Here is a 240,225-nt window from a genome sequence, read left to right as displayed (position 1 = left end):
GTGGGGGGCGGAGAGCCATTGAGCCCGACTGTGAGGGACATCACTTCTCCCGCTTCGCCACCCGGGGACCCCCGCCAGCCAGCCAGCCTTGGGCCATGTGGGCAACGTGGGGTCAGGCCCGGGGGGAGTTTGGTGCGGCAGCCCCCTTTGCTTTGCGCACCAAACTCCCCCCGGGCCTGACCCCACGTTGCCCAAGGCTGGCTGGCGGGGGGTCCCCGGGCCAGGAGGGGAGAGAGACAGACGGGCTCCCGCAGCAGCTCCCTCCCCTCACGGCTGCTGCTCCGGCTCGTCCGCCCCGGCTTGGCGGCGCCCGCTGGGCACGCAGAGCGGGGCGGCCCGGCCCAGGGGGGAGCAGAGCGGGGCGGCCCCGGCCCCGGCCCCGGCCCGGCGGAGGCGAGCGGCTCTGCGGCGGGGCGCTGCGTGCGAAGCGCCGCCCCCCGCTCCCCAGGCGGGCGGAAGCGCGGCGCGTAGCAGCCTCGGGGGCGGGGGCCGGGCCGGGCCGCGGCGGCTCAGGGACCGCCCCGCTGCCCCGCGGGAGGAGGGAGCGGACCCGGCGGGCCCGGGCTGCGGGGTCATGGCGGACGGAGTCCGCACCGTGCTCGGCGGTCGCGGGGGCAGCCCGGCCTCCAGCCCCCAGCTGGGTGGCAGGAGCCGCTCGCAGCCGCCGCCGGCTCCGCTCGGCGCGCCCGGGCACGGCTTCCGCAGGGTGACCCTGACCAAGCCCACCTTCTGCCACTGCTGCACCGACTTCATCTGGGGGCTGGCGGGCTACCAGTGCGAGGGTAAGGGACCGCCCGGGGCTCCCCCTTCCCCTGGGCTACCCCCCGTGCGCCCTGCCCCGGGACACCCCCAGCCCGCAGATTCTCCTATCTACCTTCCCTGGGACACCCCCTGCCCCGGGCTAGCAGTGCAAGGGTAAGGGAGCGTGCCCGGGACACCCCCTACCCACCTTCCCCTGGGGCTACCCCCCGTGCGCCCTTCCCTTAGCCACCCCTGCCGGTGGGTTCCTCTGTTCACCTTCCCGGGGACACCCCCTACCTGGGATACCCCTAGCGACCCTGCCTGGGCTGGCAGTGCTACCGTCCAGAACACCCCTTGCCAGGGCTACCCCTGAACACCATGGCCAGGGCTGGCAGACTACCAGTGTGAGGGTAAGAGACCCTTCCCCAGGACACCCCCTGCTAGGGGTACCCCTACACACCTTGCCCGGGGCTGGCAGCCCCTGTGCCCAGAACATTTCCTGCACCCCTTCCCTGCCTGGGATTACCCCTGTATATGCCACCTAGGTCTAGTGAGCTGCCAGTGCCAGGGTAAGAGACCCCTCCCCAGGGCACCACCATTCCTCTGCCTGAGGCTACTGTCCTTTGCCAGGGCTGGAGGGCTACCAGTACCAGGGTAAGAGTTTTCCCCAGCCAGGTCGTATGTGTGTGTCTCACTTTGTTGGTGGAGCCTGCCTCTTCACCAGCTTGTCTGGAGTCCTCATCTGTGAGTGTCTTATGGGGGCAGAGGACTGCTCCCTCACACCCTTCCCAGGATTTCAGCCTGTCCGCTTCAAATTGGGGTCTGTTCCGTTTCTCACACTCTTTCTCTGTGGTGTGTTCACGTCCCACAGCATCGCTTGCAAGACGGTGCCTCTTTATACACCTGATTTGGGGCTGGGCGTATCTACAAGTTGTTTGAAATCCTTGCTTTTTGGGTGACTTCTTGTGTCAGTTATAACTTGTTAAGATTCAGGTGTCTAGCCTTTAAAATGTGTGAGCGCCCCAACTGGATTGATTTTTCCAAAGGGCCTGCTCGGGCTCAACCAGAAGTTACAAGCTTGATGGGAAGGAAAGGTCACTGTGAAATTCTCTGGCCTGTGCCCTGCAGGTGGTCAGATGACATGATCATCCTGACCTTAAAAATTGTGAGTTCTACTCCGTTAAATGCTATAGCAACATTGTCATGATTCAGCCTTGCTCATATCCATGTTCAGTAACAATGAGTGTGTCCGATTGCTATGGGAAAAAGGTCACTTCCTGTCCACAATGAATGATGTACTCCGAAATCTGATATAGTTGAGCAATCTTGTAATTTGGGGGGGTATTGTTCAGCATTTGCCTTTTGCTAAGCATGGATGTATGGCTCTACAGAAAAGGTTCCCAAATGTGGCACTGTGTGGGCAACTTTCTAGGAACCTTACAGCTGCACCTAATGTTCAGATAAATGTATCTAGAACTTGTGTGGCTTAAAAAAAAAAAGTCCTAAAACTAGAGAGGAACACCTAGTTGAATTCCTTGGGAAGCTGTCCGTGACCAACATGGATAAGATAATCCTTCATAGATAGAAGGCAGAAAAGGACATAAAACCCAGATTGTTTTAATGCAATATACTACAAAGACTTGCATCATTATAAAAAAAAAAAAAAAAAAACAAGTTTGGGATGCTCTTCTCTGTTCCATCCTCTTTCAAAAAATATCTTCTGTCAGTGGCAGCCTTGCAGTTTTATCTTCTATCTTTTTCTCCTCTCATTCCTCAAAGCTAGTAGCTATTGTAATATTGGTCTGTAAAATCAGCTAAGAGGGCTTCTAGACACCCCCTCCCTCCCACTGCATTAAGGTAAAGAAAACTTAGAATTGTGGCTTTGGGTTGTTATATTGTGTTTGTGTGGGAGAAGTAACTGACATGTAGTCTCATAGCCTTGTGAGCTGAATCTTTTCATTTGAGAGATGGCAAATCAGGGGGGCTCTGGGCTTCATTTTTGAGATATCGAGGGCTGTGAAACTATAAACAAAAATGTAGTTTCTTACAAAATAAAGCAGGCCTTGGATAACAGCCTTAGTATTTATGACAGCTAGCATGGTTTACTGGGCGCTCTGGGGTGAAAGAAGGATCAAGTAGAATTCAGCAGAAGCCTCTGTGTTCTTTTACCTGGTGAGGGACAATCTTGTGAGAACGGAAATTGTTGTCTTAAAGTTGTGCACTTCCATGAGATTCAAACTTTTATTTAAAAAATATACTTTGAGTTAGAACTAACACTGCAGTCCAGAAAAGGTTGTATTTTGTCGTGAAAATAGAATTATAAGAAAGCAAGTTTATTACTTAATTTTTACAACCAAGGAGAAAACTTTAACTTTTCTAGAACTTGATTTATTTATACTGTCTTGTACTGGAAGGTTTTGCTAGATAATCATTTTAAATCAGTCTTTCTCTTGGAATTATGAAAATGTTCAGCTGCCTGTTTTGCACTTCTGAGTTTGATCGCTTTGATGTGTCAATGTGTGAGAAGAACAGGAAGGCTTTAGTCCATATTGTTGATTTCATTCTGCACTGAAAAATATAGGAAAAAAAGGAGGAAAAAAAAAAAGAGAGAGAACCTGTTGTGCGGGCTCGAATGTGAACGACTGCTCAAAGATTTGATACACATGTGCGGCAGTTACTTAATGTACTATTCCTTAATTTGAAAACTGCACTAATAATCTAGTATTATGGTCATCTGTGAAGTCTGGCAGGTTAGAAATCCTGAATAGTATTTATCAATACCATTGTGTAATTCATAGATACTAAGGTCAGAAGGGACCATTATGATCATCTAGTCTGACCTCCTGCACAACACAGGCCACAGAATTTCACCCACCCACTCCTGCGATAAACCTCTCACCTATGTCTGAGCTATTAAAGTCCTCAAATTGTGGTTTAAAGACTTCAAGGAGCAGAGAATCCTCCAGCAAGTGAGCTGTGCCCCATGCTACAGAGGAAGGCGAAAAACCTCCAGGGCCTCTTCCAATCTGCCCTGGAGGAAAATTCCTTCCCGACCCCAAATATAGCGATCAGCTAAACCCTGAGCATATGGGCAAGATTCACCAGCCAGATACCCAGGAAAGAATTTTCTGTAGTAACTCAGATCCCACCCCCTCTAACATCCCATCACAGGCCATTGGGCCTATTTACCATGAATATTTAAAGATCAATTAATTACCAAAATTGTGTTATCCTATCATACCATCTCCTCCATAAACTTATCCAGTTTAATCTTAAAGCCAGATAGGTCTTTTGCCCCCACTGCTTCCCTTGGAAGGTTATTCCAAAACTTCACTCCTATGATGGTTAGAAACCTTTGTCTAATTTCAAGTCTAAACTTCCCAATGACCAGTTTTTATCCATTTGTTCTTGTGTCCACATTGGTACTGAGCTTAAATAATTCCTTTCCCTCTCCTGTATTTATCCCTCTGATATATTTATAGAGAGCAATCATATCTCCCCTCAACCTTCTTTTAGTTAGGCTAAACAAGCCATGCTCCTTGAGTCTCCTTTCATAAGACAGGTTTTCCATTCCTTGGATCATCCTTGTAGCCCTTCTCTGTACCTGTTCCAGTTTGAATTTATACTTCTTAAACATGGGAGACCAGAACTGCACACAGTATTCCAGGTGAGATCTCACCAGTGCCTTGTATAACGGTACTAACACCTCCTTATCTCTACTGGAAATACCTCGCCTGATGCATCCCAAGACCGCATTAGCTTTTTCACGGCCATATCACATTGGCAGCTCATAGTCATTCTATGATCAACCAATACTCCAAGGTCCTTCTCCTCCTCCGTTACTTCTAATTGATGCGTCCCCAGCTTATAACTAAAATTCTTATTAATCCCTAAATGCATGATCTGACCCTTCTCGCTATTAAATTTCATCTTATTACTACTACTCTAGTTTACAAGGTTATCCAAAACTTCCTGTCTGATTTCCCGGTCCTAATTAACCGATGGCATATTGGTTGTGTCCTTAAGAGGTGTGTATTATTTAATCTTTTGCTTAAAAAAAAGTCCAGCAGAATTTCAGCGTTGCACTTGACACATCAGTCTGAAGATTTAGCCTCTGCTAGTCAAGGGGGGAAGAAAGTATGCTGTCATATCCCACATGCCTTCAGTTTAAAAGAATAAAATAGTAGTTTGTTATTCAAACAACACTGTATTTAACAATAACTTTATCAGTTTTCGATTAGATTTTTTCCAAATAATTTATTACTGAGCAAATCATAAGAAAAATAATTCAGATATATTATTAGATGCATTTTACTGGTGTTTGATTAATATACTTACAGCTTTCTAGCTAGTCACATAATGCAAAAAATTGTCAAATTATTCTATGATTACTGGTGAAATTTCTTGAATGTTCTTAGCTGACTAGTGCTCAGTAATCCTCTACTTAATAAATTGCTTTTGCTGATGTATGGAGAAGGAACTTGATCAACTTCGCTTTTGATCAACTCAACCCAAACAAACCTAGTAAGGATAAAATTGCAAACTTCAGGACAATCAGCCTGATAGTGAGTGTATGTATAAAAAGCCATCGTTGGATGAATTTGTGGTTAAATGAATTTAGTGTATTCCTAAAAATCAGAAGCTGTTTCCTAACTTTCATGAGTTTACAGTGCGTAAGATTGTGTAGTGGTTTCTATTCTAACTCCCCATTTTCAGCTGCTCACAGTTTTCTGAAACTTTCACCCTCTGTGATGAAGTTCTATATACATGGTTTCTGTTCAAAAGTAATTTTTTTGTTTAAGTTTGAGCAAAATTAGTGGGGGTGTGTTTGAGTATTTAAAAAGAATACACTTTTCCTTTTATAAATCCAAACACAGTTCTTCTACCTTCTGTGTTTGGAGCATCTTTATAGTCTAAAGGGGTAGGGGTTGAAATTTTAATTATCTGACACAAGTATAACTCTTTGAAAATCACATGCTACACATACATTGTCCACTGGGTTTCTAACTGAATTTGTAACTTTTACAGCTAAGGGAGGTTGTCTCTGTGGTTGTTTTTATCTCGGACAAGCAGACAAATAATATTCAGACCCTTACGTACAGGACTTATTGACCCACACTCTCCAAAGCCTGAACAGTCATTAATTTTTATGACAAACTCCTTTGACTGACTCATCAGAGGGGTGGAGGGAGACATAGTTTAAGACATGTCTACTATTTTTTCATTTTGTCCCTGTCATAAATATAAAGGGAAGGGTAAACACCTATAAATCCCTCCTGGCCAGAGGAAAAACCCTTTCACATGTAAAGGGTTAAGAAGCTAGGATAACCTTGCTGGCACCTGACCAAAATGACCAATGAGGAGACAAGCTACTTTCAAAGCTGGAGGGGGGGGAGAAACAAAGGTTCTCTCTGTCGGTGTGATGCTTTTGCCGGGAACAGAACAGGAATGGAGTCTTAGAACTTAGTAAGTAATCTAGCTAGATATGAGTTAAATTCTGTTTTGTTTAAATGGCTGATAAAATAAGCTGTGCTGAATGGAATGTATATTCCTGTTTTTGTGTCTTTTTGTAACTTAAGGTTTTGCCTAGAGGGATTCTCTATGTTTTGAATCTGATTACCCTGTAAGGTATTTACCATCCTGATTTTACAGAGGTGATTCTTTTATTTTTTCTTCAGTTAAAATTCTTCTTTTAAGAACCTGATTGCTTTTTCATTGTTCTTAAGATCCAAGGGTTTGGGTCTGTGTTCACTGATGCAAATTGGTGAGGATGTTTATCAAGCCTTCCCCAGGAAAGGGGGTGTAGGGTTTGGGAGGATTTTGGGGGGAAAGACGTTTCCAAGCGGGCTCTTTCCCTGTTATATATTTGTTAGACGCTTGGTGGTGGCAGCAATAAAGTCCAAGGGCAAAAGGAAAAATAGTTTGTACCTTGGGGAAGTTTTAACCTAAGCTGGTAAAAATAAGCTTAGGGGGTTTTTCATGCAGGTCCCCATACCTGTACCCTAGAGTTCAGAGTGGGAAAGGAATCTTGACAGTCCCTTTAAAAAAATCAAGAATCTTTCTTAATATGTAAAGTCTTGCATATGTAATGAATGGGGTCAGAATTGCAGTATATGTATTTCTTATCAGCAATGCAAAGTACAACCAATTAAATATTTACTGTTTATATTTTATAGTTAGGAGTTTTTGAAGATTTTTTCCAACTCCAAATATTTTCCTCTGCAGTGCCTTGTCTTCATAATAGCACTAAAACCTCTTTTACTGGCTTGAAAATAATCAACATTTAGAGGTAGAGGAGCTATTGGTTTGTGTGGATCTCAGATACTTCTGTTGCTGCAAATCACTGTAATACTAACTTGAGTTCAATTTGGTTTATTTTAACCAAATTTGAAAATAAACACTTTTTTTTTTAGGTTAAAGAATATGATAAATGAGCTTTAGAGGAGAAAAAAAAGACATTGGCTTAAAAATCAAATGTAATTTCATGGTTGTATTTTTGGGTGGACAAGTGTTTCACTAAACTTTTTAGTGGTAGCTTACAGTGTATGAACGTAGGTGTCATGGTTAAAATCTGTGTGCTTTTTTGGACAAATACTGTATTCATTTTATCTGGACAGCAGCTACTGCAAGTGCAATGATACTGTAGAAATTAATCTAGCTTTCATGTATTCAGGCTTTGTATTCTAAGCAGATCACCCAAAATGACTAAGAAAACTTCATAGAAGCACAACTCCCGTAGTGCTTGTTTGTCTTTTGATCTGCCTTTACGATGTCTGAAAACATGGGATTCTTCCAAAATAAGATGTAAACTTTGGACTGAAATTAGAAATTTATAACATAAACAAAGCTAGGTAACACAGCTGTAAAAAGGCTTTTTCTTGAGAATCTTTTGTGGTTCTGATCTGATCCGTCTGTCATATGTGTTCTGTTGCTACACTTGAATTTGGAGATTTCTACACAGCATTTCTATAGCAACCCAGAGACGCACATTACATGCATCTTTTGGTTGGAGTCTGACTACTTCCCAACTTCTGTGTGTAACTGGAACCCACTCAGGAAGGGTGTGTGTGGTTTAGTTTAGAGCTGGGAGCTAGACTAACAGGGTGTTTGTTTCCTCAAACATGCAGAGGTGGTGCTAGGAGAAAGGAAGTAAGCAAAGATGTCATGTTGAACAGCCTAATCAGACTTCAAATCCCTAGCTAATTTCCTCCTGGGGACAAGCACTTGAAATTCCCCAAGTGGGGGCATAGCTTAGTTGTGAGAAAAGCAAATATGCTGAGAGAGCTCCAGAAAGGAAGGTTTAACATTCACAATTACAGAGCCCTAGAAATTCTCTCTGTGGCTGGCAAGCTTTGGCACATATCTGGTGCATGTTTCAACTAAAAATAAAAGCTACAAATGGGCAAAACCAAAGTACAATCTGAGACATGACTTGTTTTTGAAGCCACCTGCTTCCATCCCACAGGCAGCTTGAATTTTCTAGACCTGTTTAAGCAACTAAAAGCATTCACAGGGAATGCTTCCGTCTTAGAGGCTTACACCTCTAAGATGGAAGCCATTCAAACCTGCTGGACCCAAAGTTCCACGCATTGGATTCAAAGATAGGAACCATAAATATGAAGCTATTGGGTATGTATAATAAAGTGGGAAGAATAGAAATATAGCTTGCAACACAATTGAGTAGCAGTCACTACAGGAGGGGGGAAAACAATGAAGATTGGAATTTTAGTGAGTAGACTCATTAAACTATTTGGAGCTCCTGTCAGATATAAAAATACCTGTCTTGGGAGACCCTGGGGGAAAATACTTGGCGCTACCGACTGACATTGTGAAAGACATAATTCCATATTTCTTGGGCCTAGATCTGAAGGAAGATCCAATTTATCCTGAAGGAATTTAGAACTTTCTTTACATTACCCGCCCCCCACATCTAATAATAATTGAGAGAGAACTGTAATTGTCACAGTGCAAAATTCTTCTCCTTTCCTTTGCATTGTTCAAACAGAAAGAAAGGAGCTAATGAAATTGGAGGATACACTAAAAGTTGTTGAATTTCTTTCCCCAAATACAAGTCAAGCAGCTCAACAATGTAGAAAGTAACTTGCTATAGAGGGCATTTGTGCAGCGGGGCCATACAAAGTGTTACATTTTGTATTAAATAAAACCACCTTTTTTCTGAGTTATTACCTCTACAAACCACTTTGTGAAAAAAGATTAAAGACCAACGAAGTGGGACACTGCTCACTCCAGATTTTAGAGTGGACTAAAATCCACAAGCATGTTTGCTTGAGAAGGTCACCACTTGTTCTTTGCAGTCTTCTTTTTCAGAAGAGTAATAGTCTGTTGTGTCTTCCACACTGGAGTTTTATATCTCCTCCTTACTGTGGGCTGAATCCTGCAGTCCTCACTCTGACAAACACTCCATAGACTTCAGTGGCCATTCAGTTTGAGTAAGAACTGAATGAAGGACTGTGTTCCAGGTTTCTTAACTCCCGAGCATTTGCTTTCCTGAAATCAAACACCAGGGTGATGCTGCATTTTGTGATCTATTTCCCTAACTTGCTGACTTCTCCATGTAACTCCTCACAGATTCTAATTGCCCCACTCGTTCTCATTCAGGGCATAATCCGACAGTCCTTGTGCGCAGTAGAAAGAATCCCATTGCCTGCAATGGCAATTGAATCAGTCTTTCAGTTTCTTTAAGAAGTAGATTAATGATGGCTCCTTCTTGGATCATGTCTACTTTCTTGGTCAGTCTGCTATTCATGGAGTGAAGGCCAGAAGGGACTGTTAGATCATCTAGTCTAACCTCCCTATCACAGGCCCTTAAATTTTTCCCAGTTACCCCTGTGTTGAGCCCAGTAACCTATGTTTGGCTCATGCATATCTTCAGTCTTGATTTGAAGACATCAAGAGATGGAGAATCCATCACTTCCCTTGCGTGTTCATTCCCATGGTTAATCACCTTCACCATTAAAAATTAAATGCCTTATTTCTGATTTCAGTTTGTGTGGCTTCATTGTGCACCCTTTGGTTCTGGGTGTGCCTTTCTCTGCTACATTAAAGAGACCTTTAGTACCCACTATGTTTTCCCTGTGAAGGTCCCTTATACGCTGCAGTAAAGACACCTCTCAATCATTTTGATAAGCTAAATAGGTCAAGTTTTTTATCCGTGTTCAGAACTGTCTTTGGTATTCTAGTGTCTCTTTCATTACCGCTGTATACATAGGTGAAATCGCCTCCCTAGACGTACTCACTGTTCCCCTGTTCATTCATTCAAGGACTAGCCACAGCATGGCTTTGGGATCTCATGTTCAGTGCTTGTCCACTGTGACTCTGAAAAAGACATAGGAGTTGCTGCTTTGCAGAGTGCAATCCCCCATTCTGTAGCTATCACCTGCATTCCTTGTTTTTAGACGTTTGACCTGACATCTGGCTGTATTAAAACATGTTTTGTTTGAATGGGCCCAGGATACCAACTGATCCAAATTGTTCTGTTTGATTACCTATCCTCCTCATTATTTACTACTTGGCCAATTTTTGTGTGATTTTTTTTTTGTTTTCAAATTTTGTCAGCAGTGATTTATATTTACTTCCAGATCATAGATGAAGCTGTTGAATAGCTTTGGGTATAATACAGATCCCTGTGGAACCCCATAAGAAATGCATTCATTCAGTGACAATTCCCTATTGACAACTATTACAGAAAATAATCTTTTTTTGCATGTTGGTTGTATCCGTTACCCAGCAGCAAATGCCATCTGAGTAGAGTGTCTTGTTATTTAGAGTTCTCAACAGTTGATTCAGGGCCTTTTTGTTAATGTTCTTCTCTAGTCCTGGTAGTATATAGCAGATATGCCTATTGAGGTTTCTACTTTCTGTGCTTAATTTCTTATCCTTAGACTGTTGTCTTGTTTTCCCGCTGGTCAGTTTTTGGACAACATTACCCCATGTTGACCCTTTTTTCTTCTCCTGCTCTTTTTGGTTATTCCATCTCAAAATGATCAGCCATCCATAATGTTTTCATTTATTGCTCCAGCCATCTCCACACTCAAAGTCAAATTTGTATTGCATCTGATCTGCAGAAAGAGCTCACGGATATCTGCATCCATGGATATAAAGCGGATATCCATGGATTTGCAGGGCTCTATCCAGGCACTCAGAAATCCAGATCCTCTTCTGAAATTATCTCTGGAGTCATTCCATTTTAAGGCAGCTTCTTCCTTTCTCACCCCTTACCTTGAATTTTCCCTACATGACCATGGTGAGCCTTACATAACTCTGTCCCTCACTGCTATGACCTTTCAGAGTAGCATCGTGTTAGTCTGTATTCGCAAAAGAAAAGGAGTACTTGTGGCACCTTAGACACTAACAAATTTATTAGAGCATAAGCTTTTGTGAGCTAAAGCTCACTTCATTGGATGCATCCGATGAAGTGAGCTGTAGCTCACGAAAGCTTATGCTCTAATAAATTTGTTAGTCTCTAAGGTGCCACAAGTACTCCTTTCTTTTTGCTATGACCTTGTGTCAGTCTCAGTTTTGCCTCCTCACCACACTACGCTCTTTCATGCTGTCTTCTACTCATGACATGGCCTTTCTGAGCTGGTTTGCAAAGACACTGCTCTCCCTCCTGCAAACCTCTTCTTTCACAACTCCTACAGGAAACGATATCACTGAGTTATCTATTTATCAATTGACCTGTATTTCCTGAATAACCTTAGTTCTGTAGATGGAAGTATTCTATACAATACTGTATATAGGAACCCTGAAACAACAAGCTAGTAAATAATGTTATGTTGCCTTCTCCTTTATCACTTTGTTTTTATATTGTCTCCCTTTGCCCCATCTTTGTCTTTGTCTTTTTAGATTGTATGTTTGTTGAGGGTGGGGCTGTGTGGGGAAACACCTTTGGGTACCACTACACTTTAAGCTGAATTGTAATGTACTGCAAATAGCTTTCAATGAAGCGCTACCCCCTTCTCTCTTCTTTATAAATATATCACTCTCTGTTAACACTGCAGTTATGAAATAATCTACCAAGTACAGTGCCGCTCGCTAGATCATAATTTCCTTTTTTTGTTTTGCTTCTAGTTCTACCCACCGACTAGAGTGAGAGAATTCCTCTCTGTTGGAACGTGGTCGGAGAGAGATCCATTTGTATTTATGTTCAGCATTATAAATGCCCTTTATGCTGATTGTTAGTCATCTTGTTTGTTCCATTCTAAATAACCACTTGTGTGGTATAAGTTAAACACACCCACTTGCTGTATAAAAATAACTTTGTTTAATGTTAAAACCACAAAAATTGAGAACTTGACTTAAGGCCACCCATCTTCATTTAACGCATGCCTGAAGTGCTTGCTTATTGTAGATGTTGAGGCATTCAGAATTTACCACAACAGCGAGTAGTTGCATGAACCCTACTGGCGGTTCAATGCAATGGACAGGACAGGCTGAGACGATTGGTAACCAAAAATAAAGAGCTAGGGAGGCAGAGAAATGAGGTAGCCAAGAAACACGTGGATTGCTTAGTGTTTTTGTCAGGGTGGTGGGGTAAGGTGGGGGACATTATATTAGGTTTAGGTCTCATGTATTAGCTCTGTTTAACTGAAGAATAGTTTAAGAGATTCAGAAATAAAAACTCCAGCTAAAAATGTAGCACTCATACCCCTTATGTTTGTAAGGATTGTGAAGAGAGCTTCCATGGGCATAAAAACTAACTAAATAATCCTGCTCTGGTTTTCTGTGCCATTAACGTACTATAACTGTAGGTCTCTCTTGCTAATGGTGATGAAAAGGAGTTAGCCAGTGCCTCAAGTTCCCCAGGGTAGCTGATCCTATAAAACCTCCCCAGTGAAATCCTGCTCCTTTTGCAAAACTGGGCAGTAGCATAAGGTTAAAAATACCCTTCAGTACATTTAAGAAAATATATCTTGTTGTCCTTGCTGCCTTTGTCCTCTGTCATTCTGTTTCTCTCTCCTTTTTACTCCAAAATCGCTCCTGTATTAGCAAATGCCTTGAGCTTTGTTGGATACAAAATTGAAGCTTTCCTGTATTTTTCATTAAAAGCTTTTTTTTTTTTTGATAGGAGCAAATATTTTCTTTACTTGAAAAATAGGATTTTATGTACATCCTTAACTTCATGCACTATGAATAGTCTCATTGACTTGAATGGGATGTTCCATAATTACAGTTAAATGTGTGCTTAAGTCTTATTAATCCAGTGTACTTAGATGTTCAGAAACACTTTGACAAGGTCCTTCACCAAAGGCTCTTAAGCAAAGTAAGCAGCCATGGGATAAGAGGGAAGGGCCTCTCATAGATTGGTAACTGGTTAAAAGATAGGAAACAAAGGGTAGGAATAAATGGTCAGTTCTCAGAATGGAGACAGGTAAATAGTGGTGTCCCCAATGGGTCTGTACCGGGACTAGTCCTATTCAATGTATTCATAAATGATCTGGAAAAAGAGGTAAACAGTAAGATGGCAAAATTTGCAGATGATATAAAACTACTCAAGATAGTTAAGTCCCAGGCAGACTGCGAAGAGCTACAAAAGGATCTCACAAAACTAGGTGACTGGGCAACAAAATGGCAGATGAAATTCAATGTTGATAAATGCCAAGTAATGCACATTGGAAAACATAATCCCAACTATACATATACAATGATGGGGTCTAAATTAGTTGTTACCACTCAAGAAGGAGATCGTGGAGTCCTTGGATAGTTTCTGAAAACATCCACTCAATGTGCAGTGGCAGTCAAAAAAGTGAACAGAATGTTGGGAATCCTTAAGAAAGGGATAGATAATAAAACAAAAATATCATATTGCCTCTATATAAATCCATGGTACACCCACATCTTGAATACTGTGTAAAGGCAGAAAAAAGGCAGAGCTGCTGCCAGCAGTAGCGCAGAAGTAAGGATGGCGCAGATGTAAGGATGGCATGGTATGGTATTGCCACCCTTCCTTCTGTGCTGCTGCCTGCAGAGCTGGGCCCTCAGTCAACAGCTGCCACTTTCTAGCTGCCCAGCTCTGAAGGCAGCAGCGCAGAAGTAAGGATGGAATAATATGGCATTGCCACCCTTACTTCTGCACTGCAGCTGGTGGGGTGCTGCCTTCAGAGCAGGGCCCCAGCAATCATTGTCGCTCTCCAGCCACCCCTCTGAAGCTCCCCCTGCAACTCCCTTTGGGGTCAGAATCCCCAATTTGAGAAACACTGGTCTCCCCATGAAATCCGTATAGCATAGGGTAAAAGCACACAAGACCAGATTTCATGGTAAAAGATCAGATTTCGTGGTCCGTGATGTTTTTCATGGCCATGAATTTGGTAGGGTCCTAGACATCCGTGAATGTTTGCACACCTTTTGATGTTCCATTGTTCCAGGTTAGGAACTGAACAACTCAAAAGCTAAAAAAAGGTTGCTATGGCAACCTTTCATCTATGCCTTTATGAAACAAAAGAACATAGTCGTGTAGTGGGTGGTGTGACATATTAGTTAATGTTTTGCAAAAAAGTTCACTGAGTAAATATAGAAATGGCATATAGGTTGGGTGATTAAGCAATAATTCAGCATATGTTAAAATGCTGTTAAAATGACTTTGGTCTCTTGGGATTTTATAATCCTTAGGAGTCTCATAGGCCTTTGATGCTGTCAATTTTCCATCTTAGGGAAGTACCACCACATTTGATTTTAGGCTTTTGCCACCAGTCTGCAACTGTCCCTTTAAAAATGTTCCTACAAGGTCAGCCACCATCTTTTTAGAAGGGTTTCAGATGAGTGCCAGCAACTTCTGCAGAAATTAGCCTTCATCAAATAAAAGCAAAAAACTATCTAAGTCACGTAATAGGAACAAAACGGAACATCATGCAGTGTTATCTTCCTAAGTCCACAGATAGCTTCAGTGCCTCTGCTTCTGCTCAGAGCTTCCCCAAGCTACAGTGGAGAGAAAAATGACCAGTCTTATCACTTTTTTACTGTTGCTGTTCAGAACCCCGAGGACAGCACGGAAACTTAGCACAGTTGGGTAAGTTATATTTTTCAGCTGCTGGGGTAAGCTCAGAGCAGCACAAAAGGCTGTCACTGATGCTATTCATTGATGAGAATAATCCAAGAGAGGGGGGCTGGGGAAGGGAGTGTGCAGGGGAAACATTCCCCTTCCAGTTGCCAGAAAGCAGAGCTGCAGTTGAGTAGTGGAGATGCACAGCTTTATCACTGCAGCCGAATACCTGAGGGATGTCAAAGTAATGGTGATGCCATCATCCCAACTCCTAGCAGCCAGGAAGCTCTTGAGCAGGTTTGGGAAGCAGAAAAAGTGCTCCTTCTCCCCTCCAATAGCAAGAAGAGGTTGAGGAAATAGTTTTCGGTTTACCCGGATACACAAAAAGCACATTCGTAAAATACTCATTTCTACAAACCCCTTTCCCTCTTGGCGTTCTCCTGTCCTGCTACCTAACACACTAATATGGAGCTTCATGTTTAAAATGGAAGGCCATACAAGCACCACCATGGTCTTTCCAAATCCACCTACGCCTCTTGGAAGTCAGACTCACAATATTGCAAACTTCTCAACGATGTATGCACCAGAAAGCAATACATTTAAGGGGATGGTCGTACATCTACACAAAGTGTCAATGAGAAGACATTGTTGTTTCCCTTTCAGACACGTTGCTAGAAAAAATACAGGAGGAAATCAAATGATATTGAACTAACAGTCAAGCAAGTGCAATAACATACTTGAACAAAAAAGAAAAGGAGTACTTGTGGCACCTTAGAGACTAACAAATTTATTTGAACATAAGCTTTGTGAGCTGTAGCTCACGAAGCTTATGCTTATAAATTTTGTTAGTCTCTAAGGTGCCACAATACTATTTTTCTTTTGCGAATACAGTCTAACACGGCTGCTACCTGAAACCTGACAGGCAGACAATATTGTTGGAAATCCACCAAAGGCATCGATGAAGGAGCTGACTCACGAAAGCTATGCTCAAATAATTTGTTAGGCTCTAAGGTGCCACAAGTACTCCTTTTCTTTTGCAAATACAGACTAACACGGCTGCTACTCTAAAACCTGTGTTATACTTGAACAGGATTCATAAAAGCAGAATTCAGTTACAATAAGCTGGCTTGACTGTAAAAGCCTCAAAAAGGCCACAGGGCATGCTGAGAATCACCTTCTATTATGATTTAGGATGTTACTCATTAAGTCAGATACGAAAATAAATTCTCTTGCTTTGAGTTTTCCATGTAACACACCACCCGGAAAGACACGATGAGGCTCATCGGTCATCAGCCCTTGTACCCCGCCGATCAGGTTTTTCAGTCCTCGCTCCCTCACAACTTGCAGGCAAGTTTCCCAGTTAAGAACCTCCAGAGCTAGAGAGAATATATGGCCTACAACACTAGGTCCACTTGCTAGGTCCATACTAAGCCTGCATTTACAGAAACAATTAGTCAGGTATGAGCATTCCTTTTGCCCTGGTATAACTGACACCAGTTGGACAAATAGGCCTGACTGGCAGGACCATACTCAGGGAAGGAAAGAGAAACTATAGACAAGCGATGAAATCCAACTGAAGCCACATCAGCTGATGCATTCAAATCACCCAGTAATGTCCTGATTCTCCAACAGAGTGCCAGGTGGCAGCCAACAGAGTCAGACTTCCCCACTCTAAACCCATTACATAGCCACTAACCATGTCAAGTGTCCTGAAGTCTTACATGCGAGGCCTGAAAGTGAGTAGGAAAGTTAAATGCAGATGCCAATCAAGCAGGAAATGCAAATGCTCGACCCATTTCAGGCCTTTCAATCAGCAAAACAAGTCTGAACAAGGATCTGGCCACCTCTGAGAGCACCGCTAGACCTGAGTTTGAGGGCAGGATGAGATCCCCTTCCCAAAGGAAAAGCTAAAGGGGGTCCACAAACCAGGTCCCTCTAGTCCAACCTAGGGTTTGATCATCAGAAGGCACGATCCCTTTCCACTTTCTTCAGATCCACCTGCAATATGGAGAAAGCATCCTGCACCCAGGCCTTGGGGTCCAGGTGTCTGCTGAAATGCCTGGAGACTAGGGAGTTGCAGCCATACACAGAGGCTAATAGAGGGAAAGCCAGGAGCAGCCAGCTAATTGATTTAAAATCTTTCAGTGACAGGACCCTTTTCTAAAAAGAGAGATTTCAATTCATGATTACAGGGCTACATACATGTAGATGCTTGACAGACCCAGGATTTTCCTCTGTGTAGCAGAAGAGCACGTTGGATTCCCTCTGGAGGGAAATGCTTCGGGTTCTGCAGTGCCAAGTTGCATCTGATCAGTATGTGACTGTGGGAAGAGATCTCTAGCAACCTGATAATCCTGAGCTCTCTGATGCTGAAGTGGAGTTTCCATGTCTGAGGAGACCATGCCTTGGCCCAGCTGAGATTAATTCTGAGCCTCCAATCTACAGAGGCTTGCATTAGTCTGTGTGTAGTAGAGGTGGGAGAGCCCCCCCCCCAAATCCTCCCTGTCATGAAATCAGTCCAGCTGCTGGTTGAGGAGAGCCAGCTAAATGCTTGGCATCCTCTTCCACAGGGGGAAGGTAACAGAGATTGAAATGGTCAAGAGCCCAGCCCATGGGACAGAGTCCTGGCACAATGCCAGGCCTTTCCGCCAGGTTCTACATAACTGGATGGATGCTGAGCCCCTGGACCAACAGAGATTAATCACAGCCCCTAGCTTGAGGATTGTTGAGGGGCAGGGGCAGAGAATGGCTTACCTGGCATGTTTACAACCACTCGCAGATCAAACTATCTGAAGGAAGATGCATCTCTTTTCACAATTTACCACCATGCCAAAATCATTGAGCATCATCAGGATCCTGGAGCACCTGAGTCCAGTCCAGCCCAGCCCATCATCATCCAGGTAGAGAATTAGGCAGACACCTAATGTGACTACTGCAACCCACAACCACAGGGCTAAGGGCAAATTGAAGAGCAAGAGCAATGAGCTAGAAATGCAGCTGTCCAGCAGAAAATCTAATGAATCTCTGATAGGCTTAAAACATAGGGGAATGGGAAGACAAGTATCCTACAAATCAATGGATACTAACAGTCTCACAGATCTATGGCCACAAGAAATGAATGAAGATACCATTGTTAAATTTTATCTGTCAAACCAATTCAGTCATTTTAAATCTAGAATCAGCCTCTGATCTCTTCAGCTTTTGAGGACTACAAAGTACCTGGGATACACTGTGTTGCCCTCCAATTTTTGGAAATTAGACATTTAGCCCTTTTCTAGTGGAAAAGTTCACTAGCCTTCTGAGGCTTGTAGGGAAGCAGGGTGAAAGAGAGCTGGTGAGAAAGAACTCTGACATATCCACTCACGTACAAAAGAAATCTCCAATGAGTCTGAAGTAATCCTGCTCCAGGAGATTCAAGGAACACCAGTGTCTTGATGTTCCTGGAGGTCCAATTCTGTCCCATTGGCTCTCAATGGGATGAAATGGAACATGGTCTCCCACCCCTGCTCAGAACAGCTGTGGCACTTCAGTGGGAGGCTATTGGGGCTACAAGACCGGCTGAAGAAACCTGCTTCTAAAGACTGCACAGCAGACATACATGAGATGCAATCTTTGGTCTTTTTCCCCAGCTTTTACTAGGCGGAAACTTCCTTTGTTGGCCTCTGTGGTGGGCCAAGAGCTCCAAGAATAACTCAAAGAAGGATGGATTGCATTTTAATAGAGAAGAACTGGCTTCAGTTCTTTTCGGTAAAGCAGAGGAACAACTTCTGCAGACTAAGAGGAGGAAAAATATAGACAAAAATCCTGCATTCTGATTGGTTATCAGCTGCCTGACTGACAGCTGAGGACTCAGCCCATTCAATCCATAAGAGAGACAGACCACAGAACAGCCTTTTGCAGCACTGTGTTTACACATCTAATTTACATATTTACATTCTAATTATTTAAAATAAAACCTGTGGTATTCCTATGACAGTTCTGTTGTTGCCCACAACAGCTTTTGCATTCTACTGAAAACAACAGAATTCCCTATGAAAAGGGATGCATTGTGTCAATTGCCTAGTTCCTCAGCTGAATCACAATTATTTTTGCCAGAACAAAGAACTATAGGCCTCAGCATTCAAAACTGATTAATTTGACAAGTACTATATAATCTCCATCCTAGTGATCAGTTACAAAAAACACTGGTTTTTAAATAATTTGACATTGGCCGCAGGCATTTCAACAACACTGTATGCTACACAGTGAACGTAGCTCTTTCATTTTTAAATTTGTATCCCCCACGTTCAGTGTCTGGTCCCCTACCTCATTCACCACACACGATCCAATCTGCCATGTTATTGGAAAGAAACAGTATGTGATCATGAAAAACTCTCCACATGGGGACAGAGCTAGGCCTGTTCAGACAATCAGACTTTCGTGTGCTCCAAAGAATATCAAGGATGCCAAGTGTCATTTTTTAGCCTGAACTTTAAAAAAAAAAAAAAAAAAAAAAAAAAAAAAGAAAAATGAACAAAAATCCCACGACAAGAAAACCTCTTATAAGCAAGACACTTTGTCCTGCACAAGCGTCACAGTGTGAGGCAAGAGTCCCTGTGGCCTTTAACAAATCCTGCAGAATGAAGCAGGGACTAGAGTCTTTTGTTTTATCCAGAGCATTTGCTTTTTCCTTCTTTGTGGAAAATAGCAGAATGTAACTGTGTGCTGGCAAGGCTAGTACAATATAAAGAGATCAGAGCTATATGACAAATGTAAAAGTTAATCCCCCATGCACCCAGTGGAAAGAAAACATTACTTTGTGAAGTTATCCATAAATATCCCCATATCCATTAGCCTGAAAGCTCCAGCCCATATAAGGCCATCGGTTGGCCGTCTCATGTTTTAAGAAAATCCACCTGTTTTGCTGGTCCTAGCTGATCTGGTCCCCAGTTTCTCATCAAAGCAGTTAGGTTCCAATTATCATTATCCTTGGTGCTCCAGAGCCAATTCCCATAGGAAGAGAAATCCTAGAGTAGAAAGAAACCAACAACTCAAGAAATAAAGTTGTAAAACCCACTGACCTGTAAAATTAACATATGACACATTCAATGTTTTGTACCAGATCATCTGCTCATAACAATGAAACATCTGAACAGAGAGAGCATGCTAGGATGGCGTTGGGGAAGGAGACAATCTAATAGAAATACTGTTAGCAAAAATGTGAGAAACATCCTTTTCATTGCTTTCTTTTGATTGAACTGTGCTGCTCTGTCTCACTGTTCCTGGTGCATGTATTTTACTCTATCATACTTTCCATTGATTAAAGAACGAGATTATCTGTTGTCAATCGTATGTTGCACAACAGCCTGGAAGTTTGTTTGCTCAGGAACTTTGTTAGATTTCTCTGTTATTTTACTGAATCCATTTACAGATATTTGTCCTTTTAGATCCCCCTTCCCTTCGGTAACGAAGTATTTTGCAGCAGCTACAGGTTGGATGATATTCCCCTCAATTGGCACCCAGTCTAATTGCTATAATTTCTCTTTTTGTTTTAGAATCATAGAACCATACAGTTAGAAGGGACCACCAGGGTCATCTAGTCCAGTGGTTCTCAAACTTTCCAGACTACTGTACCCCTTTCCAGAGTCTGATTTGTCTTGTGTACTCCCAAGTTTCACCTCACTTGAAAACTACTTGCTTACATAATCAGACATAATACAAAAGTGTCAGAGCACACTAGTACTGAAAAATTGCTGACTTTCTCATTTTTACCATATAATTATAAAATAAATCCACTGGACTATAAACATGGTACTCACATTTCAATGTGATACTTGAGAGCCTGGTTTTCGCTTGTGAACGGTGAAGCAACAGCAACAACTAAATTTTTCTCCACACTGAGTGTGTTCCTAGTCTGTCTTGAGGGCAGTTGTAGCAGAAGATGAGACTTCACAAAGATACGTTGACTCAAAAGGTAACAGAACATCCAAAGCCTGGCTCCCAAGGCCGGTGTACTCTTTCTGTACTAAACATCAGAACTGGGTTAGGGTGGAGCAGTGGTTCTCAACCTGCAGGCCGCCTGCAGCCCAATCAGCACAGAGCTGCGACCCATGTGACATCCTCAGGGCCATACCGGTAGTATTGGATGCGGCCCAAAGTGGTAAATAGGTTGAGAACCACTGGTGCAGAGGCATTAAACTTCATTTGCAGACTACGGTCTGAAGATAGTCAGCAAGAACATTTTCTTGAGCTGTCAGAGGGGTTACTGCTGCTAACATCTGACAAAATGAATGCATTTCTTACCCAGTCGAGTTGTGTTGAATGTTAGGGAAATATGACTTGATCTCAGATGTCAAGTAAATAATCTTCTATTATTTCTTTAATTTTGGTCTGCTCAATTTCTCCTGTGCAGACATCAGTGACATATGCGCGAAGCAGTGAAAAACGGATCAAGTCTTTGTCTCCACATTTGGACTTCCAGAATTCAGTTTTCTCGATAAAAGCATTCACTTTGTCATAGAGATTGAGTGTCAATGTCATGGCCTTGCATCAGGACAAATTTAGATCATTCAGCTTGCTAAATATATCTGTGAGGTCGGCAAGTTGAGCTAACCACACAGTATGGTCAAAGACAGAGGTGAAAAGGGGATCAATGATCAGAAAGAAACGTGTGAACCTGTGTGCATGATACAAACAGTCTGTCTAGTACTTTTGCTCTTGAAAGCCAGCTAACCTCTGTGTGAAGCAACAGTTGCTGCTGATCTGACCCCATCTCTTCACAAAGAATGCGAAACTGGTGAGCATTGAGTGACCTGGACTTGAGAAAGTTGACTGTTCTGACAGACTCATTTAAAACTTCATGCAGCTCAGAACTCATCTTTTTTTTTTTTTGAAGCAAATGCCTCCCTGTGTATGATACAGTGCACCCACTGCAAGGCAGGACTTTCTTTCCTGATCCTAGTCTTACTCTCCCGGTCATAGCAGCGGCCTCAGTCAGTGCAGAGGAATTTGCGTAAATTCCAACTCGTATCATGATCAGAAAAAAAAAAAGTCAATTAGTTTAAAAATGTCCTCTCCGGTTGAGTTTGCCTTTATACTTTTGCAAAATAGTCCATGCTCGTTGATATCAGTGGTTTCAGGGTATCGAATGTAAGCAATCAGCTGAGCTTCTCCACTCATATTCATGGACTCATCAAGCTGAAGGGCAAATGTTTTTGCCATTTTAAGTTTCTCTGCAAGCTGAGAGACAATATCCTCAGCCATTTCTTTAATTCAACAACATAGTGTCATTTGATCAGTGTACTTTCTTAAGAGAATGGGAAGTTTTTTTTTTTTTTTTTTTTTTTTTAAATCAAGCATGGTTTTTCTGCAAGGGCCACAGGGGCAGGCAGGCGTCTGCAATTGTGTACGGCTTCTCTGATTTTCCTACAAGAAGGGAGACCACATACAAAGCTTCAAGTGCTTTTGTAGAAATAGTTAAAGCTGCTTTCATTTTAAGCTGGCAAATCTGAAACTCGGAAAGTTTCCTTTGAAAAAAATTCTACTGGCTTACCCGCATGCACAGGGCGTTTTGTCTTCAAAAGTTATTGCAAATGTGCCAGCTTCAGACTATTGTTTGATAGCACAGTGGTTCTCAGCTTGTGGCCCATGGGCGGGCTGCTTGTGGCCCAATCGGCACACATTCTCCTATTATCAAAGTGGACATTAAACCACCAAACTAGAGAATCTGCCAGTCTTCTTAAAAGAAAAGCAGTACTTGTGGCACCTTAGAGACTAACAAATTTATTAGAGCATAAGCTTTCGTGAGCTACGGCTCACTTCATCGGATGCATTACTTTGTGCTTAGGTTCATTTCTGGTTGGTGAGAGTCGCAAATGGGTTTGAACTCCATTTTTGAGTTTTTGTATTTAATATATTTATAAGGCATCCCTTCTTTTCCACTGGCAAGGTCCCCATCATTTCCCTCCACATCAGCTGTCTCCTCCATCTCTTTGGATCGTATCATTGATTTACATCTGGTGAGGTTTGTTATTGAAGGATGTTTGCTGAGTTTGCAAGATTCTGAAGCTTGGCTGTCTGGAGCAGGAGGGCATTGTATCATTTTAAAGAAATATTTAGTTTCTACTTTAAAAAAATATCAGTTCTCATAAAGGTGTTAGGTTTAGGAACAGCTGCAGTAGTATGGTGCAAATTGAAATGGATTTTGCTTGCCCTATATTCTTAATGGTTTATTTGGGCTGGTGATACACAAAACACCAAGAGTTGCCATAATTATGTCTCAATAAAAGAAATATTTCTGTCTTTGGATGTACTGTTAGAATTTCCGGTCATCTTTTATCAAGTCAGCTTGGCAGGAAGTACTGGAAATGTTTTCTGGTGCATACTGTATTTCAATGTTTTTTTCATGTTGATAAATACAAATACAGAAGAGTTGCAGTGACATGGTGCTACTTTACGATTTATTGTGTTGAGTCCAAATAGAAACACTGTGTCAGATTATCAGCTGGTGTAGATTGTTATAGCTTTCCTGAACAGGGTTGTCAGGTGTCCGGTTTTCAACTGGAATGCCCGGTCAAAAAGGGACCATGGCAGCTCCGGTCAGCACCACTCACTGGTCCAGTAAAAGTCCGGTCAGCGATGCAGTGGGACAAAGGCAGGCTCCCTGCAGCTCCTGCAAGTGGCTGGCATGTCCAGCTCCTACGCGTAGGGTGGCCATGGGGGCTCCACACGCTACCCCTCCCCCAAGTGCGGTCTCCACTCCCATTGGCAACCATGGCCAATGGGAGCTGCTGGGGCAACACCTGTGGGCAAGGGCAATGTGTGGAGCCCCTGTGGCTGCCCCTGCACCTACGAGCCGGACATGCCAGCCACTTCCAGGAGCTGCCTGAGGTAAGCGCTGCCTGGCAGGAGCCTGCACCCCAAACTCCTGCCCCAGGTCGGAACCCCCTTCCGCACCCTAACTTCTTCACAGAGCTCGCACGGCAACAGCCTGCCCCGGCCCTGAGTCCCCTCCCACACCTTAACTCCCTCACAGTGCTCACACCACAACCCCCTGCCCCAGCCCTGAGTTCTCTCCTGCACCCCACACCCCCTCTTGCACCCCAAGCCACTCATCCGTGGCCCCACCCCAGAGCCTGCGCCACCTCTGGCACCCCAAACCTTTGGCCCCAGCCCAGAGCTCCCTCCTGCACCCTGAACCCCTCATTTCTGGCCCCACCCTGGAAGCCACACCCCAACCCCCTGCCCCAGCCTGGTGAAAGTGAGTGAGGGTGGGGGAGAGGGAGTGACGGACAGAGAGGGGATGGAGTGAGCAGGGACGGGGCCTTGGAGAAGGGGTGAGGCAGGGGCTAGGGTGTTCAGTTTTGTGCGATTAGAAAGTTGGCCACCCAGTCGCTGAAGTTAATGGAGGTATGCTGGTTTATACAATCTGAGCATCTGGCCCTTCATCTGCAGATTATTTTATGTTTGCTCTTAAAGTTTATAATATTTGAGTATACGCTAATGCTATATACTATACTATGTGATGTTGTACGTGAATTTCTTAAATTTCATTATGCTGTTGCAGAATATGTTGAAACAGATTCATATAGTGATTGTGACTTCTTGTGAAGTTCTGTATTTTTTTGCTAACTTGCTCTCAGATTTGATGACCTACTGTAACAGATTTAAGGCCGTGTTGATGCACTTAAAAAATGAATTCCTGTTGCTAAAACTGAAGCGCATGGACACTTGCATACATCTGCTTTTTAAAAACTCATGCCCCAGTCCTGTATTGTCATCCAGGTGCTGCACCCGTACAAATGACAGGACAGGACTGGGGCCTTAGCACGTGTCCAGAATACGTCCAAAACAGTCGCAGTGATGCAAATGTTAAGCATTTATGCATTATTCCTCTTAAAGTTGTATTCCTTGCTTTATCTCTTTGCCCCTCTCCTGGACCCAGACTTCAGGGAACGCTGCCTCTTCTCCCTGCCTTTCCAACCTGTCCTATAGTCACTGTACGTCGGGAGCTTCCTTCTGTCCCACATCTGCTGGGCTCACCCTATAAAAGGCATATTTCCTTTGCTTCAGGAGCCTGCTCCTACCCTCTGGCCATTAGCACGTTTTGTTTCAGTAAACCGTTCTCCTCTGTAGTTGATGGGGTTTGTGCAGATGGAAAAGAAAGGGCTTGACCAGAGCAGATGGTGTTCAGAAGCAAACTGGACTGTGTTTATTGCTGATTCCTGCCAGGAGGGTGTGCAGAGGTGGGCAGAAGATTGCCGTACAATGAATAAATGCCTTATATGGAAGCTTGTGGATTTATGAACACGTTGCAATAGGAAATGGGCTTTTAAAGGGTAAAATGATTTGAATAGGGTTAAAGTGAAAACAAAACTAAAGCTTAAAATTTTCATATACGGTAGGAATATGCAACGGTTAAATATAAACAATAAAGGATTAGAATAGATTACATAGAAAAGACGAAGGTTAGATTAAAACCTATTAAAATATGTGTGAGCATAGTGTTACATTTCACAGCAAGGGACAACAAGCTAGATTTATGAAGGCGACCAAAAAACAAAACAAAACAGGCACTGGTTAAGTGTGGAGGCAAGCATCAAAAAGAGATTTAAATCTGAATTAAATTTCTTAAAATACAATAAATAACTCTGTCCCTATAAATGTTCATGTCACCTATATGTCATCTATAAATGTTCGCTATAAATTGGCTTACTGAGATTGCAAGTTCCTTGGGACAGTGGATGGGGTTGTTTTATGTTTAGATGGTACCTAGAACACTTTTAGGCAGTCACTGAATCAAAAATAACATTCAAGATTATCTTCTATTTTGCAATCACAAGTTTGGAGTGTAATGTATTTTATTGGTCTATTCCATTTGCAGTTGTCATTGGTTTGTTGGGTTATGTGACTTTGGGAGAGGATATGGCAGAACATGCCCCCTGCTCACCACCATTAGGGTGCATTGTCATATGAACATGAAAACAACAAGGAACCTTGAAAACTAACAGATTTATTTGGGCATAAGCTTTCTTGGGTAAAAAGCCCTCTTCTTCAGATGCATGGAGTGAAAATTACAGATGCAGGCGTTATATAATGACACATGAAGAGAAGGGAGTTGCCTCACAAGTGGAGAACTAGTGTTGATGGGGCAAATTTGATCAGGGTGGATGTGATCCACTCCCAATAATTGATGAGGAGGTGTCAATTCCAGGAGAGGCAAAGATGCTTTTGTAGTGAACCAGCCACTCCCAGTACCTGTTCAAGCCCAAATTAATGGTGTTAAATTTGCAAATGAATTGTAGCTCTGCAGTTTCTCTTTGAAGTCTGCTTTTTAAGGATTTTGTTGAAGGATTGCTACTTTTAGATATGTTATAAAATGTCCAGGAAGATTGAAGTGTTCTCCCACTGGCTTTTGTATGTTACCATTCCTGATGTCCTATTTGTGTCCATTTATTCTTTTATGTAGGAACTGTCCAGTTTGGCCAATGGCAGAGGGGCATTGCTGGCACATGATGGCATACATCACATTAGTAGACATGCAGGTGAATGAGCCTCTGATGATGTGGCTGGGTCCTCTGATGGTGTCGCTAGAGTAGATATGGGGACAGAGTAGGCAACGAGGTTTGCTACAGGGATTGGTTCCTGGGTTAGTGTTTCTGTGGTGTGGTGTGTAGTTGCTGGTGAGTATTTGCTTCAGGTTGGGGGGCTGTCCATAAGCAAGGACTGGCCTGCCTCCCAAGGTCTGTGAGAGTGAGGGATCATTTTCCAGGATAGGTTGTAGATCGTTGCTAATGTGCTGGAGAGGTTTTAGCTGGGGGCTGTAAGTGATGGCCATATGAACATAGTAACCTGAAATTTAGTCTTTTCCTTGTGTTGTTTTTTGTTGACCCTGTAATTTAAGCAAAATGGATCCAAAGATACTATATAAGGGTTCATTTTTTGACAATTTTTCTGGTGATCATATGTGAAAAACCAGAATAAAACCATAGGGCCTGATTCTGTGTTGCTCTGCACCTTCTGTAATTATTGACGCCAGTGAAAGTGGGTGAAAATGCTGCCATTCTGATTTTAGTGGTATATTAAATCCACTTTCACTGCCATAAATGTCTGCATATTGTGCAGGACAACTGAGAGTCAGGCCCTAGGTGCTTTCATATGCCATCAGACTTGAAAAAGACCTTTAATGTTTAACTTGTATGCTAGAAATATGCTGTACTGCAGGACTTTGCTAATCATTTGATGTTATGATCCAGATAAACATTGCAGGTCTTCCCACCTTTGCATGTTTGATATTAGAATGGTAGAGAGATTTCATATTGTGGGTTAGGCACCAATAGACTTGTAAGAAGTCCTTGCCTCAGAAAGCAGTCCTTGACTTTTACAAGATATTTTATAGAACAAGCGTTAGTATATTGGTATAAATAAAACAAAACTGCAATTGCCAGAATAAATGAACAAAGTACATTCTGTGATGCATTATACTTCAATTCTTTGCTCATTTACAGAAGAACCTTACTATTTGCACTAATGACTGGGGAGCTGTTAGTGACTGAATTTGCAAATTAGTAGTAAAAGCAAGGATAGGGCATCCCAGAATTCCCTTTGTTAATCTGTCATTCTATCATTTTTGAAAAGTGGTTGGGAGAGACCTGTGGGTTTTTTTTCCTCCAGTGAAATTTATGGGGTATGCAGATGAGCAAAGCGGAAGTCAATGAGGGGTATGCTGCTTGCTAAAACACAAAATCCAATCATTCATAACAGGTGGCCCAGTTATTCATGAAAATTAGTGGGTTCTACTGTAATCATTTCATGCTGGAGACTGAGTTTCTTTGGTGCAGAGTCTGTGACAAGCACTGAAGTGACTGTTTTTAATGAGTTCACGTAACCAACTGGTGAGTGTGTTACAGGTCCCCCTATGTGTCAATCCATAAAGTATATGCCATTACAGTCACCCATTTCAGAGGCTTTTCTCTTTAGTGCAAGCCGTAGCAGCTCATACTCTTTGTCTGGAGGATCCCAGTTCAGTCCCTGCTGTGTCATCCAAGAGGGTGAATATAAGAACGGTCATACTGGGTCAGACCAATGGTCCATCTAGCCCAGAATCCTGTCTCCAGAGTTTTAGAGGAGTGTACAGAACTTGTGATGATCACATCAATGTTTGGCCAGGATTCAAGAAAGCACTTGAGCATGTGCTTAAACCTGCTTGAGCTTCCCTGAATTGGGACCAGAGGATCTGATTCAAAATCCATTTTGAAGTGCATGAGTGTACTTCCATTTACTCCAGTGGGAGTTAGACCAAGCCTATAAAGCTCACTCCAGCTTCCACTGAAATCAGTGGCAAAATAAATGGTACAGGGGTTGGGCTGTAGTGCATTGGCTCCATTTCATAAGTTAATCATGTTTGAATTAGGAGATAACCCATTGATGTCTTAGCTTTTCGGCTGCCTTTCAGTGAGCCTGCTCCTGCCGAATACCTAGAGAGCAGTTGTTCCAGTGATTGGCAAATGCAAGAAGAGCTCAGAAAAAATAAAAAAAAAATGGAATTGTGTGGAATAGCTCAGGTAGGACACAGGCATTCTGCATATTCCTGTAGAAATCGCAATTTATGATTAGTTGTTAATGTTGTCGCAGCCAGAGTCAGTAGTCCTGGTTGAGGCCTCCTTATGCTAGCTCCTTTCAGATGGAGAGGTAGAAACAGTCTCCTCGCCAAAGAGCTTAATCTGATACTGTCACGGCTAACCTGGTGGCAGAACTTTGTGACTTTGTCCTGACCCATAACTATTTCACATTTGGTGACAATGTATACCTTCAAATCAGCGGCACTGCGATGGGTACCCGCATGCCCCACAGTATGCCAACATTTTTATGGCTGACTTAGAACAACGCTTCCTCAGCTCTCGTCCCCTAATGCCCCTACTCTACTTGCGCTACATTGATGACATCTTCATCATCTGGACCCATGGAAAAGAAGCTCTTGAGGAATTCCACCATGATTTCAACAGTTTCCATCCCACCATCAACCTCAGCCTGGACCAGTCCACACAAGAGATCCACTTCCTGGACACTACGGTGCTAATAAGCGATGGTCACATAAACACCACCCTATATCGGAAACCTACTGACCTCTATTCCTACCTACATGCCTCTAGCTTTCATCCAGATCATACCACTCGATCCATTGTCTACAGCCAAGCGCTACGATATAACCGCATTTGCTCCAACCCCTCAGACAGAGACAAACACCTACAGATTCTATCATGCATTCCTACAACTACATACCCCCTGCTGAAGTGAAAGAACAGATTGACAGAGCCAGAAGAATACCCAAAGTCCCTACTACGGACAGCCAACAAAGAAAACAACAGAACGCCACTAGCATCACCTTCAGCCCCCACTAAAACCTCTCCAACGCATCATCAGGATCTACAAACCTATCCTGAAGGACAACCATCGCTCTCCAGATCTTGGGAACAGACCAGTCTTGCTTACAGACAGCCCCCCAATCTGAAGCAAATACTCCCAGCAACCACACAACCGAACCACTAACCCAGGAACAGGTTTCAGAGTAGCAGCCGTGTTAGTCTGTATTCTCAAAGAAAAAGGAGTACTTGTGGCCACCTTAAGACTAACAAATGTTAGCATAAGACTTTCGTGAGTACAGCCACTTCATCGATGCATTTGGTGGAAAAAACAGAGTCAGATTTATATACACACCACAGAGAACATGAAACATGGTTTATCATACACACTGTAAGAGGTGTCACTTATAAGATAAGCATCACAACAGCAGGGGGGGGAAGGAGGAAAACCTTTCATGGTGACAACGTAGGCTAATTCCAGCAGTTTAACAAGATATCAGAGACAGTGGGGGGTGTGTGGGGGGAGAAATACCATGGGGAAATAGTTTTACTTTGTGTAATGACTCATCCATTCCCGTCTCTATTCAAGCCTAAGTTAATTGTATCCAGTTTGCAAATTAATTCCAATTCAGCAGTCTCCTTGGAGTCTGTTTTTGAAGCTTTTTTGTTGAGTATAGCCACTCTTAGGTCTGTGATCGGGTGCCAGAGAGATTGAAGTGTTCTCCAACTGGTTTTGTGAATGTTATAATTCTTGACGTCTGATTTGTGTCCCATTCATTCTTTTACGTAAGACTGTCCATTTGGCCAATGTACATGGCAGAGGGCATTGCTGGCACATGATGGCATATTCACATTGGTAATGCAGGTGAAGGAGCTCTGATAGTGTGGATGTGATTAGGCCCGTGTGTAATCCCCTGAATAGATATGTGGCAGAGTTGCAACGGGCTTTGTTGCAAGGATAGGTTCCTGGGTAGTGGTTCTGTTGTGTGGTGTGTGTGTTCTGTGAGTATTCTTCAGATTGGGGGCTGTCTGTAAGCAAGGACTGGTCTGTCTCCAAGATCTGAGAGAGCGATGGGCTCGTCTTCAGGATAGGTTGTAGATCCTTGATGCTTCGTTGGAGGGGTTTAGTTGGGGCTGAAGGTGATGGCTAGTGGCTTCTGTTTTTTTCTGTTGTGGCCTGTCCTGTAGAGTGACGTCTGGGTACTCTCTGGCTCTGTCAATCTGTTTCTTCACTTCAGCAGGTGGGTACTGTAGTTGTAGGAATGCATGATAGAGATCTTGTAGTGGTTTGTCTCTTTCTGAGGGTTGTGAGCAATGCGGTTATATCGTAGCGCTTGGCTGTAGACACTGGATCGAGTGGTATGATCTGGATGGACTAGACATGTAGGTAGGAATAGCGGTCAGTAGGTTTCCGATGGGGTGGTGTTTATGTGCCATCGCTTATTAGCACCGTAGTGTCCGGAAGTGGATCTTGTGTGGACTGGTCCGCTGAGGTTGATGGTGGGATGGAAATTGTTGAAATCATGGTGGAATTCCTCAAGAGCTTCTTTTCCATGGGTCCAGATGATGAAGATGTCATCAATGTAGCGCAAGTAGAGTAGGGGCATTAGGGAACGAGAGCTGAGGAAGCGTTGTTCTAAGTCAGCCAAAAACCAGTTGGAGAACACTTCAATCTCTCTGGTCACTCGATCACAGACCTAAGAGTGGCTATACTTCAACAAAAAAGCTTCAAAAACAGACTCCAACGAGAGCCTTGCTTACAGACAGCCCCCCAATCTGAAGCAAATACTCACCAGCAACCACACACCACACAACAGAACCACTAACCCAGGAACCTATCCTTGCAACAAAGCCCGTTGCCAACTCTGTCCACATATCTATTCAGGGGATACCATCATATTGCCTAATCACATCAGCCACACTATCAGAGGCTCCTTCACCTGCGCATCTACCAATGTGATATCTGCCATCATGTGCCAGCAATGCCCCTCTGCCATGTACATTGGCCAAACTGGACAGTCTCTACGTAAAAAGATTAATGGACACAAACAGACTCAAGAATTATAACATTCAAAAACCAGTTGGAGAACCTTCAATCTCTCTGGTCACTCGATCACAGCCGAGAAGTGGCTATACTTCAAACAAAAAAGCTTCAAAACAGACTCCAACGAGAGACGCTGAATTGGATTAATTTCAAAACTGGATACAATTAACTTTTGGAGGCTTGATAGAGACTGGGAATGGATGAGTCATTACCAAGTAAATTTTCCCCATGGTATTTCTCTCCTCCCATCCCACCCCCCACTGTTCCTCTGATTTCTTGTTAAACTGCTGGAATTAGCCTACCTGCTTGTCACCATGAAGGTTTTCCTCCTTCCCCCCCCCTGCTGTTGTGATGGCTTATCTTAGTGATCACTCTCCTTACAGTGTGTATGATAAACCCTTGTTTCATGTTCTCTGTGTGGTTGATATAATCTCTACTCTGTTTTTTCCACCAATGCATCCGAGAAGTGAGCTGTAGCTCACGAAGCTTATGCTCTAATAAATTTGTTATCTCTAAGGTGCCACAATACTCCTTTTCTTTTAACACCAGGAACTATCCTTGAAACAAAGCCGTTGCCAACTCTGTCCACATATATTTCAAGGGACCATCATGGTTCTAATCACATCAGCCACACTATCAGAGGCTCGTTCACCTGGCGCATCTACCAATGTGATAAATGCCATCATGTGCCAGCAATGCCCTCTGCCATGTACATTGGCCAAACTGGACAGTCTCTACGTAAAAGAATGAATGGACACAAATCAGACGTCAAGAATTATAACATTCAAAAACCAGTTGGAGAACACTTCAATCTCTCTGGTCACTCGATCACAGACCTAAGAGTGGCTATACTTCAACAAAAAAGCTTCAAAAACAGACTCCAACGAGAGACTGCTGAATTGGAATTAATTTGCAAACTGGATACAATTAACTTAGGCTTGAATAGATACTGGGAATGGATGAGTCATTACACAAAGTAAAACTATTTCCCCATGGTATTTCTCCCTCCCACCCCACCCCCCACTGTTCCTCTGATATTCTTGTTAACTGCTGGAATTAGCCTACCTGCTTGTCACCATGAAAGGTTTCCTCCTTCCCCCCCCTGCTGTTGGTGATGGCTTATCTTAAGTGATCACTCTCCTACAGTGTGTATGATAAACCCATTGTTTCATGTTCTCTGTGTGTGTGTATATAAATCTCTCCTCTGTTTTTCCACCAAATGCATCCGATGAAGTGAGCTGTAGCTCACGAAAGCTTATGCTCTAATAAATTTGTTAGTCTCTAAGGTGCCACAAGTACTCCTTTTCTTTTTGCAAATACAGACTAACACGGCTGCTACTCTGAAACCTTAAAGTCTTTGGTTGCCAAAGCGCATTGTGGGGCATAGGTGAGAGAAGGGGTTTGCTTTATTTCTTAGTATCACAAGTGGCTCTGACTCTGCCTTCTATTTGCATGTGAATCAGATACACTGCTTGCATCATATAGGATGGGTCTCTGTGATCTGCCTGGCTAGGTTTCCTTTTTGGAACCAGCCTTGAACTCTGCCTTCAGGGCTGGGAGGAAATGCGATAGGATGTGAGCAAGTGTGGCACAGTCGAGCTTATAAATAGTTTGTTTCACTAGAATGCTTACCACAGCTCTGCAATAACACACAACAGTTCCCACTGGCATCTCCTTCCTTTCTGTCCCAAGGACAAACACAGAGTACAGTTGGTTTCTTGGCAAACAGAATAGTTCTGATAAGCCACTGATACTATAGTTACATGGCCACTCCCTCAGTTTCTCCTTCCCTCCCACCCCCCTGTACCTTTACGACATCTCGGGCCCTGTCCCTGTGTTGGAACGGTGCCCAGTATGAGACAAAAGGGTGGACGGGGTGGGGGAGAAGGCTGTCAGGTCAGTTAAAAGCCATAAGTGCCCCAGCTTCTGATATGCATCCAATGAAGTGAGCTGTAGCTCACGAAAGCTTATGCTCAAATAAATTTGTTAGTCTCTAAGGTGCCACAAGTACTCCTTTTCTTTTTAGCTTCTGATAGCCACATGTTCCTTTGTCATCCTGTGAAATGCCTAAGTCATGTTGGTACTTACAGAAAATAGCCCACACTTTCAAACATGGTTGCTGTTACCCACTGTGGCACAGAGCCGACCTTGTCCTCGTGGATCCCACGCTTCCAGGCAGTTTATGCTAGCTTCAGAGGCTCACTGCAACCCTTCACGTAGCCCCACTCTCTCTAGGGCCAGGGATACAGTCTACTGAGCCCTTTTCATCATAAGCCAGCAATGGAGGTTGGTGAGAGAATTCCCTCAGTCTCTGTTGCTCCTACAGCCTCATGCCAAGACAGTTTAGCCTCCTATCCTGACAGGGGCCAGTTTTCTCCTCCCAGGAGATGTTTCTATAGTGGTGGGTTGGGGGGAACCTGGGCCTGCCCTATACTCTGGGTTTTGGCCCAGGGACCCTAATGGTAGCAGCTGTTGGCAGCCAACCTTTCACTGCCAGAGTTGCTACATTTCCCTGGGCCACTTCCCCACAACTCTCCTGCTTCTCCCTTCTTCATCCTTACCAACAACTTGAGGGTGTCTTCATTAACCAGCCCTTCAGCTGTACTTCTGCTCCTCTCTGCTTGACTGGAGTGAGCCCTTTTATATTATCAGAGGGGCCTTAATTAGAGTCAGGTGGTCACATTAGTTTAATGGCCTCACCTGACTCTTTGCAGGTTAATTGGAATCAGGTGTTCTCATTAGCCTGGAGCAGCCCCTGCTCTGGTCAGTCAGGGAACAGAAAACTGTCAATCCACTGGCCAGTATATTGACCTTCTGCTCCTCTGCTGAACCCAACCGGCCTGGAGGGAGGAGGAAGACTCCTGCTCTTGCTCCTGTGCCTTGGGCTCTTGCTGCTGCTGCCGCTCCAGTTGCTCCCCTGGCTGGGCTGGGCTGGACACCACCATCTTTTCTGCTATATGGTTGCTGCATAGCTGCTGGAGTCCCCCACAACCCTTTCTTGCTACTGCTCCAGCCCCTTGGGGGGGGGGGCTGCTGGCTTGCTCCCCAGAGGAGGGGAGTGAGGGACCCCAGCCCCGGCCGTTGCTGCTGTGGACGTCACCACCACCTGTGAGGGGTCCTTTCTGCCTGCCTGGCCACCGGACTGCTGCTTGGAGCTGCTGTTGCCTTTACTGCTTGGAGCTGCCAGAGCCCCGAGGTGGAGAAGAAGAGGCCATTTGCTGCTGGGGGAGTGCCCAGGGACTCTGCAGACCACTGTGGAGGGGGCCTTAAGACTGAGTAACTTGAACTGTGCTCTTGTGGTGGGGGTTTTGACTGTGTTTGTGGGGACACAGAAAGTGTGGCGTAAAGCCTGTCTCTAGTCCATCCGTGTGTGTCCTCCCAACCCCCACCATCACCATCTTTACTGCCCCCTCCACCACCCCCAGTGGACACCATCTGCCTTCAGCTCCTGCCTCTGGGACTCCGCCGCTTGCTTGGCCTGCCGCGCCCTTTCCCCACCTTTTGGGCTTGAAGCAGCAGCCAGCCCAAACTGACTTTTTTGTGTAAGTGCACATGCCCCCCCACCCCGGCCCTTGGACTGGACCCTTCAGCAAGCCCCCAGCTTTGTCCCTTGCTACCTGCCCCATTTTGCCCCTTGCAGCCTTTTGTCCCTTCCCTTCCCTTTGCCCCAGCCCCCCCCTTATTAGCTTCAATGTGTTTGCCTGCCCACCCTTTTCCCTCTGCAGCTTTTGTTTGTTTGCCTCGCCCCAGCCTCGGAAGCTAGCCCCTTGGTTCCCTGTCCTACCTCCAGCCTGGTTGTTTTCCCTCCCAATGCGGTTCCCGTGCCCTGATTAGCCCCTCCTCTCATCTGCCTATGCCCCCCTCTCATGCGCTTGTGCCCTTCCCCTGTTTGAGTTTGCCACTATTTCACTGCACCCCCCCAATGTTGTTATAACTCCCCTCCCCTAGTGCAGCTAGAGGAGCCGGATTCCCATCCTGAGTTGGTGACTGCCCCCCACAAGCCCTTGATAGCCCCCCATCCGACCCACCCCTTTTGGCGCCCTCCTCCCCTGCCTGCAGCCTAGCGGGGAGGAGTGGTCGACCTGCTTCCCTTTTCCCTGCCTCTCTCTGGTGTTTTCCCCTCCCTCCCCGCTCATTATGGCGGGGGACACAACGGGTGGGGCCCCTCCATCACCCCCACAAGCCTCTGCCTCAACCACCGCTGCCAAACCTCCTGCTACCGCCCCCCCAGCTGGGGGCACTGGCAATGGCGGGCACCGGGGTGACCTCTGCTATTGCCATGTCCCTCACCCCTCAGATTCTGGGGGAGCCCCCGTCACCGGTGGGAAGGACTCCACTAAAAAGACCAAGCCCTCCATTCCAGGGATTGCCCCCACTGCTGCGGCCCCACCACCAGCCGCGGAGTCCCTCCCCGCTGCTCCCTCCACCAGCTCTGCAGGTGTCCCTCTCCCGGCCCCCAGGGTGTACGCCCAGGTGGCGGCAGCCCCCCCGCCTGCTGCTGCGTCATCTCTCCTGCCCACCGCCTCTGCTACCTTTCCCACCATGCCAGGAAGCATGGTGTCTTTTGCCTCCTGGTGCCCGCCTCGCTCCACATGGAGACCTATGTGCAGGCATTGGTGAGGCCGGTAGGGCCCACGGCCATCGTGGCGGCCTCCAAAATGTACGGGAAGGTAGTCTTCTTTCTAGCATTGGAGACCGCCACCCAGGAGGCAGTGGAGAAGGGCCTGGCAGTGGGGAGGGGGTCGTGTTCGTCCCCCTGGAGCTGCTGGAAGACCTGGGCGTCTGTCTAGTCCTGACCTCCGTCCCTCCCTTTCTTCCCAACGCCGCCCTGTTACCCACCCTCTCGACCCTGGGGAAGCCCACCTCTGTCATCAGCCCTCGTCTGTTGGGCTGTAAGGACCCCGGCCTCTGTCATGTCCTCTTGTTCCGCCGGCAAGTGCAGCTTCAACTGCCGCTGGCGGCACGTGACAGAGAGGCGCTCGAGGGGTCATTCTTGGTCCCCTACCAGGGGGCTTGTTACCGGGTGCGTTATTCTACGGGGGAGGCCCGGTGCTACCTCTGCCCAGCGATGGGGCACGTCTGGAGGGACTGCCCCTTGGCCCGGCAAGGAGGGGCATCCAGGACCCCCGAGCCCCGGCAGGGCACTGGCCCCGTCATCGCCGGTGCGCCTGGCTGCCTGGCACCGGGAGCCGCCCCTCCTCCCACTCAGTCCACCACTGCTCCCACTTGGGCCCAAGGGGCGCTCCCCCCAGCACGCCCAGACGAGCGAGAGCGCCCTGCCTCTGCTGCCTGCAGTCCAGTGGGGCCCCTAGAGGAGGATGCGGCGGGGATACCGCCAAGCATGGGAGAGGGCCCTCCCCAGATGGGATCTTCCCTCCCTCATGCCGCCCCACTGCTGCCTCCTGAAGTCCCTGAGCCATCGCCTCTGCCCCCGGACCCGACTCCTGTTAACTGGCCCCCAGATGATGCCATGGAGGGCTGGGCCCTAGTACAGGGAAAGCGGGGCAAGCGGAAGGCTCGAGCTCCGCTCCTTTGCAGTGATGTGGAAGCCCCCCGGAAGATCCGGAAGGGGGGCACCGATGCCAAGCCTTCTGCCTTGCCCACAGGCGTGTTCCATCCATCGGTGCTGGCTGGGAAAGACGTGGCAGCACGGGAAGGCAGTACCGCCCCTCCATTGGAGTCCCTTCCCTCAGAGGCCCCCGATGGAGCCCCTGTGAGCCCCGAGGCGAGCGTTGCTTTGGGCGCTGGTGGGGAGAACTCCGGGGTGGTGGAAGGAGATCTCCCTTCCATCTACGAGGAGATCGAGGCCCTGGGTCTGACCCCGGTCACCTAGGGGGAGGACAACCCTCTGCCAGCGGGCCTCAGTCAGAGCGACCTCACCCGAGCCCCCTCTTCTCCATGCTCCTTCCCCCTAACCACTGCTTCTGCTTCTGCCTCCGAGGGTCCCCAGGGCTCCTCCATCTCCTTGGCGCAGGTGGCACCCTGCTGACGGCCGCTGAGCCTACTGAGGCGACAGCCAGTGCCACGTGGCCGGGACCCAAGCCTCATGGGATGTCCCTCGTAGGTGTGGGGCAACCCGATCTCCTTCCCGGGCGGGGACCCCACTGAAAACTGTCCATCTTTCGATATCGTGGCTGCTACGCCAGACATGGAGCCAGAGCTCGGCATCACAGAGGGCCCCCATCCCAGCCCCCAAATCCCTGAATCTGTCCGAGAGGGGTCACTTCCCAGCGGCCTGGCAACTGGGGCCCAGGATCCTGCCTCTGCCCCTCTCCCTGATTCTGCTCCTGACCCCTGCCCTGCCCTTATCCTTGATCCCTGCCCTGACCCTGTTGCCAAAACCCGTCCCTGTCCCCTCCACCTCCCATGATACCATTGCTGCCCCTGGGGCTGTCATCTCCTCACTCCCAGAGGATAGCCCCCGGGGAGCGGCCTCTGTATTTTCCTGTCCTGACTCAGTGGGGGCTGCTATCTTCCCTCCGCTGCCCCCAATTGAGCCGGGGTTTGAGGAGTGCTGCGTGGCGCCAGCCCATTGGGCGCCATGTTGGGGTCCTCCCCTTGCCTGCCCATCTCGGTAGGCCACGGGGTTGTGTCAAAGGCCCCTCTGGAGGATAGCTGGGGGCTAGTGACCCCTGGCCCCCCATATGCTGCAAGAGGAGCTGCGGGAGTTCCTTGAGGACGTTTGTGGCTCCCGTAACAAGGTACAGTTCGCTCTCCAGCAATGGGGGGACTTCCATCACATACTCCAGGCCTCAGAGTAGCAGCCGTGTTAGTCTGTATTCGCAAAAAGAAAAGGAGTACTTGAGGCACCTTAGAGACTAACAAATTTATTTGAGCATAAGCTTTCGTGAGCTACAGCTCACTTCAGCGGATGCATTTGGTGGAAAAAACAGAGGGGAGATTTATATACACACACAGAGAACATGAAACAATGGGTTTATCATACACACTGTAAGGAGAGTGATCACTTAAGATAAGCCATCACCAGCAGCAGGGGGGGGAAAGGAGGAAAACCTTTCATGGTGACAAGCAAGGTAGGCTAATTCCAGCAGTTAACGAGAATATCAGAGGAACAGTGGGGGGTGGGGTGGGAGGGAGAAATACCATGGGGAAATAGTTTTACTTTGTGTAATGACTCATCCATTCCCAGTCTCTATTCAAGCCTAAATTAATTGTATCCAGTTTGCAAATTAATTCCAATTCAGCAGTCTCTCGTTGGAGTCTGTTTTTGAAGCTTTTTTGTTGAAGTATAGCCACTCTTAGGTCTGTGATGGAGTGACCAGAGAGATTGAAGTGTTCTCCAACTGGTTTTTGAATGTTATAATTCTTGACGTCTGATTTGTGTCCATTCATTCTTTTACGTAGAGACTGTCCAGTTTGGCCAATGTACATGGCAGAGGGGCATTGCTGGCACATGATGGCATATATCACATTGGTAGATGTGCAGGTGAACGAGCCTCTGATAGTGTGGCTGATGTGATTAGGCCCTATGATGGTATCCCCTGAATAGATATGTGGACAGAGTTGGCAACGGGCTTTGTTGCAAGGATAGGTTCCTGGGTTAGTGGTTCTGTTGTGTGGTGTGTGGTTGCTGGTGAGTATTTGCTTCAGATTGGGGGGCTGTCAGTAAGCAAGGACTGGTCTGTCTCCCAAGATCTATGAGAGTGATGGGTCGTCCTTCAGGATAGGTTGTAGATCCTTGATGATGCGTTGGAGAGGTTTTAGTTGGGGGCTGAAGGTGATGGCTAGTGGCGTTCTGTTATTTTCTTTGTTGGGCCTGTCCTGTAGTAGGTGACTTCTGGGTATTCTTCTGGCTCTGTCAATCTGTTTCTTCACTTCAGCAGGTGGGTATTGTAGTTGTAGGAATGCATGATAGAGATCTTGTAGGTGTTTGTCTCTGTCTGAGGGGTTGGAGCAAATGCGGTTATATCGTAGCGCTTGGCTGTAGACAATGGATCGAGTGGTATGATCTGGATGAAAGCTAGAGGCATGTAGGTAGGAATAGCGGTCAGTAGGTTTCCGATATAGGGTGGTGTTTATGTGACCATCGCTTATTAGCACCGTAGTGTTCAGGAAGTGGATCTCTTGTGTGGACTGGTCCAGGCTGAGGTTGATGGTGGGATGGAAATTGTTGAAATCATGGTGGAATTCCTCAAGAGCTTCTTTTCCATAGGTCCAGATGATGAAGATGTGATCAATGTAGCGCAAGTAGAGTAGGGGCATTAGGGGACGAGAGCTGAGGAAGCGTCGTTCTAAGTCAACCATAAAAATGTTTGCATACTGTGGGGCCATGCGGGTACCCATCGCAGTGCCGCTGATTTGAAGGTATACATTGTCACCAAATGTGAAATAGTTATGGGTCAGGACAAAGTCACAAAGTTCTGCCACCAGGTTAGCCGTGACAGTATCGGGGATACTGTTCCTGACAGCTTGTAGTCCATCTTTGTGTGCTACAGCTCACTGAAGCTTATGCTCAAATAAATTTGTTAGTCTCTAAGGTGCCACAAGTACTCCTTTTCTTTTTGCGTATACTCAGGCCGCGAGGGCCCTCATGGGGTCCGCCTCTTCTGTGACTCCTTACTCACTTATGGGGTAGGTTACGGTTTGTTGCGCGGCCCAAAGGGAGCCACGAGCGACCCTGCTGACGAGGATCCCCTCCAGCCCTCCTCATGGCACCTCTCACCATCGCAACATTGAACACCCGGGGCTGTAGGATGAGTCTCTGCAGGTGCCAGGTGCTCGCCTTCCTTCGGGAGGGGGATACTCTGTGGTTTTCCTGCAGGAGACCCATATGGAACCGGCCGCCGAAGACAGCTAGTGCCTGGAATAGGGGGACAGGGTCTACTTTAGCCATCTCACAGTTCGTACGGCTGGAGTCTTGATCCTGTTCTCCCCCAACCTACAGCCTGAGGTGCTGGGGGTCGTCGAGGCTGTGCCGGGTCGCCTGCTGCACCTCTGGGTCCGCATGGAGGGGCTCGTAGTCAACCTCGTCAACATCTATGCCCCAGCAGCGAGCCCAGAGCGGCTGCAATTCTATCAGCATGCGTCCGCCTTCCTTGGCACCTTGGATCCTCACGAGTGCCTGGTCCTGGGCGGGGACTTTAACACCACCCTCAAGGAGGGGGACCGTTCGGGGCCTGAGCAGTGCCTGACTGCCGCGGACGTCTGGGAGATAGTTGAACATCACTCCCTGGTGGTCGTCTGGCGCGACCACCACCCGGACAAAGGTTAACATCGAGATATTGTCCGGGTGGAGGCCCATCGGTCTTGCCACTCCCGGTTGGACCACATCTATTTATCATGTTTCCACCTGTCACTGGCCCACTCCTCCAGCATCCCGCTGGCCCCGTTCTCCGATCATCATTTAGCCACTGTGACGGCCTCTGTCTGCGCAGAGAGGCTGGGGCCAGCCTTTGGGCATTTCAGCAACAGCTTGTTGGAGGATGTGGGCTTTGTGGCTTTGTGGCATCCTCCTGGGAGTTCTGGCTGGCCTGGCGAGGGCATCGGTGTGCCTTTCCCTCGGCGTGGCGGTGGTGGGACCTGGGGAAGGTGCGCGCCTGGCTCTTCTGCCGTGACTACACCTGGGGTGCCAGCCGACGGCGGGATGCAGCGATAGGGCAGTTGGAGGTCTTAGAGCTGGAGAGGCATCTGGCCACCAGCCCCGAGGATCCATCCCTTTGCGGGGCGTGCTCCGGGCCCTCGAGGACCATTGGGCCCAGGGTGCCTTTATTCGATCCCGCATCCGCCTACTTCGGGAGATGGATCGCGGCTCCCCCTTCTTCTACGCCCTGGAGAAAAAGAGGGGGACCAAGAAGCACGTCACCTGCCTCCTAGCAGAGGACAGCACCTCTCTCACGGATCCAGCAGAGATGTGCAGGAGGGCCAGGGTCTTCTACGCAGGCCTTTTCTCCCTGGATCCGACTGATCCTAACGCTTGCAGAGTGTTCTGGGATGAGCTCCCTACGGTCAGTGTGGGCGACCAAGACCGGCTAGAGCTGCCTCTCACTCTGGCCAAGTTCTCAGAAGCCCTCTGCCGCATGCCCACCAGTAAATCTCCGGGCATGGACAGGCTGACTGTAGAGTTCTACTGCGTGTTCTGGGACGTCCTTGGCCCAGACCTAGTCACCATCTGGGCCGAGTCTTTGCAGAGTGGAGTCCTCCCTCTTTTGTGCAGGCAAGCCATGCTCGCTTTATTGCTGAAGAAGGGGGACCTCCGCGATTTACAAAATTGGCGTCCCGTCTTGCTCCTGAGCACGGACTACAAAGTCATGGCAAAAGCAATCTCGCTGTGGCTAGGGTCCGTGATGGCGGACATGGTCCTCCCACACCAGACCTACACCGTCCTGGGCCATACCATCTTCGACAACCTGTATCTGGTCCGGGACCTCGTGTAACTCGGGTGTAGGGACGGTCTGTCATTCGCCCTCCTGACCCTGGATCAGGAGACGGCGGTCGACAGGGTGGATCATGGCTATCTCCTGAGCATTCTGCGAGTGTTTGGCTTTGGACCCCAGTTTGGATGCCTCCGCAGAGTGTCTGGTCAGGCTCAACTGGACCCTGACCGAACTGGTCAGCTTTGGGCAAGGAGTACGGCAGGGGTGGCCCCTCTCGGGCCAGCTGTACGCTCTAGCAATCGATCCCTTCCTCTGCCTCCTCCATAGGAGGTTGACGGGGTTGGTGCTGCGGGAGCCGGCTCTGCGGCTAGTCCTCTCAGTATACGCCAACGACATGCTCCTCGTGGTCCAGGACCCGGGCGACTTGAACCCGGGTGTTCAATGTTGCGATCGTGAGAGGTGCCATGAGGAGGGCTGGAGGGGATCCTCGTCAGCAGGGTCGCTCGTGGCTCCCTTTGGGCTGCGCAACAAGACTAGAGGCTTGCCAGGCCATCTATTCGGCAGCCTCCTCTGCACGGGTCAACTGGGTCGAGCTCTGGCCTGGTGTAGGGGACTGGTGGCAGGTGAGCTCCCTCCCACCCGCGCTTCAGGCAATCCAGTGGAGCACGGGTCTGCTGCTCTATCTCGGTGTTTACTTTTCTGCCACACATCCCGCTCTGCCAGAGAACTGGCCTGGTTTAGAGGGCAGGGTGATAGAGCGGCCCCGGAAACAGACAGGACTACTCCGGTGCCTCTCCCTTTGAGGGAGGGCACTGGTGCCTAATCAATTAGTCCTACCCATGCTCTGGTACCAGCTCAATACCCTGGCCCTGGGTTTTCTGGCCAACCTCCGGACATCAATTCTGGAGTTCTTCTGGTCAGGACTGCACTGGGTCTCTGCAGGGGTTCTCCATCTACCCCTGGAGGAGGGAGAGCAGGGCCTGAAGTGTCTCCACACTCAGGTCCATGTCTTCCGCCTCCAGGCCTTGCAGAGGCTCCTTTTATGGTGCAGGTAGTCCGGCATGGAGCATACTGGTGCACGCTTTCCTGCATCGCTTCTGAGGGCTCCGATATGACCGGCAGCTCCTTTATCTCCATCCGAGAGGTCTTCCACGAGACCTCTCCGGGCTGCTGGTCTTCTACCAGGACCTCCTTCAGACCTGGAAATTGTTCACAGGTTCGTGGGGGCAGATCTCGCGGAGCCCCTGCTACACAACTCCCAGCTCCGTGTGTAGGTGGCGGAGTCCCGCTCGGTGTGCCAGAGGTTGGTCCTGGCAGAAGTCACCAGAGTTGGAGACCTCCTGGACTACGACCAGGGAGACTGGCTGGATCCCCTGACGCTTGCTCGGCACGTGGGGCTCTCCAGACCTCGTACTCCCCGGTGCGTACTTCAGGAGGTGACGGCCACTTTACCGTCCGCTGCTCGGGTTTACCTCGACCTGGTCCTAAGAGAGGGCGTGCCCCCTCCGCCCCAGGCTGTCTGGACCTTTTCATTGGTCCCCTGCCCCGTGGACCCGACCGACTCCCCCCCTCCCCCGCCTTTTCACCGTGAATCGGCAACACAAGCTGCAGCCGGTCCGTTTCCAGACTGCACCAAGGAAACATCTATACAGCCTCGTGCTCCTCACCCTTCACGTCCTCACCCTCACGTCCCACCCTGACACAAAGTGGTGGGACCTCCTGCCACCTCTAGAGGGTGAGGAGCCCCTGTGGGCCTGCCTCTATTCCACCCTGGTCCCGAGGCCCACCAGGGATATCAGTTGGCAGCTCCTTCACGGGGCTGTGAGCATGGGTATGTACTTGGTGCGGTTCACCCCAATCCCAGACACCTGCGCCTTTTGCAGCATGAGGGAAACCCTGGCGCATGTATACCTGGAGTGCGCCAGGCTGAAGTCCCTATTCCGGCTCCTCTCAAACCTTTTTTTATGATTTTGGTTGCACTTTTCCCTTCACCTCCTTATAGATTCATAGATACTAAGGTCAGAAGGGACCATTCTGATCATCTAGTCCGACCTCCTGCACAGCGCAGGCCACAGAATCTCACCCACCCACTCCTACGAATAACCTCACCTATGTCTGAGCTATTGAAGTCCTCAAATCGTGGTTTAAAGACTTCAAGGAGCAGAGAAGCCTCCCTCAAGTGACCATGCTACAGAGGAAGGTGAAAAACTTCCAGGGCCTCTCCAATTTGCCCTGGAGCAAAATTCCTTCCCGACCCCAAATATGGCGATCAGCTAAACCCTGAGCATATGGGCAAGATTCACCAGCCAGATACTGCAGAAAATTATTTCCTGGGTAACTCAGATCCCATCCATCTCAGGGGATTAGTCCTATTTACCATGAATATTTAAAGATCAATTACTTACCAAAATCCCATTATCCCATCATACCGTCTCCTCCATAAACTTATCGAGTAGAATCTTAAAGCCAGATAGATCTTTTGCCCCCACTGCTTCCCTTGGAAGGCTATTCCAAAACTTCACTCCTCTGATGGTTAGAAACCTTTCTCTAATTTCAAGTCTAAACTTCCGGGTGGCCAGTTTATACCCATTTGTTCTTGTGTCCACATTGGTGCTGAGCTTAAATAATTCTTCTCCCTCTCCTGTATTTATCCCTCTGATATATTTAGAGAGAGCAATCATATCTCCCCTCAACCTTCTTTTAGTTAGGCTAAACAAGGCAAGCTCCTTATCTGTGCACTCCTTATCTGTGGCCCCACTAAGTCACTGGTCAGTCTCGTCCTGGCCCTGGCTAAAGTGGCCATCTATAAAGCCAGGGTGAGGAGGCTGGCCAATGGAGTCTCCTGTGACTGTGGGGCCTATTTCCGATCCTCCATCCACTCACGTATCCGGGCAGAGTTCCTCTGGGTGGCGTCCACTGACTCCCTTGACGCCTTTGAGGACCAGTGGGCGCTGTCCGGGGTTCTCTGCTCGGTGTCCCCGTCTGGTTCCCTTCGTTTGACACTTTGACCCCACTCCTGTCCCTGTTATTCCATTAGTTGTCCCCTGTAATTATTTGGTTTTCCAGGTCTTGTGGACCCCCCTTTTAGTCTGGGTGGGGATCCTTTAGCAGTGGATCCCAATAAGGCTACTCTGCTGTACCCAATTGGCCTGGGTCTATCACACCACCTAAATCTTTATTTAGGTGCTTAGAGAGGGTGCCTAATGTTTTTTTTCACTGGCAGTAAGTGCTCACGGATTGTCAGTGGAAATTACGGGTGCTCAGCATCTCTGAATATTGGGTGACTTGGTGAAGCTTGAACAGGGATGTAAGTGTCTAGTTTCAGGCTTCTGAAAAATCTGGCAAAATCTGATAAATTAAGGTAAGAAAACAGAAATACTTCATAGTCTTTGTTTTCCCTTAGGAACTTGAAATAATAGTTAAAATATTGTTTAAAAAGGTTACACCACTGAAAATTCCTACCTCCCAAACATAATCTATTAATATATTAAAAACTGTGTGTTCAGAATGGTTTAGAAAAATAAGACATTGCTGTTGCACTCCCTGCTGTATCCCTTAGTAGCTCCTGATCAATTTTAATGTTCAACAATAAGCATCTCTATAAAGAAAAGGAGTACTTGTGGCACCTTAGAGACTAACACATTTATTTGAGCATAAGCTTTCGTGAGCTACAGCTCACTTCATCGGATGCATCGGAAATGCATCTGATGAAGTGAACTGTAGCTCACGAAAGCTTATGCTCAAATAAATGTGTTAGTCTCTAAGGTGCCACAAGTACTCCTTTTCTTTTTGCAAATACAGACTAACACGGCTGCTACTCTGAAACATCTCTATAAATAGTCTCAAATTGTCAGGACAGTGTGTCCTTTTCCCAAACAGTTTCTCAATGAGCTTTCCTTAAAATTTTGTGCTTCTGAGACTTTGTATTCAAAATAATGACTCCTGATTTGGTCCCATAGATAACGATCACCCATCCAGAGATTCCTACTGTGGGAGTTGAGATGCTTCACTTTACCAGACTGAATGGTTTGGTGCATTAGATATCCAGCTAGCATGTGCTGTTTTAATGGAAACACAAAACCTCTTCCGTCCTTGTCTTCTGTTTAATTCCTGCTTCTTTGGAGCTGGTACTGCATGGACGGATTTATATTTCTTTTTCTGTGTAGGCTGTAGTTTAAAATTAAGTGGCATATGATTGTTCAAGATTTTTTCTTACTGGGTGGATGTACAGGGTTAGCACCATAGGGCTCTGATCTTGGTGGGGAACCTCTAGGTCCCACTGTAAGGCAAATAAGAATTAGTAATTTACCAAAGAACAAAGTTCAAAGAAGGTGTTTTGAATGGCAGCTGCACATTCACACTCTTGGGATACTCCAATAGTGCAGATCCAGCCACACTGTTAGCATGTCCTTTGAGTGTGAACGTGCAGTTTATCTCGGAGGACTTCGATTACAAGTGATAAACCTTTATTTATTCAGGTTGTGAATCCAAGCACCCAGATTTGGGAAATACCGGCTTTACAGCTTCAGTGCAATCTTAACTCCCCCTCTTTGTGCATATGTGTTATAATAGTCTACTTACATGGTTACATCCTGTCTGTGTATTGCGCAGTGAGACAGGACGGGAGTGGGATTTAAAAAAATGGTCTTGTGCAGGGCTCTACCCCACGGGATGCAATCAAGTAATTAGGCCATCATAATGGATATGTACTTGGGCAGAATTAAGACTGCATGGAAAACGGGTTAATCTAGCATATCCTAATTCTGCAAAGTCAAGCACTTGAATTTAAAGTTTCAAAGTTTTTGTGTGTAATTTCCTAGGTTTCTTTAAAAAGGAAAAAGTTGAAAATGAATTCTAGTACGTACAACTGTAACAATTCTCACTTCTTGCAACTTCAGCTGGGCTTGAACCCCTGAACCTTCAACCATGGAGCACAGAGGTCTATCACTTGAGCTACTGAACTAACTGCATTAGGTTGCAACAGGACAAAGCTGTGCTCACAGGGCGGAAGGAAAATGCCCTGTTGGCGCCATGTGCAGGTCCAAAAGGTGTGTTAAAAGGGGGAACGCACAGTGCAGCCTGTATCAGTTAGGTCCTTTTCTTGCTCCAGCAGCTTCTGGCAGTTCTAGACAGCACCGGCTCTAGGATTTTTGCCGCCCCAAGCAAAAATTTTTTTTGCCGTCCTGCTTTTTTTGTGCCCCCTGGCTCTCCCCAACTCCTCCCCTTCCTCACATCCCCGGCCCTGCCTCCTCCTCTGGGAGTGCCACATTTCCCCCCCCCCATTGCTTCCTGTGGCTCCCCCCCAACAACCCCCCTGCTCTAGCTCAACTCTGCTCCGCCTGCTCCCCTGAATATGCCGCTGTTCAGTTTCTCCCCCCTCCCTCTCCGGCGAGGGAGAGACAGCGCATTCAGGGGAGCAGGCAGAGCGGAGGTGAGTGAGGGTGGGGTGGGGAGCGCAGGAAGTAATGGGGGAGGGGTAGAGGGACTGCTCCCTACCCCAGTTCACCTCCGCTCCACTGCTGCCAACTCCCCCGCGCGTGCCGCCCCTTGGCTTCTCCCTCCCTCTCAGGTTTGCCGTGCCAAACAGCAGGCCTGGGAGGGAGGGGGGAGAAGCGGAGCGGAGGTGAGCTGGGACAGCGGGGGCACATTTCTAGGGGTGGCATGGCCGGAACTGGAATGCCGCTCCTAGAAATGTGCCGCCCCAAGCACCTGCTTGTTTTGCTGGTGCCAAGAGCTGGCCCTGGTTCTAGAGCAACTTGTGGTGCTGCTGCTCTGTTGGGAGCTTGGACCCAACATTTTAGGATATCCATAGTCAGTTATTGTTTTGGTGGGCTGACAAAATTTTCCTGAGGAACAGGACAGGAAAGGGAAGTGGTGACTTTTAGCAGTTCGTGCCTTGGCTAAACCTGAGTGGAGTTTCGTGAGACAAAGAAGAGGCACTGTTGCTGTCAGAGAGCTTTTCTCCCTGCTGAATTCCAAGGCAGTCTGCAAACAACGGATGTGGGAGAGCTTCACAAAAAAAGGTTAAACAAATCTTTTATAGATTCATAGATACTAAGGTCAGAAGGGACCATTCTGATCATCTAGTCCGACCTCCTGCACAGCGCAGGCCACAGAATCTCACCCACCCACTCCTATGAAAAACCTCACCCATGTCTGAGCTATTGAAGTCCTTAAATCATGGTTCAAAGACTTCAAGGAGCAGAGAAGCCTCCCTCAAGTCAACCATGCCCCATGCTACAGAGGAAGGCGAAAAACCTCCAGGGCCTCTCCAATCTGCCCTGGAGGAAAATTCCTTCCCAACCCCAAATATGGCAATCAGCTAAACCCTGAGCATATGGGCAAGATTCACCAGCCAGATACCCAGGAAAGAATTTTCTATAGTAACTCAGATCCCATCCATCTAAATATCCCATCTCAGGGGATTTGGCCTATTTACCCTGAATATTTAAAGATCAATTACTTACCAAAATCCCATTATCCCATCATACCATCTCCTCCATAAACTTATCAAGTAGAATCTTAAAACCAGATAGATCTTTTGCCCCCACTGCTTCCCTTGGAAGGCTATTCCAAAACTTCACTCCTCTGATGGTTAAAAACCTTCGTCTAATTTCAAGTCTAAACTTCCTGGTGGCTAATTTATACCCATTTGTTCTTGTGTCCATGTTGGTGCTGAGCTGAAATAATTCCTCTCCCCCTCCTGTATTTATCCCTCTGATATATTTATAGAGAGCAATCATATCTCCCCTCAACCTTCTTTTAGTTAGGCTAAACAAGCCAAGCTCCTTAAGTCTCCTTTCATAAGACAAGTTTTCCATTCCTCGGATCATCCTAGTAGCCCTTCTCTGTACCTGCTCCAGTTTGAATTCATCCTTTTTAAACATGGGAGACCAGAACGGCACACAGTATTCTAGGTGAGGTCTCACCAGTGCCTTGTATAACGGTACTAAAACCTCCTTATCCCTACTGGAAATGCCTCTCCTGATGCATCCCAAAACCGCATTAGCTTTTTTCACAGCCATATCACATTGGCAGCTCATAGTCATCCTATGATCAACCAATACTCCAAGGTCCTTCTCCTCTTCCGTTACTTCTAATTTATTATGGAACTATTGAGTGACCTTGCATAGTGATTGCTTCCAGCTCCCCCCAGATTCTCTGGTGATAGCTCTTGCAATCTCTGGGGTTTCTTAATTTGCTTCCCAGTAAAAGCAGGTTTCAGAGTAGCAGCCGTGTTAGTCTGTATTCGGAAAAAAGAAAAGGAGGACTTGTGGCACCTTAGAGACTAACAAATGTATTTGAGCATAAGCTTTCATGAGCTACAGCTCACTTCATCGGATGGATTCAGTGGAAAATATAGTGGGGAGATTTATATACACAGAGAACATGAAACAATGGGTGTTACCATACACACTGTAATGAGTGTGATCTGGTAAGGTTAGCTATTACCAGCAGGAGAGCAGGGGGGGGACCTTTGGTAATGATGATCAAGGTGGGCCATTTCTAGCAGTTGACAAGAACGTGTGCTGAACAGTGAGGCGGGGAGGGAATAAACATGGGAAAATAGCTTTACTTTGTACACAAACATTTTCCCATGTTTATCCCCCCACTGTTCCTCACACGTTCTTGTCAACTGCTTTAAATGGCCCACCTTGATTATCACTACAAAAGGTTTTCTTCCCCCCCCCCGCTCTCCTGCACATCTACCAATGTGATATATGCCATCATGTGCCAGCAATGCCCCTCTGCATGTACATTGGTCAAACTGGACAGTCTCTACGTAAAAAAAAAAAAAAAAAAAATGGACACAAATCAGACGTCAAGAATTATAACATTCAAAAACCAGTTGGAGAACACTTCAATTTCTTTGGTCACTCGATTACAGACCTAAAAGTTGCAATTCTTCAACAAAAAAACTTTAAAAAATATACTCCAACAAGAGACTGCTGAATTGGAATTAATTTGCAAACTGGATACAATTAGCTTAGGCTTGAATAGAAACTGGGAGTGGATGGGTCATTACAGAAAGTAAAACTATTTCCCCTTGTTTATTCCGCCCCCCCCACCTCACACTGTTCCTCAGATGTTCTTGTCAACTGCTGGAAATGGCCCACCTTGATTATCACTACAAAAGGTCCCCGTCCCCCCCCGCTCTCCTGCTGGTAATAGCTCACCTTACCTGATCACTCTCGTTACAGTGTGTATGGTAACACCCATTGTTTCATGTTCTCTATGTATATAAATCTCCCCACTGTATTTTCCACTGAATGCATCCGATGAAGTGAGCTGTAGCTCATGAAAGCTTATGCTCAAATAAATTTGTTAGTCTCTAAGGTGCCACAAGTACTCCTTTTCTTTATACAGATAATGAATGGCAGGGAGTTTTTCTTCTTCAACGGTATCCCTCTTAGTAGATCATGATTAATTTTAATGTTCAGCAATAAGCGTTCTATGAAGAGTCTCACATCGTCAGGACAGTGTGTCCTTTTCCCCAAACAGTTGCTCAATGAGCTTTCCTTAAAACTTTGTACTTCTGAACTTTGTATTAAAATATTGACTCCTGATTTGGTCCCAGACCAACAATCACCCATCACAAAACTCCTTCCAGAGATTCCTACTCCAGGAGTTGAGATGGGTACTGTTGCTTGAACTAAACATTTCACCTATGCAGTTATGATGTTTTTTCCTGAGCATTAAAACCAAGATAGTGAAACAATTTTCCAGCCCTTTGTAGGTATTAGTAATATATTTATTAATTTTAGCAAAATTTACATGGAAGTTTACTAATGACTTCTGCAATAAAAATTGCAATTCATTTTCAATTCTCTAAGCAGCCTGTGCTTTGTTTTCTCTTTCTCCACTGCTCCAGTGGGTTTGATGCCATGTTTATCCACCATATATTCCTCCTCTATGTCATGAATTGTAGGGGGAAGAATTACTCTGCACACAGCCCACCCACTTGAGCCATGTTCTAGGGCCGATTCTGGCTGTAGGTAGCTCCCTGTAGTTAAAGCTGCTTGGGGTAGCAGATCCCTAGTGTGGCGTTGGTGGGGGGGGGACGTGGCTTGTGGGACAGCTGGGAAGGGGAGAATGGGTAATACAGGGATCAGGTGAACTCTGTTCCTCTTCCTCAGTCTCAAACCCAGAGACGTTAGTAATAGTACAGTTTAGAAAGTAGTTCTTGAATATATTTGATCTGCTTTGGAAAAAAAAATCCTACGTTTTTGAAACATGCATATTTTATTTCCACAGTTTGCAACTTTATGTCTCATGAAAAGTGCCTCAAGCATGTGAAGATACCATGCTCGTGTATTGCGCTGAGTCTCGTAAGGGTGAGTTGGCATGTGTTATGATATACTTTACCTAGCCAGGGGCTTGAGTTTATTTGCTATATCTTTCTCATTAGTAAATTAATTTAAAAAAATAGACTGGCTCATTAATGTAATGATTTTAATATAAGCTAAATATGTTTATTCATTGGTTCAAACTCTTACATCCGCTCAAGTGATCCGCTCAAGGTCATTCTTGGCAGTATCATTGGTGCCCATGTAGAGAAGCAGGAAGGGATAGCGATCCGAGGGCTTGATGAGTCTCGGCAGTCTCTTTGTCACATCGTGAATCCTAGTTCCTGGCAAGCAACAGACTTCTCGGTTTTCCCGGCTGGGGCGGCAGATAGATGACTCAGTCCCCCTGAGGAGAGAGTCCCCAACCACCACCACCTGCCTCCTCCTCTTGGGAGCAGTGGTCATGGAACCCCCATCCCTAGGACAGGGCATCTCATGCCTTCCAATTGCCGGAGTCTCCTTCTGTTCCCTTCCCTCATATGTATCATCTAGTCCACTCTCCACATTAGTACCTGTGGAGAGAGCATGAAAACGGTTGCTTACCTGTATCTGCATTGCTGTTTCTTCTTCTGGAGGTCACATGCTGCCAAATTTCTTCACCGTCCTTCTGTCCCCGCTGCACAGCCTGCTCTGAATCTTCAGAAAGTTGTCTGTAGAAGCATATCCTGACGTCTGTCCAGGAAATCTTCAGTTTCTCTTATGCAATGCTGGGACAATACTTGTTTCCTTTGTTTTCTTTCTCAGCTCTTCTCCAGAGGGGGATGAAAGGGCTTGAGGGCACCCCACAGGGAGGAATTCCCAAGTGCTTCTTCCTGGTTCCAAGGGGGTTTCTGCATTTGGGTGGTGGTAGTGTTTATCAAGCCAAGGTCAGAGAAAAGCTGTAACCTTGGAAGTTTAATACCAGCCTGGAGTGACCAATATTAATTTTTTGAATCCTTGCAGGCCCCCACCTTATGCACTCCCCCCCCTTTTTTTTTAATTTTGACTTCCACAAAAGCTGGACAGGTTTTCAGTTAGGAGATTTTTCATTTGTGTCAATTTTAGCAATAAGTGTTGGTAGAAGGTCTCATGTTGTAGGTTGTAACAACAGTCAAAACTTCTGTTGTGGGCTTATGATTGTGAATTTAATTATCCTGTAACAAATAAAAAGTTAATTCTTAGTTGAAAGTTAAATTATCAACTTATTAATATTACTACTGTGATACAGCATGGCCAGAAGGCAGCAGGAGAGTGTTAGAAGAGAGCCTTATTCCCTATAGAGGGAAGAAAGTTTGCTATAGATTAATTAAAGCACCTGACGCCAATTAGAGCACCTGAACCCAGTCACCTGATAAAACCCCCCTGCTTCAATCAGAAGGGGAGGAGTTGAAACAGTGGATTGGTGTTGGAGTAAAGAGCAGTTTGGAGGGAAGCAGAGGAGAGTTTGGAGAAGTGCTGCGGTGGGCTAAGAAGACCAAGACTCTAGGTAAAGGGACACCTGGTTTGTGCAGAGGGAGGGCAGGAAGCCCCACAAGCTGAAGGGCAGGAGAGAGAAGTAGCCCAGGAGAAGGAACCGCTAGTTCAAGCTGTTTACCGCTATCCCTAGGGCTCCTGGGCTGGGACCTGGAGTAGAGGGTGGGCCTGGGTCCCTCCCTCTCCTCTCCCTTCCTCTAGGACACTAGTGGGGCAGTTAATACCCCAGTTCAGGGGCGAGAAATGGTGCCCTGAACCCTCCCCAAGAAGAGAGCGCGAGACCCATCAAAGTAGTGCCGGCAATTTGCCACACGTCATGTTAGCAGTGGGATCTATGCGCTGGGGACTTAAACCAGGGTTAGCCAAAACCCTCCCATCCATAAGATGGATGAAGTGGTCAAGGCCCTAATACAAGCCACCGCCGCCCAGCAGGAGGCTACCTGGGTCCAAGCAACCGCCCAACAGGAGGCGACTTGGATGCAGCACGAGACTAATCGTCTGTTGATGAGTCAGGCTGCCCAGGACCGAGCCCTGCTGCAAGAGCTGATGAACCAGATGAAGGCCCTTATAGAGCTGAACTGGAACTGCAACAGGACCTGAACCATACGGGCCAGCCGCTGCCTACAGAAAATGACACGGGAGGATGATGTGGAGGCATACCTCCTGGCTTTTGAAAGAGCAGCCCTGCGAGAGGCCTGGCCCCGAGATCAGTGGTATCCTCGCCCCGTTTCTGTGTGGGGAGGCTAGAAGGTGTAGACTATGATATGGCCACGGAAGACTGCAGCAGATTAACCCCAGCTGAAGGCAGAGATCCTGGCCAGAGCTGGAGTAATGATGGCTTTGCGAGCCTAGAGGTTCCATGAGTGGCAGTATACAGAGGACAAGACACCCCAATCGCAATTGTTTGACCTGATCCACCTGACCCGGAAATGTCTGCGCCCTGAGGCCCTCAGCTCTGAGAAGATGATTGAACTCCAGGTATTGGATCGGTATATCAGGGGGCTACCACCAGGCCTCTGGGCTTGGGTTGGCCAGAATGACCCCTCCACCTATGATGAGTTGGTCTCCCTTGTGGAAAGATAGCTGGCAGCCCGCGAACTGTTCCAGACCCCAGGGGGTGAGACACAGCAAACCAGGAAGCCAGTCCCAAACCCAAGACCCTGGACTGTCGAGAACTCCAGGAGAACCATAACTGGGAGGAAATACACCGAGGAATGGCCCGAGGCTAAGAAGGGACCTGGGGGTTTGGGAAGAGAGTGCTGGGGGACTGGCCAAATAGCCCCAGGCAGAGGGCGGCAACCGGAATAAGGGGTGGTGTTATGAGTGTGGGGAATTGGGGCATATAGCAGCCCAATACCCCAATAGGGAAGAGCCTATGCAATGTAATCTGGGGGATCATGGGGAGCAATGTGGCCTAATCGGCCTGGTAGGGGTCGCAATGACATCACATGGATATACAAGATTAGTAAAAATGAATGGAATTGAAACCATAGCATTAGTAGATTGTGGGAGTGCTGTCACGCTGGTTTCAGGGAAGTTGGTGAGGCAAGACCAACTAACCTGGGCCAAAAACACAGGGGTAACGTGTGTTCATGGCACCGTAAATTTCTACCCCACAATCCTGGTACTGATTGAGATCCAGGGGAATATTACCAGGGTCACTGCAGGGGTGGTCCCCATTCTCCCCTACCCTGTCTTAATTGGTAGGGACTTCCCTGGGTTTGAGAGCTTACTCCCCCCCAATATAGCCAGGGGAGGATAGCAACGCCGGGCTGAGACGGAGGCACCTACAGATAGCCTCACCCCAATGTTTGCCGAATTTGCCCTGGAATTATTCTCCTCCCCTGGAAAACCCCAAAAATCTAGGCAAGAAAGGAGGGCAGATAAAAGATTAGGGACCAGGATTCTAGCAAAGAACCGGAAAACCTCCCTTGTTGGTAGGCGAACCCATTCAGGAGGTCAGGAGATAATTCAGGCCAGTGAGGACTCGGAGGAGGTTCCTAGCCCAAGTAGGGGCAACCCAGGGGGTGGAGTAGAAACAGGCCCCCTGAAATCAGATTGGTACCGCATGTGAGAATTTTCAGGCAGGACCAAGCTAATGACCGGCTATATGCAAATGTGAGGGAGGAGGTAGTGGAGGTAAATGGCGTACCCGTGGAAGGAAAGACCGAAGGCCCAAGGCCATATTATGTGCTCAAATGCAATCTATTGTACAGGATAGTGCAAATACGAGGGGAAGAAGTAGAGCAACTCTCTTAGTTCCACGGAAACACACAAGGGCAGTACTAGAGTTAGCTAACAGTCATCTATTTGGGGGACATCTAGGAGTAGACAAGACACTGGATAGAGTCCTAAGACTTTATTGGCCAGGAATACGTGCAGAGGTCCAGCGCTATTGTGCCTCCTGCCCTGAATGCCAGTTGCATAGCCCCCGATCTAACTTGTGGGCCCCATTAGTACCTTTGCCTATTATTGAAGTCCCTTTCGAGAGGATAGCAATGGACATAGTGGGCCTACTGGAAAGATCGGCATGGGGCCACCGAAACTTGACTATGCCATGCGGTATCCAGAAGCCATTCCTTTAAGAAACCCCACATCCAAGGCAATAGCAAAAGAACTATTCCAGGTTTTTGCCAGAGTGGGCATCCCTAAGGAGATCCTGACAGACCAAGGAACCCTGTTCATGTCAAAATTAATGAAAGACTTATGTACCCTACTCTGCAGCCAGGCCATATGGACCTCAGTCTACCACCCAAAAACAGATGGACTGGTCGAGTGGTTTAACTGTACCCTTAAAAGTATGATCCGGAAGATGGTAGCACAGGATGGAAAAGACTGGGGTACCCTTCTACTGTATCTAATGTTTGCTATATGGGAAGTCCTCCAAGCGTCCACCGGTTTCTCTCCCTTTGAACTGCTATACGGACGCCACCCTCACGGAATATTAGATATTGCCAAGGAAGATTGGGAAGAACAACCCAATCCAGGAAAGAATGTCACTGAGCATGTGACACAGATGAGAGAGCGAATAACTCGAGTAAATCCTATAGTATGAGAACATTTGGAAAAAGCACAAGAGGCCCAGTGAACATATTACAACCGTCAGGCAAAAGTATGGAGATTTCAGCCGGGGGAACAGGTAATGATGCTAGTACTGACAGCAGAAAGCAAACTCCTAGCCAGCTGGCATGGACCATATGAGATAGTGGAAGCCATTGGGGAGGTGGACTATAAGGTCAGACAACCAGACCGCCAAAGGCCAGAGCAAATCTGCCACATCAACTTACTAAAGCCCTGGCGTGACCGAGAGACATGCCTGGTCATTTGGGGAGCTCCACCCCAGACAGATGACCTACAGGTGCAGGTGAAGATATCTTCTGAGTTAACTCCAGAACAATGAATAGAGCTCATTGATATGCTCCAACGGAACCAGGACGTGTTCTGTACACAGCCGGGCTGTACGACACTAGTCCAACATCATATTGTCACCAGTCCCGGAGTAAGGGTGATAATAAGACCATACTCAATACCGGAAGCTAAAAGGGAAGAAATTAGGACAGAAGTGAAGAAGATGCTGGAGCTCAGGGTTATTGAAGAATCCCACAGCTAGTGGTCCAGCCCTATCATCCTAGTCCCCAAGCCTGATGGCACCTGAGGTTTTGCAATGACTTCTGGAAGTTGAATGAAGTATCCCAATTCAATGCCTATCCGATACCACGCATTGATGAGCTAGTTAACCGCTCTAGACCTGACCAAAGGATATTGGCAAATTCCCCTGGCTGAGAATGCCAAGGAAAAGACTGCCTTCTCTACACCCGATGCCTGTTCCAATACACTATCCTCCCTTTCGCACTCAATGGGGCCCCTGCAACGTTCCAACGACTTATGGACAAATTGCTGTGACCCCACGCCAAGTATGCCGCCGCCTATCTAGACGACATAGTCATCCATAGCCCTGACTGGGAAATGCACCTCGGAAAAGTAGAAGCGGTGCTAGACGCCCTGTGGAAGGCCAGCTTCGCTGCCAATCCTTTCAAATGTGTGATAGGACTAGCTGAGGCCAGATACCTCAGGTATGTAGTAGGGAGAAGTTAGGTGAAACCCCAGTGGAACAAAGTGGAGGCAATACAAGGTTGGCCTCGACCAGTCCCCAAAAATCAGGTCAGAGCATTTCTAGGGATAGTAGGATGCTATTCGCAAAAAGAAAAGGAGTACTTAGAAACTAATAAATTTGTTAGTCTCTAAGGTGCCACAAGTACTCCTTTTCTTTTTGCGAATACAGACTAACACGGCTGCTACTCTGAAACCTAGGATGCTATTGGAGATTCATCCCTCCTTTCGTCACGAGCAGGGCCATTGATGGATTTGATAAAGGCTTGCGGCCCCGAGATAGTAAAGTGGACTGATGTGGCAGAAATTTGCAGATTTAAGGAGCAGTTTGGAGGGAAGCAGAGGAGAGTTTGGAGAAGTGCTGCGGTGGGCTAAGAAGACCAAGACTCTAGGTAAAGGGACACCTGGTTTGTGCAGAGGGAGGGCAGGAAGCCCCACAAGCTGAAGGGCAGGAGAGAGAAGTAGCCCAGGAGAAGGAACCGCTAGTTCAAGCTGTTTACCGCTATCCCTAGGGCTCCTGGGCTGGGACCTGGAGTAGAGGGTGGGCCTGGGTCCCTCCCTCTCCTCTCCCTTCCTCTAGGACACTAGTGGGGCAGTTAATACCCCAGTTCAGGGGCGAGAAATGGTGCCCTGAACCCTCCCCAAGAAGAGAGCGCGAGACCCATCAAAGTAGTGCCGGCAATTTGCCACACTACTTAATTATTAATTTATTTAAAATTTTAATTAACAGTTATTTAATTTTAGTCAACCATTTGAAGATTAGCAAATATGTAGGTTAAAATACCAACACTAAACTTTTTATTTTTTTTAAATACTATTTTCTTTCCGTAAACTTGTACATGTAGCAATCATGTTCAAGATGCATCAGTCTGAGGACTTCATCTAGTGCCAATTGTTGTACTGCCTAAGTGCTTCTCTGGAAAATTAGGACTGCAAGGTGAGGTCCCCACTAGTGGACTTCATGAGATTTCTGCTCTTCTCCTTTTCCTGGGTATATTTGGGGTATACAGTTTTTTACTGTTGTTTCCGCTCCTCCCCTGTTTGTTTCTTTGGCTATAGATTGAAAGTTTTGTTCAAGCCAAGGGGGGTCTTGCAGCATGTCCTCGAAGTGGTCAGACTTCAGACTAATCCAGTCTTATCTGGAAGGTTGTTTTGTTTGACAGATGTTCCCCCTTGACTGAGAAGGATCTGCCTATAGATTTCTTGCGCTTCATCCTGGGTTTTGTGAGCTGCATTGTTCCCACAGGACAATTGCCTGGAGCCTCACAAAAGGATGGGAGATACGATGTGACTAATTGTTGAGCTACTAACAAAGCTGGGAACAGTGCACTTTTTTTCTTACATTATAAGCACAGGAAACTTAAACCGATAAAAATTTTTTGAATGTTCTAAATGTTTTCACTGCTCCAAATTCTTCATCTCCTCCTTCAAGCCCCCATGTCCGTCCTCTCTAGGCAGGAGAACACTCCATCTAAACTCTTGTAAACTTGATATAAGCTATAGCCTGTCATGAGAATTCACATACTAGCTTTGAATCCACTACCTTTCACATTCAGAAAGAGTATAGATCAGAGGTCAGCAACCTATGGCAAGCTGATTTTCAGTGGCACTCTGCTGCTGGCCTGGGGTTCTTCCTGCTGTACCCTTGCCAGCCGGAGTCCCTGCTGTCGGCCCCGCTCAGCCCGCTGCCAGTCTGGGGTTCCACTTGCCAATCTCAGCCTGCTGCCGGCCTGCTTTACTGGCTGCTGGCCCCACTCAACTCGTTTCTGTTGTGGGGTTCCGGCCGCCGGCCCCTTGCCAGCTGGGTTCTGTCCGCCGGCCTCACTCGTCCCCAGGCAGGCAGCGGGCTATTGGAAAACTCCAGTAAGGAAAAGCAAGGGTAAGGATCACACTAAACTGATAAGATCTGCATTTTAATTTAATTTTAAATGAAGCTTCTTAAACATTTTAAAAACCTTATTTACTTTACATACAACAATAGTTTAGGTATATAATACAGACTTAGAGAGAGAGACCTTCTAAAAACGTTAAAATGTATTACTGGCATGCAAAAACTTAAATTACAGTGAATAAATGAAGACTTGGCACACCACTTCTGAAGGGTTGCTGACCCCTGATATAGATACTCCCTGGAAGGTTGTCATTTCATTTTCTGTTCTTGTTTTTGCCTTTTCTTCCCTTAATAGGATCCATAAAAGCATTGATTTCCATAGTGGTAATAAAGGTGAGATGTCCTTTTATTCTCAGTTATCAGGTTTGCTTTTGATGTTGCAAAAAGGAACAGTCTCCAGCAGGTCTTGATAGCAGAAAACTCTTCCAAGTAGAACTGTACAAAAAAGTTTTCTGCTATAGAAGTACCCTAGGATCTAAGGGGACCTGTGTATTCAGACTGCATGAAATTGACAATAAGCTTTCTAATTGCAAAGCTGCCCTTGACTACTGCTACCAACAGTGGGTCTAATCTGCTGTTTGTATGACACATTTCAGACAAATTGGGTCAGCTGTAGGAATACATTTGCTTCTGATACAGTGAAGTAATGTACAGATTTATACTGGTTTCAGAGTAGCAGCCGTGTTAGTCTGTATTCGCAAAAAGAAAAAAAAAGATTTATACTGTTTCCCTTGCATCAGCCACAATAGAAATTTTGGGTATTGGCTATATTAGCTAATTTGAACTGTATTCATCCGTTTCTGGTCCTCTGATATGTTCCCTCCCCTTTGTAATGTTAATTCTAACAGAGATACTTGCTTGATTACAAAAGTTGTATGTGAAAGACTTTGGACTTTTTACCAGAAATTGCTTTTAATTCTCATTCTTCTTGTCACAAGAAAAGTACTGAAATTAGCATAGTTACTCAGCATGGAGACTACTTGTGTTCTTTAGTCCAATTTATAAAAATAAATAAATAGCAGTCACAGAAGGTGCATGTACTCCTAACCAAAAAGAAAGCAGGAAGGCAAGCTAAAACCCAATATAGTTAAAATACAAGATCAGAGGTTATTCAAACTAAACCTACTTTTCAAAAAATAAAAATCCAGATCAAGTGAAGTCACTAGAAAACAACAGTGGTGGCTGGTAAAATATAAGGAAAGCCAAGAAAATTTGGAGAGAAAACTGAAAAATACCGCAAAAAAAAAAATCAAAACCCAGGGAATTCTTCAGGTATATTAGAAGCAGGAAGGCGTCCCCAGGACAATCAACGTGTCAAGGAAGCAATCAAGGCAGATGTGAATGTTGTAGAGAAGCTACATTATTTCTGTGAAATAGTCTCCCACACGTAGGATGTGGACTTGACATCTACTCCAGACTTCTAGTCTTTCCAGATGAGGCATTAACAGAGACTGAAATGTCAAAATAAGAAATACTGGAATAAAATGATAAATTGAGATTTATTAATAAACTGAATAGCAAAGAGACAAGGTGGGTGAGGTAATATCTTTTATTGGACCAATTTCTGTTGCTAAAAGAGACAAGCTTTCATGCTACACAGAGCTCTTCTTCAGGTAGTCACAGGGACTGGACTGCGTTCATCCAAGAGTTCTGAAGAAACTGGGAGTGAGTGTGTTATGATTTTCAAAGGAGTCCTGGGGATTTAGATATGTCTTCCGTTCCTGTGACTAATCTGTTTAAAAATGTAAGATATTGTGTATTAAAATCAGCTCCTAGACTGGAGGGTAGCAAACTTACCTATTTTTTTTTTTTTAAAAGGGCACTAGGGGGTTATTCTGGGAATTAGACCAGTGAGTGTTACTTCATTATCAGGTATATTGGTTGAAGTATTAATTAAAGACCGTTCTAAAACACCTAGTTGAGCATGATGTGATCAAGATTTTGTTCAGGTATTTTGTAGCCTAACAGTAAACTAGAATTTTATTGAGCATCTCAACAAAATAATGGATAAAGGAGAAACAGTTGAAGTGACTTATTTGGCTGTTCAAAAGACCTTCAGATCTTTCAAAGGGACTATAAAGGTAACTAATCCTGGGGTGAAAAATAAAATGCTATAACTAGGGCCCTACCAAATTCACAGTCCATATTGGTCAATTTCACGGTCATAGGTTTTAAAAAATAATAAATTTCATAAGTTCAGCTATTTAAATCTGAAATTTCACAGTATCATAACTGTAGGAGTCCTGACCCAGCTCTGAAGGAAGCAGTGCAGAAGAAAGAATGGCATGGTCTGGTATTGCTACCTTTACTTCTGCACTGCTGCTAGCAGGGCGCTGCCTTCAGAGCTGGGCGTTTGGCCAGCAGTTGCCACTCTCCGGCCACCCAGCTCTGAAGTCAGCACAGAAGTAAGGGTGGCAATACTGTGACCCCCCAAAAATAACTTTACAAACCCCCCCATAACCCTCTTTTGCGTCAGGACCCCCAGTTTGAGAAATAAATCTATATAGTATAGGGTAAAAGTACTTAAAAGACCAGATTTCATGGGGGAGACCAGATTTCACGGTCCGTGACGCATTTTTCACAGATGTGAATTTGGTAGTGCCCTTGCTATAACAAATTAGAAATTGTCTGAAAGAAGAAATTGCATGGTGGGGGAGAAGTTGGAAAAAGTAGACTTCTGCTGGTTGTTAGGTTTTTTTTTTTGTTTTTGTTATGAGATCAAACCCTTTAAAAGTCAGGAAAATTCTGAAGATTAAGCTTATTTCAAGTAATGTTAATTCATCCACTCTGCATATATGTAATATTTCCAAGTCCTTTCCCTGTGTTAAAGACATGTTGTGTTGATAATGATCTAAAAGGCCTAAAGAGTTAAAGGTGTTCATGAACTCTTTCATTGTCCAACATTAAATAGCAATAGGTGGGTTCAGGGTTATTTTTAAACAGAGCCCTTGGTTTTACTCAGTTACTTAGCAAACACCCAAAAGTATTCATTCATATTGAAAGTTTATTGATTAAACCCGAGAAAGAACATGAAATTAAAACAAGCATTTATATTGAAACTGTGATTGAGTGGTTATGCAAAACAGACTTAGCTAAACCTTATCAAAGTCTCTCTCCTTTTGGTGTCAAACTGTCAGTCTCTTATTTTCAGAACAGCCTTTCTTTGAAGAGGCAAAGGTTAATTTTACTCTGTCCTGATGTGAAGGGCATCTACTTATCCTGTTCTTAATAAGCAGGCAGACTAAAGGTGGAGGAGAGACAGGGTAGAAAAGATGAGTGAAATATGGCCTTGGTTGATATTTTTGGAACACTGAATCTCTGGTTAGTTACGAGTGGATGCTTTGGCTGGCTAGTCCACCAAGACATCTGCTGCTTTGACCCTGGTTAGTTATGATCCTGTCAGGGCTGTCATCTGGTTGGATCCTTTCTTCTTAGACAACGCAGGTTTGGATGACTCCAGTATAGTTGACTTCAGGATTCAGTGAAAAGCCAGGAGTGAGATAGAAATCAGGTGGCAGAAGATAACACAAGAGAAGGGAATACAATACAGGATCTCGCATGTTTTTGTGGTGCTGGTAATTAGATCTCCCTGCTGGTGGGCTGAAGACTGGCTGTCATGATGATGCGATGACTTTCAGCAGTCACAGGTGAAAACCAAGTTCCTTAAACAAGAGTGAGGCCAGATGGCCTTCCCTTCAGGAAGAAAGTCCCTCGATATCACTCAAGCAAATTCCATACTTGTGGAATAAATATATATAGGAAGGCAGAATTCACTTTCTTCATGTGGCAGCTAACGGAAGTCTGTTTTGAAAGCAGATAGTGGTTTGGATTATGGCAACCATGGTAAATCAGTTGTTCGAATGTTAGCTGAGAATTTCCAGACTTCTGAGCATACTTTGTTTTTTCATTATTTAATTATGTATCATAGCAGCTCCCGATGGCACCAAACCGGAATAGGGCCCCATTGTGTCAAGTGCTTTGCAAACAACTGGAAAGATTTTTTTTGATTTTTCCTGTCCCCAGTTTCACAGCACTGTACTGCCCTGCCCTGAAGAGCTTACAATCTAATGTAATGTTAGTTTTTTAAAAGCTAACATTCCAATAACACATTGTTCTCCCAGGGAGAATGCTTTCAAAGCCTTAAGTCTTTTGACTGGGTATATACTTTTGTGAGTGTTTTGTCAGCCAGAAGCAATTATGCGTGGCATTGTTGGGAGCTTATCTGTAGAGCAAAGGTTAAGAGAATTGGAAAATCCCAAACAGAATTAGAAAAGGCAAGTACAGCTGCTATAGATAGCTGAAAACAGAATAGTCATCCCCTTACCACAATACAAGTTAATGTTTCTATGTACACAATACTCTTGATTTCACTTTCTGAAGAGTAGTCTGCATCTAAGCCACCTGATAGGAAGAATTTTTAACATAATTTAGAAGTGCCATGGTCAGTAAATAATATAAATGTAGGAGAAAATAAGGTTAATCATCGTAAAAGATAGTGTTTATAGTGGTGGCAACTAAAGGCCTTTGAAGATTATTGAAAGCAGAGCCATTTGATGATGGTAAAAGCAGTTTGTTTACCCTGTACACTACATTTCTATATGATATAGTAAGTAATACAGCAAGACAATGTCCAGTTACACAGCAGGATAGTATCCAAAGGGCAATGCTCAGATGTCTTCATGAGTTATGGCTGGAAACAAAATGCTGAAATGAAGAATTAGGGAATACTCTATTCATATATAAACTGGGTATTCAAGGGCATTTCAGGGTATAAATTGAAATAAGCACTAACACTGTCCTTTGTGTCAATAGATGTTTGGTCAGTACTATACTGGCACTTAGACATTTTTAATGGCATTTCTTGGATAAAGTTTCTATATCGTTCTGTACAGATTGATTTTAGTGTCATCGGAGTGCAAAAGGAGCTCAGTAATTGATGAGAACCAAGAAATTATAACTCTTTGTGCCCATGTAAGCCATCTCACATGCTTTTAATGCACAATATTAATACAGCTACTTAATCTCATTTCAAAATGAGTACTATTTCAGGACTTGGACTACAAACTCATCACCAGACCTTCCATGGTAAGGGATTGTCCTGAAGGCAGGGCGAGAAGTGATGGGCCTAATCTGCAGCAAAGGGATACTTAACACTAGCTATTACACTTCCTAACTCTAAGGATAATTAAGCTCTGGAACAAGCTTCCAAGGGAGGTTGTGGAATCACATCATTGGAGGTTTTTAAGAACAGGCTGGACAAACATCCGTAGAGGATGGTCTGGGTTTACTTGGTGCTTCCTCAGCACAGGGGGCTGGACTAGATGACTTCCTGAGGTCCCTTCCAGTCCAACGTTTCTATGATTCTCTTTTGCTACAGAATATTTAGCTTCTGTCAAATCAACACTTTCTGACAGAAAAGTGTTCCGTCTGAAAAATTTTTGACCAGCTCTAATGTGAATACAATCTTCTGGTTGAGATGTTACACACGCATATTAGGAAACTTTAAATTACAGTGTATACATGTATACTTATAGGAATCAATGTAACTTGACCAAAGTGCCATTTTATGTCTTAATAGAAAATTTAAAAACTAGTGCATATACGGAGGGCTGAGAGTTATGTTTGCCGTGGGAATTATATTGACATTTATGCATCTATGATTGTAACTTTAGCGTTAATGTTTTCCTATTTTAATATACCTGGGAATATGTTTAAGTACAGTGTTTTAGTTGTATTTTTGCCTTTAGGAAGGGAATCCTTTCATCATCATCATCATCTTCTTTCCCCCTTTTGTCCATCTGAATTAATTCAGATTAGGAGATCAACAATTCATGTTAGGAATCTGCTCAGCCAATTTAAAAAAAAAAAGTATTTTACTTTTAGTTTTTCATTTCACCATCCCTTGTTTCATTTATGTGTCAGTCTCTGTCCCATCATTCTGCACCCATCCAATCAACTGGGATCTCTTTCTCCATCCTGTGACTGACAAACTTTTGTTTCACTTACTTTGTCATGAACATTTCCGGAATAGAATTGCTTAGCATAATCATGTCTGTGTTCTGTGTATATTAGAGCTTCCCAGTGCGAACCCTTTAGAAGCTGACTGGAATGATGTGATTCTGATCAATTTCAGATTGCTGCTAGCAAATACAGGAAAATCCTAATACTCAAGGAACAGTCAGATCCTGCTAAATAATTCTGTGGGATTGTCTGCTGGAGTGAGTATGGAAATGTGGTATTTGTGTGATCTCAGGTATCATCTAAAAGCTGCTGTTAACACATTTTTACTGGAAATGATTTTTATTGTGCAATGTTGTAGTGAAATATTGTTCCAAATGTACTTCAGATAGTCCTTATCAGAAATGTGACAAGGCTAATTGTCATGGAGCCATAGATGATGATAAATGATGCGATGTCGTAGCTTGTTATGAAGGGTACGTGGATTACTCAGTTCAAGAGGCAGACTGTGTGTAATATAAAATTGTAAATTTGAAATTTTAAAATGTAATTAACCTAAATTATACCTGAACTTTGTGACACCAGTCATTTGAATTCTAAAGTCTAAAAGAGACATTTGTATTTCTCTCTTATTGAATGAGTGTACTAATGTGACAGGAATATGCTACTTCAAATACTAGTGTGTCTTAAGTGTGGATTAAATACATAAATAATCCTTTAAAATTTTCCATTTCGTGTTTTTTACTTTTCATTCATAAATAGTGGTGTCCCTCAGGGGTCTGTACTGGGATAAGTACCGTTCAACATATTCAGAAATGATCTGGAAAAAGGGGTAAAGTTGGAAAAATTTACAGATGATACGAAACTACTCAAGATAGTTAAATCCCAAGCAGACTTTGAGGAGCTACAAAAGGCTCTCACAAAACGGGGTGACTGGGCAACAAAATGGCCAAAATGAAATTCAGTGTTGATAAATGCAAAGTAAAGCACATTGGAAAAAATAATCCCAACTATACATATAAAATGATGGGGTCTAAATTAGCTGGTACCACTCAAGAAAGAGATCTTGAAGTCAATGTGGATAGTTCTCTGAAAACATCCACTCAGTGTGCAGCGGGAGTCTAAAAAGCTAACAGAATGTTGGGAATCCTTAGGAAAGGGTTAGATAATAAAACAGAAAATATCATATTGTCTCTATATAAATCCATGGTACGTCCACATCTTGAATTCTGTGTGCAGATGTGGTCACCCCGTCTCAGAAAAGATATTTTGGAATTGGAAAAGGCTCAGAAAAAGGTATAAAAATTATTAGGGGTATGGAATAGCTTCCATATGAGGAGAGATTAATAAGACTGGGACTTTTCATCTTGGAAGGGATATGATTGAGGTTTATAACATCATGACTGGTGTGGAAAAAGTAAATAAGGAAGTGTTATTTACTCCTTCTCAAAGCACAAGAATTAGGGGTCACCAAATGAAATTAATAGGCAGCAGGTTTAAAACAAACAAAAGGAGTATTTCTTACCACAGTGCACAATCAACCTGTGGAACTCCTTGTCAGAGGATGTTGTGAAGACCAAGACTATAACAGTGTGTTCAAAAAAGAATTAGATAAATTCATGGAGGATAGGTCCATCAATGGCTATTAGCCAAGATGGGCAGGGATGGAGTCCTTACCCTCTGTTTGCCAGAAGCTGGAAATGGGAGACAGGGGATGGGTCACTTGATGATTACCTGTTCTGTTCATTCCCTCTGGGGCACCTGGGACTGGCTACTGTCGGAAGACAGGACACTGAGCTAGATGGACCTTTCATCTGACTCAGTATCGCCGTCCTTATTCCTGTCTGTTGTTTATTTGGAAGCATCATTGCACCTGAAGAAAGACCCAGTCCAAAGATTCAGCTGTAGTTGTTGTTGTTAGATCCAGGCTGTGTTATGAATAGGGAGATGGAGTGTTAAAAGACTCTAAGTTGGGGCATTTTTCCTAATGTATTGGAAGATGAAATTCTACATGTGCTTTTTTCCATTGGCCCTGCACTTCCCGATCTAGCAGCAATCATCAATATGTGAGAGAAATAATTAGATTTTTTGTTGCATTACTTTATGAGACGAGTATAGCGGTACTAAAAATGTTTTGTTAAACCTGTTAGTGCTGTCCATAGCAACAGAATCTTGAGATACCACTGTCCATTGGGAAGTTGAGCAATTCCTCTTTGAGCCAAGCCACAGATTTGGCTCCCAATGTCGCAATAATACTAATGCATCCATCCTTGTGATTCAGCACAGTAATTTACACAATCTGGTTGTCTTCCACCTCACTGTAATAAGGGATATTCAGGCTGTTGTAACTGCTGCAGTTTGGCTTGGGTGTCTTTGCTGTCCAGGCTTTGCAAGGTTAAGTTGTTCTTTTGGGTAATTGTCAGTTTGTGCCTTAGGAGGGCCATGTGGAGAGGACACCCTTGGTCAGTTTGGCCTGATCTACACTACAAGTTTATTTCGGTTTTAGCAGCGTTAAATTGAATTAACCCTGCACCCGTCCACACAACGAAGCCATTTTTTTCTACATAAAGGGCTCTTAAAACTGATTTCTATACTCCTCCTCAACAAGGGGATTAGCGCTGAAATCGACATCGCTGTTTTGAATTAGAGTTAGTGTGGATGCAATTCGAAGGTAGCCTCCGGGAGCTATCCCACAGTGCACCATTGTGACCGCTCTGGACAGCACTCTGAACTCGGATGCACTGGCCAGGTGTACAGGAAAAGCCCTGGGAACTTTTGAATCTCATTTCCTTTTTCGCCAGGCGAGCTCATCAGCACAGGTGCCCATGCAGAGCTCATCATTACAGGTGACCTTGCAGTCCCAGAATCGAAAAATAGCTTCAGCATGGACTGAATGGGAAGTACTGGATCTGATTGCTGTATGGGGAGAGGAATCCGTGCTATCAGAACTACGTTCCAAAAGACAAAATGCCAAAACATTTCAAAAAAATCTCCGAGGCCATAAGGGACGGAGGCTACAGCAGGGACGCAACACAGTGCCGTATGAAACTTAAGGAGCTCAGACAAGCGTACCAGAAAACCAAAGATTCAAACGGATGCTCTGGGACAGAGCCCCAGACATGCTGCTTCTATGCTGAGCTGCATGCAATTCTAGGGGGGCCCGCCACCACTACCCCAGTCCATGGACTCCGATGATGGGGTACTCTCTGCCATGCCTGAGGATTTTGCAGATGGGGAAGGTGAGAAGGAGGAGGAGAAGCTTGAGGAGAGCACATAGCACACTGTTCTCCCTGACAGCCAGGATCTTTTTATCACCCTGACTGAAATACCCTCCCAACCCAACGAAGCCGGAGAAGGGACCTCTGGTGAGTGTACCTTTTTAAATATAATGCATGTTATAAAAGCAAGCATTTTTTAATGATTAAGTAGCCCTGAGGACTTGGGATGCATTTGTGGCCAGTACAGCTACTGGAAAAGTCTGTTAACATGTCTGGGATGGAGTGGAAATTCTCCAGGTACATCTCCATGAAGTTGTCCTGGAGGTACTCTAAAAGCCTTTGCAGAAGGTTTCTGGGGAGAGCAGCCTTATTTTGTCCTCCATGGAGGGCATTTTACCACGCCATGCTAGTAGCAAGTAATCTGGTATCATTGCATGACAAAGCCTGACAGCATTTGGTCCCGGTGTTTGCTGGTATTCAAGCAACATCCGTTTATCTCTGTGTGATCCTCAGGAGAGTGATATCGTTCATGGTAACGTGGTTGAAATAGGGAAATTTAATTAAGGAGACGTTCAGAGGTGCCTGTTCCTACTGGGCTGTTTGCCTGTGGCTGAAAAGAAATCCTCTCCTCAGTTAGACATGCGGGGTGTGTGTGTGTGGGGGGGGGGGCATTGGTGCTGAGCTGTTCGCGTTTGGCTAGCAGGCATCTTCCCTGATACCAATCACGCGGTGGGGGGAGGAGTAAAGCAATCATCCCAGAGAATTGGAATGGGGGGTTAGTTTGGTTTCTGCTGCTGCCCGTTAACAGGAAAACTGCAGCACTAAATGGTCAACTCAACGTGCTTTGCTTGGTATGGGAGAGGTGGGCGCGGCTGGTATGAAGGTTGCAGAAGCCGAAAGACTATAGCTTACCATGGCCACCTGCAAGCTGAATTCTGTTGCCCGGCACTGCGTGTGTGATCTCTAACACCAAAGCTGCAAGCACTCAATATAAGATGCAAAATGTGACAGTGTAGCAAAATCACATGTGCTATGTAATGTGAATAGGGTTGTTCACCATGAAAGAGTATATCCATTGTTCTGTAAAAAGTATCTTCACTCCCTTTTTTTCCTCCGGCAGCTGCAAATGTTTCAAGCCTCCCTCCTCCCACAGGCTATCTCAGATAAGGCGGTGAAAAAAACATACACGCGATGAAATGTTCTCTGAGCTCATGCAGTCGTCCGGCACTGACAGAGCTCAGCAGAATGTGTGGAGGGACACAGTAGCAGAGTACAGGAAAGTGGCCGATGAATGCGAAGAGAGTTGGCGGCAGGAAGATCAGAGGAGACATGATGCAACACTGGGGCTACTGCGGGATCAAACGTACATGCTCTGGCGTCTGGTGGAGGTTCATGAACGGCAGCAGGATCACAGACTGCTGCTGCAGCCCTTGTGTAACCGCATTCCCTCCTCACCCAGACGCCCAAGAACGCGGGCGGGGGAGGTGGGAGAAGGCTCCGGGCATCCAACCACGCCACCCAGTGAGCAGCCCAAGCAACAGAAGGCTGTCATTCAAGAAGTTTTAAAGTGGCCTTTTCCTTCCCTCCGCCCACACCCCACCCAGGCTACCTTGTGAGTTATCTCCCTATTTTTATAATCAATTAATAAAGAATACATGTTTTTAAAACGATAGTGACTTTATTTCCTTTGCAAGCAAGCTGTGATCGAAGTGGGGATGGCGGGTGGCTTACAGGGAATTTAGAGACAACCAAGAGGGTGGGTTTTCATCAAGGAGAAACAAACAGAAGTGTCACAGAGTACCCTGGCCAGTCATGAAACTGGTTTTCAAAGCTTCTCTGATGCGCAGCACTTCCTGCTGTGCTCTTCTAACTGCCCTGGTGTCTGGCTGTGCGTATTTAGCGGCCAGGCAATTTGCATCAACCTCCCACACCACCATAAACGTTTCCCCCTTACTCTCACTGATATTGTGGAGCCCACAGCAAGCAGTAATAACAATGGGAATATTGGTTTCACTGAGGTCTGAGTCAGTAAACTGTTCCAGCACACTTTTAAACACCCAAATGCACATTCTACCACCATTCTGCACTTGCTCAGCCTATAGTTGAACAGCTCCCGACTACTGTCCAGGGTGCCTGCGTATGGCTTCATGATCCATGGCATTAAGGGATAGGCTGGGTCCCCAAAGATAAGTATTTCATTTCAACATCCCCAACTGTTATTTTCTGGTCTGGAAAATAAGTCCCTTGCTGCAGCTGTTGAAACAGACCAGAGTTCCTGAAGACGCGAGCGTCATGAACCTTTTCCAGCCATCCCATGTTGAAGCTGGTGAAACGTCTCTTGCGATCCACCAGTGCTTGCAGTGCCATTGAAAAGTACCCCTTGTGGTTTATTTACTGGCTGCCCTGGTGGTCAGGTCCCAAGATAGGGATATGGGTTCCATTTATAGCCCCACCACAGTTAGGGAATCCGATTGCAGCAAAGCCATCTACTATGACCTGCACATTTCCCAGAGTCACTACCTTTGATAGCAGCAGCTCAATGATTGCATTGGCTACTTGCATCACAGCAATCCCCACAGTAGATATGCCCACTCCAAATTGATTACCGACTGACCAATAGCTGTCTGGCGTTGCAAGCTTCCACAGGGCTATTGCCACTCGCTTGTGAACTGTGAGGGCTGCTCTCATTCTTGTGCTTCAGGGCAGGGGAAAGCAAGTCACAAAGTTCCATGAAAGTGCCCTTACGCATGTGAAAGTTTTGGAGCCACTGGGAATCATCCCAGACCCGCAACACTATGCGGTCCCACCACTCTGTGCTTGTTTCCCGGGCCCAGAATCGGCATTCCACAGCATGAGCTTGCCCCATTAACACCATGATCTCCAAATTGCTGGGGACTGCAGTTTTAGAGAAATCTGTGTTCATGTCCTCATCACTGTGCTTCCATCGTCTCCTCGCCTGGTTTTTCAGGTGGTGATTCTGCATAAACTGCACGATAATGCTCGAGGTGTTTACAATGGTCATAACTGCTGCGGTGAGCTGAACGAGCTCCATGCTTACTGTGCTATGGCGTCTGCTCAGGCAATCCAGGGAAAAAGGCGTGAAATGATTGTTTGCTGTGCTTTCACAGAAGGGGGGAGGGTTGACTGACGACATTTACCCATAACCACCCGCATCAAATTTTTGGCCCCATCAGGCATTGGAAGCTCAGCCCAGAATTCCAATGGGCAGCGGGGACTGCGAGAACTGTGGGATAACTACCCACAGTGCACCACTCGGAATGTCGACACTTGCCACAGTACTGTGGACGCACACCGCCGAATTACTGTGCTTAGTGTCGAGAGCGCATGCACTCGACTTTATACAATCTGTTCCCAAAAATCGACTTCTGTAAAATCGGAGTACTTTCGTAGTATAGACATGGCCTTCGCTGGCAATGGGACTGAGATGGGCCAAAAGACATGGAGCATAGTAGGGTGGAGGAAAATCTTTAATTTTAAAAATGATTATTCACTGGATATATATATATGCATCTTTTGGCATTTTTCTTGTATATTGTTTGTGTTCGTCTTGTCTGTTCAAATACTCTTAAGGGCAGGGACCATGTCTCTGTGTGGGACCCTGATAATAATTGGAGCCTTTGGGTGCTATTTCAATAATAAAACCTCAGGAGTGCCACCCTTTTCTTGTTTCACTTTTTAAATTTTGAGATGCATGGGGGTTTATAATATAACTAGTGTATTTGTTTTCAATTTGTGTTCCTCCCCATTTCTGTGTGTGCACATAGTATAAAGTCGTGTATTGCAGCATATAGTATACAAAGGAACTTTCAATGATTTAGAATTCTTCTTAATAGTCATTGGTCTGACAGTGATTGTTAAAGATTTACCCTGTATATTTTCATTGACAGGTTCCAGTTGCACATTGTTTTGGACTTCCGGGACATTACAAAAAAAAGTTTTGCACCGTGTGCAGAAAGCAGTTGGAGTCCCTTGCATTTCGATGTGAAGGTAATTTTAAATGTGTATATGCACAGTCATGTGTGTCACATACAAATAGATATATGTGTATTTCTAAAGATATATAATGTATGCTAATGATAACCTTGACATAAATTCCTTTCTTTTTGCATTGATGAGATAAACTTTACTTAATTTGCACTCTGGGCTGCTTCACTTGTCTTCTGTCCAATAATCTTTGTGTCTGAACTAACATTGCAAACTACCAAGCACCTTCAAACAGTTACCTTTAAAACAAGGAACAAAAATACATGTAGACATAAGTCTCTTCACCAAATGTGGATTCCATCCCCTGATTTTACTCTGGTCCTTGAATTATTGTTAATGCTGCTGCGGGTCAGTGACAGGCCCAAAAGCAAGCCGCCTTCCCTTGGAGAAATGCGATTCTGAGCTTTCTGTTAGTGTATAGCACGAACACCTAACCCTGAAGGCTTTTGAGATACTGGGACTTAAATAAATGCCAACACTTTTGACGGAAAAGCTATTTTAGATGCTTTTAACATATTCTCACTTCTCTGTCACTGTCTGTTGATGGTAGTTAGGGCACCTAAAGGGACATGAAAATAGTATCAGTAAAAATAATTGTACTCTAAAAATGTTCCAGAGTAACTTTTCTGTAAAAAGTGTCGTAAATATAATACATGTTGGTATGAAGGCTTCGTTGGCACTTGTTTGGGGCAACCTGCCAAACTCCCGCATGGCTGTGCCGTTGGGAAATTTAAAATCTGTTGGATTTTGGTGATGCTGTTAACTTGGAATTCCACTTCGCTAATGGGCCAGTGGCCTCTCCTTTTATAGCTGAAGCTTCAGGTCAGCCTTTAGGAAATCAAAATACTACTTTTGGTTCAAAAGGAAAACTTATCCAAATCCTCATAGGCCACAGTAAGGCTTCTTCTGGTGGAAATCTAACAGCTGGACATATCTGACTTCTAAAACATCTTGCATAAGGGGAGGCTGTAAACCCCGTTTCCCCCGCTGTTTTCTGTCTCTTGACATTGAGATGGAGACTAGGATATAGAGTGCAAAGAGGTTTGGACCAAGTCTCCTGCATGGGATGGATATGCCCCTTTTCTTCTAGAATATATTCAAGTTGAAATAAGGAATCCAAGTTGGCATATGACAGCAAAATGGTTGATTTCAGGTGTTAGTCCCTGGGTAAAATTCTGCTGTCTGGCTGTTAGAGTCCACTTGTTAATCTGGGTTGTCTAATGTAATCTCTCTTTGTGTATTGCACACATAAGATTTGTGTCTGTTCAGTGGAAATGATCTAGATTTCCTGAGTGACCTAACAAGCTAGACAGAGGCACATGGAAAAAATTTCCTTTTGGTGCTGCAAGAACTCTTTGACGCTCCTAATGAACTCTTCAGGTCCTTTAAACTTGTCACTAAACGTGCTGGATTAACGGTCCTGATGACGGATCTCTAGTTACCAACGAACAGGTATAACATACTGTAGAGGCAGTGGCAGTGCAAACTCCTCCACACTCCTTTACCTGTGTGTGTGTGTGTACCATCTGCTCCTAGATCAGCTAAGGATGTGGCAAGGAGGAAGCCTGTCCCTTATTTAGGGATCAGGTTACCAGAGTGCAGTACAACACTATTAACAGTTCAGTGTCCCCATTACGCCACACTCACCCTGCTTTGGAGGGACACTTCCTCATACTCCATGTCTATTCATTGCCTAAGACCTCTACTGAGACTCCGAGTCAGGCAGAGTAGAGGAGTTGGAAGATGTAATTTTTGGAATGTCTACAGCTGTCCGCCTCCCTTCCCCCTGCCATGTCAGTATTTGGTGATATGACTTGTTGGTTGGCTATCACTCTTTTGTGTTTAGGACTTTATATTTCAGCTATAGAAAATAGAGAAAGTTGCCCTTCCTATTAATGGGGATCTCCTGAACTCTTTCTCATTTTGTTAAAGCAAAATTTCCAGCTTAAGGTTAGAGAGGTGATTATGTTAGGGAAAAGGACTGGTTTCTTTGAATCAGACTATAGACATCCTTATAATAAGCCAGCCAATTGTTCTTATCTTACTTTATTGGAAGAAATAATTAAATCACTTAAGCGCAAAATTAGTTTTGCCTTCCTACATACTTGCTTTTTCAGTTAAATAATAGTTGCATCAATTAAATGCTAAGTAAATTGAATAACACACACCATAATACAGATAAATGTCTTGCATTTTGCCTGTCTTTGCTGATCAGTAAAAGGCATGAGAAATGCTATGTGGGGAGATAGGAAGATAAAACAAACCTGGATGTTAAAGACATTTCCTGTTTAATTTTTTTACTTTCAGTGTGTGAACTACACGTGCATACAGATTGTGTCCCATTTGCTTGTAGCGATTGTCGTCAGTGCCATCAAGATGGGCATCACGATCATGTGAGTGTTAACTTGTGTGGCTAGAACAGAGCATGAAGTACAATCAGTTACTTTCAATGTAAAACAAACCTGATTCCCCTCCCTCCCCCAATAACATCCTCCTCCAGTTTCTGTTGTGTGGTTTACTGCGTGAGTGACATAGGTTTAGTAGATATGTTCCTTATCTATAAGGAACAGAAAAATACATCCTGTATATTATTGGATTTTATTGTGAACTGATGTTACTTTTTGTTTTCTAACGTGTTACTGACATTTGTCCAAGGTTGTTGCTGCTGAATTTTAGACATGCTCAGTGGAGCTCAAGTTGAACATACCCAGGGGCATTCAGAAAATCTCGGTATTTATTTAAAAAACAAAAGACTGCTCTGGTGATGGGGAAATGGAAATTCCCTCTTCTCTCCGAAAGTTTTTTTTTTTTTTTTTTTGTTTCTTTTGATGTGAACCTGTTTTAGAGAAACTGTAATGCTAAACAGTACAAGCCTGTTGGCAGGACAAATAGAATTATCATCAAAATACAATGTGCCCTTCATACTGATGCATCATTTCTAAATTGTAGTGTCCTCTTTGTGAAGGGGGAAATGATTGTATAGCTGTTGCACTTCTCCCTGTTGTACCTCAGTTAATTTAGATTTCATGGCCAAAACTTTAAAAGATGGCTGCTGAAAATTCTGGTAATTAAGTGGATATCGAGGCCTGATTTTCAGAAGTGCTGAGCAACCAGCAGCTTCCATGGAAGTCAAGAGTTACTGCTGAATGCTGAGCACTTCTGAAATTCAGGCCTAAATGTGCTGTTAGTAGTACCGTAGCTTTTAGCACCACTCTTTAAAATTTTTGGCCTTCTATCTCTTGTACTAAAGACTGACTAGGCATTTTGAAAGGGTCCGTTATTGTAATAGCTATAGGGGCGTGCCAAAGATCAAATGCAAAGTAATTTGCTGTGTATAGCTTTAGTGTAAGAATAATACATTGTGGACTGTTTGTAGAACATGAAATAAAAATGAATATTTCTGTATGCATGTAGCCATGTCGGCCTCAGGATATTAGAGACAAGGTGAGTGAGGTGATATCTTTATTAGACCAACATCTGTTGGTGAGAGAGACAAGCTTTCGAGCTTACATAGAGCTCTTCTTCCAGTCTGGGAAATGTACTCAGAGTGTCACAGCTAAATACAAGGTGGAACGGATTGTTTAGCATAAGTAGTGATCACATATTTCAAAAAGAACAAGGAGTACTTGTTGCACCTTAGAGACTAACAAATTTATTAACAAAAATATTTCAAGGGACAATTCCAGTGGAAGCAGCCTGGTAACATCCCTGCAGTCAGGGGAGGAAAGGAAGATGGGGGTTGGGGGGACTGTTAGTGGGTTACAGATTGTTGTAATAAGTCATAACTACACTGTCTCTGTTAAATCCATGATATTGAGTGTCCAGCAAAGTTATGAATTTAAGTTCCCCGGCTCGTCTTTTGAAAGGATTGTGCAGGTTTCCTTTGAGGATGAGGACTGATAGGGCAGGCATAGAGTGATAAAGTGAATTGTGAAAAGTGTTTACCCACAGGTGATGTGAGGTTTTTGTCTTTTACTGTTTTCCTGTGGTTTTTCTGCATTTTGAGCTTTTGAGCAACGTGACACACCCAAGGACACAGAGAGTTATTATAGAAGCCACACATTTCTGAGATTTCTAAACCCATTCCTCAGGCTGGCTGCTGCTTATGTCTCAGGCAAAATGTTTAACATTTGCTGCTCAGTTTCTTAATCCGTAAAATGCTAATTCTAATCTCTCTGAATATTTTGAGAACTAAGATTTGTAATGGGCTGTGAAGATGAAAAGTGCTATGTAAGTGCCAAATATTGTTCCTTATGTTGATGCATTCATTACAGAGCTAAACATTACAATGCTCAGGAAAACGGGCCAGTGAGACTTCTTTGTCCTTGATTTTCTGTGGGATTTTAATGGCCTGCTGCAAACTTGCTTACTCCATATTTCAATAGGAAAATACTTAAATATTTTATATATTAATTACATTAAATATGTGCAACATTCTGTGATGTTTTTCCTAAAGCCTTTAGGGTTAATTTTAAATTAATAATGTAGGGACATGGTTGTATTTACCATTCAGTATAATACAGTCGATTGATCCATTTTCTCAGGATACATACCATCATCATTGGAGGGAGGGAAATCTCTCGTCCAGTGCTCGTTGTGAAGTCTGCAAGAAAACCTGTGGTTCTTCAGAGGTGCTGTCTGGCATGAGGTGTGAGTGGTGTGGCATTCTGGTATGTAAATGTCATTGGGCATATCTGTGGAAATAAAAGTCTTGTTAATTTTATGTATTTAAAACTGGCCGTGAATAAGTCAGTCATTTGTTAGATGACACTCAATAAATCAGAGCGAAAGTAAGTTTGGGGTTTGTTTCCTTTAGTCTCCAAAGTGGAGGAATTTTAAAGTAAGTGGATTAAAATTAAGGAATTCTTAATGCTGTGTCTTAACAGGATTCTTTGGGGGTACTAACACTGCCTAGTTAACTGATGCTTCTTCATTCAGTACACAGCTGCTGTTTCATTTCTTGTCTTGTGCTTCTCACACATTCGGTATATTACCAGTTAGTCCTTGTATTATTGATGTGAATAGCAAAAAGTGTGACAGGGTCAGGCCAGATGGCTAAAGAAGAGTAATAGAAAGCTGATATATTAGCCCCAGGCTAAGTAGGTCCCTTTTCCCTGGGTAAGGTAACAGGGAAAGTTCCAGAACAATCAGGAACCTTCTGGAGACAATTAAGACAGGCTGATTAGAACACCTACAGCCAATCAAGAAGCAGCTAAAATCAATTAAGGCAGGCTAATCAGGGCACCTGGGTTTTAAAAAGGAGCTCACTTCAGTTTGTGGTATGTATGTGAGGAGCTGGGAACAAGAGGCACTAGGAGCTGAGAGTGAGAACGCGTACTGTTGGAGGACTGAGGTGTACAAGCATTATCAGACACCAGGAGGAAGGTTCTATGGTGAGGATAAAGAAGGTGCTGGGAGGAGGCCATGGGGAAGTAGCCCAGGGAGTTGTAGCTGTTGCACAGCTGTTCCAGGAGGCTCTCTAGACAGCTGCATTCCACATGGCCCTTGGCTGGAACCCGGAGTAGAGGGTGGGCCCGTGTTCCCCCCAAATCCTCCCAACTCCTGGTCAGACACAGGAGGAGTCGACCTGGACTGTGAGTTCAGAAAATCGGCCAAGCTGAGGGCTGCCGTGAAGCTCCAAGGCGAGCAAATCCGCCAATAAGCGCAAGACCCACCAAGGTAGAGCAGGAACTTTGTCACAACTGATGTCGGAAGTGGGATCTGGTGTCCACAGCGCGGCGGAAGAAGGAGGGTGTTTGGAAGGAAAAAAAAAAAGGGAGGGAGAGGGTCTATTTTTATTTTTTTTCACCACAATGGAGGAGGTAGTGTGGACACTGATACAAGCCATGGCTGCCAAGCAGGAGGCTACCCGTGTCCAGGCAGCCGCCCAACAGGAGGCAGTGTGGCTGCAGCAAGAGACTAATGTCCTGCTGATGGACCAGGCTGCTCAAGACCGGGCTGTGTTGCAGGAACTGGTAAACCAGGTAAAGGCCCTTACAGAGCTGAACCGCGGCCATGATGGGATGCAGATCATGCGGGCCAGCAATTGACTGCAGAAAATGACGCGGGAGGATGATGTAGAGGCATACCTCCCGGCCTTTGAGAAGACAGCCCTGCGGGAGGCTTGGCCCCAAGAACAGTGGTCTGGCATCCTCGCTCCATTCCTGTGTGGGGAGGCCCAGAAGGCCTACTATGATTTGTCTGAAGAGGCTGCAGCAGACTACCCCCAGCTGAAAGCAGAGATCCTGGCCAGATCTGGGGTAACGACCGCAGTGCGGGTCCAGCGATATCATGAGTGGATGTACCAGGAAAACAAAACCCTGCGGTCCCAATTATATGACCTCATCCATCTTGCACGAAAGTGGTTATGAACTGAGTCTTGGAGTCCGGAGGAGATACTAGAGGTTCCGGTACATGAGAGGACTACCGCCAGACCTTCAACCTTTGCGCCTGGGTAAGCCAGAATGAACCGTCGTCCTACGACGAGGTTGTTGCGCTGGTAGAAAGGCAAAGGATGGCGAGGGAGCTGACCCGACCAGTTAAGGAAGAAGCACCCCGGGTTAAACTAGCAGCACCAAGCCCTAGAGCTCGGGTGACTGGGCCACCAGGAGAACCCAGATGGAAAAAGAGAAGGCCCACCAGAAGCCACAAAGAGTCGGAGCACTGAGGAGGAAGAGGATCATGATGTTAGACTACCCAAACCAAGAAACCAGGGAATGCGTAGGGCTCCATACAGATGTTACGCCTGCGGGGAGTGGTGACACATAGCTGCACAGTGTCCCAATGCCGAGGAGCCTATGCAGTGTAACCTGGGGAACTGAGAAGACTCATGCTCCCTAATCCACCTTGTGGGGGTCTTACTAACCCCACATATGTACACTAGACCAGTGAAGCTAAACGGGATAGAGACCACAGCATTGGTTGATTCGGGGAGATCTATCACGCTTGTCTCAGGGAAGCTCGTGAAGCATAGTCAGCTGCTGTGGGCTAAGCGTACGGGGATAACATGCGTCCATGGGACAGTTGGTTATTACCCCACCATCCCAGTAAAAATTGAGATTCAGGGGAACACTACTGAGGTTAGCAGCAAGTGTAGTCCCTAAACTCCCATACCCAGTGCTCATAGGGAGGGACTTCCCAGAGTTTGGAGACTTACTCCCGGTAGGGGAATTGGAGAAAGGGGGAAGCCCTGAAAGTAGTGAGGCATCCACAGTAAACCGTCAACCCCCAACCGTCTCTGAAATATCCCCAGATTTGTTCTCCACTCTCAGACAGCGTAGAAAGACAAAAAGGGAAAGAAGGGCAGCTAAGGCCTTGGGAGCCTGAATACTGGCCCAAAGCCAGAGGATTGCTTTCGTAGATAGGCGGACCCGAGCAGCTGAAAAGGAGACCACCCAGGAGCGAGACGCACCCGAGTCTGACCCACACCCTAACACCTCTGAACCAGTAGAGGCAACAGAGACTGGCCCCCTAGATCTCGGGCAGATTAGCCCCAGGAGAGGAAATTTTGGATGGGACCAGGCTAAAGACCCAAGGTATGACAACATTAGGAAGGAGATGACCGAAATAGATGGGGTCCCCGTGGAAGGGAAAACCCAGGGACCAGGACCCTACTTCATAATGAAGAAGAATCTCTTATACCGGGTTGCACCAGTACAGGGGCAGAAGGTACAGCAGATCCTAATACCTCAAAAACACCAGAATACTGTATTAAGTCTGGCCCATAGTCATCTTTTTGGGGGGCATTTGGGGGTAGAGAAAACCCTGGCATGGGTCCTTCTTCTGGCCCGGAGTACATGAAGAAGTGCGAAGATACTGCGTGTCCTGCCCAAAGTGTCAGCTGCACCGTCCCCGTCCCCACTTGAGGGCATCATTAGTACCCCTTCCCATCATAGAGGTCCCCTTCGAGTGAATAGCCATGGATCTAGTGGGACCCCTGGAGAAGACAGCCTGGGGCCACCAATTTATACTTGTCGTTCTGGATTATGCTACTCGCTACCCAGAAGCCGTCTTCTGTGGAACACAGCCTCTAAAATGATAGCTAAAGAGTTGGTGGGGATCTTTGCCTGAGTGGGGCTACCAAAGGAGATATTAACAGACCAAAGTACCCCATTTATGTCGAAGCTAATGAAGGATCTCTGTACACTGCTCCATATACATACCCTGAGAACTTCAGTCTATCATCTGCAGACTGATGGGCTGGTAGAAAGGTTTAACTGAAACCTCAAGGCAATGATAAGGAAAGTGGTAAGTCGAGACAGAAAGGATTGGGACACCCTAATACCCTACCTTATGTTTGCAATCCGGGAGGTACCTCAGGGCTCAACTGGGTTTTCCCCCTTTGAATTATTATATGGACGTCACCCCCGTGGCATACTAGATATTGCAAAAGAAATCTGGGAAGAGGAACCCAATGAGGGGAGAAATATAATTTACCATGTGTTGTGAATGCGAGAACGGATAGCCTGGGTCACCCCTATTGTATGGGAACATTTGGAAAAGGTGCAGGAGGCTCAGTGAACCCATTACAATCACCAGGCAAAAGTCCAACAGTTCCAACCAGGGTATCGGGTGATGGTGTTGGTACCCACGGCAGAAAGCAAGCTTTTGGCCCAATGGCAGGGGTCCTATGAGGTGGTTGAACCCGTGGGGGAAGTAACCTACAAGGTGCGGCAGCCAGGACACCGGAAACAAGAACAAATTTATCACATTAACCTCTTAAAGCCTTGGCGCCAGCGAGAGGCATGTGTACTGGCCTAAGAGACCCCTATCCAGGGAAATAATATGCAGGAGCGGATCAGGATATCCACTGATCTGACACCAAACAAGAAGAAGGAGGTAATTGAGATGATCAGCTGATACCAGGACATGTTTTCAACCAAACCAGGCCGGACCACCAAAGCATATCACTACATTATCACAGACCCTGGGGCAAAGGTAACTTTAAGGCCCTATTGGGTCCCAGCAGCAAAAAGGGAGGAGCTCAAGGCAGAGGTAAAAAGGATGTTGGAGCTGGGAGTGATCGAAGAGTCCCACAGTCGGTGGTCAAGCCCGATTGTGTTGGTGCCCAAACCCGATGGCACCACTAGGTTTTGTAATGACTTTCGCCGGCTGAATGAGAGATCCAAATTCGATGCATACTCCATACCCCGTATCGATGAGTTAGTTGACCGCCGGGGCAATGCCCGATTTTTGACCACCCTTGATTTAACCCTTGATCCTTGCCAAGAATGCGAAAGAAAAGACGGCATTCTCTATACCAGAGGGTCTGTTTAAATATACTGTTGTTCCTTTTGGACTGCATGGGGCGCCTGCCACCTTCCAGCGTCTTATGGACAAGCTCCTATGGCCCCATACCAGTTATGTAGCGGCATACCTGGATGATGTAATTATTCACACCCCTGACTAGGAAACCCACTTAGGAAAGGTGGAAGCAATTCTGGACACGCTAAGACACGCTCACAGCCAACTCAGCCAAATGTGCTGTAGGGCTAGCCGAGGCTAAATACCTTGGCTACATTGTAGCAAGGGGCATGGTCAAGCCCCAACTAAGCAAACTAGTGGCTATCCAAAATTGGCCCCGGCCGAATCAGAAAAAGCGGGCATTCGTGGGTGTGGTGGGGTACTACCGACGATTTATTCCCCATTTTGCTACCAGAGTGAGTCCCCTGACAGACCTGATAAAAGCCCGGGGTCCAGACACGGTGAAGTGGACAGATGCCGCAGAGAAAGCATTCATGGATCTACAGACAGCCCTCTGCAGTAACCCCGTGCTTATAGCCCCAGACTTCAACAAAGAATTCATTTTACAAACAGATGCATCTGAAGTAGGATTGGGAGCTGTCCTATCGCAGATGGTCAGAGATGAAGAACACCCAATCCTCTACCTGAGCAGAAAACTCCTCCCGAGAGAGCAGAAGTATGCCGTGGTTGAAAGAGAGTGCCTAGCTGTGAAATGAACCATGGAAACACTAAGTTATTACCTTCTGGGACAATGGTTTACCCTTGTGACCGACCGTGCACCTCTCCAGTGGATGCAGCAAAATAAAGAGAAGAACGCAAGGGTGACCAGATGGTTCCTGTCCCTACAACCTTTCAAATTAACCATACAACACCGGGCTGGAAGCCACCATGGCAGTGCAGATGGCTTGTCACAAGTACACTGCCTGATGTCGCAAGTTGCCCAACCCCATAGTGTTGAGCAGAGCGGGGGGATATGTGACAAGGTCGGTCCAGATGGCTATAGGAGAGTAAAAGAAGGCAGATATATTAGCCCCAGGCTAAGTAGGTCCCTTTTCCCTGGGTAAGGTAACAGGGAAGGTTCCAGAACAATCAGGAACCTTCTGGAGACAATTAAGACAGGCTGATTAGAACACTTGCAGCCAATCAAGAAGCTGCTAGAATCAATTAAGGCAGGCTAATCAGGGCACCTGGGTTTTAAAAAGGAGCTCACTTCAGTTTGTGGTGTGCATGTGAGGAGCTGGGAGCAAGAGGCACTAGGAGCTGAGAGTGAGAACGTGGACTGTTGGAGGACTGAGGTGTACAAGCATTATCAGACACCAGGAGGAAGGTCCTATGGTGAGGATAAAGAAGGTGTTGGGAGGAGGCCATGGGGAAGTAGCTCAGGGAGTTGTAGCTGTCGCACAGCTGTTCCAGGAGGCACTCTAGACAGCTGCATTCCACAGGGCCCTGGGCTGGAACCTGGAGTAGAGGGCGGGCTCAGGTTCCCCCTAAATCCTCCCAACTCCTGGTCAGACACAGGAGGAGTCGACTTGGACTGTGGGTTCAGAAAAACAGCCAAGCTGAGGGCTGCTGTGAAGCTCCAAGGCTAGCAGACCCACCAAGGTAGAGTAGGAACTTTGTCACAAAAGAAACAAAGATTTATGCTGCTAACATAGAATCCCTTCTTCTAACCTGCTCATGTTCCCTTTCAGCATGGAATGTTTTTGAACCCTGGAGATTGTTCCCAACGTTTCTGAACGTGTATTTGATTTTGTGGTCATCCCTTTGTACTGCTAATGTTTTATTCCCATACAACATAAAAGTATCCTATCTTTATATGCTCTCTCTCATTCAGAAGGGAGCCAAAACTCGTTAGAGACTTAAAACTGATATAGAACCTACTGTGTAGATAAGGGTCACTGAATCCATCATTAGTCACCAAGAGGGTGAAATGAAGAAACAATGCCTAGAAATAACACACAAAGCGTTAGGGGATAGGAAGTGAAAAATAAATTTAATAATTAAAAACAAAAGTATTTTTGAATTGCCACACTGTCTTAAAACTTACAATAACAAACTGTATATTAAGGCTAAACAATTATTCAGTGTTTCAGGTATATTTTATTTGAATTATTTAGATGTTCAAAAATACTTTTAAAAAACAAATAACTGAAATTACACATCACTATTTTTTCTTTAAATTTTTTTATTTTTTTGCGAACTTTTTATTGGCTTTGTTCATCAGTTTGTCATATGTATTTACCGTAATCTGATTCCAAGGATAATAGATGTTCTCTAGAATAAATGCAAGGCAGAAATTTACTCAAGGGTCTGGGCTGATGACATAAGCTTCAGAAAGGACAATTCCTGAATTTAACAAGTAAAACCCCAGGAGGAAATCGCAGCCCAAACTCCCTATTGGATAACTTATTTTTTATAACACAATTGTCCATGTTTTAATCATCTTCCCACTTGTGAATACCACTAGAATGCAAAATTTATGGTTCAGATGCAGAACAATCTTACTATTGCTTCTTTACGTCAATGAATGTAAAACTTTAGATGTCAGTAGAATATAGTTTTAATATTTTAAAAAGTGTTGTCACATGTTAAGAATTCTCACTGTTATGTCAATAAAAATATAGTGAGTTAAAATCAAACCTGATATAAGTGGATGCAACTCCATTCATTGCACAGGAGATGGACCAATTTACAGTAAGTATGAATTTGTTCCAGAATGGTTTGCAAGGCCACTGCCTATTTTGTTATAGTGAGTTAATTTTTTTTTACAAGTTTAATGTCTGAGGTTTTACAAGTGTTTAATGATGTTTTTGTTTATAGGCTCATGCTTCTTGCTACATTATTGTACCACCAGAATGTACTTTTGGAAGATTAAGAAATATGATTCTTCCTCCGAATTGTGTGCGTTTAGTTTCTCGCAATTTCAGCAAAATGCACTGTTTTCGAATATCCGAGAGCCTGCAAACAGAACCAGGTAAAGACTCTGAAAATGGTATCCAATAAAGTGCTGAATATGTGGAGTTACTGTGTTTTATGTCAATATTTAACTGAATCTTTTAAAGTTGCTGATCATGTAGTATGTCTTTTTTGAGGATGTAATATTAATCTGTTAACAGCTAAGGCTGCTGCTTCTGCTACTTGATATGGATCCTAAATACAGAGCTTGCTGTGTAGAATACCAAGCCTGAATTCGTGTTTCTGCTTGACTATTTGGCATAAATTCTACTGAGTTTGACAATAAATATGTAGGCACCTTGGTTTTCTTGCTATAACATGTTCTAAAGAAAGTTTAGTTCTAACTTGCACATAACATGATCGTATATTTACAAAGGATTTACATATTTACATAGGACATTTTTTATGAAGGAGAGGACCAGTTTTTTTTTGTGAGCGAAATCATGTCTTAACCTGTAGCTTCTATTATTCCAGAGCTGAAGCAGCAGTATATCACTTCTGCATTTATAGGAAAAATAAATTTCCATATACAAGGGGAAGGTGGGGGGGGGCAGAGGAGAAAGAAACTTCATTATAAGCACCTTCTATCAAACATTTCTTACCCCCCACCTCACATACATTTAGTAACTTAACAGTTATAGGTTTCAGAGTAGCAGTCGTGTTAGTCTGTATTCGCAAAAAGAAAAGGAGGACTCGTGGCACCTTAGAGACTAACAAATTTATTTGAGCATAAGCTTTCGTGAGCTATAGCTCATTTCATCGGATACATTCAGTGGAAAATACTGTATTTGTTAGTCTCTAAGGTGCCACATGTACTCCTTTTCTTTTAACGGTTGTAGTGTATATTGTGGAAACTGTAGACCAGAGTCTTGTTTGACTAACTAGGATGCTGATGCGGATGATGTAAGCAATCATTGATATAAATGCTACTTTTATTTAGCAACTCATGTTAGTTTTTTTTATTAGTTGAAATATTTTACTTTCCCTGTTTGTAATTAAACATTTGCCCTTTCCAAGTGGAAGGAATTTAATATGTAGGATAATGTTTTGCTGCCACCTAGTGTATGTATTACTTATTTACTTTAAAAGAAAAGGAGTACTTGTGGCACCTTAGAGACTAACTAATTTATTTGAGCATAAGCTTTCGTGAGCTACAGCTCACTTCATTGGATGCATTTGGTGGAAAATACAGTGGGGAGATTTATATACACACACACACAGAGAACATGAAACAATGGATTTTATCATACACACTGTAAGGAGAGTGATCACTTAAGATGAGCCATCACAAGCCGGGGGGGGGAGGAGGAGGAGGAATACCTTTCATGGTGACAAGGTAGGCCATTTCCAGCAATTAACAAGAACGTCTGAGGAACAGCGGGAGGTGGGGGGGGGGAGAAATAACATGGGGAAATAGTTTTACTTTGTATAATGACTCATCCACTCTGTCTCTAGTCAAGCCTAAGTTAATTGTATCCAGTCTGCAAATTAATTCCAATTCAGCAGTCTCTCGCTGGAGTCTGTTTTTGAAGCTTTTTGTTGAAGGATAGCTACTCTCAGGTCTGTAATTGAGTGACCGGAGAGATAGAAGTGTTCTCCGACTGGTTTTTGAATCTTATAATTCTTGACATCTGATTTGTGTCCATTTAGTCTTTTACTTTAGTTTTCAGGAGCAAGCCTTTTCTTATGCCTTTGCCTTGTTTCTTTTTGTGCTTTAAATTTCAAACATCCAAAATGTAAACTTAACTTTTTTTCTTAAAAATTATTTTTGTACGTTAAGAATGAAAGGAAAGCTAAATACACCAAACTTTTCCAGTCTTGGGAGGTTAAAATGTTAGAAACTTGTTTCCTTGAGAGCTTCCTGAGAAGTTGGACGTTAGTTTACTGTGGTGGTATTTAACATTTGAGCGTATCTTGTGTGACGGAGCAAGGCCAGATGGCTATAGAAAAGTAGTCTTATTGGGATCCGGGAAGTGGGCGGGCGAAGCCCGTCCACTGCTAAAGGATCCCCCCCAGCCTAAAAGGGGGATCCACAGGACCTAGATGCCCAAAAAATTCCGGGGGACAACTAATAAAATAACAGGGACAGGAGTGCGGTCAAAGGGTCAAAAGAAGGGAACCGGACGGGGATACCGAGCAGAGAACCCCGGACAGCGCCCACTGCTCCTCAAAGGCGTCAAGGGAGTCAGAGGACGCCGCCCAGAGGAACTCTGCCCGGATACGTGAACGGACCGAGGATCGGAAATAGGCCGTACAGTCACAGGAGACTCCATCGGCCAACCTCCTCACTCTGGTTTTGTAGATGGCCATTTTAGCTAGGGCCAGGAGGAAGTTGACCAGGAAGCAAAGGTCGAAGAAGGTCGACCACTCCTCCCCGCTAGGCTGCAGGCAGGGAAGGAGGGCGCCAAAAGGGGTGGGCTGGACGGAGGGCAATCACGGGTTGGGGTCAGTCACCGACACAAGGTGGAAATTCCGGCTCCTCTTGGTGCACTACGGGGGGGGGGGGGGATTCAACAACATTGAGGGTGCAGTGAAGAGGGTTGTAACTAAAATGGGGAATTGCACAAGCGCATGGGAGTGGGCATGGGCACACGGAGCGAGGGGCTAAGCGGTCTGGGGGTAGAACAGGGAAACCAAGGGGCTAGCTTCAGAGGCTGGGGCGGGGCAAACAAAGGCTGCAGAAGGAAATGGGCGGGGCAGGCAAACAAATTGAAGCTAGTAAGGGGGGCTGGAGCAAAAGAGGAGGCAAAGCAAGTGGCAAATGGGGCAGGTAATAAAGGGCAAAGCTGGGGGGTAGGCAGTCCGGGGGGGGCCATGTGCACTTGCACAAGTCTTTTTTAGCTTGCTGCTGCTTCTGGCCCAAAGGGTGGAAATAGGGCGTGGCAAGCCAAGCAAGCAGCTGAGTCCAGAGGCAGGAGCTGAGGCAGATGGTATACAGCCAGTGGGGGTGGTGGAGGGGGCAGCGGTGGTGGTAATGGTGGGGGTTGGGGGGGACACACAGATGGATCGGGGGGCAGCTCCACGCCACACCCCCCGTGTCCCACAAACACAGTCAAAACCCCCACCACAAGAGCACAGTTTGAAAATTACTCAGTCTTAGGGTCCCCTCCACGGTGGTCTGCAAAGTCTCTAGGTGCTGCCCCACTGGCAGATGATCCTCTTCTTCTCCTCCTCGGGCTTCAGCAGCTCCAGGCAGCGGCCTCTGCAGCAGCAGCAGCAGCAGCTCCAGGAACTCCAGGTGGTAGTCCAGGCAGGCAGAATGGACCTCTCTCAGGTGGTGGTGGTGGTATCCACAACAGCAGTGGCTGGGGTTCCTCACTCCTCCTCTCTGGGGAGTGGGCTAGCAGCCCCCACCCCACCCCAGGGCTGCAGTTGGAGCAGTAGTAGCACCCAAGAGTGGGGGGTCCAGCAACCAGGTAGCAGAGAATGGGGTGGGGGGTGTCTGGCCCAGGCAGGGGAGCAGCTGGAGCAGCAGGGAGAGCTTAGGGCCTAGCAGCAGCAGGAGTAGCAGCTTCCCACCTCCCTCCAAGCTAGAAGGCTATGGGAGAGCAGTGGGAGGGAGAGAGAGAGTTGCTCCAGGCTAAACAAATCACTGGTACCAGGATCAGTGAAATGGAAGCTGCTCCAGGTCAATTAAGACACCTGGGGCCAATTAAGAACTTTCCAGAAGGCAGGGAGAAGGCTAGGTTGATTGGGACACCTGAAGCCAATCAGAGGCTGGCTGAAACTAGTTAAAAGCCTCCCTGTTAGTCAGGCGGGTGTGCATGTCAGGAGCTGTGGGAGGAAGTTGCGCTGTTGGAGAGGCTGAGTAGTAAACACCATATCAGGTGCAAGGAAGAGGCCCTGAGGTAAGGGTAAAGTGGAGCTTGAGGAAGTGAGGGCTGCTGTGGGGGAAGTAGCCCAGGAAATTGTACATGTAATGTTTCTAAAAGGTCAGCTATCATAGCTGATACTATTAGGGTCCCTGGGCTGGAGCCCGGAGTAGAGGGGGGGCCCGGGCTCCCCGGCCCCCACCCCCTGATTAATCACTGAGACTGGGAGACAACAGAGACTGTGCAAGGAACGATAACTTCTCCTCACCTCCCTCGCTGGCTTATGATGAAAATGGCTCAGTAGACTGTGACCCTTGTCTCTAGAGAGAGAAGGGTTACATGCAGGGTCACAGTGAGCCTCTGAGGCTAGCGAAATCTGCCAGGAAACGCAGGACCCACGGAGGCAAGGACAGAGCTTTGTCACACTTGGTACTTATGAAGATAGATATTTAATAGCTATCACTAGAGAAAGTCATCTGTAATACATGCACAAGCTGTAATATTCCCAGCGTCTTTGGTAATGGACCTCAGTCCTGACCTACGCTCTCCCAGCTATCGGAGCCTCTCTTGAGCAGAGACAAGCTAGTTTTTAGTGGACATTTATCTATATTACAAAAACCATGCAGTGAAACATAACTGGTAAAGAGCATCCAACCTAGATTCACTTATGACTTAAAGTGACCTGCAAATGTGTGGTTTTTAATAACTGGTTTTGTACCCTTTGTTGCTTTTTTATGAAGTGCATAAAGTGCTGGAAAATTGAGTGGTTTTAATGGTTTTTTCGTACTTGTTTTTTATTTTAGAAATATCAGGATTGTTTACTCGACCTCCCTGGTTTTGCTGGAGGGCTTTTTCAAGGTCTCAGACGATGAATATTATTAGGCATTTAATCTTTAACAAAGTCTTCCGCTCTCAAAAATGTTAGTCATTAAATTGGGATGAACAAAAAACAGACTTTAAAACTGTCTGATTAAAAATCCTCTAGTTCAATATTCTATACTTTTCCTCTTGTGAGGTCATTCTTTCAGGATGTCTTCATACATCATTTAAAAAAACAAACCACAAGTTTAATATTCATTGTTCCTTATTTGCAGGTCATCTTTAAGTGAAATTTGAACCCAGATCTCTGTGGAGGAAAGACTAGTACGTTAACAATTGCCGCTTCTAGTCACTAGTTTTGTTACATTAAGTGACAGACAAAGGTTTTTTCCATTTTAGTACTTAGGATTATATATGCTCATCATATGAAGTTGCATTACCCAAATTCAAGTTGCCTGAGTACATTTTAACAGGGTACATTTCATGTCATTAAATCTGCATATTCAAATCGCAGAATGCGGAACATCCAAGAACCAACAGTGAGGCCACCATCACAGCACCAGACCTGAAAGCCGCTTTCCTTTGGCAGGGGGCAGGTGTTAGTAGTAACTGAACTTGGATATGAACTTTATGGATGATTCCTTTAACTCTCATAAGTGAAACCAAAACACAAACTTTAGGGTGTTTGAAATTCAGATCCATGTTTTGCAGCTCCAGCCCATGTAGACAAAGGATATATAGTCAGGCTCTGAAAAGTGTCTTCTATAAAGATATCACCCAGCTGCCAGGATTCTCTCTCTTGGGTCTTGGCTCCCTAGCACGAGATTGGTAGAGCTCCCCAGGCTTCGAAAGACTTTTGATCACTGAGGTGGCAGTTGCGCTGTTGAGAGCGAGCGAGCCAATCGCCCTCCCCTCTCAGGTTGCGCGCCGCCTGCTAACCTGAACAGCTGCCTTGGACCTCACCGGACATTTCTTCTTGGCTGGTCAGCAAAGGAGCTATACTTCTGCCGTTGCTGCTTCAGCTCTTCTCCCCAGACTTTCTGAAACGCGGCAGTAGAGTGCCTGCCATTCAGTCAGGCCTGGCTCTCCGGAACAATGGCCATGGGAGGGCTTTTGCTGGAAGCATTTTGGTCAGCGTGTCAGCCCCTATTTTTCTCTGAACACTTTGGTGCCTTGATGGTACTTTCCTGTCAGTGTGTGGGGCTCAGGGCATTGTCTTGGTGCTCTTCACCCTGGAATGCAGCATTGTGCTGCCTGCCTTAGGGCTTTGGCACCTCTATGGTTAGAGCTCTTCCCACAGCCCTGAGCACAACTCTCAGGTCCTACCCTCCACTGGAGATAACATGTTTGGGGAGCAGGTGGAAGTGTCATCACTGAGTGCCAAGGAGACAGTTGTCACTCTGCACTTTTGGACCTTTAACTTGTCTCTCAGATCCCTTCTTCCAGGAAGGCTAAGGAATCTGCTTTGGAAACTGGCTTTTGCATCAACTCAGTACCCCACTGAACAGAGCACTCTGCATCAACACCAGTCATGGAATGGTCCCACACTCCCTGTCAGCGAGCACCAAGGACTGAAGGGTTTGTGAAAGGATCCCGTGTGTGTACAGCCATGGTAGCTGGTCAGGACCTTCCTGACTGAGGAGGCTGGGAGCTGCCTATCTGGTCAAGGAAAAATTCAAGATAATCACTCTGGGATCTGCCTTCCCTAGAGAAGGGGGACTGGCTATGTGCTGTGGGTCTTTCTAAGGCTCGTGTGCATATTATGGGCATTTCTGAAACACTGGTGATGTCTGTTTTGTTACAGGAGAGCCGCACTGCTAGTTCCTTGTTTAGCCTTCAGGGAAGGATGGTCATTAAATGCTTGGGAATAGTTGGGGCCACTTTGCCAGGCTTGCAGTGAAGTGTTCCTTCATTGGTTCATGATGGAGGACCTCATTCAGTTGGGTGTCAGATCAGCTTGTGTCACCACTGGAGTGTGGGAGTCACCAGAGTTTGTGGTAACTCAGCCAAAACCTCAACTCATCGCAGACTGACCATTGGAATGTGTACGAGCCCTGCTACCCAGCTCATTTCCAGCCTTCCTGCCAGGGGTCAGGTGTGATACATCACCCATCTGATGGGGTGCAATGGTCAGAATCAGGAGGCAGCAACTCACCCCATGTTGCAAATGCTGGCTCTCCTGGCCAACACCTGTAGCACATCTCCACATTGAGTTTAACCTCTCTGGAGCTGAGACACCAGAGGAAGCACAAGTAATACAGGGACTTTTTACACTGCCCCTGAATAACAGAGAACCTCTGGGCAAGTCTGACTTGGTGACTGACTGTCCAGGAACAGTTTTCAATGAGGAATTCCAAACACTACCTCCGTAACTCGTAGTGGCCATAGCTATCTCCTGCGTAGTCTAGGGAGCTCACACAGTGGAACTCTACACCAAGGGAATTTGTTCTCTCCAGCAGTAGCCATTCACCAGTTACTTTGATAAGGTCAGTCATGTATCTGCTAAGGACGGTCAGAGACCTAGTATTCCAAAAGGAGGCCCTAAGTCAAATAGGCAATCTGTGTATTGGGAAAGCCTTTGGGAGGCCAGAGTGGGCGTTTTCTCACTAGTTATTCCTCCTCATCATAGATCTAGCAAGGAAGGACCACATGATCACAGTCAGCTTGAGTTGACCTGTGTCGCATCCTTCTGAAGGTCTTCTGGATTGGGGAGTGGCTGCTCTGATCACCCCTTCCTCCAGTGTGGATGCTGGAGGTGAGTTGCATCACCTCCAACCTAAACAAGAATCTTCCAGTCTTTTATTACTACTACTACTAAAAGATACCTTCCCCATTTGCTGACGGAGGATGGTGCTATATGTTTTTCCACTGACACCTCTTGTATCAAGATCTGTTCAAAGCTCAAGAGTGACGGAATTTCAGTTATCATAACAGCACCATATTGGCCCAGGCAAGAGTGGTTTTCAACGCAGTTTTACATGGTAAAAGCTGCTCCCCTCAGGATGAGTCTCTGGCCTCAGATCATCATTTGAGACCATGGTGTCACAGTGCATCCCAAATCCAGAGCCAGCTGCCTGGCCCCCGGTAGGAACATACCTGCCAACACAGTCTGCTATATGAAGGTAGATATTAAATTGCTTAAACGTTATATAAAATCCTGTGCAAACTCCTTGTTGACAGTACAGAGCCTTCCTGCTCATTTCCCTTGGCGTGGGTAACAGGCCCAGGAATACGGGGTATAGATACCAGCTCAGCTGCCACTGAACTTGAGGACAGACCGGTGTAGGGGCTATGGCAAGTGGTGGGCACAGAGAGCTATTCCCAACTCTTTTCCTCCAGGGGAGAGTGGTATTTGCAGGCTGTTGTTGGTGACTGTGGGGATGTCTCTCCTTCCATCCCTATTGTTCCCTTTCAGTCTGGAAAGCTCCTTTTGAACCACCTGGTTCCTAGGAGTTTTAATATTTTATGTGAATGGCCATTTCAGTGGTGGTAGCGACTGTATCTGAGTGAGCAAGCCTCAGGGCCCTGAAAGCATTCCTTCCTGTCTATACCAAATTGCCTAAGGATAAGCTGGTGCTATAAACTCATTTGAGGCTCCTCTCTAGAGGTGATCAAGTTTCACCTTAATGATCCTGTTCTCTCTAGTCTGTTTCCCATGTCTAAATGCCCATCTCCTCTAAATCCTTGAGGTTCAGAGGTCCTTAGATCTTTAACTAGAGCTGACTAATGCCTTAGAAAGACCAAAACACTTTTTCATTTTGCACCGACTTGATAAGCAGCCCTTTCTAACTGTTTGCTTTTTGCATGGCTGTGATGTGGCTGGCCTGTCAAGGCTTGATCACAGCAAAGAATATTTCCATCCCAGACATACATAAGGCAGGCTCGATACACATTCTGTGCTTTCGCAAAGCGTTTTTGCTTGGAGTCCAGAAGGAATTCTCTTTTAGGGTCTCCATGTTCCAGAATTCCTTTCCAAGAGAGAAAGTCTAAGCTCTCTTTTATTTCTTTGGAGTTGTCCTGTATTGATGCTATACAGTTTTTCGAGTCTTGGTTCTAATTAATCGTGCAGGATGCTATTGTTGTTACTTATGGTGGTGACGGGCAAATGTCGGATCTCTCCTTTATTTAAAAACCATAATCTTCGAAACACCATTGCTGGTAACACTGTTGGCATTGGCCTTTGGTATGGTGATTAATTTTGTATTGATTTTTATATAATAAAACCAAACAATGGAAAGGCCAAAAAGGCAAATGACTTATAGCTTGTATATGTTCCAGAATGTCATATAGAATCATAGAATATCAGGGTTGGAAGGGACCCCAGAAGGTCATCTAGTCCAACCCCCTGCTCAAAGCAGGACCAAGTCCCAGTTAAATCATCCCAGCTAGGGCTTTGTCAAGCCTGACCTTAAAAACCTCTAAGGAAGGAGATTCTACCACCTCCCTAGGTAACGCATTCCAGTGTTTCACCACCCTCTTAGTGAAAAAGTTTTTCCTAATATCCAATCTAAACCTCCCCCATTGCAACTTGAGACCATTACTCCTCGTTCTGTCATCTGCTACCATTGAGAACAGTCTAGAGCCATCCTCTTTGAAACCCCCTTTCAGGTAGTTGAAAGCAGCTATCAAATCCCCCCTCATTCTTCTCTTCTCCAGACTAAACAATCCCAGCTCCCTCAGCCTCTCCTCATAAGTCATGTGCTCTAGACCCCTAATCATTTTCGTTGCCCTTCGTTGTACTCTTTCCAATTTATCCACATCCTTCCTGTAGTGTGGGGCCCCAAACTGGACACAGTACTCCAGATGAGGCCTCACCAGTGTCGAATAGAGGGGAACGATCACGTCCCTCGATCTGCTCGCTATGCCCCTACTTATACAACCCAAAATGCCATTGGCCTTCTTGGCAACAAGGGCACACTGCTGACTCATATCCAGCTTCTCGTCCACTGTCACCCCTAGGTCCTTTTCCATATGCTTCATGGGATCTCAAAGAGAATTATGTAATCTTACAATTTCTCAAACCTGCAAGACCACACAATCCTATAAAGACATAACACATTTGGGTGGGGGTTACAGTAATAAAATAGGAAAAGACCTACATAAACATAAATAGGAGGAAGAGGAACAAGCGAGGGTTAAATAGACTGGAACTTGTTTTTTTACTTGTTGCAACATTATTATAACTCTTCACTGAGAGATCTGTCAAGTCCTTTACTCTTCAGTAGTGAGAATCCTGGTAAATGGTAGTTTTAGAGAAGGGAAAATTACTGACCTGTAATTCTGCATCTTTGAAGATTTCATTTTATCCGGATTCTCTCACTCACTCACTCACTCACCCACCTTTCCTCAAATCCTGGAGTTTTATCTTTGTTGAAGTGGTGTTTGGGGGCCTTGATTTTTTTTTTCATCTCTTCTTGTCAGATTTTTAATAATTTTTTTATTGGCTGACTTTTGTTTTTAATTTTATTTTATTTTTGGCCAATCACAGTCAGTAATTGATCGGAGATTTCCAAGGGCAGCAGTTAAACTGTGTGGAGGCCACATGTCTATCAGTATGGTGGTCTGGCTTGTGTTCCACCTTGCTATTGCTGCTCTTGGAGAACCAAATCTGTCAAGAGGAAGTTCCATCCGTCTTGCACTAGAGAAGCAAGACACAGGAGTGAGATTTCAGTCAGGATGATACCTTCAGAGAAGCAAAATCACAAGTCAGTAATTTCCTCTTAATTATTTTGCCAACATTAAACATTTGAATATATAAACTACAAATATCATCTAATACATTGACTCTCAGTTTTAAGTAATAAATCAACTCCAGTTTCCTCTTCTAGAGCTGGACAAACAAAATGTTGTGTTATTTGCAACTATTCAGTTCTAGAATTATTTTTATTAAATTGATAGATCTGATCGGACACCATTTAATACTCTGATTCCTGTTACAGTGTCGTAGTTTAAAACTTATAATCAGAAAGTATATTTTTAATGTATAGGCAGACATGACAGGTTGATGAAATTTGAAAATAGTAATACTGAGACAATCAGTGAGAGAGAATTTGAGGCTATGACCCACACAGTGGTTACATGTTAATTCTTATTGTCAATGTGTGTGTTACACTGCTACATTCATTGGGATGTTGTGGTAGTGATTTCAGTTTTAAAAAGCTAAGTATTGGAAGAGGAAATGTGGTCGTTGCTGTAGTGTATGCTCCCCCTGTGACTTTTTGTTACTTCCATTAAACTATTTTAAAATAAGATTCAACTATTATTTTGTGCAATTAAAAGGTAACCTTTTCCTTGAAACTTTTCTTTCCACAGATGAAGATGAGGATGTTGATGGCTTAACACAAGGGTCAGTGAAAGATGCCCAGATTTCAACAGATTCAAGTAAGTCGAATTTTAGTAAATTGGGAATATTGGCTCAACACAGCCTTTGTTATATTAGCTTAACCTGACTTTTCTTATGAAGAATAGTACTCCTAAATAAAGCTTCACTTTGGTCAGACAATTACATTCTAATGGTAGGTTTCAGAGTAGCAGCCGTGTTAGTCTGTATTCACAAAAAGAAAAGGAGTACTTGTGGCACCTTAGAGACTAACAAATTTATTAGAGCATAAGCTTTCGTGAGCTACAGCTCACTTCATCGGATGCATTTTGTGCTCACGAAAGCTTATGCTCTAATAAATTTGTTAGTTTCTAAGGTGCCACAAGTACTCCTTTTCTTTTATTCTAATGGTAATTACAGATCTTGTGTATTCAATATTGGGTCAGCACATCTTTATGTATATGAAGTGATAATGGATAGGCCCTTTTGTGAAATCCACTTCAGCATTTTAGTGAAAAGAGGTGATGGTATTCATAAGATCATTGCAGTCAGCCTTCTCTCAGGGTGTTTTCCACAGGTCAGAGTTAATCGCTTTCTGTAAGTAGTATTCTCTGTAATTCACAGCTAGGCATCTCTCACAATAGCAGTTGAGAAATCATGTGTTTGTATTTAATGATCTGATAATGTTAAGTGATAGATTTGGAGGGCAGGCAGTACATTTCTTTAAAGCACTAGCCTTTCATCCGTGGCTACTTGGGTTCAAATCTTACCAAGGACATAAGTAAAATGAGGTCTACCCTCTGCTCAGGTGAGGCCCAGTAAGAATAAATATAGTGGTGTTTGTATGTCAGGATTGAAGTCCATTGGCAATTGCGCAGTACAGTTTTTGTACCCATTGACTGCTCTGTATTTGATATTAGCTATTATTAATCTCATTTTCTTGACTAGTGTAGTCAATCACAGTTCATTAAAACAAAATAAAAAGAAGTGGAATAAATGACTAAAACCAGCAAATCTTCACATTTTTCATGATGTGGTTGCATAAATGGCTCTGGTATGAAAAAGTAGATTGAAGAAAAAGTAAAGAAAGAAAGACAGCCTTCTGTGTCCCCTTCATGTTCTTTCAAGATCTAAGACCATTGAGGAAATGCCATGTGACAAGGGCCGTTCCAGATCAATACTTAGCATAGTTCTGACATTGTGCTCAAATGTGTTAGTATGTCCCCTTTATTTTAAAACAGGGTTTAAACTTCACTTTCTCTGGATGACTGTGTGGAATTTATGATACACCACATACTTCCATATTGTAGGATCAGATTGTGACCAGCTATGGTTTGTCAAATAAACTTGCACATTTTCCAGTGGGCAGCTTTTCAAATAGCAAAGTGAAATAATCCTTTATGTGCCAGCACCTGTTTTTACTTCTATATCTTACTGACTGAGGCTGGTATTTCTCCATCAATGGCCGTTAAAGGGAGTGAGATGTCTATCCTGGTATCTCAGATGGCTTGGTTGACACTGTTAGTCCAGTACGCCTTATTTTATACGGACTGACCAAGAAGAGGAAGACATTGCACTCAAAAAGAGATTCTAAACTTTGCTTTTCCTCACATATATTTCTCTACAGTGTCAATCAGTAAAACTGGGGAGAACAGGAACACACTGTACATTTTCAAAGACTAATGCAAAGAATCTTTAATCCTGTGGTTTAAATAAAGTGGTTGTACTAAAATGAATTGTTTCCCCTTACTATATATTAACACAACATAAATGGATACAGATGTTCCAATATAACTGGCTCTCTTTCATGCCCTGATTTTTGATGATCACTGTGTTAGGAGGAGAGAAATTCTAATGCTTCTATTGAAAACAAAGGCATTGTGCTCAGTGGGAAGTATTGATTAATCATTGGCTAGACACTTTCAGATATTAATGTAACTGATACCAGGTAGTAAGGCTTTACTCCTCCTACAGCTTATCCTGCCCACTGTTGTACGTAGCACAAGGGACGAGAGAGATCCACGCATTGACTTTGTAGGTCGAGAGAGATCCACTCATTGACTTTGCAGGAGGGATCTTTAAATTTGTTGCATCAGTGTTTCAAGTCAAGCTCTTCTTTCAGAGTGCACAGACTTTTACTGTGCAAGGGAACATGATACTAGAAATGGGGGTCACCTTTACAGTTATGGTAGCTAGCCTGCTATTTATCTTCCAAAAAAGATGTAGTTGTTGTGTTTTTCTCAGTTTACCTCACAGATACAGCTCTGTTTAAAAAAAATAACACACAGGATATTTTTTGGGATGTGAAAGAATAGATATCTGGCCAACTTTGGTTTGTATGACATGCTATTTAAGTTAGAGAAGGAACAAACGAGAACCATGATAAGTGTACAAAATAAAGAATGGTTTATAAACAAAGTTACATTAGGATCTTTGGTTCATCCTTTCTCATAATGTGAGAACAAGGGGATATTAAATGAAATTGATAGGGAGAAAAATTAAAACTGTAGAGGCTTTTTAAGACAATGCATTATTAAACTGTGGAACTTATTGTAACAAGATATTATTGAGGCCAAGAACTTATCGGGGTAATTAGGATATTTTAGATGGGTAGCACAGATATCCCAGAGTTACAATAATAAATATTTTTTAAAAGAGTTTGGGAAGAGATCTGAACCCTCACACATCAGGACATAAAGCAGCATCTACAGGCTTGTCTACACAGGAAAGTTATATTGGTATAAGCTAAAGTGTGAATTTTAACCAATATAACGTAATCCCTGTGTGGTCACCCTTATTCTGTCATGAAAGCCTTTTATTCTGGTGTGAGGCTCTTTTTTCTGTTTAGCTGATGTCTTTTGGGAAGGGGTTTAAGCTAACCTGAAAAGAGTTGTTCCTACAGAGGGTTGTACCTGTTAAACTATACGGTATTACTGGAGACGGGATACCCAGGATGTCAATTCCTGTGTTCCTAGAGACAATGCACATTGTTCTTAGCTGAGGCCATGTTTGAAAATGATGCTGAACATAAAGAATCACAACCCTAGTCTGGCAAACACACAACAAAACAGGCTTTAATTTCCCATCATTGCTAATATTTCTTCATAACTGGAGATTTAGAGGATGGAAATGCTGTTTGGATGATATCATACAGATGTAACAAATCCCCAGAAGAGAGATCTCCATAATTCTCAAAGTAAAAATTATTTATGTTGAGCTCTTAGTTCCTGGATCTGCAGGAATCCCGGAACATAAAGATGTTAGAGACTCTGCCTCTGGTTGTGTGCTAGAAATCAAGGCAGGTTGAGGGTACATGCAGCTTGCATGGTCAGGCCCTGATGTTTTTGTTCATTTAAGACTTCTATCGGTCACCGCTGGCAATGAGAACCCCCTGCTGCCCAAACAGGTAAAAGTCTGTAGTGATTATTCGCAAAGGGTGTTCATTACAGACTGGAATTTACAGTGTATTGTGTTAGGCACTGAGCCATTCTTCCCGAGGCTACTTCCCATTGACACTTAAGAGTAACAAACATCTTTTGAAAAATGCTGTTTTGCAGAGTAGAGCTTCAGCCAGGTTGATGGCTTTAGTGTGATGCAAAGCTCAAACCTCCTCCTCTGGCTGGATTGTCAGTGTGTGACTTTTGAAAAGGAATAAAGACGTTCTGAGCATCACACACTGTCTTCTTTTGATTGATTGATTTTATTTTAGCTTTACGGTTTTTATGATTTGGTTTAATGAATTAATAAATTAAGACTGCCCTCACACTTTCACTCAATCTGTCCTGTTTGCAGATTCCCTTTGATCCCCTATGCCAGTCCAGATACTTAGGTATAATTTGTCCCTGTCTGCAGATGGGGATAGTATGCAAAATGTGTTCAGAGGTGTCATCCCTTGTACACAGGGGGCTTGCCCTCTGTGTAAGCTCATTGTTGGTATTTCCAACAGGTGCAGGGATCAGTACTTTTGCTGGCAGATGCAGAGGATTGAAGGGAAAAGAAGAGCTTGTGACCCCAGAAATTCCCCTTGCACTGGGACGCTCGTGCTTTGTAGCTGTCCCCAGGGAGCTGCTTACTGCCTGTTGTGGGACTCAGCGTATCCGACACCCACAGGTTTCCCAGGGAGTAACCAAGAGGACACTACTGGGGCAGCTGCCAAGGAATACTCTCTCCCTTCCCTTCTCTCCCCCTCCCCTTCATCGTGGGGGGTGGGGGGCCTAAAGGATCATATCCAAGAAACAAGGGGCAAAGTGGGCCTTTGCCCCCATCTGTTGCCCATGAAGACTGCAGCCTGTTTGTCCAGTGGTCCCCAACCTCCAGGTCATGGGGTAGGACATTGTGATGTGAGAGTGGACATGTCCAGATCAGTTGGCTCTGCACCCTGCTTGGGCAAGTGCTGAATCTGCTGACAGAGAAACGGAGGTGTTTACTGAGGATCTGCGAGTGGATGCTGCACTTTCCAGAGTGGCAAAGGAGAGAATAGGTCTCAAAGGTGGGGTTTCACTCTGCTCCACAGACAAGTCCGGTCTTTTTTGAAGAAGACATTTGAGCTCATTACAGTGCTTCACAGGTAATCATGGGTGCAGCTTATTCCTCTGGGGCACTGCTCAGACAGATTCAAAGCCTATGATCCGTGTCCCCTGAAGCTAGAGGTGAACAGAGGAAAGTGGATCAGATGCTGCTGTGATTGGAATCTGCAGTGGAGCTCGTGGCAGATGGGTGAAAAAGTTCCATGAACAGCTGTTAAGGTCCAGGGTGAGCATGCAGCCACTGTGTGAAAGGCTGGCAGCTCTCACAGCCTTGTGGTCCCAAAATCCCTTAGAGCTGGAGTTTCAGCCTGTCTCATGGTAAGAAGGTGAGACCCCAGTACTGATGAAATGACCAATGATATATTCAGAGAACCAGGATGACATGGGGAAAGAGGTTGGTTTTTCGAAGGAACAACAGCATGACATTTACATGATTCTTGTCAGTTTCATAGCTGCCCCACTGGGTTTTGAATGGCAGCAATGAAACTGACCAGAGTCTTGCTAATTTCTCCTTGCTGCTGCTTGGCACAGCTGAGAGCAGTAGAAATCCAGGTACTGGAGCAGCCAGGGTAAGGAAGACAGCACTGCAGTTGGTTTGCACTCCATTCAGATTTGGAAGATTTTCTTATTTTTTCAAAACCTTAAATTCTGCTGATACTGTCAGATTAGGCTCCCGTGCTTGCCAGGGAAAAGCTTCCCACTCATCATTGATAGATATATTTTTCAAGCTGTGCTTAAGATTTTTGAAAAGTAAGAAAAAAATAAAAACGCTCTCCCTATCCACAAAACTCTCAAAATATGAGGAAATCTATTTTGGTGTCACCAAGTATTACATATCCCGTCCCCAAAGAAACTCAGCGTTTCTGAATCAGGTTTCGTGGTTTGGTAAACAAGTACCTAACATTGACCTTGCAGTAGCCTCCTGCTTAAAAAACAACAAAACCAAACCAGTTTTGCTCTTTAAATTGAACAGCTCTGAAAGAACCCATTGATGGGAAAGATAAAAGCCCCTTTCAGAAGGTGAAACTATGATTTAGTTGTAAGAAGAGACGACTTGAGGCCTAAAGACTTGAGGAGGTGAAAAAAAATCTGTTGCAAGGAGCCATTTGTATGATACATCAGTTGATAACTGTCATCAGAAATCATCTTATAATTAGTTACATAGTAGAAAGAAAGTAGGTTAAGCTATATGCCAACTTCATTTCACAGTTGATCTCCCTAGCCTTTTCCTTTAACAATGAGAATTGAAGAGGCTACTAACATAAATAGAGCCTTATCTAACATAAATTACAAATATTTAAATATCTTTTCCAAAAGAAAAGAAGTCAGACAAATTGTATGCAAATTATTTATATAATGACCCCTTTGTGATGGGTTAACACATAGATCAGAATAGAAATATTTGTATAAATGACTAGTTGTGGTAATAAGATGCTGACCAAAGAAGGGGTGTCATACCTAGATGACTGATTTTAATAACGACTGCTTTGAGCATTAGCATCAGAATGAAAAGTGTGGGGTTCATTTCAGAATGTGGACCTGATGGTCAGTCTAGGGGAAGAGTTGTGTAATCACATACAAATCTTTCTCTTAGAATACAGTCATTACCAACAAACAAACAAAAAAATTGTATGTCCTACTCTGAAAAGTGTAACATTTATTAAAAAAAAAAAAGAGTCCTGTTGAAAGAACTTCACTGTGCTGATTTGAATCTGGACAGACATTCTAGTTCTTATTAGATACAGGATATTCTGCATACTCATAGTTAAGTGGCCTTGCATGAGTTCATTCCCAGCAGCTGAAATGAAGTAAAACAGACAGTCTTTCATCAGATTGTAATACCAGACTAAATCAACAGACCTTTTAAGATGGATTATGCCAAATAAATACATAAAAAAGGATTTCCATTTATCTGAGGACACTTCCAATCTTTATCACCTATCATTATATCCCCAAGGCAGCTTCTGGAAAAAGAATTTGGGCTCTCTTAATGTTGTCAGTCCATAAACTATATCTAGATCGTGTGTTTGTTAAAACGATCTTACACACTGTGAGGCTTCTATAAGATACCCATTTTTAAAGCATTCCTATAGGAAAGAAGAAACTTGAGGTCTGCTTCCAAAATTCATTCCACAGTGGCAATAGACGGGAATGAAATCTTCAGCAGAATCAGGGAAGGTGGAGATCAGTAAGGTGTAGCTCTAGTAAGCGTTGTTTGTAATGCAGATGGCTGAACCGGTAGGTTGGTTCATGTTGTCTTTGAGTTGAGCATTATAGTCACACTTTTTTCCTTCTGTAAGCACCCGCCTTTTCACCCCTTATTTGCTACGTTAACTTGTACCCATTTCCTCCCTAGCAGTGGCTTTAAACATAGCTGCAGCCTTTTTGTTCTAGATCACGTTACATACTATTTGGATGCAGTGGAAAGGGCTGAAGTGAAAAGCACTATAGAGGTGACAGCACTTGAATAGAGGGGACCACGGATACAGCCTTTGGCTGCAGAATTTTCAGTACTATGATTCTTAAAAGATTTTCTTCTCCTCTTTCTTCCCTTTTTCCCCCAGGGAGAGACTTCTTCAGGCTTATGGTGAATAGTGGGAACCCTTTAATTGAAGGGGGCATTTCCTAACCTTGACATGTTTATCCTTTCATCAGTCTTATTACAGCCTTAAGCAGTGCAGAGCCATCTATCTATGCCCTGCCCACCCTGCTTCAGAACAGGACCGATCTCCATGGTATCCAAAAACCCTAAAATAAATTCAATACATTTCTCCCTTGTCATGGAAAATCAGAACACGGTAGTGATGATGCGTGGTGTACAGTAACTTAGGGTGGCTGTAAAACATCCATGTAACGGAGGCAAAATTTGAGCACTTATTGTATTGTCTCATATTGTAGTGATCCTTAACTACTCCTGACAGCTGCTTTGACCAAGCTCCTGCTGAGTAATGAAATGTTCCTCTTGTACGTGCTGCAGAGTGTACAGTAGAAGCTCTTGGGTGCTTGTCTTTGGGGGAGTTTGGAGCTCTACTTTAAAATGGATCTTTCCCCCTGAGCTGCTGGCATGGTGATCTGGTTGTGGTGAATCACAGTTCAGAGCCGTAGGTCACAAGCTCCTGCGGTGTCCTGTGCTCAGCTCCTGAAGGACCAATGCTCAGGACAACATTGATGGGCTGCAAAAGGAGCAGCATCCATACTGCCATAGTATGGCAAGAGGGAAGATCCACATGATGGAAGGTTTTTGAATGAGGGGGAAGTAGCAGGGTGACGAAAGAAGAAGAAGAAAGTGTTGAGTAAAAGACCAATTGAAGTAAACACTTCTCAACAAACTAAAGCATCCCACTCTCCCCCCCCCCCCCACACACCTCATGGGAGCCTTCTGTGCAAGGCGAGCATCCCTGCTGTTTAATGCAGCCCAGCTCTCCTTGCTTGTCATCACACAGAGTTGGAGAATTTTTATTTCCACGTCTGGTTTCTTTCATAGCCGTTGTAGCCACTGTTGTAATGAGGAGAATAAACAGGACACTTGCAGCCACTTGTGCATAAAAGCTCCTGGTCATAACCCATACCTTGTAAAAATGTAATATAGACAAGATCTTGACTCTTGCACCCATTTTGTACAATATTGCCATCATGAATACCAGAACAGAGTGAGTTCCTGGGCCTGAGAACCAGACCTACATCTGTATTTCTTATCACTTCCACATTGAGTGGAACTTGTTCATAGTGCTGCCTGGACGCCTTCACCTGCAGGTATGAAGTTATACAATTCTGGGAGTCATGCCCAAAAGACACTGGCAGCACCTTAAGAGGCCATAACTTTTGTGTTATGATGGGGGTGGGGGAGGCAATGGAAAAGCAAAATCTTAGAGGAGGGGGAAACCTAACTAACAAATACCTTTCTGCCCCCTTCCCCACCCCAAATCTCTGCCAGTATCCTTATAATGTGTGGGCTTCACCTCTTAAGAAAAGTGGAAAGGAAATAGAAGTCTTGCGCTTCCTATTGCAAGACAATAGGCCAAGGGCAAGGGCCATAGAAATATAGGCCTTTTGTTTGGAAAGATTCTGTTCGTTATGAGCATAATTTGGTATGGACCATTTGTTCCAAGCCAGGCCTGTTAATTGTGGTGACAGAATATATAGTAGAACCAGAGATGATCCATAGGATATGCTGTTTCCATGTCTCAGATGGCTCTGAAAGCTTGCAGCAAGATATTGAAGTGCCCTGGCTGCGTATTTATTGTCTGTGTTGATGGTTTACCCATCATTGTAGTGTCTGGGTGCCTGATGAGTTGGGCTGGATATCTCTGTGGGATTCTGCGCTTCTATACCTTGTTTTTGCAGTAGCTAGTTTTTCATTTTTCTCGTCCATGTCCACCCATCTCATCTGCTGTCTTCTTTTTGTGGGAAATTCTGATGGGTTAACACAATAAATGGAACATAGATATCAAGATTATTTGCGGGCAAAACCCTTTGAGTCCTTGCTGTCATACTCTGAACTAATTCCAAGTGAGGGAAGAAGTTGCAAACCAGCATAATTAAGTGCACATACATTTATTTCTGTTGAGCTCAGGATTCATTCTTCACGTGCCTCATATTAAGGTACAAAAAGGATTATCTTTCAGGCTTTTATTAGTTTAATGGTAAAAGGTATTTGCCCACATTCCTTAAAGGTTGTGCTGGGTTTGTGACCATATCAGTGTGTGCTAAATGCATGAGGAGGGGTTGGTTACGACATCAGATTTGTTTGAGAATGCTCTCAACATTGCCAGTGAAGAGTGACCTAGAGTTCAAACTGTTAATCACACCTCTAGAGCAAAAATGGTTTATCTTTTGTGCAGGAAACTGGGTACAATCCGTGATATATTGCTGGACTTCTCTGTTCATTGGAGACTGTGGAGGGGACTAAATATAACTACCCCCCTACTCCCCACACCTCTTCTGTAGTAATGGGCTCAGAAGCGTGAAAGGTATTCCTCAGATTGTAGCCCCTTATTAATGAAACAAATTTGACCCCCATGTTGCAGGTGGCAAGATGACTCTGATGGATTGGTGGTCTTACACCGGCTTAAAAAACCCCAAACATTCTGTAAGATTTCTGTGCAGAGTTAGAATTTGTTTTAAATTTGTGTAATTAACTAATATTTTAAAAAAATGTTCAGTGGAGTGTACCAGATTCCACTACTACCTCCATTTTGTGGAGGGCTGAAGCCAAAAGCCTTGATTTGTCACCATTTGGGAGGTATTAGTTTGCTGTCTATCTATATTTCATGATTTGTTGCAGTTTTTATTGAAGATTTTAGGTTTAAAATATAATGCAGATCAGGAAAACATTTAATTTTTAAAAATTTGTGGGGCAATTTTAAATTTTCCCTTTGACATTTAATTGGCTTGTAGATACTGGTTATTTTAAACAATGTTTTGTTCTCTGAATCACAGTCATCAGACTTGCCACAACTGTTCTGAAGGCATCAATCTGTTGTTTTGGGTTCCATGTTGTTGAATTGGTAAAGATTAGAAATTAAGGGGAAAATAATTAGAAAATCATGGACAAAACACTTGGATGAAAACTAATGGTGAAATTGCCATTTGAAAGAAATTTTTAATTCATTTTCCTCTTAAGTTACATTTTAGCCTAACAGCAGGAAAATAAAAGTAAACTTAATAAAATGCAAATAAATGTTACTCTTTAAAACTGGTTAAAAACAGATTTTTGTAAGTTGCATTGTCCACTAGTTGCGTGTACACTTCTTATTGTGACATGAATATATTAAATGTTGTTGTAATATAAATATTTGTTTTTTGTAGGTAAACAAACATTAAAGATATTTGATGGGAATGATGCAGTAAAACGCAATCAATTTCGACTGATTTCCGTTCCAAGGATTGCAAAAAGTGAAGAGGTTGTGGTAAGAGACTCTCAAATGGATAATGTTTTTGTCTGATAGATTATGTTGGCTTCCACCTATTCCAACATACAATGATTTACAAATGTAATGCATCTCACAATGACGATGACAAAACCTGCTTGTACCCTACCTGGAATATTAGAACATAATTTGGTTCTATCTATCACTGTTGATATTCCTGGTACTTCCGACCATTTTATGAGGTACTGAGGTTAGATATGCAGACTGCAGAGACTTCATAGATGTATGGAGCAACCATTATGTGTTAAGCTGTAACTCACCTATCCTGTTGAACATTCAAATGTGGTTTTAGTAATAGCTGGGATATTGGCTGACATACCAGGGTTGCTAACAAGCCCCCTATTCTTCTCTCTAAATATATAGTATTTAAGTATTTTAACTTCAGTTTGGAAAGTCACCAGAGGGTTAAACGTACATGAAACAATCTTTCAAGACTGCTGCTTATATCTGTTATTTCTGTTTCTCAAACAAGGCGTACTAAAATTGCTGTTGAATAAAAACCCAACACTCTGCCGAATGAGGGAAAAGACAGAATGATAGGAGCTCTTCCTGTGTTCACTCTTAAAAGCACTCCAATAGATGCAGGGTAGAAACCTATATAGAATATTACCAACGTTTTTCAGCTTCAGTCAATAAATAACTGTTGTTATATACCCTCTTCTGCATTGATAATGTGCTCAAAATTAACTGAAATTTTGAATTTTACTGTTGATGATCCACATCTAAAGATAATATGCTGTGCAAAAAATGTTTGCTATTTTGGATTGCTTGGTATTTTTCAAGCATAATTATTTTGGCTGTTGTCTTCTCCCAAATAAAAAAAAAATTCCTAGTCCACAAAAAGTGCCATCCTGGGACACATTCGCTCCAGGGTCTGTTGTGGCTGAAGGTGATGCAGGCTGTGATAAAGGGTCTCCAATTTTGGAACTGGGCTGTAATGGCACAGGAAGGCTACAAAGTTCCCTCTGCTGCAGGTGGAGTGTCTTTACCTGGCCAGGAGAGCCCCAAAGAGTGTGGTGTGGACCTGGGGAACAGAATGGTTGTGAAGCAGGGATGATTAGCGCATCCAGGGCTTAAAGAGGTCTCTTTGATTTAAACCTGGATCAAAGGCAGGCAGCTGTATGCCCCACAACATAGAGAAGTACAACTTACTTCTCCGTACAAGAGTGAATCCTGAAGCTGTGTCTCTATTGCATCTCACTACATTTATATTAAAATGATAAATCAATAGCTAGACAAAAATACTCCAGGCACCATCAAAAGCTATATATTGGGATTCTGGTGAGAAATTTCCTCTTGTGTTTTATATCACTAAAACTTCATTGCAAAACTATATGCTTATTTTCTATAGTGGCCTATCAGCTGTTTTTATGTTGCTTTAAAAGAATCTTTTAGAGTAAGTGAACTGACTGACAGGTTTTAGAGTAGCAGCCGTGTTAGTCTGTATTCGCAAAAAGAAAAGGAGTACCCGTGGCACCTTAGAGACTAACAAATTTATTAGAGCATAAGCTTTCGTGAGCTACAGCTCACTTCATCGGATGCATTTGGTGAAAAAAGCATAACTGTGTCCCAACCATACATCAGTGCACATTTTCAGAGGAGGGCGAATCACTCTATTTTCTGTGTTGTTGTAGGAGGCAGCGCTGAGGGCATACTACGTAAATGATGATCAACAGCACTATGAGCTCCAGACATTTTCTCAGCAGACCTTGTTTTCTGATGACATCGTCAACAGGAATGATGCCACTGAAGAAACCAACCCAGGTCCAGTGTTCAGAGAGGCGGTTCCCGAAGCTTGGATCATCAGAGCCAAATCTAAGGATCACGAAGTAATAAGAATTTATCCTGGTTGGCTGAAGTGAGTGCTTTCCTTCTTTTTGCAAGGTTACTCTGGTCAGACAATTTTGCCTTCTCTTGTGGCCAGGAAAATGTGTTGCAGTCTTTAAAGTTGCATGAGGGTAAAGGAGGACAAAATCCACTACATTTCAAGGATTTGTGTTGGTGTAACAGCTATTTATTTTTTTAGCTTTCATTTTTCTTCATTTCTAGACTCAACATTAACTATTACATGATTTAGCCCCCAATCGTGCATGCTTAAGAGTCAACAGGTGCCTGTGCATGATCGGGCATCTTTGTTTAGTTGTAGCATGTATTAATCCAAGGAGACATAACTTGTTAAGCAAATTGTATCCATATACAAATGATGAGCAGAAGCTTTCTTGTGAGAACTTCATATTTTTAAAGGGAACATTAAGATAAAGATATGCATGTTACATTCTTTTCCATGTTAGTAATAGGTTAGATGATTAAAAGAGGTTTTTTTAAAATCTTACTTGTTTTTTACTACTGAAACTGTTTTGCATTTTATGCACCCTCCACAGTGAAATAAGACTGATCAGTTTATAGTCACTTTCGTTTTATAGTTGCACCTTTCATCCCAAACATTCCTGAATTGTTTCATGAATTGTGTATCTGTTCTTACTGCTGAGATTGACAACTTGGTCCCAGTTGTATTGACAAAAACTTTACTCCACGGTCCTGCAAGTGAGGCTGCACAGATAGAGGCCCATGGGTTTCAGTGGGCCTTCATACAGGCCTACATGTGTGAAGTCACCAGCAGTATTGAGGCTTCTGTGACTGGTCTCCGGGATAGTGGGTTCCCACCTGTCCAATGTGAGTGGGACTGAGGCTTGTGGACAGCTTAATTTTATCAGCTGGTAACAAATTTTTTACTGAATGGGGCTGAATTGTAACTGGGATCTTAGAGGGGAGCTCTTCAGATCCTGGTGCAATTTCCTGAGCTAATCCAATTGCATAAGTGATTTTAATTTTAAATATTTTTTTGTCTAGAGTGGGAATGGCATATATCTCTCTACGAATAAATAAGGAAAGCACCACCCAGACAGTAATTAAAGAAGTCCTCCTGCAATTAGGACTGCAGGTAAGCAATATAAAGCTCATAACCATTTCTTTGTGCCTTGTATGAACTATCCTAACAGATCATTCAAAAGAAAAAGCATACTTTACAAAAAATTTATGACTTTTCCTGTACTAAATAATCTTAATGCTCAGCAAATGATAACTCCTGCCTTGCATAATGCCAAAATTGGGGGTAAAACATTACCTGAACATAATAAAACAGACAAACAAGGTGGGTAGGGTAATATCTTTTATTGGACCAACTTCTTTTGGTGAGAGAGACAAGCTTTCTGACATGGCTACCGCACTGCATAATACAACAGACCAAATAGCTCTATACTGACAGCCTCGTCCATTTCTTACGGGCCAAGCAAATTTACTCATGCAAAGAGGAGAATTCTCAATCTAGAGCATACGTCTTTTGTGCTTGTGTATCTCTTGAATATTGAAATCGGGCTGATACGCAAGACCAAGTCCTGCTGGAACTGGAGAAAACCTTGCATTCTGGTTTGAGGTGTCTTCTGCATTGTTCCGCTCGTGGGATGTGCTGGCTAGTGTAGGTCACGTGGTGGAACCTTCTCATAGCAGGGCCTGTTGGCGCGCTCATGCATCTCTACTGTCCCTCCCATCTGCATTCCTGAACGTGCTGAGGGCAAGATGATAAAATGGCATGCGGCACCCTCGGCTGCCTTAGCATCTTCTACCCACAGCAACAGGAGGACGTACGCCTATTGGGTTCTTTTGGAGCCAGCTCCTTCACTTAGAAGACCGTGGTGCCTTAGTTTACTGTTTCATAGTTTGTTAGACTTAGGATAAGTTCACTGTTAAGGCGAGTTTTATTTTTAGTATAGTTTAGAGAGAGCTGTTTGATTCCCATTACTGGTTCCATGGCAGACCTGAAGTTGAAGAGACCAGGCTTTCAAAGGTGCAGCTCTTGTCCAGCAGTCTTCCCAGCATGGTTGTCTGTAATAGCTGTTTGTTGAGTGCTGCTGTACTTCGCGATGCTCTGTTGGCAGCGCATTCAACCCAAGAGCACGCAAGGAGTTCAAGAACAGGCTGAAAGCCCTACTGTTTCAAGAAGGTTTGTCTGTGAAGCCCCTTGGAGATGGTACCTCTTCAGGGTTCTGATCAGAAGGTGAAAAGTCCAATATGTGTTTTGGACACCTCTGGGTTTCAGAAAAAGACCACAATGCAGAAAGCTCTGTCTCTGAAATTTTGTTAGGAACGCTATTTACAAAGATTGATATAAGTCCATTATAATTTTTTTGTTTCCTAATTGACCAGTTGCCATCACATCTATTAAAGTTCACTTTCTGTATAAACTAGACAGTTAAGAAACATAATGCCTGACTTGAAAATACTGGTACCGGGGAGAGGGGGCCAGTTAAAGTTAGTTTTGATCTCTAAATAAGTTAAGAGTTGCTTTACCAAATAGCTGGCCAACCAGGTGTATTCCATAGCGTGCTCAATGTTTGAAGCTCTCTGTGTGTGCTATTTGGATTAAGATCCGGATTATTTGCAATGGGTGGTGTTGGCGAAGGAAATGAAATTATTTTACCTCTAGTTCTATTCCAAACACATAGAATAGCCTTTGCTAAAGGATGTATGTAAAATTCTGGTAGGCTAACAGTGTTTACACTGTGCTGTTTTCTGATGTGGTCCTGCAAAATTTATTCCTGTGATCGATCCATTGTCCCTTATCCTCTGGGCAAAAGGCTTGACAGCCAGTGCAAAAAGTAAAGGAGACAATGGACATCCCTGCCTCGTCCCTCTGTGTAACTGAAAGCGGGGATTTAACCCCATTAACTCGCAAAACTGCTTTTGGGCTGGTGTGAAGAGCATTATCCATTAAAGGAACCGGAGGCCAAAGTCCATTTGGGACAGGATTTGAAACAAAATTTTCCATTCTATTCTATCAAAAGCTTTCTCTGTCTAATGATAACAAGGGAATTGTATCTTTTAACAGTGATATGGCTGTATAAGAAGTGCAGAAGTCTTTTCTATTGTTAGGGAGAACCACCACAGAAGTTCTTTCATAGTTTCTGGAGTTCCTCCCCTAGGTGCTTCTCAAGGGACCCATGAATACCTCCTCAAATATCTTGTAAAATTCAGCTGGAGAGCCATTGGGTCCTAGATTTTTAGCACTTTTCTTACTTTCTGTTGCCTCTAGGATTTCTTCTTCTGTTATTTTTTTAATCTAAAGTTTCTTTATCAATTTTCCTTATCTTTGGCAAGCCTGCTACTTCCAGATATTTCCAAATAACTTCAGAGCTGGAGTATCTGAAGTATAGAGATTTTTATCGGCCGCAAAACTAGCCCATATTTAATTAGAGAGTGTAACTATCTTTTGCTGATTGTCCATCCCAGCTATCAAATATTACTCCCACTGGTTCATGATCTGACCATATAATAATGCCAGTTTCTGCAGATCTTGTCTGCTTCGTTATGGATTTAGAGATCAACATTACATCTCTTCTGGTAAGGAACCGATGATGGTGTGACTAAAATGTGTAATCTCTTCCCCTGAGAGATTGAATTGTTGGCCCAGTGACTTCAATGCAGCATCTGCTTCCCTGTCCGTCTTGTCTTTTTTATCAGCTCTGTCCTGGTAAGGAATTGGTGTGCAATTGACGTCTCCTTGAAGTTTAATTCCCTCTTTCCCCAAAGTGTTGCTGTGTTTTAAAGAAGTCACTGGAGATTTTTAAGAACAGTTTGGACAAACACTTGTCAGGGATGGTCTAGGTTTACTTGGTCCTGCCTCTGTGCAGGGGGCTGAACTAGATGACTTCTCAAGGTCCATTCCAGCCCTACACTTCAATGATTATTTGGTGGAAATATGCAGTCTTGGAGCTAGAATGAAAATTCTAATAGCTTCACTAGTTTCCAAAAGCTCAGTTTCTTCACAGTAGTGCGTAGTTCTCTGGTTAGCAGCTGCTATCACATCCCCTGGAGTTGATGAAGCTCACACTAATGCATCCTCTGAGATAGCTCTCTACATAGCTCTTGGTTTTGGCTAGTTTGAAACACTATGTACGTGTGGCATGTACGTTTCCATGGGCAGGAATGTCTGTCATCTTAGCAGGGGGAATTCTGACTTATGTGAAAGCTCCTGCTGTACAATGTTTCTCATATCCAGCAGAGCAGATACATTTGTACATCAACTGGTGTTCGATGCATCCGATGAAGTGAGCTGTAGCTCACGAAAGCTTATGCTCTAATAAATTTGTTAGTCTCTAAGGTGCCACCGGTACTCCTTTTCTTTTTGCGAATACAGACTAACACGGCTGCTACTCTGAAACCTGGTGTTCGATGATTATCCAAAGCTTGTGGATGTCGAAGTCCTTCTTTGAGAGATTCCAAATGCCGTCAGCCTCAATTTAATAAAAAAAGTGAACCTAGGGATTTTAGTTAGGGATTTTGTCACTTCCTAGTCAAGACCTGTTAGAAAGGTATCATGTCCCCAAAGTCTCATGACCTATTCCACTAGAGTAATGGTAACACTGAATGTATGCTTTCACCAGTTCCGTGTAGCAGTATCTAGAGCAGTGTTGGACAATCATATTATTAAATCCTTTAATAGTAAGGATACCAGCTGTTTTAATCTGATATTCAGGTTTTAAGCTGCCCATTCTGGTGTGTAAAAAGAAAAGGAATACTTGTGGCACCTTAGAGACTAACAAATTTATTAGAGCATAAGCTTTCGTGAGTTACAGCTCACTTCATCGGATGCATTTGGTGGAAAATACAGGGGGGAGATTCCCCCGGTATTTTCCACCAAATGCATCCGATGAAGTGAGCTGTAACTCACGAAAGCTTATGCTCAAATAAATTTGTTAGTCTCTAAGGTGCCACAAGTACTCCTTTTCTTTTTGCGAATACAGACTAACACGGCTGCTACTCTGAATTCTGGTGTGTGTGTGTCTGAAGTGAGTAGTATGGGGTGATTCTCTTCTATTCTGAATGAATGATTCTAAGCAAGGACTAAGGGGTATGTAGATAAGACTCCTCCTCCTCCCCCGTCCTAATGTGTCAAGACTTTAAACAGTCCCGTGTTCATGCAGTGTTTTGCTCCCAAGAGTATGGATCTGTGGTGTCAATAGCTGTTAGATAATTAATATACCTTGTTAGTGAAGTCTGCTTCCACTGGTTGGCCTGATAGGCCAATGTTTTCACTACCATTTGTGAGAGCTGTGTTCCATTCCCCATTCTGCTCCCTTTGGCAAGATCGTCCATGTGGAAATGTTTTAATAGCCCCACCAGCTGCTGAGCGGGGAGAGTTAACTGTGCTGTTGAGCAGCTCTCTCTCCAGTTGATTTATGGGTTGCGTTGGTTAGCTAAGAAATGGGTAAGTTTGAGGCTTTGTTGGGAGAGACAATGGAAATGGATAGGGAAGGTTTTTCCAAAGAAGGAAAAGTACAAGTCAGTATCTTCCATTGTGGTTTTCTTCTGTTGGTGGAAAAAGACAAACTTTTGAGCTCCACAGAGCTATTCTTGAGGCTTTGACCCGAAGAAGAGCTCTGTGGAGCTTGAAAACTTCCCTCTTCCACCAAAAGAAGCGGTCCAGTTAAAGATATTGCCTCACCCAGCTTGTGTCTCAAGTTAATTTAAGATATTTAATTTTCTTGTGCCTGTTAATATTATAATGTAACTACTAAAAGAATACAAAACTATGACAAATTTATTACCTATTACAATGTACATCTAAATGTGTTGTCTCTTGGCAGACGGAATGCCTCCAGAATTTCAAACTTCTTGAAGTACTTATGGGCAGTAAGCAAGGTAAATTAAGAGTTATTTGCTTTTCCATCCCCATGAATAACTGTAGTTGAGTCCTGTAGTATGCATTTATGTATTTTAATTTTAATACATCCATATTTAATTTTTACAGTTGATCCCTCAATAACTGATAGATACTTGGTGTATAATTATGCTGAAAAATGTTGAAATATTGAATCAGAAATGCTTTTTTTTAATTGTCACCATAGATTTTTTGTTTAGTACTTTATTCTTCCTTCTTTGTACTAAAAGAAAGCATATGTCAAGGTTGTGTTTTCTGAAGAGATGTGCAAATATGAGATTTTTCAGGTTAGTGGCCAAACCAAAAAATCACGGGAGGGAGGGGGGCAGAAATCAGTTCAAGTTGAACCAAAATGGAGTTTTGTTTTGTTTTTTTTTTTCCCTTCCCCCTGACGAAAAGCAAAAGTCGAAAAAATAGTTTTGGGTTAAAAGTTTTGTTTTTGAAGGCTCTAATTTTTTTAAAGAAACAGTGAAATTCCAAAACAAAAAGTTGAAACATATTTCAGAAATGCTGAAACAAACTGTTTTGAAGTTATTGAAAATTTTTATTTGACTGAAACAATTTGTCAAAACTGACCTGAATTTGTTAATTGTTTTGGTTGACACCAATCTGCATTTTTTCAGTGGAAATGATGATTTGCATGAGAAATTTCACCCAGCTGTCTAGTTTTCTGCTGCATACTTACCCACTGATGAAAAGGACTGTTTTTTGGGAGATACCCTTTGATGGCAGCTGTTATTTAATTGGGGTCAATAACTTTGTTATTAAAGCAGATCACACACAGGCCAGTGCAGAGAAGCTTTTTGGTGCTGCTGTATCTATTCCATGAATAAACTAAGAATCTGAGTTCAGGAATATCAAAGCACCTTTCAGGAACATGTAGGGCTGGATGCTCCGGTCCCTGTAGCGGCTGTGTTGCTCTGGTTGGAGGGACAGCCTGGTGGTGAAGAGGCTAGACTGGGACTCTCAATCTGGGTTCAGCCCAGTCCTGCAGGAACTCTGTGGTTGAGCCAGGAGCTAAGGATGTGTCTACACTGCAAAAAAAGGTGTTCTTAATATGGATTAAAGTAGCAGGGAAGACACAGCATTCAGGTTAACAACTCGAGTTAAAGCCCCTAGGGTTAGGTCTACAGAGCTGTGCATGGCCTAGCCTACCCAGGCTAGCTTGAATCCAGCTTGTGTGGGTAGCTAGCAATAGTAGTGAAGACATCACAGTGCTGGCTTCAGTGCATGTAGTACCAGCCCGGCCTGGACCCTGGCTATGCACTTGCCTCACTAGTCTAAGCTGAAGCCCACAATTCACTGTCTTCACTGCTCTTGCTAGTTGCACTAGCTGGAGTCAAGCAAGCTTGGAGAAGCCAGCCCATGCGTCACTTTTGCTGCATAGAGATACAGCAAGGGGAGCCTGGGGTTGAACTTGTGCTTCTAACCCGAGTTAAAAGCAAAGGTGCTGTGTCTTTACTGCTGTATTACCAGAGTTAGCGAACCAGAGTTTGAAACATACCTTTTATTTTCAGTGGAGACGGACCCTAAGTGACTTGCCCAAGGTGTTTCTCACACTCTGTATTCCAGTTCCCAATCTGTACAGTGGCAGGATAAATTAAAGCGTGTGAAGCACTCGAATACTCTTGTGATGTAGGCCATAGAAATACTTAAGTAGAGTTTAACATGTGATTGTAACCTTTCCTTGTTTCCTTTATAACCATAATGAATTATGTAATCATAAATCAAAGACTTCATCAAATTATTTCATCACAGAACCCTGGGAATGGGGTTTATGTTTTGTATGTTCCTTTTGCTGCTGATTTGGTTTTGCAGCAGTAGAGCAAAAGGGCTATTGTTTAGGGTCATGCATAACCTGTGCATCTGTTTGCCACAATGGTAATGTATTAAAATGTCATGGTTAGTGTTTTCTTCTTTATCTGTCAGGATGAGTCATGTTTTTCCCAATCATTTGCTTGCTGCAAAATGTTACTATCCTTAAAATAAATATATATATTAAGGGTGTGGGTCCAGAAGGGTACTTAAAAGCTTTGTGCAAATTAACAGTAGTGCAATTTAAAGCCTCTTCAGAGTTTTGCTGCTGAATATGGCTTGTAGCTTGTGTTTTCATATTTCTACTTGTATTTAATATTAAAGAAAGTGGTAAAACATGGGTCAAGGCATTAATTTCCCTAAAACAGTCATTTTTATTTGCTTTTGCTTTTTATTCGAGTTATGTAATAATTCAGACTTTTTAAAGAAAAACACTATCATTGCTTTTATTTCTCTAGTGCAGCGAATGGTGCTGGATGACCAGGAGATGATCCTTAGCAGACTTAAGGACATAAGAAAGGTAAAGAAATAATCAATCTGATTTGTGCTTTCTGATCAGTTGGGGGAATTTTTATTTTCATTAAACTGAGGAGCTGCAGCTTCTATATAGGCTCATAAACAGAACAGTCAGGTTTTGGAGCATAAGTTTTTGTAATTCGTAATTCTTTCTGAGCACAAAGTTCTGGTTGTGACTGGCATTGCTTCAGAGCTACATCATTTTTTTTTATGACGTGTGTTTTCTCCTGCTATATAATGTGTTGTAGTATGATTATTTCTGATTTCTTTTTTCTAGACTTCAATACGTCAGATGACTCAAACAAGATTTTACATTGTAGAAAATAGTAAATCTGTTGTGCGGGTAAATTTGTTTGTGGGTGGCTTGCCACCTCAACTCTCTGCTGAAGAATACACTAACATCCTCAAGGATGACTTAGCTATCAAAAGTAAGTCAAATAGTGTTATCTTTGGACTACAAATCCTTGATTTCACTGTCTATTCCTATGAATAGAATAACATGCTATAATAAAATTGTGTTCCTTCTCTTCCAATTTTGCTTATATATGTTTGTGACCTCTTTGTTGGCAAATGTTGTCTTGCAAAAATCACCATTTTTTTTTCTTGTTACATTTTATCTGAAATAGTGACATTTTCCCTCTGGTTTTATCTTTAGAGCTCTGCAAATCCGTGGATATCCACTTTATATCTGTGGATCATTTTTGCGGCTCTGATGCGGATACAAATTTTGTATCTGCACGGGGCTCTGTGTATCTTAACATGCTGACAGTTCTGTGTAAGAAATAAAAATGTATGTGACAGCTTGCTTTTTGTTTAAGAGGATAGTTAGTAAGGCATTTGGGTCGCCTTTATATATACTTGGTTACACTGACCTTTTTAGCCATTTTTCTAAAAGTACTATTACTTTCTGTTTAAACAACATAGGTAATTCTAAATGAGTGCATTCTCTAAAAGTAACCAGCTGAAAGTCAGGTTTTTTTTAATCAAAGAATATGTAAGATTATATTATTCGTTCCCCAAGAATACTACCTGGGATTTAACTTCCTTTAAGAAGGTAAATTTAGTGAAGTTAACAGATACATTAATGGTACCTGTCATATGGCAGACATGACATATGAGTTCAAATTGTGGCAACACAATTTAATTCAGAAGTGAAAAGGGGGGAGTACATTTAACAGTTTTGTCTTTATTACAACTAATATACCCTTTGCTACTGAAAATTCACTTTGTACCTTCCTACAGTAAACAAATGTATCTTTTCATAGTCTCGTGTAGCTTTTACTTTTCAAAGTTAAACACCATGGGGAATATGTCTTCTACTTGTACAAGTTTAAAAAACAACCACCAACGTTTAAGGTGACTTTGGAAGAGAGAAAGTGTTAGTTGGGGATGCTATTTGTTTTTTGCGATTTTAAAACATTTTTGTTTTGAAATCAGTGCTTTTAATATTTACTGTTCATCTACCCAAGTCTGAAGTACATTCTCTTTTAATCTTTGCAGCAAATCTCCTTTCTTTGAGTCATGTTTACTCAATGCAAGGTAAGCCTCTAATGTTTAAACTGAGTTTAGTATTGTAAAAACATACCAACCTCCGAAATTCAGTCACATGCTAAAAGCTCGAAGATGAAAGAATGTATTAGAGATCTTATCATCTCAACAAAAAGTCTTTAAAAATCAGATGTAAAACATGGTAGCGTATTTATATAAGCCCCAATATATTTTATTGGAACCTTCTTTTTTATAAGGTGGTTTCATGCCTCATATGAATGTGATGAAGTTCTGTCTGTTAAAAGTGAGTTTTGAATGTTAATTTTGAGCAGCTAGAAGAGTCAGTTGTTGCAGGCAATACCGTATATCCTATTCTCATGTTGTTCTTTTAAAAAATAAGATATTAGAATTTGTTTCTGTTGTTAAACTTAACAAAATGAAATTTCAGGGTCAGTGTTTCATAGATCCAGCATTTTGGTTTTAATAAGTACACTGGAGGTGATGAGGCTAATCTGTTATCTTTGAAAAATTCTTACTTTCGTTTTTTAGATACTCTTCCACTGAACACACATGTTTTCTTTGAGATGTTGCCTTGCTTCTGGTGTTTAAAGAATGAGGTTTATTTCATCCTGGTGTGAAGGAAATTGGGGAAGTAAGAAACACCTCCAAAACCACTAGAATATTTAGCACTAGGAGTGCTGCAACCTGACCGCTACACATCTGTATTCTTAGTATCATCAACAATGAAATAGAAGAGACTTTCTTTAGCTTTTATCCATCTTCCAACAAATGATGATTCTTAAAAGCTTATTTTCAAATGCATTGGCCAGTCTCAATTTCAAATGACTGCATTAGTGAGGCGTCAGTGACTTAATTTGGGAATAATCTTCAGAAAATTTTCCTGATATCCTGTTTAGATACTCCTTTGCTCAGTTGCATTCCATTAATCCATACCAAAAAGCCTGTGTTTCCTGTGATGTACAAGCTATATCCCTGTGTGGCTGGTAAACACTGATGTTTTTCCTCATAAAGGCCATTGGAACCCCCTGGGATGTTTTTGAACAACTCCTTTTCCTTTTTTGTATTTGCAGCATGGAAAATAATTGTAGATTATGATCCTCCTCTTACCCAGAGTTTATTTTAAATCCAGTTTACATGTACGTGTTTTACAGAGATCTCTGCCCATGAATTAATCCATGTAATCATTTTTATTGCTATTTGAAGTCCGTTCAGTTCCTTTAATATTTTCTATTTCTGCGACTCTCACCAACAGTGTGCAAAGCCCTAGCTGGGAATCATACCTTCCTGGACCATGGTATGATGGCTCTTAGGAAACAGCCAAAATTCCATTGATATATTTGTTTCCTTTTAGCCACGATACTGTATTGCAAGCTCCTATCTAACCTGTTATCCATGGTCCTTCCTCGTTTCGTTTGGCATTATTGGTTCCAATATTTCATTCGCACTAAATATCTGATTTCTTTTGCCTGAATATTTTTCCCCTACTAGATGGATTTTTTCCCAACTGGCTCAGATAACTAAGCTCCTTTTATATGATTTCTCTGACCACTTTGATTTTTGTAACACCCCGGCAGCTTTGCCCAGCACTACTCTTTGTCAATCATGTTCCCAGGTGGTTTGGTTTGGTTTTCCCTTTGTTTTCTGTGTTGATGGGTTTTTGAATTAAATACAAATGGTACTTAGCATTATTGGTAACCAGTTTATTGCAGTGGATGACTTTCTATATTTTCTTAAGTATCATAAAACAATTTTATTTCATGGTAATCTTTTTTTTCCCCTTATCCTAACTTCATATTAAGATAGTTTATTTGCAACTAAAGAATCACTTAAATACATTTGTTACAGGTGCTGTTGTACTTGAAATGTTTTGTTTTTCTGAAGCTGAAAGAATATATATGCTAGCTAAAGATACAACGGTCAGTGACAAACAGCTTACTGCTGCTGTGATTCCCGAAGTTCTGGTAAGATCTTTAGGTTACATCCTGTGTAAGAAAAAGCCAGGCTCGCTTCTGAGAGAGAGGAGGGAAAATTGTTCAGTCTTTGAAGGGATGGGTGGACAAAAATAGACTGAAATTGAGCTTTTGTAAACATTATGATAAAGAATAGAGAAAGAGCCTGCATTTTCTGTCCCTGATGTGCATCTGTATGTGAATGGCTGCTTGTTTCGTTGATGCTGATCGTGAAGTGCTGAACGGTGATGTGAGTGTAGTTACAAAGCTATAAAGGAACAAAAAACTATTTTAATTCTTTTCCCTAAATTCTTTCCACTATCACTAAAATTCAATGGAATCCCTTTACTTTGAATAGCAATTTGCTGTAGCATCTATACCGAAGTTACTTCAGTGTTTAACCTGGGTCATTCTGGGATAGACCCACCTACTCTTGGTTGATCTCGCCTTTGGTTGAATTCCCTTGTTTGGGGGAGGGGAGGGAGTGTGCATGCGTGTTTACCAACTTATACCCTGTATACTATATTGTTGGTCTGCCTCCCAGGAGGAGTCTGGTCACCCTCTCCCTCCTGAGGGAGGAACAAGAGGGCCAAGAATCTTAGGGTAAGCATGGGCTCTAGGACACTGTGCGGTGGGGGGTCGCTGCAGCCCAAGCCCAAACATCTACACTGCAATTAAACAGCCCATTAGCCTATGCCCCATGAGCCTGGGTCTGCTGGCAGGGGCCAGCTGCGGGTGTCTAATTGCATTGTAGACATACACTTTGTTCCTCCTTCGAGTGACCTCTACATGTTCTTACTCATGGGATGGCTGACTGTGCAGCCTGCCAATGGCTGTAAACGTGCAGAGGTCATTCCAAGCTCTGATTCCAGGTGAAATCACCACCTTTTTTATATTTAGAATTAATGACATCAACAAATATTTAAACTATAATTGCATACTAAATTAATCTATAGTCATTAGTTGACCTCTCTAGCTTTCCAGTAAACAGTACAAAAAGTAAGTTAAGATGAAGCTGCAATCTTTCTTTAAAGCCACTGAAATATGTCACCTTGCAAAGAGTCTGTTTCTTTGCTCTTCCCTTGCCAGGCAATAAAGGCTGGCAATGCAGAAGGCTAGATGCTTTTCCTGAGAGGAAGATGCATCATGTGCTATTTTGTGGCACCTCTGACTGGTACTTAGGATCAGCTCTGGAGAGGTTTTTTTTAAAGGGCCCTGCCTGAAAGAGAAATGGAAGAGAGTTAACTCAATGCTGTGCTTTTTAACCCAGGCAAAGTGAGAGTTCTGTGGTAAAGTTATGACATAAGTCATTTAATTTGTTACAGTTTAATATCCTTAAGTGAATAAACTTCAGTGAAGTATGTTTAATGAAGTGATGTGGTGAATTCTTCATCACTTGAAGTCTTTAAAAGAGGATTGGTTGTCTTTCTAAAAGATGTGCTGTAGCTCAAGCAGAAGTTGTGGGTAGGTGCAGGAATCATTTGGTTAAATTCCCTGGCCTGTGTTGTGCAACAGGTTAGAATAGATGATCCTATTCTGGTCTTAAAATCTGTGACTCTATGGAAGTGTTTTATTCCTAAACTGTACTGATTGACCAATAACTTTTCTGCTCCAATCTGCAAGTAATCTCAGAAAATATCAATTGATTTGAAAAAGACAGCATGTTATCCTCTTTGTGCCACCAAATAAATATTCCTAAAAATGTTTTTCATTTGTAATAGCTTTCAGATTCTAATGAGCTATTGGGGTGAGGTGGGGAAAAGCAGTTCAGTGAGGTTATTTTAAAACAGCATAGTTGATGTAGGACCTAGATTAAAAAAATGTGGCATGATCATTTTCTGCAGAGCCATCAGAGAGCATACAAATGATATAACATATCCTCTTTCCAGAGATGTGTTGATGTCCTCAACACTGCAGCTAAATAAAATGTTAGTTTCAAGCTTCTTTAGAATTACAGAAAAAAATAATTATTTGCCAAATTATACAAAATTAATAGGAAAAATGTATGTTTCTATGAAGGTAATGCAAACAGTGGCTTAAAATAAAAGAATATTTGTTCAAAGTTGCTTTTGAAATAATGTAGATAATGTGACAGCAGTTATGAAACAGAGAGTAAATCACAAATGACTTTGTGTATGTCTAAAGAGTACTGTGCACTTATGAAAAAGGAACAGTGCTTTAAGCACCTACAAATCTGAAGTCCTACACTTCTATAGAAGAGATGTTATTAGAATGAGTCATCTTAGACCATTTTTTCTCAAAAATGTGTTCCTTCAAAAAGCTCTGTGAAGAGAAACTTTGTGTAGGCATGAAACTAATGACAATCTGAAAAGGCATTTGTTTGAAACTTTCCCATTCCTCCCCCCCTCCCCCCCAAAAAAATCTTTGCAAGCCCCATCCAGTGATCCTTACATGAGCAATATGCCTCATGAAATTACTGGGTATTTTTCTAAAGGAAAAGCTATTTGCTTGTGTTCTAAATCTATATTGGTCTCAAAAGAGAGAAAAACAAAATTGGTCATTTTTTGGTTATTGGCCATCACAGGATAAATAGGTAAGTGCTGGGTACTTTATATGACTGTATATTACCCTGAAATGCTTATCTGGCTAGGATAGCTGTGTCTCAGGGTTCCCGACATTATATAGAATAGCACTGAGCCCTTTGAAGTCAGGAATATAGATCCTGATACTTATCCTAAGATGCAAGTTCTGTCTAGAAACCCTGGGCTTGTTGGCACTATGAGGCTGCACTTCTGATATGTAGGAAGATTCACAATACATTCTTAAACAATAGAAAATGTATTGCTTCTGCTCAGTAATCTCTAAAATGAAACTTACTTTAGTAGTTAACATTGAGAGTTCCAGGTCATCTAACATGGAAAGTAGCTTTCATTGCTTACCTAGAGTAAACTATCTGAACTTCAAGTAAGATTTTGTTCTTTTTTTATAATTGTATGTGATCTTTTAGCCCTGCACACAGCTGTGGGAAATACTTGTATAAAAATTTAGTACTATACCAGACTATATTGTATTTGTTTTTCCTCTGTCACTGCTGCGGGAGTGGGAAGAATTGACTGACTAAAACGAGAATGGAGCAAAATTTCATCCCAGAAAAGGAATGCGTGGTTCAAAACAAGAAACGGTCACATTTTCAATTTTGGCCTAAAAGTCGTGAGCCATTGTTGTAAAGTTGTAACTTAATAATAAAAAAAGCTGCAACATCTCTAATCTTGAAGGTTAGTTATAATTTGGCACCAAAGTAAACAGTAAAACTTAGTGTCTGCTCTCAGATTTATTCTTTGCATATTATAAATCCAAAACTATTCATTTACTCCAATTGAGATGCCTTTTAAAAATAAGGCCCTGTCCTTACTCACAGCTCTTGTGAGCTCTTCATGAAAGTTTGTCTGAGATATATTTTTCCCGGGTTTATCTTGAAAACTTTAAAAATAAAGTTTAAATACAAAATTCATTAGTGTGGTTCTCATTGCTTCTCGCACAGACAGACAGGTAGGATTGGCCTACCTTTGTGTATTGTTTCCTTGCCACCTCACTATATTTGACTATGAGGGATTTTGTAAAATAAGTTTATTTCAGAATATTTAAGTAAAAGAAAATATTTTGTTTTTTAATTAATGTGTGAACAGCATGTTGCAGAACAAAATTTTCTTGTACTGCATATGATGCCCTCCTACTGAGCGCCATTTTATGGCACAAAATATTAGGTTGGAAAATGTCTGGACAGCGAAAGTTCTAAATTGAAAGCAACTTTACAAGGTAACTTTTTTGCACATTTCTTTCTATAAATAAAAACATCCAGATACTTATAATAGCCCAATTCAACTGCAAAAACCGCACGCTTCCACAGAGTTATCCTTAATCCCACCTAGAATCATAGGGTTAGAAGGGACCGCAAGGGTTATCCAATCCAACTCCACGCCAAGATGCAGGATTTGTTGTGTCTAAACCAGTGATCCCCACACTTTTTTTTTACCTCATACCTCTCCTTCCCCCCCTCCCCCGGCTGGGAGCGGGGCCAAGGCTTGGGGGGGGATGCAAACAAGGGTAAAGGGGCTGAGGCTGGGGCCATAGCTGGAAGTGAGGGGGGTGGGGAGAAGTGGAGCTTCCACCAGGGACCGAGTTCAGCAGCCAGTGCCACAGGTTAGCAGCCGGATCTCTTGCAGGGCCAGGCTCTGGGCACGGGGCCAGGAGCAGAGCTGGGGCTGGCCTGGGCCCCAACTGCACCCCCCTCCCAAATGTTCATGCCCACACCCCACAGATTATGGACCTCTGGTCTAAACCATCCAAGACAGATAGCTATTAAATCCCCTCTTGAAAACCTGCAGTGAAGGAACTTTCACAACCTCCCTAGGCAGTTTGGTCCACTCTGCTACTGTTTTTACAGTTTGGAAGTTTTTCCTGAGATTTAATCTAAATCTGCTATGCTGTAGTTTGAACCCATTGCCTCTTCTCCTGCTCTCTGTACCAAGAGAGAACAATTTTTCACCATCTTTTTTATGGCAGCCTTTCAAATATTTAGCAATGGAGCACTTGTATCCCATTACATCTAGTGTTCTCTTCTGAGTGAAGAGTAGAGATGGCAGATAGATAAGAGAATCTCTGGTCAGCAACTGGTCAAACAGATGTTTGATTAGCAGTTTATTTTGTTCTTCATACTGGGAAAATTTATTAATTTCTATGTCTGTAGTCAGTGTCTGTTGTTAGTCTCTCCAATAAATACTGAGCAAATGAGAAGACATCAGAAGTACATCTCAAGGCCAGGTTTTTACAGGGCATTATAGTGGCAGTAGCATCTTATGTTTGCACAGTGCTTAGGTCCCACTCCTGATGGGGCTTTGTAGGTACTACTGAAGTATACATGTTGTTAATAAGGTTAATCAACAAATATCAAATTCAGTTGCTGTCGCTTTAAATGGGATTATTTTCCCGTGTGCCATGAATACCTGAACCCTGAATTGCTGGACCTGCATGCAAACTAAAATCTTAAACTAGTTGAATATAATTTTGTTGTGTTGACAAATAATTCTTTAAAAACAAATTTAGAGAGGGGATAAGGAATCGTGGCTGAAGTGTGATCCTAGGCAAGGAAATAAAATGCATAGCAGCCAGTTTGACCTAAAAATATTGTTGAGTCATAAATTGTGGTGAATGTTTAGACAAATGTGTTCACCAGCAGAATTTGGCCATCCTGGAAAGCAGAGGTAGTAATAACGCCCCTCATAGCCAAATTATTGCAGCGGGTCCATTGTAGCCCCCCCATCCCATTGCAATATTACAAAAATATATACAAACCTTTACAGAGCCTCTTGTCAGGCCCTGGTGTTACTGACCTGTAAGTATAAAGAATTATGTGAAAGTTACAATATGCCAAGACTACCCCTCTTACCTGGACTCAGGGAGATGGGGATCCAAACTCTGGGAATCCTAAGTACCTTTCACACAGAGCTGCTGCAGAGCATACATGCATAAATGCCTTCTTTGATTGCAGAGCTGCATCTCCTGGGTAAAAACTGCACAAAACTACAGCCTACTAATCCTGACAAATAAAACAACTTGTGGTGACTGCCACAGCATGTAAATCATGCCCCTCCAGCTATCTTTGGGGGATAAGGAATAAATTTCTGACTAAAAACCAGCCAATGCAAAACCCCTCTGCAGATTTCACTTTTCAATCATCATACCAAAGTCAGGATAAAGAAAAAACTATTCTACACAAGACTGTGTGAGTCACATATTCCATTCTACAAAGTAACAAACCGTAATTCATATTTTCCCATTTGGCTGTCAGTAAGGGATTAAAAAAAATTCTGCAATGCCAGCGTGACCAGTGCACAGTCATCTGCACCAATAACAAAAGGAGACATGTACCTCTTAGGAGCTGGTGAAGCTGTTCTTCCCCGTACTGACCAGGGTAACCAGTTTGCACAGAACTATTTAATCCCCACGCAAAGGAGAACAGTCTTCTAATTGAAGCTGCTTTGTCTCTTACAAATAGGAGTTTGGCACTGTCCTGCTTAACTTTACTGCAAATCGTAGGATTAAGAATAAATTAAGCATTATGCGAACACATTTAAAGTTTCTTCCTTTACAGGATTCTGCTATTTAAGCATTTCTTTAGAATTGAGCTCCAGATTAGTATCTGATAAAGAATTACCTGTGGTAATGAGGAATCCTCTTGAGCAAGGTAAGCATGCATCCAAAGGTGGTAGGACAACCGAAAAAAGAATTCACTCTCTAGCTGTCATATTGCCATTTATAATTCCTTTTTGTAGTACAGCCGCTATCCCTGTGACTTCCTGTGATGCAGACTTTTTCACCCCATGATGTGCAAATATATGTACTTTTATCGTTATTGTCTTCTTATATAATGTATTGTACCAATGATTTTTCTGTTTATAAAAAAGCATTTTGTGTATAAGTAGAAACATTAAAGAAAAGTTTGATAGAGGGTACATGATTGTATCATATCTGTTTAAGCAAGATTGCAAGGTCCTTTCCAAACTGTAAATGTGTTTTTGATTAAGCATGTAAGACTTGATCCGAAGCTCATAGCAATCAGTGGTAAGACACCTGTTTTGGTGGGCTTTCAATCAGGCTTTCAGGAAATGTTTGAATGAGCACATTTAAAACCAAATTCTGTATTGATCTCTAAAATTAAGGGAAATAATAGAAAATACATTCTTCCTACACTGTTTTTAAATGCCCACAATATATTTTAAAACCAGATTTCTTGAGAAGAAAAATTAAAAGCAAAAGTTCTCATCCTCATTCGACATGAGGGAATTGACTAGTTTGTAGTGTGTTAAAGTTTTCAGCTGTAAAGCAGAGAAAGTGTCTGAAATATCCCTTTAACACTTGACAAAGCTTTCCCCTCACATTTGGATAAGTCAAGCAGCAAAATACATTTTTAAGATTATTTTTTAATTTTTTCTGGGCTTGAGACCAAACATGAGAACTATCAGAGCCCTTCCCGCCCCCTCCAAAAAAACAAAACTAACCCATCTTGTGGAGAAAGTTTTAAATGACTGAAAATGAAGCTTTGACAATGCATTCTTCCTGAACCCTTAGCTGGAGTATTGATAAAATATGACAGATTCCTGTGTATTCACATATAATCCTTTTGATATCTCTTTTCTTTTCTCTGTCACAGCATTTTTTAGTTAGCGTCATTGTTGTTCTATAAAGTGGGAACCTTGCCCGGTCTGCTCCGCTTACATTCAAAGCGAACCAATTTTCACAATGTACCCAATAGTATTGTCATACATGACTTCTGGGATGATGAAAAGTAATTCTGCCATTTGCTTCCCCAGATAAGCAGCTGGATAATGCTCCCAGACTTTTAAGTCTTGTATCTATTTTTAAACTTTGACAGCCTAAATTGTCCTTATATGCATATTTATAGCATAAACTCTCAAATTGTTACAGCTCAAGTTGGCTGTTTTCTCTTATTACCCACTAGTACCTTAGAAGCTGTAGGTAGAAAAGCTCTCTCCCTGCCAGTGCAGGATTTTTACTGTAGCAGTGTTTCCAGTGTTTTGTCCATTCTACTTTTCCAAGTCCCAAGTGAAAGGGGCTATGGCCCGCGGGATCTCTTTGGAGACTAATATGCTAAAGACAAACATTTTCATAGTGATTTGAGACATCTTAAAAGGCCTGATTTTCAGAGCGCAGGCGCTCTGTGCTTTCTGAAAACCAGCACCCAAAGTCGTCATTCACTTGTGAAAATCTTGGCAAACATATCTCTGTGTCAGGAAGTATTTCCTCATATTCAGCGTACATCTTCCATATCTTGGTTTTATCTCGTTACCTTTAGTTACACTCCATCGTAATGATATGTAGGGATCAATCCCCATATTATGTAGGCACTAATTTCTCCCCTTCCTAGGTGTAGATATCCTTCAAATATTTGTAGTCTGTCGTCATGATCCCCTTAATCACTGCTTAGCCAAACTACTGATATTTTAGTTCTTTTCATCTTTCCTCATAAATCGTTCCTTCCAGCCTCATGCCAAACTGCTGTTCTCTGAATGCTCTCCCGTTGGTGAATGCACATGACCATGAATAAAGGGCCACCACCAACATTTGGGTTTGGAAACTCTCACTTGAAAATGCCTGATAGAGAAATGAAGAAGCACCTTTTCTTTGTGTGCAGTCTTTTTATCTCTGTATTCTTTGTATGGAAGTTATTCTTCTGTAATGCCTGGCTGAATGAAATGAAAAGAAAGTAGCTTGGTGTTTTCTGATGTTTGTCCAGTCGTTTGAGAACTGCTTTAAAAGAGTTCCAATACCATATTTCTGGCATCTGTTCCTTGCCGCCTTCCAGTGAAGCCCCGTGCGCTGCTTCTGCGCAGTATGTTTTCCTTATCCCAGAAACCGCCTGCTGTGTCCAGTGCCTACAATGTAGTGAAGTGTTCTTCTTTCGAGGTGACTTCTGGAAGGATATTCACCCCCGTCCCTCTGAGCTTTGGGAGCTCTGGTGAAAGTAGTGCCAGATGAGGTCACATGACCGCACACTCACAGCACTGAATACTTGAGGCTGAGGTTATAAGAGAGATGTGGTCCCAGCTACTCCAGTCCCTTCCTTTCGGTGATTAGCTGTAGGGGTACCGACAAAGTCAGAGAGAGGCCGATCAGGGCTCATTTAAAACTTCCCCAGTGTAAAACTTTCCTACTATTCATAGTAGTGATTTGATAGCTTGTGCAATGGCACTTGGCTTTTGCGGGGATCAGGATCACTAGACCTTTTTGGTCATGACTGTTCAGGCTTTCAAGGATCAGAATCAGAAGGGTAGATTTTAATGGCATGCGTCATGCCCCCTCTGTTTTCCTGGATTGCTATTTGATGCTGTAGCCTGGGGTTGTCAGAAACCCCAACAGGGGCTACTTAACTATTTCACTCCAGGCGGTGTTAGGAATAGATCAACAGGAACACAGCAATTCTGTCTGATAAGATTCATGCAAGTAAATGTGCTCTATCTAACACTGCTGTTTATTAGCTTTAAACACACAGAGACATAAGCGGTAGGTTTAGAACATCCCAGATATTTACCTAACATCTGGAACGGTATTGCCAGTTGCTCACCCACCAGGGAGAAAGGGTGTTAGGAAAAAACATCTCTTAAGATGGCTTCAGAGGACTGTTCCAAAGTACACTCTATTAGCTAATCCTTTAGAACTAACTTCTACAAAACACAGAGGCTTTAATGACCCCTACTGTGTCACCACTTTTCTAACTTTCAATAAACTTCTAATATCAGAGGCGTCTAGACTCAAGGTTTTCCCACCACCAAGTTTTCAGTCTGTTATTTACTTGTCTGTTTCCTCCTTCTATTCTGATTAGCAGAAACTGCCAGCTAGATATGACCTTGCTTCGAAACGCTTGTCTCCAAATTAACTCTTAACTATGTGGTGTTCTATTTCATTAACTCAGGGATGCTGTATTAGTTGGATCACGACTGTGATCCAGTCTGGCAATTGCTGTTTTCCTAGACGGGACTTCAGGCTCCATACAGGGCCATTTATGACTCCCCCCTTTTTTTCTTTTTTGGTAAAAGTATTTATAGCCCCAGTGGATAGGTTTTGCTGCTTGAATCCAATGGAATCAGATTATTGAAATGGTTCTTTCTAAAGTCAATAGAAACTGATCCTGATATGCATACCTTGGAAATATTGTGTCATGTAATGTCTTCATTTTTACCACATGGTCAAACTAACTATACTTCACTGTTCCAAAAAGCAAAATCAAATATGCACACAAGCTACACTATTACCTGTTGATTGTGGGGTTTTTACTAAAGGACTGAGTGGATATTCTTGGAATACTGTAATAATCTAACATGTACACATTTGTTCTAACACCTCTTTGCATCTTCCAGCATACCAAGCTACCACAGAACTGCTGTCCACTGCTTGTGTTTGTGAATCCCAAAAGTGGAGGTCTGAAAGGCCGAGATCTACTCTACAGTTTTAGAAAACTGCTAAATCCTCATCAGGTTTTTGAACTCACTAATGGAGGTCCACTGCCTGGGTAAATCTTTTATCACAATAGTTCTTTAGTTAATGGAATAGTATCACCAAAATTGTAATTTACTGATACTTGTTAGATCTCTCTCTCTCACACACACGCTAAAATTTCCTCCAACTCATTTTATTTACTCCTGTATTGCATGTGTGAGAATTATACTGCAGGGTTGCTCTTAGAAATAGTGGTCCTTATTTTAAAAACAATTTGAAAACGTTCATGTTTCACAAAGAGGAGAGGACAGAATTGTTTCTGATGTGTTTATCAGTGGCTAGCACAGTAGGGTCCAGATTCTCTTGGGAGCATGTTCACATCACCATAATGCAAATAACTACTGGTGGTTAACACAATTGATGGAGAAGGAAGGGAGGAAAGAGAGGGCTTTGAGCAACACTGCTGTCAAGTCGTAATTTTTGCCACTATTTCCAACCATTCTTAACGTCAGGTAATAGAAAGGTGTAATAAATGTCTCTATTTCTACTCTTGTCTACAGTTGCAGAAATTTAAGAGGAGCTGATCATTCAGAAATGGTAACCCCATTTCTAAGACGCAAGAAACAATGTGATGGGAAAAACAAAAGCAATGTGTTACCGGTTTTTTAAAAACACAGTTTAGTCACCAATGAGTAATACTATTGCCTGCTTATTATAATGGGAAAACATGTTTTTTTAAATCCTACTACATTGTTTATTTTTGTACTACCTAAATTGACTCCAGTGCCTTGAAATAAAGCTCTCAAAAGGTTAACTTTAGTATTTTACCTTCATCCAGTGCAAGTGGATTCAACAGTCCATAATGAAAAGGCAGTAAAAAATAAGCAATACTGGTCTTCTAACTTTGTCAGGGCCATGGTTCATTTAGGCTGGTTCCTACAGCATGACTATCAGTGTTATGACCATTGAACCTATTGTTGGCAGCAGTATTTCTCTGTTACTATGGGCAAGACACTTCACCTCTCTGGGCCTGAGTTTTCCATCTGTAAAATGGGAAGAACAATAAACTCCATTGTAAAGTGCCTTGATTGGTAGGGCTAAAAAGTGTTGTGCAAATGGTATCCTATTTAGAGTCTGATTTTTTACAAATCCATAGTTGTACAGAAATACCCCCTTCCAGTTTTGACAGTCCCAGCAGTATATGCCAGTGGACAAGGAAATGCACATTGCATAACCAACTACTGCATTCAACATGAATGACAATGGTGTTGTAAACTTCCATTTAAAACTGGATAGAAATCTCAAGCGATTAACAGAATTACAGATGTGTAAATGAAAACACAAATAAACATATATTAAAAATGTAGACTGTTTTGTGTCTGTGTCTTGTTAATTCCATATGGGAGAGAACTCAACTACCATCTTTGGCTATGGAGAAAAATAGTGAGAAATATAATTTCAAGTTTGTTAGGCAGAAAACTCCTCTGATAGTTCTAAGTTTTGTTGTCCATTTTATCAGCTTTTCTTAATCGAAACTCTAAAGCGAGGGAAGGAAAAAGCAATAATTACTAAGAACTCTATTGTGTTATTTTAAAGAGAATATTATGGGAGGCCTAATTAATTTTCTGTATTACAGTGTAATATTATTTCTTATGCTTTTGTTTTAAATGAAGATTTCATACATTCTCTCAAGTTCCCTATTTCCGAGTGCTGGTGTGCGGTGGCGATGGCACAGTTGGTTGGGTCCTGGGTGCGCTGGAGGAAATCAGACACATGCTCGTCTGTTCAGAGCCCTCTGTAGCCATCTTACCTTTAGGAACAGGTGAGAAATAACAGTATGGAATAGGGTTGATTTGAGGAATGTTAATTGGAAGCTATTAAGCATGCTCAAAACTTAGTAGTTTTTCTTTTCGTGTTGATATTTCTCATAACATGGCACCTGTGACTGGCTTTGAAGCCTGAATGACATTTTGTTTTAGTTTCTTATATTACATTCAAGCAATCGGCATGCATCCAGGAGGGAAACAGCTAAGACCATTTCATCAGTATTATTCTTTGACTCTTCCATCTTGCCTCAACGGGCTTTAAGGTTGCAGCAATCCTCTGTTCAGAACCCATCAGTGATACTTACAATATTGGCCAAAGCAGTGGTTCTCAGCCCACAGGCCACTTGCAGCCCAGTCAGCACACAGCTACAGCCCATGTGACATCCTCAGGGCCATACAGACAGTGTATATATTGTGTGGATGTAGCCCACATAACACACACAGAGCTGCATATGTGGCCCACAATGGTAAATAGGTTGAGAACAACTAGCCAAAAGAGTCACCAGAAGTGGTATGAACCTAGCACTGTGGAAGTCCAGATAAACCAGATGATCTCATTATTTGTATGCAAGTTTCCAGAAACACCCGGGCTGCTGCCTAAGGGCCTAACCAGAGGCAGTAGCACTCTAGTTGCTTTGCAATCCCAGTGCAATAGTGGGATCAATTCTCTCTCTAATCGGCTCCTCTTTACTCTGTCTAGTTGCTAGTGATGAGTGTCAGCCTCTCTCTCCTTCGCTTGCTGCCACTATCCTCTTTCTTGTTCACCTAGGTTAGGGCCCTGTTTTCCTCCCTTCCCATATGCTACGGCCCTCCCTCCAGTAAGTGACCAATCCCACTCCCTCTTACCCTAGTGACTGCCTGGTTCTCCAGTCCTCCCATCCTTATGACTGCTATAGAATTACATCTCAGAAAAGGCCAGAGTGTTTCTCCCCACCTGTAGAATACACCTGAGAGTTATTCCACATTGATTTAGGGGCTGTCACACTGACTGAATACAGTTATAGGCAGGATTCTTCTATAGTAAAATTAGACATGAAAACTTTTGTACATCCTTAACACATTGAAATGTGATTAATTGGATCGAGAACTCGTGATGCTGGAAATGTATTGAGACTAATTTATAATGAATTCTCTTGATCACTGTCAGAAGCATTGGTCGGGGGGGGGGGAGAATTCATTAGCATTAATGTAAACTTAAAGTGAGAAATTAGAAATCTGAATTGAGAAAAGTAGAATAAACTAATCTTCCCATAGCACTCAGACAACTTATCAGATGCAAGTGATTTAACTCTTATTTTTCCCACACTCGTTCTATGGTTTATCAGCTCAGCATGAGTTCACAGGCTTATTAAGAAAAAAGGAACAAAACTGAGGATCTTCAACCTATTGTGTGCAGAAAATTTACCACTGAAACGTGGATTAACAGACAGCATGAGGAACTAAAAGACAGATCTGGTCTCTCTTCACCATCTGGGGGGAATATTTATCCTATAAAGGGACATGTCATCTTCAGTACCTAACAACTTACTTTTTCCCTCCGTGTCCATTATGATTTCACTTTATTTTGTCAAGTTGTTTTATGCCAGTGCCTTGCCAACATGGTCTCTCATTCCGAGTTTGTGTCCACATGCAGTCATAAGGAACAGTTGTTTCATGTCATGTAATCATAGTATACAGCCAGTATCTCATGGTAATGAATTTATCTAGATGCAGAAAATTTTTCATGAAATGCGTGTGCTTAACTGTGCTAACAAAATACGGTTGGGAACTAAATTCACAATAGGTGAATCGCGTGTGACTGTATGCTAAATGCCTTGTCCCACATTCTGCCTGTGACCAGGATGTAGAACATTCTAATGAATTTACCTCACCACTGTGGGGTGGCAACATATTGCTGACAGGTAAGGCATGGCTGTCAACAGCATTAGCTCCTCTGTTTCAGGCAGAGCATGGCTATCTAGCGTGCCAACACTTTCTCCACTGTGCTACGGCCAACAGACTTGGTACTTCAGCCTGCTTGCTGCTTGGGGACAGAAACAGACATGACAGTTGCTGGCAGCTGGGGAGTCCCCTATCTCCATCATTTTTCTTTGCCTGCCTAATGCCAGGTGTGGGGCTCAACCCTACCCCTTTCCTGCTACAGAGGTTTTCTAAGAAGAATTCCACCCTTTTTGTTTCAAAGTTCTGACTAACAGTTGGACATCTAAATGCCAGTCATCTTCCAGGGCTGTATTTGCCTTTTGGGGAATTTTTCTCCTCAGCTCTGTCTCTTTTGAAGTGCTGCAGCATTTGGTGACCCTGCAGCGGGTCGGGGAGATGGGTAAGCTGAGAAAGCCAAAGGGGAGGCTTGTGCATCCTCCCTCACTTGCCTTATAGCATGTCCTATTGGGGAATGTGGCTCTGTCTGTAGACAAACTGGAGTTGTCCCTCTGAGCCCCATCTGTGTGAGGTCACCTTGGCCCCCTCCTCTAGGGATACCCTTCAGTTTTTACCTAGACTAATGGGTTACAATAATTTTCATGCAAGCATATAGTATGTCATGCCATAGACTTTTGTGGTTTCCCAGGCATACCCACCTCTGCTCTGCAGGGCTGATGTCAAGCCACAGGACTCTGAGAGGCCCTCACTTTAACCAGCTATGCCATGCTGGGCTGTCAAGCCACAGGTATTTGATGTCCCAGCATTATCCTGTTCTCTTCTCTGGACATCAAGTCTTTGGTCATTGAGTTAGATGCTTAGGCATATCAGTTCAAGGCTCTTCATACTTCAGTGTGAGAATATTTTCAGAAATAGAAGGGAGTAATGGAGTCATCAAAACTATTTAGATTCTGGCCCCAGCCAGATACGATAGAAAGGAAAGTGGGACATTCTGCAAATTGAAGCCATCTCTGAAATTCAGCAGGAGAGAGTACTGCTTTGCCAGGGGCCGTACTAAAAGGAATGCCCATATGTTATTGTGGAGGCAAGGTTTTCAACCTACTCAGAGCCAGCCTTTGTTGGAAGTTAGACTCCCAAATTGGTGCCAGGCTCTTTCAGTTTGGAAGCATATGGCTGCTCTCGGCTTTGTTGCTCTTTGAAGCTTTGTAAGAATCCACAGGCATGCTATTGTCCCATTCCCAATCTCTAGCTACCCTGGAAATGGGTATTCATAAATTCATTCATAAATGATCTGGAGGATGGTGTGGATTGCACTCTCAGCAAATTTGCGGATGATACTAAACTGGGAGGAGTGGTAGATACGCTGGAGGGGAGGGATAGGATACAGAAGGACCTAGACAAATTGGAGGATTGGGCCAAAAGAAATCTAATGAGGTTCAATAAGGATAAGTGCAGGGTCCTGCACTTAGGATGGAAGAATCCAATGCACCGCTACAGACTAGGGACCGAATGGCTCGGCAGCAGTTCTGCGGAAAAGGACCTAGGGGTGACAGTGGACGAGAAGCTGGATATGAGTCAGCAGTGTGCCCTTGTTGCCAAGAAGGCCAATGGCATTTTGGGATGTATAAGTAGGGGCATAGCGAGCAGATCGAGGGACGTGATCGTTCCCCTCTATTCGACACTGGTGAGGCCTCCTCTGGAGTACTGTGTCCAGTTTTGGGCCCCACACTACAGGAAGGATGTGGATAAATTGGAAAGAGTACAACGAAGGGCAACGAAAATGATTAGGGGTCTAGAGCACATGACTTATGAGGAGAGGCTGAGGGAGCTGGGATTGTTTAGTCTGCAGAAGAGAAGAATGAGGGGGGATTTGATAGCTGCTTTCAACTACCTGAAAGGGGGTTTCAAAGAGGATGGCTCTAGACTGTTCTCAATGGTAGCAGATGACAGAACGAGGAGTAATGGTCTCAAGTTGCAATGGGGGAGGTTTAGATTGGATATTAGGAAAAACTTTTTCACTAAGAGGGTGGTGAAACACTGGAATGCGTTACCTAGGGAGGTGGTAGAATCTCCTTCCTTAGAGGTTTTTAAGGTCAGGCTTGACAAAGCCCTGGCTGGGATGATTTAACTGGGACTTGGTCCTGCTTTGAGCAGGGGGTTGGACTAGATGACCTTCTGGGGTCCCTTCCAACCCTGATATTCTATGATTCTATGGCTGGACCCACTCGGAACAATGCAACTCATGTAGCAAGAACTTGAGTGGTGTTCCTGTTCCTTTTTCTGTCCTTAAAGAAGGGGAGAAAAACAGAGCCAGGCTCTGTCTGAACATCTAACCAGGTTACTAAAGGAGCCAAAGTTCAAAATGGAGGTTCTCAAGTTCACTCAGACAACCGTATGCAGATTGTCTTCCATTGATCCATTTATCACCCCACAAACTATTCCCTTGTTATGCACGAGGGTACCACCTGTTTCAGCTGCAATCAATGCCATTCAGTCAGACCCATGCTCTGAGTCTTTTCCATGGTACTATTAATAACAACTTCAGGGAAGGATGGCATTCATGCCTATCCTTTCCTAGACAGTTTGCTGATCAGGGCTCTGCATAGAGAGAGAGTATAAACCACACACAGCATTTCCATTTCTAAAGCATCTTGGATTCACAACAGGCATGACACCAGGGAAATCAATCATAGGTTTTGAGGCGAGGATGGATACCATTAGGTAGAAGTCTTATCTTGGGAAAATGTTGGCAGAAGATGAAGATGGCCATAAAGGAAAAGAACAAGTGGTGCTTCCAAAAAAGAAAGAAAAAAGGTCCAATCTCTGCAGGAGGCAATTGAGAATGCTGGGGTCATGCAGGGATGTGCTTTAATGGACCTGAGTTCATGTAATTGTTATCCAGCTACTCTTTTAAGCTCCTCTGCATCTCTCCTTATCACAGTGATTTGCAGATGTCAAGGTCCTATGGCCTGTTCTTCCATTCCTTCAACAAGTGAATGCAGAGAATCAGATTGTTTGAAGGAATCCCTCATGAGTGAACCAGGCAGAGCCACCCTTATGGTAGACCCTAACCGAAGATAATGGGAGCTACATGAAGTTCTGTGCTGTAAAAAGCCCATCGTAGGGGATCTGGAGATACCAGCATGCTAGAAAATAATAGGATAATTTATCTGACTTTACTTTAAAATTCCCTTTCTTCAGTTTATAAGGACCATAGCCCCAGCCCATTGTGGAAGCAAAGTGGACATCCAGAGTACAGATGGAAATTGATATCCAAATCTTTGGAATTATTTTATCTGGGGAAATTATTCTCATACACTTCAGTAGGAGAAACTTTTCCTTTTCAAAATATTATCATCCCAACTTCTAGTGTAGGAAAATAAGATGGCGTTATCGTTGGTGCAGAAGTTGTCTCAAGCAGTAGAAACTTCAGTGGAAGACTGGTCTGCGTTTGCTTCTGCTTGCAAGCAGGCTGAAATTTAACAGCTCGGTGCATCCTTTATAACAGGTCTCCCGACCTTATTACTGTGAGAGGAAATTTTCAGGTGATATTGTATAAATATTCCTATTTTGTGTGTCTCTAACATAAAGCAGTACATGATATATTTAATAATTTACTTGCAGAACAGCAAAGACAACATTTACTTACAGGCTTTTCATGTATTTTAAATATACATGTTCAGTTTTACTGCTGGGAAGTTGTGATCGCTGTCTGACTAGTACCTTTGCAGTTGGAACAATTACAAGGCATTTATCTTTCACACTGTCAGTTGGTTGATAAAACAAGTTAACAGTTTGCTTTTTCCTTGTTCAGGTAATGATTTAGGGAGGGTGCTTCGCTGGGGAGCTGGTTATAGTGGGGAAGATCCCTACTCGGTTCTGATATCTGTAGATGAAGCTGATGATGTACTTATGGATCGCTGGACCATCCTTTTAGATGCTCAGGAGGCTGTTGAAAGTGCAGAGAATGGTATTTTGGAACCTGAGCCTCCAAAGGTATTTCACGGTTTTTGTTTTCTAAAAACTATTGGTTTATTACAGGATGAATGAGATTATAGTGTACCATAGCTGCTTGTGATTTGTCTTTTATTTCAACACACTTTTGGGTGTTACTGTAATAATTCTGTATGGCTTAGCTCATTCACTAAACCTGTGTGTGAAGAAAGTGTTTTGAGTACAGTTCTAAAACACTTGAAGTCAGAGATTAGTTACATAATATATTCTTTATGGACATTTTAGATATTAACTATTTCTCTGGCACAAAGCATGTCTTCCTGGGACGGTAACTGATTACAAGTGCTCAGTTAACAGTAGTTATGTCTGCTTTCAGAAGTTGGGAAGGAATGGGTTCCCAGCTCAGGCGAGAATAAGTTCGGTTGAGAGAAAGCTCTTTGAAGGAAGATCAAAGCTACATTTCAGACCTCTATAGTGGAACTGGAATCCTTACACTTTGTTAAACAATCCAGAAAGTTACTTGTTAAAGTTCTGCTAGACATCACTAGTATGAGATTCAGTAAAACTTAACCATCTACCTTATCTCTTTCCTTGTTTGCATATAGTGTCTTTTAAGTGAAAATCTTGCTTGACAGGCTCTCGTGACATCAGATCTCCTTGTTTGGGAAAGGGAAAATGTCGTTTGCAGATGTAATCCTGGGACTTGTTGTTTAAAGTCCGGTTCTGTTTTAAGACAAAACAAGACATAAGATAAAGGAGAAAAAGAGAAGAATAGCAGATGATTACCAAAAAATGGAGATTCTGTCTTTGCAGTTCAGTTGCTGGAACACCCCAGGCTCAGTACGTGGCTTGTGACTTTGTTAGCCACTCAGGGATCTGCCAAATTTTTAAGCAGAATCAGGCTGTGAAGTCATTGTGGTTAGCTTACCACTCTGGTCACAACAGTGCGTTGCAAGGGTAGATTTGTCCTGGCAGTCTAAATTGTCTAAAGATGGAAGGCAGAGAGAAAGAGAGTGTGTGGGTATGTGCCAGGAGGAAAAATGCTGTGGTTGAAACTGACACACTGGGGAGGATTTAATAATAGAAACATGAGATTTACACCAAAGGAGTTGCTCAGGACACAGATGTGAAAATGTTGGTGTTCTCTGGTTCCATCTTCTGGTCTGGTGTGTTTAGAACATCTTTCAGGATAAAGAAATGAAGGCCGCATGATGTGACAGCCGTGATGGTGATACTGTTTAATGCTTCCTTCCACGTACACACAAGTTGCCAAGTTCTCCCCTATAGTGACACTATGAAGGGAAATATGAAGAAAACAAATGTCTTTAGAAATTGGTTTAATCTGGGACAACGAACACTACAATTTCTCAGTCATAGTCATATTGTTATTAAATATAACTAGGTAGAGCGAAGGTTGTTTAAGTGCATTTCCATGCTTTACCATGTTTGGGTTTCTTTTAAATGTAACCTTATTAATTGCAGATTTCCTGGGTTTGGAATGCTTGGTTTAGGAATAATTATAATATCCATGCAGTGGTTTTCACCCAGAAGTTACTGATAAATACTCTCAACCTTATCTTCATTTTAAAGTTGTGTTTTATACTGGGGCTATCTGTGAGAGAAAATGTACTCCTAAATTGCTTTGTGTGCAGTGACTTGAAAAATCGGCAAATGTCAATTTCACTGAAAATTTTCAATACCAATATGGGACCCTCTGATGTGGTACATCTGTGTCTCAGTAGTATACCACAGTATAATGCTATTTTCGTTTTGTTTTTCAGATTGTACAAATGAACAACTATTGTGGCCTTGGAATTGATGCAGAATTGAGCTTGGGCTTTCACCATGCTCGAGAAGAAGAACCAGGCAAATTTAATAGCAGGTAATCTCAGGAAAAATCTTTGTGCACTGAATGTTCATAGTACCACATATGCAGAGTCTATGTATGATATAACAACTCTACAGGCATTCACAAATAGTGGTGCGTGACATAATGTACAAACCCCACACATGACAGGAAAGAATTAATGGCCTGCTATTTTGGGCAGGTGAAACAGCTCTGCCTGAAGCAAGTATGAGGCTTTGAGGGAAGTGCTAAAAAGGGAGAGCCCAGCTCCGGTAGACCTTGGTAGGAGGCAGAGCAGATCTGTAGCTTTCACTGCAGGAGAGCAGGCTGCCTGAGGCCAGGAACTAAGAAAGCCAGCAGATTGTCAGTCTCCCCATGGAAAGGTTGGCCTGGCTGGAGCTGATGGCCTTCTTTGGCTGCCAGCAACTAGCATGAGCCCTGGCGGGGTGGGAAGGGTGCACTTTCTTGGGCTCTGCAGAGCACGGCAGGGCTGACGAGTGTGGTGAGGATTGAGCCCCGCAGAGACAGAAGAGTTTTTACATTTCTTTGTTGGTTTTGGACTTGGCGAGCCCCAGCAGGGGTGGAACTTTTACAGGACCTAGTCAGAGGGCTAAGTCACCTCAACCAGGAATGTGCCAGAGGCTGCAGGGATCATTGGGAGACCTTGAGGACAGAGGCAGAACCACTGCCCCACCCCCATAAGGGGCCATGCAGGGAGGGTGCTCGGTCACATGGTGCTTCCAGAAATGGAAAACAAAACATCAGGTTACAGTCAGATCCATGTGACCAGAGTGTTAGTCTGCCAGATTTTTACAGACAATAGCATGCTAGAGGCAATCAAAAGTACAATGTTTGAGAAGGACTTGGTAATGCTATCAAAATTTACTTCTTTTCCAATAACTTTTTTCTTAAAATCAGTGATCTAGAATATATGACAGCTGGAGGCATTTGTACAAGTATGTACAGTAATATAAAGCAGGGAAAAATCCATATTACAAATTCTCAGTGTCCAGAATTTTCTTTATACAACTTTGTACTGGAGTGTGTGTGTGTGTGTATTTATGACCTTCCATGGAACATATTGTTTTATTTATACATATATATAAAAAACACAATCTGTTTTATTTATTTATTACAATCTGTTTCATGGGAGGTCATAAACACAAAAAACAAACAAAAACCCCACAAAACCCCCCTTCTAAGAACACCAAGAAAAAGAAATAACCTCTGTATGTAATTAGTCAATTCAGCAATTCTTCAATATCACTTTCAGTAAGCGCAATCCACCACTGTTTTATATCCATCTTCGATTGTGCTTGAAAGATCCTTTGATTTGTCTTTATGATACCAGCACAAACAGTCATACTCATGGATTAAATAAACCCTGATTATTTATATTCAGAAATACTGCAACCAGTTATCAATACTGTAAAACATTATCCAGTCCTCTCCCTATTACAGTTTGATATCAGTATTGTCAAGCAGTATATTTTTCTCAAGAGTTAGTATAATGAAAATCTACTGTTCATGCTCTCGTACATTACAAAGTACATGGGGAAAATAGCACTTAACACTGTATGTACGCATACGAGTAATACATTCAAGAACTATATTACTTACAAAAAAAATTTAAATCTTCTCCAACCCTCTGGATTGAGAACAGAAAATAACAAGCATTGACTGTAAAGTATAACTGGAACAGTGCACAGAGAAAATAATTTTAGCCTTGTTTGTGTAATTAATACAATGTAAAGTTACACAGACACATGTATTTAGATAGTTCATGCAAAACCAACTACATTAAAAGAACAGCAAGATTGCAAAGTGAAGTACTCAAAAGTCAGGAAATGATGCAACCTTACTTTTTTCTTTGTACATAAGCAGCACAATAGAATCATAGAATCATAGAATATCAGGGTTGGAAGGGACCCCAGAAGGTCATCTAGTCCAACCCCCTGCTCAAAGCAGGACCAAGTCCCAGTTAAATCATCCCAGCCAGGGCTTTGTCAAGCCTGACCTTAAAAACCTCTAAGGAAGGAGATTCTACCACCTCCCTAGGTAACGCATTCCAGTGTTTCACCACCCTCTTAGTGAAAAAGTTTTTCCTAATATCCAATCTAAACCTCCCCCATTGCAACTTGAGACCATTACTCCTCGTTCTGTCATCTGCTACCATTGAGAACAGTCTAGAGCCATCCTCTTTGAAACCCCCTTTCAGGTAGTTGAAAGCAGCTATCAAATCCCCCCTCATTCTTCTCTTCTGCAGACTAAACAATCCCAGCTCCCTCAGCCTCTCCTCATAAGTCATGTGCTCTAGACCCCTAATCATTTTCGTTGCCCTTCGTTGCACTCTTTCCAATTTATCCACATCCTTCCTGTAGTGTGGGGCCCAAAACTGGACACAGTACTCCAGATGAGGCCTCACCAGTGTCGAATAGAGGGGAACGATCACGTCCCTCGATCTGCTCGCTATGCCCCTACTTATACATCCCAAAATGCCATTGGCCTTCTTGGCAACAAGGGCACACTGCTGACTCATATCCAGCTTCTCGTCCACTGTCACCCCTAGGTCCTTTTCCGCAGAACTGCTGCCGAGCCATTCGGTCCCTAGTCTGTAGCGGTGCATTGGATTCTTCCATCCTAAGTGCAGGACCCTGCATTTATCCTTATTGAACCTCATTAGATTTCTTTTGGCCCAATCTTCCAATTTGTCTAGGTCCTTCTGTATCCTATCCCTCCCCTCCAGCGTATCTACCACTCCTCCCAGTTTAGTATCATCCGCAAATTTGCTGAGAGTGCAATCCACACCATCCTCCAGATCATTTATGAAGATATTGAACAAAACGGGCCCCAGGACCGACCCCTGGGGCACTCCACTTGACACCGGCTGCCAACTAGACATGGAGCCATTGATCACTACCCGTTGAGCCCGACAATCTAGCCAGCTTTCTACCCACCTTATAGTGCATTCATCCAGCCCATACTTCCTTAACTTGCTGACAAGAATGCTGTGGGAGACCGTGTCAAAAGCTTTGCTAAAGTCAAGAAACAATACATCCACTGCTTTCCCTTCATCCACAGAACCAGTAATCTCATCATAAAAGGCGATTAGATTAGTCAGGCATGACCTTCCCTTGGTGAATCCATGCTGACTGTTCCTGATCACTTTCCTCTCCTCTAAGTGCTTCAGGATTGATTCTTTGAGGACCTGCTCCATGATTTTTCCAGGGACTGAGGTGAGGCTGACCGGCCTGTAGTTCCCAGGATCCTCCTTCTTCCCTTTTTTAAAGATGGGCACTACATTAGCCACCTACATCTACATACTAGATGACAGTATTTTTTCCACAGGATCCCTGTCTCAATGAGTGCAGAAGATGAACAGGGGTCACAGACTTATTACGGCAGTCACCATGTTAACAAGCTAAGGACTTAAATGTGTGGGGGAGGTTATCAACAACTTAATTATTGATCGAGCTTCCCTGTTCATGAATTGTAAGTCCCTGCACCTGGTCTGTCACCTTGGACCATTTTTTTAAAAAGCGGTGGTTGTGGTCAATGCCATGTCAAGGTGCAGTTGTTCTGTTTGCTGATCCTGAGGTACATGCTGCTCAGATGTGGTTGCTCTGCTCCTGCCTGTATCTGGGAGGCAAAACTGACATTCTGGTCCTCTCTCTAGAGAACCGAAATTGTGTGAGGAGGAGTATTAAGACGATGGCATAACAGCCCTGGTGCTCCCTGGTGAAGGGACTTTTGACAGGGCCCCATGGAATTGTGCTGCAGAATCCAGCTTTTGTTTTAAAATACAATGTTTCTAGCCCTCCTTCTTGTGACGAGAACCTGGAAAATGTGAACTGATGCATGAGGTCTTCCTGAGTCCGCGGGAAGCACGACGTAACTCTCCGGTGTTACCTGCCTAGCTCACCAGGGCCCTGCTGGACACAGCTATTCCATGGCATTTTTTCCTAGAAAGCTTCAGGGGCAGCGACTTACCCACTGAGGCAGCCAGATGTCTCAGGCTTTATTTTCTGTGTATGAGTCCTATGGAGTGTGCCTATGGGGGTGCCTACAGTTCACCTCTCCCAACTACAGTATTAAAACACAACTTCGCCCTTACTGCATTTACCAAGCCACCTTTAAGCCTTCTCTAGACTAGGGGAAAGTATTTTCTCTGTGATATTTGCAAGGCATGGCAAATCTGTTAAAACTTCCTAAATAAATAAATAGTTAGCTAATATGGAGGGTGGGGAGGTGGGTTACATGTTTTAATTAAGTGCTATTTAAAATATGTTAGCATGCCCTATCCAGCTAATGTTTTTAAAGGTGCTGTCTGCCCGAGGAGCTGATGTAATCCCTGCTATAACATAGTGTGGTTCTTTGCACCTATTTAGTGACTAGAATACCACAAGCTTTCGTGAGCTACAGCTCACTTCATCATGTAGCTCACGAAAGCTTATGCTCAAATAAATTTTAGTCTCTAAGGTGCCACAAGTACTCCTTTTCTTTTTGCAAATACAGACTAACACGGCTGCTACTCTGAAACCTAGAATACCACAGGGGTTTGTCCACTACTACTGTCTGCAAGCTAGTGGATCTGATCTGTTAGCTCAAACAGTGGAGGCTCATGCTTTTAGATCTAGAGATGCCTGCAGACGACTTATCTATAGCTGTCATTTTACTAACCTGATTTTAAACAGCACTTAATTAAAATGTATTTGCTAAAATAGCATTTAAAAATATTGTAAACAAGGCATTAACCTTGTCCTCAGTTTTTTTTCTCTGTAAAACTGGAACACTTGCAAGTAGCTACATCACAGAATTGTTGAGGGTTATCAGTATAATTAGTATTTAGAAATTTTTCTCACTCCAGCTTGGGCAGTTTATATTTTCAAATGACTTATTTAGCGCTCTGTTTATCCAGACTCTTGATGGTTTATGGGAACAGTGCCAATTTTAATTATTCCGTGTTTTCACACTCAGTTTTCAAAGTAGTAGATTTTGATTAAAATAAAATTATTTTCAAGCAGAAAGCCTTCTGAAAGGCAGTTCTGAATATTTACTTGTATATGTTTCCATGTATGCCTAATGCCTAAGTTATCTTTCTGTCTATTCATTAAAATCTATATGAAGTAATAGTTTATCACCTGAAATAGCTTGATTTGTTGATTTAAAACAAGAAAACTTAAGTGTGATTTTAGTTAAAGGAAACTTTAAATGAACGCTTTCCAAAATTAGAAGAAAAGTGTTAGCTTAAATGAGCATGATTAAAACAGTGCCACAATATAGTGTCAAACCTTGCAGTGACAGAGTGCTATTCTGTTCATAGATTTCACAACAAAGGAGTATACGTAAAAGTTGGACTGCAGAGGATAAGTCACACCAGAAACCTTCACAAAGATATAAAACTTCAAGTGGACCAGCATGAAGTTGAGTTACCAAGTATCGAGGGACTCATTTTCATTAATATCCCCAGGTAAAACTGTGAGAAATGAGTCCGTGTCGGTACACATCAAACACCCTGTTGTACTCACCAAAATCTCTGTGGTCAATAGAACTAGATGGAAGGGGTTTTCTTTACTTTTTTTGGCTCGGATTTTCAAAGGTGCGTAAGGGAGCTAGCTGCTCAGCTGGTATGAGATTCAGACAGATAACTCGCCTCAGTTCTTCTGAAAGTCCTGGCCTGAGTTCATAGAAACTAACCCTTGTTTTTCTAGTGCAATGAGAACCGCTTTGCTATCTCTGCTCTTATTTCATAACATTTGTTTCTAGTAACTTTTACCAACTCCTGTACATTGCATGCAGGCTTTCTTTTTGTTTGCACAAATATGTACTAGTTACTGAAATGGCTGCCACAGTATTTAACTGTAGCAACTATCTTAAAAGGCTCTATTAATTAGGGTTCTCTGTTAAAAGAAGTTAATTGGCTGTACCTTTTGTTCTAATTTAGGTCATGGCTTCAAGAGTTAGAGATTTTTTCTTTTTAAATCTATTATTTTTTTTATTCCTGAGACAACGAGAAAAGGAAAAAAATCATATCCAGTGTTGAGCAGTAGCTGTGTATTGGAGATGCAAACATACTATGCTTACTGGAAATTCAAGCCTTTTCTAGGAAGTAAAATTATATTAATTTCCCCTGGCATCAGGATTTCAGGGGAATGATTCTGAAGTGCTTAATTCTACAAAGGTATTTGATAGAGCAGTTTCTCAGTATTTAGCTTCCCTTCAACATATCATGTCTTCCGGAAGAAAAAAAAATTGATATTACCAAAAACTCTGGTAACCTTCTGAGTAGTAATCATAAAAGTTAAGACTTCACAGGTTTAACCTGTGGTTTCCAGCAACCCAAAATGACATGAGACTGTTTCCCTCTTATCTACTTTTCTCCAGCTGAAAACCTACTTAGCCCCCCCCACTGCTTTCACCTCTTCCCCCTTCCCTCCCTCATAGCATTGTTATCAAGAGGTTACCACATTTTAGGAAAGCAAATGCCGTGTTTTGTAAAGTGGAAAAGGAGAAATACATAACCCCATTCAAGGAGAATCTATGGAAGAGCAGAATGGCTTCCTAAATAGTTAATCGATCAGATATTTGGATAGTGCTTGAGTCTTGTCAGATTCTGACATACTCTCAGCGGCCACACTTGTGTGCTCTGTTCCAGTTGGGGGTCTGGAGCTGATCTCTGGGGATCTGACCATGATAATCGATTTGAGAAACCAAGAATCGATGATGGCTTACTGGAAGTCGTGGGGGTGACTGGAGTTGTGCACATGGTAAGTCAGTGCTGAGCTTGCTTTTGTTTGTTTGGGGGTACTGAGCAAGCGAGAACAGTGACTCCTCACTTAACCTGTGTTAAGCATCTCTGTGAATTTTCCCTGTGGTAAATATTTTGCTCAAAACACCTTTTAAAAAGAGTTTTAGGTTGTAAAATGAAGCACTCAAAAGTCAGAACACAAATTTCAAGAATCTTAAGAATACAAAATATATTAGTCAAGTTAGACTATAAAAGTAGTCGGCTGTCATGCTGTGGGGCAGTGGCTGTGATAGCCATTGGAGATTGGGCTTAGACAGCTTTTGAAGCCTGCTCTGGAAATCCTTGTTCAAGTGCCCAAATTCAGCAACATATAGAAGGAAGCTGGAGCTGGATGGTAAAAAGTTTTAGAGGCATTGGGGGGGTCTGCTGTCCACTTGTTCAAGTAAATGGAAATACTCCCAGTGATTTCAGAGGGCTTTGAATCAAGTCCTGAAAGACGTCCATAGAAAGAATGGGACTGTTTAATTTAGAGAGATGTTAGCTGCACAAAAGAATGAGAGGTATAGATTAGGGGAGTTGGGTGCTTTTGTTTTCCCTCTTTCAAAATAGAAGTGGATGGTGAATGAAATTTCAAAGGCTGATAACTTAAAAAATGAAGTTAAAATGGGTAGAGATGGCTTCATTTTTGCTTCCTTGGTTACTTTATTAGGCTGTGGATCATTGGTACTGCATATATTGTTTCAGCTTACCAATTTGAAACTCATTTATTGGAGGTTTGCTTTTACATCCCCTTTCAACTTGTAATCTTATTCCACATTGTTCATAAGCTTCTCAATAAAATTATAAGGAGATAAATGATAAAAGGAATTACTAACATAATGCATTAAATAACCTGCGGCATTTAAGGTTATAAGGTGGATAGAAAGCTGGCTAGATTGTCGGGCTCAACGGGTAGTGATCAGTGGCTCCATGTCTAGCTGGCAGTCGGTATCAAGTGGAGTGCCCCAAGGGTTGGTCCTGGGGCCGGTTTTGTTCAATATCTTCATTAATGATCTGGAGGCTGGCGTGGCTTGTACCCTCAGCAAGTTTGCAGATGACACTATAAACTGGGAGGAGAGGTAGATACGCTGGAGGATAGGGATAGGATACAGAGGGCCCTAGACAAATTAGAGGATTGGGCCAAAAGAAATCTGATGAGGTTCAACAAGGACAAGTGCAGAGTCCTGCACTTAGGACGGAAGAATCCCATGCACCGCTACAGACTAGGGACCGATCGGCTAGTCAGCAGTTCTGCAGAAAAGGACCTAGGGGTTACAGTGGACGAGAAGCTGGATATGAGTCAACAGTGTACCGTTGTTGCCAAGAAGGCCAATGGCATTTTGAGATGTGTAAGTAGGAGCATTGCCTGCAGATCGAGGGACGTGATCAGTCCCCTCTATTCGACATTGTTGAGGCCTCATCTGGAGTACTGTGTCCAGTTTTGGGCCCCACACTACAAGAAGGATGTGAAAAAATTGGAAAGTGTCCAGCGGAGGGCAACAAAAATGATTAGGGGACTGGAACACATGACTTATGAGGAGAGGCTGAGGGAACTGGGATTGTTTAGTCTGTGGAAGAGAAGAATGCGGGGGGATTTGATAGCTGCTTTCAACTACCTGAAAGGGGGTTCCAAAGAGGATGGATCTAGACTGTTCTCAGGGGTAGCAGATGACAGAACAAGGAGTAATGGTCTCAAGTTGCAGTGGGGGAGGTTTAGGTTGGATATTAGGAAAAACTTTTTCACTAGGAGGGTGGTGAAGCACTGGAATGCGTTACCTAGGGAGGTGGTAGAATCTCCTTCCTTAGAAGTTTTTAAGGTCAGGCTTGACAAAGCCCTGGCTGGGATGATTTAGATGGGGATTGGTCCTGCTTTGAGCAGGGGGTTGGACTAGATGACCTCCTGTGGTCCCTTCCAACCCTGATATTCTATGATTCTATGATTTATTACCTTAAGATAGCAAAATTCTATGATGGAAGAGCACTTAGCAGGATGAAAAACTAGACTTTATTTGAATTTATTATAATATAGTTGATTCTGTATATGATTTTTAAAATTCTTTTTTTTTTAAGTAATTTAAAATATCTTTATTTTCTATGGGTCTTTTAGGTGTCTTTTTCATAGATTCATAGATACTAAGGTCAGAAGGGACCATTCTGATCATGTAGTCCAACCTCCTGCACAGCACAGGCCACAGAATCTCACCCACCCACTCCTACGAAAATCCTCACCTATGTCTGAGCTATTGAAGTCCTCAAATCGTGGTTTAAAGACTTCAAGGAGCAGAGAAGCCTCCCTCAAGTGACCCGTGCCCCATGCTACAGAGGAAGGCGAAAAACCTCCAGGGCCTCTCCAATCTGCCCTGGAGGAAAATTCCTTCCCGACCCCAAATATGGCGATCAGCTAAACCCTGAGCATATGGGCAAGATTCACCAGCCAGATACCTGGGAAAGAATGTTCTGTAGTAACTCAGATCCCATTCATCTAATATCCCATCTCAGGGGATTAGTCCTATTTACCCTGAATATTTAAAGATCAATTACTTACCAAAATCCCATCATACCATCTCCTCCATAAACTTATCGAGTAGAATCTTAAAACCAGATAGATCTTTTGCCCCCACTGCTTCCCTTGGAAGGCTATTCCAAAACTTCACTCCTCTGATGGTTAGAAACCTTCGTCTAATTTCAAGTCTAAACTTCCTGGTGGCTAGTTTATACCCATTTGTTCTTGTGTCCATGTTGGTGCTGAGCTGAAATAATTCCTCTCCCCCTCCTGTATTTATCCCTCTGATATATTTATAGAGAGCAATCATATCTCCCCTCAACCTTCTTTTAGTTAGGCTAAACAAGCCAAGCTCCTTAAGTCTCCTTTCATAAGACAAGTTTTCCATTCCTCGGATCATCCCAGTAGCCCTTCTCTGTACCTGCTCCAGTTTGAATTCATCCTTTTTAAACATGGGAGACCAGAACTGCACACAGTATTCTAGGTGAGGTCTCACCAGTGCCTTGTATAATAGTACTAAAACCTCCTTATCCCTACTGGAAATGCCTCTCCTGATGCATCCCAAAACCGCATTAGTTTTTTTCACAGCCATATCACATTAGCAGCTCATAGTCATCCTATGATCAACCAATACTCCAAGGTCCTTCTCCTCTTCCGTTACTTCTAATTGATGCGTCCCCAACTTATAACTAAAATTCTTGTTATTAATCCCTAAATGCATAAACTTACACTTCTTGCTATTAAATTTCATCCTATTACTATTACTCCAGTTTACAAGGTCATCCAGATCCTCCTGTATAATATCCCGATCCTTCTCCAAATTGGCAATACCTCCCAGCTTTGTATCATCTGCAAACTTTATTAGCACACTCCCACTTTTTGTGCCAAGGTCAGTAATAAAAAGATTAAATAAGATTGGTCCCAAAACCGATCCCTGAGGAACTCCACTGGTAACCTCCCTCCAACCTGACAGTTCTCCTTTCAGTAGGACCCGTTGCAGTCTCCCCTTTAACCAATTCCTTATCCACCTTTTGATGTTCATATTGATCCCCATCTTCTCCAATTTAACTAATAATTCCCCATGTGGCACGGTATCAAATGCCTTACTGAAATCTAGGTAAATTAGATCCACTGCATTTCCTTTATCTAAAAAATCTGTTACCTTTTCAAAAAAGGAGATCAGGTTGGTTTGGCACGATCTACCTTTTGTAAAACCATGTTGTATTTTGTCCCATTTACCATTGACTTCAATGTCCTTAACTAATTTCTCCTTCAAAATTTTTTCCAGGACCTTGCATTCTACAGATGTCAAACTAACTGGCCTGTAGTTACCCGGATCACTTTTTTTCCTTTCTTAAAAATAGGAACTATATTGGCAATTCTCCAATCATTCGGTACGACTCCTGAGTTTACAGATTTATTAAAAATTCTTGCTTATGGGCTTGGAATTTCAGGTGCCAATTCCTTTAATATTCTTGGATGAAGATTATCTGGGCCCCCTGATTTAGTCCCATTAAGCTGTTTGAGTTTCGCTTCTACCTCAGATATGGTAATATCTACCTCCATATCCTCATTCCCATTTGTCATGCTACCATTATCCCTAAGATCCTCTTTAGCCTTATTAAAGACTGAGGCAAAGTATTTGTTTAGATATTGAGCCATGCCTAGATTATCTTTAACCTCCACTCCATCCTCAGTGTTTAGCGGCCCCACTTCTTCTTTCTTAGTTTTCTTCTTATTTATATGGCTATAGAACCTTTTACTATTGGTTTTAATTCCCTTTGCAAGGTCCAACTCTACTCGACTTTTAGCCTGTCTCACTTTGTCCCTACATGTTCTGACTTCAATTAGGTAGCTTTCCTTGCTGATCTCTCCCATCTTCCACTCCCTGTATGCTTTCTGCTTCTTCTTAATCACCTCTCTAAGATGCTTGCTCATCCAGCTTGGTCTACAACTCCTTCCTATGAATTTTTTCCCCTTTCTTGGGATACAGGCTTCCGATAGCTTCTGCAGCTTTGATTTAAAGTAATCCCAGGCCTCCTCTACCTTTAGATCCGTAAATTCTTCAGTCCAATCCACTTCCCTAACTAATTGCCTTAATTTTTGAAAGTCAGCCCTTTTGAAATCAAAAACTCTAGTTGCAGATTTATTTTTTTTAATCCTTCCATTTAGTTTGAACTGAATTAGCTCATGATCACTTGAGCCAAGATTGTCCCCTACAACCATTTCTTCTATGAGGTCCTCGCTACTCACCAAAATTAAATCTAAAATGGCATCCCCTCTAGTCAGTTCAGGAACTACTTGATGAAGGAATCCATCAGCTATCGCATCTAGGAAAATCTGAGCCCTATTATTATTACTGGTTTCAGAGTAGCAGCCGTGTTAGTCTTATTCGCAAAAAGAAAAGGAGTACTTGTGGCACTTTAGAGACTAACAAATTTATTAGAGCATAAGCTTTCGTGAGCTACAGCTCACTTCATCGGATGCATTTGATGGAAAAAACAGAGGGGAGATTGATATACACACACAGAGAACATGAAACAATGAGTTTATCATACACACTGTAAGGAGAGTGATCACTTAAGATAAGCCATCACCAGCAGCGGGGGTGGGGAAGGAGGAAAACCTTTCATGGTGACAAGCAAGGTAGACTATTTCCAGCAGTTAACAAGAATATCTGAAGAACAGTAGGGGGTGGGATGGGGTGGGGGGGAGAAATAACATGGGGAAATAGTTTTACTTTGTGTAATGACTCATCCATTCCCAGTCTCTATTCAAGTCTAAGTTAATTATATCCAGTTTGCAAATTAATTCCAATTCAGCAGTCTCTCGTTGGAGTCTGGTTTTGAAGCTTTTTTTTTGAAGAATAGCCACTCTTAGGTCTGTAATCGAGTGACCAGAGAGATTGAAGTATTCTCCAATTGGTTTTTGAATGTTATAATTCTTGACGTCTGATTTGTGTCCATTCATTCTTTTACGTAGAGACTGTCCAGTTTGACCAATGTACATGGCAGAGGGGCGTTGCTGGCACATGATGGCATATATCACATTGGTAGATGCACAGGTGAACGAGCCTCTGATAGTGTGGCTGATGTGATTAGGCCCTATGATGGTGTCCCCTGAATAGATATGTGGACAGAGTTGGCAATGGGCTTTGTTGCAAGGATAGGTTCCTGGGCTGGTGGTTCTGTTGTGTGGTGTGTGGTTGCTGGTGAGTATTTGCTTCAGATTGGGGGGCTGTCTGTAAGCAAGGACTGGCCCGTCTCCCAAGATCTGTGAGAGTGATGGGTCGTCCTTCAGGATAGGTTGTAGATCCTTGATGATGCGTTGGAGAGGTTTTAGTTGGGGGCTGAAGGTGATGGCTAGTGGCGTTCTGTTATATTCTTTGTTGGGCCTGTCCTGTAGTAGGTGACTTCTGGGTACTCTTCTGGCTCTGTCAATCTGTTTCTTCACTTCAGCAGGTGGGTATTGTAGTTGTAGGAATGCATGATAGAGATCTTGCAGGTGTTTGTCTCTGTCTGAGGGGTTGGAGCAAATGCAGTTATATTGTAGAGCTTGGCTGTAGACAATGGATCGTGTGGTATGTCTGGATGAAAGCTAGAGGCATGTAGGTAGGAATAGCAGTCAGTAGGTTTCCGATATAGGGTGGTGTTTATGTGACCATCGCTTATTAGCACTGTAGTGTCAGGAAGTGGGACTCTTGTGTGGACTGGTCCAGGCTGAGGTTGATGGTGCGATGGAAATTGTTGAAATCATGGTGCAATTTCTCAAGGGCTTCTTTTCCATGGGTCCAGATGATGAAGATGTCATCAATGTAGTGCAAGTAGAGTAGGTGAAAGAAACTCCCTGAAAAAGCACAAGAACAAATCCGCACAGACACACCCCTAGAACCCCGACTTGAGGTATTCTATCTGCTACCCAAGATCCATAAACCTGGAAATCCTGGAAGCCCCATCATCTCAGGCATTGGCACCCTGACAGCAGGATTGTCTGGCTATGTAGACTCCCTCCTCAGGCCCTATATTACCAGCACTCCCAGCTATCTTCGGGACACCACTGACTTCCTGAGGAAACTACAGTCCATTGGTGATCTTCCTAAAAACACCATCCTAGCCACTATGGATGTAGAAGCCTCTACACCAACATTCCACACAAAGATGGGCTACAAGCCGTCAGGAACAGTATCCCCGATAATGTCACGGCTAACCTGGTGGCTGAACTTCGTGACTTTGTCCTCACCCATAACTATTTCACATTTGGGGACAATGTATACCTTCAAGTCAGCGGCACTGCGATGGGTACCCATATGGCCCCACAGTATGCCAACATTTTTATGGCTGACTTAGAACAACGCTTCCTCAGCTCTCGTCTCCTAATGCCCCTACTCTACTTGCGCTACATTGATGACATCTTCATCATCTGGACCCATGGAAAAGCAGCCCTTGAGGAATTCCATCATGATTTCAACAATTTCCATCGCACCATCAACCTCAGCCTGGACCAGTCCACACAAGAGATCCACTTCCTGGACACGATGGTGCTAATAAGCGATGGTCACATAAACATCACCCTATATCGGAAACCTAGTGACCGCTATTCCTACCTACATGCCTCTAGCTTTCATCCAGACATACCACACGATCCATTGTCTACAGCCAAGCTCTACGATATAACTGCATTTGCTCCAACCCCTCAGACAGAGACAAACACCTGCAAGATCTCTGGCATGCATTCTTACAACTACAATACCCACCTGCTGAAGTGAAGAAACAGATTGACAGAGCCAGAAGAGTACCCAGAAGTCACCTACTACAGGACAGGCCCAACAAAGAAAACAACAGAACGCCACTAGCCATCACCTTCAGCCCCCAACTAAAACCTCTCCAACGCATCATCAAGTATCTACAACCTATCCTGAAGGACGACCCATCACTCTCACAGATCTTGGGAGACGGGCCAGTCCTTGCTTACAGACAGCCCCCCAATCTGAAGCAAATACTCACCAGCAACCACACAACAGAACCACCAGCCCAGGAACCTATCCTTGCAACAAAGCCCATTGCCAACTCTGTCCACATATCTATTCAGGGGATACCATCATAGGGCCTAATCACATCAGCCACACTATCAGAGGCTCGTTCACCTGTGCATCTACCAATGTGATATATGCCGTCATGTGCCAGCAGTTCCCCTCTGCCATGTACATTGGCCAAACTGGACAGTCTCTACGTAAAAGAATGAATGGACACAAATCAGACGTCAAGCATTATTACATTCAAAAACCAGTTGGTGAACACTTCAATCTCTCTGGTCACTCAATTACAGACCTAAGAGTGGCTATCCTTCAACAAAAAAAGCTTCAAAACCAGACTCCAACGAGAGACTGCTGAATTGGATTTAATTTGCAAACTGGATATAATTAACTTAGGCTTGAATAGAGACTGGGAATGGATGAGTCATTACATAAAGTAAAACTATTTCCCCATGTTATTTCTCCCCCCCCCCCCTTCCTCAGATATTCTTGTTAACTGCTGGAAATAGCCTACCTTGCTTGTCACCATGAAAGGTTTTCCTCCTCCTACCCCCCCCCCGCTGCTGGTGATGGCTTATCTTAAGTGATCACTCGCCTTACAGTGTGTATGATAAACCCATTGTTTCATGTTCTCTGTGTGTGTATATCAATCTCCCCTCTGTTTTTTCCACCAAATGCATCCAATGAAGTGAGCTGTAGCTCACGAAAGCTTATGCTCTAATAAATTTGTTAGTCTCTAAGGTGCCACAAGTACTCCTTTTATTGTTATTACTAGCACTGGTCCTCCAGTCTATATCTGGGAAGTTAAAGTCTCCCATGATCACGCAGTTTCCATTAGTATTTACTTTATTAAAAACATTAAAAAGGGCTCTATCCATATCCAGATTAGATCCCGGAGGTCTATAGCACACCCCAAGCACTATCGTAGGAGAAGCTTTACTAGTTATCTTCCCCAATGTAATTTTTGCCCAGACGGACTCTGTCTTATCCATTGCATCGCTTCTTATTTCTTTACATTCTACCTCATCACTTATATACAATGCTACTCCACCACCTTTACCTTTGTTTCTGTCTTTCCTAAACAGCACATACCCTTCAATACCTGTAGTCCAGTCATGACTACTATTCCACCATGTTTCTGTTATCCCTATAATATCTGGTTTCACTTCCTGCACCAGTAGCTCTAGTTCCTCCATTTTGTTACTTAGGCTCCTCGCATTGGTGTACAAACATCTTAATTTTTGCTGTTTGGCCTCGCTCACGTTTTGTACCCTATTAGGCACAGTCATTCTACAGCCAGTATAACCTATTAGACTAGTATCCACACCGCCCTTGCTCCTTATATACATTCTCTTACCCACGGCTGTATCCTTTCTTACTTCGTCTTCTTCCCTCTCAATGCTAAAATCTGGCGTGGAGATTACCTGGACATCTCCCAACCATCTCCGCCTAATTCCTAGTTTAAAGCTCTCTTTATCAGTTGTGCCAGCCTCGATCCTAGAAGTCTATTTCCTTCCCTACTCAGATGAAGTCCATCCCGAGAGAACTGTCCTCTGTCTGTGAATGCCTCCCAGTGGCCATCCATCCCAAAGCCCTCCTTATAGCACCACTACCTAAGCCATCTGTTGACAGTCATAATCTTGTCACACCTTTGTTGCCCTTCTCTAGGAACAGGCAGGATCCCACTAAAGATCACCTGAGCCTCAATTTCCTTAAGCGTCTTCCCCAGCCTAGCATAGTCTCCCTTAATACTTTCCAGCGAGAATCTAGCCGTATCATTTGTTCCCACATGAAGGATAATTAGGGGATTCTTTCCCGCTCCCTTTAGGATCCTTTTCAACCTCAGGTCTACATCCCATATTTTAGCACCTGGAAGACAGGTAGACACCCTTCTATTCTCTGGATCAGCTCTAGTTACAGGCCTGTCTGTTCTTCTCAATAAAGAGTCCTCTATCACATAGACCTGCCTTTTCCTGGTGACAGTGCTATTCTCCAGTCTCTCCCCTGTTTCCTCTGGCTGCAAGTTCTTTCCATTCCTATTTTCCCTTATAATCCTCTTCCACCCATCCTGTATCCTCCTGGGGCTCATATTTGGTGTAGTCTCCCTTGACTCTTCTGCTTTTCCATAGGACTAGTCTCTCTTCTCTTCTTCCTTACCCTTCCACCTTCAACAAGTACCTGCTGAGCCCCTTCTTCATTTTCCAACTCTGCAAACCTGTTCCTAAGCTCTATTTCTCCTTCACTAGCCCGTCTTTTCCTCTACCTGGTTCTTTTAGTCACATGCTTCCATTGACCACTTTCCTCACCCAGTCTCCCCTCAAAATTCCCCAGCCCTGCTTCCATCTGTGAGTCTGAGCTTTTCCCTTCAGATACCTCATGTCTTTGCTCCATCATCTGCTCAAACCCCTTCCTAAACTCAACGAGACTTTCCACCTGCATCTCCAAACCTCGGATCTTTTCCTCTGTCAGCTCTATCAGATGGCATTGAGACGAAATAAAAATATTTTTGAACAAATCCTGATAAATGTTGTAGGCTGAGGATAACAATTACTTGGACTCCTTTATAAATTTAGACTCCAATCCTACAAACAAGTTGGCAGCAGCAGGGAGCCCCTTTGACTTCCGTGGCGCTCAGACGAAGTTGAGGTCCATTGCCTTGGAGCCATGTTCTGGATCAGGGCCTTACTGCAGCATGAGGTTAATACAGGTGTTACTTTTGAAAATTTCGGGTCATAATTTTGGAATCTTCTAGGGGGTATAAAGCTCAGACAGGAAGAGTCCAGGATGTACCCCAGCGCTGCAAAAGTCTTAAGCATGATATGCACCTGTCTTTGCTTTTATAAGGCTTATTTGTACCAATAAATACCAGAGAGTTTTAGAAAATAATGGCAGTTCTGATATTCTGATAGGGTCAAGTACAAGGCGGTCTGCGATCAGGGATCCGCATAGCCCAAGGATCTTACTTTCGTGTTACGCTTCTGAAACCAATACCGGTTCAAGTAGATGGAGAGCCCTGGATCCAGCCATCAGGCCAGATTATCATTTCTGTTGCAGGACCAAAGGTAAGCTTGCCTCGGCAGTTTGCCTTTTTGCATTAGAAAAATGTAAATGGTTGCCGTTAAAGTTTTCTCCTGTTTGTTTTTGTTCCTTAGTCTAAGTCATGCCATTTGTTTGACTCATCTCCTACTATTTGTCTGGTTCCTCATCCTCTTAGTGCATTTAATTTTTAAGGTACTAATCAACATAATGTGATCACTGTTGGATGAATCTACGCCATGAAATTCAAAGAAGTTCACATATATTAGTTAAAGGACCTGTCTGCACCAGCAAAACTACAGTATTGAGAGACCATGTTTAAGAAAACAGTCCCCTGGGTGTTTGGTAATGTGGCTTAGCCTCGCATGAGACAGCAGTGAGCCGTGTTCTAATTACATTGTTTGCGTTGCAGCAGATCAGGGTTATTCAGACAATCCAGGAACATGGTGTATGAGGGACAGTGCATTCCCTGTTCAGTGGTCAAGGAATCCATGGACAGAATTTAGCTAGCAAGAAAGTGGAGAAATGAGACGTATGAGCAATGGGAGGGGAAGGAGAGGAGCGGCTGGTGGGTTGTGAGTAAAGTTTCCCCTATCCAAGGAATTAAAGTTTCTGTTGACAGTGAAGCAGCCAAATGATTCTTTTGCACTGTCCATGCATTTGATAACTCTCTCTCACACACAAGTTCCTGCCACAGAAGTTCCTTGAATGACCCCTTTAAGAACGACTGCTGAAATCTGTTGCTACAGAAAGAGTTGCAGAAATCTCATTGAATGCCAAGCTTTTGTCATGGGGGAAAAAAAAGAGGCGTTTGCAGAATGTGCCTTTATTATTTGAAAAGTACTTGCAGCTATACAGAGCTCTTCTTCAGGTTAAAAAAGAGCCCTGTGTAGCTCAAAAGCTTGTCTCTTTCACCAACAGAAGTTGCTTCAATAAAAGATATTACTTCACCTGCCTTGTCTCTTTCAAAGTATTAACCTTTTTTGTAAAGAGGGCCTGTGTTTAAAAACTCTTCCCTTCTTGTACGAGAGAGAGAGAGAGATACACGTTTTGTAATTTGGAATGACTCTACAGAAACTGCTCTGAAATGCACAAAGTAAGCAAACCAAAAATTAGGCTTTTCTTGACTCTGTTAGTCATCTTGGGTGATATAATTATAAGAGGTTAAAAAAGACAAGTGAGAGTTAAGTTAGTAGTATCTCTATTAAATTGCTTTTCTGTTGCAGCATTAATGTATATTTTATTCATTCCTAAGCATATCTTTCTTAAATTTGCTTGAATAAAGAGATGTTCTATTGCTCTCGTTTACCATCTCTACAAATGTTTTATTGAAGGTCCACATGTTGAAAAAATCCAAACAGAAGCCAAAAAAAACTGGAAGCTTGAAAGAGACAAGAACAGATAGTGTCTCAGTCACTGAAGTGGGACATTAAAGGAAGCAGACCTTCCCAGAACAGAAGCGGCAGAAATACTGTCGATGAAAGGAGCCTGCACTGTACAGATGGGTGCTGGGTTTTGGTAAAGAAGGGGTCCTAATGAGCCTGCCCTTTATTCCATTGTAATAGTACTGTGTTCTGCTTGTTTTGTTAAATGATTGTGCCTCATTAGGTGGCTGATGCACACCTACTTGTATACCACTAATTTCATTCGAAATATTTGCCTTTGGTAGCCTTCCCTAAAGCACTGCCCAGTTTTTGGTTTGTACCAATAGATAAAGTATCTATTTAAAGAATCTATCTGGTTTTAAGATTCTACTCGATAAGTTTATGGAGGAGATGGTATGATGGGATAATGGGATTTTGGTAAGTAATTGATCTTTAAATATTCAGGGTAAATAGGCCAAATCCCCTGAGATGGGATATTAGATGGATGGGATCTGAGTTACTATAGAAAATTCTTTCCTGGGTATCTGGCTGGTGAATCTTGCCCATATGCTCAGGGTTTAGCTGATCGCCATATTTGGGGTTGGGAAGGAATTTTCCTCCAGGGCAGATTGGAGAGGCCCTGGAGGTTTTTTTGCCTTCCTCTGTAGCATGGGGCATGGTTGACTGGAGGGAGGCTTCTCTGCTCTTTGAAGTCTTTGAACCATGATTTAAGGACTTCAATAGCTCAGACATGGGTGAGGTTTTTCATAGGAGTGGGTGGGTGAGATTCTGTGGCCTGCGCTGTGCAGGAGGTCGGACTAGATGATCAGAATGGTCCCTTCTGACCTTAGTATCTATGAATCTATAACACAGATCTACCCTATGGAGCTCTTCACACTTGGTTTTGCAAAATTTTCATTTTGCTACGAAATTTCTTGCTTTTTTCTTACATAATCTTCCATCGAGAAATCATCACAAGGTTCTGTTAAACTAGCCCTGAACAACAATCTTCCAACAAACAGAAGAGTAGTGGTTGCATCTCTTTGTTGTTGTACTGTGACCTTCCTGTGTAAGGGCAAAGAACGCAATTTGAGGTGTCGCAGTTTGAGATCATGTTACTCGAGATGAATGACTGATCCCAACATGAAGAGTGCCGTGTACAGAGGAGAAAACCTGTGCTGAAACGCTCAAGTCAAAATGGCTAAGACAGGATAGTTTCAACATGGTTTACTTGGATAAAGTGAATGGGAACCAAAATCTGTTTTAAACAGTTATGAAATGGTCTAGCCTCTGCCAGACCTCAAACACTGTGGAAGGGCTGGTAAAATACAGCAGCTATCTCTTGCCTAAGTGGGGTCAAAGTTTACCTCAGTAATATGTAGCCGACAGACTTCTTGGGCTCTTATTTTTCTCCCCCGCTACGTGTTCTACCTTTGGTGACTCCATACTCCTCCACAGGTTCTCATTGATCTTGTTTCAAATTCAAATTCTAAAAAAAAATGCCCTATGTGTAAACGTATTGTGACTATGACTTTCCATTCAAGCTCCAGAGACTCGAAGAATGGGTACTGATTCTGGTAAAAAGCTGCTGAAAATGACTGTTCCATTGATTATCAGTTCACTAAGGCGGTTTCTCTACAAGGGGCATGATTCCCCTCCTATGCGAGGTCGATGAAAGCTAGCGGGAGTGTACATAGTAGTGGAGGCATGGCTGAACTTCACCACGTACAAACCAGCCTGAAATCGGCAGGCACGTGCTCGGCACAGCTAAGCCGTACCTCTGCTGCCTGTGCTACCATGGCTACACTACTATTTATATCTGCACTGGCTCTCATTGGGCTACTGTGAGATGTGTTCGCAAGCAGCGGATTCACACCCCGGCTTGTAGTGAAGACATAGCCTAAGATACGTGAAAATAGAGGCAGGCTGACATTAAATGGAAATACACAATAATTTAATTCCTTGAGGGTTTTTTATGAAGCATAGTGCGTGTTCAATAAGACTGTATGACTGGCAACGTGTACGTAGTTGCTGTAGAAAATGCTGTGACTTCAGATGACTGAGTATTTAGCAATAAAGTAATGAAAGGCCTATTTTCCAGTATACTTCTGAAAACAGCCTTCCCACAACTGTTTAGCCATGGTTCTTTCTTGCAGGCTGCCAATATAGCTTGGCATTTGAGGCATGGAGAAGGGGTGTAGGCCCAGATTCTCAAAGCTATTTAGGCACCTAACTCTCATTGATTTCAGTGGAAGTGGAGCCTGAGTACATTTGAGGATCTGGGCCATAGTGACTGTACTGTAATCTAGCTGGACCAGTGTGTGTTATAAGCCCAGGTTAGGGCATGCCAATCCTCCCAGAAAGGTGATCTGACTGCTTGTCCACCTGCTGAAGACTGATGGGTCAGGGTGTTTGAGAATACTGCCCAGCCCCAGGGCTAATGTGCTGAAGGTCTGGTAGAACACTACATCTGTTGTCAACAGCCATTCCCGCATGGGCCTTTCTAAACACCCCTTCTCTTTGCTTCACTCTCAGCTCACCATGGTTCTCTGGTGAGCTAAGTCAGGTGGAAATGAATGGGCTTGAACAGCAGTGTGGAAAGATGCAGAACAATTGTGGTGGAAGGAATTTGTACAGTCCTACCCCACACAGGGAAAGGCGACTAATATCTTTCAGCGTTGTATACGGTAAGTCCTTGACCAATGGAACTGCTCCCAGCTATGTCCTCATGAACCTGAGTCCTATTAGCAGGCGACAAGGCACATTTACCCTCGGCTGTAGAAAGAACTGATGAAATACATTACACCTGCCTCTGCTCGGGGGGGCAACAAATCAGAAAAAAACGGTGACTGTACTGGTAGCATGGCTCAATCACTCAAGCAGAGGCTCTGAAAAGACTCTTACTGTCGCTGCTTGTGGAATGGACCTTTGAAGCCATGTCCCACGTGAGGGCCACCTCCAGGATGGCATACTGTAGACTGTGAAATGTGCAAAAGCCCAGCCATTGTTTAGCAAGCACTTGATGCCAGTGTTCTTGCCAGCCATCCCCTTTTCACGGTCTCCTCAGCGAGTAGTTGCAAGTCAATGTCCGCAACAGTTGTTTTTTTACCAATGTTATAGACACCTAGTCATGCTTAGGATGTAAGGCAGTAGCTTTGATAATCAGCGTATTGCCACAGACAGAGCTGAAACTTCAGTGCAAATGCAGCTTGATCGAACAACAGTTTCTACCATCCGTCATCAAGAGATGCTTTTTTCTCACTTATGGGACAGCTGCTCCTTTTCCCCACATGTCCTGACCTTAAGAGTGCTACAGGACTCCATCCCCTCTTATTCAGCATCAGAACAAGATTTCTGTTGAGATGAGATATCTGCATGCTGATGGTGCCGATCTTTCATGTGCATCTTTCTTCTTCTAACACAGCATCAGCTCCACTTCGGCACTTGGAAATTGGTACGTGCATGAAAGCGGCTTGAGTGTGGGCACTTCTGCTGATAGTGGAAGGAGGAAAGCATTGTATTTCAAGCTCTCTGCTCTCACAGGGTGAAGTCAACAGACTAAGGAAATGCGTCACTGCTCATGGGTACCCAAGGCACAACAGTGGCCAGGAATGTTGCTTTTAGGTAGCTGCTTTTAGCTTTTTTTAGGTAGCTGCTTTTAGCTTCTTTTACGTAGTTGAGAGATCAATTCTGTTCTCTTTGATGCAGCCTAGCTATGGAGATGAATGTTTTTGTCATCTGCAGACTCTACCTGAGTTGACTGCAAAGACCATGCAGAAACAGTAGCCTCTCTCCTCCATGGACCACGCCAGAGAGCCTGTCTCACCAGTGCGCCATTCCTACACTGGCTCCAATTGATACTCTGGATCTGTTTCATGCTGCTAGTCCTGACCTTCACAGATTGTAATGTGCTAAGTCCTGTCTCTCTCCCCCGCTGCCCCATTGCAGTGGCTGTTATCTGAAATAGTGTGGTTTACAATCCTGAAAATAGAAAAGGAGTACCCGTGGCACCTTAGAGACTAACAAATTTATTAGAGCATAAGCTTTCGTGAGCTACAGCTCACTTCATCTGTAGCTCACGAAAGCTTATGCTCTAATAAATTTGTTAGTCTCTAAGGTGCCACGGGTACTCCTTTTCTTTTTGCGAATACAGACTAACACGGCTGCTACTCTGAATCCTGAAAATGAAACTCTTTGCACAGCATGTTTTAAGTGGAAGAGGTTTTGGCTGTGGAATTTCCTGCCATCTGATTGTTATAAATGCCAGACTCTTTCCACACTTAGAGCACAGTGCAAGATCCATCTCTTTGTGCATACCTCCCATAGTCTGGTGTAATAGTGCTTTCCTGGCAGGCAGCCACCAGAGAGGACACTGATAGGGATCATGTGTTTATAGAAGAAGTGATGGGAAGCTTCTGGTCCTTGCTCATGCAGAAAGGAAGTCTGATGTATGTGGTATTTAGACAGTTTGGTGATTGGCACGTTGGAAATGAAAATAGATACTTTTTTTAAAGCTTAATGTCTCTTTGTCTGATTCTGAAATATCTTCTGTATGTTTTCAAGACGCAGCAGATTTTTGGGCAAGTGGAATGGAAAAGTGAATATACACAGAATAAGCAAACCAATTTAAAAACGGAGAAGAATTCTCTGGAGTAACCATTTTTAAGCTGTTCCAATTTCAGGTATTAAAAAGGCTAAGATGCTTAGGGAATTGTAGAACTGTAGTTTTGTTTTCATCAATCTTACACCTGCTGTGTGTGGGGATAGGGTTAATCATGCACAGTCTTTGCATTCATATTAATTACTTGGAGGCTTCCCTGCAGAAAGGTGGCATTGCTTATAAGTTACGTTAAACATGTGTAATAGCTGATAATTAGGTTTTATGTAAATCCAGTGAGATAATGCAATATAATTACATTTTGATGTTCTAATGCATGGTTCATACCATTATCAGCTCTTAGTGAAGAATGTTGTAAAATTATAATTATATAAACTTATGGTGGTTCCCCGGCCAATGCTTAAAATAGCATTAACAAATTGAAGCTAGAGTGGTTTAGAAAAAGTGGTGCAGAGAGCTCAGAAACAATATTGAGAGTGAGGTGAAATCCTGGTGTGGCTGGGTCGTGCTTGTGGGTGGTCCTTGTGGGCTCATAGGGAGACATACACTCTGCTGTCCCAACCACAGGCTTGATCCTTTGTCGAGGCCCCTGTCTGATTACCTCCTCTGCAAGCCTCGGGGCATACTTGTATTGCGGGTCCTGCTTCCCGCTTGGAAAGTTGCATTTGGTCTCTACCTCCTGGCTTTCCAGCTCTTGTCAGTAGGGGAGGAGAAAGGGGTCACTAAAAGTGCTATTCAATATCTCAAATTTCCAATCCAGGTAAAATGCATATTTAAGGTATACAGTCATAGATAAGTATGTTATCGAATAGTACAAGGGAAGGACAAAATGTCGGCTCTGAGTTTTAGCCATTACTTCACAATTTCTGGCTTTTGTGGTTGTAATTTATTCCCTCAACATTATTCCAACACTTATGGTCTGGTTTAGGGTAGTATAAGCTTCTACTTAGTGATGCTTAATCTAAGTTGATTTTAGCGAACATGCAGTGACTCATTTTTCCAAAAAACGACCAAGTCATCTGGGCGAATTAAACATCTGGTCATAGTATATCCTCGTGTGGATTTAGCTGGGTGACTATGTTCTGACATCATTTGCTTCCGATCCTTATTGATAACACACGACTGGTCTGATTGTCATTGGACAATGTGCTGAGCCTCTTCTTGCTGGTCCATGAGATATACTGTGTCATTAAAATTCCCAACACAGGATCTAAGGAACCTGCATTTTTCAACAAGATTCACTGGTTATAAAATCTAGCAATGAGATTAGAATTCAGCATCTGCATATATTTTATCTTTACCTCTGTATATCTTCCTGTAGATTTAAACCAGGCCCTGGATATTAAACTAAACCACAACTCTTCATGTGTAATACATTTTTAATAAAAAACTAGGAAAACCTTTTAGTAGTATAGTAGTTACACTACTGTAAATAATGAATGAACTCTTATGGATATTTACTCATTAATCCTTCATATCCTATACAAGCTTATTGTGTAAGTGGCATTTTTTAAAAGAGTACCTTATCTACTCAGTCCAGACCCTAACTATTGGATGAATGTTTGAATGATGGATGTGTTTATGCATATATGTGTTTTACCCAGTCACCCAGCCTATTGTTGTGTGAGTAGAGTCATTGCTAAACATTGCCTAATGTAAAACAAAATTAAACCGTTGTAGCAAATGTATACACCTGGGGTAAAATGTTGAAAATGGTAAGGTTTAACAACGATAAAGCTATAGCAGTGCAAGTGCTTTAAAACGTACCATAGCGTTGCCTGATACTTTGTGTATTTTGGGCAGCCTGTTTATCGTTCAACTGTATATTTTTTTTTTTTTTGAAAAGTGCAGTAGTGCTACCTGGAAATAGAAGTTTTTTCAGTCTACAACACAGGCTGCTTTTGCACTGCCACCACAATGACTGTGTACCTCTGCCATACTCTGTGGGTGCCTCCTCATGTCCTTTGTTCTCAGCCCTTCTGCTGAAACTGATGACTAATTAGTGCCAATTCTGATGGTGCTGTTTGATCTGAATGACTGTTCACTAGCAGCGGGTCTGAGACCACCCACTCATTTCCACTTACATCCTTCAACAGCCATGAAATGCAAAGATCTTCAGTTACTACTGAACTGGCTCAGATTCCTATTGGAAACTTTGGCTCATTTTCAAACATAGATCCCACATTGTGTGTGTTTCCATTATTTTACAGACATTTTGCATGTAACAAGTAAATATGGAACAGACGTTGTTTAGTGTATGGCAAAACTGCTTTTTTGTGTTTGTAGTGTAAATAAGGAAAACCTTTTTGCAGACTTAAAATGCACTTTCAGGTTAAAATACAAAGAAGTCTGTAGAATGACATTTAAAATGCTAGTTATTCTTGTAATTGTACCATTCCCTAGCATCCATGTCAATGAAATTACTGTATTCTCTTTTAATGCCCCATTAGGGAAGGAGAGGAGATTGTAACATTTTTGCAATACATATTTATATCTAACTGACTGGAAGTTCATTTAAACTTTAAACCATTATAAATTGGCTGCTATTCTATGAATTAGTTTAATAGACTCATTTTTATAATGCATGAGATTCATTTTAAATTTATTTATTATGTTAACAGCTAATTTGACACACAGGATGTGTGATAAGAAGTCCAACTGAAAGGCCTTCGCTTCTTTGACCTCTCTGTGCTTTGGCACTGACCAATGTAAAGGCATTACATGGAATGCAATGGTTTGAACACAACTTATTAAAAATTGTTTCTAAATGTCTGATTAGACCAGCAGTTTCGATGTTTACAGATTGATGACTATTGATTGTATGCACCCTGGTTCGCTTTTGACATAGTGCACTGATTTATATTTTGGAAGTTTTGTTTCTACTTCCCATGCCCATGAGTGGAATCATTGCCTTTTGAGTTTGGGCTCTTAAGTAACCCTTCAGAAATATATAAGCATGGATTTTCACTTTTCTGCTATGAACTGATGGAACCGACTTTGTGCTGATAAAAGTATTAGATTGAACATTTCTTCCTAAAGGACAAGTTTATTTTTGATAATGTATAGGATGGTTTTATAAACAATTAAGTAGTGTTGAAAAAGTTGGGCTGAGCTCTTGAAACAAGTATATTTAAAAATTGATTTAAAAATCTATTTCAAAGCAGATAAGCATTTTTTTTCTTTATAGGGCAGTGAAATGATACTTTCACTACCCTTAGTTCTGTTCTATGTTTAGCTTATCTATTAAAAGAAAACTTATTCTCAGAAGATGTGGCTTAATTTATCTTCAATTTATGCCGTATTGTGCTAATCACCTTGATCTTTTGCGCTTCTCTTGTAGCTATTCACAATATAAACACCTGTTTAAGAGGCTTAACTTTCCATCTATGAATTCCTACAGATGAAAGGACAAAATTGTGACAATTCTGGTTATTACCCTGTCTGCCTAAAGTGAATGTGCCATGAAGCCATCCTTTGCTTCCAAAGGCAGCTGTCGCTTGGGCCAAATGTACACCAGTAAGGGACACAGAATCCTATATTGGGCAAATGCTGCTCTGGCGATTGCTCTCCTCCCTTTATGCTTTTAAATTTGCCAAATAGGGAGTAGCAAGAGGTGCCAAAGAAATTAATGAGTAAGTATTAAAAGTGAGCAAATATAGGTGCTTGGAAAATCTAAACCTAACTCCTTTAAAACAAAATCCTGTGAGGTCTGTGTCATAGAAGTAGTTGGTTCATTTCAGCTTTTCAAAAGTGCTAAGAGAAAATTTTTAATTGGAAATGGCTGAGAGACAAACAATAAGATACCTTGGTGAAGCTGTAGATTGAGATTGGGGGTGGATCTGATATCTTGATATCAAAATCAGAGAAGCACAAATTCTTTGGTTAGCCATAGAAAAGTTTGATTATCCTCCTGTACGAAAAGTTCCATTATGTGGTAAATTATCATTTAGCTGAATAATTGTGTTGTTTTCCATTTCCATGTGGTCCGAGCAGCCGATTTCATTGGACTAGCTCTTTAAATAAGATGAACAAGTTTTTAAAAACAAGGTACTTCATGATGTCTTACGGCATTTGTTGTGAATGTTGTAACATGTTGGGCCACGTGGATTACACTGACAAACTAAGCTAAACTGACCATTCGGCTAGTGTGAAGTGCTTATTCTCTGTGCTTCTGCCTGATAATTCTTAGAAACAATTTGTAGAAAGTGTAGCCATTAATGAGGTTGAATTCTATTTCTGTGTTGTGTTCCTCAAACTAATAAACCATATCACACGTGTTTACTTGTGGTTTGATCTTAAAAAAGGTGGTTTTCATGGTTTAACTAGTTTTTCGTTTTCTGCCTTGCAGACCATTGTGCTGTTAATCTGTCTCTATGAATTAATGTTCCTAAAATGTAGTAACTAAAAAATAAAAAGAGGTGGACTTTTCTTTTATATTTAAACATCAGTTTGTCCTCAGATTATGTTCTTATAATAATTCTGTATATATTTTGCAATATGGTTTTGTGTGTAATTTTGACTGTACATTTTGCACTGATTAAAATTCTGTATTCTAAGTACAATTTGTGAGTACCAGAGATCTATAACTAGAATTTATGTCTTTGACAAATATAATTGGTAACTTCTGTTACAGCCTGGATGTGTCTGTGTGTGGTGGTTAAAAATTTCTTGTTACAAATGGTGAAATGTGTTTCTGCAAAGAGCAAACAAACTTGCTTTGTTTCACTCATTCTCCAGACACTGCTTGATTGAGCATTTTACCATTCAAGTCTCCAAGAATACCTAGTGCTCAACATAACACAAGAATGGCCATAGAGGGTCAGACCAATGGTCCATCTAGCCTAGTGTCCTGTCTACTAACAGTGGCCAGTGCCAGGTGCTTCAGAAGGAATAAACAGAACAGGCAATCATTGAGCGATTCATCCCTGTCGTTCACTCTCAGCTTCTGGCAGTCAGAGGCTAGGGACACCCAGAGGATGGGGTTGCATCCCTGAGCATCTTGGCTAATAGCCATTGATGGACCTGTCCTCCAGGAACTTTCCTAATGTGCCATCATTATGGCTACTGTTTTCTGATGCTGCACTATTGGCTTCTTTCCTGAATTTCTGTGGTGACACCTACATACTGCTGTGGTGGGTGCCATAAAAATAATTGCTCTCTTTCTGTATTGCAGATCATGGTGTTTGATAGTTGATCACCTGAGTATTTAGCTAGTTCCTGATTTTTCTCTGCAAGTTAGACATTGCTATTTTGTTGTCCTACACCATATCTTTTGTGCCAACTTCTTAAAAATGTTTAGCTGCTTTTGTCTTTATTTGTTAGCACACTTGATGGTATTTGCGGGTTTTTTTCACCTTGTATTTTTCGCTTGTGGATAATTCTAACAAGGGTCCAGATTTCCAAAGTTCAGTTCACACAATTGTTTTAGGTATTTACACTCAGCTTGAAAAATCTTGTACAGTATTTTCAAACTCATCTCTTTTGTTGACTCAAGATTAAGTGATTCTTCTCTTTGGAAGGAGTTTTTATATGCATATTGAGGTGTATCCCCAGCTTTGATAAAATTTTTTACATGTAAGATAATGTGTGTCCAGAACCTCATTGAATCTGAATGTCAGTGAGATCGTTGGTGGTTGTAGTAGTTTGTTAATTTTAAAATCTTACACCTTTGACAAATGACTCACGGTGGGAGAACTAAGGTTGGGGGTGGAGGGAGGGAATATCATGACAGCATTAGTGTAGTTGAATATGGCTTTTTTTTTGCCTGTTAATTTATTTGCACAATAAAATATTTATCACCTACAACATATTGATGGACTTTGCTGTCTAGTTTATTTGGCTGTTTAGGATTGCTGCCCTCTTGCCTTCTGACTTAATTAGGGCAATACCCCAATATATAGATCCTTCACACAATTACAGCTTGCAGCTCTTGCGATGCTGCTGCTGTGGATTTTTCAATTTCAAACGTTTCCACGGTTCTACAACCTTTGATTTGGTGACATGTAAATCCTTCATTGCTTTAAAGGTCTTGCACTTCAAAATGACAAAACCTTAAAACCTTGGGTGGACAATATTTTCTGTAGACAATTCCTCATGACAAGGGCCCTACCAAATTCATGGTCCATTTTAGTCAATTTCACAGTCACCGGATTTTAAAAATCGTAAATTTCATTATTTCAGCTATTTAAATCTGAAATTTCATGGTGTTGCAATTGTAGGGGTCCTGATCCAAAAAGGAGTTTGGGAGGAGGGGGTGTTGCAAGGTTGTTGTAGGGGAGATTGCGGTACTGCTATCCTGACTTCTACGCAGCTGGCAGTGGCACTGTCTTCAGAGTTGGGCAGCTGGAGAGCAGTGGCTGCTGGCTGGGAGCCAGCTCTGAAGGCAGAGCCGCCGTCATCAGCAGCGCAGAAGTAAGGATGGCATGGTATGGTATTGCCACCTTACTGCTGCGTTGCTGCCTGCAGAGCTGGGCCCCCAGTCAGCCGTGGCCACTCTCTGGCTGCCCAGCTCTGAAGGCAGCAGCACAGAAGTAAGGGAGGCATGGTATTGTATTGCCACCCTTACTTTTGTGCTGCTGCTGGCGGGGCGCTGCCTTCAGAGCTGGGCACCCAGCCAATCACTGTAGCTCTCTGGCCACCCAGCTCTGAAGGCAGCGCAGAAGTAAGGATGGCAATACCGCAACCTCCCTAAAATAACCTTGTGACCCCTTTTGGGTCAGGACCCCCAATTTGAGAAACACTGGTCTCCCCCTGTGAAATCTGTATAGTATAGAGTAAATGCACAAAAGACCAGATTTCACAGGGGGAGACCAGATTTCATGGTCTGTGATGTGTTTTTCCTGGCTGTGAATTTGGTAGGGCTCTACTCATGACCAAAACCTTCCTTATACCCATTTAGACATACCCAAAGTGTACAGTAGGGGTACCAAAGATCCCTCACCTGGGTGGCTGGGTGGATGGAGGTCAAGTCCACTCAGATCCTCAAAGTGGAAGCTATTGTGAATTAGCCTGTGGGAGGTTTCAGCGACACTGTCGCTCCTATCACAAGCCTGTGTTAGAAAGCAAAACCAGAAAAGGAGTCTGGTCAGATGCCAGTCAAAAAGATTTTGATGCAGCGAAACAGATTTTATCAGAGATTTCAAGAAAATGTTTGAATTGTGTGTTGATGCATCCAGCACAGGTCTCAGAGCCATACTAATGCAGACAAGGGAAGATGACCAAAATCCACCCCATTGTTTATCTGTGCCCAAAACTGTCTCCCTCTGAACAGAACTACTCTGTACTTTAAAAAGAGCACTATGCCATAGTATGGACTGTGAAACAACTCGGACCCTGCCTGTTCAATAAGCAGTTCAGGATATTAATAGACCGCTCTCCATTAGTATGGGTTCATAGAACAAAAGGAACCAACTCCAGATGTCTCTGCTGGAGCATAGCTTTACAGTAGTACGATATGGAGATTGAGGGGTCAGAGAACAAGGTAGCCAATGCCCATGCCCAGAGAAGAGAGGACAGAGGTGAATCTTCTATCATGGCTAGTGGCCACGACTCCAGCATCAACTCACTGGGTAGGTGTGACAGTCAACGTCCACACACCTTGAGGGGTTAACGGGGGGTGTGAATCCCCCAAAATAAGCAACTGAATCAACAAGTTGTAGACAATGTTATTGTGTCTCAAAATATGTCAAATGAGGTCTGTTATGAAAGCTTGTAATGTCCTGAACTTGCTGGTCATTAGGAGATGTGCGTACAGGTTCTGGGTATGCAGGGTTATGTGTGTAGAGCATTGTAATTGTAACTACAGTGCAACTGCAGCATCCCCTCAGAGCAGGGTGGTGAGACAATCAGGCAGGGGTGTTTTCCAAAGCATCTAACGTTGTCCAGCCAGGACATGACAATGTTGGACCATCACAGTTAATGGGCAAACTTCAAACAACTTGAACTGGAAAACAAACCCCCTGTGTGGGAAACACCCTGCTCTGTGCAACCATGAATTGCCAGAGTCTGAGAAAAGGGGGAAAAAACCCTGTTAATGAGGAAGGGATTTGAAGGGTATCCAGAAACTGAGGGTCAGCATCTTAGTGGGGTGCTCTCCGTGAAACACTGGATCCTCTTTAGGGAAATTGGCACACTGGGAGTAACCTGTCCAGAGGCAATAGGTCACTTGTATTAGACGTGGGAATTTAGCTAATGGGGAAAGCCTGAGCTTGTGTCTTTGTTTATTTTCTGTGCACCTCACCTGGGTTTGCTTTTCCTTGTTGTTTCATCTTTGAATAGATTATTTCGTTTTGTTCATTTGCACCTCAAGCAGCTCCTCTGTTGTGCAAACTGTGGAGTCCGTACACCAAAGTGAACTGCTAACCTGGGATGGGTTTCACGTCTTTGGCAGTGACGAACCAGAGGGAAAAGTCATGAGTGTCTGGTAGTGAGGAACATGGGGAGCCGGATTTGGGGGCACTCGGGACTGGAAGGGATTGTTGAGCTCACCCTGCAAGAAGTAACAAGGCTGGTGGAATCCAGGGTGGGACCTCCTGTTTGCAGGGTGGGTACTGGTGTCGGAGCACTGAACCACAGCAGCATGGCTTTAAGACATCCAAGGTTACAAGGCAGATGGTGACAGAATCCCTCACTGGCCAGGGTGATCCCCGAAATGTTATGTTCAGAGCAATAGGTAAGTAGATAACAGTAGTAGTAGTAGTTCTCATTCACTAGGAACTACTACTCATAGAATGCATGAATTGAAGGGAATTGTGCCAGGCTTTGTGTCACAGACTGGGGTGTGGGGAGTCTGGTCTAGTGGTTAGAGCAATGCCAATCCATCCTAGTGGTTGGAGTTGGAATCGAGATCGAAGAGTCAGAGCTGGTGTTAGGAACCCAGAGTCAGAAACGAAGCAGGGCTCAAGAGGACTGAAGCAAGGCTGGGAAGAAGGCAGGGAAAGGATCAATCACAGCATTGGGCAACCACTGGCCAAGTGCTACTGTTGGGCTTAAGAACAGTCGGGGCAATGCTGCTCAACCAATCCAGCAATCTGCCCAATTAGGTCTTTCAGCTGGTTACATAATCTCAGGCCCAGCTGCAGGTCCTCATGCTCAACACTTTGTTTTACAGATAAATGACCACCCTTCAGTAGTTCTTTTAGCAGGGAGTGCTCCCTAGCAATCTGAGGGGCTGATGGCTTAGGTTTGCACTAATGTCCTACTAACAGACCGTTGTGATGCCCAGATAAACGATCACACGACCAACACCATGGCCCTGTCCCACATTTAGAACATTCACACTTACCGTTTAAACAGGCCAAATGCACCCTTGATTGGCTTGGGTCACACTTTCACATTGACTAGTTAAAAAGTGCAAAAGCCTTCTGTCTGCTCTTGCTATTCTTCTATAAAATGCTCTATGGAAATCAAGCTGACGCTTTCTGGCTCAGCCTTATGCAGGCCCACAGGCCACAGTGTGACAGCTGATTCTGGATACACCTGCTTGCACTGCATTTCTCCCCACTGCCACAACCAGTTGAAGTCAGGTGTCTACCTGGGATTAATTTGCCACCAACTGTTCAAGGCATTTGAGAGAGAGAGAGAGCCTGAAATGTATGTTTTTCATACTATACTAATTATATGTCTCTAGTGTAACAGAATTATTCTGATTAGTTCATTTTGTGCACCCTCACATGTATAAAATACATATAAGTGGTGCCACAGTTGTCATTTTTAAAAAGCACCATTTATTAAATTGAACAGTTTGCAGAGATACAAACCAATCGTACCGAGAACATTTTGATCAGGATTGAGAAATGGCTGACACATTTCAGTCATACTTTATTAGGCATTTAGTGCCACCGTTGCAAAGTTGACAAACTAAAGTCTGCTTGTCAGATAACTTCACAGTCTGTTCTTCTGAAGTACTTAAAATGTATCTCCTTGAATCTTAATCTGTTAACAGCTTAAGCCTCTACTTTAGACAATTCCTCCCCTTCATTCTGTGAATTTTAGAGTCTAATGGGAATGTAAGGCTTTGTCTATATTAGCACTTTTGTCAGCAGCATTTTTGTCACTTGGAGGTGTGAAAAAACACCTCCCTGATGGACATAAGTTTCACCAACAAAAGCACTGATGTGGACAGTGGTATTTCGCTGGGAGAGCATCTCCTGCCGACATAGCTACCACTGCTCGTTGGGGGTGGTTTAGTTATGCCAGGGGTCCTGCTGGCATAGAGTGGCTACACAGGAGACCTTACAGCAGCGCCGTTGCAGCCATACAGTTGTGCTGCTGTGAGATCTGTAGTGTAGACAGCCTAATGGGTAGCTGTACAAACTAACAAATGGTGATCAACTAGTAAAAGAGATTGTGAAGGTGACCAGTGCACCTGCTCCTCAACAAGTGTCAGTGTAACCTAAATCCTTGGCTGAATCTCAGGCTTGATCAGTTCACACACTGAACTACAGTAGACTGCCTGAAGTTTGACTCTCACTCACACAGACTATAGCCAACCAGGAAGAAATTCCACTGCAGATGCAGTCAGATTTCTCGTGACAGCACATGCCTTAAAGTCAGGAAGGCAGGAAGAAAGAATGAGTTGCAAATGTGTTTAATCTAGTTTGCAGTGTACCGAGAGCAAAATAATACATGCTTTTGAACAATTAGCTCCCTCCAATAGGAGAAAGAGCTGTATACAATCTGCAGTGCTAAAACTCACTTAATACTAAGTCCTGAAGGACATCAAGTCCCTTTTTTCTGTAAGTGGACTGGAGAGCGAGACAAACTGATCCTAATATTTGCAAGTGTCATTTACAGCACTTTATCCAGTAGCTTTTTACAAGCACCACTCCAGATGGCATGTTAGCACCGAATGGCCATACATGGGAACAAGTATCCAGACTTGGAAAGTTTAACTTCATTTGTAACTCCTTGCCAAAGAATTGCAGTGCAGTGTTGCTGTGGAAGTATCTTGGATACAAACCATTTTGCTTGCAGTTCACTGCAAAGAAGTCGGAATCCATTTTCTGTCCACTGCAGTCATTACAGTCATTTAGTTTATAAATCACAGATGACTCCTGGCCCCTGTGGACCCCTCCCCCTATGTCCTGGCAGCATGGATCCAGCAGTCTCCTGGTTGCTATTGACTGGGTTCCACTTTGACTGCTCCCTTACAGTTAATGAGGACTGTGCCGAGAGTTAATGCTGCTTGAAGCTAATCCTCTGCTCCTGCCCATCATTTCTACACTGATGATCACCTCTCCTGGTTGTAGGGAGAGTGAGGCAGGGTCTTAAAGGCAGCAGGCCTCCTTTCTATGCAGGCTGCAGGTACGAGAACATCTGTGCATGGCTCTTGGGAGACAACCCAAACGTCACTTTAAGATACCCCTGCTGCCTCCTAGAAGGAATCTGAAATGGTCCTGCCTCCATTCTAATGTGTGTTTGTGTTACAGCCAACACACCACGTGGCTTGTTCCCAAGAGACTGCAATTTTATAGCAAGGGAAAGTTTCCCCAACCACGTCTTGGCCGTTTCCAATGTGCAAATAGTGCCTGGGTCACAGAGAGCTACAATGCAGAGATGGCAGGGGGCAGGGATGGAGTCATTAGCATCCCTTGGACAAAAATTTGTAGCCTCTGTAGAACTGGTCAGGAATTGTCTGCCAGCACAGGGTTGCATTGGAAAATGCTGATCTGTCTAACCCAAAATGTTTCACAGGCATGGGGCAGGTTCAGTTAACGTTCATCAAACCACAGATGGCAGTTTGGAACAAAACCTCCCTGGTTCCCTGCCAGCTCACCTGGCAAGCTGCTGGACACCCCAGGCTTCCAGGGTCTGCGGCTCCAAGGCTGCACCAGAGTTGGGGACTGTAGGGCCTCCAAACTCCCCACTGCAGGGCTGGGAGCTTGGTGGCCCTGAGAGCCATGCCTGAGCTTGGGCTTGCAAGGCTTCCAAGCTTTCTCCCTGGAGCTGGGAGCCTAGAATTCCTGGGGTTGTCCCAGAAGTGCAGCCCCTTCAAAGCCAGGCAGCTGCTGAGTAAAACGGACATGATTTTGCAGCTGCTGGTTGGTGGTGGGCAGCAGCAAAACTGATGTGAATTGTGTTAATTTCACTCTGCAGCTGACCGGGTCTGGGGAGATATTTCCTCTTGGAAACACCACCTGTCCATAGTTCCAAAACAAAGATTCCTAGGAATTTCCTCTTCCCTGGAAAGTCTGAAAAAATTGTTTTGTTTCAAATTGGACCAAGTCCTGTGCTGGAAATGTCAATTTCCCATGGGTCGCGTTTAGTCTTTGGGCCTCAATCTTTTCTGGCAGCACCTGCAGGTCTGTTACAGCCCCCTGCACTCACCCAGGACACCGTGCATTAGTCTAGGCTCCCAAGGGGTGAATCGCCCCTGTGTTACCATTACTGGCCTCCAGCAGGTTCCCATTGATGGTTGGCCTTTGCCCCTACTTGGGGTTCTTAGGGGTGTCATGGACAGTATCTGCTGTGGGAAGGAGCTAAATCATCATTTTCCTGCCATGTCCAACAGTGCTAGTGCATCATGTTTAACTTCACCATCTCCTGGGCAGGGAGCACAGGCCTGCTCCAGGGTCAGGGTGTTCAGAGGGCAGCAGGTGCCTTTGCTTGTTAATTTGTAACTATTAGAAATGGGTCAAGGGTTTGTGTTAAGGCAGAAGCAGCAACAGGCTAGAAATGAATTCTGCACCACTGACTGTATGAGTGGGTGAGTGGGTGGAGGGAGGGTGGTATAAAACCATGTCTCGTAACATGTGCTGGCTCTTAATCTCTCCTTCTCGGGGAGTGGGGAGGGTGTCAATTCTCCTTTACATTTGGTGTTTTTAAATATCAGGGCTGTCCCTTGCATGTCTACTGGTAAAGATGCTGCAGGTGATTTTAGAAGCATGTGCTGTGCCCAGCATGGGAGCTTACAGAACATTGAACAAACCAGCAGCAGGCAAAGATAAAACCCACCTGCCCAGTTTTTACCACCCCCATCCCTTGATGAAAGGTCACCCCAAGCCATCAGAATTGTCATACTGATCAGAACCATGGTCCTATGAGGCCAGTGTTCTGTCTCTAGCAGTGGCCAGCAGCAGATACCTCAGAGAAAGATGCAGGGGTAGGTACAGACAAACTGCCCCCCCACTCCCCAATTCTCTAACCCCAACCTCTAGTATTTAAACAATGGCCTTAACTCCTGAAACGTCAGGTTCATCTCCCTTGCAATACTTCAGAATTACTGTTGCAACTGAATATTCTTTTCTCTGTAGAGGTCCAATCCATTTTTGGTTCTTTTAATCACTTTAGCAAGATCCAAATAGCACAAATCCCCCTCCCTTTCATTTTGTCCTAAAAGTCCAGCTCGGGCTCTGGTGGAGAACCAGAGGGACAGAAAACATTTCAGCTCCTCTGTCATCAAACTTGGAGTAGCATTTGTATTGTCGTAGCACCTATAAGATCCATACCAGGCTCGGGGCCCCAGTGTGCCAGCTGAATGCACAGGTGTGACTGGCCCTTTCCCACAGAGATTAGTCCGTTTTTCCCAGCATGCTAGTGTACAGTTGTAAATAAGACATTTTAGGCTTCAGGAGCTGTTGCTTCTATTCCAATTTTGTTGACTGAGGTGTCATTCGATGCTTCGGCGTGGAGTCTCTTGTAGTCGGAGTGAAAGAAGATAACATAGAAGCAGGCTACAACACTGCATGCTCCAGCCATCACCAGCGTGGAAACTGTATACAAAGAAATAACCACGTTAGAAAGTAAACGCCCACTTCAAACTCTTTCTGCTCTAGATCTAAGTGGTGGTTTTCCAGAAGAGATGCAGAATCAAGTCCTCAACTACGTCATCTAAAATCCTATGATGCTAACAGTATAGGAATGTGAAGTCTCACGTCCTGCTCAAATTTACAGGTAGGTAAGACTCTCCCTCCCATTTTCAGAAAGTCTTCACCTCCTCTGTCAACACTGTTGGTATGGTAAGGCTTGTGCCTTCCACCCCAGAGATGGCTGCATTGTAGTAGTGGGTGAGTCGTCCATACACACACACAACACAGCGCTTTGGGACTCTTCTGGATGTTGGCATATAATACACCATATTAAGGTGCTCTCCCTTCTAATTTGGACCTTCATAATTACACCTCCCACCTATAGGTTCTGTAGCTATGTGAGAGCCTTCCAATATAACTGCCTTTCCACAAGGTGCGCACAGCACATTTTACAATGGGGAAAAGCCTGGAAAATATTCAGAATGCAATAGCCACATTTCAGATGAGTTTAAAACCTCTGACTGGATCCTAAACAACTCCCTGTTCTTATAACCATTTTTTAAAGGTAATTCCCTAGTTTATTTTTAAGAAGTAAAACATTCTATGCTGTGTGTAATATCCCTATCATGATGGTAATTAACCATTGGAACACCTTTCTCCAAAGCCTCACCGTTTCATTTGTGAAATCTGGCAATATCCAATGCTGAATTCCCTTCCATTTGGAAACGCAGAACTTTTAAGGCGGGGTGTTAAGATGTGGACATAGCATATGCCTCCATCATCTCAAGCCTTGCTCTGGAAGCATCACATGGGAAAGGTGCTAGTCATCTCCAGTAGTGTATGGGGAGGGGCGGCGAACAACCAGGCTGGGACATGATTCTTCCAACCACCACCAGGATCCAGCCCTTGCTGCCAGTAACCCCACTTCCTCTCTCCCTAGGATAACTGCTTTCTTCTGTTACCTGCTAATGCAATACATTCAGTAGTTCCAGTAACAGAATTTGTGTTGAAGATTCCAGGGTCCAACCCTGCTCACAGATTCAAGAGACCCCTGCGATTGGCTAGTCTGACTTCCTGCTGCCATAGAACTTCCACAAAATAATGAAGCTACTCGAGCAGAGCTTTTAGAAAAATATTCCATCTTGATTTAAGAATTGTCAGTGAGGGAGAATCCACCATGACCCTCAGTAAGTTATTCCAGTGGTTAATTACCCTGCTGATGGGGATGTTAGTGTGTGTTACAATCATGACTGGTGTGGAGAAAGTAAATAAGGAAGTGTTATTTACTCATAACACAAGAACTAGGGGTCACCCAATGAAATTAATAGGCAGCAGGTTTAAGACAAAAAGGAAGTATTTTTTCACACAATGCACAGTCAACCTGTGGAACTCCTTGCCAGAGGATGTTGTGAAAGCCAAGACTATAACAGGGTTAAAAAAAGAACTAGATAAATTCATGGAGGATACATCCATCAATGGCTATTAGCCAGGATGGGCAGGGATGCAAAACTGCTGCACATCATAGAATATTTTTAAAAAGTAAACAAACTAGGAAATTACATTAGAAAAACTGTTATAAGAACAAGGAGTTGATTAGGGTGCAGTTAAAGCACTCAAAAATTAGGAAATGCCAGAATCAAGGTTGCCTGTGCAACCTTAATTCTGCCTCTTGTGTGTATGCATTACGATAGTCTAATTACATGATCACACTTTTTCCTACAGGACCCCTGCCTCATTCATGCACAGGATTGATACCCAATGGGCAGAATTAAGGTTACATGGGCAACTAAATCTAGCATTCCTCACCTTTGGCCTGCTTGACTTTGCAACCCAAGCAACACACTTTTAATGTAGTTTTTTCTATAACACGAAAGGACAGTTTGCTGGCATATACAGGCCAACTATGCTTTCAACTAAATGCACTTTGTAGCTGACAGCCGTATGCCCAACTTGCACCTAAGGAAGGTGATTCTGCGATGGAAGAGCAAAATCTATTAGCCAGTCAGCTGCCGTGGGCTGTACATTTTGAGGAAGACTAGAGCTAGCTTGTGGCCTGGCATACCGGTGAAAAATTAAAGTAATTCCAAAGGGGTTCATCTGTTTGTACAGCAATGTATTAGAGAGCAGAGGAGCACAATGCAAGGAATGAAAAATATCCAGGGCACAGCCAGGGGGCACTCTGGAATGGTTCCTACCTCCATCAAAGCCAAACCAGTTTTCATTGAGACATAACTGCCCACTATGCTGAATGTAGCATAAGTGTAAAGGAATGATATGTGTGTGTGTGTCTCTAATGTTGTAGAAAAACTGTATCTTGCCATAGAAAAACCTGGGTATATGCATTGTTTCTAATTACATGATCACAAGAGGCATATCTAAGGGTGCACATGCAATCATCTCTTTGGGATCTCCTGACCAGCTCGGCCCCCACCCCCCAAAATTACCATTAAACATTCCATCTAAAATTGATTGGCCCTGGAAACAAAATGACCATAGGAGACTGCCACAGTGAGAAAATACTTCCCTGCTTTTTCTGCAGCTCCTCCCACCTCTATAAAAGCTCTAGGTTGGGCTCAAGCGTTATCAGCATGAAATCTACCTCTACACTAACATGTATGGACTGATTCATTGCAGGGCAGAGATGGAACAGCAACAATTCTTTTACTGGGAGCCTTAGATTTTTCAGGAGAGCCCAGCAGATTTGAGGAGACGCCCTTCACTTGTGAACAAAAGACCTGGATGATTTTGTTGTCTGCTCTGGTGTTAATGCTTGTTTGTGTCATTGCTGTAGGACTGCTGGCAGGTCCAGTGTCTGCTACAGGTTTTCCTCCTGCTGCCTGTCTTCTTCTAGCTGGTGAGGGACACTAGGCCTACATGCATTTCTTTAGGAAGTTCAGGCATGATAAGCCATGCAGCTGCAGCACTGTGGGACGTGGAGTTTATCTATCGTAGTAGATTATGAAGACTGAGTTAGTGACACATTGGGAACAGCATCAGCTAAAGGGGTTGCCAGGGCTAAAGTTTCATAGAGCCAGGCTCCCTAAGTGGCTCTGCAGCTCCTAATCGAGCTTGCGCCCCATTGCAGCACGGCAAACTGCACCGCCATAGCTCTTCTTCCCAGGAAGCTCCCTCAGCTACTGTTGCTAATAGTGGGTCAGCTAGCCTCTGCTCTGGCTGCCCCTGCCTCATGGCCAGCCCATCTCGTCCCCTTGCCACCTCCATCCTCACTCCACTGTTCCAGCTCCCCTGCTCCCCCACCCCCAGAATTGTCTCCATTGCTGTACCATGTTACTGCTGTGTCATGCTCCCCGGTTTTGTAGTGTCTGGTCTTGCTGCTTTAAGTTGTGCAATTGAGGAGTTCTGCTGGAGATCTCGTGAGACATGCGGTGTTTGGAGACATGCATGCACTGCAAGTCAGTTATATGAAGCTCCAAAAAGAGATCAGGTTTCTCCAGGGTGGGAGGAAGGGAACCTTTTAAATTGGATTGTTTAGCAGCATTATTGACATCCGACGTGGCTTTTCATTCCACCCTCCCACCCGGAAAGTGCTGTCATAGCAATGACAGCAGGGAAAGCACCAGCAAGTGGGGTGTGAGGAATAGCTGCTGGCTCCCAGTCGGCCAGCCTGGCATCAGCCCAAGGGATGGTAATGAAGCATATTCCACCAGGAATCCATTCCGTGGCACAGTAAAGAACTCTGGTCATAGACTGCCTGGGATCGGGTAGGACACCCCTCAGTTACACACATCAATGCGTTTTAAACAAGGGGGCACTTACCTGTCCAGTCTAACGCTCCACCTTCCTCAATGTCGCAGGTAGAGAATGGAGCTGCGGAAATCTGCACCGTGAGGGCTTGCACTAGAAGCATTAAGATCACTCCTTGGATCTGACTGCACAGAGAGAAACCATCATTGAGCTAATCTCCTAGTCCTGATTTATCAGTCCCATAGCCAAAGCAGGGCCACCCCTCAGGCAGATGGAGTCTCCCCTTGCACAGCTAGCTTCTCATCTGTAAGCGGGGATGGGGACAGTTATGATTAATTCTCCAAGGGCCTTTTATCCCCTTGTCTTGTATGATGTAGATACACTACCCAAAGGCAGTTACTAGGTTAAGCCTTTATCCCGTGTGTAGACGAGAATACAATTAACAAACATCAAGTAATGTAGAACTTTTGAAAATTTTATACACAGATGTACAATAGGCAGAGACCATGAGCACTTAACCAAGCACACAAACCTAAGTGAAGGGCAGTGTTTCTAGTGTGTGGAGGATTGCATCCCAGAGATATGCATTAGAGTATGAATAACAGGATGCTACGGCTGCCACCACACCACCTGTCAAACCACACCCTTTTGGACTGTTAAAAGTGATTGCTTGGCCAGTGGTAGAGGCTTAAAATTCTCTTCCTCACTGCTCCACTGAGCAGAAGAAAAACTTGCTCCCACCCTGTTTATCTTGGAGTGTGGCCATAACAAGCCACACGACCAATCAAACAGAGAAGCCAATTGTGAAAAGGTCTGGTAATCCCTGCTTTAGACTCAGGAGGGTGCCCTGTGTTTGTTTTCCTGAATCTTTCTCCTGGCCTGTGGGCAAGTGCACCCCTGGTTAGAGCCCAGAGCAGTAACGTCAGAATCTCCATTGTAAATTCAACACTACTGCATCCCATTAAAGGAGAACCTATCTCTAAAGCACGTTGCCCAAGACACAGCCAGGCGACTGTAGAAGGAAATGTTCTAATCCCATTAGCTGATTAAACAGGTATCTAAGCCAGTGGAAGACCAAGTGTGATTGACCCGTGATGGATGCCACCATACTTCTGCCTGTCCCAGAGGAGCATTTTGACCAAATCTGGGCCGGTAGGAGAGCAATATGCAACATCCTCTATGCTTCACCTTGAAGTTCTCCCCACTACTCAGGGACCAACTGTTCTTTTTTGCTGGGGACATAGGTTTTCAAAGCTCCATAGATTTCAAGACCAGAAGTGGTTGTCTAGTCTGATCTCCTGCATGACAGGCAAGGGAACTTCCCTAAAATAATTCCTAGAACAGATTTTTTAGAAGAATATACAATCCTGATTTTAAAAGGGTTGGTGAAGGAGACTCTACCATGACCTTTGGTAAATTCAGAGGTGAAAGTAAGCCGGTATGGTCCTGTAAGGCACACCGGCAAGAGCCGGTGCAATGTGCCGGACTAGACCAGCTTCCCCAGGCTGGTGATTTAAAGGGCCCGGGGCTCCCTGCAGCAGCCGGAGCCCCACACCATTTACATCGCTGCTCGAGCCCTGCTGCCAGAGCCCTGGGGTAGCAGTGGCAGGGCTCCGGCAGTGATTTAAAGGGGCCCGGGCTCCAGCTGCTGCTACCGCAGTGGACCCCCAGACCCTTTAAATATCCGCCTGAGCCCTGGGGTAGCAGTGGCAGCCGGGAGCCCCTGGGGCTCTGTCGGCGATTTAAAGGGCCCAGGGCTCTGCTGCGGTAGTGGTGGCCAGAGCCCTGGGCCCTTTAAATCGCCCCTGAGGCCTGGGGACTCCCAGCTGCCTCTGCAGCTGGTAGCTCCGGGGGTGATTTAAAGGGCCCAGGGATCACAGCCATGGCTACCACAGGTGGAGCCCTGGGGCCTTTAAATCTTGATTTAAAGGCCCTGGGTATTTAAAGACCCCGCCTCTTCTGGTTGAGGCCACAACCCCTGCTCAGGACTCCAGCATACCAGTAAGTCCTTTAAGTTACTTTCACCCCTGAGTAAATTGTTCCAAACTGTTACAAATGTATGACATATTTCCACTCTGAATTTGTCTAGCTTCAACTTCCAGTTATTGGGGTGTGTTAGACCTTCCTCTGCTAGGCTGAGATAGGTATATCATGACCCAGTGGCTGGAAACTGAAGCATTGGGCAGCATGGTCTCAACAGGTTTCAAAGCTAGCTGTTAAGAGAAGCTGTTTCCCAACTTTACACAGAGCAGGACTGATCCTGAGTTCCCATTGGACTTTCTCTTGGTCCCCTCCCATACACCAATCCCACAACTCTCTTTACATCTAGCTAGTTTTCTTTTGCAGCGACTCAGTTTCATGTTGCCGGAGGGAGCTATTCAAAGATCACTGCCAGTTGCAGTGAATCAGCTGTACAGCATCAATCAGCATTCTCAGAGCAGCTGGGATCCTTTTACCTTCCACCTCAGACCACATACTGATAGCTGACTGCTACCAGCAATGCTACCAGTATTGACTTCACTCATTGTCAAAGGTAATGGAGGTGGAAGAAACTGGTAATGTGACTAGAACATAGCACTCTGCTGTTCTTTATCTGCAAGACACTTCTGTTGATGGCTGAACTACATTCCTGTTGAGTCTGACTTGGTGACTTACCTTGAAACAAAAATGAGGCCTGTAGACGTTCCCTCTCCCACTGGGTAGGAGCATTCTACCGCTAGCTCCATAGCAATGGGGTAGATAGAAAAGCCAAAGAACCCAAACAATGAGCTGATCAGAGCCAGTGGAATGGCCTGATTCCTGAACTGAGACATCTGCAATGAGAGAGAGTGCCAAGGCGTTACATCAGCACAGCTGAATGGCAAGTCTGCAGGGTGCTTCGAGTCAACATCAGGCAGTCACCCAATATGAAGTCCATGGTATTTACCATTTCTGTTGGCGGCCTCCCCACCTTCCCTAAAGCTCTCAAATGTGACCTATTTGCATGGAACTGTGTGTTAGGGTATGGAGACATTCGTTTTCTTGTGTGCTTGGACCCCGTAGCTCCTACTGACTTCAATGGAGCTGGGGCAGTATGTGTGTGGGGGAAAGGGGGGAATTAGCACTTTGGAAACTCAGGCTTTTGTTTCGTGCAGGGGCAATGGCCCAGTGGGGGCTCAGTTTGGCCTCCAGAGAGATGAGAGCTCAGAAAACTCCCAGTGTTTAAGTTCAGTTTCTTTCTGTCTGTGTCCCAGGGGCATTTGAAAAACCCCAAACCAATTGCATCGACTGCTCTGATGAATTCAGCGTGGACCAAGCTCACCCCAGCTCAGAGCTTGTGGTAAAAAGCAGAGCCCAGTCCAGCCACTGTAAAAAGAGCTAAATTGGTAAGTCAGGTGGTTCCAGGGGAGAGGGCCTTCTCTCTCCTCTGCACAGTTGGTCCTGACACATCTCATTTCTTTCCAGACGCTACTTAAGACAGTGCTGTGCAGAGAGTTGTGAGGCAGAGAAAGACACTAGGTGGGCTCTTTGGCATGTCTGTAGCCAGAATGCTCCAAACACATGGCCTATCCCGCCCAGACATGCTGATTTACAAGCACTGGGTAGACAGGGACCTGCCAAGACTCTGTGCACCTGCAATATCCATGTTCAAAACTGTCAAAGTACCCAGTGGATTTGGATGGTAATATTTTAACAGAGGTATTTGTGTTGTCACAGCATCTAGGAACCCCAGCCTTGGGCAAGAGCCCCATTAGGCAAGGTGCTGTACAAACACGTGGCAAAAAGACCTAACTCTCCTCTAAGTAGCTTAAGTAGTTCATCCTCCCCGATATTTTAGTACAATATTAGGAAGTGGTTTTTTGTTTCTTCTGGATCAGCCTCACTTCCGTTCTGTATCTATGTAGTAGAACCCCTTGGGAATGGAGGTTATTCGTAACACTGAAATGTTAATAACTCTGAACAAAACCTTATGGCTGTTCTTTCAAAAGTTTACAACTGAACCGTGACTCAACACAGTTCTGAAACTTTACTATGCAGAAAAAAATGCTACTTTCCCTTTGTTTTTTTTAGTAGTTTACGTTTAACACAATACTGTATCTGCCATTTCGTTTTGGTCTCTGCTGCTGCCTGATTGTGTGCTTCTGGTTCCAAACGAGGTGTGGGGTTGACCGGTCAGTGTGTAACTCTGCAGTTCGTTTCAGAGTAGCAGCCGTGTTAGTCTGTATTCGCAAAAAGAAAAGGAGTACTTGTGGCACCTTAGAGACTAACAAATTTATTTGAGCATAAGCTTTCGTGAGCTACAGCTCACTTCATCGGATGCATTTGGTGGAAAAAACAGAGGAGATATTTATATACACACACACAGAGAACATGAAACAATGGGTTTTATCATACACACTGTAAGGAGAGTGATCACTTAAGATAAGCCATCACCAGCAGCGGGGGGGGGGGAGGAAAACCTTTGTTTCATTGTTTCATGTTCTCTCTGTGTGTGTGTGTGTGTGTGTGTGTGTGTGTATATAAATCTCCCCTCTGTATTTTCCACCAAATGCATCCGATGAAGTGAGCTGTAGCTCACGAAAGCTTATGCTCTAATAAATTTGTTAGTCTCTAAGGTGCCACAAGTACTCCTTTTCTTTCTGCAGTTCGTAACTCTGAGGTTCTACTGCCTGAGTGAAGATGGATGCTGTGTTCATCACCCCCTCAGGGAAGGAGGGATTTGCCTGTGGAGAAGGCATGAACTGAGAGATCTGGGGTCTAATGAAGCTTGGCCACAGACATCTTGTACGACGTCAGGGGAGTCACTGTGCCTCTCTTTACAGTGGGGTTATAAAGGTACTCGACTCACAGGGCTATTGTGAGGCATATTTCAGTCATGTTTGTGGAGTGTGTTGAGATTTTAGAGACATACGAGGCTATGGATCTAGTGCTCTAGTATCAGTCCATTGAGGAACTAAGAGCCTGCCACCTGCTGTACCCACAAAAATGGCCATGTCTACTTTACAGTCCTGTGCTCAATTCCCCTTGGAGCAATCCCACATTTAGGAGGGCTTTGCTGTCTCTGGCAAACATTTCCATCATCTTTGAATCTATGGTCTTGTGCGCTACCTGGGATAAAAGCCATTAAGACTCATGCGTCAGGGCCTAAACTGATCTCTAGCTGAGTTCAGGAGATGACTTCCCCTAACCCTGGTCTCTGTGGGATAGGCTGCCCAGTTAGATGCATTACACGGAGTTCCCTGCCTTCCTTGGTCATCTAGTATTGGCCACTGTCATAGCCAGCAGGCAGGATTAGGTGTTTAATGATACTTAGCAATTCAAATGCTTTATGCTCACAAGGCACTGCCCCAATGTTAATTAATGCTCACAACGTTCCTGGGAATTAAATAAATTAACCCCAGTGCTCCAGATTGAAGAATACGAGGCAACAGTACCAAGGTTGCGCACTCAGTTAGTGGCAGATTCTGGAAATGGTGTTCATTGAACTGCCCCAATCTGCGGGGAACAATCCCCCAAGTTATATTGTAACAAAGAACCCTATTCCTAATAAACAGCATCATCGTCAGTGAAAGTGACCTAGTAGCGGATTGAAGTCAATGGGAGTTACTGAATGTTTTATCAGACAGCTGCAGAAATGGGCTTTAACTACATCTTCGCAGACAAGAGGAAGTGTGACGCAGAACTTACTACTGCAAATGCGATGCTGGCTAGCGCAGCCAGGCAGAAACAGACCTTGGTGGATTCTATAAATTTTCTGGTCTTGTCGACGTACAGTCCCAGAAGGAAGGCACCAAGTAACCCAAACACAGTGAACAATGCACCATTCAGGCCTGCAAAGAACTATAGGGGAATAGAAATGAGTGTCTGAGCAACTAGTATTAGGAGGTGAGAGTTAGTTACGTTACTGATATTTAACCACATGGACAGGTTTATGAACACTAGGCTGTGGGCCACCAGAGTCTATTTAACATGCTTTTCCATTGTATCCATACCAATATTCAAAACCCCCCCAGGACACGCATCTAGAATAGCAAGCAACTGGCCCAGGTGGTGACAATCCCAAAAGGAGTCCGGAGGAAGTGCTCAGATCCTGTAGAGATGGGAGTGGAGTAAGACCATACGTGGATAAAAGCAGACTGGGTAAGTGCATCTAGGCTGGTCATTTTAACGTGATATACATAGAACGGTGGAGCTTGATTTCCCCCAGAGAAACAACTGTTACTCTTAAGCATGTACCACTGCTTTCTAAGTGAATGTGATAGGAGCTTCTTTAAGTGGTGGTTGTGTACCTCAAAAGGTAAAAACCCATTTTCGATATTACTCTGTTTTTACTAGACAGCGACTTGAAGGGCAATGTTTCATGAATAAAGAGGAACAGAGAACCACGTAAAGTGGTACCCATGTGTGGGTGTTGTGCTCCTCAACCTTATCTCCCTTCTGAGTTTCGTCATCTCATTCGTCCTGTGCTTTGTTGTGATTTGCCTAGCTATGCAGAACACCATTGTTTATTCTCCATCTGGCCTCCTTAGCCAGCAGGGCCCAGTATGGCCTTCCATGCACAGCCTTCTGAACTTCCCTTTGAACATGCCTGGACTTGAGGGAGAAGAACTCATAGCTCACTCCTCTTCCCATTGTCCTGGGATCACCTACTGCAATGGAGGGAGCACTTATGAGTTTTGCTGTGACCATGCTGGATTGGAGACTGCATGCCGCACAAACTGAGGTGCTGGAGACAAATACAAGGCTGAGCCACAAGAGAGGGCTTTGGGGGAGATGTTTATTGGAGGGTATAAATGTAGCCGAGAGGTGACCACTTCTGCTCATGTGCATTTGGCTAAGGACGCATGCGGCAATGAAATAACCCAGTCCACCTTGCTTTGAGTTTCCAGTTCCCCCTCACCTCTGTCTGAGCCTTTGCCCCATATTTGTACATTAGGAGAGAATCATAAGGGGCTGCATTTAACCTCTCTACAATCAATTAAAAGCCTTTATTTTACAAAGTAAAATCCAGCAAGAGAAGAGTTTCATTCACAAGTGGTGAGCCAGCCAAGGATACGAATTAAACATCAGATAACGTATTGTATTGAAAGACTGATGATGTACCAGACTAGTATGCTAGTTAGCGTATCGCAGACACTGATAAGCTAGTTTAGACAAGTGCACCACATCAAGTGGCTTCATCTTGTTTTGATCACTAATTAGTGGAGGTTCATTTCAACCGTATAACAAATAATGCGTAAGATGCAAGGGCCTTACATTTGAATATCCCTTTACACACAGGATCTGTTCCAGAAGAGTCGAAAAGCAGGTGAACATCCCAATCCCTGCTCCAAAACAGACCATCAGGATGATGTATGGTTTATTTCTCAGAAGCTGCAAAGTTCAGAATGTAGGTTTAAAAAAATAGGTTCCAGTTACTTGGGCAACAAATCTCAGCACCCGCCCACCTGCTGGCTTGCTCACAACAACAGGATCGCTGAGGGTGACAATGACACCATGGAAGCCAGGCAGCATGTACACTTGCTCCTGCCTCAGCATAGAGGGCTGGACATGGTGACCTCTCAAGGTCACATCCTGCCCTACAGTTCTAGAATGCTATGTTTGATTCCGGGGTTTACTTCTCTGCACCGCATGACGCTTACCATTTTCAAGCCTGTGAGAAATGGCTGCGAGGTGGAATAAGTGGCGCTTGCTGATGGTGGAGTTGGAGGGACCTTGTCGTGAACACCAGCCATGGCGAGGATGCAGGCTGTAACTGCAGGGATGGCGTACAGTCCAAGCTAGGAAACCCAAAGCAAAGACACATAACCAGGTTGCCTGACTCCAATGCTACTGAATATATAAACCAAAATGACACTGCATACTAATTAATCAGCTTTTGCTTACCATCAGTGGTATATCTTTTTCTTCAGACACAAGTGCAGGGGACAGCAAGTTAGCAATAAGAATTCCCAAGGGATTAGCTAGATTGAAATAAAAGACTATGTTTTTCTATATAAATTGAGAGAATGTTCCACATTTATCAAAATGTCATGAGACATCCATTTCACAGCATCCTCAGCTTAAATGAAGCCATGGCTGGGTGGGGGAGGAACAGAGGAGATCAGTAACAAGACATCTGTAAGGTTACATTTGGAGGGTAAAACTCGAAAAAATACTTAAGTGTCTTAGCCTTTTCTGGAAATTTTACCTGGAATTCAACTAGGGACATAATGACCCAGGAGATCCTGCCTACTCTTAAGTCCAGTCCCCTGTTACTGCAGGCAATTCTGTCCTATCATCCTGTTCATAAACTTGTCAAGCTTTCCCTCTTCAAGCTAGTTGGGATGTTTGGCCTTGCAGAACCTCACTCCTCTGATGGTTAGAAGCCTCCTTCTAATTTCCAGCCTAAAGGTATTCCCGGCCTCCATTTGTTCTTGTGTCACCTTAACTTTTTGATGTAATTGTTCCCCCTAACATGGTAAAAACACATCCATCTTGGTCTTTGAATAATTCTTCATCCCTTCTCACCAAGTTGCTCTGGTAAATGGCTTACGGGAGGAACAAAAATGAAGCTGGAACAACTCCGGTTGACAGTCCAAATGCTATCCACCTGCAGTGATAGTACAGGCCCATATGCTATGCAGCGCAGACTCACATTTCCTTTGTCAAGTAAAATACAACATACCTCTGTACTAGCTGACCCACTTTCAAACATACCGGTATATTACAACATTATGTCTCCGCAGTCATTGCCACTAACCGAACATCTAATAGTACTTTACACCGCTTGCACTTTCACCTCACAGTTGTAATACAATTATCCAACTACACAGCTAGCAGATTTAAGAACCAGATCTGAGAGGGGTTTTCATTGCAAACTTGAACAATTTATAGACTTCTATAAGCACCTTGCAGCTCAGCCAGACAATCCAGGCTACCTCCGATGCCGTTTCAATTTTTTCCATGACTACAGTGGATTCTGTTTAGACTGGTTAATTAGGGCCAGTGGGGAGCCAACAGAAATAGCAGGTGTTGGGCAAGCTATCGTATTCTGGTGTGCTTGCATGGTACACTTACTATTCTCATACTTATCGGTAATGAACAATACCTAGATCTGACAGCTCAATACACGCGTGATTTTTTTTTTTAAACAGAAAAACAACCATTTATTTTTCAAGCCATCACAAAGGAACTTTCCAAGTGACATCCCATTAAAAATAACAGGAACTCATCACATACTACACAGAGTATATCCCACATTTTAAAGATGTTCAAAGATTTTAAGGAATGTTGACATTTATCAGCTAGGTAGTCAATATTCATTGTAGTACGTACCTTTCCAGTGCATGTTTATTCAAAAGGAGAATAGCAGGGATGCTTTTGATTTTTAAGGATTTTAACTAGCTGTTGCATGCAACTGAGAGAGCTGTCAGTAGCAATACTATGGCAGGAGAGAAGTAAGCTCTGCAAATGGCAAAAACCCACAGCTAAGGATGGTTTCTAGGTGCAATGTTTTATGATGAACTCGTTTCTGTTCACAGCCTTTTCTAACACCTTGGAAACTAACTATTCAAATTTAGGGAGAAAATTAAGTTATTCGGTTTCCTTTCTTCTGGGTTCTTTATTTTTATTTTCCCTTTCCTGCAGTTAATCTTCCTCCTTCACAAGACCAAGGTGTATTAATTACAAGGTGGGAGGACCCTGTTCACACCAGCAGGATCTACATGAGGCAGGTAGAGGTTAACACTTCAGAGCACTCTACAATTCATAGCCCTGTAGTCCAGATTTTGGTGCCATGTAGACAAGCCCTTACACTGCCAAAGCACCTAGCTTTTCAAGTCATTGGTGATTTGGACCCCTGCCTACTTGAGGAGCTGGGTTCAAGTTATGGGTTAAGATTTGGTGACTATTCTGAGCTACTAGCAGCCTGCATGGGATTTGCAGGAGGAAAATGGTCTTGTGGCTAAGGCAGAGGGAAGAGATTGTGAGGTCTGGGGTTTTTACTCCAGACTTTCCATGTGATGAGTAAGTCATGTGACCTGTTCTCCATCTGCAATGTGGAGATACCTGCCTACTTCATGGGGTTTTGTGAAGCTTTAGTTCACTTACACATTGCGCAGTCCCTGTAAAACAGCTCCATAGGCCACGTACACCACAGGAAGGTTCCTCCATGGAGTGACCTCACTCCAGCTTGGCATGTTTGAAGCTGTTACTTACACATTGAAGAGATCATATTTGCTGTAGCTCTCTGGTGGTCTGGGAACCACAGGGCCGCTAGTTTTGTTGGAGAAAAAATGACAAGTGGCTGGGCCAGAGCACAGAGGCACTGTCCTATGAACAGGTACATGTAGGTCAGGGATCCCAGACTCAGGAAGCTGATGACACTGAAAGTCCGGATGACACTTCCAACCATGTTCAGCCAAACGCTAAGCATCACCTACAATAAGTAAAGAGGGACTGGAGTCACTTGCTGACTTACCTGCAGACTGAGGGAGACGGAATTAAGTTCTAGGATGTGGCATGACTCTAGGTGACCAATCTGGCGTGTCCCAGGCTCCTAATCCCTTCCCTCTCCTTCAGACATGTGCAGAGGTGTTGGCAGCATCATGGTTCCATCGGAAATACTAGTTTTATTTTCCTCTTTCATTCCATACAGTCGCCCCAGGGCCATCAACTGACTGGGGCTTGCATGGGTTGAAAGATGCACTCAGGTCTGCTGAGCCTCAGGTAGTGTGAAGCCACCTTTTCTCACATGACAAGCAAGTTTAGTCCTGGTTAATTTAGGAAGCTTATGGCCTCAAAAGACACTGGTAAATGAGCAACAAAACCAACCCCAGTTGGATGACTGAAATAAAGACAGATGTTCAGGTTCCATAATGCATCTGGTCTCAATACTCTGATCAAGTTCATGTGCAACTAAAGTTTGTTTGGTATGGGGCAGAGACCATCTCTAAGTGCTTCATGGTAACTTGATGAAGTTTCAAGTTATCAGGAAAGACTTTCTGGTAAATACAAACAAGTGAAGTTCAGGGAGAAATGTAAATTAGTGGCCCTAAAGAGAAAAAGGGGAAGGTATCAGACAATAATTTCCACTCTACTTTGTGTTTTCTTTTCTTGTTTTTCCCCACTTCATTTCCTCTTGGACCAGATTCTATTCATTGCAAGGTAGGAAGGATAGTTTTAAGTATATTTATCTCACACAATATTTAGTCAGAATGTCATGACTTAGGCTGCTACGTACATTGAATATTAGTTAGCAAAGATTAAAAAATACACAATAGCCCCAACTTTAGTTAGTTAATGCAGCTTCTCATTCAAACTTACAGCACACTTGAGTCCCACGGTGTCGAGAATCCAGGTTGCCACCAGTCCAAACGGGATAGATATGAGAAGGTACACCAGGGACAGCCAGTTAATCGTATCCATGGAGATGTGGAAGTAGGCTGCTGTTTTGTCAGCCACTGGAGCAAATGTCAGCCACAGCTGCCAGAGAGATTAAGAGTTAACACTCCATCTGCCAGGGTGAGCTTTGCCCCGTACAATCCCTGCATGATTGTGCTTTGGAGGGACACCAGGTGGTGGTGTAGTTTCACCCCCATTGGAAATCAGCCTCCATCCATCTGCTAGTCCAGTGCAAAGGCCAGAATCTCCGTTGCCATGGTGATGAGCATTTTCATGGCTCCTAGACCACTCCCCAGTGTCGGGGTGGGAGCACAGCCACTGGATGGCACGTGAATGCAGACGCTCCACTGCAGGGCCAGTCTGCCAGTGCCCCTACCATGTCCCACACTGAGTCTTCTTCAGTGCAGATGACCCCATGGTGATGATCACCATTTGGGTCACATTCAGAGGTGATGGTAGGGAGCCTAAACTGGTGTAATTCCCATTTTCTATGGTATTTACATCACCAGCTTAGGACTTCCTGGGCCAAGTTTTGTCATTTACCCTGGTGTAAACCTAGAGTAACCCCACTGAGTTACTGTAAGAAAGCTGAGCAGGCCCCATTATATTGCCTTATAGTCTATTAGACTGATAGGTAAGTTACACCCCCACTGAGTTATCACGACTGAATTTGGCCCTCAGCCACTTATTACAGCTGCAAATAGAGAGACACTCCAGAGTTTTCTACAAAGAATGTTACTTGGATATTCTACTATACACACCCAGGGAAGAGGTATTTATAGTCTGCTCTTCGCTATCATCATCTCCTTTAAAAATGCAAGTTTCAGAGTAGCAGCCGTGTTATTCTGTATCCGCAAAAAGAAAAGGAGTACTTGTGGCACCTTAGAGATTAACAAATTTATTTGAGCATCTGATGAAGTGAGCTCTAGCTCACGAAAAGCTTATGCTCAAATAAATTTGTTAGTTTCTAAGGTGCCACAAGTCCTCCTTTTTTAAAAATGCAAAATACTGTTGATTATAATGCCAAATTTAAGGCCATAAGGGACATAACTACAATCATCCTAATCTGACCTTCTGTGTAGCACACATCATGTGATTTCACCAAGTAATTCCTGCACCCCCTTTGACTGAATGAGAGCCTCTTGGGCATCTCCTCTTCACAATGAGCACCATGTACCTGTCACTGCAAGTCTAGCAGGCGGCACGGGCCAAGCACCGTAGCAAACTACAGGATCCTTCCTGTTAGTCCAGTAGCAGATATCTGCAGAAACCAGAACTGATGGAATTATCTGGATACCCCACTGGGATAATACAAGATCCTTCTTAAAAAAAACACCCCAATTTTGAGATTTAACATTTACATCCAAATGACGTCAAAATATGCCCTTTGAAGTGGTTTCTAAAGCTATGTGTATACCGCACACTTCTGGTGGCATGTAGAGTATGCACTGGGGTGGGACCACTGTGCTCCCCCCCTCCCCCAGCAGGGGTTTAAGTAGTGATGTAGATGGTGAGGCACATCTTAGGCACCGGAAGGATGGGGGTATGTATGTGAGTACATACATACGGTTCTCTTCTTGCCCAAGCCTTGCTTGCCTGTCTACACTGCTATTTTTAACCGTGTAGTGTCCTGCTGCCTCCCCCCCCGCCAGAACTTATTACTGACACTTGTAGCTACACACCGCAGTGTGGATGCAGCTTGCTTTTTGCTGCAGCGTGTAGCTACACATCGCCAAAAGTAGAGGTAGCATAATTCATGAAGATTCTTTGGGTAGCTACAACATAGTTTATTAGGCTATTTTTATGAATAGTGTTTTATTAGGTAAGCTATTGGAGTGCTCATGCTGTGCCTTTTGATTCCATCAGCTTGTTTGTACAATGTCTTGTGAATTTAAATACCTGTGTTGCTACAAAGCCCTAAAAAGAGAGCTTTTTTTCTCACATAATTTGCACGTATGAGATCGGTGTCAACAACTGGTTTAAATGGAGGTCTTACCCTGCCAGAGAAGAGTTTGTCTCACACAGCGTTTCCCTGCTAGTGAGAGACAGTTCTGGTAGCTTACAGTTTAAAATTTTCACCCATTTGAGAAGAGTAAATACAGACTATCAGTATAATGGGGTTCATTACATCCTGCGTGTCAGTCCATCTCCTCCTCCATTCCCATGATGGGAATAAGGGCATGTTGATCGATTTCTCCAAACTTGGTGCCTGAAGTTCTTCACCTAAATCTGACTTTGAGGCACCTGGATCATCAGCCTGCTTTTCTGAGTGCCCAGAATTCCTGTTGCGATCAGGTGCTCAGCACCTTTCAATATCCGGCAACTTTTCCCTGAAAGCATCCAACCATACTGAAACATGTGGGGCATTGTCTGAGTTTCAAAATGCCTGCGTAGACTTTGTTTCAACGTTTTTCAAGACCATTTGGTCAACACTGAGAATTCATCCCACATAACATTTCAATTCAAAGCCTATTTTAGCTAGAGATTGCACAGGATCATAGAAATGTTGGCCTGGAAGGGATCTTGAGACATCATCAAGTCCCCTGAGCTGAGACAGGACCAAGACCCTAACAGATTATAGAACTCTCTCAATCTCAGGCTTTTGTCCAGTTAATTTGGGGGTTGCCACATTTAATTTGATTGAAGCTATTGCAGCACTTAAAGATAATCTTCAGCTTTCGGTGCAATATGCTCCGGATACATTTGATAAGCAGGTTTGAGCACAGATTAGTGTTTTCTTTGAAGAGCAGTCTCAGTCAGAGCTAACTTCAGCTGCTGTTTCCAGCCCCCTGGGAGAGGTGTAACATCCTATTCCCCAGCCCAGCCCTGCAGCCACTGGCTGGTGAGTGAAGTCATGGACGCATTTCCTTGGAGCATTCAGCTCTGCTGAAAGCAGGATCTTGCCCCTCCCTTACACTGAGTGCTAAAAGCCACATTACACCTGCCTCCTGCACCGGAGTAGCCTATTCCTCTAAGCACCTTCCCAAGCACCCCGTGAGATCAGGAGAGTTATTTCCATATTGAAACGGACAGAGGTGAAAGCCAACTCTTCCAGAAGAGTCCACAAGGTTTGGGTGCCTCATCTGAGCGCTCAGCTTGATGCTTTAAAGGGGACAGATTGTTCAAACATGTTGAGAACCCTGCTGCTTTCATCTACCTCAACATCAGGTGCTCGCTGTGCACGATGGGACCCAAAGACCACGGCACCCAGAACTAGTGGACAAGCCATAAAAATCTGTCTTTTAGAGTGTAGCTCCAGGGTACATGGTTAGTCAGTGTCTGAGCCAGAGTCTGAACTCAAGAGTTCCTGTCTTAGTCCCATCCATGCATGGTCGCCCGGAGTGTGTTGCTTCTCATTCTTTGTTGACACTAGCAATAAACTAGTTCAAAGGCGCTCTTGCTGACAGGTCAAAATGTGCCATCTCTCCCCTGTGCCTGGGTGCTTGAAGAACAAGAGGTTCCTATATTTAAAAGTGGGAAGCTGAAAGTATATTCTTAAATGCAAGGCAAGTATTTTTAAAGGCTGAGATATTTCTCCCCTGACATGCACTGACTCAAACAGCGGAATTGATGTTCACATCAGCCATGGGACTAGAGCAGGGGTGGGCAAACTTTTTGGGCCGAGGGCCACATCTGGGTGGGGAAATTGTATGCAGGGCCGGGGCAAGGGATTGGGGTGCGGGAGGGAGTGCGAGATGTGGGAGTGGGTGAGGTGTGCAGGAATGGGCTCAAGGCAAGGGATTGGGGCAGAGGATGGGGTGGGGGGTGTGTGAGGGGGCTCAGGGAAGGGGGTTGGGGTGTAGGAGGAGAGCGGAGTGCAGGAGGGGGCTCAGGGCAGGGGTGCAAGAGGGGTGCGGGTGTGACAGGGAGCTCAGGGGAGGGGGTTGGGGTGCAGGGTGCAGTGGGGGCTCAGGGCAGGGGGTTGGGGTGCACACGGTTGCAGGGTAGGGAGTTGGGATGCAGGAAGGGTGAGAGGTGCAGGCAGGGACTTGGGGCAGGGTGCAGGAAGGGTTTGGGCTCTGGAATTTACCTAAAGCAACTCCGGAGTGGCAGCGGTGCGCACTGGGGCCAGGGCAGGCTGCCTGCCTGCCCTGGCCCCACACCATGCCCGGGAAGTAGCCAGAACCACGTCCCTGCGCAGTCCTTGCGGGAGGGGAGGCACAGGGCTCCATGCGCTGCACTTGCCATGCCTCCAGGTACCTCCCCCGAAGCTCCCATTGGCCGGGGTTCCCCATTCCTGGCCAACGGGAGCTGTGGGGGGTGGTGCCTGGAGGCAAAGGCAACGCACAGAGCCCTCTGCTCCCTCCCCACCCCAGGGTCCAGGGACGTGGTGCCGGCTGCTTCTGAGAGCGGCGCAGGGCCTGCGATACCACGGAGGCAATCCCGCAGGCCGGATCCAAAGCCCCGAGGGGCCGGATCCAGCTTGCGGGCCGTAGTTTGCCCACCCCTGGACTAGAGACACAGGCCCAAAACAAGTTCTTTTTCAGCAAGGAAGACCCTGCAGATAGGATCTTTCTTGTAAGAGCTGCCAGTACAGCTGCAATAGAAACATTGACACAATTTAAAAATGACAGTATGTAAAAACTTTGAATAGACGATAATTTGCATGAACCAGAAAGATCAAATGGTTTTTAAATGTGAAGTACAGCAACATTGCTTAGGTGTGCATCCATCTCTCCATCTTTTGTGGAAGAGGATGATGAGACAAACATTTAGGATGGCTACGGCTTTAAAGGCGATAATAAGATGTTCTGAAGTTGCCGCAGTATGCGCATCCTTGCCTTAAAACATGTTACTTAAAGAATCGCTTCTCTGTATGGCACTGCATTCAACTCTGTAGAAAGTGCTTCTGATGTGTGGGAAACAAAGTGCCAGCAGCAACTGTCTCAGAAGATGAGATGTACTGTGGTCTACAAACATGCATGGTGGAATTTTGTTTTGTACAACTGAGAGTTTGAGATGGCTCCACTCGTTCCCATAATCAAAGTAATTGTGCAAAGGACTCCCGCCTCAGAGGAAGTGTGATTGCTAAAATTGCCAGCTAGATTAGAGGGACTCACTTCAGGAAACAGCCAAGTGTCAAGAGGCCAGAACTGCTGCTTCGCTAGCCAAGAGAAATGTTTAATTAGAATTATACAGTGATGGTACAAATAGGGAAATATTTTGCAGTGTTTGGGAGAATTAACACTTTTAGGCTTGTTTGAGATGATTCACATCAGGAAAACAAGGCAGTTAGGAATTTGGATCAGCCTACCTCTTCCTCACAGACTGGAATATCCTGCCCCAATTGTGCTATTCTGAGAGTGCAACTCCGTAGCCCTTGGGTTCTTGTAGGAAATCATATCTGCCTAACAAATTAGATGAAATCCAGAACTGCACTCTGCCCACAATTTGAGTTGTTGGGGTCTTGTGTTTGAATCAATCGTATGGATGTGCTTGAGCCCAGAAGAGTTTGGACTGGGATTGGAACGTCCCGGCATTAGAAGGATTCTAACTGCATGGTCCAGCTTGGGCCCCTCTATTCTACAGAAAAGTACAATAAGATCTGAAACTGGGAGTCCAAGCTGAGTTTATATTTGCATGTGCAACATTCACTCTTGAGCATGGAAAGCATTGGATTTCTACTCAACCCCAGTCATGCTAATTTTACACTCAAAATGTTTGTGACATAAGTTTTCCTCATTGCCTTCTCTACACTCTGAACATAAGAACGGACAAACTGGGTCAGACCGAAGCATGGGTGGCGGGTGAACCGCCGGCTGGGGGAGGTTAGCCCCCAGCTGGCCCCGCCTACCACCCGAGGCCCCTTCCCCCACTGGAGCCCCGAGGCCCCCCCCCCGCCTGCGATCGCAGGTCTCTGCTTCCTCCACCTCCGAGGCACTTCACCTGCCTTGTTTCCGCTGTAGGCTCCCTATCTTCTTGGCAATCCCCACTTCATACTCAGGACTCACCTTCTCTCCATCCATTCTGAGGTAGCCTGAAATCCCACCCGGGGTTATCTTTCCCCTTCCTCTCATGCTGTCTTTCCCCACCCAGGCAGCTCCTTGGCTGAGGGGCCATCTTTTCTCTTCCCTGCCTCCTTGAGTAGCCAGAGGGCTACCATGAGTACTGCTCACATGCTGACAGTTCACACTTACATTTAGCTAGAGCCCTCTCAAAAACATTACGGGCATGTTTCTTTTGCAGCAGGGGCAGCATTTTCAGCCAACTCCGTGACAGCCAAGCATCAGGCAGCTGGGAGGGTCAGTCAAAAATGTTAACTGATTGGTACTGTAGTGAGCATGCCAAAATTAGGGGGTTAGACACAAAGCCATTTTACAGCATTCATTTAAAGGGGCACCTATTGTAGGCAATTCATAGAATTCTAGAATATCAGGGTTGGAAGGGACCTCTGGAGGTCATCTAGTCCAACCCCCTGCTCAAAGCAGGACCAATCCCCAACTAAATCATCCCAGCCAGGGCTTAAAGCCTCCAGGCAAATCAGCTTGCTGCTGTCTGAGGTATCATTGCATGAGGGGCAATGTGTTTGTGAAGCTTGTACAGCTAATGTGGTTTGTTTCTGCAGGATTTCAAATGCTAATAGCATGCTGTGCACCAGAGTCAGGGCTTGGCTTTACAAGAAACTGTTCCGACTTCAAAGCCAGCTGGGCAGGGCTGGCTGCTTTGTTTTACTCAGCCATACACGCATAGTCCTTCTGCATGAAGCCAACTAGCTTCTCCCTCCCTCACTAGTATGATGAGGTCATTGTTGGAGAACTTCTCTCTCACCAGAGGCTGAGGGCCAGATTCTGCTCAATTATGCAGGTGCAATCCCAGTGGAGTCAGTGAGACTTGCACCATGCACTGGGAGTAGAATTGGGCCCCTAGCCTGCAGCGAACAAGTAGCTTAACCCTGGGGCACTTTGAGTCTCTGCAGTGCAGGTTCACCCCTTGCCTTCTGCAGTCGGCAGGACATCCTCCCAGAATGGGCTCAGTGACCCCAGCCGCACTGGGAGGCCAGAGCTGGCTGAAGCAGCCAGAAAGCAAGTGAGGTGCTCCGGACGCAAAGGTACAGAGAGCTGCTACCACCAGGGGTGCTATGGAGTCCTGGCTGGAATTTAGAACTGTGCCCCCCCCCCCCCCCGGAACCAGCACTGTCATCTCTCCCGCTCTTGGGGTTAAGGGGGTGGATGCTCACCCCCACTCCCTCGGGGCAAATCAACCCTGGTCTGTCTTTCTGCAGAGGTCAGGGTCAGAACCACATAGCAAGTGTGTGGTTGTGCAGAATAACCCAGACAAGGAGTGCGTGGACCCTTTGGGGCGTTATGTCCAGCTATGGAGTATTGTACAGCACTGTGGGAACTTCCTCCTGCTCCAGGCTCACGAGTCAGATCACATCAGGAGGTCTGGCCACACCCATGTGTGTGGAAATCAGGCCAGCCTCCGGAGAGACACTGCTAACTTCTGAGTTTCATGTTCCTCCTACAATCATCTGTCAGCAATACTGGCCTCAACTGAGCAACGACAGCTCTGGCACAAGGAGTTGGAAGAGCTCGTGGGATGGACTTTCTGCTCTGGATTAGGTCTCCCTTTGTCTGTTTGCTGCTTGAGTTATAGAAATTATTGTAATTTTACTTTAAAAATTCCCAAACTCACTGGGTCAATATCTACATTTTCAAGTTTGCAGAGTACCAAGTTTTATGGCTTAAGTTGATTGAGATACCACATACAGACCTGGGTAATTAGACCTGTGACATTTTGCTAGAAGAGCTTTCCTTATGCCTCGGTCCTAAGTCAGCATTGTGAGTCCGATTCCCCACCACTCTGCACACCTGTACAATGGGCGCACAGCACACCGAGAGCAGAATGTCAGCGGCACACAGCCACTGTGCATGGCTGTATGTGACAAGGTGCAGAGCAACGGGGAATTGGGGCCAGTGTTTAGCTGCATGGGCACTTTATTACACCATGTACCTAAGTGCCTTTCTTTTTTTTTTTTCCTGTCACATTGGAGACCCCTATGGACAGCTGGAGCAGAGAGAGCACCTCTGGGAGGGTCAATAATTCTATCTTGATTTTTCAAGGTGTAATCATTGGTACATAGGCACTGCAGGACAATCTGAGACTGGCACCGAATGGGACTGAATTGGCAGTGTGTGTGTGTGGTTTCCCTTCTCCTCACTGGTTTTATTTCTGTTTTAAGATCGCAGCGTTTCTACACTTATGGATTTATTAAAACACACATTTTACTATGTTTCAGTCTTTGGCATGGGGACTTATTGTGTAAGAGAGTTTCATTCATGCCACGGCCAGTGTTGGGAGGGTGGCAAAGAGGCTGACTGGGCAGCAGGAAGGTTAGAATCTCTGGGGCTGGGAAAGAGACCAAGAACAAAGCAAACCCAGACTTATATCTGCATACTTGTGGAGGGGACCCATTTTAAGTGTCTATTATTCACACAGTTTTGATCAGGGTCGGTCCTAGACCAAAAGGCGCTGCAGGTGAGGAGCGTCTTCGGTGCCCCCCCGCTCCCATTTGTTAAACTTCTGAATACCTTATTTTTTATTGCATTTGTAGCCCATTTCATGACTTGGACGCACGATTTGCATGCATGATTTATCCCTGTCATATAAGACTGACTGGCAATGCCCTGTTCCTTATAGCCATGAAGTAACACCAGGTTGAAAAGGGACCCTGGCAGCTCTGTCAGCACTGGTGACTGGGCCATTAAAAGTCCGGTCGGCGGTACAGCGGGGCTAAGGCAGGCTCCCTGCCTGCCCTGGCTCTGCGCGGCTCCCAGACGTGGCTGGCATGTCCCTGCGGCCCCTAAGTGCAGGGGTGGCCAGGGAAGCTCTGCATGCTGCCCCCACCTCGAGCGATGGCTCTGCAACTCCCATTGGCCAGAAAGCTTCCATTCCTACTTCTACTCCATCCCCTTTCCTGCCATGTATTTGCTAGAGCTGTGATCTCAAAGAAACAGGGCTTCCATCATTTCCCTGGACAGATTGTTCCACAGTCTTAGAGCTAACAGAGTCAGGTTTTCCAAGATATTTAAACTAGAGTTTCCCTTTCTTAATTTCATCCTATTTCTCCCAATCTCTCTCTTCTTGTATCATATTTAAATCCTGCTAATATCTATGAATGATTCGCATGCCCACCCTTAGCTGTCAGTTAGTCAATGTATGGTGTTTATAGCTTGGTTCTGCTCTAAGCACTTAAGCATACAAGTAACTGTTCCAGCCCCTTGCTTTTAGAACCTGACCACCAAAGTCCAATGAAAATACTCCCATTGACTTTGGGCAATGAGTTTAGGCTCTAAGTCTTTCCAACTGCACCTCAATTGTTTGTTGCTGGCACTGGTTGAATAAAAGTTGCACCTGCTTATTGATTAAAGCTTAGTTCTTTATTTGCCAGCTTAGTAGGACTGGGCAGCCATTTTCAAATATTACAAGTATTGCAAAACTATTATAAAACATTCACAAGGAATTTTCATCCTTTCTCCAGCTCTTGCTATTCTCTGAGCTCCCCGAACAGCCTGCCTGCTTGTATTCGTTATGCTGGTTTTGCTCTGTGAACAGGGCCCTAGGATCTGTGCAACGCAGTTCAGCTAATTCTCCCAGGCATTAGTACAGTGTTCCTATTGGTGTCATTCTACGTGCATGTCAAAAACCACTTGATCCCTGGCTGAGGCAGTATAGGAGAGCTATGCAGAGAATGCACTTATACAAAGAGGGTCTCCAATCCTGTAAACACAGGCCCACGAGTAGCCCCTTTGGATTGTTGCTCATGTGCACAGCCATTTGCAGGACTTGGGCAGGGTGGTGGGAGTGAGCGCACATGAGCTGACAGTTGTGGAAAGGTGCTGCCTGGGCACAATTCAATCCCATCTGAAGGCAGGATTAGATCAGAGCATTGAAGCACCCACAATAACTCCATTGTACTTATAAGGCAGGCAAGCCCTTACAGAAAAGACGCCTGCTTTGTCCAATAAATCCAATTTTTCTAAACCCGGATCATAACAAACAGCTCATAAGAGGCTCTAAAGGAAGCACGTTTGGTCCATTTTCTGAGAATTAGATGAGCCTGTTGTTTTACACCAGCGAGGAAACCAAGCCTAATGCCCATTCACCAATGCCAAGCTATTTCCAACTCTATCTTTAAAACATTATGGGGTCGATTGTGCCACCTTTGCTCATGCTGAATAGCACCTTCCTCTGTTACTAGTCCTGCTAGCTCTTTACAGACTGAGGAGCTATTCAGTGTACCTAGGGCATACCCGCTCCTTTAAGCGGCAAGTGTCATTAATGCCATTTAACAGAATTTGCACCATTTCAGTCTGGTGTGATCTTGAAATTCCTGTTGCTAGCCACTTTGCTTTACGGCAAGCAGCCTTCCGGGTGGGGCCCATGTTGTATCTTGCTGGTGAGAAAGGAAGTGTTGTGATGCAGATTGGAAAAGAAGCAAGAAAATAGCATGTTCAAGACAAAAAGATGCTCGTCACTTGCACTTGTTTGATGGCAAGTTTAGGTCTTCTAGTGTGCTCAGTTCTTACTTTTGAGTTCCTTGCTGAAGAGCTTTGACTCTATAAAACAGAACTAGATAAGTTCATGGAGGATAGATCCATCAATGGCTATTAGCCAAGATGGTCAGGGATGCAATCCCATACTCTGGGTGACCCCATGGATGGCGGGGATAATAGGCCAGGGAAGGCTCTGCAGTGGGACACTGACCTGGGGCTGCTAACCAGCCAGCCCAGGACTGGAGCAAGCCCGGGGCTGCTCTGGTGGCGGGGGGGGGGGGGGGGGGGAGAAGGTTCCCGCCAGCCAGCACAGGACTTCTCTGGCCACGTGAGGAGTTCAGGGCTCCTGCTGCAAAGGGTGGGGCCTTGTGTAGAAGGGGCAGGGCCATGGGGATAGCCCATGGGTGACCCTAAACTTCTGACTGCCAGAAGCGAGGAGGGGAAGACAGAGGTCGATCACTCCAACAGCCCTGTTCTGTACACCGCCCCCAAAGTTTGGGTATGGGCCGCTGTCAGCAGACAGGATACTAGCCTTGATAGACCATTGGTCTGACCCAATATGGCAATTCTTATGTTCTTTCTTGTATGAAGTAAGATGCTATCCGTGTTCACATCACTGCAGACAAGACATTGGCAAGGATGTTTGACTTTAAAATGATTTAAGGTTTTTCATTTTCTCTTGCAATGTGACTGAAATTTCTCAGAGAAAGAAACGTTGCTGTGAGCCAAGGACACAGAGTCCTGGCTTTCCCCCACTGGTCTGCCAAAGCCAGTCCTGGACCAAGGTACAAGGTTTTGACCAGGTCTACACTAAAATTTTTGCTAGTGTAGTAATGTTGTTTAGGGATGTGATTTTTTTTTTTATAATTTTTTTTTATACCAGCAAAAGCCCTAGTGTAGATGCAGTAATATCAGTGATACAGCTTATTTTATTTGGGAAACTGGCATCATCTATGCTGGCAAATCACCCTTTTGCTGGAACAAGCTGCCTCTAGGCTACATCTATAGCTGTATTGACAAGCATTTCCTAGTATGAACTAGGCCTTTGTGGCAGGATTCCAATTCAAATATCCCATCCAAGCTCTCCAAACACTTTAAAATAATAAAAGCAGCCTACAAAAATCAGGAATGATTAACCAAGCACCCCGTTAAATTTATACCAGCTATGTTAGCGCATTTTCCAGCTCCGTTTTGTCTAACGCTTGCTGCTGTTAGGTTACCATGGAAATTAGTTCTTTGTAACTTCTCAAACAAACTATGTAAATACACGAGACCAGGGAAGTTGCCAAAGGAATCCTCGGCACGCTGCTTAGATCAGATTTTTTCCTCCTCGTTAAATCCATTTGAAGATAGCATCCTCCATATTTTAGTTTTGCTGTGAAATCTCTCGGCCTGGGTCAAGGTTACCACACCTTTTAGCCCATCACACTGAGTAAAGTTTCAGCTCTTTTCAAATCCTAAGTGGCTGCTGCCTAGACAGGTGCTTAGGACACAGTGTATTATCACAGGTCATGCATTAAGACAAATCTGTGTTTGTTAGGAGCTCGTCTGCTGCAGATGCTAGCTGGGACAGAGCTCTCTCCCCACCAGTGTCACAGAAAGGCAGGCTTGTTCCGGACCGGAATGTCAGGATTCCACAAGAGAACAGGTGTAAGCGCTGAGGGCAGTGTCACCGGTACTCACCATGGCATTGGAGCAGTTCAGCAGGCAGACCACCACCAGCAGGAACCATCGCCGCCTGTAAGATCTGAAGAGCACTGGTTTCCTCAGCTCAGCCGGCCCTGGCTTTTCCAGCAAAGTCTCCGAGTCGTCTGTTGTTTCCTCATCCATCTTCCCCACTTCGGGACAGTCAGAGCGCCTGTCTCCGGTGGCTCTCTTGGGGGAGGCCAGGCAGCAATTGGGTGCGAGGGGCAGACCCTGGGCACATTGTTCAGTGCACAGCACTCGCTTTCCTGTCAGGCGCTCTAAATGCTGGCTGCTTTCTTCTGGGTGCAACAGCTGCCCTTGGGCGAGCCTGTCCCTGCCTTTCCCTTCCTGCCTGGTTCAGCAGGAGGAGTGCCTGCCCAGCTTATAAAGGAGTTCCTTTTTCTGCTCCCACAACCACTCTCTCTCTGCTCCCTTCTCCACACCCCACAGGGTCCTAGTGCTGGCCTGACTGAAACACTCTGCTCTGCAGCCTGGAGCCAGCACAGCAAGTTCTGTCGGCCAAAGTCTGCAAAGCCAAGCAAACACAAAGCGCTGCATTCCTCTGCTGCAATGCCAGGGAGCCCCACGAACAAGGCCTGCAGGTGGCGGGGGGGGGGGGGGTAACACAGACCTTTGCCACGTGCCACATCAGCACTGCAAACTACAATCACTACTGACTGGCAAAGCATTGCTCCCTCTCATCCCCCACGGCAGATTGATTTGTTCTTCGGGTGGCCTCTACACAGTCTCGCTCACAGGGTGTGCTGGCAGCGGTGGGTTTCATGGCAGTGCCTGTGGGCCTCCTCTCTTGCCCCCTTCTGGCCTTCCCTATGCTGTTCCTGAACAACCTGAGGGCGGGGCTATAAAAGGGGGTGTGCTGCTCTGCCCACCTGTGCCCCTTCCCGCTGCTGCTGCAGATGGACCAGAAACCTCGCTGGGTGGCTCTGACTCATTCCAGAGGGTTTCATGTTTATATCATGATTGATTTGATCAGCTCCCCTGTACTAGCCCGGATCCATGGATCTGAAAGGGAATCGGCCAGGATTTAAGAGGCGGGCCTCTTGGCCTGCTGTATTGCACATGTTGGGTGCCTGATTTGCTTGGGAAGCAGGGAGAGATTCTCCAGCTTGCTGTGCCACACCCAGACACACCGTGCCTCCACCTTGAGAGCTCCTAAGGGGCATTAAAACCTGCTTCTCCAGAGAGCTTTAGCTGCCAAGCCCTCTGGTTCAAGCCTAAAGGATCTGAGCATATGGATAAACCTGCCTCAGCTCCAGTGTTTAAAGTAGGGGGTCACAAGAGGTTGTAGACCTAGTTTAAAAAAAAAAATCAAGCCAGGGCACCCACTATCCTATTAAAGCTGCTCCTGTGGATGTGAAAGCCTCTCTCACATTGTTCAGGATACTGTAAGCACTTGCCCAGCTCCTTCGGGAGCTAAAAAACAGTACAAGAGATCACCCAAGGTACCGAGCTCCGTTAGCAGGGAAAAGGCCAAGATCATGGTACTGCTGGATCCGCAGCCATCAGCGCTGATCTCTTAGCATGGCAAGCCTGCAGGGGGCGGCCTCTGTTAACAGAGCCCATCTGCACACCTGGACACCCTCAGATCCCATGGACTCCATGGTGAAACCTCCTTCTGTCCCCAAAACCAAAGGGCCTTGTGATAGCAAAGCCCCAACGGAGGGTCGTACCCCAAATGGAACAAGCATATCGGTTCCAAACATGGTGGCCAAAAAAGAGGCTGGAGACAACTTCAGACTCCATGGCACTGTCCGCTTCCACCTTTCCATCACATCAGTCGGATCCACAGGTGGGTCTGTACATGGATTTGAAAGCTCCCTGCTCAGGGATCCTTGGGGGGAAAAAGATAAAGGGACTAAGGAAAACTGAGGGCTCATGTTGTCGTCCCACTTCTTCACTGGGAAAGTAAAAGAGAATCCCCTCCCAGTTACAGAGTTCCCCGGCATCAGTGACTGGCACGTGGGTGGTTGCGCCTAGTGGTCAGAGCAGGAGTTGGAGCTGAGGAGTCGCAGCTGACCTCAGAGGCCAAATGCCAGAGCCAAGGGTCAGCGCTGAAGCCAGCAGTCAGGAATAGGAGCCGAGGATCAGGACCCAGTTACCCGCGGCGAGGCACAGCAGGAGCACGGCTGGGAACAAGCAAGCAGAGGAGCTGTTGCAGCAGTGGGTGAGTGCTTTGAGCAGATGCTGGGTTTGAGAGCTGGTCTGGTGACTCTTCCAACCAATCAGGCAATGGAGCTAACTATAGGCCCACAGCGCTCATTAAGTAGCCTGGAGACAGTGGCACTGGAACCGGGGAGGCCAGGGGGAACCATAGCCCTCCCACGTTTTGAAAGTGGATGGACATGGCCCATCCACTTTTTGCCAGGGTGGACCCCACCCCCTTCCCCTCCTCTTTCCCTTGAGGCCCCACCTCCCAGCGAGGCCAGCGTGGAGCCTGGCCAGGGTGCCCGGGCAGTTGTGGGAGCTGCACAGACCCTCCACCTGCCCACAGTGTGGGGGCTGAAAGCAGTGCCCAGCCCATGTCCCGCCCCGAGCAGGTTTGCGGAGAGTCACGTGGGCAGCTGTGGGGAGCCTGTGGGGAGCCTGGGTCTCTTCAGGGGAAGAGGAGGGGTGGGGTGGGGCCTCGGGAGGTAGGGCCCACCCCACTTTTGGGAAGGCTCAAGCGCCTTTGCCTGGAGATCACCTCTGCTGCAGGCCCAGATTCCCGACATCCAGTCGTTATGCGTGTCTAAGAGGCTTATCGGTTGTGCAAAGAAGAAAGCTACAAAGAAACCTAGAAATTCCCCTGGTCAGAGCAATAGATCACATTCGCAAGGGCCATGGTTACTTCCTTGGTGTGGCATGTTGTGATTTTGGAAACGCGAAGAGCTGCGACCTGCAGCTCTAGCCACACTTTCGCAGGGCACTACACACTAGAGCTAACATCCCAGTTGGAGGCTTGGATTGGTAAGGCAGGACTACTATCTTTTCAATGAGGGTTCAGCATTGCAGTCGCTGGAATGGTTCACAGGGCGATTTCAGAGGAGGATTTGAACCCACAGGCTGCACTGCCCTCTGTGGATGTTCTTTAAAATGCAACTTTCTGCTCCAAAATTTTAAAAACTTTTGCCTGTTACCTTCTTAAATGTCTCGGAAATTGGGCCTCCAGATGTCACTAGCCTGGGCTAGCTACTATGTGAGGGCTAAAGGTAAAATAAACGAATTCGGCAGGAATCACTGAAGCACTTGAAGGTAAGCTTTAGACATGTGGGATGCATTGTCAGCGATAAATGCACTATCATCAAAATCCACACCCAAAAGTATTCAAGCTCTTTATAATAGCTTTTGCGATGGTGGTGTAATTAAAAGCCTATAGGTAGGGCCCTACCAAATTCACGGTCTATTTTGGTCAATTTCAGGGTCATAGGACTTTAAAAATTGTTAATTTCATGATTTCAGCTATTTAAGTCTGAAATTTCACGGTGTTGTAATTGTAGGGGTCCTGGCCCAAAAAGGAGTTGTGGGGGGTTGCAAGGTTATTGTAGGGGGTGGTTGCGGTACTCCTATTCTTACTCCTGCACTGCTACTGGTGGCGGCGCTGCCTTCAGAGCTACGCAGCTGGAGAGTGGCAGTTGCTGGCCGAGAGCCCAGCTCTGAAGGTACAGCCACCGCTAGCAGCAGCGCAGACGTAAGGGTGGATGGTATGGTACTGCCTGTAGCGGGGTGGTCACCCGCTCCCGGCCCAAAGGGGTTAAAAGCCAGCCCTGGGAAAGGGCCAGGGCTGGGAGCCTTAGGCTGGGCTGCTTGAGAGGCAGCCTCAGCTGTGGCCATGCCCCAAACAGACTCGCCTGGCCCTATGAAGGGGCTGCTGGAATGAAGCTCAGGAGACTCTCTCTAGCTCTGAGAGGGAGGGACCTGGCTGCAGGGACCTGAGCAGAGCACCCGGATTGGAGCAGGGCTGGGGAAGGGCCTGAGGAGCTGGGGAGCTCCGGCCAGGAAAGCCCCAGGCAGCGGCCTAGCATTAGGCCCAACAGGTACTGGGGGTGCAGGGGACAGCCCAAGGTTAGACAGACGCAGCTGGCCCAAACCCAACCTTGTTTGTGATGAGTGGCTTATGCTGCAGTCTGTGGCAGGGCGCGGAGGCTAGCTGGTGACTGGCAGTAGCCTACGACTGAGGCAAGGTAGGGGTAGGGGGTGGGGGTTCCCCGGGGAGGGGAGACCCTACAAGTGAAGGGTTACTGCCAGGGGTAAGTGGGACACCAGCCTGCAGAGGGTGCTCCAAGGCTGGAAGTAGAGCTAATTCCCAGGATACCAGCAGGAGGCGCCTCAGGGGTGAGTCCCACATGCTTACATTGCCCCCTTACTTCTGGGCTGCTGCTGGTGGGATGCTGCCTTCAGAGCTGGGTGCCCGGCCACAGCTGCTGCTTTCTGGCTGCCCAGCTCTGAAGGCAGCGCAGAAGTAAGGGTGGCAATACTGTGACCTCCCTAAAATAACCTTGCAACCCCTCTGCAACTCCCTTTTGGGTCAGGACCCCCAATTTGAGAAACGCTGGTCTCTTCCATGAAATCTGCATAGTATAGGGTAAAAGAACACAAAAGACCAGATTTCATGGGGGGAGACCAGATTTCATGGCCCATGACACATTTTTCATGGCCGTGAATTTGGTAGGGCCCTACCTATAGGTAAACTGTATAAGTGAGGACAGTTTTCAGTTCCAAGTCAGGTGCATTTTCACCATTTAGGCCTTGAAAAACAAACAAAATATGTAATACCAACTGTGAAGCTGTGTATAAGAAAGATGATCATTTGTATCATTGTTGCTACCACTGTTATACAGTTGCAACAAATCTTGTACAAAATATGTCACGTGAGGTATCAATAGAAAACTTATGATTTGCTAAGTATGATTATCTTGTTTATAGGTATGTATCATCTTTGTATCTGAAGTTATGAATATTGGCTACTGGTATTTTAAATGACAGGTTTCAGAGAGCAGCCGTGTTAGTCTGTATTCGCAAAAAGAAAAGGTGTACTTGCGGCACCTTAGAGATTAACAAATTTATTTGAGCATAAGCTTTCGTGAGCTACAGCTCACTTCATCGGATGCATTCAGTGGAAAATAGAGTGGGGAGATTTATATACACACACAGAGAACATGAAACAATGGGTTTTATCATACACACTGTAAGGAGAGTGATCATTTAAGATGAGCTATTACCAGCGAGGGGGCAGGGGAGGAGGAAGAAAACCATTTGTGGTGATAATCAAGGTGGGCCATTTCCAGCAGTTGACAGGAACGTCTGAAGAACAGTGCGGGGTGGGGCTCATCTTAAGTGATCACTCTCGTTACAGTGTGTATGGTAACACCCATTGTTTCATGTTCTCTGTGTATATAAATCTCCCCACTGTATTTTCCACTGAATGCATCCGATGAAGTGAGCTATAGCTCACGAAAGCTTATGCTCAAATAAATTTGTTAGTCTCTAAGGTGCCACAAGTACTCCTTTTCTTTTTGGTATCTTAAATGTGTGTCATACTCCTGGGAGACACCCCCCAGATAAATTTACATTAGTGCTAGATAGCTACATGTTGATGGCCCATCAAGAACACTCTACTCTCACAATGGGACATTGAAAAAACTCATCCCATCCTAGTAGCTCTTCCGGAGGATGCTTCAGACAGCAAGGAGCCAATGGTGGTCATTGGCTGTGATTCAGCAAAACATGTCAGGGCAGGTGATATGCTCATGTGACCCTTGACTCCATCTTGGGCCAGTGACTTTCCATGTACAGGGGCTGTGGGCTTTGTTTGGGACAGTTCATTTCCATGCACAGGACAGAGGATATAAGAGATCACAGAGATGCTCCATTTTGTCACCTTCCTGCTCTAATTCTCTGGACTGTGGATTTACAACAAAAAGAAGCATGGACTGAGGAGCCTTCCAATCTTGTGGCAGTTACCAGAGATACTTTACAAGCCAGCTGTCTATTCCATCACTGCTACACACCTGATATAAGGACTTTGCAGTCATTTGTATGTATACGATCTATTAGCCATTTAGAACTCTCTTCTGTCCTGTTCTTAAGAAACCTTTAGTGAGTTTACTAAGGATTGGCTGACAGTTTGATATCTGGGTAAGATCTGAGCTTCACGTTGACTTGGGGATACGTGTCTGATCCTTTGGGATTAGTAGAACCTCGCATATGGTGAAATGGGTTTTCACTAGCCTCTTGCTATATTAGACCTGTTTGTTGGGATGGGAGCTGGAATGCCTAACAGGGACTGTGTTTGGCTTCTGGTTAACCAGTGTGGGACTGCAGAAGCTCTCTTGTTACTGGCTTGGTGAATCTAATTATTTGGGGATTGTCTGCCCTAATTCTTGCAGTCTGCCCTGAGTGTGGCATTCTCAATGTGAGAATGTGGCCCAAATGTGGTTACACCTTCTGAGCATGGGCATCAGTTGATTAGTCAGTAACCAGACAAGCAACCTGACTGCTTCACTCATTCCATAACCTCCTGCTTGTGACACTGGGCAGCGTTAGGTAAAAACTGATCTCTGCTGGGTTGATGAAGGAATCGCTCCATTTGCTGCATCCCATCTGAAGAATTCCCTTAGCTTTTGGTTGTCCAGTTTTTGAGGAGGGATATTTGTGCAATTAAAGGCCTGTCAAGTCAAAATTTAGGGAGTGATGTGCTTCATGGTTTTCAGTGGCATAGTGAAACAGGAAGTCACCGTTTTTGTTTCGTCACAAGTAAAGCAGTCGCTATACTGCTGTGTATTTCCACCTCTCTTGTTTGGTGAATTATAGATGCCTGTCTATAGACCCTTTTCTGATCAACAGTAACACTGTAGGGGATACAGAGGAGCTTCCCTCCACTGCTGTGTAAAACTCCTGTTGGATACTGCTTTTCGCAAGCTGCTGCAGACACGGTTTTAACTTTTTTTTTTTTTTTTTTTTTTTTTAAAGACATCCATTTTCTGGATTGGTTTGAGTGGAAATAGTCCATGTTGAGCATCTGCCTCTGGCTGAATTTATGGGGAAAGATTCTGCAAAAATGGTTCAGTTGTTTCTCAGAACCTGACTGAAGAAAAAGAGGTTGTTTGCTTGTGTTAAGGATGCTTAACTGTTTTGTTGGCAAGCTCTGGAGTCTCCGGGCTGTGGAGCCAGGCACTTGATATTTGGCTGGGGCCACTCTAGAGTTAGGGAAGTGCCTCTTGCCAGCCCTGGAAAAATTTGCCCAACATGTGTCAGTGAAACATCCTGGTTTGCACATGCTCAGTAGAGACTAGTCAGAATTTGGCAGCTAAATTCTCTGAAGATACTGCTGAAAGTGGTTGTGCTCCGTCCCAGGGATGCAGAGGCTGAGCAAGACTTACCTTGCAATTGCTGCTCCCAGGGCGAGTGGCCTGCCATGTTCCTGAACACAGAAACTGCAAGCAGGGAGACTGTCTCTCCTGTTCTCTCAGTGCCCCCTGCTGGCCCCTGGAGGAGGCTGCAGCCTGACTGCAGTGAATGAGGGTAGGGGGTCTGATAGGCTGGAAGGGACAGGGACAGAAGGGTCTGTGACCTCTTAGCACACTCCTCAGAACATGAATGGGACCCAGGTGTCCATAGATTCAACGTTCCTCTGCTCTCAGCAAACAGCTGTGGAATTCACTGGCAAAGTGTGTCTCATCTCCCTCTAGTGCCTGATCCGCACACACAGCTTCTACTAGTGACTCTGTTAGCTCACGTGGAAGGCATCTGTGCTTTAAAGGTGGAGTTCCAAACCCTGCTCATGACCCAAGTTGCGGGGGATCAATAAGGTGCCACAGGATTTAATTCTCATATCATAGAATCATAGAATATCAGGGTTGGAAGAGACCTCAGGAGGGCATCTAGTTCAATCCCCTGCTCAAAGTACATATATATTACACACATTCCAGCTTCTTCAACAACAGGGCCAGGAGACAGACAACAATAGGGCCTACAGACAATGGTCTACATTACTACACAACCCTGATTCATCACCCAACATCATTCATCCTGTGCAATGAACGAGGCAGAAAAAAGTATGTGATTGTGTTATGAAAGATTATCATAACGCACATGCACAAGTGGGGCAAAATAAGATTGAAAGGGGTAGCCTTCATTTTTGGCATTTTCTAACTTGTGTTCGATTTGGCATTCTTAGTGCAATTTTTGTACGTAATAGTGTACATAAGAGACCAAATACCTAGATTCCATGTCACTGATTCCCTCCTCCAAAGAGAAACTGACCTGTAAGGCCCTGCAATCTGCTGCTGCTTGGCAGTCGGACAACAAGGAGTTTGCAGCTCCACTACAGTGGCCCCTGGACCTGATAGCCACCCTGCAAAATAAATGTTGAATGATACTAAAACCTTGCCCCAAGATAGGCCCAGTTACCAGACTCTTCCCCATTCTTGGCTGGCCAAGGCTCCCTGCTCCCCATGCTACTGCTGCATGGTGATACTGGGTTTGACCTGGCTGTTACTGCTGCCCCCTTTCTGACAAGGCAGGCAGGATTTAAAAAGGCTGTCCTCCTACAGTAGGTAACAGCAGCTCTTCTAGGCCTAGGGTTGCCACCTTTCTAATTGCTGGCAACCGGACCCCCAAGCCCACGCCCCACACCCGCCACCAGCTCCTCTTCCCCTCACTGCCCGTCACTCACTGGATTGTCTCCAGGAGCCTGCCTAGGGAGATGGTGGAATCTCCATCCTTAGAGGTTTTTAAGGCCTGGCTTGACAAAGCCCTGGCTGGGATGATTTAGTTGGGGTTGGTCCTGCTTTGAGCAGGGGTTGGACTAGATGACCTCCTGGGGTCTCTTCCAACCCTGATATTCTATGATTCTATGCATATGTTGTTGAGACAGCTACAACGAATGGAGGGGCCGCCCAAGCCACACAGCAGATCAGAGCTAAAACGTGTGGGCTGACCAGAAACCCTGGAGAAGCAGTTGTGAATATGACCCTGAGAGGAAACAGAGAGAGAGCCCATGCCAGCTGTCTTAGGCTAAGAGGCTTGGGCTAAGGGGCTGTTTTGCTGCAGTGTAGAGGTTTTGGATCAGGCTGCAGCCTGAGCTCTGGGCACTTCCCACCTCCAGGTCCTGGAGCCTGGGTCCAAAGCCGAACGTCTGCACAGCGATTAAACAGCCCCTTAGCCCGAGTCCTGCGAGCCTGAGTCAGCTGGCACGGGCCAGCCGTGGGTTTTAGTGTAGACATACCCTATCGGACTCCATCCAGAGGCTAACACCATCCTAGCCACTATGGATGTAGAAGCCCTCTACACCAACATTCCACACACAGATGGACTACAAGCCGTCAGGAACAGTATCCCCGATACTGTCACGGCTAACCTGGTGGCAGAACTTTGTGACTTTGTCCTGACCCATAACTATTTCACATTTGGTGACAATGTATACCTTCAAATCAGCGGCACTGCGATGGGTACCCGCATGGCCCCACAGTATGCCAACATTTTTATGGCTGACTTAGAACAACGCTTCCTCAGCTCTCGTCCCCTAATGCCCCTACTCTACTTGCGCTACATTGATGACATCTTCATCATCTGGACCCATGGAAAAGAAGCTCTTGAGGAATTCCACCATGATTTCAACAATTTCCATCCCACCATCAACCTCAGCCTGGACCAGTCCACACAAGAGATCCACTTCCTGGACACTACGGTGCTAATAAGCGATGGTCACATAAACACCACCCTATATCGGAAACCTACTGACCGCTATTCCTACCTACATGCCTCTAGCTTTCATCCAGATCATACCACTCGATCCATTGTCTACAGCCAAGCGCTACGATATAACCGCATTTGCTCCAACCCCTCAGACAGAGACAAACACCTACAAGATCTCTATCATGCATTCCTACAACTACAATACCCACCTGCTGAAGTGAAGAAACAGATTGACAGAGCCAGAAGAGTACCCAGAAGTCACCTACTACAGGACAGGCCCAACAAAGAAAACAACAGAACGCCACTAGCCATCAGCTTCAGCCCCCAACTAAAACCTCTCCAACGCATCATCAAGGATCTACAACCTATCCTGAAGGACGAGCCATCGCTCTCTCAGATCTTGGGAGATAGACCAGTCCTTGCTTACAGACAGCCCCCCAATCTGAAGCAAATACTCACCAGCAACCACACACCACACAACAGAACCACTAACCCAGGAACCTATCCTTGCAACAAAGCCCGTTGCCAACTCTGTCCACATATCTATTCAGGGGATACCATCATAGGGCCTAATCACATCAGCCACACTATCAGAGGCTCGTTCACCTGCGCATCTACCAATGTGATATATGCCATCATGTGCCAGCAATGCCCCTCTGCCATGTACATTGGTCAAACTGGACAGTCTCTACGTAAAAGAATGAATGGACACAAATCAGACGTCAAGAATTATAACATTCAAAAACCAGTTGGAGAACACTTCAATCTCTCTGGTCACTCGATCGCAGACCTAAGAGTGGCTATACTTCAACAAAAAAGCTTCAAAAACAGACTCCAACGAGAGACTGCTGAATTGGAATTAATTTGCAAACTGGATACAATTAACTTAGGCTTGAATAGAGACTGGGAATGGATGAGTCATTACACAAAGTAAAACTATTTCCCCATGGTATTTCTCCCCCCCACCCCACCCCCCACTGTTCCTCTGATATTCTTGTTAACTGCTGGAATTAGCCTACCTGCTTGTCACCATGGAAGGTTTTCCTCCTTTCCCCCCCCTGCTGTGGGTGATGGCTTATCTTAAGTGATCACTCTCCTTACAGTGTGTATGATAAACCCATTGTTTCATGTTCTCTGTGTGTGTGTATATAAATCTCTCCTCTGTTTTTTCCACCAAATGCATCCGATGGAGTGAGCTGTAGCTCTCGAAAGCTTATGCTCTAATAAATTTGTTAGTCTCTAAGGTGCCACAAGTACTCCTTTTCTTTTTGCGAATACAGACTAACACGGCTGCTACTCTGAATCCAGAGGCTGTTAATGAGACATAGGTGGGCTGGAACAGTTCTCTCTTAAAGGGTTCAGTCCAGCCCGTGACAAACACTAAGTAAGAAACCACAGAGGATTTTGCCATGTGATGGTTCTGAAGATCTGAAGTATCATCCTTACATTTTTTCCCCCATGGATAGCAAGATTCAGCTCTTGCAGCTTTACCCTGTACTGGAGCAGCCGGCATATATAGGCCAGTTAAACTGGGCTGACAGCTGCTTTGCAATATCAGATCAGCACAAAGAAGCTGGAGTACATACTCACTTCCCCCTTCTGTTCTCCACCTTTCCCTGCACACACAAATTCCCCCTCCCTACTTCATTGCTCCACATTCCCCTGCACATAAACCATTTTTTCCCCTCTTGCCTTCTTAGACAAAGTGCAACAGGTGTTTTTTAAGAAAGAAATTTGTGACTAAGGGTAATTTTTCTCAAGTTCGTTAATGCAAAGTTTTGGGAGAAACTCACAAAGAACCGTCCTCTTTTAAAACGGCCATTATCATAGATTGCTCTCAACTGGACTGAACCCATAGACTGCTCTTAGCAAAGAAGGCCCTTGCCACCCATTGTTGTTATTAGAGGTGAAATTAAGTTGCCCTTAGTCCAAGTATTAGCTTCTGTGCTTTCAGGAGACAAAGAACACTTAAAAGAGGAGGTAAGATGGCTATCTTGGCTCAGGGCAGGGTCTGACTTCAATCCCGCTGAAAATAGGACACGGCAGATGTTTTGAGTGAAAGCAAATCTACACAAGTTTTACCAAAAACATTCTCAACCTCTGCTGGAGGAGAAGCTTTCAGCCATGAAAAGTAATAAGTGGCGATTCTTAACAGTATTCTTTTCCAGAACACACCACTCTACAAAGTCAGCTCCAGATGTATTTTGCTCCCTATTGTGTATTTAGACAAAATGTAAATAGGGAGCATTTGGGACAAAAATCTAAAACCCACAAGGTACTAAGTTTCTGAAGTGACTCTTTTAAATGAAATTTAGCTCTCACTGAATATTTACCTAGAGAGTCTGAAAGTTTTCTGTCCTCAAGGAGTGCTATATATTTGGAATAGATATGCTGTATTTATACAGGATAGTAAAGTAATTTAGTTCTTGCTTTAAGTGTGAAACTCAACTGAGTCACAGCTAGTATCTCTTAAGTTTTGCAAATGAAAGAAGCATTCTAGGGCCTTACCTAGGGTTTTGGGGGAAGGGAGGATTGGACTTATTTCTTAGCATTTTCCTCCCTACGTCAACCAGCATTTCTATTCCCAGGAATGTTTTTTCACTACTAAGTGAAAGACAGAAGAGGTTGTATTTTGCAGGACTGCAGGCTCTGCTCCTTTCCCAGCATGCTTTGCATTAAAAAAAGATTTTGGCTCATTTTTTTAGTTAGTTCTTTTGTGGAATGGGATTGTGCTTTGGAACTGCTGTGTCTTTTTACACAGCTAAGGAAACTTTTATTATATGGGATTTATTTATTTTTCTGTTGGGGAAGCCCTGATATTTTTGTAATGGTTATTACTCTAGAGCTCAAATATACAAGGGATTCAATCCAATTTGTTAAAATAATCTTTTAGGGTTTTTTCCTCCCCTTTTGAGGTTCATATGCTCCTTAATGACTGTTGGCTTTGTCATGGAGCCAGAAAATTGCCAAAAAATATGTAATAGCATCTGGTAATATTTGTTAAGAGCCTATTAGACTAGAATTTTATTTTATACAGCACCACAAACTTAGGTGGGCAAGTCTTCCTGACTTTAAAAGGGAATTGTACTCTTAACTGGCTTAGGCACATAAGAAAATCACAACTGTATAGCATTTGGATCAAGATTCATGTATGTGACATTCTCCATTGGAGACAGTATGCCTACAAGATTGATATTTGTATGCAGTATTATTGTAACTGTGTTGGTTCCAGGATATTGAAGAGACAAGGTAGGTGAGGCAATATTTTTACTGGACCAACTTCTCTCTCATCAACAGAAGTTGGTCCAATAAAAATATTGCCTCACCTACCTTGTCTCTCTAAGATGGATGTTTATCAGCCTTGGATAATTGTATATTCTGAGAACAGCGAATACAAATGCAATAAAGGAAGCTAGGATCAAGTCAACAGCTGCAAGCTTGTTGGAATGGTGATCTTTCTCTTCTTGCACTGACACTATTTTTAATGTTAGCACTTTTGAAAATGAAAAGCTTTGAAAAGGAGAGGGTGTAGACCTGGAAGCCAGCCACACAAAAATGTAAGTGGGAAAAACGATGGCTTTATGAAACTCTGCCTTACATAGATTGGAAAAAGCCTGCCCCTCACAGACAAATAACAAAACATCTTTGTGCAAGAAACATGATGCGGAAGATCTCCTTCCATGCACTGTAACCATCTTAGTTACAGTAGAACATTTCAAAACTGGTGGGTTGGAAATAACTATCTTGCCAACCCCAAGCATTTAAAATAAACCCTTTCTTCCACCCACTCCCTCCCAAAAATCACAAGATTGGCTTAAAAATCATGATATTGTAAAGAACTATAAAATATGGTTGATTTCATAATTGCCTTGTGATGTCTAAGCTTTTAGGGTGCACTTGGTTCACATTTTCAAGGTTTTCTCTGTAACCAGGAGGGCTATAAACTTCCTTTTTTTTTTTTATTTAATTGAAAGCTTGAGATTCTCAGGTTATTACTAGATTCTGTGATCTTCAGCTAAAACATCAGTGTTGTGGGACTTGTGATAAAACTGTGAGAGTTGACCACACTGTGATCACTTCCCATTTGCATGGCTTTCTGATGCCCTGGGCTGTGTCACTTTCCAAGCTTTACCTTCTGGATTTTTTGACCCTGGAATGAAACTTTCGAAATTGGGTCTCGCCGTCCCCACACACAACTCTGCAGGACATTCTGTATTTAGGAATCATGGCGCTTGTTTTTCTTTTAGCTGGCTCAGTGTTAAGCTATCTGTGTTCAATTTATGTCCAGTAGGGGTGATTTGTTATACCAATATTTTAGTTTGTGTGGTCTTGAACAAACTGTGCAGAGAGCAGGAACCCACCTGTCCTGTCATTGTGCTCTTTCAGGTCAGTAGCCCAAATTAAAACATCAGTCATTAGAAGGTCAAGGCCATGTGATCTGTTAAATACCTCAGGAATAGAACTAAATACACCAAGAATTTGCTTATCTTAATAGTGTCCAAATGGGGGCAGTGAAAGTCACCAGTTGAGAGCTTGACTTGTGTGAACTTCCCTTGCCAAACTGTATGTCCTTCGTCTAAACAGACATAGTTTTGCTGCTGGTAGTTTTCCTGCTGCTGGTTCAACAGCCTGCATCAGATACAGTTGATGTTGGGGGATTTGTTTGAATCACCCCTTTGGCCTCTGTCTGTCCTTCCCCTTCTCCCACCTGCTGCAGAATGGCCTTTGGTATGAGGGGTGAGAGAAAGGGGGATGGAGGTGGCATGTTTTACATGGGGAGTAATATAATGTGATATAATGGGGGAACAGGAATAGCAAAAGGTCGAAGCAAGTGAAGCAGAAAACCCAACAAGAGAGGGATGCAAAGATAGGAGTAGAGCAGGGCCACAGCGAGTTTATGGACTGGCACCACATTGCATGGGGCAACCGAGGGGCGTGTAATTCCTGGATGTAGTTTACATGTGCCACCTTATCCATACTTCCCGCAAGTCTGCTCTTTATCTGTTGGGAGAAATGGCTGTGTTCTTTGTGCATGGATCATTAGAGTTGATCTAGGCCTTGATTCAGCTAAGCACTTAATCACATGAAATCATCTGCTCATACTCCTTCCAGACATCCTAGGTCTTCAAAGACATATGAGCATTGACAGGAGTATGTTGTCTCCTCTATTGGTAATTCTGTGGCTTTTATAGCAAACATCCTAACATCATGGCTAGACAGATTTTCTGTCCTAAAAGGTGATAGATCTGCATTTACTAGTCAGAAAGTTAAGCAATGCTGGTTTTTAAGACTAGCTGTAATAGTTACTCACCCTTGGCTTCTAAATAAAAAATGAACTTGGCTTCTAAATACTTGTGTACAGTATTTATTTCCTTTTTCTTACTCTGTACTGCAATTTATTAGAATCATAGAATCATAAAATATTAGGGTTGGAAGAGACCTCAGGAGGTCATCTAGTCCAATCCCCTGCTCAAACAAGGACCAACCCCAACTAAATCATCCCAGCCAGGGCTTTGTCAAGCCGGGCCTTAAAAACCTCTAAGGTTAGAGATTCCTCCACCTCCCTAGGTAACGCATTCCAGTGCTTCACTCCCTGCCTAGTAAAATAGTTTTTCCTGATATCCAACCTAGACCTCCCCCACTGCAACTTGAGACCACTGCTCTTGTTCTGTCATCTGCCACCACTGAGAACAGCCGAGCTCCATCCTCTTTGGAACCCCCTTTAGGTACTTGAAGGCTGCTATCAAATCCCCCCTCACTCTTCTCTTTTGCAGACTAAATAACGCCAGTTCCCTCAGCCTCTCCTCATAAGTCATGTGCCCCAGCCCCCTGATTATTTTTGTTGCCCTTTGCTGGACTCTCTCCAATTTGTCCACATCCCTTCTGTTTTGGGGGGATCAAAACTGGATACAATACTCCAGGTGTGGCATGGGACCAAAGTCCACTGGTTAAACTGAGGCTCAACTTGATGGAATTGAACCTGTTTACCCCAGGGCTGCTAGAATGGTTGTTTTGAGTGTTTACATTTGAATCCTCCTTGCACCACTTAGATCACAGGTGTAAATGCTTGTTTTTTAAATGAAACTAGCAATAAAGTTTCTGAGCCTGGGAGCGAAATTTAAGATTTTATTTCCTACATTTTAAATTAAATCTCAGCCTGCTTCTTGAGAGAAGCTTTAAAGATGGTGTTAGATGCATCTTTTGGAGTCCTGAAAATAGCTATTGTTGGAATGAAATTTGCCAGGCTCCTAAGCCAGGATGTGGAGTTCAGCCTAGGCTCTTTAAAAATAAGTCTTTTGGAAAAGTGAGTTGTGGTTATAAGTCTCTTTTTAAGAAGCTATTTAAAAAATTACACTTCCTGTAGAACCATATAAATTAGAGATATAAAAGAGCTATTATGGTAGGCGGCACCATGTGTTCCCAAGTACTTTTTTTTAGTGTGTGAGCAAATCTTCAGTCTTCAGAAGACATGTTATGCAGTGGGGATAGTTAGGTTCTGTGTAGAGGCTGTGGCGAAGAAGTGGGAGCTGCATGACCACAGCAGAGTTTGCTCTGTCTTGGGCTCTCTCTGATTGGAGTCAGTTCTTACGGCAGAGTTGCTGCTTGGGAGCCATGGATTGGTGCTGGACTGAGGTTCCTGAAAGGACAATTGCCCCACATGCTGTCAGTCCTCCTCTGTTTCAGAATGGGCAGATATGTGTCAGTAAAATAGGTCACACTAAGAATATACCCAGACTTCATGTTGCTGATTTCCCCTGCACCGGAAAAGCAGCGTGCAAGGCTGCAGACGTCTGCTACCACTTGGCCAACAGAGCGCTTTTCTGCTGGAAAATGCTGAGTTGATGGAGTCAAAATGTTCTGTGGGAGCATGTTGATTCCCTTGAAACTTCCAATAGAAACCAGGCAGGCCAGAGTGCCAGTCTGGGCTCCTCTGGCTGCCCATCTCCCTGAGCAGCTACTTCCCTGGGCTGGAGATCTGGGGAGTCAAGCAGCTGCCCACACGGAGTTGGGCAATTGGGAGCAGCTGAAAAATTCCATTTCCTCCTGTGCAAAAATAATGTTTCCTCCTGTGCAAAAATCAAACTTTTGACTCTTTGTCTTGATTCTGGATGAAAATGTTTATATATCTATAAAATCCTTAACCTCTGAGGATAGGAGAAGACACAATGGCCTTAAATTGCAGCAAGGGTGGTTTAGGTTGGACTTTAGGAAAAACTTCCTAACTGTCAGGGTGGTTAAGCACTAGAATAAATGGCCCAGGAAGGTTGTGGAATCTCCATCATTGAATATTTTTAAGAGCAGGTTAGACAAACACCTGTCAGGGCTGATCTAGATAATACTTAGTCCTACCTCGAGTGCAGGGGACTGGGCTAGATGACCTCTCGGGATCCCTTCCAGTCCTATGATTCTGTACATTAGGGGAGAAATGCCATTTTCCGCCCACTTCTAGTCAGCACCAGGTCAGCATCTGGGGAGAAACAACACGTTGGAAAACCAAGTACCACCTTTGGACACAAGCTGGAGCCAGCCTATAAAGACTGAGGACTTCCCAGAAAGGGCAAAGACTTTGATTGCACTTAGGATGCTCTGCTTGGATATTATGGGGGCAAATGGGACTAAAAGTAAATTGGTGCAGATGCATTGGTACCTATTTTACCAACACCTTTTTAAGAACTGCTCTATCTCTGGCATCCTTTCCTCCCATCCTGTTTCTGTTGTGGCTGGGTCGTCCTGGCCCACCGGGGAATACTTGGTGATTGTCACGCTTACCACTGCTTCTGCTTGGCAGCTTTCTGCCTCTCACACAAGCTGCAAACCCAATATCCTAGCTTGCAGGCTGTGATACCCCTAACCTAGTCCCTGCATTTGCAATCACCCACATGGCTGAGCTCTGATCTGCCATGCATCCTGGGCAGTCCTTCTGTTGTCTGTAGCTGTTGTCTATAGGAAGAGACCTAATTGCTCCTTTTTTTTTTTTTGCGCCCGAAAGAGAGCTTTGGTTCACCCATTGACTTCAGTGAGGTCTGGGATTGTCTTTGGATCAAAGACTCACTTGATGGCAAGCCATTAGCCCCTTTCATTGTACTAGTCTATATCCCGCACTGCATTTAATCACCACGGTTATGAACTTTCACACTAGTGATCAAGGTGCATTTTTCAGTGTACATAACATTTTTGGTTTTCAAATTTTGTATCTTAATTTAATCTTGCACTTAAATGAGGTCTCTGAGGTATCATGCTGCATTAATCCCTGTCAGGCTACAGTATCCACTGTATAGGTTACACCCATGGAGGAGACTGGGAACCCAATGATTCTGCACTCGTCAGCTTCCCACCAGATTGTTACACCTGTTGGGCAGAGTGCTTCCTCTCACTCCCTGCACTTAGAATGAGCTGGACTTTCAGCCCCAGAGATCTGCAAGCAGAGGTGAAAGTAAGCTGGTCCAGCCCGGCATACCGACAACAGCTGATACACCACCAATGGTACTGGCTTCCCCAGGCCGGCAATTTAAAGAGCCTGGGGGTTTAAAGGCCCCGCCTCTTCCAATTGAGACCCCGCCTCCTGCTCAGAACTCCAGCATACCGGTAAATCCTTTAAGTTACTTTCAACCCTGGCTGCAAGAGCCCAGGTCATCTGTGGAGGCCCCATGCCAGTGACATATTTATGTAGCCTGCAGCTCCTCCCCCATTTGCATGGCAATATGGCAGGTGCTGTCAATGGGGATTCCACGCTGGAGAAGGAGAGTGGCTGAGTCACTCCTGACAGTGTTAATGCAAACTGACTCACTGCAGTCTTGTGGGGTTGGAGGGAGGAGGATAAAGCAGGGGACAGATGTGCCTGTGCCCTTCCATGGACCTCAGTCGTTGTGGAGCTCACGCAGTGGGCTTTTCATATGATCGAGTGATCCAGATAAACAGGTATCTTCCCCCTTCAAAAGGAAATAAAACAACACAAATAGACTTCTCAGAATGTCTGATAAATCCACAAGGGGGACAGAGGAGCAGACTTCCAGGGAAAAAGGTTGTCACAATGTTTTCTTTTTATGCTTCTGTAGGTGCCAGTGGCAGTGGCAGCTCAGAGTAATGTCATCCTGTTTACCCACAGAAGAGGGACCATGGGCAGCAACCTTCTCCCCCTCCTCTGTCTGCTAAGCAGCCTTTCCCTAAGCACCTGTATAAGGAAAGGGGAAGATGAGCTGGACCTGGCAGAATTCCTGCACTCCTAACTATATCTGACTCCAACCAATGCTTTCATGTCTGAATGTGTATGCAGTTTTAAGCTACTAAAATGGTTAGTAGCAGAATTCCTTGTCGTCAGAAAGAAACACCAAGTGGTGCTTTGTTCTTGTAACGGTTCCATTATTTTCAAAGTGTTCACTCGCTGTCACCAGAGCTGGTAATATTATTGACAATAAAAATATCTGATTAATAGTTTATTACTCCACTTAGTGATTTGGCATTTGCATAGTTTAGCCTTTATAGAATTTGGTCACTGCCATAAATACATCCACTAAACTATTTTATAATATGTGAGGATTAAATGCAAACATTCCCAATTAACTGTCTGATTCTCCAGGTGGATTTCATAAACCATGGAATGAGCATGGCTTGTTTAACAACTTCTGATACTACTCAAGATAGTTAAGTCCCAGCAGAATGCGAAGAGCTTCAAAAGGATCTCTCAAAATTGGGTGACTGGGCAACAAAATGGCGGATGAAATTCAATGTTAATTCATGCAAAGTAATGCACATTGGAAAACATAAACCCAACTATACGTATAAAATGATGGGGTCTAAATTAGCTGATACCACTCAAGAAAGAGATCTTGGAGTCATTGTGGATAGATCTCTGAAAACATCCACTCAATGTGCAGCAGCAGTCAAAAAAGTGAACAGAATGTTGGGCATCATTATGCAAGGGACAGATAATAAGACAGAAAATATCATATTGCCTCTATATAAATTCATGGTACACCCACATCTTGAATACTGCGTGCAGATGTTGTTGCCCCATCTCAAAAAATATATATAATGGAATTGGAAAAGGTTCAGAAAAGGGCAACAAAAATGATTAGGGGTATGGAACGACTTCCATATGAGGACAGATTAATAAGACTGGGACTTTAATAAGATGACTAAGGAGTATATGATTGAGGTCTATAAAATCTTGATTGGTGAGGAGAAAGTAACTAAGGAAGTGTTATTTACTCCTTTTCATGACACAAGAACTAGGGGTCACCAAATGAAATTAAGTGGCAGCTGGTTTAAAACAAACAAAAGGATATATTTCTTTATACAACGCACAGTCAGTCTGTGGAACTCTTTGCCAGAGGATGGTGTGAAGGCCAAGACTACAACATGGTTAAAAAAAAAAAACCTAGATAAGTTCATCACTAACTATTAGCCAGGATGGGCAGGGATGGTGTCCCTAGCCTCTGTTTGCCAGAAGCTGGGAATAGGTGACAGGGGATGGATCACTTGATGATTACCTGTTCTGTTCATTCCCTCTGGGGCACCTGGCATTGGCCACTGTCGGAAGACAGGATACTGGGCTAGATGGACTTTTGGTCTGACCCAGTATGGCTGCTCTTATGTTCTTATGTGTAGTTAGCTAGTCTACAAATGTTCAGTGCCACTAGATCTCACTAAAGAGAAGCATATTTAGAATGGAAATTGTTCATTTTGGCATTCAAATATATGGGTATGGATTAAGCATTAGAGATTCCTCTTCAGGTATCACTTTAATTCTACTTTGCAGTATCAAATGGCAAGGAATCTTCTTTGCAACAGATTTGGGCTGTATTGTATATTTTTTTTTTCAAGGTACCACTTGTAAGAGATGCTCATTTCAGAATCTGCCATGGGTGAACAGCAGAGAGGCTAATAGAGGGAGTTTGCCTGGGAGTTCATCTGGGGAGAGCCCACTGAGGCTTACGTTTTGCAGGCTTCTCTGAGTAGTTACTACAACTCCTGAGGAAGCTCGTAGAAAGAAGGTAATATGGATGGTGAGTGTTCAGCTGTTGTGACCTGCACAGGATGTGTCATGTTTGTCTTTTTTCCACAGGACAGAAGCGACTTTGTCTGTACAAAGTGCAAGCTGGTCTCCATATTGGAAGAGAAGGTTCAAGGTCTGGAGAAACAAGTATCGACCCTGCGTTGAAACTGAAGATTTCCTGGACAGACGTTAGGATATGCTTCTACGGGCACAGCAGTCTGAAGATTCAGAGCAGGCTGCACAGCGGGGATAGAAGGACGGTGAAGAAATTTGGCAGCATGTAACCTCCAGAAGAAGAAAGGGGAATGTCCATGTACCAGGAATGCAGATACAGGTAAGCAACAGTTTTCATGTTCTCTCCAAAAGTACTAATGTGGAGAGTGGACTAGATGATACATCTGAGGGAAGGGAACAGAAGGAGACTCCGCCGATTGGAAGGCATGAGATGCACTGTCCTACAGTTGGGGGTTCCATGATCACCGCTCCCAAGAGAAGGAGGCGGGTGGTGGTGGTGGTCAGGGACACTCTCCTCAGGGGGACTGAGTCATCTATCTGCCGCCCTGACCGGGAAAACCGAGAAGTCTGCTGCTTGCCAGGAGCTAGGATTCACGATGTGACAGAGAGACTGCTGAGATTCATCAAGCCCTCGGATCGCTACCCCTTCCTGCTTCTGCATGTGGGCACCAATGATACTGCCAAGAATGATCTTGAGCGGATCACTGCAGACTGTGTGGCTCTGGGAAGAAGGATAAAGGAGTTTGAGGCACAAGTGGTGTTCTCATCCATCTTCCCCGTGGAAGGAAAAGGCCTGGGTAGAGACCTTTGAATCGTGGAAGTCAATGAATGGCTAAGCAGGTGGTGTTGGAGAGAAGGCTTTGGATTCTTTGACCATGGGATGGTGTTCCAAGAAGGAGGAGTGCTAGGCAGAGATGGGCTCCACCTTACGAAGAGAGGGAAGAGCATCTTCGCAAGCAGGTTGGCTAATCTAGTGAGGAGGGCTTTAAACTAGGTTCACCGGGGCAAGGAGACCAAAGCCCTGAGGAAAGTGGGGACGTGGGATACCGGGAGGAAGCACGAGCAGGAGAGCGCGAGAGGGGAGGGCTCCTGCCTCATACTGAGAAAGAGGGACGATCAGCGAGTTATCTCAAGTGCCTATATACAAATGTAAGAAGCCTGGGAAACAAGCAGGGAGAACTGGAAGTCCTGGCACAGTCAAGGAATTATGATGTGATTGGAATAACAGAGACTTGGTGGGATAACTCACATGACTGGAGTACTGTCATGGATGGATATAAACTGTTCAGGAAGGACAGGCAGGGCAGAAAAGGTGGGGGGAGTTGCATTGTATGTAAGCGAGCAGTATTACTGCTCAGAGCTCCAGTGTGAAACTGCAGAAAAACCTGAGAGTCTCTGGATTAAGTTTAGAAGTGTGAACAAGAAGGGTGATGTCATGGTGGGAGTCTGCTATAGACTACTGGACCAGGGGGATGAGGTGGATGAGGCTTTCTTCTAGCAACTAACGGACATTACTAAATCGCAGACCCTGGTTCTCGTGGGAGACTTCAATCACCCTGATATCTGCTGGGAGAGCAATACAGCAGTGCACAGACAATCTAGGAAGTTTTTGAAAAGTGTAGGGGACAATTTCCTGGTGCAAGTGCTGGAGGAACCAACTAGGGGCAGAGCTCTTCTTGACCCGCTGCTCACAAACCGGGAAGAATTAGTAGGGGAAGCAAAAGTGGATGGGAACCTGGGAGGCAATGACCATGAGATGGTCCAGGATCCTGACACAAGGAAGAAAGGAGAGCAGCAGAATAAGGACCCTGGACTTCAGAAAAGCAGACTTTGACTCCCTCAGGGAACTGATGGGCAGGATCCCCTGGGAGAATAACATGAAGGGAAAAGGAGTCCAGGAGAGCTGGCTGTATTTTAAAGAATCCTTATTGAGGTTACAGGAACAAACCATCCCGATGAGTAGAAAGAACAGTAAATATGGCAGGTGACCAGCTTGGCTTAACAGTGAATTCCTTGCTGCTCTTAAACAAAAAAAAGAAGCTTACAAGAAGTGGAAGATTGGGCAAATGACCAGAGAGGAGTATAAAAATATTGCTCAAACATGCAGGAGTGAAATCAGGAAGGCCAAATCACACCTGGAGTTGCAGCTAGCAAGAGATGGTAAGAGTAACAAGAAGGTTTCTTCGGGTATGTTAGCAACAAGAAGAAAGTCAAGGAAAGTGTAGGCCCCTTACTGAATGAGGGAGGCAACCAAGTGACAGAGGATGTGGAAAAAGCTAATGTACTCAATGCTTTTTTTGCCTCTGTCTTCACGAACAAGGTCAGCTCCCAGACTACTGCACTGGGCAACACAGCATGGGGAGGAGGTGACCAGCCCTCTGTGGAGAAAGAAGTGGTTCGGGACTATTTAGAAAAACTGGACGAGCACAAGTCCATGTGGCCGGATGTGCTGCATCCGAGAGTGCTAAAGGAGTTGGCGGATGTGATTGCAGAGCCATTGGCCATTATCTTTGAAAACTCATGGTGATTGGGGGAGGTCCCGGATGACTGGAAAAAGGCTAATGTAGTGCCCATCTTTAAAAAAGGAAAGAAGGAGGATCCGGGAACTACAGGCCAGTCAGCCTCACCTCAGACCCTGGAAAAATCATGGAGCAGGTCCTCAAGGAATCAATTCTGAAGCACTTAGAGGAGAGGAAAGTGATCAGGAACAGTCAGCATGGATTCACCAAGAGCAAGTCATGTTTGACTAATCTAATTGGCTTCTATGATGAGATAACTGGCTCTGTGGATGAGGGGAAAACAGTGGACGTGTTGTTCCTTGACTTTAGGAAAGCTTTTGACATGGTCTCCCACAGTATTCTTCCAGCAAGTTAAAGAAGTATGGGCTGGATGAATGGACTATAAGGTGGATAGAAAGCTGACTAGATTGTCGGGCTCAACAGGTAGTGATCAATGGTTCCATGTCTAGTTGGCAGCCGGTATCAAGCGGAGTGCCCCAAGGGTCGGTCCTGGGGCCAGTTTTGTTCAATATCTTCATTAATGATCTGGAGGATGGTGTGGATTGCATCCTCAGCAAGTTTGCAGATGACACTATAAACTGGGAGGAGAGGTAGATACGCTGGAGGGTAGGGATAGGATACAGAGGGCTCTAGACAAATTAGAGGATTGGGCCAAAAGAAATCTGATGAGGTTCAACAAGGACAAGTGCAGAGTCCTGCACTTAGGACGGAAGAATCCCATGCACTGCTACAGACTAGGGACCGAATGGCTAGTCAGCAGTTCCGTAGAAAAGGACCTAGGGGTTACAGTGGACGAGAAGCTGGATATGAGTCAACACTGTGCTTTTGTTGCCAAGAAGGCCAATGGCATTTTTGGCTGTATAAGTAGGGGCATTGCCAGCAGATTGAGGGACGTGATTGTTCCCCTCTATTTGACACTGGTGAGGCCTCATCTGGAGTACTGTGTCCAGTTTTGGGCCCCACACTACAAGAAGGATGTGGAAAAATTGGAAAACGTCAAGCGGAGGGAAACAAAAATGATCAGGGGACTGGAACACATGACTTATGAGGAGAGGCTGAGGGAACTGGGATTGTTTAGTCTTCGGAAGAGAAGAATGCGGGGGGATTTGATAGCTGCTTTCAACTACCTGAAAGGGGGTTCCAAAGAGGATGGATCTAGACTGTTCTCAGGGGTAGCAGATGACAGAACAAGGAGCAATGGTCTCAAGTTGCAGTGGGGGAGGTTTAGGTTGAATATTAGGAAAAACTTTTTCACTAGGAGGATGGTGAAGCACTGGAATGTGTTACCTAGGGAGGTGGTGGAATCTCCTTCATTAGAAGTTTTTAAGGTCAGGCTTGACAAAGCTCTGGCTGGGATGATTTAGTTGGGGATTGGTCCTGCTTTGAGCAGGGGGTTCGAGTGGATGACTTCCTGAGGTCCCTTCCAACCCTGATATTCTATGATTAGCTAGCTAAGAATTTAGAATTCTTGGGTGAGCCAATCATGTGAATCAAAGATTAAGATAAAACCTCCAGCCCACAACTGCATGGGAGTAATTTGAGTAAACTTTTCGATCAGTAAATTGTGTATTTTTAGAGGTAGAGTCTTGACAATCTTTCAAGGTAATATCTTAAGTATGGATTTAAATGTTTAATTTAGGCACTCAAACTCGAGTATTTTGCCATAGTGGCTGAACCTACTCCCATCAAATTAACGGCAAAAAGCTCTCATTGAACTCAGTGGGTGCTCAGCTGGACCCAAACTATACCCCCAAATCCTTTAACTTAGCTTAACTTCAACCTATTTTCTTCCAATATAGTCAGTACGTGAGTTCTTCAGGGGGTGTAACTATGTGGGAAGTCTGAATTGGCGATAACAAGACCTTTTTTTGAGTTACAGGGAGACAGAGAAATAGCAGACAAAAATCAGTGTTTCAAAGCAGGGTACTTTTCAATGACCTCTAACAAAAGTCTTTTCAATTTTCTTCAAGCCTCACAAACCTTTTCCTTGGCTTCCAGAGAAATGTGACAAAGTTCCACTCAAAGCAAGCTTGTAAGCAATGCTTTTGGGGGGTGCTAAATCAGGGTTTCAGCACGAAAGCAGATCGTTACTTTAATTATGGAGAGGACATTGCCTTTCCATAATGTTTAAAAATAATTAAAGGCCAGCACGTTTCGAGTGACTAATTTTGAGTTCCTAGCTTGGCACCTTAACAGGTGTCCTGACTTTCTGAAGGAGCGTGTTCAGGTGGTCTCTTCAAGGCTCCCAAGTGAGGCACCCAACTTGCTAGTCACTTTTGAAAATCTCAGGCTCCATTGACAGGAAGGGTAAAGTATGCCTCTGTCACAATTGGATGCCTCAGTGGACTGAGATTCATTATGCAGAAGTGCCTTTTTTGCAAGTAAGTTATGTGCACTTTTAATTTTCAGATGTGTGGCTGGCTCTCATACTGTGTGGGTGATTTGGCTGACTCACTGATCCTTAGGAGAAACTGTTAATCATTGGGTGACTAGTTTGCACGCCAGAAAGCGATGCATCAGACTGGCTCCCTTTTGGGAGTGTCTACTTAAAATAAGGTGTATATAGTTTAATAGAAACCCATTTGCTAATTGTTGTGTATTGTTCTAGTTAGAGATAGGTTGCTCATCTACCTTACATTTTATGCTAATGGCAGGTGGTGTGCACTGTCTAATCTCTGTTCGAGGAGGATTTCTGGAAAGGCAGTTCTGAGCTTCCAGGCTGATAGTCCTCTACTGCCTCCGTTATGGGGAGCAGCACAACTCCAATGCAATTTGTTTTATTGTTTGTTTCCATTCAAATGCTACATTGCTCTGTGTTACTGCAAATGTTTCTTCTAGGCCCAGGCTTGCAGCTAACCCATGTGGGAGGCTGGAGGGAGCTGATGGGAGGCAGTTAAAAAAATTTGGGGGAGTTTCTCAGAATTCTCTCCCAAAAATAAAATGAAAAGTAATATAACATCTTTACAAGTCAATTCAACCTAATCTGGGGTCTGTGACAGGGTCGGGCCAAATGGCAATAGGAGAGTAATAAAAGGCTGATATATTAGCTAAGTAGGTCCCTTTTCCCTGGGGAAGGGAAGGTTCCAGAACAATCAAGAACCTTCTGGAGACGATTAAGACAGGCTGATTAGAACTCCTGCAGCTAATCAAGAAGCTGCTAGACTCAATTAAGGCAGGCTAATCAGGGCACTTGGGTTTTAAAAAGGAGCTCACTTCAGTTTGTGGTGTGTGTGTGAGGAGCTGGGAGCAAGAGGCACTAGGAGCTGAGAGCGAGAACGCGGACTGTTGGAGGACTGAGGTGTACAAGCATTGTCAGACACCAGGAGAAAGGTCCTATGGTGAGGATAAAGAAGGTGTTGGGAGGAGGCCATGGGGAAGTAGCCCAGGGAGTTGTAGCTGTCACACAGCTGTTCATAGGTTCATAGATACTAAGGTCAGAAGGGACCATTATGATCATCTAGTCTGACCTCCTGCACAACGCAGGCCACAGAATCTCACCCACCCACTCCTGCGAAATTGAAGAAGTGCTTGTGGGCCCACTGAGCTACTAGGCAGCCCACTATCGGATCCTCTTTCTTTGGTCCTCATGAGGCTTCTAAAGTCATCGACAGAAACATCTACTGTTGCTGGTACTACATGTTGGGAAGCTGCTACTACTAAGCATGGAAACTCTGAACTTTGAACTAATGCCCCTCCCTTTATGCTGAGAAAAACATGCAAATCTCCATTTAGACAGGAGAGCTGTGCACTTCCTTTTCTTAGCTCTCTTCTTAGCGGGCCTACTGGCCTGTAGCAGGGTTGGCTTCTTCAGCACCTCCTTGTGCCTCACCATTTCTCGGCACCCCCAGGCAGACTGTTGATAAACTTAAACAATAGTTCCAAAGGAAACATAATAGAAGATCCATCCACCCTCTCCTAGGCCACTCTTCCACCCTAGTCTATCACAGAGTGCTGACCCTCCAAACTCTTCCTAGAGGACCAGCTTCTACCCGAGCCACTGACCCACGTCTGGTTCTCTACAGATTGGATCCTTATTCTCAGTCTACCTTCAGGCAGTCTGTCTGGGGTTTGTCTTTCTCCCAGGCCTGTCACGGGTAACTCCTCCTTCCTGCCACTGTTCCAGGAGGCACTCTAGACAGCTGCATTCCACAGGGCCCTGGGCTGGAACCCGGAGTAGAGGGCGGGCCCGGGTTCCCCCCAAATCCTCCCAACTCCTGGTCTGATATAGGAGGAGCTGACCAGGATTGTGGATTCATGAAAACAGCCAAACTGTGGGCCGTTGTGAGGCTCCAAGGTGAGCAAATTTGCCAATAAGCGCAAGACCCACCAAGGTAGATCAGGAACTTTGTCACAGGTCACAAACAGAAATGCCTTAATCAGATGGTTATTGTATGATGTGGCTACAGGGCAGGAGGAGGGTCGTTTGGATGTCTAAATCGGCATTTCCATACCTAAACATATCTGGATTTCTCTTAAATGTAACCTTAACTCAGAATTGCCTGGGTCTGTAGTGCTTGACTTTGAGATAATTACAGCACCCCGGCAATGTATGTAATCCCAAATTATTAATAGGTATTTTCAACTCCACCTTCATGTAGTTTTTACTGTGACTGTCAAGGGATAAACCAATGTAATATAAAGTGATATATAATATATATTTATATTTACAGCATAAAATATCTAGTGATAAGCCAACATTGCAAAGTTGCAAAAATAACAAAAACCTAAGAAGCTTGATGACGCTTTATCTTTGCACAGAAACTTCACCATGAGATCTTCTACACTTCACAAATCCTACCAACTGGAAGAGAAATTAGAAGGCCTACTGTAAACTCAGGGGTCTGGTCTGCAGTACAAATACAACTGTGTCAGCAGATCTGCTTGCCACATGATCATCTCTGGCAAAGATAAAACCTTGTGGTGTAGATGGGAACCAACCATTAACCTTGTCCCTCAGCTATGTGAAAGCTCTCTAGTGGGGCTTTCAATATGAGTATGTTTGTTATGTGTATGGACCCAAATGATAGATGAGGAAACAATTTACATACACAGGCAGTGAATTTTCTATAAAGCAAACAAACAAAACCCAACTTCAATTGCTTTAGCTTTTCCTTCCCTTTCCATCTGTTACAGTATTCCTTCCAGCACACGTTGGGATTAACCCATTTCCTTTGTCTTTCCCAAAATGTTTTCAGTTCAGTGTTTGTTAGCTGTCCACTCTTTCTCTCTCTCAGTTCTTTTCCTTGCCCATTCTGGACTCCTGTTTGGCCTTTGCCCACCCTCTGCTCTTCCTCCTGTCTCCTCCTTTCTCCCTTGTCTTCACCTTTCCTCTTTATGGCTTATCACCCACCCCTCCTTTCATTATGCTTGCTCGCTCGCTCCCCACAATCCACTGTGACAGGGTCGGGCCAGGTGGCTACAGGAGAGTAATAGAAGGCAGATATATTAGCCCCAGGTTAAGTAGGTCCCTTTTCCCTGGGTAAGGTAACAGGGAAGGTTCCAGAACAATTAGGAACCTTCTGGAGACAATTAAGACAGACAGGCTGATTAGAACACCTGCAGCCAATCAAGAAGCTGCTAGAATCAATTAAGGCAGGCTAATCAGGGCACCAGGGTTTAAAAAGGAGCTCACTTCAGTTTGTGGTGTGCATGTGAGGAGCTGAGAGCAAGAGGCACTAGGAGCTGAGAGTGAGAATACGGACCGTTGGAGGACTGAGGTGTACAAGTATTATCAGACACCAGGAGGAAAGTCCTACGGTGAGGATAAAGAAGGTGTTGGGAGGAGGCCATGGGGAAGTAGCCCAGGGAGTTAGCTGTCGCACAGCTGTTCCAGGAGGCACTCTAGACAGCTGCATTCCACAGGGCCCTGGGCTGGAACCCGGAGTAGAGGGCAGGCCCGTGTTCCCCCCAAATCCTCCCAACTCCTGGTCAGACATAGGAGGAGCTGTCCAGGACTGTGGATTCATGAAAACGGCCAAACTGAGGGCTGTTGTGAGGCTCCAAAGTGAGCAAATCCGCCAATAAGCACAAGACCCACCAAGGTAGAGGAGGAACTTTTTCACATCACCCATTCATTCCTCATTGATCTGAAAGCCTCCCTCTCCTTCAGACCACCCTCCACCAAATTCCAGCAGCAGCCCCTACTCAGTCACTGTTTACTATTTACCCGCTATCCAGCCTTCCCACCCATTCCATTAGCCTCCCTTGTTTTCTCCTGCTCAGTTTCTCTCCTGTCTGTATTTGCCCATCTCTTCCCCTTCTTCACACCCCAGTCTCCAACTCGCTCCTTGTGCTGGTAGCAGCCAGTGACTTCCTCATTCTGCTTCATGACCCCAAGCAATTCTGCTTCCAGCACTTCCTAACTTCCTGTCACACCCATCCAGTTGCCCCCAGGAACCCTCCTCTGCCCCTGCTTGCCCTGCTGTGGCACTCTTAGGGAGTAGCTGCCTCTCCCTCCCCTATACCCCAAAAAACCACCCCTCTGTCTCCTACTCAGAATTAAGTCCTGGCCCCTGCTTTCCCTCTATAAACCCTTAGTACCCAGCCAGTGCCTCTGCGCCTCTCTGCACCAGCCCCTATCTGCTTGTCCTTTCTTCCCACTAGGAACCAAGTCCTGCTCTCCCTTTGCACCCAGCCCCATCTTAGGGGTGCTGGGTAGATGGCTGTCTCCTGAGGCACTGATGGTTGGGAGCAGCTAGCCAGCATAGGGAGAGGCACAGAAGGGGCTGCTGCCGGCTACAGGCAGGAAGAGCCAGATGATCACAGCCCTGTCTGGAAGTCAGGGGTAGGGACTGCAGGACTCTGCAGAAGAATCTTACTGCTGGGAGCTCTCTGGTCAGACAGTGTCATGGAGGTGGTGTTACCCTGTGGTGACACATCAGCTTATAGCTATGAAGGGGCTTGTCTGCTTTGGAAAAACCTCTACATCTGTGTGACCACTGCCTCCTCCCTAGGGAGCAGGCATCGCAGTCCCTCTTTCCCTCCATTGAGCTGGTCGAAGTGGGGACCCTAGGGCCACCTTAATCTGCTCAAGTTAAGAGGTGTTTGAACACACGCTCACTGGGGAAAAGGTCACAGGTGGTATTGGAAAACCCAGAGAAACCTTTGTCAAAGGTGAGTAAACAAGGGCATGTCTCTTTAAATGGCTCTTTAGGGAACTTCAAACAAGTGATTTTGGCCTGGCAAAACTTTGGAGCCAGGGCATTACATTGCATAAAGTGATCTTCATGGTCCAGAATGACTTAAGGGGTAACAAAATGTTCCTTAGACTGTCTCCCAGCTGAGGATAGATACTCTAAATCACACAGTTCCTAATTCAAGCCACAAAGGACTTTAAATTGTAGTTAATGTTGAGAGGACCTCTCTAATTTAAGAGTAAAAACCAAGTTCATTTTGATTTGGCTCTCTGGTTTATTTGGATGATAGGTACTATCGAGAGGGGTGGTCTAATTCTGCTGGAGAGAGAAACCAAGCAAGGAAATGGCTGCATTCCTATGGCAAAGCGGTGAGATCCTGCCACAAACCCCTGATGTCTTTCAGCCAGTGGTCTCAAAGTACTTGATATGTACACTGATATAGTACTTGATATACACAGGCTGATTCTCTGAGAACATCATGCTGGCTGGATTCCTGCTCCCAGGTCTTGGCTTGCAGCGTGAGACCAGTAAGAACTGCCCCAACTCTCAGATTTTGTTGGCCCTTTGAGCCACTAGTTGCACAGCTTCTTTTTGCCAGGGCCTCAGCACCCACCTCTTGAACATTCTGTGAGTTCCTTTCTGTCCACGCTCAGCTAAGGGGCTCCCCACTGGAACTGAATCCTTTTAGCCTGGTCCCAGCCACTGCTGCCCCATGGACTTCAGCTTTGGTTTGGGTGGTATTTGTATGGCCTCTAACTGGTTTGTCCTATTCCCCTTTAGTTCCCCATGACATCTCCTCATTCTCTAGTTTCTGCTGACACTTAGCTGTAAAAATTGGGTTACTTGAGTTGCATCAGAAGCAGCATGTTTCTGGGCTGCAGCAGTTTATGTGGGCTGATTGTGGCTCTCTGGCCACATTCTCCTGGCAGGGTGATACTTTGAACATCCTGCATATTGATGGCCTTGGCTCTTGACCATCAGCTTTTGGATCTTCTGAGCACCTGGAGATTGTTTCTGTATTTGTCTTCTCCTCCAATGAAATCATGTTCATTAATTCAGTCCTTTGGGATTGTTAGGGCTTTCCCTGTCCTGAAGTTATTAACCCAAGCTTTCCAGAGAGAGCAGAGCACCTGAGATCTCCTAAGGCCTCTGAATGTGATTCTGTTTAGTCAAAAGCTTTCTCTGCTTGAAGTCCTTTAAAGTCCAATCACTGGTCTTCGCCTGCAGAGATGCTGACCCAGGAAAGCGTAGAGGTTTGGGATTCTGGCAAGAACTGTCCTTTGAACCTGAAATCCATGCATCAAAGCAGATCTGACCTTAGATGTGGACATGTGGAGACAATGGAGCTTAAAGGAAGTGGTATCTCTTGAAGCAATACAGTTTACTAAGGAATGTGGTATAGTGTCTTGTAGTGGACCTGACCCTAATGAACCCTGTTATACTGCACTCTACCTTCAGCTTTCTCTGTAAGGTGGGACCTAATTAGTATCCTTAGTGTTCCCTATCTAGAGTGGGATAAGTCATCTTAAAGAATGAGTTTCATAGGCATATGCCTCCAGAGAGCAAAAAGCATCACAGCCTATGGCATGGAGATGTGTTAGGAGCTTGTGTCTAAAGCTTCAGTCAGGATGTGCAGTGTTGTTAGCACTCAGTGTACAAGAGGAGACTGCGGTCAGCACATGTTACGCCAGCACAGTGTCTGCAAGGGAATATTGTGCCTCTCTAGAATGCATTGAAAAAACTAAACAAGAACTTTTGGCAGAGTTCCTCAAAAAGTCATAAGGAAAATAAATAATGAATGCAATAAACAGGGTAACACGCAAAGCTTGGTTGTGAAATAACTGGTTATTAATATGAGAGTCATATGACCAAATCTAGCCTTAGAATCAGCAAATGCAACTCAGTTGAAGTCAATAGAGCTTTACATCAGGCTGTTTCTGGCCAGTAGTAAATTTCTGTTTCTTAGGGCAGAGAGGTTGATGCCTGGACTCTCCAGGGGTTGGTCTTGGGACCAGAGCTGCAGGTCCATAGAAACCATTGAGGGAGGAAGTGGACAGGGAGCTGATGAAGTCTGCAGAGTCCTAAATCCATTGTTCTGAGCAGTAAAATATGTGGAAGACTAAAGGAGGATAGCTGCAGGCTGATCATGTTGTGTAATAAACATGACTGTTGAAATTTCTGTAGGTATAAGGTAGTACACAATGGCAAAATACACTGCTGGCATAAGTGGGTATAAATCCATTAGCTTCAGTGGAGTTAAATGCATGTAGTCAATTTGGCTCCTCAGACTCTCAGGCCAAGCTCCGAACTGTTAGGAAAAAGATTCAGGAGCAACAGTGGTGGGTAGCTGAACAGACGTCAGCCCAGTGGGAGAGATCAGTTTGTACAGTCACATTGGATACTTTGATGCATTAAAAAGAACTCGAAAATGTTATGCTATATTTGACCAGGGTACTCATCATCTGGAGTTGCCTGTCCAGCCTTGAGAGTCATCTTAGAAACATAACTTAGATGCAAAAGTTCTAGAAAAGGACAATGAAGATGGTTAGAAATAAGGTGGGACTTGGAGTGTTTTCCACACATTGAGGAATGCTATGGCCTTGCAGTTAAAAATCCTTCCCCCTGTTAAATATATGCATAGTCTGATACAACAGTTGATGAAACATCAGTGATTGTGACAGTGCAGATTCTCTAGCTGAATTATACCAAGCAGGAAGTTATCTCCCTTCTTAGGTCTAACACAATATCTAGAGCAAATAAGAAAGCAGGACTGGTGGGTAGAAGGGCCAATAGGTTCAGATGACTAATACTGGAAGCTAAGGATGGCTATTCTCTCAGTAGGGGGACTAAAATCTCTGTGAAAGAAGTGTTCCACACCCAGGATATATTTACAGAAGTTAATTGTCATTTCCCAGCAGGGATTCTACCACTAGCAAAGATTCTAGCAGAATTCAGGTTTCAGAGTAGCAGCCGTGTTAGTCTGTATTCGCAAAAAGAAAAGGAGTACTTGTGGCACCTTAGAGACTAACAAATTTATTAGAGCATAAGCTTTCGTGAGCTACAGCTCACTTCATCGGATGCAGTGAGCTGTAGCTCACGAAAGCTTATGCTCTAATAAATTTGTTAGTCTCTAAGGTGCCACAAGTACTCCTTTTCTTTTAGCAGAATTCAGGAGTTTTTACTACCCCAGTGAACCATAAACTCCTGGATGGCTCTTTGCTGAATTAACCGATCCACTATACTAGCTAACAGCAGCTAATAAGCCAACCCAGTAATTTTGATCTCTCATTAGTGGGGATATTTCCAGGAATATGATTATTTCACATGTTGTCATACTTGCTAAAATAATATTCATGTTGCATTTTTTCCAGTGATCTGTAACTAGGTTCATCTCATTAAATGCAGCTTAATGGATTTTGTTACAAAGTGTAAAGAAACCAATGGGTTATTTGAATTTGGCAATAGAGAGAAAACAGAAGGTTTTTTGATGGGGAATGTAGGTATATCTGAGGAAAATGAAAGCGGGGAATGAAGAGCTCAGCTGGGTTGTTAGGACTGAAGGTACAGCTAAATACCAGTTTTTTAGGTTTAAATTGCCTGGGGTATTGAGTTTGTTATCCTTCAAGAAAGGAAAAAAAACACTGCAGATCAGAACAGTGGCTAAAGTTGTTCAGCTAGAGGCTGAGACACCAGGCCTTGTCAGCTGTGTAACAGGGGCACTGAGGGGAAAGATAGAAACATCTGGCTAGTCAAAGAGACTGCTTCTTGAAGCAGCTGGTCCTGGAACCCACAAGGGGAGAGGTAGTTCTTGATTTAGTCCTAACTGGAGTACAGGATTTGGTACAACAAGTGACAATAGCTAAACTGCTCAGTAATAGCAGCCATAAATTTGACATCCTTGGCGGGTGTGGGGAATGCCAAAGAAGCCCACCACAGGAGCATTTAATCTAGGAAAGGGCAACTACATAAAAATGAGGAAGCTAGTTCAATGAAAATTAAAAGGTACAGTCACAAAAGTGAATTGCCCGAAAGCTGCATGGAAACTTAATACAGTATAATAGAGGCTCAAATTAAATGTATACCCAAATTAAAAAACACGGTGAGGACAAAAAAGTGCCACCATAGCTAAACAAGAAAGTAAAAGAAGCACTTAGAAGCAAAAAGGGATCCTTTAAAAAGTTGGACATTAAAACCTACTGAGGAAAATAAAAAGGAGCATAGACTCTGGCAAGTCAAGCGTAAACCTATAATTAGGGAGTCCAAAAAAGAATTTGAAGAACAACTGGCAAAAGGCTCAAATTAACAACAAAAACTTATTAAAGTACATCAGAAGCAGGAAGCCTGCCAAACAATCAGTTTAGTCACTGGATCATCGAGATGCTAAAAGAGCACTCAAGAACGATAAGGCCATTGCTGAGAAACTAAATGAATTCTTTGCATTGATCTTCACTGTAAGGGATGTAAGGGAGATCCCCACACCTAAGCCATTCTTTCTGAGCAACCAATCTGAGGAACTGTCCCAGATTGAGGTGTCGATAGTGGAGGTTTTGGAAAACATTGAAAAATTAAACTGTAATAAGTCATCAGGCCAATTGATATTCACCCAAGAGTTCTGAAGGAACTCAGATATGAAACTACAGAACTACTAACTGTGGTATGTAACATATCACTTAAATTAGGTTTTGTACTAGATGACTAGAAGATGGCTAATGTGACATCAATTTTTTTAAAAAAGGTTCCAGAGATGATCCTGCCAATTATAGGTTGGTAAGCCAAACTTCAGCACCAGGCAAATTGGTTGAAACTATAGTAAAAAACAGAATTATCAGACACATAGATGAACACAATTTGTTGGAGAAGAGTCAAAACAGCTTTTGTAAAGGGAAATCATGCCTCACCAATCTATTACTTGAGGGAGGATTCTCTGCTCCTTGAAGTCCTTAAACCACGATTTGAGGACTTCAATAGCTCAGACATAGGTGAGGTTTTTCATAGGAGTGGGTGGGTGAGATTCTGTGGCCTGCATTGTGCGGGAGGTCGGATTAGATGATCAGAATGGTCCCTTCTGACCTTAGTATTTATTAATCTATTAGAATTCTTTGAGAGGGTCAACAAACAGGTAGACAAGGGTGATCCAGTGGATATAGTGTACTTGGACTTTCAGAAAGTCTTTGACAAGGACTTTCTTTTGCCTCACCAAAGGCACTTAAGCAAAGTAAGCAGTCATGGGATAAGAAGGAAGGTCCTCTCAAGGATCAGTAACTGGTTAAAAGACAGGAAACAAAGGGTAGCAATAAATGGTCATTTTTCAGAATGGAGAGAGGTAAATAGTGGTGTCCCACTGGGATGAGTGCTGTTTAACATATTCATAAATGATCTGGAAAAAGGGGTGAGGTGGCAAAATTTGCAGACAATACAAAATTACTCAAGATAGTTAAGTACAAAGCAGATTGTGAAGAGTTACAAAGGGATCTCAAAAACTGAGTGACTGGGCAACAAAATGGCACATGAAAATCAGTGTTGATAAATGCAAACTAATGCACATTGGAAAACAATCCCAACTATACATCAAAATGATGGGTCTAAATTAGCTGTTAGCACTCAGGAAAGAGATCTTGGAGTTATTGTGGATATTCTCTAAGAACATTCACTCAATGTGCAGAAGCAGTCAAAAAAGTGAACAATGTTAGGAACCATTAAGAAAGGGATAGATAATAAGGCAGTAAATATCATAATGCCACTACATAAATCTATTGTACAGCATCACCTTGAAAATTGCATGCAGTTCTGGTTGCCCCATCTCAAAAAAGATATATTAGAGTTGGAAAAGGTACAGAGAAGGGTAACAAAAATGATTAAAGATATGTAAGAGCTTCCAAATGAGGAGAGATTAAAAACACTGGGACTTTTCATCCTGGAAAAGAGATGACCCAGAGGAGATATGATAGAGGTCTATAAAATCATGAATGATGTGGAGAAAATGAATAAGGAAACGTTATTTACTCCTCCACATAACACAAGAACCAGGTGTCACCCAATGAAATTAATATGCAGCAGGTTTAAAAGGAACAAAAGGAAGTACTTTCTTCACACAACACACAGTCAATTTGTGGAACGTGTTGTCAGGGGATGTTCTGAAGGCCAGAAGTATAACTGGATTCAAAAAAGAATTTGCATATGTCCATCAATGGTTAATCACCAGGGATGCAACCTCATGGTCTGGGTGTCCCTAACCGCTGACTGCCAGAAGCTGAGAGTGGACGATGGGGGGATGGATCACTTGATAATTTCCATGTTCTGTTCATTCCCTCTGAAACACCTGGCATTGGCCACTGCCAGAAGACAGGATACTGGGCTAAATGGACCATTGGTCTGATCTAGCATGGCCATTGTGATGTGCTGGCGATCCTGTGGATGCTATAGGAAGTTTAAGACTTAGTGGATGAAGCTGGTATTGTAGTAAAGCTTGTTCTAACTGTATGCTATGTGTCTAGGCATGGAGAAGACACACAGAGAATCCAGAATGAACAAACAGAAATTGATTGGGCTTTGGGTGAAAAGGACTGGGTCCTTCACTTCCACTCTCTCACTGCTTTGAGAAGCAGCACCACCTACCAGTTGAATGGCATAATTTTGGTGTGCTGGTCCAGCTATGCTGGAGCCTCTTGTCAGCATCCCACTCTTGCTCTGCCTTGTATGGTGGAGAGGAAAAGGTTTTATCTTGTCCAGAACCACCTTTTTTTTTCTTAGCTCAGATTTTGCTAGTCTAGACAGGCCTTCAAATTCATGGGATGTTAAAATAGCCAAGAAGGTGGAGAAGACTGTGAATTCATGTTCATTGATATATTTATTGGTGAGGCACTGCGCTTTAGCCTCGCTGTTGCTGTCATACCAGACTGTCTGCCAGATGTTTAACTGATGAGGAACCAGAGTAGCAGCACAGGAGTCATGGAAAGGACATCATGCTTCATTGTTGGGCACAAATTCTGCCCTCGTGAGAGCCAAGCTTGTACATTGGGGAACTTGTTGAGAGCTCGAACTGATCTCCTGCCCAAATAGCCAGCTTCTAGGATGCCATGTCACCTTAAAGATGTATTTGAGAGCATTATTCTCCAAGAAGGATGTTGATAAATTGGACAGGGTTCAGAGAAGAGTCTTGAGAATGATTAAAGGGTTAGAAAACCTGGCTTCTAGTGATAGACTCAAGGTGCTCAATCTATATAGCTTCACAAAGAGTAGGTTAAGGGGTGACTTGATTACAAACATATATAAGTACCAATATGGGGAACAAATATTTGATAATGGGCTCTTCACTCTGGGAGAGAAAGGTATACACCACCTAATGGCTGGAAGTTGAAGCTAGACAAATTCAGACTGGAAATAGGGCATACGTTTTTAACAGTGAGGGTAATTAACCACTGGAACAACTGGAACGGGTGGTGGTGGATTTCCATCACTGACAATTTATCAAGACTGGATGTTTTTCTAAAAGACATG

General features: G+C 44.1%; 2 protein-coding genes and 1 long non-coding RNA gene across 8 annotated transcripts; 2 read left to right on the top strand and 1 right to left on the bottom strand.

Annotated features, from left to right (window-relative positions):
• The first annotated feature begins 506 nt into the window (after window positions 1-506).
• DGKQ (diacylglycerol kinase theta) lies at window positions 507-160,742 on the top strand. Of its 2 annotated transcripts, XR_006281247.1 has the most exons (24): window positions 507-782; window positions 50,713-50,792; window positions 71,342-71,441; window positions 73,746-73,831; window positions 75,983-76,108; window positions 83,502-83,655; window positions 94,580-94,648; window positions 104,921-105,021; window positions 106,677-106,900; window positions 107,893-107,983; window positions 112,686-112,740; window positions 115,033-115,094; window positions 115,368-115,518; window positions 116,591-116,629; window positions 118,445-118,560; window positions 128,445-128,596; window positions 130,197-130,345; window positions 136,042-136,223; window positions 137,963-138,063; window positions 143,351-143,497; window positions 144,683-144,794; window positions 155,259-155,411; window positions 156,720-156,903; window positions 160,494-160,742. XR_006281247.1 is itself a non-coding variant. In XM_038403042.2 (23 exons), the coding sequence occupies exons 1-23, from the start codon at window positions 575-577 to the stop codon at window positions 156,816-156,818; spliced, it is 2,757 nt and encodes a 918-aa protein (XP_038258970.1). In that variant the 5' UTR covers window positions 507-574; the 3' UTR covers window positions 156,819-157,096. The 2 variants fall into 2 exon arrangements, 1 of the variants encoding a protein (XP_038258970.1); XM_038403042.2 differs by lacking the exon at window positions 160,494-160,742 and having other exon boundaries at window positions 156,720-157,096.
• Window positions 160,743-167,284: 6,542 nt separating this feature from the next.
• Window positions 167,285-202,891, bottom strand: SLC49A3 (solute carrier family 49 member 3). Of its 4 annotated transcripts, XR_006281244.1 has the most exons (12): window positions 202,364-202,891; window positions 190,107-190,265; window positions 189,000-189,219; window positions 186,687-186,763; window positions 186,443-186,580; window positions 186,057-186,173; window positions 184,488-184,640; window positions 181,476-181,633; window positions 178,893-179,005; window positions 174,497-175,079; window positions 171,659-171,661; window positions 167,285-167,295 (listed from the first exon to the last, which is right to left on the bottom strand). XR_006281244.1 is itself a non-coding variant. In XM_038403803.2 (10 exons), exons 1-10 carry the CDS (start codon window positions 202,508-202,510, stop codon window positions 174,928-174,930), a joined length of 1,434 nt encoding a protein of 477 aa, XP_038259731.1. In that variant the 5' UTR covers window positions 202,511-202,891; the 3' UTR covers window positions 171,081-174,927. The 4 variants fall into 4 exon arrangements, 2 of the variants coding, with proteins under 2 accessions (XP_038259731.1, XP_043370180.1); XR_006281245.1 differs by lacking the exons at window positions 167,285-167,295; window positions 171,659-171,661 and adding an exon at window positions 180,009-180,155 and having other exon boundaries at window positions 175,062-175,079; window positions 202,364-202,783; XM_038403803.2 differs by lacking the exon at window positions 167,285-167,295 and having other exon boundaries at window positions 171,081-175,079.
• LOC119856378 lies at window positions 180,797-186,667 on the top strand. 2 transcript variants are annotated; one of them, XR_005293268.2, is made up of 5 exons: window positions 180,797-180,821; window positions 182,054-182,185; window positions 183,446-183,635; window positions 184,814-184,940; window positions 186,081-186,667. It is a non-coding gene; the product is annotated as an uncharacterized LOC119856378 (long non-coding RNA). The 2 variants fall into 2 exon arrangements; XR_006281246.1 differs by having other exon boundaries at window positions 183,446-184,685.
• Window positions 202,892-240,225: the final 37,334 nt, after the last annotated feature.

Source organism: Dermochelys coriacea, chromosome 5 (genome assembly GCF_009764565.3).
Source record: "Dermochelys coriacea isolate rDerCor1 chromosome 5, rDerCor1.pri.v4, whole genome shotgun sequence".
In the NCBI taxonomy this organism is placed as follows: Eukaryota; Metazoa; Chordata; order Testudines; family Dermochelyidae; genus Dermochelys; species Dermochelys coriacea.
This window is presented reverse-complemented; position numbering and strand designations above follow the sequence as displayed.

Excerpts from the sequence above, each read along its gene's own strand:
- DGKQ (XM_038403042.2), top strand. The coding sequence starts at position 575 with ATGGCGGACGGAGTCCGCACCGTGCTCGGCGGTCGCGGGGGCAGCCCG. Across the intron at positions 105,022-106,676 it reads CAAAAAGTGAAGAGGTTGTG|GAGGCAGCGCTGAGGGCATA; the intron begins GTAAGAGACTCT and ends GTGTTGTTGTAG. Across the intron at positions 144,795-155,258 it reads TGACTGGAGTTGTGCACATG|GGTCAAGTACAAGGCGGTCT; the intron begins GTAAGTCAGTGC and ends ATATTCTGATAG.
- SLC49A3 (XM_038403803.2), bottom strand. The coding sequence starts at position 202,510 with ATGGATGAGGAAACAACAGACGACTCGGAGACTTTGCTGGAAAAGCCA. Across the intron at positions 186,174-186,442 it reads TTCTCACAGGCTTGAAAATG|CTTCTGAGAAATAAACCATA; the intron begins GTAAGCGTCATG and ends TGAACTTTGCAG. Across the intron at positions 175,080-178,892 it reads TGGAGCGTTAGACTGGACAG|TTTCCACGCTGGTGATGGCT; the intron begins GTAAGTGCCCCC and ends CTTTGTATACAG.